Source organism: Eucyclogobius newberryi, unplaced genomic scaffold (genome assembly GCF_026437365.1).
Source record: "Eucyclogobius newberryi isolate DKJ021-1_F unplaced genomic scaffold, fEucNew1.0.hap1 SCAF_2, whole genome shotgun sequence".
In the NCBI taxonomy this organism is placed as follows: Eukaryota; Metazoa; Chordata; class Actinopteri; order Gobiiformes; family Gobiidae; genus Eucyclogobius; species Eucyclogobius newberryi.
The window spans coordinates 15,605,258-15,887,855 of NW_027315834.1; the positions used below are offsets into that span (position 1 = coordinate 15,605,258).

General features: G+C 40.0%; 23 protein-coding genes across 41 annotated transcripts in view; 15 read left to right on the forward strand and 8 right to left on the reverse strand.

Moving 5' to 3' along the window:
• The first annotated feature begins 5,644 nt into the window (after positions 1-5,644).
• On the forward strand, positions 5,645-26,430 carry LOC140367282 (uncharacterized). The gene is made up of 12 exons (XM_072453670.1): positions 5,645-5,852; positions 6,062-6,511; positions 10,103-10,255; positions 11,533-11,712; positions 12,969-13,045; positions 13,882-13,987; positions 18,116-18,334; positions 23,101-23,171; positions 23,273-23,383; positions 23,464-23,561; positions 25,310-25,379; positions 26,132-26,430. Exons 1-12 carry the CDS (start codon positions 5,813-5,815, stop codon positions 26,381-26,383), a joined length of 1,827 nt encoding a protein of 608 aa, XP_072309771.1. The 5' UTR covers positions 5,645-5,812; the 3' UTR covers positions 26,384-26,430.
• A 1,110-nt stretch (positions 26,431-27,540) lies between these two features.
• On the reverse strand, positions 27,541-29,254 carry ascl1a (achaete-scute family bHLH transcription factor 1a). The gene has a single exon (XM_072454936.1). The coding sequence runs from the start codon at positions 28,975-28,977 to the stop codon at positions 28,381-28,383; it is 597 nt and encodes a 198-aa protein (XP_072311037.1). The 5' UTR covers positions 28,978-29,254; the 3' UTR covers positions 27,541-28,380.
• Positions 29,255-30,998: 1,744 nt separating this feature from the next.
• itfg2 (integrin alpha FG-GAP repeat containing 2) lies at positions 30,999-36,368 on the forward strand. Of its 2 annotated transcripts, none has more exons than XM_072454328.1 (12): positions 30,999-31,214; positions 31,294-31,389; positions 31,468-31,509; positions 31,582-31,753; positions 31,826-31,965; positions 32,037-32,185; positions 32,254-32,348; positions 32,471-32,524; positions 32,935-33,026; positions 33,125-33,242; positions 33,561-33,734; positions 35,623-36,368. In XM_072454328.1, exons 1-12 carry the CDS (start codon positions 31,119-31,121, stop codon positions 35,688-35,690), a joined length of 1,296 nt encoding a protein of 431 aa, XP_072310429.1. In that variant the 5' UTR covers positions 30,999-31,118; the 3' UTR covers positions 35,691-36,368. The 2 variants fall into 2 exon arrangements, with proteins under 2 accessions (XP_072310429.1, XP_072310430.1); XM_072454329.1 differs by having other exon boundaries at positions 31,002-31,214; positions 31,468-31,504.
• A 3,121-nt stretch (positions 36,369-39,489) lies between these two features.
• On the reverse strand, positions 39,490-52,392 carry nrip2 (nuclear receptor interacting protein 2). The gene is made up of 6 exons (XM_072454172.1): positions 51,903-52,392; positions 45,529-45,825; positions 42,583-42,665; positions 42,366-42,454; positions 42,046-42,098; positions 39,490-41,113 (listed from the first exon to the last, which is right to left on the reverse strand). Exons 1-6 carry the CDS (start codon positions 52,056-52,058, stop codon positions 40,997-40,999), a joined length of 795 nt encoding a protein of 264 aa, XP_072310273.1. The 5' UTR covers positions 52,059-52,392; the 3' UTR covers positions 39,490-40,996.
• Positions 52,393-53,711: 1,319 nt separating this feature from the next.
• klhl42 (kelch-like family, member 42) lies at positions 53,712-56,203 on the reverse strand. The gene is made up of 3 exons (XM_072453696.1): positions 55,068-56,203; positions 54,807-55,000; positions 53,712-54,605 (listed from the first exon to the last, which is right to left on the reverse strand). The coding sequence occupies exons 1-3, from the start codon at positions 55,829-55,831 to the stop codon at positions 54,157-54,159; spliced, it is 1,407 nt and encodes a 468-aa protein (XP_072309797.1). The 5' UTR covers positions 55,832-56,203; the 3' UTR covers positions 53,712-54,156.
• Positions 56,204-57,238: 1,035 nt separating this feature from the next.
• On the forward strand, positions 57,239-66,849 carry elapor2b (endosome-lysosome associated apoptosis and autophagy regulator family member 2b). Of its 2 annotated transcripts, none has more exons than XM_072453693.1 (22): positions 57,239-57,468; positions 58,785-58,905; positions 58,970-59,159; positions 59,274-59,421; positions 59,592-59,681; positions 61,476-61,581; positions 61,658-61,807; positions 61,888-61,976; positions 62,103-62,283; positions 62,367-62,495; positions 63,673-63,763; positions 63,851-63,953; positions 64,043-64,180; positions 64,257-64,529; positions 64,613-64,786; positions 65,050-65,239; positions 65,319-65,415; positions 65,517-65,618; positions 65,719-65,845; positions 65,919-66,097; positions 66,216-66,378; positions 66,450-66,849. In XM_072453693.1, the coding sequence occupies exons 1-22, from the start codon at positions 57,373-57,375 to the stop codon at positions 66,519-66,521; spliced, it is 3,009 nt and encodes a 1,002-aa protein (XP_072309794.1). In that variant the 5' UTR covers positions 57,239-57,372; the 3' UTR covers positions 66,522-66,849. The 2 variants fall into 2 exon arrangements, with proteins under 2 accessions (XP_072309794.1, XP_072309796.1); XM_072453695.1 differs by having other exon boundaries at positions 57,239-57,366.
• A 1,349-nt stretch (positions 66,850-68,198) lies between these two features.
• On the forward strand, positions 68,199-70,362 carry LOC140367596 (tetraspanin-9). The gene is made up of 8 exons (XM_072454135.1): positions 68,199-68,224; positions 68,357-68,437; positions 68,526-68,717; positions 69,129-69,203; positions 69,293-69,394; positions 69,464-69,595; positions 69,679-69,762; positions 70,030-70,362. The coding sequence occupies exons 2-8, from the start codon at positions 68,375-68,377 to the stop codon at positions 70,099-70,101; spliced, it is 720 nt and encodes a 239-aa protein (XP_072310236.1). The 5' UTR covers positions 68,199-68,224; positions 68,357-68,374; the 3' UTR covers positions 70,102-70,362.
• Positions 70,363-70,474: 112 nt separating this feature from the next.
• amdhd1 (amidohydrolase domain containing 1) lies at positions 70,475-72,521 on the reverse strand. Of its 2 annotated transcripts, XM_072454553.1 has the most exons (9): positions 72,316-72,517; positions 72,127-72,233; positions 71,990-72,054; positions 71,639-71,916; positions 71,315-71,540; positions 71,105-71,229; positions 70,937-71,030; positions 70,722-70,882; positions 70,475-70,651 (listed from the first exon to the last, which is right to left on the reverse strand). In XM_072454553.1, exons 1-9 carry the CDS (start codon positions 72,450-72,452, stop codon positions 70,546-70,548), a joined length of 1,299 nt encoding a protein of 432 aa, XP_072310654.1. In that variant the 5' UTR covers positions 72,453-72,517; the 3' UTR covers positions 70,475-70,545. The 2 variants fall into 2 exon arrangements, with proteins under 2 accessions (XP_072310654.1, XP_072310653.1); XM_072454552.1 differs by having other exon boundaries at positions 70,722-71,030; positions 72,316-72,521.
• Positions 72,522-72,625: 104 nt separating this feature from the next.
• Positions 72,626-73,599, reverse strand: snrpf (small nuclear ribonucleoprotein polypeptide F). The gene is made up of 4 exons (XM_072453576.1): positions 73,459-73,599; positions 73,119-73,244; positions 72,964-73,028; positions 72,626-72,869 (listed from the first exon to the last, which is right to left on the reverse strand). Exons 1-4 carry the CDS (start codon positions 73,459-73,461, stop codon positions 72,803-72,805), a joined length of 261 nt encoding a protein of 86 aa, XP_072309677.1. The 5' UTR covers positions 73,462-73,599; the 3' UTR covers positions 72,626-72,802.
• Positions 73,600-75,630: 2,031 nt separating this feature from the next.
• ntn4 (netrin 4) lies at positions 75,631-91,554 on the forward strand. Its single transcript, XM_072453699.1, has 10 exons — positions 75,631-76,045; positions 77,425-77,978; positions 81,241-81,519; positions 85,099-85,225; positions 86,287-86,472; positions 88,243-88,456; positions 88,772-88,854; positions 89,223-89,291; positions 89,374-89,547; positions 90,510-91,554. Exons 1-10 carry the CDS (start codon positions 75,991-75,993, stop codon positions 90,647-90,649), a joined length of 1,881 nt encoding a protein of 626 aa, XP_072309800.1. The 5' UTR covers positions 75,631-75,990; the 3' UTR covers positions 90,650-91,554.
• A 5,688-nt stretch (positions 91,555-97,242) lies between these two features.
• usp44 (ubiquitin specific peptidase 44) lies at positions 97,243-101,539 on the forward strand. The gene is made up of 5 exons (XM_072453700.1): positions 97,243-98,913; positions 98,993-99,185; positions 99,319-99,427; positions 99,507-99,754; positions 99,838-101,539. Exons 1-5 carry the CDS (start codon positions 97,390-97,392, stop codon positions 99,957-99,959), a joined length of 2,196 nt encoding a protein of 731 aa, XP_072309801.1. The 5' UTR covers positions 97,243-97,389; the 3' UTR covers positions 99,960-101,539.
• Positions 101,540-102,127: 588 nt separating this feature from the next.
• On the reverse strand, positions 102,128-105,042 carry LOC140367300 (methionine aminopeptidase 2-like). Its single transcript, XM_072453701.1, has 11 exons — positions 104,843-105,042; positions 104,267-104,365; positions 104,127-104,183; positions 103,962-104,064; positions 103,698-103,859; positions 103,434-103,615; positions 103,258-103,352; positions 103,080-103,176; positions 102,861-102,964; positions 102,669-102,784; positions 102,128-102,578 (listed from the first exon to the last, which is right to left on the reverse strand). The coding sequence occupies exons 1-11, from the start codon at positions 105,000-105,002 to the stop codon at positions 102,326-102,328; spliced, it is 1,428 nt and encodes a 475-aa protein (XP_072309802.1). The 5' UTR covers positions 105,003-105,042; the 3' UTR covers positions 102,128-102,325.
• Positions 105,043-108,618: 3,576 nt separating this feature from the next.
• Positions 108,619-115,122, reverse strand: vezt (vezatin, adherens junctions transmembrane protein). Of its 6 annotated transcripts, none has more exons than XM_072453710.1 (12): positions 114,935-115,122; positions 114,013-114,147; positions 113,308-113,397; positions 112,921-113,105; positions 112,487-112,765; positions 111,932-112,090; positions 111,652-111,799; positions 110,977-111,329; positions 110,724-110,905; positions 110,514-110,620; positions 110,195-110,402; positions 108,619-110,022 (listed from the first exon to the last, which is right to left on the reverse strand). In XM_072453710.1, the coding sequence occupies exons 1-12, from the start codon at positions 114,968-114,970 to the stop codon at positions 109,487-109,489; spliced, it is 2,418 nt and encodes an 805-aa protein (XP_072309811.1). In that variant the 5' UTR covers positions 114,971-115,122; the 3' UTR covers positions 108,619-109,486. The 6 variants fall into 6 exon arrangements, with proteins under 6 accessions (XP_072309811.1, XP_072309812.1, XP_072309810.1 ...); XM_072453711.1 differs by having other exon boundaries at positions 111,932-112,078; positions 113,308-113,400; XM_072453709.1 differs by having other exon boundaries at positions 113,308-113,400.
• Positions 115,123-115,596: 474 nt separating this feature from the next.
• fgd6 (FYVE, RhoGEF and PH domain containing 6) lies at positions 115,597-125,811 on the forward strand. Its single transcript, XM_072453712.1, has 21 exons — positions 115,597-115,877; positions 116,872-118,840; positions 120,275-120,386; positions 120,499-120,566; positions 120,647-120,677; positions 121,463-121,614; positions 121,811-121,967; positions 122,069-122,156; positions 122,311-122,361; positions 122,453-122,511; positions 122,586-122,657; positions 122,723-122,791; positions 122,983-123,066; positions 123,205-123,284; positions 123,364-123,466; positions 123,609-123,752; positions 123,829-123,931; positions 124,013-124,104; positions 124,181-124,309; positions 124,431-124,579; positions 124,655-125,811. Exons 1-21 carry the CDS (start codon positions 115,868-115,870, stop codon positions 124,695-124,697), a joined length of 3,765 nt encoding a protein of 1,254 aa, XP_072309813.1. The 5' UTR covers positions 115,597-115,867; the 3' UTR covers positions 124,698-125,811.
• A 1,221-nt stretch (positions 125,812-127,032) lies between these two features.
• On the forward strand, positions 127,033-128,569 carry ndufa12 (NADH:ubiquinone oxidoreductase subunit A12). The gene is made up of 4 exons (XM_072453717.1): positions 127,033-127,198; positions 127,415-127,500; positions 128,033-128,120; positions 128,295-128,569. Exons 1-4 carry the CDS (start codon positions 127,047-127,049, stop codon positions 128,470-128,472), a joined length of 504 nt encoding a protein of 167 aa, XP_072309818.1. The 5' UTR covers positions 127,033-127,046; the 3' UTR covers positions 128,473-128,569.
• Positions 128,570-128,918: 349 nt separating this feature from the next.
• Positions 128,919-155,889, forward strand: tmcc3 (transmembrane and coiled-coil domain family 3). 3 transcript variants are annotated; one of them, XM_072453714.1, is made up of 6 exons: positions 128,919-128,985; positions 129,160-129,256; positions 151,943-152,113; positions 152,334-153,115; positions 153,593-153,728; positions 154,973-155,889. In XM_072453714.1, the coding sequence occupies exons 2-6, from the start codon at positions 129,176-129,178 to the stop codon at positions 155,276-155,278; spliced, it is 1,476 nt and encodes a 491-aa protein (XP_072309815.1). In that variant the 5' UTR covers positions 128,919-128,985; positions 129,160-129,175; the 3' UTR covers positions 155,279-155,889. The 3 variants fall into 3 exon arrangements, with proteins under 3 accessions (XP_072309815.1, XP_072309816.1, XP_072309817.1); XM_072453715.1 differs by lacking the exons at positions 128,919-128,985; positions 129,160-129,256 and adding an exon at positions 131,323-131,565; XM_072453716.1 differs by lacking the exons at positions 128,919-128,985; positions 129,160-129,256 and adding an exon at positions 141,079-141,397.
• A 1,743-nt stretch (positions 155,890-157,632) lies between these two features.
• On the forward strand, positions 157,633-159,943 carry eri1 (exoribonuclease 1). 2 transcript variants are annotated; one of them, XM_072453721.1, is made up of 7 exons: positions 157,633-157,943; positions 158,103-158,278; positions 158,381-158,597; positions 158,673-158,756; positions 158,831-158,940; positions 159,024-159,138; positions 159,287-159,934. In XM_072453721.1, exons 1-7 carry the CDS (start codon positions 157,863-157,865, stop codon positions 159,527-159,529), a joined length of 1,026 nt encoding a protein of 341 aa, XP_072309822.1. In that variant the 5' UTR covers positions 157,633-157,862; the 3' UTR covers positions 159,530-159,934. The 2 variants fall into 2 exon arrangements, with proteins under 2 accessions (XP_072309822.1, XP_072309821.1); XM_072453720.1 differs by having other exon boundaries at positions 157,661-157,952; positions 159,287-159,943.
• A 1,541-nt stretch (positions 159,944-161,484) lies between these two features.
• Positions 161,485-178,105, reverse strand: lamb1b (laminin, beta 1b). The gene is made up of 33 exons (XM_072453718.1): positions 177,994-178,105; positions 177,529-177,701; positions 175,799-175,934; positions 174,952-175,025; positions 173,839-174,027; positions 173,699-173,762; positions 172,195-172,397; positions 171,998-172,118; positions 170,819-171,007; positions 170,236-170,412; positions 169,564-169,676; positions 169,404-169,483; positions 169,198-169,333; positions 168,969-169,127; positions 168,729-168,862; positions 168,536-168,656; positions 168,264-168,450; positions 168,022-168,165; positions 167,711-167,942; positions 167,478-167,641; positions 167,098-167,322; positions 166,808-167,025; positions 165,935-166,031; positions 164,399-164,768; positions 164,143-164,327; positions 163,825-164,066; positions 163,539-163,745; positions 163,312-163,456; positions 163,037-163,244; positions 162,699-162,840; positions 162,444-162,620; positions 161,982-162,141; positions 161,485-161,869 (listed from the first exon to the last, which is right to left on the reverse strand). The coding sequence occupies exons 1-33, from the start codon at positions 178,022-178,024 to the stop codon at positions 161,733-161,735; spliced, it is 5,340 nt and encodes a 1,779-aa protein (XP_072309819.1). The 5' UTR covers positions 178,025-178,105; the 3' UTR covers positions 161,485-161,732.
• A 422-nt stretch (positions 178,106-178,527) lies between these two features.
• ssbp1 (single-stranded DNA binding protein 1) lies at positions 178,528-180,987 on the forward strand. Its single transcript, XM_072453597.1, has 7 exons — positions 178,528-178,614; positions 178,895-178,951; positions 179,029-179,086; positions 179,173-179,316; positions 179,772-179,856; positions 180,187-180,275; positions 180,381-180,987. Exons 2-7 carry the CDS (start codon positions 178,928-178,930, stop codon positions 180,422-180,424), a joined length of 444 nt encoding a protein of 147 aa, XP_072309698.1. The 5' UTR covers positions 178,528-178,614; positions 178,895-178,927; the 3' UTR covers positions 180,425-180,987.
• Positions 180,988-181,996: 1,009 nt separating this feature from the next.
• creb3l2 (cAMP responsive element binding protein 3-like 2) lies at positions 181,997-196,898 on the forward strand. Its single transcript, XM_072453722.1, has 12 exons — positions 181,997-182,142; positions 192,048-192,291; positions 193,120-193,334; positions 193,417-193,495; positions 193,792-193,994; positions 194,071-194,217; positions 194,298-194,356; positions 194,434-194,502; positions 195,260-195,359; positions 195,483-195,612; positions 196,406-196,622; positions 196,703-196,898. Exons 1-12 carry the CDS (start codon positions 182,044-182,046, stop codon positions 196,776-196,778), a joined length of 1,638 nt encoding a protein of 545 aa, XP_072309823.1. The 5' UTR covers positions 181,997-182,043; the 3' UTR covers positions 196,779-196,898.
• A 2,717-nt stretch (positions 196,899-199,615) lies between these two features.
• On the forward strand, positions 199,616-237,258 carry dgki (diacylglycerol kinase, iota). 7 transcript variants are annotated; one of them, XM_072453724.1, is made up of 34 exons: positions 199,618-200,097; positions 219,787-219,895; positions 221,173-221,268; positions 222,590-222,664; positions 223,122-223,178; positions 223,269-223,337; positions 223,406-223,474; positions 223,552-223,668; positions 224,086-224,160; positions 224,292-224,387; positions 224,467-224,549; positions 224,623-224,683; positions 224,754-224,867; positions 227,841-227,966; positions 228,060-228,138; positions 228,235-228,290; positions 228,501-228,563; positions 228,817-228,890; positions 228,984-229,095; positions 229,180-229,266; positions 230,089-230,201; positions 230,987-231,049; positions 231,730-231,830; positions 231,920-231,999; positions 232,260-232,304; positions 232,720-232,789; positions 232,938-232,978; positions 233,058-233,182; positions 233,557-233,582; positions 234,053-234,090; positions 234,173-234,293; positions 234,381-234,417; positions 234,528-234,627; positions 235,331-237,258. In XM_072453724.1, exons 1-34 carry the CDS (start codon positions 199,877-199,879, stop codon positions 235,439-235,441), a joined length of 2,910 nt encoding a protein of 969 aa, XP_072309825.1. In that variant the 5' UTR covers positions 199,618-199,876; the 3' UTR covers positions 235,442-237,258. The 7 variants fall into 7 exon arrangements, with proteins under 7 accessions (XP_072309831.1, XP_072309825.1, XP_072309826.1 ...); XM_072453725.1 differs by having other exon boundaries at positions 223,272-223,337; XM_072453726.1 differs by having other exon boundaries at positions 199,619-200,097; positions 222,593-222,664.
• A 5,346-nt stretch (positions 237,259-242,604) lies between these two features.
• Positions 242,605-246,113, forward strand: LOC140367342 (apoptosis facilitator Bcl-2-like protein 14). 2 transcript variants are annotated; one of them, XM_072453773.1, is made up of 7 exons: positions 242,605-242,692; positions 244,160-244,533; positions 244,617-244,721; positions 245,245-245,306; positions 245,380-245,547; positions 245,620-245,733; positions 245,819-246,113. In XM_072453773.1, exons 2-7 carry the CDS (start codon positions 244,176-244,178, stop codon positions 245,855-245,857), a joined length of 846 nt encoding a protein of 281 aa, XP_072309874.1. In that variant the 5' UTR covers positions 242,605-242,692; positions 244,160-244,175; the 3' UTR covers positions 245,858-246,113. The 2 variants fall into 2 exon arrangements, with proteins under 2 accessions (XP_072309874.1, XP_072309873.1); XM_072453772.1 differs by having other exon boundaries at positions 245,620-245,836.
• A 447-nt stretch (positions 246,114-246,560) lies between these two features.
• The window catches only part of rassf3 (Ras association domain family member 3), a 37,132-nt gene continuing 1,094 nt past the window's right edge, over positions 246,561-282,598 (forward strand). The window contains exons 1-7 of the mRNA XM_072453865.1: positions 246,561-247,086; positions 251,783-251,895; positions 277,396-277,503; positions 279,078-279,239; positions 279,515-279,602; positions 280,876-280,991; positions 281,099-282,598. The exon at positions 281,099-282,598 is cut by the window's right edge and continues 1,094 nt beyond it. Of these exons, the coding sequence (XP_072309966.1) occupies positions 246,561-247,086; positions 251,783-251,895; positions 277,396-277,503; positions 279,078-279,239; positions 279,515-279,602; positions 280,876-280,991; positions 281,099-281,248 (1,263 nt within the window). The 3' untranslated portion in view covers positions 281,249-282,598. The remainder of the gene's footprint in view (positions 247,087-251,782; positions 251,896-277,395; positions 277,504-279,077; positions 279,240-279,514; positions 279,603-280,875; positions 280,992-281,098) is intronic.

Genomic DNA, 282,598 nt, shown 5'->3' on the forward strand with positions numbered 1-282,598 from the left:
AAAATGAAGACCCGCCTGGCCCCTTTCTCTCCCTGACACTGACAAATCCCACCTCTACCCTTTTGCTCAAAAGAGCCTGGGAGTGGATGCACCGCGACTAACAGTGGAGTTGCTATGACTACGACAGAGTTGGGCGAGCGAGCTTCCTGTCTCGACCTCTTGTTAAACAAACAAGTAAATCTCAGGACAAAGAAACCGGCTGGTCTTTACAGCCTCATTTACATCTTCCACTGCCTTGAGTAAGTTCATCAGGCCCAGGTCGACGCGTATCTTTATTTATGCTGTTCCCTGTAGACACCGTCCCCAAGGTATTGTGATGATAAAAACTCTCTGGTCATGGAGTTACATACAAAGCCAACATCTTTGTCTAAGCCCAAAGAAAAGTGACAAGAGGCGGTTGACCCAGCCATGGACTTTTTATCAGCCTCACTTGTGTAATGTTGCCCTGGACACGAGCCATATCTGAGTAGCATTGCTCAGAATGCACAGGTGTCCAAATAAAACGTATACTTAGAATGTAGTCGTCCATACATCAATGTAAATATTTGATTTGTATTTATTGTATTATTTTTTTACCAACACTGAGTATGGAAAGGCTTCCTGTCATTGTGTGATCTGCTGTTGTTGTTTAGAAATGTCAGAAATTGAGGAAGAGAATTGACAAGCCCTCTGGCGCAGCATGAGGCTCAAAAAAGCAGTATCATTGTCCAACTGTTGAAAGTAGAAAGTTGTCCTGAATGCTAAGCTGCATCTCAGCCTGGCTTCTGACACGAGCTGATAATCAGATTTACTCCACTGATTCCGCTGGACTTTACAATGTAGCCCAGTGTTGTCGTCCCCCGCTTTGCCTCTCCCCGACCCCTCGCCTGTATCCCCTCATCCCCCCACCACAAAGCTAATTACACCCTGCAGAAACACAAATCTCCATGATTTAAAAAGTCACTCTTTTTCAGTGGTTTAACCTTGTTAGGCCTAAGACTGGCTTTCTTGAGCAGCAGTTCTGTGAAGAATTCTCTGTTCCCTAAACACTGGGACCACAGACACACTTGTGTCTGGGCTCAGGGCTTTCAGAGGGTTCACTGTGAGTCACTGTCATTAACTTTGTCTTTGTGAGACAGTGTAAGCGTGTGTATCAGCGTGTGTCCAGAGGTGAGCTCTTCTGTCCTCTGCAGGCCATCTGCGACTTTAATAGACTTCCTATATTCATCTGGCTGTGTTTCTTGTACATCTCAATTTGGGAGCCGCTGACCACAAACAGGCCAGTAATGACATTAGGCAGTTCTGGCTGTTTGGGAACAGCGTGTGGGTTGCCTGACGCCAGGAGGTCAGCCAGTTTCCTGGGGGCCTGCAGTCACCCAAAGGAGCCCACACAAGTCATTTAATGTCATCTACACTATCTACAAATTAGTTCACTGTCTACTGTAAAATGTCCAGCTTTAGATTTGAACTCCCATGTCGACTGGTTTTAAACTTCAAACATCAAATGAAAAATGTACTTTCTTCTCTTCAACCATTCATGAGCTTCTTTATGCAGCAAAAGACCTGTTGGTTAGGCAAAAGGGTTGGTTTTTTTATTGGCTTTTCTGCTGCTGTCATTTCATATTCCGTCGTTTCCTGTTCTGGATATCATTTCACCCAATATTTGATTTCAATATTTGATTTCAATATTTGATTTCAATATTTGATTTCAAGCCACACTCATGGCACTATACACAGGCCTATGCCGGCGTCATATGCTTTTTTGTAATATTAATTTCAACATTATTTTACCGCATGGCTGTAAAATGTTATATTATTTATGCTGTGCTCTCTTTGGCTGATTACAGATGTTGATGGAGACGGTTGACTTCTCACAAAGAGACTCTAACATATTTTATTGCCTGTATTGACTGACAGTTACAGTACATGCCCGGGCCTGTATTAAAGGTCATTTAGCCTGGTGACACCCTGGCAGCTATTTGACTGACATGTAATGAGGGGGCCACAAGAGATGAAATACCTGTCACTAACTCCTCTTACATTGTTCCTAACTTGCGTCTTCCCCTCTACATCACAAGAATGGTAATCTTTAAATCCTGGAGTTCTTAGAATAGGGACTCAAAGGAGATGGAGCTGGATTATAAAACCTTGCTTTGAGTCACAGAGTCTAACCCCACCTATCTCCCCCTTCTCGCTCTGTCCCAAACCACTGCAGTTTGTTTTCATCATGTTGAGCTGCTGTTGAAGTCCAAGTCAAACAGAAGCCTGGTGTCTTTGTGAGAGTTGTTGTTTGCTTGCTAAAGGCCACTGTCTAAATGAGTCACAGGCGCAATGTCTTTGTGCTGGGCTGTCTCTCATGGACATGCAGCCATCCAGCATATTTCAAATATTCACTGTACCTCTGCTTTTATTTTACAAGTCAATAGAGACATGCCCTCATTGTATATGTGCAACGTTTTATTAAGGCCTCTCTGGAGGCACTCTCAATACTTTTTTATTTACAGAAATGTATTTTCTAATATTGAAATATCAAATAGAAAACTCATGTTTTCATAAAAGAGTAAAATCTCAATCTAAGTTTCCGGACTAAAAAGACGGACAATAATTTAACAAAATTAGGAGTCAAAGTGGTTTTATGGTGGTCTCCTTTATATTTCTGTACAGCTCAGAATCTACAAAATTATATAGCACTCATAAATATAGAGTGCTTTGAAAAAAGTAATTTTGAAAAAAAAAAAACTGACATAGGATTGTTGCAGTCTTGCGTTTTAGCACAAGGGGGCAGCAGTGAACCCCTGCATCATTTGAACCCTCTGCTCACTTCAGTCAAACCCAAATACACGTTTTGTTTACATTAGGACGAAGTTATCTTCATTGTGTATTCCTCTTTTAAAACTTTTATGCAAAGGGTGTATTCAAATTGTATTAAAAGTATTGTTTTAGTCATATTCTTTAAATCTTTATTGCCACAACATGCATGTTGCTCATGTGCATTTATTTTTAAATTCCAAACTTTAAAATGTTTTAATCATTAATATGGAAAATGCTCAGCTCAATATCCTACAGTTCTTTCTTTCTCTTTTTTTCCCATCATTGGTTGTTTGACCATAAATGAATCCTAATCATTGTTAATTGCAGTCTTAATGAAGATCACAGTGGGACAATCCTTTAAATACAACTTGACTTTATGAAGTATATACCATAATAATAAGTTACTAAACATAATGCATTTGTCTGCTGCTCCTTTTAGGACCACTCTGTCCCAGAGCATGGTTCTTTACTATGCTCCCGGTTCCTGTCCCACATGAAAACCCGTCCAGAAGATCTTAAACCTTCGTGCTTTCTGTACTCCAAGTCCAGACCTCTACCTCTGTTTCAAGAGAAGCAATGTGCACAACCTCCCTCTTCTCCAAAGAATCAGCAAACTGAAGGTAAGGCTTAGAAAAACACCTGCTGCTTTCACAACACCTTAAACCTTCACTATGTCAGGATGTGGGACGTGACTTCTTTGAGTCAACTTCTCTGCTCATTAAAAGCGTGCCCTTCCTTCTGGCCCCTACTGAAGTGGTGCAGGTAATGGCCACCAAGCTTGTCGTTAGTGCTTAATCCGTCCATGTGATTGAGGATGATTAAATAGCCCTCTTGGACATCCTCTTTTAGTGAGGAAGTACCCACAGCGCCGCCCTCCTGGTGGTCTTCTGGTGTGAGTGAAAAGCCTGGGGCCAGGGAGACCTGCCGCTCCATTCAGAACCAGGCCACTAATGTGAAGACATTTTTCCCAGCTCACACCTTAGCTTCACAGCAGGCCATGGCTTTCAGAGCCCGGGCCTCTGCACAAGTGTGTATTGAGGGAAGGAGGTGGGCATTTTCAATACTTATTATTCTGCCATATGGTGGTCATACTTAACCCTGGTTCCCAAAAAAACTCCCTTAGGTCATTCGCATAGACACTCACACAAGGGTTGTATAATTGCCTATATTGTGAATGCATTATTATTGTATTATCAGCAAATAATAATAATAATAATTGCAATTTCTCCCAAAAAAAATCTGTATGCATGACAGAGTTTAAGGGTTTAGTTACTTCAAATACAATACTATGACCGACCCAAAAGTTAAACGTATTATAAAACATTTTAAGTTTGAAAGTGTCCATCAGGCTTTACTGTGCATTTCTCACACACATGAGCGGGCAACAGTGTAGTTCACATACACAGCAAACATAACTGATGAAACTAACAAAGCAGTGCTGAGGTCTGCCCTCTTCTGCCCTCACTGACTCTGCCCAGACCTCCAGGAAACAAGAGTAGATTGTTTCACACTCGTTGCCTCCCCTTAAATAGTGAGAAAGAAGAGAAGATGTGAATGTGAAGAAGACGAGTGAACTATTGCAAATCCAAAAGATGATGTCGGGAGTTAAAGTCTTTGGCACAATAGTATTGTTGTGGCAATTTGTCTTGATGATTATTTGATGATTATTCAACAAACAAATCAAGTGGCCACCATGGCATAGTCAAAGTTTACGTTTTACACATTAACCAAACAAATATCCAAACAAGGAAACACATTTTATCTGATTTATTCACAAAGATGGGGCAAACTTACAGGTCAGCCTTTTCTCACACACCGTGACCCATTCACGCAAATAACCCCAAACTTAGCAGACAAGCGATAACAAAATTAAAATAAAATCTGAACAATGAATATGAAAATCCAAATTAGATGCAAATGAAAGACATATTCAACTCCAATAACTTTATCAACAAATAAATACTAAAAACAAAAACTTTGAAATCAAAATAAGGATACAGAAATATGTCTTTTTATTCTTAATTGGTCAGATCAAATTGTCTTGTAAATGACATTGGTTGATAAAGTATAAATACGAATATTAAATGTATGTGTGTTATATTTTTGGTCCAGAAGATTCAGTAAGTTTCATAGATTCACATGTTCTTAAACTGCTAATGTTGTTCTACTGAGTGATGATAACATGTAAGTAAGAGTAAGAAGTGTAAGGCGTAGAAAATCATGTTGTGTGTGCATTTAGAGCAGCTTCCCTCGTGTCTGTGGTGTGAAACATGCAGCTGTTCCAGTGGGCCATGTCTCGCTGCTTTTGTGAGCGTCTCTTTCACTCAGCAGGACCCGGTGCCCACTTGAGCTGAGGAAAATAATGACACAATGTAAAGAAGAATAAAGAAAACAAATACTTCTTTACTTGTATTCTTTACATTTCATTCTGATTATTATTACTAATGCACTTAGACCATTTACAGTATAAACTAATTGTATATAATATGGGTGGTGGGTGAGCTGAAGGTTTTTCATATTCTTCACTGTTAGCAAAGAAAGAGACATTCTTTATACAAAACATTGGATCATTTTGTTTACAATGTTTAGTTTCGACCATGTGATTTTAATTGTAGGACATTTAGACCTAAAGGCACACAAGAAGTACGTTGACTTCCACCATGATCCGGTGCCGGGACAATGTGCTGCAGTCGCTCCTGGTCCGTCTCTCTTTTCGACTACACCACTGCCCAGGATCATACCAAAACCTCACGACAGAATTAACCCCCATCACGAAAGACCTCCGGAGGTTGCTACACCAAGCACTCCGCTAAGCCCCCAGAACTTCTCCGCTACGCTGGAAGACACTTTTGGGAAGAGTAAAACACCTGTATCCGACATAAGCAACACAAACTCAGTGTTGAAGTTGTCTAACAGTCCTCCTGAACCAGAGTCTCCACAGTCCCCTGACAGCCTTTCGTTAGGCTCTCGTTCAGACCTAAGTTGTCCTTCCTCCAGCCTATTGAGCCCCAGTCTGGATCTGATGACCGGAAGAAGCAGCTTCATGTCTGGAAGAACCTCAGGTAAAAGACAGATTAAAGGGATATGTGTACAATGTTTACAACTTAGCCTTTAATTATGTTGTGTCAATTAACAATGGTACATTTTCACTTTCGCTGAAAAACGTGAAAGCAATATCTAAATAAACACAATAATTAACTCTAATTGATGGTGATAATTGTGTGTTTTGCCCATTGTGCTGCCCTCTAATTTCATTTCTCACTTTAAACAGCTGAATCCTGGAGCACAGGTCCAGAGGGCATCATTTGTTCTCCACCAGTTCATTCTTCACGTGTGCTGCATACACCTGTGCCCCCCCGCCATGCATCATTACCTCTCTTTTCTCCAGCTAACCAATCCAGCCATTCTCTAATCTCTCCAAAGCCCAATGGTCCAACAAAAGCTCCCTCTCTCCCCCAGACTTCACCTGTGACTGAGCCTGAACCTAAAGGTGATGAGGCAGATAGTAAATTGAAGTGTCCCTATGAAGAAACACAATTTGAGCTTTGTCATAAGACCGCCTCTGGGCACAACATTTCAGTCCCAGTCAGTGCAAAGTCCTCCTGCCCTCCAAGTCCCCTGATGCCCTCAGCAGACGCGTCCTTAAATCGGACTCCCTCTCGCCCCGTTAGTCGTCTAGGGGCTCTGTGGCCCGCCCTGCCTCCCATCGCAATAATCCAAGGTAAGAATGTCACCCGTCTATAAGCTGTTACCCATAGCTTCCTGTCTGCACGGCTCTGCATACATTTCATTACTTGACCAGACATTGCAGGATATCCACCTAATAACAAAAATACACTGTGTGGCTTCCATAATAATATATATGGCAGGCAAGGCAAGGCAAGGCAAGTTTATTTGTAGAGCACATTTCATACACAAGGCAATTCAAAGTGCTTCACACAGCAGGAAAAATGCATTAAAATCACAAAGAAATTACAGAAACAGAAATACAATAAAATTTACTAAATTAAAAATTATCAATCCAACTGATTGTCTAAACTAATAAAATCACAAACAAAAGAGAAGAGTGCAAAGAAAAAATCCTTTCAGTCATATGCGCAGCTAAACAAAACTGTTTTTAGCTTAGATTTGAACATTGTCAGAGTAGAATCCTGTCTCACATCTTCAGGAAGACTGTTCGAGATTTTAGCTGAACAAAACTGAAAGACAGATTCTCCATGTTTAGTCCTGACTCTGGCACCAGCAGGAGGCCGGTCCATGTTTAGTCCTGACTCTGGACCAGCTGGAGGCCGGTCCATGTTTAGTCCTGACTCTGGCACCAGCAGGAGGCTGGTCCATGTTTAGTCCTGACTCTGGCACCAGCAGGAGGCTGGTCCATGTTTAGTCCTGACTCTGGCACCAGCAGGAGGCCGGTCCATGTTTAGTCCTGACTCTGGCACCAGCAGGAGGCCGGCCCATGTTTAGTTCTGACTCTGGCACCAGCAGGAGGCCGGTCCCTGAGGTCCTCAGAGTCCGAGATGGTTCATATGGCTCTAACATATCCAATATGTACTTTGGTGCTAGGCCATGGAGAGACTTGTACACAAGCAGAGCTGCTTTAAAGTCTATTCTCTGAGCCACAGGAGCCAGTGCAGAGACCTGAGAACAGGACTAATGTGATCATACTTCCTGGTTCTAGTCAGGACCCGAGCAGCAGCGTTCTGGATGTACTGCAGCTGTTTTACAACTCGTTTGGAGAGACCAGTGAGCAGGCCATTACAGTAGTCTAATCTACTGGAGACAAACGCATGGATAAGTCTCTCCAAGTCTGGTTTTGACACTATATTTTTGATTTTGGCAATGTTTTTTAGATGGTAAAAAGCTGCTGATGTTATTGATTTGATGTGGATATTAAAGTTCAAGTCTGAGTCCATTATTACCCCCAGATTTCTAATTTGGTTTGTAGGTTTTAGAGCGAGACTCTGGAGGTGACCACTAACACTTTCTCTTTGTTTCTGTGGGCCAAAAACGATTATTTCAGTCTTGTCTGAGTTCAGCTGGAGAAAGTTGTTTTGCATCCACACACTGATCTGTTGGATGCAGTGACAGAGTGAATCTACTGGTCCATAGTCACCTGCCGACAGTGAAACATAGATCTGAGTGTCGTCTGCATAATTGTGATAGGACACATTTTCACTGCGTATCAACTGACCTAACGGCAGCATGTAGAGGTTGAACAGAAGGGGACCCAGGACTGACCCTTGGGGCACTCCACAGGTCAGGGTCATGTGGTCTGAGACACAGCTACCAATTTCAACAAAGTACTTCCTGTCTTCCAGATAGGACCTTAACCAGTTTAGGGCAGTGCCAGTGATGCCCACCCAGTCCTCTAGTCTCTGTAAGAGGATCCCATGATCGACAGTGTCAAAAGCAGCACTCAGATCTAACAGAATTAAGACTGAGGCTTTGCCCGTGTCAGTGTTCAGGCGGATGTCATTTGTCACCTTGACAAGAGCACTCTCAGTGCTGTGATGAGGTCTAAAACCTGACTGAAAAACATCAAAAGAGTTGTTTATTAAGAGGAAATCTGTGAGCTGTTGGTAAACAACCTTTTCAAGGACTTTGCCCCAAAATGGCAGATTAGAGATGGGCCGGTAATGACTCAGTACTGCGGCATACCTACTGTATTTCAGCAAACTCAGAGGTCCTCGGGTGTATCTAGTCCCGAGCGAGTGCTCATGTCTGTGATTCGAGCTGATTTAGTCAATGCCTTGAAGCTTTAATCGATTCAAACTGTCTCTGAGTCCATTTTATGCCCAAATCTGAACCACAGAACCATCACCAATCCAATTATCGTATTTTCTACAATCAAAGAGGAAACAAGACTAAAAAATTCAAATATGATATATGTTCATATTATGTTCTTCTGCAGTCAGGTTTAATGCACAATCTAATGATGCAGACTACTTTAAAAACAGAAAAAACATCTTTAGAAAATGAAAAGCTGCTACCATTTGATTCCCTGTTCAAAGGCCTGGGGTCCCAACAATAGGACTTGGGATCCCTGCCTCGTGTGCTGTCTCTCAGAGGCGCTTGCCCCATGCCTGTTCTTTTTGTGGGCTCAGAGGCAGACGTGCAGCCGATGCTCATAAATCTACTCTGACCACCGCTCACTGATGGCAAAACATTGAGCCGGGAAAATACAATAGAATACCTCTGCGGCTTTCCTGCGGCTGCTAATTTACCATTCTGAATGCGGATAAAGGATGGGGCCAATGACATCTGACTCCTTCAGAAACCTTATGAAAGAAAGCAAACAATGTGTAAATTGTAAAGAGATTTTCTCCTGACTATAGTATCACAGACATCTACTGTTTGCTGTGATTCACTGCTACAAGGGGCAAATGCTGGATTCAAGCTCTGTCTCCTTAAAGACACAACATCATTACCTTTAGCTTCACAATTTTTCAATCATTGTTTTTTCCTCACAAATTTCTGCTTTTGTGAAAATTCACAGATGTTCTGTAGAATTGAAATTATGTTCTGCTGTCTCCTCCGACATCTCTGAGAATGGTGTCTTTTTTTGTGATGCAGGGCACTGTCCTGGCCCACTGTGGCCTTTGGCTCCAGGCGATAAAACCAGGGAAATAGACAGACAGAGGAAGTTTTGTGCTTCTCTGAGTCTGACATATCAAATGCAGCGACCTCCCACAGTCACCCCTAACCTCCCTGAAAAATTGAGCCAGTGCAGCCCTGTTCAGCTCAGAGTGACAGCAGCCATATGCTTTGAAGTGTCAAGTCAAGTCTTTCTATTGTGCTTTTGAGTGTAGCGGAGGGCCGCTCAAGTGCACATAAACACATTGGTATTTGTTGTCCTCGTACTTGACAGCATAAAATGTGGCTCCGTGCACTGATTCTTGTCTATGTGGCCTCTGAAAGCAACTGTGCTTGCCCTTTCTGCCATTGAATCCTCTGTATATATTATGCCTTTTCTGGTCCACGCTGTTCTGCTTTCTAATGTGTGAAAAGCCCTGACAACTTCTTTTCAGGATCATGACAAAACACGACACTTGAAGAGACCGTGTCACTTGTTAATCCCTTGTTTTCCAAACCTGGCAGAGTAAAACTAATGCTTGGATGGCTCGAGGAAAGATAACCAGTGATTGCTCATATGTTTATTATATGTGTTTTCCTCACATGACATACCTGAGGGTGCTATCACAGAGGCAGAAGAATGTGAATTTAAAACCTCAAATTAATGTTGCTAACAGAGACAACAAGTTTTTTGGCTTATCTGATGTTACATTTTAAAATTCACTCCTGTTTGCTGTAGATCGATGCAGCACTGCAGCCTCTTACTCCTCTGAGCTGAGTTGCAGTCAGTCTCAAGTTTTTGATGAATTGGATGCTATTGCCCCTTTGTCAGCCTCCTGTTCTTCCATGGACCAGCTCTCTGAATCGTCACACTGCCCTTCCAAAAATGGAGGTAGCCTATTTAATTGTCTTGTTATGCAATTTTTTAAGTGTGGTTTGGTTATATTTGCTTGTTCCTTGTACTCATTCTTTATCCTTTTTCTTTCCCTGTGACTTGTGCGCTGTATAGACGTAAGGCTTAGCCAGAGCACTCACGACAGGTTCATTGTTTCAGCTGATGTTGGCCAACAAAGGCTGAATAATTGTGTTGTGCGTGCATGCCTGGGCCAGATAGTGTGTGTCCTGAGGTGTTTGAGTGAGCCACAGAGCGACATGAGCCACCTCCCTCGCTGCTCGCTAATCCCTGACAAGGTGTTTAACCTGCTAGCTTGACCTCTGTCTGCATCTGACCCGGCTGACCTTTGCCCAGAGGTGGTAGTCGAAACACTGCTATAGCAACCATCAGGATTTAGTCCAGGATTTGATTAACTTTTATCTCAGATTAATGTCAACATGTGTATGGTCTAAAGGCGAATGAAAACAGGAAATTGCACTAACTCATTTTTGTAGACAAGCCCAGAACACTGCCACACTTACAATTATATAAAGATGTGTGTGGTCCAGAGGTAGCTGTCTGACGTGTGAGTGGATGGTAAGTAGGTTTCTAATGTTTTAATCACAGATTAGTCAATAGTTAACTATGTCTGTGTTAGCTAAGTGTCATTCAGTGCTTTGGCTACATTTAGCTAATTGCAAAGTAATACCTGGCTAAAAGAAAGTGGGTCCTACATTCTTCTAAACTTTCAGTTATTCCTGGGATTTCCACACAAAGACTCATGTATCAGCAAAGACAACTATTCAACTTCCTCTCGATGAGATTATCTTACTGACATCAGTAAACCAACATATAAACTCCCCCTGTATCACTTGTGCAAAGTGTGTGCACCTGTAAGTGCCGATTTCTTTTCTGAAACATGGACTGGCAGGATAAAATCCCCTCGAACGGCAGCTCAACGCCAAGCAGCGTGGGCTCTAGGATTTGCATGGGCACTGTGCTGGATGCTGATCCGCTTTTAATTGGGTGTGACAAGGAGAACTTTGGGGCCTTAGGGGGTCTATGTATACCCGTAGAGAACTATATTGGGACCCTCATCAAAGAACCTATAGACTGACCATAAACAGAACGCAAAGGTGGTTAAATAGAATAAATGTGAGTGCTAAATGAAAATGAAAAGAAGGGGGAAAAAATTAAATACACATTTGAATTCATTTTTTCCTGATTGTATTAGTTTTGGGGGAAACAGGTAGTGTAGATCCTAAGATGATCTTTTTTAATTTCTGGTTTCTCAGATGTTCTGTCTCCGGGCCTGACACTGCTCACTGTGGGCTGTGACTCTGGGAATCTGGGCTCACTGTCTCGTGTCCAGTTACTTCTACTGAACCGCCAAGAGACATATGCTGCAAGTCCTTTTAGTTTGGATGAAGACCTGATATCTATGGACAACTACCCTGATCTGGAGATGATCAATGGTAATGACTTATGTAATGGTAACTTTGAACAAGCTTTCAATGTATTTAGAGAAACTTCTCCCTGTAAAACTTTTCAGACATAGAAGTTCACACAGAATTTGTTCATCAAGATAATTTATTGAAATAAAAATCTGTTTGTTTTGTTGGTACAGTTTACAAATTGATCACCATCCAAGATGTTGTGAGTCATTTGATCATTGGCGTATTCCGTATCACTGATAGGATATCTCAGCGGGAATCTCCAGCTTTGTCAAATCTTTCTGACAGTTTGAAACAGATCGTGTGATAAGCAACAACCGTCACATAGACAGGTGTGTACATGTCAGCAGCAGCACACATGATACTCGACCAACTCTCCTGCTGTGAGATCCATTATACCTCCACTTGTCTCTGCATCACTCACTGCTACATGACATAATAACAAATGTCCCCCAAAGGTGTGGCAGCTCAGGCTACAACTTTGTAGGAACATCATAATGCCTCATTTTAGCAGAGATCAAACTGGTACATCATTAACCAGGGAAAGTCCAGCACTGATAGCTTAAGTCTTAGAAGTAAGCGCTAGATACAGGACAAACAAAACATGGGGCAGGAAACTAGGAGAGTGTGCAAGAAAAGTATTAAGGATTTCCACATTATTTGTTTAAACCCATTGCAACGGAGATTAGCTGACCCTTACACGCTTATGTGTATAACTGTTTTGAGATGTGAGTGACCATAACATGTGCAGCATATATATGTAAAAATCGGTACAATGAATAATGTACCGAATAACAACACTTCTTTGTATCAGTATTGTTAAAGCCTGTGACTCCCAGGACAAATTCTTCCTATGGGAGAAGATTATCTTATTCTATAAAAGGGGACATTCTTTTTTTTTTTGCCACAAATACTAACATAAAGAAAATAATAAATCTTAAACTTCCCCCCCCCCCGCTAAAGTGTATATTGCCTCTTTCAGTGTTTCCACAATAATGTTTGCACCTGGCACGCTTCTGTAGACAGGTGCTCCTCTGAGCTTTATTGGTCCATTTCTGACACTATTTGCTTTGAGATTAGGAGCCATAATTGGAGCTAATACACAACATTAGTCATATCTGAGCACACAGAGCCAAACACAAAGAGCGCATGAAAATGTGTAGCAGGGTTGACATTTAAGTACACAACGAGAACCAGCGTCACCTGCATGAATCCTTGCGTGAGCACAATTGCTTCCTCTGCCTTTTGCTTTAAGCAATGTTCTGTGTGTTTGTCAGGTGTTTGGAGGCCCCTCACAGCTGGCAGCATCTCTGAAAAGTGTGGCTCCACGGGGAAAGCCCATCAAAACAAACTGGTAAGTGCAGCTAACCCTTGTGAAGTTGTTTGGTCTCCCCCTTCTCTGTTGTAAGCAAACATTGGACTATTAAGAGTTCAACTACTATTGGACAATAACTCCAGAGCCGGCACAGAGAGCTTCCATTCCGTACAAAAGACCCCATTTACAAACTTGAGCCAACATGCATTTATAACTGTTGTTCCAGTTTGTCCGAGCAAATTGTTGTTGATAATTGCGGCACAATATAACAGAGGACACACGGCGTGCAGCAGGTGTGTGGTTAATCAGTCATCGGCTCCATGCGAAGGGGGGCAGGACTGTACGGCACCCAGCTCATTGCTGTGTCACAAGGGGCTAAATGTCCCTGTGGGATTCTGTGGGATTCTTTTGGAGGATGCACCAATACCAGGTTCAGGCAGGGGCTGTCGGGTGAGGGGTCAGGGGGTAAACAGGGCTTGTGCATGCTGGGCTCCAGTGGAATGGATGCAGGTGCTCTAAATGATCTACGATTAATCTCCCCTTTATGACAAATCAGAGAGAGAGAGAGAGAGAGAGAGAGAGAGAGAGAGAGAGAGAGAGAGAGAGAGAGCGCATGTGTGGGTGTTTGGGTGTTTGAAAAGCTTGAATGAGCATCTTAAGCCCTTTGCAATTATGCCAAGCTACAATGAAGAGCTAGAGTGCTCAGAGTCAAGTCAAACATCTATTTACATAATACTCGTCAATGAAGCAACACGTCAGTTGTTGTAAATTGTGTAGTAATATCATTTTTCTAGATTAACATTGCCATATTATTTTCCTTTTAAAAAATGTATCTATATATTTATTATTTTCTATTCTATTTTTTTATTTTTTAGGATGACATGGAACAATGTTCTGGATCATCTTGCTCATGGATCATTGACCCAAGCCCTTCATACAATATATTTAAATCCTCTGACTCACAATGCAACTCCAGTCTAGGTATTGAAAACACACAAACCCCACAGGCCCACACACACACACACAATCATAAATGTTTGGTTTTCAAGCTGTTTGAGGACATAATGTTGACTTACATTAATTTCCTGGAGACTGACACTAAACACCTGACCTTTACCATAACCTCAACCTTTTTTCTCCACATCTTAACTTAAAATTCTGTTGATATGAATTTGTGTCATGGGATGTCCTGTTTTTTGTTCCCATGAGGGAGGCAGTCCCCACGAATTGTCGAAGTGTATTTTAGTCCCCACAGTGTGATGAATATCTGCCCGTGGTTAAGTGCTTGGTACACTGTGCCAACTTAAAGCAACTTAAAACTATAATTAATCAATGCAAGGGTCCCTCTTCATCATTAAGTTCTGATCCTATAAAAGCCCACTCTTTCAGCTTTATTAGGACCCATTGTCTCTCTGCTGTCAGTATAGTGTTTGGCGTACGCTTGTCTCCGGTACACCTAAGCCCACTAATCCTTGCTCGGGCCAGCTGGTTTGCCGTATCATCTTTACCTGTGTGGCCGCTTGTGTACATTCATAAGTGCTGCTTTAGGTAGTTTTTACCATTTATAGTACAAACCACTGGCAAACTGGCATCATTCTGAAAGGAAAGTACTGTAACTACACAGACTCGTGGAGCCACGTCAGTCCAAACTGCATTTCCTGCCACCTTCATTTGACCACATCTGTCACTAGTGGCTCATTTGTCCACTGTCATTCATCGTGCTATAAGGCTAATGGTCCATTCTCCGCAGTATTCCTACAGGCAGCTTTAATGCCATCAATCACTTGAAAAATGATACGCCTCAGGGCAATCCTCTTTTTATTCATGTAATTCCCAGTTCTTGCTATAGGTTGTGTTACATGACATCACATCATACAAACATTTCTATTGTTTCAAATTAAGATGGAGACAGTCGGAATTATATGATAGAATTTGCTATTTAATTGTCAGATTACAGATTGGTTGACCTTTGTTGGTTTATGGTTTGTACCTCTGTAATTACTGGGCCTAGTCACATCAAACAAAAACTAGTACGCTCAGCGTATTCTCTGTCAGTATAAATAGACAACAAAGGGACCCACTTATACTAGTCTACTAGTAGACTAGTATATATCACCCGCATATTCCCTTTAGCACATCTAAGAGCCATTTAACGGTTGTCACTGTTTTACAACTCTGTTTGAGTCCTGCAAAGTCTAAAGAAGATGTCACAAGAACATCCCGCTGATGCTGTGTGCTTTAACCTTTTGGAGGCCAAAGGCATGGTCACTCTGGGGGAGGAGCAGGTCAGCACCGGGGCACAGAGAGGTCAAACCCGCTCCATCAGGCTCTAAAAGACACCCAGTGTGTGGCATGTCTTTGTGTGAAAAGGTGAGATTCAGTTCCTCCAGAGGTGTAAGGGTTCTGACCTTCAGAGTGACTCCTCGTAATGGATGAAATGACCCCATTATGACTCAGCACCAAGATATACTCTGACAAACCAGCTTTAAGGATTGAGATATTCATTCCTATTTCATAATTTTGTTGTTACAAAACATTTTAAATGAATTTAGTTATTTAGATTGTAAGACAATAGAAGGGTAAAATATTTTCTAATAAAGGTAATAATAACATTTTAGACTGTGCTGGTATTCTTTAAGGATCAGAACAGCTACGAGAGTGATTCACTTGGGCAGTTTGAATACATTTAAATATGCAGTATGTTGATAATACATGTTAAAAAGTGCTTTTAAAAAAACAATTAATAAAAAACAACAAACTAAGACCTATGTTGATGGAGCTTCCGCAAAACTCACAAAGTAGATCTTTGTCCAGCTTTGTCCCTTTGCTTCACTCTACTTTTAAATATATTCATAGTATTTAGCATTCAGCTGTTACTGAAGATGTTAGTATATAAATGAATGTCGTTCTACTGGGCTGCAAGGAGCACTAATCTGAACTGACCCTTGCAGCTTGTTTAGCTGGACGGAGGATACAGCACAGATTATACCAGGGAAACACGACGATGTTGCTAGCAGAGATTAGTCATGTAGTGAACAGGGATCGTTTGCCCCCAGAGGACCACACACTGTCAGAGTAGCCATGCCACTATTGTCTCTAAGCCATTTGCAGTGTGGAAGCACTAGCCATTGTATCCCAAATCCATCAAATATCCACAGTTTATCCAAGTTTCCCCTAAAAAAACTGAACTCAAGCTCTTTGATTGGCACTTGTCAAGGCTGGAATGACGTGTCAAGAGAGCCTTCCATAAAGGGACCCTGAAAGAAAAATCCCTTGCCCATGAATAATAATTTGGTGAGGATTTTCCCTTTTATGCACACTGCTTGATTCCTCTATTCTTTGGGGAGATAGAGAAGTAAAGGCTCTGGGTGGCATCTGTGAATAGGCCTGGTGCTCTTATTGTGTTGCCGATGCTCATCCCTTTCTCAAACATGCAAAAAAAAACTGATAAGTCCAACCTTCTTGTTTCAGCCTGGTGCCCTGGATGCTGAAGGCCATTCTGTGTTTGGGCAGATTCTACATCTGTATTATATCTGGTGGCCTATTTGTAAATTGGTGTAGAGCTTTTACTTGGCCTCTCACAGCTAAATCCAGCTATCAGTTCTGTTCAGACGCTGAAGCCTGAAGTGACCAGTAATCATTAAACATATTACAACCCCCAAGAAGTGTGGTTGGGGGATGCGGACAAAGGCTACTTTTCCCCTATGTTTTGGGGGCAATTCTGAAACATCCTCTCTTTGTGACATTTACTTACTGTTGAGCTTTAGTTTGCATGTGATTATGGCATTGGTCTGTGCCCTCCCAAAAGCAGCTTTCTCAAATGACATCTCTCGTTGATTGATTAACAAATTATCCAAACTAAACCAGGAGCTTAATCTACACAAATACACATAAACATCACTGTTGTCTTAATGCGAGTAGACAGTGTTGTGTTTTGTTTTTGTTAGATGTCCAGTATGTTCTGTTTGTCTTTAATGTCATTGTGTTTGGGTGACGAAGCCGCTATTTTAATGCAAGACAAATTTCAGATCCTAGATTTGACAATAAAATATTGTCTATCTATCTATCTACCGGTAGCTACATGACGGCAAATGACCTCCTGGGAAATGCAAAACCAGTCTACCATTTCCACAATAACATTCTTTATTGTTGATTTCAATTATTTAGTTTGTCTAGTTCCATGTACATAGCAATGTTACAATACTATTACTCCCCAAGAAAAGTACAATTTCAGTGAATATGGTTTTATGGGATGATTGAGATATTCATTCTTTTAATTTGGTGTGAATATATTTATAAAGGACCACAGTATAAAGGACAGTTGTTTGTTTTGCATATAAAAACCATGACACATGATTAATATGCTACTGAAAAAAAAAGGTAGATCATCAAGATAAATTATTTTGTGTATTTTGTGACCATCTCTATGGCCTGTGTTATGCAGTGTGGTGGAAGACAGCCTGTCAAATGAGACGTCGCTCCATCCATCTCTGTGGCTGACCCTTTTACACCAGGCAACAAAATAAATGAATTCACGTCAACACATTCAGAATTGTATTGTCACTGCCCAATAGTTCTTCTCCAAACCAAACTTTTATGAGTAACTCTATTTACAATGCACTTTTAAAGGTGCACGGTGTAACTTTTCTGGTTTAGAATCTGTCACCTGCTTGTCTTCCTGGTTATTTCTTTACCAGGAATATGCCACAGTATAGCATTAAACTGACCCATCTTGCATTTCTTCAATTACCAATGGGTTCAATGCCTTAAAATACACTGAAAAATATGAATTCTTAGGGTAAGCGGGGTTGCCTCTCCACAGACCTTATCGGGAACTTGGCCTGATGGCTTTTCCTGCTTGTCTCTATGGAGTTAATATAAGTTTAATATCATGACTGTAGAACATCCCAGGCACTGAAAGGTAACTCTCTAGCCTTTAACAGAACAATGAAAGAGAATTAGGCCTGATAAAAGGATTTGCAGTTGTCGGAAGTGTTTTGTGCTAAAAGCTTCTTTTGTTTTTAAATGTGTGTTTGTTTTACAAGACGGAGGTTGTATTTTAGATCCCTATAGGACTAAATACTATACTGTTTGAATCCACTGTTTCAGGATCTTTGAGGCATGAGGTGGCCCCGTTTGAGCAGCCGTCAAATTATTCAGGGTTTGCTGAAGAGGAGGAGGAGAGATGTCTAACAATAGAAAGAAGTGAAGAAGACCGAGACAGGAAGCGGGAGCAGAGAAAAACGAAGGCCCTCAAAATGCTTTCCAAACTACAGGATGACGCACCTCACCAGTCAATAAGCAAAGGTCATGCCAACTTTGAAGACTGTAAGTTCAGTGAGATACACAAAGCACATTCACAAAAACATGTACATGACCAAGGCATTGTAACATTTAATCCAAATATTCTTGTAAACAATGTCAAGATAAATGATTTTGACCACTCATTGCTGTAATACCCACATTATGGTATGTTTCTGAAGCATGCTGGGCACACTTTCCCCAGTTTCACGCACCTGATTTCTTTTCTCCCTCAGAACTTTCAGAGATTGTGGGGGCACATGGCTCCAAAAATCACCATATTCACCTAAGGTCAACGTTAAAGAGCTGACCTTTCCCAGAGGTCATTAGGGTCAGAGTTCATCTGTGAGAGAGCTACCTTGTATTGTTCTGATTATTGGGCAGCCTGTACCTTTCTATCCCATTCAAGTGAATGAAGCAGCTTTAGTATATTCATCTACTTTTGAGAATGGTGTGTAATCTTCAGATAACCTCATATTAGACTAAATGTGTCTATTATAAAGAGTGCTGACAAACACTCATCGTGACTCATTGTTTTGCCTTTATTTTTTTCTGTGGGTCATTGTTTAAATGTGCCCTCTTGTTGCTGCTCATTAGGTGGTGAAAGGACCAACTTGTCGTAATTGGTTTTGCCCAACACTGGCCAAAGTGCTCTCAAAACAGAGAAGCCCCTTCCCATACACAGCTTTCTATAACTTCCTGTACGACCATTCAACTCAGTGACACTCTGTGGTTGTCATCCATCAGCAGTGACTGCCATGTTCTCAGCCAATAGCCATAATAGGAGTTTACAATGTGTATTTAAGGATGAGAGCTGTTAGCCTGAGGTCTAGAGCTTTTGATGAGACTGCTGGGTTTTCAAATTGTTCTGCTTCATAAAATCATTTTCACGGCCTTTTAGATTTGTTAAATTTAAATTGAAATTAAGGCTTATATTTTCATACAAGGAATGATATTAAAATACATTAATACATGTAGATTCCTGTTCTGTGTTCACAGTGAGTGACGACAAATTTAGCCTTCAGCCATGAAAAGTCTGTTTGGCTTTTTAAAATGGCCTTGTTTTTATATTGTTTTTGAATGTCAGTTCATTACATGTGGACAGCACTGTGCAGTGATGAACCCAATCAGGAAGCCTCCAATGGATTTACAAAGGTTCTGCCGCAAAGTCTAGTTTCAGGCCCAGCATATTATTGGTGGGGTCATTGAGCCAGATTTTGAGTCTACTCTCTGTAGTTTTGATTCGAGTCCAAGAGCACTCCTAGTATTTATAAGTGGCTGACAAATAAAGTTTCTCATCAGAGAAAATTATGGTTTCCTGGATCAGTGAAAGTTCAACTGATCAGATCAGAGGAAAGTTTTTTATTTATAATGTTTAAATCAGGATGGGAATTAAAATACACAATCTGAACATAATAATTATTCAGAAAATTTGCAAGGTCCAAATATGCTGCCCTGTAGGACACCAATCATACTGTTTAAGATCTTGGATTTCATTTTGAATAAATGCTGTTACATTTCAGCATTTGTTTTACAAACAGATATACAGATATCTATCTATATAATATATATATATATATATATATATATATATATATATATATATATATATATATATATATATATATACACATATGCTTAAAGGTGGTATGGACGATTTTTTTCAGCAATTTTTTTGTCATATTTCCTCGTGGCGTGGATAAATCATTTGTCCTGCCACGTAACAATCATAAAACGCACCTATCGCTCACCTGCAGCCGCGTCAGGCGTGTCTAAGCGCATGGATCTATCATAATATAGTTCCCTCAGTGAACGGGGCAAAATGAAGACGGAGAAAGACAGTTCGAGCTGACGCAGAAGTGGACAGAAATCAACGGGAGACGAGCGATGCGATGCGCTCCGTTGCGCTAATAAACAAACGCACGTGTGTGTTGTATCAGTCCGCACGGGGAGTGCGCATGCGCACTTCCGCCTGCGTTCCCAAATCGCCGAAAAATCGTCCATACCGCCTTTAAGGATATTTAATCTTGCATTACCCTGTTTCGAAAAAGATAGACTCAAGCCCTTCACCTTTTACAAAAGCCTGAGGGTGCAAGGTCAACACCAGAAGGAGTGGGTTGAGCCGCGGTAAACAAAGACACACGCAGCAGCCTCAAACCTCAACACACGCTCCCTGAGCGTGCCATAAACACTCCCAAACAAGCTTTAAAATCATCTGCTGTGTGCAGCACCAGATCTCCAGAGATAACCTCACAAAGCAAAATCATCTGCTATTATTGCCCTCCGGTCCTTGACATGCTGCCATTAATAAGTCCATTGTGGGGCAGTGCTCTGTTTGTACGTCGTATAATAGACTCTTTGACAGATTTACTTTGCTCACTCCCTTGTTACCGCTCTTTTTTCTCCCCTGAATACAGTAGGCGCACTGCCGTACATCAATAGGTGAGCTGTTTGTCTGCCTAGTCTTTGTGGACCGATTGTAAACACATAGAAGTATTCAATACCAAAGGCTGAGCAAACATGCATTACATAAAGGAACTGTATTGTGAGGACGCTATGTGCATCCTCAAAAAAGTCACTCCAGCTTGTCAGTAACTATAGGACATTTTAAAAGTAGTACTAAAAAGTTGAATTAAAGATTATTTTTTGTTCTGTTAAATTTACAGTCTGTACAAATTCTAATTGTGTGAAATGACTATTCAATGTGTGCCATGATTGACTATTGATTTTAATTTTTGCCTCATATCATACGCCAACTTACAGATCACCCGGGTGGGGGAGGAATATCAGTTTGCTCTAAATCCTTTCACTTGTTTTGGAGCTGTATATATGGGCCATGTTGCCCTGCCATTCTCCTGCTATTAAAAAGGGGGTCACTCTGTGCTTTTCAATATGACCTTTGTTTAAGAAATTATGGGACACTATCCAGTGCTGGAACACAAAAATGGAAACAAGAGTTTAACAATAGATCTCTGTGTGGACAGGACCTAGCAACATTCCAGTGTCACTAATCACTTTTGTTTTTTGTGTTTATTTGTTGTTTGTTTGTAAAAATTGCATACAATACTGTTAAACATTAACATACTTTTATATGTATTTTGTTCACATATTTTACTGTTTCATAATGTATTTTTTCATACTAGTGATATGTTTGACATGGAGACTCAGTGTCTGCAGCGGGGGGTATAAATCATGCACAACCCAGTAACAATATTTGTCAGAAGAGCGCTCGGTGTGTTTTTTCATCTGTCAGCTGCAGACATGGAAAATTACTTCCAAGTGCGTGTTAAATGAGTTGTGACCTGGCTGTTTGCAGCCTGCCACCATTGCCCAGGTCTTGACTCTGTAAAAGAAAAGGAACAAAACTGAAAAACAAACGCTGGTGAAAGAGAGACCCTCCCTGCTCATCATCATCATCATACCCCTATTCTTCCTCTCTCAATTGCAACTGAATCGCCTTGGTCTCATTACAGATTATGGCCTGAGCGGAATGACTCTCGCCTTTCGCCACACAGGCCCCGTCTTGATTAACATTTTCTGCTAGGCTTCACACTAAAGGCTCAACCTGTGCGCTTTAAAGGCGTGGTGAAAAAAGCCATCAAGCGCTGGAGTGGAATCAGATAAGGCTATCAGGCAGGAGGCTTTACTGCCTGCTTTGTCCCTCAGTTCTGCCCGCCTTTGCTTCCTCCCTCAATCTCTCACTCCACTGCACCTATTGTCCTGTGGACGTGGTGCACCCTACAGCCACAGACCCATGGCCTCCCCTACCACTGTGTCTTAACATACTCAAATCAAATTTTGATCTGTTTTCCATCAGCAGTCTTACTTTTGTTAGTGAATTCTCTTAAATACAAAAAATAAAAGAGTCACACTGGAATAACTGGATGTGCACGCAGAAACGTGTTGTGATTAGGACAATTTGAATCTCTTTTGCTCTTTCTCATTTGACTTTGTAGAGACTGCATCTTGTTATAATATTCAAATTCTTATTTGACATTCAGTCCACTACTTGAGCTGCTGCAGGTGGCTATCCCTGATCCTCAGCCTGCTTGTGGTTTTATTCACCTCGCCTCGCGTTTCACTTCAGCAGATTGCTGTGTCTGATCCATGTTGGATAAATGTAAATGTTCATGTCTCAAGAATAGGCCAAAATCCCTGTTCAAGTAGAGAATGGTAACTCTCGATGCTATAGCTTGTGAAGAAATTTGCAAACAGATGTGCAAAGCCAGCTCACACGTTTTTTGATCAATCATGCTTTAACAAGTAAAGTTGACTAGATTTCAATGTAATATTTTGCATGTGAAAAGATGAGGCCACAGAATGGCTGGTTTTGATTAGGCATAAGCTGATAAATGGCAGATCTGAACTGCCCCCTGCTATTTCAGAGAAACCCCAGAGGTCCAGCCTGATATAAACACTGTTGCTCTTCTTTCTTCTCCACACCAAATGAATGCTCCCATTATTCAGTAGACTCATTCTCATTTTCTAGATTGAAGTGGCAGCAGCTTAAAAGCCCCCACTACTTCCCTCCCCCTATTCCTTGTCTAGCCTTTCCAAATTTGCTTAATGAAATATTCATGGAAGTGCTTTGCTAAACGTAAGCATCTACGTTGTATTTACGCATTAAACATTTCTGCATTTCTCTTTTCTAACTACATTTCTCTTCACACACATTGCTGGCCAACTGCTTTGAGTTATCCTGTATATCGTTTTAGCCGAAGCAGTAATATGAAAATAATATGACACACAACTTTTATTATTAATATTAATATTGATATTATTTTTCTGTACAGTTGACTTTTTGGCAAAATATTGCATTTTTAATCAGGAAAGGCTGGCTGAGTACAAAAGAGCTTTTGAAGAAGTGAGTTTTTTCAGTTTGACCAATGCAATGCATTTCATCTAGTTTCCTGATGATGTTTCTGTTTGTCTCACACTTTATATTTTCTTCCATGCATATTTAAGGAAGATGGTGATGGGGATGGATACATATCTTGTCTTCAAGTTCTGTGTGCATTGAAAAGCATTATCCCCCCTGAGCTACTGTCTGAAGAGGAAGAAATCTATGTTTACAGGGTTTGTCCTTTATAGAAATTGCTTCAAAAACCTACAAACATGAACATGGGTAAGAAAAGTGATATGTTGCTGTGTTTCAGATTCTGGAGACGGTGGACTTCAGGGTCACTGATGGGCTTGTGGACCTCAGGCTGTTTGCCGTGATTGCCAGTCTGGCTCAAAAGATAGCCACCATGGAGTGAGTGATCAACAGAACATGATAAACACATTAATTAATTTACTGTCCCACTCATTACTCATGCAAACTATTGCCCTGGTTGTCTGTAGCCTTTATCACAGTGTCAGTGTATGGGTACCCACATGCTGCAGATTCCCACACACAGAGCTGTATCATGCCTGAGGGTTTATGATTCTGCACACACAGGAGTTGGTGCAGCCACCCTCCTCCGGAGGTCTGTGAGGGTCAAGGCCCACTCTCGTTGGCCAAGCCCCAAAGTGAGAGCTCCCTCTCAGTCATTGCAGAGTCGGGTCATGGGTCCTCAGATTTACGGCCACTCCTTTGTGTTGTGCTTTAGACTGACTGGGGCTGAACAGCCATGGTGTCGGCTCTATATAGAGCCAATTATAGTAATGATAATGAATGTTCACATTAAACTTCTTCCATAAAAGTCTGTTTTATAATTCAGATAAAGTCTTGAGGTTGCATCCATAATGCCCCCTTTTTTTCTCAAGACAATAGCATCCTTCTGCCACCTGCCTCAACTGAATTGATCCTATTACCTGTTTCAGTAAATCCTGTTGTCTCTAATCCAAGATTAAAAATGAGCAGTAACAGTAATCACACAATCAGTCTTTCGTATCATGTAAGACGCTCTATCCCAGATTTATATTCCTTGTATTTTAAGATCACAATGGTCGCCCACATCCCATGACTTTAGCACTTCTTTTAAACACTGTTCCTTTTTTCTATGGCTACTGTCTGTGCCTTTTATAAACCTTGATTTTGCCCGTTTGTGCCTCCCAACACATCCAGCTTCAGTTAACCTGTCTCTACAATATGATAAGCAATTTTCTTGTAGTGCTTTTATAGATACTCAGAGTTGCTTTACAATTGTATGCATTGGTTAGTCCAAAACTTTGGGCATTACGTAAACAAAAAGTTGGCTGTTTTGGTCTCAGCAGGGTTCCACATGAGTTATGACAATAGAAAATGGGTTAGGCTACTATTATCCTCCTCAATGTCCATCACCAGACTCTGACCCTCGTTTATGCTAACTATTATCACGCCAGTCTCCCTAGCTTACCAGCATTTGGACTCTTTTACTGCAAACCAAGTGCAATTAATGATCATTAGCTGCTCTGTCTTTTTTCATCTCCATCAAGCCCCTGCCCGCATTATGGTTTGCAGACAAGGGCCAATCTCAGCACAGGGCCACTCAGGCGTGGACTGCACTCAATGGCCTAACGCTTGCCCATTCTTTGCAGTAACAGGTCATTCAGCCCACTGTGGGTGGGGGGCTCATTAACACTGGGTGCTCGTTATAGAGGGGACAACGGTGCCTATGCCACACGCTGGACGAGAGAGCTGTGTCCTCGTCTAATTATCTAAGTAGACCTAGTTCTATTGGTTTGAGGATAGAAATCCCTGTAGCCCTAGCCCAGCCCTGTTTTCTGCTTGCCCTCCTTCTCTAACAAACCCTGCACACCCTGCCTTGTCATCCCCACTCCCCAAATGTGTGCAGTTTCACCGTTACTATGGCGGGATATGTCTGTGTACCCATGCATTGTTTTGCCACTGTGAGCAACCACAATAGACTCAGAACACTTTACCATCATGCTGGATTGGATAAACCCGCCAAAAACACACGGCCTATGTTCTCATTAGTCTCTTTCAAGAATGTCACAGAATATTTTAATTTGTACAAAGGCAACAACATTTCTTGTTGTCTGTTTTTATAATGTTTTTTTCTTTTCCTTCTTCATCAGTGACTTTATGCGCTCCCTTATCAGTAATATAGATTTTCGCTCTCTGGAAGTTAAGCTCTTCAAGGCCAAGGTAATACCCTGAATTGTGTATTTATTCAATTTATTCTAATGGTTGAAAATATTACTTTTTTTAAACATATTTTCTTTATCTGTGTGGAATATTACAACAGATAGGTCCTGGTGGAAACTTTGAAGTGCAATTCCAAAGCATGCTTTGTATTTTTTATGTCAACCACTCAACACTTGTGCATTGAAATGAGGGAAGTGAGCCAGTTAGAAAAAAAGAAAAAAAAGGGTGCTTTTCCCTTTTCATAGATTAGCATGGCACTAATCTCATTAAAGTCCCCAGCAGCGAACATGCTGTCCAGTCCGCCCAGCCCTGTAATCAGCCTCAGACATACAGAACCTCTCAAATAGACCTGTTCTGTCCCTCCACCTGGACATTTACTGAGGTGTTCGTCCTGCCTCCGCACCACACCAGCCACTTAGAGTTAGAGCAACATGAAAGCCATTGGCCGCGGGTGTGCGAGGCGAACCCCTGGCCAGGTAGGCAGGCTGTGTAATTATAGAGCTGTTAGGGATAGGGCTGTTAACAGCAGCGTAGCGAGGAGAATGGGATGATTGCTTGAGGGATTATTCCCTCCCCCAACAATAATTACCTGGACGGACTGCATTAACTGTGCAAACAGGTGCACTCAAACAAGGCCAATGTAATCTGAAGCCAGTCTGACTCCGTGGCTTGCACTCTGACAGTTGTGTACACTCATATCTGCATAAACATCCTAATCCACTTACAACGTTGTGTGTGTTGTTATCATGCAGAAGCTGTTCCTATTTCTTCTAGAGGAGCAGACAGGTGACGGGACATCCCAGCAGATGTATATCAGCCCAGAACAGGTGATTCTAGAGTTAAAGGCTGGGGGCATCTGTCTGGAGCAGGAGGCAGTCATGAGAATGGAGATCCAGCACATTCCCCCCTTAGATCTGCTGGACTTTTTGGCCTATCTTCCTTTATTCATGCTAATACACAAGTCTGTAATTGCCAACCCATTAGAAGATTTCTGTAACTTATGACTCCTCACAACTATTAGTCAGTATTGTACTGCAGCTTAACACTACACATGCATCGCTTACAATAATTGTACAACTAAACAACTAAATTATTTAGTTGTTTAACAATGTCTCTGAGGTAAATTGAATGAAACAACTAAAACATGGTTGGGATTTTATAGTGGAGATTAAAAAAAAAGAAGAAAATCTGGCCTCAGTGAATCTTTAAAGCTGTCTATGGTCCTGAAATGACTTTATGGATCTAATATGGAGCTGTTTAAACCATGTAGTACAATGATTACAACTATGTACTATCATACAACTATGATTGTTTGGTCAGTGGTATCACATAAGAGACAGAATTTACAGACATTAAACAACACAACAGACAACATTGGACAACAATTTAATGTTAAATTCTCTTTTAATTTCTTTTTCATTGTCTGAGTTGTGTTTGTTATTTCTAAATGTACAAAACTTTTTGTGAAACATTTGGCTCTGTTTCCTTAAAATTCAACATATAAACTACAGATGTAAAGGCTATGTTATATTTTTACAGGCTTTTCACTGTATTGTGGAAATAGAATCTCTTCATTTTGATTTATCAACCTCATTTTCTGAACACAAACGTATAGTGTTGTTAAACAAATCAAATATTGTTGCTAAAACGTACAAAAGCATAAACTTGGCCGATATTATCATGTTATTGTTATTATTGTTGTTATTATTATTATTATTATTATTGTTGTTGTTGTTGTTGTTGTTGTTGTTGTTGTTGTTGTTGTTGTTGTTGTTGTTGCTGTCATTAAATATGTACGTTGAAAGCAGAGAGTCTGGTGTGGTCCATGGACTGTGGCGCGCGCCTCCATCAGGAGGCACACGCCATCTGCGCGCGCCTGTCTGAGCCCTGCACCACTGCCCCATTCACTCATTAGAGCAGACACGCGCCCGACTGTTGCCGCCCTCGGACCTGCCAGACTTCATTTGTGGAGTCCCAAACTCCAAAGGTTTTTAAGTGCCTCATTACAGAAGTGTATAAGTGTAAAACTAAAGCAAACAATTCCCTTTTGCATAATCTCACATAAGGCCTACGTTTAGGCCTCATTTATGCTATTCCGTGACCATCATTATTATACAGGCTATGCTCATGAGAAAAACAAAACAAATCAATGAGAGTTTGTTGTACTTTTTTATTTTTGTGCACAAAATAGACTTCATTTTTACCATGTATTAATGCAAGGAAAGTAGAAAATGGCAGTAGGCCTATAAAATACAATGCATGAACAAAGCTTTCTGTTTGGACAATAGCTGCATATTTTTGATCATTGTACTTCATGACATATAAAACATTGGTTTTCTATTAAATAAGACACATTGGTGCTATAATAAATTGTGGAGTGTCAAACTCCTTCTGGAGACATCAAACATAAGAGCCAGAGAATAAAATAGACTACGTCTATAGGCAGGATGTAAAGAACTGCATAATATAGACAAACTATTTACAAAAGTAGTGTACAAAACATCTACGTATAAATCTCTTTGATACAAAAATATGTTAATATATCTCAAAAACAGCTCAATATATATTCTATAAATTCTTGACTTGGAAGCATTTATGTAGGGAGTTTTACGAGAATGGGATTGGTTTAGCATAGAGGACAGTAACGCGTTAAATAATGTTTAATTATTTTGCAGAAGAGCGCACTTTGGGGGTGTGTCATAGTCTCTCGTGGAAAATATTGCAGAGTCCCATGCTGCCAGGGCTCGAGGTCCATAAATCCTTTGGCGCTGGACTCTGGCCTGATGTCCTCTTCTTGCAAGACTTTAAAGCCTTTTGCTGAGAGGACCAGACCAAAGCATAAATACAGTGCAACTTGTTGTCCGGGACTATAAGCATTCCTGCTATCCCATGGCGCACCACAGCAATTCAATCTAGCCCTACTTGTCTTTATTTATAACAAGAATGGGCACACAGTGATTTTCAGTATCACCTGTGCCATTCAGAAGCTCACCTCAGCTGCTCAGAACCAGTTGGTAAAGTCCAGAAGCTCCTGCTCCTCTGGACTTAGAGGGTCATAAGAGCCCTCATCTGACGAGTAGGAAGACACAGGTGAACCGGCCATAGAGTTCATATCAGCAGAATATCCTTGTGACATTGTGGGAGACATGACTCCCGCTTGAAAGGCAGCACTCACAGCATCGTGTTCATCCAGGAGCTGCTGCAGAGCACGGATGTACTCCACGGCAGACCGCAGCGTCTCCACTTTACTCATCTTCTTATTGGCCGCGCCGTTGGGCACATGCTCACGCAGTGTGGCAAACCCGTTGTTGACCAGTTTGACCCGGTTGCGCTCCCGCTCGTTCCTGCGCGCAACCGCGTGCGGCTGCTGCGGTGGAAGCGTGTACCCGAAACCCGCGAAATTCAGTCTCCTCTTGCAGCGCAGCAGCTCTGGAGAGGATGAGCGCTGCCTCTTGGACTGCTTGGATGCAGACTTGGTGCAGCCCTGGGTGCTGTCGGTGGGGCTCAGCGGGATGCTCTGTGCCGTAGTGGAAATAAAACACATTGGCGGCATCAGCTGCTGGCTCTTGTGAAGTTCCATCTTGGCAGCAAACTCCATTCCTCACGGTCTCTGGGCGTGCGTCTCGCTCGTGCCTTTCACGTGGGGATCTCTTGACGTAGGCTTGGTTGTTTTTAGTGGGTTGTGCTCTGGCCCGCTCCCTCACGCGCTCCTCAACGCTTCTCTGGGACCCCACAGAAGACGCCACTGCTTTTCAATCGGTCTGGCCTGTCCGTTGGCCACGCCTTTTGGTCGCGTGGATTCACCTAGAGCTCCTGCCGCTCTGTGGAGCGCACGACGGACGCGTGCCACTTAAGCACTAAACAAACAGTCGCTGCTGACTTTCCATCTGTAACCAAAGGAAGCATGATGTTGGAAATAACTTTCTGCTATAACAAATAGAACAATAAGCTGTTAGATAGACCCAAATTATATTTTGACCTATTTGGTTTAAACGTGCATTTCAGTCTTTGCCAGGATGTTGTCAAACATTAGTGCACTAATCTATTAGGTCTGTGTGAGGAGCAGTTTTGTATTTAGTTCACATTTTCTTCTTCTTTTTATTAAAAATATATAACTTTAACAGCTGCTATTGGTCTAAGTTGGGCTATAATGTTTCACAAAAGCACAATTGTGATGATGGCACTCGTTGCATTCTGATGCAAGCATGTGCAGTGTAAAGCACATCAGGCCCTTTCCTAAAGCCCAAATGCAGTCTTGTGCTGTTGATCCGTTGCATATCAAAACGTTTTTCATTTAGGTCTAGAAGCATTGTGCAGCAAGGCAGAACTATACACTTTGATAAGAACAGATCATCAGCTTCTCAAAGGCGGAACGGAGGGGCCAGAATCTATTTGGGCAGGCTTTGTCCTTTATGATTTGATACACCCGATGGTTACAGTGGCGTCGACGCTGCCCATTATTGTCCCATTGAAAAGTGCAGCATTTTAAAGATGTCTTTCAACACAGTGGCAACCCAGTCTTTTGTGTTGTGCGGGCTACAGGAGTGTGCGCATTGAAATACACATAAACGCAACACGCCAATTGAACGAGGCTAGCGTAGATTAAAAAATGCGCCAGCGGGGCCCCGCCCGTTTCTCCCTGGAAAAGTGGAGTTGTACCCTAATAAATTGTGTAGCCTATTTTTCTGGCTTGGCAGAACCATTCAACTGAAACTTGCATTGAACAAGGCCCCAAACACTTTTTTCTTCCTCCCCCGCTCTCTCTCTCTTGCTCTCTCTTGGGCCCCCAGCAAGAGTTTGAAAAGGGAGTGTGGGTTCTATTCAGCGCTTCCCGCAGCCTTTGCCATCGTATGGCTTTTCTGAAACTTATCCTGTCTTGCAGTGTGTTCCCCAAGTCCAATTAGTGTTTAGTGAGCGGACTTCACTCTACTGCGCTCCTCTAGAGGCGAAAGGGCGCCCTCCACTTAAGGGGCTTTCCTGTCATAGCCCTGACACAGACAGTGTAATAATTAATAGACTATGCAATAAGGAGGGGTTGTTGTTTTTGTTTTTCTAGTTGTTTTTTGTCGTTATATACCTCAACCTACTTAATCAACTTGGCTGTAGGCCTGTATTGTTAAATGTTATAATCTACAGCTGCTATAAGCACACGCCAAATTTTCCAGTAGCCTATATTGAAAAGAGCCATACAACTAGTCTCCATTCTAAGTTTAATAATAGTAATCTGAAAAGGCTTCTGTAGGCAAGCAACACTGACTGTGGTCGGGGTCGACACTGCCGCAGGGAATACTGCCCTCTAGTGTTCAATATGAAACTGGTACCATCGCTCACGCAAAAACCTTTTGTCATTATTTTTTCCCATTCATTACTTTTTGTATTGGATCTACTGTCATGCGTTATGCATACATACACATAAAAGATAACGAGATAACATATAATACAATATTAAGGCAGCGACTTGAGCTTCCGTACGTTTTGTCACGTGTCTTTGTTTACAAGGAAGTGCCGTGTTCGCCGCGTCCTGGTCAGTTCTTGTTTGTTTTGTAAATGGATTTCTTCAGGGTTTGACTCGCTAACGCGGCAGAATGCGAATAGTTAAGCATTTTGGGGAAAAAAAAGCCAAAGAGCCAAAGCCAAGAAAATATACTTGAATTGTGTGGTTTTACTTCGTACTCTAGCTCTCGCTCCGTAAATGCACCTCGTTCTCATGCGTTCTGTTGTATTTGGGCATCAGTAGAAATGAGGTCCCTCAACTACGTTCAACGAGTTAGTTTGGATTTTACAGGAAACCTTTTCCCTCACGCCATTTGCCTTGGGGATGCAGACAACGACTCGGTGAGAATAATAAATATAACCGTGACACAAAACTATAAAGTACACCTGAGTACACGTTTCCTCTGATCATTTGTTGTAGTTAAATGAGCTGGTCGTTGGAGATACAAGTGGCAAGCTGTTTGTGTACAAGTCTGATGACTCTAAACCTTTAATCACAAGAAGTTGTGTGGGCATGGTGAGTTTTTGTCCATTGTTTTCACTTGGTAATATGAAAACTTACGACGTGTATTATATTTATATTTGCTCACTCCAGCTCACGTGTGTTGCTATTGGGGATGTATGCAACAAGGGTAAGGTACGTCAAAACACACTCATTTCTTTAATAAATTATCCAAGGAAGATCTTGTCTCATTATTTTTTTCCCCAGAACTTTGTGGTGGCTGTGGGTGCTGAGGGCTGGTTCCACCTCTTTGACCTGACGGCATCGGGCAAAGCAGATTCAATAAGTCAACATGAATCACTTTCTTCTGATGACCCAAGGCCGCTTTTCACCCAACACATACCTGCCAACACCAAAGTGATCCTCATTAGTGACATAGGTACTGTAATATATTCAAGGCAACAGATCTGCCCTCTTCAGTGGTTAAAGTCTCCTCTGCTCCTGGTGGTAGATGGTGATGGTCGCTGTGAGCTGGTGGTGGGATACACAGACAGAGTTGTGCGAGCGTTTAGATGGGAGGAGCCCTCGGATGCTTCAGACATAGGATCTGGACAACTTGTTCTTCTTAAAAAATGGCTTCTGGAAGGGCAGGTACATTACTGATACACAACATGATTTATTTTCCACAACATTCAGTGAAAATGGACCTTTTGTTGTTACAGGTGGATAGTTTGTCGGTAAACCCTGGTCCAGAGGGGTTACCAGAGCTTATGGTCTCTCAGCCAGGATGCGGTTATGCTATTCTGCTTTGTTCCTGGACACAGCAGGATTCGTCCAGCTCTGGAGAAGAGACTCCTGCCACTCCTGGAAGGTGCTACAGTGTTCATGAACATAACAAGATTTAAAGATTATATTTAATTTAACACATTTTGTTAACAGTGAAGGACCCTCTCGAGATGTGATTTTGCACCTGACGACTGGAAGAATTCATAACAAAAATGTGTCCACTCACCTTGTTGGCAGCATAAGTAAAGGTAACACATTTACTTATATATATAATATATATAATAATAACTTTACATTTCTACAATTTGTAAATTATTTTCAGTGATGACTGTATTTTGATTTATGCCATTTTCTAACATTTTCCTCACAGGTTCAAAAGAAGAATCATCCAAATGTGGACTCTTTGCTCTCTGCACATTAGACGGTAAGTGCTGTAAATCATGTGAAACTCTTAACAAAGATGAAAACAACAAGGACCTGTGGCCAAAAATCGCTTTCTATGATCACATCCTTGTCCTCCTGCAGAGAAAGAAACTATTGAGAGTCATTAATATCTAAAGAAGAGCTTCCAGTTTACTACATTTGTACCAACATTTCTATTATACTCAAACCTCAGAAGTAAAACTTTAAAAGCAGACTTAAATTAAATGTATTTATAAGTGTTTGATGTTATCTTGAAATGAGCCTCTTAAACAGTAACTTTAAATTATTAATTATGTTTTTGGAAATAATAGTACATTTTGTTTCCTTCTGTATTTTTAGTAACCATTTACACCATGTTCATTAACGTTCTCTCTCTTTTTCTTTGCTTAAACATATTAATTACGTTAACAGGAACTCTGAAATTGATGGACAGCTCAGAACAGTTGTTGTGGTCAGTCCAGGTCGACCACCAGCTCTTTGCTCTCCAGAAGTTGGATGTCACTGTGAGTATTTATACATTATGTAGAAAGTTAGCTTTCCTGGATATTGTTGTCACATTAACTTAATAATAACTTTTTGTTATGTGCCTGCTTGTCTCCAGGGTGACGGCAGAGAAGAAGTAGTTGCTTGTGCTTGGGATGGTCAAACCTACATTATTGACCATAATCGGACCGTGGTGCGATTCCAGTTTGATGAAAACGTCAATGCCTTTTGTGCAGGTAAAGTCCAAACCAGTAGGAGGCAATATTGAGCTTCAAATGTGGCTATCTGCTTTCCTCAGTCTCTTCTTTCAATGATATCAAATCTGATCGTCTCTTGCAGTGGTTTTGAACAAGCTTTATTATCTGAGCTATAAATGCACTCTTTATCAAATTTTGCTTGAATTATTCATGTTTTATTTTGATTCTGAGGATTTCAATTCCCTCTCAACTCTTTGTATCCGTGTTTTTGAACTGGATTAGATCAGTGTGTGTGTTTCTGTGGACAATGAGCTCAGCCGTTTCCTCTAATGTGGTTGATATGTTTGTTCTCTCCAGGTCAGTACACATGCAAGGAGGGTAAAAATAGCCCCTGTCTAGTTTATGTCAGCTTCAGTCACAAAATCTACATTTACTGGAAAGTTGAACTTGAGCAAATGGAGTCGACTAATCTCCTGCGTGTCCTGGATGAGAAACACGAGTTCAAAAGTAACCTCAAGACTCTGGGAGTTGGTGAGTGAAGAACTTTACTTTAATGTGAGTTATGTTCATGCCTCTTCAACAAGATTCAGAATTGTTGTTTTAACTGTGTCGTTTGAAGTTTTTTTATTCTCTAATTAGAACACCAATAACGGACACTAAATGAGAAGAAGGATTTGTGTCATATTTATTACAGAATATTGACCAAATGCACATATTTACAAAGCCATGGCAAGTCATTTAAAATGTTATGAAAATATACAAATACCAAATTCCCAAAACACTCTAATTAAAGAAATGCAATAAACTGAACCAAATTTAAATTGTAATAAAATAAAGGAGACTATATTGAGTCCCCACTCCATAAGCATAAGTTAACCAGACAGACAAAGAATAAAGATGGTACGTTGTCAGTCACTCATGTTAACACATTAAATGCTGGATTATTATACCTAAGGTTATTCTTAACTGACTCAGCGATTTGGTTAACTGCACTCACTTGTTACTTATTTCTTCTGTTAACTCCCTTTATCCATTAGCAGTTGAACATTAATTTGCTGATGCCAGTATATGAGTTAATAAATTGAAGGAAGATAATCTTGTGTCAGAGAGTCTTGAATTAAAAGCCTGGTGAGGAAAGGTTAATACTGAAACACAGAGGTTTAAGGCTTCCTGTCACCTTTGTTAATAATTCATGAACCAAGCCTCGTTACCTAACCCATGATGGAAAATAGTTTGAAGAAGCCATATAGGGAAAATAGAAGTAGAGCAGATAGAGGAGGCGGGAGGTGGAGGAGAACTGAGGACAAGAAAACTGGGAAAGTGTCAGACGTATAGAGTGTGTGGGTGTATTTTAGTTTCCATATGGCAGGAACAAGCTTTTGTTTAGCTATTGAATGGCTGGACTCCAAATGTATATTTCATAAATGTGTAAGTAGAAACGGTGCGCGTGCTTGCTGTGTCTCCATGTCCGCACAGAAATGCTGTCAGAAGGACAGGCCCACTCCCCTGCTCTCGAGACTAAAAGGGTCATTATGGAGGGTATGGCACTGCTCCATCACAACGTGGGAATGGCTTCTCCACTCTGACATTGTTTCTTTGCTCGTTATTTTTGCACTAGTATTGGCTGTTTGGTCAGAGGTGACTCGGTGACTACTGTGAAAAATCAGAAGCATGTTCACAAAACCGTTAAAGCAGCGGAAATAAAGAATAATATATTTAAACTTTGTCTAAATCAGCATCAAAAACGGTCCATATGCAACAATTACAATTATTTAATATCCCAGATAAATATGTTCTTTTTTATTATTTTTGTTATTTGTTTCTATTTGTTTATAAGTGAAAAGTTAATTTGTGACCTTAACATTAGCTTTAACTAGATTTGTGGGTCTTGCTATGAATTTTTAAATCTAAATCGGCATCATCAGCAAGCTAAATATCGGATATCGGTATCGGCCCATCTTAGGTATCAACATACATTGATTTCAATGTTTTCTTTTGAAGTTTGAAAAGACAAAATGTTTATAATTAGATGAAGACGGCATGTGGAGGTCTGATTTTTGTTTTCTTCACAATGTTCTGCTTTTACAACATGCTTCAAACTGAATTGACTAAGAATGAGAACAAATATAGCCACAGTATAGCCTTTGAGGTATTTTTAAATTGCATTAGTTAAATTGTACCGTAACATAATTAGCTACAGCATGTTGTAAGCTGTCCTGAGTACGTAATTAAAACCCTGTACATGGACATTCAATAAATGGAGACATTTTACAGACATTGGACCAAATTGACTGAATACTCCGGGGCTACATGTTTAGCACTTTGTAAACGGTTTGAATCCGCTCTCTGTCTTGTTTTGTTCCTTGCTCTGTGTTTATTTTGTCGTATTGAAAGCTGTATTTATGTCTTGCCTCCACAGACGCTGAGGACTCGGCTGCAGTCAAAGCTCTGGTGGCAAATCTGCTCTACAAGAACGCACAGGTGTAGGAGTTCCACGTCTCCACCTCAGACTGCCAGAGTAACGTCACAGACATTACAGAGAACGTGTGAATGTGAGCCCAGTGGTGCTTGTTATTCCGCCGTCACACAGATTTGACAAAAGAGCTGTTTAATTGCACATCTCTTCATCTTGTGTATCAAACGGGCTTTCTCTGCCGAATTACTGTTATGAAGCAAAACGGGTATTGTTGCGTAATGGGATTTTACACGGCGGCAAAGACGGCAGTGATGTTTTGAGCAGAGCGGCGGTGCGTGCGGGGTGCGCTCGGCGGCTTTACTGCAGGGAATCACCCACTGTTCCGACTGGAGGATCCAATAACTCCCTCTCCTTTTCTCATGAAATATAAATGTTTGTGCGCCGCCTGAGGGTAAACACAGGCCAGCAAGACCAGAGGCGCCAATCTATTAAAGGTGTTCTACTGTAATGGACTGTGTGAATAATGAGTGCTGTGAATATTTGTGAGATGTTTGTCCAGCTACTCTGAAATCATGTATTTTATTCATGTAATGAGATCCTAGTAAATACTGAGCGTAATAATCACTTTATGAAATTCATTGCTCTGTGCAACGAGAGGTTTCCAGCAGCGATTATCCTGGCGGCACATTGGAGCAGAACAATTACAAACAGCGATAAGATTTTTATCAGAAGGCAACACATCGCCTTGTTTTCCCTCATTATAACATTACTGTCCTGCACTTACATGTTTATGACTTTTAATTGTGATGCTGTGATGGCTTTGTTTTATAAGTGAGCCTATATCCATCCTGTCCTATCTCCATTTGGATTTACAAAATAGTTATTTTGTTCATGGAATCTTATGCCTTCAATTTATATTTGGAGACCGTGGTAATTTAGTATGCTTCCCGTTTTTTGTCCATTAATGGCTGCATTTTAGGGGAACTTTGGTACAACCTGTTTTGTGTCTGTTTACTCCCTAAGATGGTACTATTTCTGTCACATACTCCTTTTTTAGAAACGGCTTGGACATGATGCCATTGGGGAAAACATTGCTTGGAATCCACAATGTTTGAGAACTGCTCAATTGAGTAGGAATAAACATACTTTAAACAAGATAAACTTTGACACAAAACATTTAGCAGACACAAATTACTGCTTTGAAGACACCAGCCACGTCAGTCAGTGAAGGCACCCACGCTCTTTCTTGACAGCATGCAACCAGACAGTTTTCTTCCTTGAACAGCTTCAGTCTTCATGCAGTCGTTTTAACACCACGAGAATGTCGAATACCTTTCTTGATTTGACATTTCCTCTCTTCATATTGCTTGGAACAAAGATCTGGTGGTAAAACCTTCTTATCTGGACTGACAGACCTCGAGTCCGTACAAGGCTCGCTGTCTCCTTCCAGTCTGAACTGCCAGGTCAAGTCCAGCAGTGGCTGTCAGGTCTCTGTGAAGACTTACATCTGCCTTCAGCGTCCGTGAGAGAGCGCCAGAACATCCACAAATCAGTCGAGCAGAGGGTGGGCTTATTATACCAGACTAAAAGATTTACACTTATGTGAATTACATGCCATCATTTTAATCCAATAGATAACTAAAATAAAACATAATTTAAACATTTTAAGCAAGGAACTTCATCAGACGCTCTTCTAGTGAATTTAATCTAATAGACTTGAGGGACTAATGAGGGAACTCTAATCTATTATCTGGTGCTTCTCTGTCTCTGAACTTAACGTCTTAAATTTAATTTTGTACGATTTAAAACGCGTGACGGTGAGCATTGATGACCATTTCTTGTGTGTACAAATGCAGATAAAACAGTTTTAAAGTCAGTAGCTAGAGGTTGCAAGATTATTTGCGATTTCAAAATTAGTCAGAAATATTGCAATAAATTAGATGCTACAGTTATAAGGCTATAGAACTTAAAATATTATTTTAAGTTCTATAGCCTTATAGCTGTAGCATCTAACTTTTATTGACAGATATATAACAATGACATAATTTTCTCATTGACAGACCATAAACAACATCTCTGTCATGCATGAGTTCTGTGGCATCTTTACTGGTGATAAAATACTGTGACTGATGGTGCTATGGTTGTTTATATGGTTAGTATATGGTTACATAACGGTAGTTTAAAAATAAGGACTTCTAATCAATATTCTTCTAACACTGTCTGGAAGGCCTCAGGGTCAGTCCCACTGAGCTGCTGCAGTGTTCTGTCTGTCTGGTGCTATTGATAGAGAGAGGGTAAAATGACATGGATATTTTTGGTCACAAGCACATTTTCTTGTGCCGCGGCCGTCTGGTGTTGGAGGATGACAGACACTGGCACACAGACATGTTAGTGCTCTACTGAGATTATGTGTTATTTCATTTAGTTATTCTGGATTACTCTTTAAGATGAGATGTACTCTCTTAAAAAGTAATAATGATTATAGGAAAAACAACATCTCTCATTTAGAGATATATTTTTGAAACCTTTCTCTCTGATTTACTGGCATCTAAGGAAAATTGTACTACTGGTACATCATTTCCATCGTGTAATGTTTTTCAAATGCATGTGTAAAAATGGCCAAAATTGCAAATAAATAGTGGTACATATACATCTGAAAAATTATTTTAAAAATTTAATAAAAATAATAACAATGATGATGATTTAAAAAAAATAAATCTTAAGTAGTATTTGGGCAAAGTAAATCGCACTGATTTTTTCTTATTTTTGAGGAGTTTGTAAGTGACTTTAATAAATCAGGCTTGGATTTAGATATAAAGAAACCCATTTGTACAATCAGTCAAAATCTTTTAGATACAAGAAATACAAAAGTTGGAAAGTTTGTTGTCTGTTTTGGTGTAGGTTCTACTTTCTGGGGTGGTCTTTAAACCTTGTGTGAAAATAGATTTTAACTGTTTTGCCTTTTCCCTACAATCTAATCCCTTGTATTGGTCTTGGAAAACATTTAGTCTTGTTGCCACAGCTACGTCTCAGTACACAAAGTTTTTCCTTAAAGAGGCAAGTGACATTTCATAAATTTGATCAAACGGACACAACGAAGCACATGCCTAAAGCTGACAGCCAAAGAACACAATCTTCCCTTGGACTTTGAATCTTTTATACCAGTTGCTTTGTACCAGAACATTTAATTGCACACTCTTTATACAATTGAACTCTGGCAGTAACAATAACTACAGAAAGTGCAAAGACAATGTTACTCTCTAAAGGTGTTTTCAGTTTTAGTCTAACAGGATGTGGTGTGGGCAAAGTCAAGAGCGAGCACCTCAACTGTCTTAGTTGTGATTTCCTGAGAATAATAGTACGCTGGTTCTCGCACTGTAGTTCTCCCCCTGGCTGGTCTAAACTGTTTGCTTTTCCTGGTGCCTGCTGCTCTGTCATTTCAGGAGTGCAATGCCAATTAGATCCCGTTGTGTCTAAAAATTAACATCTGAATTTTTCAGCTTTTGGTTTTGACATTTTCTTCTTTTTTTTCTTGTGTCTCAGCACCAACATGTTTTATATGCTGCAAACGTACCTCTGTTGTATAGTCTAAGGACATGACAGTGTGAAGCAGCCACTTGTGTGTTATATTATGCGTTACTATTGTGTATTTTATGTGTATTCAATTGACCACGACAAAAAAGAAGACGCTTATTCTGATTCGTTAATGGTTTGTATGCTGGCAAGGACACCAGTGCTTCAAGAAAGTGATTTGGCTGTCAACTAGTTATGTTGGATTTTATTTCAGAAATAGGGTCAAATTGTAGGTTTTCTTAAGTCTAAAGGAATCTTATAAACCCTACACTGAAAAAAGTACAAAACAGACAGGACTAGACAGAATACCCTTTTAATATAGACAAAGAAAATACTGTTGTTTAGAGGAACAGAAACACCAAAAATAAATGTCTGTCATACACTGGTTCATCTCTCACACGCATGTAAAGTCACTACATTAACGATGAAACAAACGTGTGCAGATCTATGAGTTAGGATGACCCATGTAACATAATCACATGGCATTTGGATGGTTCGGTCAGTGAGGCAGGAGTGACTTTGTAATATCACTCATAATGAACATTGCCGTAAATGTTGGAGAATGATGAACAAAGTGCATAAAACCCGAGAAACTGTTGAAGAGATTTGGCACAGAGATAAGTCGCGAGTCAATTTGTTCAAAAACATCTGGTCAAATGCATCAAAACCCCAAAATGCAATGATTGTGGAAATGGTCGTAAGCCAATAGTTATAACATCGTGAAAAAGATTGTAATCACATAGCAACTGGTGTTGAAAAAAGTGAATTGTTCAAGTTGGATTAGGTCCAGAATTCCTCTCTTTATACTGGGTTTAGTTTTGGTCGGCCTTAGTCTTGGTCTTGTCCTGCTGGTTGCAACGTGGCTCACTTCCTGTTTACGTTTAATATAAATATATGACCTCTGCCGTAGAAGATGCACAGAGTCAGACCAGTTGAGAAAGGCAAAACAAAAAGCCTTTTCTTCAGACACGTGGCAGTTACAGAACAATGGTTGTCTTAGACCTTTCAACGATTCAATTATTATTTGTTTTTGTTAATCACAAACTATTATTTTGTGAGGAAAACATATGTTATAACATGATTCAAATTACAGGATGTAACTGTGTACACTTCTTACAGCTTCCATGAAGACTCACTGGTACACAAACACGCAGACCTGTACAATGTCCACAAAGTCATGCAGGTGGAATGTCGCATTTGATTAAAAAAGATAGAGGGTTGAGAGAAAACAAATTAAGACTATTGTCCTTAAGACTAACGGTGTGCTCAGAGCGAACTGGGATCTGCACGCGGTTTTCTTCGAGAACCAGAGAAAGGCCTTGATAGCAACAGATATATCATCTGATTTTTAATTGTCTCTAGAGGTAGCCTTATGCACCTACAAGACTTCATGAAACGTAATTGGAACGCTGTAAACGGCACCCTGAGGAGGAACATTTTTATTATTGGAAAGGAATTGTTGCTTTTTTCATATAGTTGAACTTGACAAGTGAAAGGAAGCTTTCCAAATCCCTAAGATTACAGGAGTTAATTTTAACACATTTGTTTGAATCATAAAAGGTTCAGATACAGAATCATTTCGAAGAAGATTATTCCGAGAATAAACAACAATTTAGACTCAGGAAGGCATTGCTCATAACGTTTAGGTTCACCCAAAAAAATTAAGCAAAAATTATAGTGAGTTGTACAAATACAATGATGTAAACTCAACAGAAAGACTTTCACAACATTTTGGCAATAAGACTTCCTCCATCACATGACTGTGAGCGGTCAGGAGACAGCGGTCAGCAGAGTCCAGTGAGGCTCACAGGTTTTTATTGGAGTCGTGTTGGCACTCAGCGTCAGAGGAGGTGTCGAGGAAGGGCAGCTCATCACTGCAGCCCTGCAGCTTCAGCACCTGACTGTTCAGGTCCAAGCAGCACTGGGACACACCACCACCACAGGTTAATTAAGCATTGGTCCAATGTACTTTTACAATATTTTACAAGCTTAATTCATGTTGTTAATATTAGTTCCCATCTTTGGAAAAAAAAAATACTTCCTGGAAATGAGAGGGAGTCATAGAAGTCACTGATTGGACAAATACAGATTAAGTTTGGTGCAAATGGAAAAGGAGAAAGGTTTCAAAGGTGGACAATGTATTTTGCAATCTAGATGTTTTGACTCCAATCCAGAATTTTCATTCTGAAGGCATTGGTCTGAAGAGCTATACTTTATACTGTCCCAAGGGAAGGAGAGCTATATTAGCTCTGCACTAAGGAAGGAGTTATAACCTGAAACCTGCCCTGATGTTGTTTACTAGTCCACTTTATACCTTGTTTTTCTCTGCCAGCTTTCTCCTCAAAATAGAACAATAGGGTAAAACAACCCAAAACTAGGCTAAGTAAACAAGATCTGGTTACAACCAAATATATATAAATTCTAATTCTTCAGACCAGTGCCTTCAGATTGCAAATGACCTTCGGATGAGGGTTGAAACATTGCAAAACATTGTTCAGATGACTACCATGGACCACTCCGAGACGAATGAGGGATTACACCGACTGCATGTGAAAAAGTCTCATAAATCCATGATTAACAGAGCATTATATCATCCATATGCAGCGATAGCCTAAAATAAGAGAGCACAGCCTTGCTTATAATTTCTATGGTAGTCACAGCCTTTGCTCAAACTCTCTTCACTTCACTTTCCATTATGGCTGCTTACTTTTAACAACTAAGACCTAAGTAGCTCTTCAAAAGAGAACAACGCAAAATGTATCATGCTACTAATTTAAATGCATAAAGATTAAAATAGGAGGCAATGTGATTATATAATATGTATATGTATTTGCATTTAAATGGGGGCCTTACATTAAGTTCCATAAGAGACTGAAGACCAAGGCACAGCTCAAACGTCTCATCGTCTGGAGACACAAAGAACAATGGACATGTGATAACAATAATCATAATGGACTTTTTTAATGGATTTTTTTTATTGCACTTTACATTTGAAAAACAAATCTTAAAGTGCTACAGTCAGTTAAAATCACACACAGAATAACACACAACATAGCAACAAAACATAAAGGTATGTGAGAAATTCAGAACTGACCGCAATGATGTAAAAACAAGAGTTATGAATTGTTTCACATGACTATTATATACAATGTTAAGTTTATTGTCATATTTACCTTGTACATAGGCTGAACACCGGAGCTTCTTGGAGCCCATATGTAGCCTCAGATCTGTGACTGCACAGCCATCTTTACTGGGCACCAGTCTGGGAAACAGGAGTATTTAGTGTTAAGAGTGAGATTATAGGCAGCTGTGTAAATGTCAATGAATGCTGACAGTACGTTATGTTTGTCTGCTCACTTTCTGAGTGGAGACCATGAGCTTAGAGCTTACCCGAGGCGCTGGCAGAAGGAGCTGGAGATGTAGTTGTGTTGACTGCCAGTGTTGATGGAGACCCTGACATCAGTCTCAAAGCACTGTGGGAAAGACAAGGGGATTTTGGTGTCATGGTGTTTTCACACATCCATCTGGCACGAATGCTGGATACTCCAGCACCAGGGAGTCATTATTGGGCAGAGCTCTTTTGGATGAACTAGCATTTGCTTCCCTCTGATCAACAACTCAAGCTTGCCAAGAAGTACAAAGCAAGTGTAGCTGAAGACAATATTTTTCAGAAGAAAAAAAATCTATCCACATACAAAGTTGTTTTTTTAAGTATGATTCATCCCAAACAGTTCACAAATTGTTCATTTTAATTATTTAACAAGTATGGTAATAATTTGTATCATATCAATATCAATTTGTAATATGTAAATTTGCCATTTTGCAGATGTGTGATAATGATTTTGCTGACTCTAGTAGGTTAAGTGTCACAGTCTGTTTAACACATAAAATCATTAACACAAATTAGCTTGACAACACAAACCATCACAAAAAGGAAAAATGCAAGCGATGCCGATTTTAATTTTAATGGGGTCGTCATCATTTTCAAAATTGTATTTTTTGTCAACATTATTCATAAAGCATTTGTTGGTAATATCTACATCCCTGTTACATGCATCTTCATTTGCTTCATTGTCTTTAGATGCACCAATAGTTGATAGAAGTAATTTGAACATATTGTTTATTATGAGTCTCCACTGAGGAGATTCCGTTTTATGTTGATTTGTTCGGACCCTGCTGTGCCCTTAGGCAAGACACCTTGCTTATATATTAAGGCGCTGTGTGACAAAGTGAATAGTAGCTTACCACCAAGTGGAGCGAATAGATTATGACTATGATCATGATCATGAGTGTAGCGCTTTGACAAGCCTGTCAATTGCATTATAAGTGCAATGTATTATTATTAGGCCCGAGCGCCACAAGCTGGCGAGAGGCCTATTAATCTCGTAAGGCCGTGCGACGAAATCGAGCGCGAAGCGCTCGCCCACTTCCAAACACTCACTAACGCACTCCTTCACTCATGCACGCCCCGTGCAGACTAATTAGTAGTAGGAAAATGGAACTTTACCGTTGTAAACGGGCGAAGCCCGTGCAAAAGTGCGCACTAAACGAGCACTTTACATTGGGATGACGACCATATAAAGCACTCATTTGCGCTAAGTAGCTCACGAATACGTTCCCCATCTCTTGCATGTTCCGTGCATATAAGCATGTAATGCAAAAAAATAACATTATAACTGTATAGAGGGCCAAAAACACAAAGTGGGCGGAGCCCACTCAAAATTAACGAAAGTACCAGTCAGTGACCAGGGACCCACACCATCAGGTAGGAAAGCGCGAGCGCTTTCCGAAAATGTATAGTTCATGATATTTGAAAAATGGGAAACATTGTTTTCGCATCGGAATATTATTCTTTCTTTCTTTCTTCTTCTTCTTCTTCTCGGGACCAACCCCCCTATTTTTCACCCAGTGAACATTGACGAAAAGTCACAAAAATTTGCACACTTCTAAAAATCGTGCCTCTCTACATTCTGGCTATTTCCTTTTTCTAAAATTAAAAAAATTGGCGCGTCAGCGCCCCCAAATGTACCAAAAATGCATTGAGAGATGGGAAATGACCCAAAAAAAATCTGATCGTAGAATCATGAAATTTGGCGCAGAGGTAGATGGTGACAAGAGAAGTAAAAAATATTATTACGGCAACGCCGTAATAATATGACTCAGAGTTTTTCCAAATGTCGTACTTTTACGAACTCCTCCCAGGGCGGTGGCCCTAAAAAGCTGAAATTTGGTGAAAATGCTACTGAGGAGTGGGACATCAAAAGTTATCCAAATTACATTGATACCTGTCACGGTCTCTGTGCGGCAAAGCCGCAAACTGTAGCAAGAATTTCAGAAATCTCCCAAATTTTACGTCCGAATTGCGTCAAATTAGAATCAGTTGTTAAACTCTTTGCCCTAAACCTACTTGAAGTGAAATAAATTAATTTGGAGCCACAGCGCCCCCTACAGATTTTATATGGAGGTTAAATATTTAGTTTTGCGAAATTATATGAAATTTGACACACAACTAAATTTTGGCATCCCCATCAAAAAAGTCAATGAGACCCATGTCATAATTCTTATGGCTTTGCCGTAACGATGACCGAAACCTTCCATGTTATTCCAATGGGGAAATCGCCAGAACATGTTTACACTTTAGACTTTCACGAACTCCTCTTAGGGCGTTAGACATATTAACCTGAAATTTGGTGAGACTCATCTTCAGGGGTGGACCATCAAAAGTTATCCACATTTTTATTCAAAGAGACACGGTGTCTGTGCGGCAAAGCCGCACATTTTGCCAAGAATTCAAAATAAAATTGCTTTTTGATGGTAAAACAAAGGGGAGAAGATGTGACAGCGTCATAGATTCAGCAGTAGATGTAATAAAAGGACAATTGGGGCGCGTTAGCGCCCCCTCCTCTTGTGGCGTGGCGGCGGCGTGGCGAGGGCCGATCATTGCCGCTTGCGGCTATATTTATTATTATTATTATATAACCATCAGGTGGTTCACCTGTTTCAGGATATGTGAGAACATTCTACTGAAAAAAATAATATGTCGTAAACTAAACCTGAGCAATAAGTAACAAAGGACCTGCTGAATGCACAAATGATGGACCCCTCAGGTGAAATAATGCCTATGTCATACTTACAGCATTACAACATTTATTATACATATTATAATTATTCCTATAATAGCTATGGGCAGCACAGAATGTTCAAAAAACCTCCCACTACTCCAATTGCTCAGCTTTCATTATGTTCTGAGGGAGTGACAGGCAAATTCAACCAATCATAGCAAAGCATAATGCGCTCAGAAAAAGCTCTAGTTACAAAAAATAACCTTGTCTGTACCTTGCATTGGACCTGCAGGTTGGTTAGTGCACCTTTCTCTGCTGTTTGTCGGGCTCCAACTTCGCTGCAGTCATCTTCTTCATCTGAGCGCAGGCTCCTCTCGCTCTCCTCCAGAGACTCACGCTCTTCAGTTGAGTCATCAGCTGTGCTCTCACTGCGCTCCTCTGCGTCCAGGACGGGTTTGTCATTGGTGTCAGCCAGAGGGGACCGGACTCTGCCGTTGGGATCCTGAGCCTCCCCTTTAAGCCTTGTGATGTTCCCCTCCAGTAAGCGCCGCTGGACGATGTTATGAGGTTGCTAAAAACAGAACAGATGTTATGTAAACGTGGAAGAAAGGCCTACAGCACTGCATAGATTTTTAGCTTTATGGTTTGTTAGATTCACAGTTACCAAAGTAGGCCTCATAAGTACAAACTCAAAATGTTAATATTACAAACTCCTGTCATTATTTAAATCATTCTTTTTTTGAGAATCTTGCTCAATATTCGGTTATCCCTGCGTGCTTCAAAGACACACGCACGCACAAAGTACAAGACTTAAAAAAACAAATCCTTATTAGGGTAGGGCTCAGCTCATGTGATTTGGCCTACGTCGATATGCAAACTGCAAAGACATGTATGATTTATGTTTAATGTTCAGATGGTACAGCTCACAGGCCCCTGCCCAGCTCATTCTCAGACGTCAAACAATCTTAATAGGAGTAATCACATGTGTCAGAGATCAATTTAGACCATCCATTCCTCTTTGGGCTGCAGCTGCGTCTGAGCATCTCTCTAGTCCTTATAATCTGGTGCTAAAGATCCCCTCCTCTAATCATCGCTTTTTCCATCGCTTTCACCTATAAGTGCACCCATTTTCTAGTCTGAATACCGAGACATAAGGTAGCTTCATAAGTTACCACTTCATGTCACATTTTACAAAGCATCTCCGCATTTTACAAGAATGCCAGAGGATCTTAGATTTGCTATGTTTATACGAATGATTAATTAGTGAAAAACAACAGCTAGTGACCAAATGTGAATGGCTGCATGCCTTGGGGATCATAAGCCTGTGACTATGTTGTTACTTTGCAGGACATGTGCTGTGTGAAGCCCAAAGCCATGTTGATTTCCGGCTCCCCGCTCTTGATTGCTGGTTACATTTGTGTTACATTTGTGTTGCCTTTGTATCCAAAACCTGAATTAATGTGCGCAACAGCTACATACAATTTCTTTTTTAGGTTCTTACTTTTCTTGACCCCTTTCCACATTATTTATTAGGACTCTCTTCAATTAGACATTTGACTTGTTCCTTTGTTTAATTTGACAAATGAATCCCTAGATGTATGATGGCTTGTTATTGCTGTTCATCAGGTCATGGATTTGAAACACAAGCTCATTTGCTGGCAGCAGAGTTATAGACAATACTCTTTATTTCAGCTTTATCCGGTTTGATCTATTTTAGATGTCTATTTTTCCAGGGTCAAAAAAAGTTGATTCCATAATCAAATCCATTTAAATTATATAATGCCTTCTATTTTGTTATGTGTCATAGTTAAGGCTTTTGCAACTGTCTGGACATAAATGATAATAAGATTTAAATCGATCTCTCTGCAAATAGAACTGTATGGCCAGTAAAGTGACTAATCTGCGGATATTCAGGTCTGACACTTTGGAATAAAATAATGATTCCCATATGTGAGGTGAGCTTGCCCTACATCTGATTATCAGCTTTTACCATTTCAATTTCAGATTTGTTATTTGTGTTAGAATTGCAGTATGTTCTGTTACTGATCTGTTTGAAGAGGACTCTAGACGTGTTTGATTTAGTATTACACACCGCATCAACAGAGAGTAAATGGCATCGATTTCATAACAGTTCTTTTATTCTTCCATTCGATGAGTGCTTTTATGTAGCTCCTCGTACATAATGTGACGATGTTCTCCTTTTACACCCGGGCAACACTGATTTTACTCATGAGTGTTCTGTTGAGATTGAACCAGTCTGAACCAGTCCTGTAGCCAGTGAACAGAAAAAAACAATGGGTTGATGCACTATATTCTTGTGGCCTGTATTTCCTCTCTGTGAGCCAGATTAGCTGCTAATTGCCATGTGGACTGATTATCTGACTGTACCAGACGTTTCTCCCGCATTCATTGGTCATGTGATCTATCTAATGGCCTCTTTCATTGCTGTGGGCGTCCCCTGCAACACCAGACTTCCTTACGTCACATTGATACTTCAAACCACCCCCAGGTTGTCATTTCTTCAATTCTGCAACTTTCACAATTGTTATTCCTCATAATGAAACCCCAGTACTCCAGCAGCTGTGTTCCTCTACCTCACTGTGCAGTGTGCTCCACTCTGTTGTTGAGCTTGTTTAGTCATTTGTGTTTGAAGGAGTATTTTTAGCCCTATGCAGTCCTCCACCATGAGGCAGTAGCAGCTGAGGCAGCGTGGTGCCTCCCATCCCAAGGTCCACACAAACACCTCAAAGAGACTTAACCCTAAGCAAAAAATACACTCCAAGGTGAACCAATTTGCCCAGGAATCGCTGGCAGCCAAAAGGAGATACATGATGCTGAGTGGCATGTGCTCTGCCGTACAGTGCCTTTTGAGTAAAATTTGAAATGGTTCAGATAGTCAAGATTGTTCCGGCTGATTTGATTGCAGCATGCTCTTCATTAATCAGAATAATCCAAACTAGCTTTTTCATCATTTCCAAATTGCAATTGTTGATCCCAGGACTGATATTTGTACAGCTCCTTCATCCGTCCTTTGAGTAATAAGCACTCAGTTCAGTTCATTTTGTTCTTCTCAATAGCTCTCCCATCACTGCCTTTCTCAAAAGAAAAAAATGGATGACACAAACTGCGCCGACGATTAAGGACTGGACCGACATCACAACCGACTTATGGAAAATGGAAAAAATCACATATGGACTAAATGGGACTTTTATTTGGGACTTTGTATGCCATACATTTCTTTTTCTTTGGATGCCCCACCCTCCTTATTTTCAAGTATACTTAATTTGTTTCTTTCTGGTTTTGTCCTGTTTGTTTGTTTGTTTGTTTGTTTGTTTGTTTGAGTTGTTTTTATGTTTTTTAAGAAAAGTGGAAAAGTGAGGGGGAAAATCCCAAAAGAAAATAACATTTGTAACAGTTTGTAAATAATATTAGCAATAGCACAAAAGGGGCAGAATAAAGAGGGTAATGTCATAGAAGTAGTAGTACACTTGCTTACAGACGCCAGAATGTAATGACGTCACACCTCGAAAAGCCTTTGGAATTACATTCATCAAACTAAAAGTTAAAAAGGGATGTTATTGATAGTGATGAGGTCCATACTCCAAAAATATGCACATATTTTTTTTAGAGAAAGAAAGAAATCTTGACATGCCCTGTGATTAGACGACAAAAGTGGACGTGTCAAGGCCTCTTAAAACTATTCAGTATCTGATCATGCATCTGACCCAAACTGCACTAACAAGACCAAATAATAACTATGCATTCAGAGATGTAGTGTCTTTATATGTAAACAAGTAGATCAAACTTACAATTCACTTCAAAAACTCCAGAAATGCACTCTCCTACATTTAAATCCTTTTATTCCCCGTAAAATTATTTCTCAACTAATAAAAACATTAGTCGGCTAAGATGGCATCAACCGAACATATTAAAATCACAGGACAATATAAATCACAAGACAAAAATAAAAGCATAACTAATTACGTGAAAATATAATTAAAATGAATGAATTGTAGATAGAATGCCTTCACTCAATAGCACAGCTAAACAGAACCATTTTTAGCCTAGATTTAAATACTGCCAGCGTAGATGCCTGTCTCACAACCTCAAGGAGACTGTTCCAGATTTTAGCTGCATAAAACTGAAATGCAGATTCCCCATGTTTAGTCCTGACTCTGGCACCAGCAGGAGGCCGGTCCATGTTCAGTCCTGACTCTGGCACCAGCAGGAGGCCGGTCCATGTTCAGTCCTGACTCTGGCACCAGCAGGAGGCCGGTCCATGTTCAGTCCTGACTCTGGCACCAGCAGGAGGCCGGTCCATGTTCAGTCCTGACTCTGGCACCAGCAGGAGGCCGGTCCATGTTCAGTCCTGACTCTGGCACCAACAGGAGGCCGGTCCATGTTTAGTCCTGACTCTGGCACCAGCAGGAGGCCGGTCCATGTTTAGTCCTGACTCTGGCACCAGCAGGAGGCCGGTCCATGTTTAGTCCTGACTCTGGCACCAGCAGGAGGCCGGTCCATGTTTAGTCCTGACTCTGGCACCAGCAGGCACCAGAGATGGTTCATATGGCACTAACATGTCCGAGATGTACTTTGGTGCTAGGCCATGGAGAGACTTGTACACAAGCAGAGCTGCTTTAAAGTCTATTCTCTGAGCCACAGGAGCCAGTGCAGAGACCTGAGAACAGGACTAATGTGATGGTACTTCCTGGTTCTAGTCAGGACCCGAGCAGCAGCGTTCTGGATGTACTGCAGCTGTTTTACAGCTCGTTTGGCGAGGCCAGTGAGCGGCCGTTACAGTCTAATCTACTGGAGACAAACGCATGGATAAGTCTCTCCAATTCTGGTTTAGACACTATACTTTTTATTTTGGAAATGTTTTTTAGATGGTAAAAAGTTGCTGATGGATTTTGATGTGGCTGCTAAAATTTAAATCTGAATCCATTATTACTCCTAAATCTCTCAGTTTATTTTTAGAGCTAACACTTTATCTTTGTTTCTGTGTGTGACAGAGAGAATCCACTGGTCCACATTCACCTGCTGTCAATGAAACTTAAATGTAAGTGTCGTGTGCAAAATTGTGATTTTTGCTATGTTTTAACTGACCAAGGATTGACCCTTGGGGCACCCCACAGTTGAAGGCCATGCTGTCTTAGAGACAGTTACCGATCCCAACAAAGTACTCCCTGTCTTCTAGATAGGACCTAAGGGCAGAGCCAGTGATGCCCACCCAGCCCTCCAGTCTCTGCAACTGTCACTAATGCCCTCCTAAATCATGGTTTAGGTATTTGTGTTATTGTGTTAAATAAATGCACAACTCAACCTCTTTAGCTCTGTTCTACCATTACATCCTGGGTTTTGCCCTTTTCATGTTCACTGCTCCTCACACATTGGGCCAGTGCTGCGGTTTCTGCTGCTGAGGCAGAGAGGACCTGAGGCTAAAGTGCAGCAAAACAAATTAGGTCTTACATAACAACCTCTGCTGCTGTTACTGCTCACTGGTCTGTGTTTAACATGGTACTACAGGCAGAGCAGGAAATGATATCAAGATGTAACAGCGACATAACATGTAACATATTTTTAAAACTGTATTTCAAAAATGCCATCTTTAGTCATTGTGTGGCCTATATAAAAATGCAGAAAAGCTAGAGTATAGCTAGTATATGTAGTATATGTCATAATAAATGGGTCTCACTACTAACTAAATATTATAAAAAATATAATTAAATATGTTTGAAAATAAAAGTATGTATTTCCACTTCCACTCTTATGGTTGCCTTTCTAAATAATAGGTATATATGAAGCAGTGGAACTAAATGATTTACTAGAAGCTTGATTTGCATATGAATGTCATAACTCAGGAGTAGTTTTGTTTTAAATCACATCATTCTATGATAACTCAAGAAAATAAATACACAAAAAAAGTGTGGAAAATAAGTATTTAAACAAGCCTGTGATTTTTCAGATCAGATTCTGTCTCTCACAGTGGAAATGCACCTACGATGAAAATTTCAGACCCCTACATAGTTCCTACGTGGGAGAACTTGCACAATTGCAGGCTGTTCAAACCCTTATTTTCTTCACTTTATGTAAAATCTATGCTTTGTTGGCAGCCATATATGTCTCTCTCTATGATACAGTCCAAATGAAGGAAGTAAATCTAATTGTCTGTCTTGATAAATGTTTTATCTAAGTAGCCTTATTGTTATTTCTCCTTTATGTAACAATGAATAATACATTATTTCTCCAGCAAATCTTTCTTTTAAATGTGTATGCAAAATAACCCACAATTCATAATGCCATGTGACAGATAGACTGCACAGAAGTGTGTCAGGAGGAGGACTGGGATTTCCACCTTCACGCACAACAGTTTCAGGTTAAGAGGAGGCAGAAATGGATGTGATGCTCCACTTTACATTCCGGCGGGCGCCACAGCACCAGCTCCATTGTATAAATGCGAGATGACATTTCTGTCTATTTGAGGGGTTGTGGCCTGTGTACTGAATGAGACTGAAGAGACTCCACTACAAGTCTCTGAACATTAAATGCTGCTCCAACAAATTAAATGTACACCATGGGCTGTATCAATCTGCCTCTTTGTCCTCTGGCTCATTATTTAGTCTCAAGGAAGAAATCTTTGACACTTACCAAGTCCTTAGACGTCCCCAGTCGCTTGAGCCCGTCCAGTGGCAGGAGGTCAGCCGAGTCCTTGTGTGTGAACTGCGTGGCTTGTTTGAGTCTCCTTTGCTGGTGTAGAATGGCTTTATCCCGAATGGCCAGCTCGCCTTTCTTTGCCTCACTCATGATCTTACCAGCAGGTTTTCCACTGCCGAGCTGCACCAAGCAAAGAGAAAACACAAACTCCTCAGATAGTAGTGGCAGGAGCAAGCCTAAGTCAAGTCCAACTGAACATTGATGGTAGATCCTCTTAAAAGATCCTCGATGGCTGCACAAATCCCTACTTTATCTGATCTTAAACGTGGCTGCGGGCTTTTTCTTTGTGCAAAATGTCCTTTAAGAGGTTGTACTGCTATCCTCTGCTGTTGTTCCTCTTAGGAAGGCATGCATCTTCCACACAATCTCAAGAATGTATTGTGACAGTGGCTGGTGATGCTGTGCATGGAGTATGGAGTGTGTTCTCCCCTCCCCTCAGTGCAGTGCTGTGTGTCCTTGTATCTCTCTCGCTCAATTTCTCTCTCTCTCTCTCGCTCACACACACACACACACGCGCGCGCACACACTACGAACCCTCCTTTGCACATGCTTAATACAGAATCACGTGAAGTTAATATGTATAGTGAATAATTTGTATGTAAGTATGTCAACACAGTGTGGTCTTTTTTGCACCTGCCTTATGTGCTTGTCCTCAATAAGAATGCCCTGTTCCAATATTATTGCCTATAAGAGCAGCCTGTCATTCAGTATCTTATCCCAACACTTCTTTTTTAGTTCTCTGAGCAGTGATTGACTCAACAGTATTACAGGGGAGGTGTGACAAGGACCACAGTGATTTGACCCTCCACGCTCTCAGATTGATCTAAAATATTGATGTCCAGAATTGATTTCTTTATTTCCTGGGCCGGTCACAAATTAAACGACTCCAATCCTGCCTGTTCATCCGTCTCAACACAACAACAGAAGCCATATATACTAGTGGATCATTGTCCATGACCTCTGCAATAACACATTTATATAAGTGTGATGGTGTAGCCTGTAGCACCGCCACTGTCAGAGCCTTTCGTTAGGCATTATTATATTGTGTTATGTGCCACACAGCAAAAGAGGATATACATTTATATCTTATTAAAACCTTTGTAACAAGTCATTGTGAAGGTGAACTACGCCACATAAAAACTCAACATTTAGGGAAAGTGTGTGCTGCCCTCTGCTGTCCATTTCTTTATAGCTTCAACGCTACTTACATATATGTAGTAAACAACAATGTAAACATAATCAATATGAGGTGAATTGAAATTAGAGATAGAAATAATGTTGTTATTGCAATAGATAGATGTATTATTATCATTAATAATAATCTATTAATAATATTGATAATATCATCATTATTATATGCCTCAAACATCAGTTGAGCTCATCGGCCCTCGCTAAAATCATCGGTATGTCATTATCTGCTGTGTAAAAGATAAATATGAATAGGTTTCAACAATAATATTGTTTTATTTTGTAAGAACACAAATATTAACAACTTATAAACATTTAAGAAATTGTCAATTTGAAAAAAGGCAAATAAAATAAAAAATAAATCATCATTTGAAAAAAGAGTTAAGACAGGATGGCAGTATAAATGTTAAAAAAAACTAAAAAAAAAAACTGTAAAAACAAAACAGAACGATTTGTAAGTTAAAACATATAGTATACTTTATACTTCTTGCATGCTTCCTTTAACCAGGATAATAAAAAAAATACATTGTTTTTAGTTGAAAAGAAGGGGAAAAGTGCTGTAAAACCAAAGCCATTTTATTTTTATCAGATCGACATGTTTAGTCATAAATTATTATAATTATATTAAATAAATAGTGTAAACAGGTGATGTCAGGTGCACTATGTAACTTTTCTGTTAGGGATTCGGCACCTGCTCGTCTCCATGGAGATGCTATTGATTTAAATACATGTTCTACAGTATGGCATTAAACTTATCTATCTTGCATTCATTCAATTACAGGTGTTTTACTGTTTAACATGTAACTTGGGCTGGTCTGGCCCTCTGCTTGCAATTCCATACAGTGGAACATTCCAGCAAAAGCAATGACATCTTAATGGAGACAACCAGTTGGTGGATCCTCCACCAGAAAAGTAGAGGATTTGAAGAGTCAGGATAGGATTTCAGGATTGTGCAATCAACATTTTTCAATTCACAAGTTGCATAGCTTGAAACTGAAAATCACAGTTCATTGGGGAGGTAAAGAGAGCAGAGCAGCATGTTTTGTCCCAATGCTGGAAATCTCCTGAAAGACTCCCAGGCATCAGAGAAGATGTTGTACTTTAGAAAGACTCGGGACTCTAGAGTTGTGGGTAGGCTGACGTCACGACTAATTATGTACACGCCGTCATTGTGCAGTGCGCACGTCAGGTTCAGACCTGATTTGGATGTGTTCTCTTTCAGCTGGAGCCATTCGCCTGTAGTGACATTGTAGGACTGCACAGTCAGCACATCTTCTGTCTCACTGGGCCGCCTCCGCCCTGGCTCCAGCTCATGAGTGTAACCTCCCACCAGGTAAATGGTGTCCTCCACTGACAGCATCTGCTGCTTACGAATATGTGCGGAACAAGAACGAAGCACTGTCCATGTGTCAGAGGTGGGACAGTACCGCAGGACATTTGTGTTTCGGTCTATTTTAAATGAAAGAAAAAAAAAACATCCATCCAGTTGAATGACTGTATAGTGGGTAAGTTCACATAATGCTTTATGTTTTAGCTTAACACTGAACTCTAACAACTGATGCAACAGTGTGTGTTGAAGCTCAAACTAAATGGCACAGTATCATGTATAAGGGTAAACTAACATTCAAAACAAAACAAGTGTACACTTACCTCTTGAGGTATATCCACCCATAACATAAATCACACCCTGGCATGCGCAGGCAGAAAACTCAGCCAGAGGGTCAGGCATTGACGATACACTGGTCCACCAGTCCTGCTCAGGGCAGTAACACTCCACTGTGCCCAAACACTGACCTCCAACAGCATAGAGTTTTCCTTGAACTGCTAATAGTTTAAAATTTGATCTAAAGAAGAAAACAATCATTATAGACTTGACTGTGGGAAAAACACAAAGTTGCTTTTTTTTTTAACCTCTTTTGGTTGAGTGGTGCAACCTGGGTCCACTCGTTCCTAAAGGGATTGTAGCAATGTACAGCAGAGATCTCTTGGTTGGTCATCCTGTATCCCCCCACAATGAAGAGGTAGTTGTCTAGAACAGCAGAGCCGTACCCACGGACATTGATCATATCTGTGGGCAGGTTGTTTGCCAAAGGTTTCCATCTCTGCTCCACCTCTTCAAACCTCAGCATAGACCAGGGCTCTTCGTGAATAGGCACTTCCATAGACAAACAGGTGAAACCTCCAATGACCACCAAAGTGGCAGTGCCAGTCATGCGCATCTCCTTGACCTGCTCTCTGACAGCCACAGGCAGACTGCTAAACTCAGCTTGCTGGAGCATGGGGTGATAATAGCAGGTCATATACTTGAGGCAAGCTCTGCGTAGGTCATGTGTCCCATACACCTCTGAGAGCCTGTACAGCTGCACGCAGTTCTCCTGACGTACCTCAGATTTGAGCTGCTGCAGGATTGAGGTGACCTGCAGGAACGAGGCCGTCTCAATCAAGTCCTCGAGAGTTTCATTGACAATCTGCACTTTGGAGGTGTTGATAAACTCTAGCACCAGCTCCAGACCGGACACACTCAGCCCCTGCAGCTGCACACAGTCCTGCTTGGACTCTCTCATACCAGAGCTGTACAAGGCTCTGAAATAGTCGCTCTTTTCTATTAGATTTTTCTTGTTTACCTCGTAAGTTTTGTCATCCATGACAATGGCCACACTCTGGTTCGATGTCATGTTGATGCACTAATTAAGTTAATCCTGTCATGCTCTGTACAAAACAACTCACCGTTTGTCCAGGAAGGTCTCTACCGGCCTATATATGGAAATGGAAACTTGGGTGAAGAAGCTAAAGCCCCGAGCAGACACTAAGGGAACCAACATCTGACACTAAAGAAGCATTCTTCACATTCTTCACTGTAAAATAATGCCCGATGTACTGACAAGTAGTGTAAAGTACATTGTCCAAAGCATTAGTAATCCTTAGCGACAGCCCTGGCCTGTGCTGTCAACTTTTGATCCTGCTCATTACGTAATTTCCCTGTTTGTATTCTTCTGTCAACTTTTGATCCTGCTCATTACGTAATTTCCCTGTTTGTATTCTTCTGTCAACTTTTGATCCTGCTCATTACGTAATTTCCCTGTTTGTATTCTTCTTCTTCTTCTTCTTCTTCTTCTTCTTCTTCTTCTTCTTCTTCTTCTTCTTCTTCTTCTTCTTCTTCTTCTTCTTCTTCTTCTTCTTCTTCTTCTTCTTCTTCTTCTTCTTCTTCTTCTTCTTCTTCTTCTTCTTCTTCTTCTTCTTCTTCTTCTTCTTCTTCTTCTTCTTCTTCTTCTTCTTCTTCTTCTTCTTCTTCTTCTTCTTCTTCTTCTTCTTCTTCTTCTTCTTCTTCTTCTTCTTCTTCTTCTTCTTTTACAACCAGCTGAAAAGGTGCATTTACCGCCATCTACTGGATTGAGTGTGGACAGGGGATCAATGGCGTTATACTAAAAAAGGGATTGTAGTACTGTATAACACACTACACTATAATCTTCCAATTAATCCTATGTTATTTCATTAAGCAAATATAGCCTTGCATATTTTTGTGACTGGATTGTAATAAGATTCAGCTGATTGAATTCATGTCTATTATTTTGAAAGCATAAAACTAATTCAGTTCTCTCTCTGTCATATGCTGTACAGTGAATGAGCACAGTGCTTACATAAACCGGTAGGAGGTTTGCCTTTCCTACTCAATGACTTGTTGAGGCCAGTGTGGCCTATTCTCATAAAAACTCTCTCTTCCCTTGCGTTTCCCTGTTTTTATTTCGTACCGTGTTAATTTATATAACTGCAGGGATGCTGCCCCCTGCTGACAATGAAGGGGATGTGTGTGTCCAGAATAGACACATCTGTGTAGATCTTTATCATGCTATTTTTATGGGTAGAATATAAATAAATATTGTTTTCTTTCTAATGTGCTAAATTGAATTATGCTGGTTTGTATTATTTGCCATTGGCAATAGGCCTTACAAATGTACCTATTTTACTTGGCAAAAATGCATCAATGCATTTAAACATTATTAAATTAATTCAACATTTGATGGCGTGTAACACTGACCAAGCCCGTTTGCTGTCATCAGACCGGAAGCGCCTTAAATCACGATGGCAGACGCGCTGTGGGAGGAGAGAGAGCGCACGATCTGACAGTGTTTTAAACCAGCACTTTACACTCGATATAGGAGTTGATGCTTTTAGATCCAGTGGACGGGCATCTGTCCTTTTGTAATCCGGGGTGAGAATGCGGGAGTGGGCCACTTGGTCCTCTTGTGTCCTCCTCTACATCAGCGCTCACGCTGTCGCGCCCGCGCGCAGAGACCTGCGGGCTTGTGAGGAGGTGAGCGCGCTCTGCTGTTTATCGTCTCTTTCTTCGCCACCACATTTATTTTACATAGCCTGGCCCTATAGAAATACACCAGGCATCCTATGCTAAATTAAACTAACCAGTGTGCTTTCTGACAACGATGTTGAGCAATTATTGTTGAAGTGCGACTGATGTGGATTGATTGCTATTTAGCCTCTCGCTACATATTTGACTTGCTCAGCCGCGGTCTGAGCGTATTGTGCTGATCGGCTTAAATTGTAATGTCTAGATAACTGTCAGTTCTTTTTATTCTTCTGTGCTTGGGCTTGGCTGTCTTTTGGAGCCACATCTCCACAACAAAAGCCTGGCTATGACTTAAATGAAATACAGACTTTAGTAAAGGCATAGAAAGGAGGAACCCTCATATAACACTTTATCCAGGCTTTGGACTGAAGCAAATGCCACACTGTTTGTGATGTCTTATGTCTGAATGTTGCTGTGAGTCCACCTCAGACCCTGTCCTTCTGCTCATCTGTCTCCATGACAACCGGAGCATGTCACCAGGGAGACCTGCACAGAGGATTAGCTTGTGTCTTTTTTTTATCAGTATTACCTTTTCCCCACTTTCAATGCATTAGCCAGCACTAGACTATTGCCCGTGTCCTGACAGACGTACAGGCGAACAGCAGGTGAATCTCTGAATACTGTTACATATAAATGAGGCTGTTAAAATGCTAGCTCACGCCTCCTGTTTTCATGAGAGGAGAGAGGGACACATGAATAGCAGTGTTTGTTGCTGCACTATATGATACACTTATGACTAAAGGTCTTTGTAGTAACAAATCACTAGTCCATTTAACTCTGTTTCTTTTAACTGGGGGTCATTAGACTTATCTGATCTGCTGCAGCTTCCACTCTGCTTGGACAAGTGAACAGCAGACTCGGAGGAAATGGAGATTATCCAAGGCAAAACAATTAAACAAATTACATTGGAAGTTGCTTTGATTTTGTAACTTTGCTATTTTGCTATGCTACTTTATGGCTTATTCTTTTGCTGCTGTATCAACAGCAATTTACCCACTGTGGGACGGATAAATGTTTTCCTTATGTTATTTAAATTGTATTTAAAGTCCTTTTGGAAACATTCATGCTATTAGAATTCAAAGGTCAAATGACACAATGGTCACACAATAACCTGCTCTTCTGCACTAATGGGCCATTAGCAGTCGTTGCCTTGGCAGTCAGGGTCAGCAGTTGAGTGCACTGCCAAAACATGATCTCTTTTGTGCAACCTGTAGTTGTGTTTATGTGTGGTTTATTGATGTTTTATTGGCATACTGTATGTGCAGGCAGACTACTACTACCAGTATACAGAGTGTGACAGCACCGGCTCACGATGGAGAGTGGCCATCCCCCACAGACTGGGCTCCTGCTCAGACCTGCCACCTCCAACCAGGGGAACGGACTGCTGTGAGTCTTTTATAATAAATGTTTAGGTTTATTATTGCTCATCATTGTTCTCATGTTGCTGTAGCGTTCTCATGCCCAGCTGGCATGTATCTGGAGATGTCCACACAGCAGTGCACACCATGTGCTGCTGGCTCATACTCACTCGGCAGCGGCCTTCGCTTTGACCAGTGGGATGCCATCCCTGCAGGCTTCACCAGCATGGCCAGCTTCCTGGATACGAGTCCCTCTGGAGATGACATTCAAACCTGCAACAGGTGACAATCACAACAGCGCACAGAAGTCGATAATGCGTTTAACCATGTAACAAGAAAATCTATTAATGTGAAAGATATTTGAGTATGTATTTCTTCTGTAATGTCTTAATGCAGTTCATCCTGGACGCCGCAGGGGGTTTATCTGGAATCTAATCGGGATGAGTGTACAGTTTCTCTGATTTATGCTGTCCACTTGGAAAAACAAGGCTCTGTCTCATTCACATACCAGTATTCAGACAACAACATCTTCTTTGAGTTTTACGTATGTTTTACAATCTTCTTTATAATCCTATGCTCTGTGTGATACTGATACTGGTATTGGGGCATTCTACCCTCACATGCATGTTGCTGTAATAGTCTTTGAATCATTCAAATTTGTATTTTGATTAAATCCAAATATTTCAAGTTTCAAGGCTTTGTTTTTGTATCTAGGTTCAGAATGAGCAGTGTCAGGAAATGGCTCAGAACGATGACCAGAAGTGGATTAAAGTCACTAGCAATGGGGAATGGGGAACACACACAGTAAGTACAGTGAACACATACACCATACTTACGTATATATCTAATAATAATAATAATAATAAATATAGCCGCAAGCGGCAATGATCGGCCCTCGCTACGCCGCCACCACGCCGCAAGAGGAGGGGGCGCTAACGCGCCCCAATTGTCCTTTTATTACGCCTACTGCTGAATCTGTGACGCTGTCACATCTTCTCCCCTTTGTTTTACCATCAAAAAGCAATTTTATTTTGAATTCTTGGCAAAATGTGCGGCTTTGCCGCACAGACACCGTGACTCTTTGAATAAAAATGTGGATAACTTTTGATGGTCCACCCCTGAAGATGAGTCTCACCAAATTTCAGGTTAATAGGGCTGACGCCCTAAGAGGAGTTTGTGAAAGTCTAAAGTGTAAACATGTTCTGGCGATTTCCCCATTGGAATAACATGGAAGGTTTCGGTCATCGTTACGGCAACGCCATAACAATTATGACATGGGTCTCATTGACTTTTTTGATGGGGATGCTAGTCAAATTTCATATAATTTCGCAAAACTAAACATTTAATCTCCATATAAAATCTGTAGGGGGCGCTGTGGCGCCAAATTAATTTATTTCACTTCAAGTAGGTTTAGGGCAAAGAGTTTAACAACTGATTCTAATTTGACGCAATTCGGACTTTATCTGCGCAAACGGCAGAAATGTTAAATTTGGGAGATTTCTGAAATTCTTGCTACAGTTTGCGGCTTCGCCGCACAGAGACCGTGACAGATATCAATGTAATTTGGATAACTTTTGATGTCCCACTCTTCAGCTTTTTAGGGCCAACGCCCTGGGAGGAGTTCATAAAAGTACGACGTTTGGAAAAACTCCGAAGTCATGTTTAGCCATTTTTGAAGCAATATGGCCGACTTTTGGTTGGGCGGACGGCGTTGCCGTAATAATATTTTTTACTTCTCTTGTCACCATCTACCTCTGCGCCAAATTTCATGATTCTACGATCAGATTTTTTTTTGGGTCATTTCCCATCTCTCAATGCATTTTTGGTACATTTGGGGGCGCTGACGCGCCATTTTTTTATTTTAGAAAAGGGAAATAGCCATAATGTAGAGAGGCACGATTTTTAGAGGTGTGCAATTTTTTGTGACTTTTCGTCAATGTTCACTGGGTGAAAAATAGGGGGGTTGGTCCCGAGAATAAGAAGAAGAAGAATATTCCGATGCGAAAACAATGTTTCCCATTTTTCAAATATCATGAACTATACATTTTCGGAAAGCGCTCGCGCTTTCCTACCTCATGGTGTGGGTCCCTGGTCACTGACGGGTACTTTCGATAATTTTGAGTGGGCTCCGCCCACTTTGTGTTTTTGGCCCTCTATACAGTAATAATGTTCAATTTTTGCATTACATGCTTATATGCACGGAACATGCAAGAGATGGGGAACGTATTCGTGAGCTACTTAGCGCAAATGAGTGCTTTATATACATCCCAATGTAAAGTGCTCGTTTAGTGCGAACTTTTGCACGGGCTTCGCCCGTTTACAACGGTAATGTTCCATTTTCCTACAACTAATTAGTATGCACGGGGCGTGCATGAGTGGAGGAGTGCGTTAGTGAGTGTTTGGAAGTGGGCGAGCGCTTTGCGCTCGATTTCGTGCGCACTGCGTGCGCACTTTCGCAGCCGTGCTTCGCACGGCCTTACGAGACTAATAGGCCTCTCGCCAGCTTGTGGCGCTCAGGCCTAATAATAATAATAATAATACTTTATGATAATATAATTTCATAGAGACGAAACAGAGTTTGTTGTGTTGTAATTTCAGGTAAATTTGAAGACAGGTACAAACATTCTTTATTGGAGAACAACTGGGATCTTAGTGGGAGGAAAAAGGGTAAATCCTGTGCTGCTTAAAAACATTCAAATAGAAGGTGAGGTTTGGGTTAACATCACACAGCTTTGAGCTATGTCGACGTTACTGATTGCCTTTGTTTGTATACTTATAAGGAGTGGCTTACACATCCGAGTGTTTCCCATGTCGCCCTGGATGGTTCAACAAAGCCCTGGGCTCCTCATCCTGTCAGCCCTGTCCCAGCAACACCTATTCTGTGAAGGGGGCTTCCTCCTGTACCCCATGCCCTGAAAATCACTACTCACGTATGAACTCAAACATCAACTATATTCTACTATTTTACAATGCATTTTTAATTGAATTCTATCTGTTTTTGTCCCTGTAGATGAAGGATGGGCAGAGTGTAGGGTGAGACCACCATGCTCAGAGAAGGACTTCTTCCAGATCCACAAAGCATGTGACAACGAAGGAAAGGTAAGCAACATTAGCCTTTGTTGGTGAAATCATCTTAAAGTCTATATTTTATATTTCCAGCTTCTTATTATCTCTTTAGGTCAGCAAATTAAATGTTAAACAATCACATTAAATGGTTCATTACAGACACAAGTGCTTTATTGTTGGGTGGAGCCTAAAATTTGTATTGAGAACATCACTGGGGCAGTAGAGCTGCCAGCCACTGGAGAGCGAGAGCCCTGTCCTCCGTGCAACCCCGGCTACTACAACAGCAACGACTCCACTTGTCTGCCCTGCCCACTGGGGTCGCACTCCGATGGCACTTATGGTGAATTGTTTTCTTCTCTTCTAGTGCAAACGTAATCTATCTTAAATGTCTCATGCTTGTTTCAACATTGGCGTGTGTGATAGTGTGCAAAAAGTGCCCTGCAGGTACAGAGCCAGTCCTGGGCTATGAGTATAAATGGTGGAATGTGTTGCCGGTAAACATGAAGACGTCCTGCTTCAATGTAGGGAACTCTAACTGCGATGAAATGAACGGTGAGTGTTACATGTGTAAACTATAGAGGAATATAAGAAAAATAATATAATTTCAATTTCAAAAGATGTTTTCTTCCGGGTTTGCCCAAAACGCACCACGGGGGGAGAGGGGGAGAGAGATGCGGCGCGCAGATGAGTGTAGATGGATTTAGCATGTTTTAGACAGACAGAACTGATGCTTAAGTGTGCACCCTCCCCCACCCACCCAGTCACGGCATAACGCGCTGAAGAAAATGTGGTAAACGGGTTTAAAATGTGTATTTGCGATATAAAGGCGCGCAGCAGACAGAGAGACGGGCGACAGACCCGCTCCGTCACAGACTTCCGCAGGAGTTTGGTGAGAAATTGCTTCACGGGCTCTTGTCTTTTGACTTAATACCGCTTTTTACATTTAATTTAATGCTATTTTGCTTTGTCGGCGGTACTTTATAAAAAAATATATATATAATAATTTATTTTATTTATATTGTATAAATCAATCATCTAAGTGCGGCGGATCCGTAAACCAAGTAATAAAATAACTAAGGCCTAAGGACACAAAACTATTTAAGCATCAAATTGTGATCTCAATAAAGAAATGTCCTGATTATTTAAAATCAAAAGTAATTTCCCTGGTCCTGTATACAACCAAATTTTATTTGCTCGGAGACAAGACTCTTAAAAATGTTGGGGAAATGTCACCATAAACATGGTTTAAAAAAACTGGTCTAAAACTGAAAGAAAAAAATACCTCCACTTTTCAGTCCAGTTAAAAAAAATGTAATGAAGTAGAAAGAGCAGATAAAAGTAAAAAGTATCCTATGTAAAATGCACTTAAGTAAAGTACAGATACCTAAACATTTTACTTAAGTACAGTACTTTTACTTTTGTATTTTGCTACTTTCCACCACCTTTTGTATTTTGTATGACTAGATGTTTGTTCCAGGCATAGCATTATTTTTTTAATTATTTTTTTTAAATGTGGGAAGGGTAAGAACATTTAATTATTTAAATTTAGTTAATACAAAGGACATTAATTAAAAACTATAGAATCAAGAATAATCTGGAGTCATGATTTCAGCTGTAGATTTTTCTTTTCTGTAAGTATAATAACAAATAAAAACAATTAATATGCCATGACTTAAACAACAGAATAAGGGTTGTTTGTGATAAAGATGTTCTCCTGGTTTTATTTTAGGATGGGAAGTAGCAGGAGACCACATTCGCAGTGGAGCAGGAAGTTCAGATAATGATTATCTAATCCTCAGTTTACATGTGCCCGGCTTTAAGTAAGTTCTTTAAGTCAGACTTCCTCTGCTTTTTGTTTAGTACAACCTAAGAATAAAGAAAACATCATTTTAATCTTATTTTTACAGAGTCCCAGCGTCACTTTCTGGGATGACCGGAGGTGATTTTGGTCAGATAACCTTTGAATTTGAAACCCTTTGCTCTGCTGACTGTGAACTTTACTTTATGATGGTGTGTTCTTTGGTTCACACTTAACACTTGGTCACACTGTGTTATTAAATATGTTTTGTAACTAAAATCACATTTTAATTCTGCCGTAGGACGTGAACCGCAAAAGCACCACAGTGGTGGAGTCTTGGGAGGGCAGTAAAGTGAGGCAGACCTATTCGCACGTCATGACCAAGAATGCCTCGGTCACATACACGTGGGCATTTCAGAAGACCAACCACGCTCAAGATGTGGGTGTCACATATCCAAGTCCCTGTTCTTTTATGAAATGTACAGCTCCAGTGTAATTGTAGCACGTTTCTGCAGATGCGCCGCTATGTGAGTGACATGGTGAAGCTTTACTCCATCAGTGTGACCAACGTCCTGGATGGGGTTGCGTCTGCGTGTCGAGCCTGCGCCCTCATACCCCATAACTCACTTCAGGCTGGTTCCTCCTGTGTGCCCTGTCCTGCTGGTTATTACATTGACAGGGACACAAACAGATGCCTGGAATGTCCACCCAACACTTATTTAGCTGGACGTCACACCTATGGCCAGGACACTTGCGTTGCTTGTGGCCCCGGAAGTATGAGCAATAAGGTAATCTACTATTAGTGCAAAATCAATGCAAGTTCAAGCAATGTTCTTTGCTTTTCTTCATCTAATTTAATTTTCATTTTTAGGAACATTCACGTTGCTTTAGCGACTGTTCGTTCACTCATACAGAGAATAACCGCACACTGATTTTTGACTTCAGTGCTATGAGCAATGTGGCCTCTCTGACCATTGGGCCGAGCTTCACATCTAAAGGCACCAAGTATCTCCACCTGTTTAACATCAGCCTCTGTGGCAATGAGGTACAGTGTGCTGCATGAAGTTACTACACTATTACTTCAGAAGTACAGCAATGTGTCGAGTAGTCGAGTGGTCTAAGCTACAGCACGTATGCCAGGCTCTGTGCGGAGAGATCAGATACGGGCCTGAAAATGTACTGAATGTCCTTCCTGCAGTTTTCCTCCAAAATGTCTCCTTAAAAATAATACTAAAATAATTGCTCTTCACATTGTTGGGTACTTGGAATCGTTTGATCCTTTGTGTGACTTCCATATCTGTGTTGCAGGGCAGAAGAGCAGCGGTGTGCACAGATAATGTCACAGACGTGTCAAGCAAAGACAGCCAGAGTGACTCCTCTCAGTTCATCAGCACAGTGGACAGCTTCATCTGTCAATCAACCATCATCCCAGCCGACGGACGGGGTTTTAGGATGGCCATTTCCTCTCAGTCAATCAGCCTCGCAGACACTTTTCTTGGTATAATGAATAATCAGTTACATTTTGGGCATGCGTAAATATGTCCTGTTTTTCACTTTTTCTGTTTTCATTTTCTCAGGAGTGACAGTTGACACAGTCTTTGATGGGGTAAATGCCAAACCTGATTTGTTTCAGGAAAATACAAGAGATGTACCAGATATAAATTTCTACTACAGGTACATTCCACTATATTGGTTTTGAACACAATGGGAAGTTGTTTTCACTGTTTTGCTAAAGCTTATTGTGTATGCACATATACTCTCCATTTACTCCACAGATCAACCCAAGCAACTGCTTCATGTGAAAAGGGTCGCAGTTCAGTCATCACTGTCCGCTGTAACCCGGAAAAGTCAGAGCGTGGAGAGCTAAGTGTACCTAGGTGAACAAATAAACTTTACATCTCTTAAATACTGTAAATTCTACAGATGCAGATAAACAATTACTAGTGCTGTTTGCTTTACATTGTTGTGTTTGCCCAGCTCTTGTCCAGCAGGCACTTGTGATGGATGCACCTTTCATTTCCTGTGGGAAAGCTCTGGGGCTTGTCCCCGCTGCACTGAGGACGACTACCACCACATCGAGGGTGTATGCAAAGGAGGCATGCAGGTACAGCGCCCCCTACAGTCTGGGGAATGGCCCACCAACACATCATATGGAAATACTGTGTTTGTGGTTTCAGGAAATCATTTTCATGTGGAATGAAACAAAGGTGTGCACCAAAGGCGTGTCACTGCCCCCACGAGGCTCCGCCCACTGTGAGGCCATCGCACTGTGGCTTAAGGTCGGGGTGGGAGGAGGAGCTTTTGTGGCTGTGTTGCTCATCTCTCTTACTTGCTATTTCTGGAAGAAAAACAAGAGGTTAGTGGCACCACTTTGTTTTTTTAAGACCACAGCCAGGACTTAGGGACTAAAAGAGTCAGTTCATAATGTCTATTGTACAATGTATTGTCTCAAATGCCATTGTCTTGTGTCGTAGGCTTGAGTACAAATACTCTCGTTTAGTGATGTCGGCCAATAAGGACTGTGAGCTGCCCGCCGCAGACAGCTGTGCACTGGACGAAGGGGAAGAACAAGACGATGATGTAGTCTATGCCAAAAAGCCAACCCTGCTGGGAAAACTCAGATCTATTGCCAACAAGGTCTGCTTTATGTGCTTTAGACATTTGACATCAATATGTCCATTTTGATGTTTCACAATCTTGTGTTTTAGCAAATGGATGGAGAAAGCAGTGAGTCTGTACAGTTGAATTCCTCTCAGTCTGACCAGTGGGTGCTTGGATGAACAGGAATGAAGATAGAAGATAAAAAGAGGAATATTGAACCAGCTACTTGGCACCCCCTGTATTTTTACACACTCCTGTCTGGAGAGGACAGAGACCCCACATCGAACTGGACTCTTACTAGAGGCAAAGGAAGTTTTAATCTCAACTCCTCACCCAGGATTTAGGCCTATTCCTGGGGTAATAACGTGGATGCTGTTGGACAGCACAGAAAGGACGTGCTTTACACGTTTTTGTACATTTTGTATCTTATGTGGTATGTTTTGTTTGAAGTCTTGTATTTATATAAATGTTCAAATAAATGGCCTTTAATAAATTAAATTAATTTGATATTTAGTGTTTGAATGTACAAACAGTGTGACAATACATTTTTATATCAATGAATCGTTCGTGTTGGTCTTTCAAAATGAGTTATTGTAACTTTATTCAACTTTATAACCATAAGCCAACTTTAGAAGGATATTGGTTTTGGACACTCGGGATAGCTCTGTTTCTGGGCAATTCCTCGTTAACGACAAAGGCTTTAATTAGACTATTCTATAATAATAATAATAATAATAATAATAATAATAACTATAATCCTATAATAAACTATTTCCCCAGCAGAGTCCTCGCGCGGACACGCCCCCAGGCCCCTGTCCTGGCCGGAGCTCCGCCCTCTCCACAGAAAACACTCTCCTCTTTTCCTCGGTCATCGACGCAACTTCAAAGCTTCTGTTTAGACTTCACACAAAACTGCGGATTGTATGTTTTCCCACCGGACGATCAGGTGGGACAGAGCAGCGGCGGTCGGCATGTGAGAGCCCCCGCAGCAGTCAGTCAAGTCCGGAGCGAAATCTAACCAAAGCGAATGACTTTGTTTGTAGCAGCTGATGGTAGGAAACTCTTTTTTTCTCTCTCTCACATTCGAGTGCACATGGACACAACAACCACGGCCTGTGCGCGCACCGAGGCACAATGTGGCGCTAAAGTCCACACGGAGGCGCACAGGGTTATTACAGGACATAACTGTGGAACTGTGCTTGTGATCGAGAAAAGTTTGGAAAGATTTCGGATTGGCGTTCGCCGCGATGACGTCAGCAGCGGCACTAGTGCGTTTGGTTCGATCCCCCCGGAGTAGGCCAGGAACCCCTTATGATTAGGGACTATTTTTTCCCAAAACGCCTGAAAAAAATGAGCCCTATTTCAAACTGAAGCTGTTCCTGAACCCTCTGGAGCACAAACAATTGGCTGGAGCCTTTGTGAAGCTGAGACTCTTTCTTTTGGACAATCTCTGCACAAAGGAAACTGGATTTTAAATTTTAGATTGTCTATTTTAAATATTTAAATGAATATATAAAGCTGAAGGTAAATTCAGAAGGTAAACTTTTAATAAAGCAGAAAATGTCCAGGCGAAATCCATATAAATGTCCTATTAATTTTCATTTAATTTTAGGGTAATTATTTACTTAGATGATATGGATGTAACTAACAATAACATAATATTGTGGTATCATGTCGTCAAAAGTCTCACAATAATATTGTCATCGAATTACAAGTTCCTATGTTTACAGTAATGATTTGTACCTGATAGCTTCCAGTTGCATAGTTTTGTTTGCATTGGAAAAAAAAACATTTATATTAAATGTATTTATTTACTGTGTTTTTCCTTTTACCTAGACAATACATCTCTGCCATTTTAGCATCTCCTCTCATTTTCGAGTGGGTAAGTTCATAGCTTGTATTTGTGATATGAGCTGAGCGGTGAGCTTATTGTATATTCAGTAACATGTGATTGATTAGATACATATTTTGTTGTTTTTCTTTTCACATTAAATATTGTCCTTTCCTTCAAAAGTCCTTCTGGGTTCAAGTCATGGCTCGTGGCTGTGTTTGCTGTGTGAAATACATGCTCTTTCTCTTCAATCTGCTCTTTTGGGTAATATTTCAGTGTGGAAAAATCAAAATACTTTTTTATAATTGAATCATGAGGAATTACACATGTGAATGTCCTGTGTGTATTTCAGCTGGGTGGCTGTGGCTTGTTGGGTGTTGGTGTGTGGCTGTCTGTGTCCCAGGGCAGCTTCGCCACTCTCTCGCCCTCATTTCCCTCGCTGTCAGCTGCCAACCTGATCATCACTCTGGGCACTGTGGTTATGATCACTGGCTTTCTCGGCTGTCTTGGAGCCATCAAGGAAAACAAATGTCTGCTCCTCAGTGTGAGTTTTGGAAACATTTGAATGCATTGCGAATATTGTGTATTAGTAGATTATTAAAGGTGTGGTTTGCAACTCTTCTAGTCGGGGTTTGCCACCTTCTTGTCTCCATGGGAATGTTATTGCTTTGTCCTGAATGTTCCACAGTATGCCAGCAAACGTATCCATTTGAGACTTATTCAACTACCTGTATTTTTATTGCCAAGTTTAACAAAAATGCCTTCTAGTGTGTGCGTGCTCGCCTCTCCACAGATCTGTCCTGGAACTTGAGTCCTTCTTGACTCCGTGGAGACATTCCAGGCCAAGCAATAACATCCCCACAGAGACAAGCACCAGAAAAGTTACATAGTGCACTTTTAAACTGGATAAAAAAAGTAATTTAATGTTGTTATTTTTTTCTTTTATGGTCTATAGTTTTTCATTGTGCTTTTGATCATCCTGTTCGCCGAACTTGTCCTGCTCATTTTGTTCTTTGTGTACACAGATAAGGTAGGACAGTGTTGTTACCCTCGGTTTACCATCTATACATTTTGATAAAGTGGTGAAAAATAACTATTGACTGTATGCTGTTCATCCAGGTTAGTGACAATGCCAAGAAAGACTTAAAGGAAGGGTTAGTTCTCTATAACACAGACAATAATGCCGGCCTGCGCGATGCCTGGAATGCAATACAGGGAGAGGTATAATGACCTGGCAATTTACCGCAAATGCAAAAGCGCTTCGTGTGAACAAGCTGTTATTTCTTGCAGTGGAGATGTTGTGGAGTGATGGGTCACACTGACTGGTACACCGCACTTCAAGTCAACCAAGTCCCCGATCGCTGCTGCCAGCACGTCTTCCCCGGCTGTGGTCACAATTCATCCAATGCTTTCTGGACAAGGGTCTGTCCATGTTATTACTTTGTTTTTATATCGTCTTGCCTACCAATTTTAAATACTAATCTGAAGCTTCTGTTTGCTTTCAGGGTTGCTATGAGAAGGTGGAAGAGTGGTTAGATGACAACAAGCACCTTCTGGGAACCATTGCGATGTGTGTGTTGGTCATTCAGGTACGTGGTCATTTGAAAGCTACGACTGATTTTAAAGATAGCACAGATTACTAGGGCTGCACTCATTACACAGCAAAATGTTTAGTGTCCTTAAAAAAATTGCCCTGCTTGGTTCCGGTATTTTTAATTTTGTGTTGGTATCGTTAAACATATTTTTTTTATATTATAATATATAATTAAAGATAACAAAATGAAGTAACTAGAGATCAGTTTTTCCCTCCTCTATACTTCCCTTATATTACTGATATCATGCTTTTGTACCCTCAGCTCCTTGGAATGGCCTTTTCAATGACTCTGTACCAACAAATTCACAGAGCAGTAAAGAAGTATGAAGCGTAAATGTTACGAGTTATGTTACATATTACATTACAAGTATAAATTGTTATCAAAAGCATTATGATTTTCCTGCACTGCAAGGTTGTGTCAAGCTCACTCATTTAGTTCATAATATTGGAATACATTTGTGTAGTGTTGTTTGCTTATCTGTCATAAGTTCGCTTTATTGTATATTTTTATAATTGTTATTTCATGTTTTTGTTGAAACCTGTGAATTTGATTTCGGAACATACCATTATTTTCAATAAAAACTAAAACAAAGCACTGTAGGAGCGTTTATTTAAATTCAATACAGCATATGATTAGCTGATAACTTTGATTAATTCCGTTGTTTGCTTTTACAATGACAGAAACTAGCAACTTCATGTGATTTTACAATTGTATTTTATTGTATTTTACTAGTCATCAATCTGAGTGAAATACATTTTTATATAAACCTTGCTTTTGTCACAAGTCCTGGGTTTGATCATTGTCGTAGATAACATTGCCTTTGATGACCACATAACGGATGAGCTCTTTATGTCCTCCCAGTTGGTAAATAAGATGCTCCCAACTGCAGCAGAAACACTGATTACTCGACCAGTGTAAACATATACAAGATCACACATTGATTGTTGTCTTACCGTGTTGTATTGAGAACCAGCAAGTCTCCATCTTTGCTGACTTCTAAAGAGCCGTGTGTACTGGAGCACCCAAGGGCATAGGCTGCATTTATGGTGGCAGCAGCTAAGGCCTCAGACATGGACATCCGCATATTGACACAGGCCAGATGCATGACTATGGGCTGACAAATACAGGCAGTAATACAAATTAGTTCCTTAAAACATGTCATACTCACCATAGAGCAGCAATATGCGTTGGGGTTGAAGTCACTGCCAAGAGCAACAATAACTCCAGCCTTCAGCATGTCTCTGGCCCGGGGTTGAGGCAGTCTAGAGAGCGGGGTAAAAGACTAAAATGGTTAAATAATGCTCAGCAAGTTTCTAGACATACTGAGGCTCTTTACCTCAGAATGTAAGCTGTAGTTGGTAAAAGGACAGCAGCAGTGTTTGCCTTTGCCATAGCAGCAATGCCCTCGTCAGTGACCTCCTCTAGGTGACTAATGGCCTGTGCTCCAAGTTCTGCTCCCAACTAAAATGTACATTGCCATGATGTTAGCCAATTTTACACCGCAATTTGATCACAAATTAACAGTTGCGAGAACATAAAGTAGTACCTGAGCAGAGTTCATGGGGTGTAGCTCATCTCCATGAAAGTTTATATTAAGACCCATGTCTTTGCCAGCTTGCAAAATTGATTTTGTGGAAGTTAAATCAAAAACTCCCTTCTCACAAAAAACATCAATGTTGTCAACTTGGATGGCTCCGGTTTCCATGCATTCCTTCAGCTTAGGAAGCTGCACTTGCAAAATGTCTTCAGTAGCCTCAACAACTGTTTTCCCTCTGAGTAAATTCAAATAATGCACAGATGTAAAGTATAAAACATACGGCATTTAGGTAAGCACAAATTTACATTCAACATAAAACATAATGGTACTAACTTTGGCACAGCATGTGCACCACAGTATGTTGAGGAGATATTTATTGGTAGGGCGCGCCGCACTGTCTCAATCACCTTCAGCATCTTCAGCTCAGTTTGCAGGTCTAAGCCATAGCCACTCTTGCACTCAACCAGAGTAGTTCCTGAATGCAGCATTCGCTGTAGTCTACTGCTCAGGGAGGCCACAAGTTCAGAGGCGTCTGCAGCACGAGTGTGCTCCACAGTAAAATGTATTCCTCCTCCAGCACGATGGACATCCATGTAAGTTGCTCCAGACAACTGCAAGATCCCTGCTAATTATTCTCTTCCTTAAATTTACATGTCGTCTTATCAAAGGTTCATTTAAAATTACCTTCATTGCAAATTCATGTACTCTGTCTCCAGCCCAAACAGGGTGTGTGTGGGCATCGACCAACCCTGAAACATGTTTATTTGTAAGTTTGAAGCCTTGTTTTCATTTGTTAAATACATTCCACGTTTGAAACTCACCAGGCAGGACACACATTCCTGTTGCATCAATCACCTTATCAAAAGAGGCCTCTGAATAGTCAACTCTGATTGTATCAGCAGCCCCTACAGCTTCTATTCTTCCATCACTGTGAAAATGGTAACCGCAAACTCAAGAAAATAAAGTAGTCACAAATAGACCATTGTAATATTCTGTGGTTCATCACTTACCTGCCTACTATGATGCTCCCATTTTCAATGATCCTAAGATGTTGCATTCCATCACCTGTTAAGTATTTTTCTCCATTGCTGCAGATCAAAACCACTTGTTTTGCATTTTTCACCAATAACCGATACCGAGTAGACATTTTTACTCGTGTAAGGTCTGCTACTCTAGAGTGAAATGGTTCAACCAACAAATATTTGCCCAGAAAAGCAGAGCAGGGTTTAAAGTACACTGAGGGAGGAGTTACAGATTTACTTTGTGTGTGCCTGGGTATATTAACATACATGTACTAAAAAAAAGAAAACATAATTAAGAAAAGGTTCCAAAATGTATTTATTGTTTGGTCATTACAAAGGTATAACATAAAATTGGCCTCACATATGTAAAATACAAAAATGTAAAAGGAAAATCTAAAGTCCAAGCAATCATTTGTTTCACATGGTGAAAACACAAGCTCACAGTCAAGACGACATTGGGCCAAATCTTCAGACATCACTCTCTCATCTCTCCGTCTTCTTCCTCTTCCTCCACCCCTCTGATGTACAAGACATTATTACACCTGCGGGAACAAATCACAGGATATAAACACAGTAGTCTAATGTTCATATTGCCTTACTGCCATTCCGTTTAATATTGATGGCAGATTTACATACCTAATAAGCACCTCTCCCAGATGTCCCGCCAGTGCTCCGTCCACATACTCTTCTGTATTTGCAAGCTGCTCAAACATAACATTTGCATTAGCTTATCATGAAATACAGTATTATCAGTACACAGAGCGCGTACATGTCACAATTGACCTCCTCACCTGCATGTTCATGTATCCATCCACAGACACCAGATATCCTTTATACTCCATGCCCCACTTCAGCTTCACCATCACTGGTTTTCCCGTCAGGCCGTTCAGAAAAGGCTTGGGATTGAGAGGTAAACTCTACAGGGGACATAACCACGGAGTAAGTGTTTTCATCCTAATAACCAACACATTACCTACCAATTGTACCCACTAGTGATGCGCTTCATTCATTCCAGTGTTGAATGCAAAGCTAACTCGGCTAACACTGTACTTACTTCATTGCACGGTGAATAATACAACATAATCAAACTTATCATGGCGTTTCATTTTCATAATAGTAAAATATACTCACCATCTTTTAGCAAGATGTATAACGCTGTCAATACAAAGTTACGGGCTTTTCGTTACAAAAACGTCCGTACAACAGTAGCTGGCGCACGCTTTGCCGCGAACAGGAAGCAAAATATTTTGACCCCAACGAGCGCTCTTCCTCCGGTGTAGCGCCGTCTAGCGCCAGGGAGTGTACACTGCGTTTGCAGTAAACGTGGTATACATTCTCCTTATTCAAGTGAGTAACAAAAACTAAACTATTAGAATCAAAAGAGTCAGTTGACTGTGGTCATTCATATTTATGTTGCATATATAGCCAAAACACACAATTTGGCTTCATGCTTCCTTGGATGGAGGGCATGGAGTGGAGAATCCACTGTTTGCATAAGCCAGGAGTCCAAACTATGACCATTTTTTGTTGGCCCTAATGCCTCCTGTTGAATTGACCCTAATAACCACAGCACTGAGAAAACTGACATAAGTTTTCAAAGTGTGGTTCCAGGCCATAGATGCAAGGGCACTGGTACTAGACAAAACGTTTTTCTGTATGCTGAATAATGCATTGTTTATTTTCTGCTTATTCTAGATCCATGAACCGATGCATAATTCATACAAACACGTTTTTGTTTGAACAAAGCAAATACCTGTCAGTACCAGAACTTTTGTTTCTGCACCACAGAGGGCAAACTTCAGACTGTGGCGGTGGGGGCACCTAGATTCAAACGCTATGATATTCTACTGGAGATAGGACCAAACTTTCTCAGAAATTGCTCAGAATTAATCTTCAGTTACTTAATATTTTTCACCTTTCATTTGCGTTGCCTCTGCATAATTTACCTATTTATTAGCAACTGTGTTTGTTTAGGCATTATAACATGGTAAATGTGCACTTGATGTTCATAAAGAGAAGAGTTCACCCAAAATATTGAGAGTAAAAAGGTTACTCAAAGTCTCTCAATCTCAATAGTCGAGCAGGCCCTACTGTAACCTGGAAAGGGAAGATTAAATAAAGTGGTACTGACTTCCATTAAATCTCCCACAGGATCGCAGTCTGCACCGTGTAGAAGAATAGGCCCTTCGCTGAACCAGGCCAGACAGAATGAGGTGAACAGGTGAGACAGTTTCTTTTGGCCTTGTGCCTATTGGACACAGGTCAGATGTGGAGAAAGGAGGTGGCAGTCTGATAGCACTTTAGAGGAGCAAAAAACATGCTTTTGATTATTATTATAATTATAATTATTATTATTACTATTATTTCTTTATTTTGTTCAACTGGTCGAAGGCTCAGGAACATCATAATCACTAAGACAATCAATCAATCAGTCAATATCAAGATATATCTTATTACAGGGTTAGCCTGCGTACTTGCTTTACACAATCCCAGACACTTCATTCCCGGTCATAATGTGTTATCATGAAGTGTTGTAAGTATTTTGTTCGTAACTGTAAATACAGGCATTTTCACAGTAATACATTACACAATTGTGTTCCTTAAAATTGTAATTACAGTAATATATCTTATTATACACACAACACTGCATACAAAACACTCCAGTATCAATAGTAACAATACAAAAACCAAGGTACTCTCTTACAAACAATCTGTTTGTCCCCCAGATGAAGGCCAAAGGGCTGAAATGTGTTGGGGCCCAGTAAGGTCCATTAAGATATATCATAACTAATAAAGGCAGATCAAAAGATAACAGAGGGCCTTGGGTTTTTGTATTTTTATACATCGATGATCCTTTCACCAGAGAGCTTTTGTACCATTTTTCACAACTTTCCCTCACTACTGCTTGGAGGTCCTTTGTTGTAAAGGTCCTCTTAACCCTTTGTTTTCAATTATTACAGTATCTACACACACACGCACGCACGCACGCGCGCGCACACACACACACACACACACGCACGCACGCACGCACGCACGCACGCGCGCACACACACACGCACGCACGCACGCGCACACACACACACACACACTTAATTGAAGTATATGAAGTGTAAAACAATGATGTGAACAGAGAAAAGCAGATGCCTGGTTTACATCCTGCTTTGGAATAAACGATGGCTAAATGTTTAATTGCGGCCCCCATATGGCCGTCACCATGGTAACAGGTCAGTCCTCTGAGGGTTTCTTTAAATCCAGGGACACACATCGGGGGGCGGGGCTCCGCTCGGCGCAGTCACTCCGCTGTCCGTGCGCTCCTTAGAAATAGATCCACTGAGCAGAGCGAGCAAGAGGCGCCTCACTGCGGGGAAATGAAACACGTTTCAGGTCTCCAACATACAGACGAGTCGCACAGAGCCGTGAACCTCTTCCTGACTCGATTTTTCCCACTTCTTCAGCCTGACATCCCGCGCCGCGCCGGATCATGTCCCCATCTCGCGCTCAGTTACCGCTGCCTCTTTGGAACGAGGTTGAGTGAAAGAGAAAGTCCCCATTGAGACCGACCCTGCACTTGTTTCCTCCGTGTTTGCACTCCGGCTGTGCCCGCGGAGATGCTGTCATAGTCTTCTCTTTCACACGAGTCGGTGTCGCTTTTCCTCCAGATTCATGCCAGCTATGTGGATTTTGTGTTTGCTCACTCTGGCACTCAGGTCAGATGTAGGTGAGTACTGTGTGTTGTTATTATGTAGTCTACACATCACGTGGGGAAACGGGCTCAAAAAAATATGTGTTTCTGTCTTTCATTCAGCTTGTTGCCTGGCATTTCAATAATATACCTGCTGAACACAGTCTGTTTTGTAAATACTGCTGTAATCCTAATTCAGAGAGAGGCAGAGGATAGTGTTATTGTTGCATTATTACCATAAAATCTGTATTTATGTATCTATTTAACCATTGTTTTTGTGCCAACTACTACACCGGGTTCAGATGTAGATAGACTGTACTTTCTTGGCTATTAGGTTTCATTCTTGCTTTCCACTCTGACCTTTACTCACACAGACAGTTATGTAACAAACCTGTAACAAAAGGCACCCTGCTGTGCAAAAATCTAACTTTAAGCAATTGCTGTACATGAGACAGTCTGGGGTCTCTCACACAAGATAGGAGCTGTGTGTTTGACGTAATAAATCCACCTAGGAAGTTGACAGTGTGACCCGGGGGCCCATGAAGCGTCTGGTATAGATGTCTGAATGCAGTTCATCCTCCAAAGCTGTCAGAGTTTGTCTATGTCAAAGTATAGGGCTATAAACATTCCCTACGCAGTACAGTCTCGGGGTAGATCCTGTGTGGGCTGAGCTTTCCCTTTTTGCGTAACATTTTAGATCAAGGTAATGGCATGTGGAAACAGAGTCAGTGCAATTCATCTATTACTAACGAAAATCGACGGAAGGGAAGGCAAGTTTTGACAGATTGTGAGGATGCATCAGATCATTTATGCATGAAATCATATTAAATTCCAGACTCGATCACAAGTGTGCTCTTTGTGCTGGGTTCAATCAATGATAATAATAATAATGCATTTTATTTGTATTGCACTTTACATTTGACCCCAAATCCCAACATGCCAGTTAAATTGAGACAGTAATGTGAACTTGTGAAGAAGAGAAAATACCAAAAATATAGGGGACGTTAATAACAGCCCTGAAAAAGTCCAAACCATAACCACCTGCTTGTCTCCATACATCTCCACATTATGGCATTAGCCTTATCGATTCCCACGAAGACTAGCAGGAGACACCACCAGGTCAAGTTACATCTTCAGATCAGCTCTTTGGTGAGGCGACCCCGCTCACAGTAAGAATCCGTGTTTATCAAGCAACAAAGACGCCAATTCAATAAACGCAAGATTGTTAAATGTACAGTGCAACATTTCCCGCAAAGCACAATAACATCTCCTTGGAGACAAGAAGGTAGTGGACACTTGGACACCAGAAAAAAGACATGTGTATTTCCTTTAAGTCGCATTGCACTCTCTGTTCCGCCAATGTGTTTAGTCTTGCCTATTTACCCAGTACGTGAGTAAATGTTATCTCTCTTCAGGGCGGTCGGTGGAGATGTTTCGCACAGGTGTGGCCCCTCGCTGTGAGAGCCGAGCCTGTAACCCACGCATGGGAAACCTTGTCCTCGGCCGCAGGGTCCTAACACAGACTGTATGTGGGAACAATGGCACAGAACAGTACTGCTCCTATGCCGATCCCAACATCAACCTGGCCTGCAGCAGCGCCAAGTGTGCCAAGTGTAATGCCGGACTGCCCTTCCTATCGCACCTAGCGGGAGCCATGTCGGACTCATCCTTCCGCCAACCCAACACGTGGTGGCAGTCAGCAGAAGGCGTGGAGTCCGAAACAGTGCAGCTAAACTTGGAGGCTGAGTTTTACTTCACACACCTGATCTTGGTGTTTAAATCTACACGACCTGCAGCCATGACACTGGAGCGCTCACAGGACTTTGGGAAGACATGGAAGATGCTGCAGTACTACGCCTCCAACTGCAGTGCTGCCTTTGGTTTGGAAGAAGAGAAGGCAGCAGTGGGCCGCGATGGCGCTGCATGCACCTCCAAATACTCTGGGGGTTTTCCCTGTCACCGTGGAGAGGTGAGGATAACGTTACATCAAAAGAGATGAAGTCAGATATTGGCCCAATATTGAAAATGTAACGGATATTTGGCTCCAATATTTTTAAATGTTGTTATCACGTGAGACCTACATACCTTTTGGTCGGACACATTCTTTATCGGAATGAGTTGGCAGACAGGAGGATGCCTTTTTAATTTAATGAATGGTTATTCAGGAATTTGACTGATGCTTAAGAGCTTTTGGTGGCCTTACTGTTAAGACTGTACTTAGCTTTGATCCACCCGAGCAGACTGTAGACTACACCTGCTCTCTAAAATATTTAAAAGCAATACATTTTTAATTTGTTGAAGTGAGTCATGAAACATAGACTTGTCCCGGACATAGAGCAGCATACTGAGCCAATAGAACTGTCAAGGGGAGTAGAAGCTATGTGCCTGAGTGAGTGTCTAATAGCTGTACTTTGACTGTTGCACGAGAGGGCTTCCTGAAGTCCACTGATGTTTAATCCAAGCTGCATGTGCGGACAGAGCTGGGCTACAGATGTGGGAACTAAGGCATGAAAAGGGGGTGCAAGTGAGGGCTTTTTTTGTTATTGCAGTTTCACACTTCACAAACCCGAATGGCTCTCTAAATAGCTGCTCAAATACATCTGCCAATCAAACCAGTTACTTAGAGAGTTAGATCTAGAGAATATAGCGCAACAATGTAGTTTTCCGGAAATGTGATTTGTATCTCGACACATGGTTCACATTATCAATACGATTTTAAATACATTCTGGGCCTCAGAAGAACCAAAACAAATGTGTCCTCCGTTATTTTTATGTTATATAGTTTCTGTATAAATATAGACTTAGACCTTTATGGAGCGGTTTTCTTACATATCTGTAAAAGTATGGCACAATTAGCAGAACTTCTGTGGGACTAAGCCACTTGCCAGTAGCAAGACGTCTCCTTTGACCTTTGCTTTTAATCACGTTCCAAGTCGTCAAAGGTCAAGTTGTGATTTTGACTCGCTTTTGATCTTTTTTTTTCTTTTTTTTTCTTTTCTTTTTTTAAAGAGACTGATATCCATCTATTTTAAATTGCAAAACAACTTATTGTTTAAGTTCATCATGATAGATGTCTATCAACTTTTAGGTTAAGAAACACAAATCAATTTTAAACAGTACCTTTTGCTGTAAAAGTTGATAAGAGAGAACATAATATCTTCAAGAGATATTATGTTCTATAGATACATGTGTTTTTAAATACTTTCAAGGACTAATCGAGCCGAAAATCTGACAGGTTGATTTAAACCCTGTTGCACATTGCTATTAGCAAGTGTTTCAGGTGTATCTGTGCAGTGTGAATCAAAGCATGTTGATTGCATGTGTGTCTCAGCTCCAGGGATCAGATAAGAAGAAACTTTGACATATGTCTGACGGTTTGAAAAGAGTGCAAGAGAAAAGGGATATCTTTTAGCTGGCAGCAATTACAGGAAGCAGGTATTCTTCTCTTTCTGCTTGTCCTTCAAACATGAAAGAATGTCATTTGTTGCAAAGGTTAGCCGTGCTGTTCACCTGAAGCAGACAGAGGCAGTAGTCCAGTGTGTGGTACAGCAGGGCTCCTTGTCTTATTTATGAGGTCAGAGCCTGGGTACAAGAATGTAAGCGTTTGTCGTGAGCTCCTTTTAGAGAAAACAAGTATTTAGACATACACACATACTTGAATAAACTTTCCGTCAACTTTCCGTCTGTCTGCAGGGAAGGAAGCGTTGATATTAGTGTTGCTGGCTAGACACCCTCCCGCCCCAGCTCTCTGTGTCTTTCTTCTTTCCATCAATGCTCATTGTGTTTACCAGATCACAGTCCACACTGCTTTGATGGTATTACGAATGGTAATGCCAGCTAGACTAATATATGCATCAAACAGGATCAAAATGGTTGCATGCTTCACATAGTATCCAATCCATAATAACCTCAAAATCAAAGATTAGTTCTAATAGTAGCTCTTGTACTAATAGGAAATTAGTGTTGATTTATTTAAGATAATGTAACGATAACAGAAAAATATAGTGCAGTGTTATGTATCTATGTTTTTTTGTCACAGCCTGGATTGTGCCCACTACCCAGCCCTGATGTTTGCAATGGTGTGTGTATTTTGGTGTTGCTGTGGTGTTGCTGTGCTGTCGTAGAGCCTTTGTTCATTACTGAGTTATGTGAATCCGCATCTCCATCTCTGTTTTTGTCTGGCCCTGCTGCCCATGCTCTCCCGCAGACCGGTGCCCCCGTCCTATTTGTCGGCTTCTCTTAATTGCAGACCACAATGCTGTGACCTCGTAACCTTGTGCAACAACAGAGAAATTAATAGTACCCCTTCTATAACACTTTGGCAAGTCACTTAGCCAATAAAAGAGCCAGAGTCCTTGCATGCATTTTAAGTTCCTATTAAAACACACACTTCCAAGGCCAATAAATGACAGTGGGTTGTGGCAATAACACTTTGATGAAGAGCTGCCTTGCAAATACAAACTTTTTTCCACATTTGGGGCAGACACTTTTCACCCTGGGAACAGCAGTGGTGTAAGGTGCCAATGGCAGCGGTAGTCACGGTGATGGCCGCATATGAAAGGATCCACATTTTGAAGGATGTCCAGGATCCAGACGTGGTGAAAGGGAGTCTAGTAGTAGTCAGCTCCCTCCTGGTCATGTGAGGACAGATCTAAGGAACACAGGTCAAAAGGTTAATGCTTGGAGTAAAAAAGACACAACAATTAGAAAGACAGATGCTGTCACGTGGGTAACGGCATTAGACCTGTTTGTAACCAACCCTTGTGGAGCTCTAAATCACAGACACTGACACGAAATAATAATTCAAACAACGCAAAATCAATGTAACTTAGGGATGTCAAGACTATTAGGTTAATCTATAATCATGATTATTCAGGTCATAAGATAATTGTAAGAACCAAAAAATAATAATCACTATCTATAGTACAAAAAACAGACCAAAAAGTGAGGAATAGTAACATGTTTGACAGAAAGTTTTGTATTTCACTGTTGTTTGGTCACAGTCTCGTAATTATGAGTAATAGTTGAATTGTGATGTTCTTTCTCACCATAATCGTAATATTGTGACAAACCCTAATGTAAATGTAATGTTATGTATATGGAGAGTGGGCTATTAGGGGCTTTCAATTCATCATAACAAATCACTGGGCAGATTGTTACCCTGGAAGCCAATATTAAAGATATTTTACTGCTACATGCTTTAAAGGAGATACAATTCTTTTTTTTCTCAGGTAATCTACCGAACCCTTCCTAAGTGGGAGTCTGTGGATCCGTTTGGACTAGAGGGCCAGCAGCAGCTGAGAGTGACCAATATCCGAATCCGACTGTTGGAGCATCAGTCATGTCCCTGCCAGGCCAAAGACCCGGCCGCTGCACAAAGATCTCTCCCAACACAGCACTTTGCCATTTATGACCTGATAGTGAAGGGAAGCTGTTTCTGTAATGGCCATGCTGAGCAGTGTGTTCCTGCAGCGGGCTACCAGCCTGTGAAAGACCGCACCAACCATGTGGTAAGTTCAACACAACGTCATTCATTATTAACCTGAAACGTCTGGGTCGTGTCTCACTGTCAGTTCAAATATGACTTGATGATTTGGGGTATTAAATTATTCTCTATATACTGTATAGTGTATTGGTTCTTTTATGAGATGTGATTTTTCTCAGGCCAGATTTTTCTCAAGTAGCTTACTTTTTTGTGCAACTCCCAAGCCCGGTTAAAAGCCTTGGCCAGATCAGGGAGAACCTTTACCTGGCCCATGCCAAATTACACATCACACCACATTCAGCTCAGTCGGCAGAAATAATAAAAGTCTAAAGGAAGGGTGGGTTTGGGTCAGTGGTGCTGTTTCCTCCGTTTCCCCTATCCGGTCTGATACATTCCTGAAATGTAAGAGATGTAAAAACTGATTGTGGCTAATGCTTGTGTTGATGGGTACATGTTTCATTATGAGTTCATATCAAAGCCATCTCGACATAAACACCAACACTGGCTTTTGAAGTGGTGCATCTGTTTTGCTGCAATCAGTGAGGCCCATGGAAAGTGAAATTTCCTCTTTCTTGTGGCCCATATAGACGGATAAACGCAGCTGTAGTGTGTAGCACAACACAGTACAGTCTATACAAGGGATGGCACCAATTTATGTTCGATGTGCTTGTATAATTCTTTCATTTCACCAGTTACAGTTCCATTGAATGCTTTACACATTTCTTTAAGTCTTATTAGTCCAAACCAAGAACACAGCAGAGGGAGTGCCAAGATACAAGACAAACGAAATTAAAACCTACGTTTCTCACACAAAGTCATGGTCATCATTGCTTCTTATCTTACAGAGATTTGGGTAAGCAAGAGTTATGTAAGCTGGCATTTGGTCTGTGAAAACGCAGAGCTGGTTTGCTGGCATAACCCAAACAAATGGCACTGTTATGAAAAGGGAGATGAGAGCAAAGATTGACAATGAGAAAGACAGAATATGGCAAATGTTTCCTGTTGTTTCCATCAACTTTCCAGAATGGCATGTGCGACCACCATGTGTAACTAATGTTGACAGTAAAAGTTAGTTACAGCCCTGTCCTACATATAATGCTTTTTGTTCAGTGTGTGCAGTAATCAGTGGAGGCAGTGTCCAATACAAAGGTTGTTGTTGTTTAGTGCTGCTGTTCCCCCACATGGGGCTTTGTGGTGCAGGGCAATTACACTGTCTGTTAGTTAGCCACAAAGCTGTCATACACTCAGAAGTAATGCTTTGGGGGCAAGCTACTGAAGCGCCAGTAATCATTCAAATGTGTGTGTTTGGCTTTCCCTCCAATTTTGAAACCTGGCTTTTTAGTTTTCTCCATACAAAAACATACAAAATACAATAAGATAAGATAAGCCTTTATTAGTCCACATAGTAGGGAAATTTCAGTGTTACAACGCACAAGTAGGTACAGAAGTGAGAGAACAGATAACTTATAGAAGACTTAAAAAAACAAAAAACACTCTTAATAGAGGAGCTCTTACAAAAGAAAAACAAACTCAAGCCAGTGTTTATAGTCCGGACCAAGTGACTCGAGGAGTCCAAGACAATGTCAAGAGTTTAAGGTTGTAAGATCGAACCTTGTGAAGTAAACAACATTGTGGTTATTTGTGTAGGCTACTGAACAAGCCAAGAATAATAATATCAGTTATTTGTTTTGTTACTTCAAGACTGTGATCATCTAGTTATGGGAACACCCCTTGTTAATTCCTCTCATACAGTACAAATATACTGTATTTGAGACCTGTGTGTATCCATGTACCGGTATCTATTGACATATATATATATATATTTTTTGTAGGTAGTCTGTAGGTAGATGGTATCAATGATATAAAAAAAATCACATCATGTTCTCTAAATTATGTTTATAATGGTGTGTAATTGCTTTTACTGTATATTTTTTGTAATAAACCTGATGAAAGAAATGAAAGAATGAAAGGGATTACCGATATTGATTATTTGTCTTAAAAACAGTGTAGATACCAGTGCAGAAAGTATTTATTTTATTAGTATTAATTTTGTTAAAACGTATACTACTAATAAAATGTATCCAGTTATGTTATGTAAGCATTATTTATTCTTCAAGTAACAACAGAAAAGCCTTGTGTAAATTAAAGTATAATCTGTATGAAACATCAGCTAGTCTCAGCTAGGAGCATCCCTGAAGCTTGTCGCTGTGTCATGTGCTCTTCAGCATGCTCTACCTTTTCTCACTTTTGACAGTTTCAGGACAAACTTGCCCATTGCTTCAGGCACCTTTTTATGGAAACACTTGTGGATTAGGATTATTATTAATAATAATAATAATAATAATAATAATAATAACATTTATTTATATAGCGCTTTTCAGTGACCCAAAGACGCTGAACATAATAAAAAAAGGGGGGGTATTTACAGACAGGGGGGGACAACACCACCTTAGCCGTGTCCCATTGGGCAATAGAGTTGTTATTTCAACAGTGTTGTCATGTGTGTATTTAATGTAGGATTTGAAGACTATGTATGTATTTATTTAACAATTTTCACATTTTCGTTGATAAAGTCAGTATTGGGGAAGAAATACAATTAATTTAACCTAATCACTACTTGCAAATGTTTAATATTGTGCTATTTAGTCATGCACAATTACATATGTGTAGCAGTATTTTACATTACAGTATAATTCATGTGTGTCCCATATTACAGGAAACAAATAAAGAGCTTCCTCAGATGCCTTGCACCCCACCCCCTTTCAATCATTATCCAGCATGCATGGCATTCCAGCTCACAGGAATGACAAGGAGATTGTTATTGTGCTCCCGGACACACACTCCCACTGTCCTCGTACACAGCCACACACACGCATGCTGGGTTTCAACTCTTTTAGGGACATTACATTGACTTGCATTCATTTTCTTGAGACTGATCCGAACCATAACATAGTCACGACGCCTAACCTTAACTTAAATCTTAACCTCAACCCATTTGAACCCATATTGGAACTTTAAACCCTGTTGTTGGTCTAATGATAAGGAGGATTTATATCATGGGATTTTGATTTTGCCCCCATAGAGGCAGGTCCCCATGATGTATGTGTGTATACAGATTTTAGTCCCCAAAATGTAGTAAATATCCACTCACACATACAAGTAAACACAAACAAACTATCACAGAGTTACACTGAGGCCCAGGGTCTTTTCCAGTGATGAATCCAAACAACCACTCTACATTCATTTCTGAATTCCGGTGCCTAGTCAGGATGAAAAATAAAAATCACATTTCCCCCTTTCATATTGATCAGTCACGATTCCCAGTTTGATTTATTTTATCTTGTAAAAAACAACAATGGCTTTCAAAATAAATTTCTTACAGGTAAAAAATACAGACTTTTAATCATATCCGCACATTTAACATAACATAAATCAGCCAATTTATTTAAGGCCCAAACTACTTTTATTGGCTGAGAATCCTTCAAAGTAAAAGCCCTAAGTGGATCATTGCCAAAAACTGAAAAGCAATTATGAGTTTGTCACATGATTTATGGAAGTTCTTTGATTCTATTGATATTCATTATATTTTTCTTTCCTCTCTTAGGTTCATGGAAAGTGTGTATGCAGACACAACACAGCGGGTGAACATTGTGAGATGTGCGCCCCACTCTACAATGACCGGCCCTGGCAGCCTGCTGATGGGATCACTGGAGCACCACATGAATGTCAAAGTAAACATATTTAAATAAAATCACCACTGTATTTTGATTGCATCTTTGCCACATAACCCGAGTGACCTGAGCTCCTGTCATTTGTTTTGTTTCGTGTCCTGTCTTATCTCTACTGAATCTATCAAATGAAAAAGACAGATTATGAATTGTTTAAAAGTGCAACCGTGTAACCTTTTCTCGTGTAGTGTTTGTCTACCTGCTGGTCTCCATGGAGATTATATTGTTTTGCATGTAATGATCCACAGTATGGCATTAAACATACCTAACTCCATGGAGACAAGCAAGTGATGGATACAATCTAAAATTGTGCACTTAAAGCATAAAGATGGTAACTGAAATTGTGGTAAAGGTATTGTTTGTGGTACATGTACTTTCTTTGTCATTATTTACATATGGTGCAGTACCACTCAGATCAGTCCTTGTTACATTCCTCTTATATACAGTGAAGTAATACGATGAGGGTCCAGTTCTGGGCCCCTAAGACTCCGGGTAATTGGTTTGTCTCGTTTTATCTTGTTTACTTCTCATTTAATGCTGTTTTAGTTCATTTTAAAGCATACTTTAGACATAGTTAGAGAAGTCTTGTCCAGAAAGCATGACACTTAGAAAGCCAAATGGTTTCACAGGTAGTACTTTGCACAAAATGTTTGATAATCATAAGATTAGATCATGTATCATCATAATAACCTCAAATCACAAACATTCCCATCAGCATAAGGCAAAACACAAGAGAAGTTTTACTATATCCAGTCAAATAATGAAAAAGGAATGCCACCTGGATGATTTTAAAACATTCCCCATGAAGATAAAAAATCATTTTTATGCCTGTGGAACACTCCTGCCAAAGTAAGAACATCTCCATGGAGACAGGCAGGTAACATGCCTGCTACAAGGGCAGGCAGAGTTACAGGTAAGGTCTGTGGAGAGGCCAGCCCAATGACTGTGTGGATGTATGATTATAAAGGTTTTTGGTGCAATAAAAACACCCACCCTTTTATTTTTGTGTATTTTTTGGCTGAAATCTTTTTTCATCATCAATCTATTTCTTCCAACTTTTCCAGAGTGTAAATGCAGCGGACATGCTCAGAGCTGCTCTTTTGACTGGTTGGTATGGCGGGCGACTGGCCAGCGCAGTGGCGGCGTGTGCCACTGCCTGCACAACACAGAGGGTCGTCAATGTGACAAATGCAAATCTGGCTTCTACAGAGATCCACAGCGATCCATCACTGCTCCAGACTCATGCAAACGTAAGGCAATGACTTTGACAAACTAATTGCTATATGGTGATTTATGGGATTTATGAACAGACCCTAAAGCTACAGCAGTGTAAAATATGACATTCATTATTATCACATTAAATCCACTATTTACCTCATACACCCCTTCTAACCCATTTGCTACAAGATCACATACAATAGGTGTTACAAGCTGGAACATGCTTCATTTCATTGATTTGTAATGAGCACATTGGGTTTTGTGTGTGTCTGGGTGGCAGACGGCCCACTAACTCTGAGGTCTGTGTTATCGTAAATCATCTGATAGTGGGGCATACCTTTACTTTGACTCAAACACAGCCCGATTGTCCATCCTAGACTATTTTGCTGTTTTTTGCTTGTGACTCAGAGCTCAGGTATCTCCAGGGTAATGATTGGTGGTGCAATGTGATTGTGTACGTGGGAGGCTGTCTGGTTGTCGGCATGCTGCCTCACAGTTATGAGACGAGTCTTAAGTAAACACAGGATAATCATCTCTAAACACATAGCAGTGGCTACATTCTCAATCTGATTATCTTGTATGATGTGACCACATGGATCCAAGCAGAGTTTGACTCGAACACACACAGTCTGCTTTAGTCCAAAACAGCTGTCAACTTTCACTAGACCATTTTAAAACACCCATGACAGTACTACGAATATTTCTGTTTGGCTCCTGAAGACATGCATATTTATTATAGCTTGTAGTATTTTAGCTTTAGGCTAGGTTAAATAATCCTCAAAAACGTATGATTGATGGTAATAGATGCAATGTGTGGGGAACCCCTAGGATGTTGTTTCCAAAAACTTGTTGCAGCTTCTCACTCACAATAGAGATTTTTTCCTGTGTTGTAAAAACATTTTTTTTCCATACCTATCTCTGAGGGGTACAAGAAAGGTAACATCACTGAGCTGAGGAATGTACAGTTTATGTTTGTTTGTTTTTTAGTGCCCTCAAATGTCTAATGAAGCTGTTTTAGGTGTAAGCACAATTTCTTATTATGTAAATAACACAGTAAACATTATAAGTACATTTGTTCATTTGTGATTTGACAAAATCTCTTCTTTGCACAGATATGTAAACACACACAATGAGCATGCTGCACGTGTTTGAGCTTTACAGTACCTAAGTAGACCTCTGGGTAGTGTGCTGTAATCTCTGATAATTATTAACGTGTACAGGCTGCTCTCTAAATACCCAACAGAGTGCACTATAAGTCCTAAGGTTTGCACCCAAACATGTCGGTTATTTATGCATTTCCTCTGTAAAGTGTTGGTTCAACAGTTACACATTTGCAAGTCAATAAAATGCAAACGTGATAGATTTATTGATCTAACTCAGTTCAGTTTTAAGATAAGGTTGTCTTATCTTTGACGTTGTGTGTTTTATTTGATAACAACAATATGGGTCTCGAAGAGTTTATGAAGATACAAAACAGACATCGATGATCTTTATTTATTCTTATGTATTATTTTAAGAAAATATACATCATCCTGCCATCCATATTGCTGTATAGTTATTGTTCCCAGAACCAGCAGACCAGTCAAGGCCTTTCAGAGAGTTTGCAGTAGATTTCCTATGCTATTGTTTTTGAATAAAGAACATCAAATATTATCAACACAACATGAGATAAGACAAGCTTGATAAGAACAATAGAGGAGGCTTTGTTTTATATTTCCCTTGAAGATTACCTGACAAATACAGTAACAATGAGTAATGTGTTTTTTTGGCTTCATCACCATGTACTTTCCAACTTCTTTCAGCTTGTGAATGTCACCCACTGGGATCCCTGCCTTTCCACTTAACTGAGAGCTCACTCTGTGACCCTACCAATGGAAACTGCATCTGCAAACCTGGAGTGTCGGGGGCCCATTGTGACAGGTGCATGGTGGGATACTGGGGATTCCACAAATATGGCTGTCGGCCCTGTGACTGTGCAGGAGACTGTGATCCCTTCACAGGAGATTGCATGGCTGGGTGAGTTTGTGTAATTAAATGTATGCTATAAGGAGCGTCTTCTCTCCGTTTGGCTTCCTTCTAGGGTTACAGCATCATTCATCTGCCTCCTAGCATGCAATGACATGTAGATACATTTGGCATATTTGACATAGAGTGCCCTTTCAGACCGTTCTTATCCAGGCTCCAGCAGACACAAAGAGTACAGTTGTCTGTGACCAATTGTGGCCTAATATGTTAAACTATTTAAACTTTCTAGGGAATCATTACATTCAAGAACTGTAATAAACAATTCCTATTTCAGATTAATCTATAGATGTCACTCATTTTATGTAGGTCGGATTTGGAAACCTACAACTCAAGTGAGCCAATGAAGATCTTCCGAACGGACGAACTCTTCTCTGCGTTGCACTATTCAGGTAAGACACAAACAGGCTGTCTAGTCTTTGCCCTCTCCGTGCTCCAGTAACCAAGCATCACAGTAAAATAATGAAAGTTATGATAGGGCCTTCGAAGGGCAAGGCACAAAGACGCGTGTGGCCGTGTGCTGTGTGCGTGTGTGCGTGTGTGTGTGAATGGTACAAGCCTCTGCATAGATGGTTTTCAACTGTCCCCTCTCTCAGACCCCCCATGGCTGTGTTACTGCAGCTTTCATTGGCACATTCCTCTCTGGACACACATTACACTTAGGCATTCTCTGGACACTATGTACAGTAACTAGTGGGACCACACAAAAGGTTGAATCTTTTTGCAAATATGACTATGTGCTTTTATGTACCCCCCACAGAGAAATGCGAGTGCAAAGAGCAAGCTCTGACCAACAGCAAACTCTTCTGCACAATGAATTTTGCATATGGCAAGTAAAACTGATTCATATTTTATCAAGTCAATTCTTCTAGTTCAAAACATTCCTGACCTGAGGATTTTTCCCCCTGCAGTGCTTAAGGTGAAAGTGCTGTCGGCCCACGATAAGGGCTCCCATGCAGAGGTAGAGGTCAAAGTTCAAAAGGTGCTGAGCCACAACACAAGGGTGAAACTACAGAAGGGTCGTGTCATCCTTTACCCTGAATCCTGGACGGCAAGAGGCTGTACCTGCCCCATCCTTAATCCAGGTAATAGATTGTTGCTATTAATAGATACAAAATGTATATACTGAATACTTGGATAGGTTAACTGCCCAAAGGTAAAAATCAGTAAGGACAGCTAGCACAAAAAGAAGATTCCCACCCAGAATTCCTCTTAACCTTTAAAACCTCTTGGTTGTGCAAAGAATGTATATAAAAAACAAACTATAGGCCTGTGAGAATAGTTAAAGGACAATTGCCACACAATGCGTAAATCTCAAAATGCTGCAGGGTCATAATAAGCTAAGGCTTTCCTTCTCAATTGTTGAATAATTGAATTCAAATTCAACTTTCTTGAAAAGTAGCAAACGGGTTTATCAATTCCATCAGGCTCCTGGAGCAGAACAGCTCTATCGCCAACTTGAATGGCTTCCACCTGTATTTTAAATGGCTCATCCATTTTGGGTGCGAAGTTCTAACTTTTTTTTAAAGCACTTTGACAGTCCGTGGACCACTCAAACCGAACATTGCTTAACACGTTGGTGGAATCTGAACTAGTAGCCTATGCGAGTCAAGTTGAGTAGAGCCAAGTAGGTCCTAATGGAAAAGGGGCATTATACAGCCAATGGCAAGGCCCGTCCCAACTACTACCACAATGAATATTAAATTGCCATTATTTTTAGACAATAGATATTTTCATCACAAAATAATCACACATTCTTTATGTTACCATGTGGTCTTATACTTGTTGGCAAATTGTTCCTAAACTGTTCAGGAAAGGTAACATTTTGACCTGTTTGGGATTTTTTTCTTTTATCGATACTTGCTCGAAATAGTATCTAGTTTTGATACAAATTTTAGTATTGATTGATATTTGTTATTTGACACTTTTCACAACTCTAGATGGGCTGCATAAGAATTTTGTAGTCACATTAATACAATTTGCAAATATCAAATAGGGTAAATTGATCTTTACAGCTTTCAGATAAACTGAGCTCCTCTTTGTGCAGGGTTGGAGTACCTGGTGGCTGGCCACATGGACCGTAAGCAGGATCGCCTCCTAGTTAATATGAAGAGCTTTGTGAAACCCTGGAAGACAAGCTTGGGTCGCAAAGTCCTCTCGCTACTCAAGAAAGACTGCAACTGGTAGACATGAAATGAAAAAAAAGGTTGGCCAGTGTTGACTGACAATATTTTCACTTCAAACAAAAGGTTTTATTTCTTTTTTTTTCTTATGGTCATGTGTTTGTGGATTTATGATTCACAAAGAATGTAGTGTGTTACGTTTCTGTCCGTTCAAACACTTGATTCAAAGTTATGAGATGATTGTGGAATCCATGCTGGGTTTAATTTTTTCCATGAATTTCTCTTCTGAATATAAAATGCTGTGTTGGCTACATTTTTTTTTATTTTTTATTTTGGATTCACTGGTCGCTACCATCTACAGCTCTGTTATATAAGTTCTTTGCTTATTTTGAGGAAGTGAATGCCCTTTAGCTTACAAATAAATCAGGTCTTTCTCTCTAAAGCACTTTAGCCTAAGATGGACTGATGGACGCACAAAGTGGAAAGGCCGAATCACAATATCTGCACAGTGTATATATGTATAGACTGAACAAGCCATACAAGCCACTGCAGGTGGTTAATACTTGGCCAGTCCAGGTATGCTTGTGTTGTAATGAGAGTGAATGGGTAATAACCCTGTGTGTGTGTGTGTGTGTGTGTGTGTGTGTGTGTGTGTGTGTGTGTGTGTGTGTGTGTGTGTGTGTGTGTGTGTGTGTGTGCGCGCGCGTGTGTGTGCGTGCGCGCGTGTGTCTGTGTGCGTGTGCGCGCGTGTGAAAATGTAACCCAAGAAAGTAGAGATAAAAAAGGCGATCTCGATGGTCACGAGTGCAGCCCTGATTTTGTCCAGTTTTATTCTAAATGGTGTATTCTACAAATCAGCTGTTTTTATTCATTTCCTTATCACACTTACTGAACTTTGTATTATCTTTTATGGTGTTGTTCTGTACAGTATTATTTGTATGTATCTATAAATGTGATTGTGTATCTTTATTCTCGAGTCAATTATAATTCCTAATTATGAGATCTTGTATGAAATAGTTATGCAGCCCCGCTTTATAATGACTTACAGTTATTATGCAAGACAAAAGCCTCAGACTGCAGCAAACTAAAATAGTTTTATTCATCAAAACATTGTCCCAGAACACACAGCATTAACATTTTATATAACAGCTTAGACCTTGACATTCTTCACAATAATGTGACAAAAATATCCTTATCACCAGCTCTGTTTTTCTCACACAGAGAAGTTTCTTAGTAGGTATCGCCTAACATTAAGCCATCTATCATCCCCTCTCTTGGATATTTTCTCTTATACTCACACAATAATGCCAAATGTAGACCATAATAGACACCTTGGTGCAAGTACGTTCACAGTTTTTGGATAAGGTAGAGTGTTTTCCTCAGACTAATTGTGACGCGCTTGGCTGAGAGGTGCCGACACATTCTTGGCGCATCAAACACCTCTCTGTGGCATAACTGGTCGTAGGTCACTCACCTATCCAACCGAAGCGAGGCAGATGGAGAAGAATTTGGCAAATTAGGCTGGATAGCCTCATGTACCCATATCTCCTCATTCATGGCCCATTTGCAGATTAGTGGCAAGGGTTACAGCTTCCCTTGATGTATGCCAAGTGCAGTCCAGACAGCTTGGGAAGGGGTGAATGAGTACAAAAGATAGGAGAGAAGACTTTGAAGGGATGGAAAACCCTTGTTGTTAGATGTGGAGATATGTTTCATGGTGGGAATTGGCCTTGGAGGGCATAGATGCAACAGGGAGGCACAAACATTTGTAACTACAGAGCCGGGGACCCTCCTCTTTCTCTCACACATGCACTTGTTGGCCTACTCACTCATTGTCCCCATATTGACTGTCCATTCTCAGTGTGGGATGGAGATGTCCTGTGGGAGATCGTATCCTATGGGAAACTAAGTAATGAATGAGTGTTGGGCAAGGTTTCACAGACGCACCCCTGTATAGATTGTTATTGTTATTGGAGTAACAACAAATGCCTGTGTGTAAGAGAGAGTCTGTAAGAACACAATGCCCCACTTGTGCTGCTATAGAATTGAGTTATGGCCTTTGTCCTGTCAGCATTCTTGTGCTATTGGGCCCAGAGTATATAGAAGCTCCTGCTGGCTATGGGACAACACCCCCCCGCACACTGTCCCCTCCTCTCACTGGGAGTCACAATACCCCTCTTCTGCAGCACCCATCAGGCCATCAGACACCAATATGCACCCAAAGGTCATCAGAGGAAAAACATGGAGTTATGATGGAGTATTTGTGCTCATGTAGGTGGACGTTGACTTAATCTCAATTAACCCTGCTCAAAGCAAATACAAAATAACAATATGTGTTTTGTTTTTTTACCTCAAGGGCAATAGTTATTGTGTGACTAGCAAAGTCTATAATATAGTATTTTCTCATTAAGTCTTTTGTTATATGGGGGAAGAAATTTGGGTTAAGCCTAGAGAGAGGAAAACTGAAACAAAAAAGTTCTAGTTTTAGATTTAAAAAAATAAACTAAAAAAAAAACGTTGTGCATGTTGCCCCAAGCACCCCAAGGAGTTACACTTTGCCCCTAGAAACCATCATTACCCTGAAATTGTAGGCACATGCATACACACATCAGGAATGTTTCTCCATGAGCTTTGGAGCAAGCCAGAACAGGGAGGAAATGTTGACATAGCAAAGAGATTGAGACGCTACTGCTGATTATTATACACCCATCTAAACAACAGATTGATGTCATTATGAACAAACACATGTTTCGACTTGCAAAACATTTAGGTTGATTGATGTGCACCAGGTGCCCTGTTGTGACTGAGATAACGGTTTTGGGCGGATTAAATATGAGTTGTAAGTCCCATGTAACAACTGATTGCTTTTCCTATACATTTTCAGTGAAAGGAATTAAACTTATCTCCATGAAGTCAAGCAGGGGGTGCCACCAGGCCAATTTACAGGTCAGATCTGTGGATCCCCCATACTGGGAAACATTCATGCTAACCAATAACATTTGTGTCCAATTTTCAAAGTGTACTTCTAAAAATGGAAGGGAAAAAATAGTGTTCTAAAAGTAATTCTTAAAACGGAACATGCAAGGTTGTTAAGTTAAGTTATAACACTGCTAGAACAATGTTCAACATAATGTGAGTACAGTATCTTGTAATTGGTTATTGGTTCATCATATTTAATAGCATCACGTAATTCAGACTACCGGTAAAAACATATTCATGGGCACGAACAAGCTCTGATGAAAAGAGGACTGAATAGGCGAGGGTTTGCGTGTGTGAACATGAAGTGAGTAAAAGCCTAAGGACTTTCTAAGAGAGAAAAACATTAGAGGTGATTCAGGCATCGCATGGCACATCAGCACATACCTGTTGAGGTAATGCCTGCCCCTTTGATCTCTCTCTAAAGGTACTTGTCTCTAGATGCTATTGCTTATCCTGGAATGTTCAGCAATATGGCATTAAACCATGAGGCAAGCAAGTGACGTCACATGAAAGTATTTTTTTTGCGATAAAAACATGTGTAATGCACAGTGCATAAAGTATATTAGTAGAATAAATGCACGGTAGGTTTAATGCTATACTGTGCAACATTTCAGCCAATTCAATAACTGTCCACCTGATGTTTCATAAAGCAGTTTATTCGGTGGTAAGCAGACTTCCACAGGAGGGCAGGGTCCACTCTTCAGCAGTTGCAATGAGTGTTGCTTGTTATGGTCAACTAGAGTGATGAGAATCCAGCAACACTGACGTAGCAATTAGTCAGAACAAAATAATGTCACTTTTGAATGATTCAATGTGCTCAACGTATCAACTATCCATGAGTTTCAGGATTTTGAGAAATTAGGATTGTTACATATGAAACTTAAATGAATTAGTTAATAGTTTTATCAACTACAGAACAAAACAGTTAAGCACTCTGATGGCCTACTTTTTTCATACATGTAATTATTTAGAAGTGGACAATACATTGAAATTTGGATAATGTTGTGTTTTGAGGATGCGCACAATTTTAATATAGAGTGTATGGTTAACCATGTACTCCATTGGTTAATAGTAAACTAAATGCCACAAAAAGAGCCTATAAAATATAAAAAAGAAAAACGTGATGTTGTAAATAAAAAAAAAAGAGTATATGGTGATATTTCTGAATTTTGTTTTGTGATTCATTTTAAGATAAGAACCTTTATTTGTCCCACAATAGGGAAATTCCATTGTTGCAATGTTCAGTTCAAGAACAGCAGACTAGAGACTTGCATCAAAAACAAGATAAATAACTTTTAAAATAGACTTAAATCTGACCCAAAAAATGGGCTATGACCACAGTTGAGTACAGTACAGCATGTGAACAAAATATAAATATACCATTTAAATTGCACTTACCGGTAAAGTGACTTAAGTGTATTATAATATTATATACAATAAGTGGACATGATGAGCATATGAATATAATTAATGACAGTAAAAGTGACTTCAGTAAGTGCCAGAGATATTACAGTGTTGCACATGGCGAGACGATGACACATGCTTAGTTGTTTTTGCTTTTGAAATATCACATATGATGCCTAATAAAATACTAAAATAAATACACTACAAAAGAAGTGTTCATTGTTGTCTGAAAATAGCAGAAGGAAACCTCTCTTTCACACAATGAGGATGAGTCTGTCACTGAAGCTGCTCTCCAGAGTGGACAGAGTGTCCTGCAGGGGGTGAGACTCATGGTCCAGCATAGATGTGAGTTTAGCCAGGACCCTCCTGTCCCCCACCTCCTGCACCGAGTCCAGAGCGCAGCCCAGGACGGAGCTGGATTTTATAATAACTTTGTCCAGTTTCTTCCTGTCCCTCTCTGTGATGCTGCTGCTCCAGCAGGCCACACCGTACAGGAGCTGATGCCACCACAGAGTCGTAGAAGGTCTTCAGAGTGGCCCTGTCACTCCAAAAGACCAGAGTCTCCTCATCTGTGTAGTGAGTCCAGTTCACTTTGTGGTTCAGAATACCCAGGTACTTGTATGAGTCCACTCTCTCAATGTCCCTTCTCTGGATGTGCACTGGTGAGGGGGCAGCAGAGGCCATTTCAGACATTTCATATTCACAGATGATTAAACTCTTAAACTAATATGTTTAAAGACACGTTTCTGTTGGATTGACATATCGCCTGACTATATTTATCAGGATAGTAAAAGTATGGTTAGGTTCTATTATTTTTTGTCAATATTGCTCACCACTGTTTCTACTTGAGACACCCTGATCTTGTTAAAGCACAAGAACTAAAATAAAATAAACATAACTTTACATTTCACTTGTAAATTTACAAATAGGCTTCTCTTGCGCAACACCGACCCTTAGTGGTAGTACACAGAATTTAAATGCAAAACATAAGTTGGTACGTTATTTATTTTTTTGGATATATCCATGGTACTTTACCATGCAGCAGACTCTGAGATGTGCTGCATTTCTTAGCACCCTCTGTCTGGGTGAACACTTTATCACTTTTAGTCGATAGAAATAGGCCTCGGCTAATCAAACACACTAAGTACAATATAAAAACAGCCTTTTTGGCATCATACAGTAAGCCAACTGCTAGGCTAACAAAACAGCCTCTCTTAAAACCTACGAGTTTTAAATGTTAGCTAAGTCTCTAAGGCTAAGTTTGATAGGTTCGGCCGTTAATGTGATATTATAAACATGGTCGCGACACTTGTGACAGGTTAGTTGCTTTACCTTGGACGGTGGATTCGAAGTGATCGCGATAACACGCTCTCGTCCAAGCACGCGACACTGACAACAAGATGGCGGGTATGATTTTAGAATTAGAAGAGTTACTGCGGTGAGACGCGAGCTACGATATTATCATTAACACGCGGTGTAGTCTAATGCTGAACTAGCGGTTGAGTAGAATTATTGCTCATATTTAAAATGCGGCTACACAGTTACAAAAACAAAACGATAGATTTGACCAAGGGCCAAGGAATGAATTTAAGATTAACTCCCTGCTACTTAGCATGCTAGGCTACTTTTAGCTGTAGCGCTGTAATCTCTGTAAGCACGTACAAGAACGATGGCAAGACCAGGACTGTCGGCGAGCTTTCCCACTCACGCGACCAAACAGGCAAGACATATTTTATCTTCTTAAGCATTGTCTGTTTGCTTCTCTTCATTGACTGAGGCATGCAAGATTTATTAAAGCAAACAAATAACATGAAATAACCTGCATTTATTCTAGCCACTAATATTAGTCTGTGTGTTGTATTCGTAATCATTCTCACTTTGTCCATTAAGTCGTTTGTTCGGATTGTGTGTTTTAAACTGTGGCGTTATGTAACAATAGTTAACCAGGTTGTATGTAATGCCACAACAGTCAATGCGCGCCCAAGCAGCGTTAACGACCAAACTTTTGCCATTCAGTTAACACTGTGTGGCAATCTGACCAGACATGCACTGATTACGGTTCTCCTTATATGATCAGAATAATCATCTAGATCACTTAACGCAGTTAGAAAGTAAACTTGTTACAGAAATATGTTGTGTGTTTGTATGTCTCCATATTTTATATTAATATATCTATTTCCATATATATATATATGTATGTATGTATGTATGTATGTATGTATGTATATATATATATTATAATGTTAATTTAAAAATATTGTATATTTTCAGATATTACTATGTCCAGGAAGGATCCGGTCTCTCAGCAAGCCATGGTTACCATGGTAATATGAGCCCGGTATAAACAGTAATACAAGATCCAGACACATACTGTGACATTTGAGTGACAGCCAGTCCACGGTTGGTCAGAAGTTGTGTGTAATGGACAGGTGTAAGCATGTGGGGCGGCTGCGGCTTGCTCCAGACCACTCTATTCTCAACCCGCAGAAGTGGCACTGTGTAGACTGCAACACCACAGAGTCTGTGTGGGCCTGTCTCGGGTGTGCTCATGTCGCATGTGGGCGATACATTGAGGAACATGCTCTACAGCACTTCCAACTGCACCGCCACCCATTGGCAATGGAAGTTAATGAACTATATGTCTTTTGCTATTTGTGTGATGATTATGTCCTCAATGATAACAACACAGGAGACCTAAAGCTGCTTCGCAGTACACTTAGTGCAATTCAGAGCCAGCACTATGAAGTTATCACCCGTAGTGGACGTACCCTTCGCTCTGCCACTGCTGCTGTCCCTGAAAACCTCTTGTCATTTGGAGCACAGGAGCTACAGCTGAGAGATGAGGACCGCATGTTCACTGCCTTATGGCATCGGCGGAGATCTCTTATGGGACGCATTTTCAGATTTTGGTTTGGATTTACTGAATGTGGGAAAAAAAGAGAGGAAGATGAGAGAAAGAGGGAAGAAGACGAAGAGCAAAAAGCAGAAGCCAGGGAGCGAAGACAAGCACAAAAAAGGCAGATTCAGGAGGAGCTAGACAATACGCCTCTCAGAAAAAGTCAGCGATTGCGGCGAAAAAGTAAAAGACTTGTGGATGCAGCAATAACACTTCCCAAATGTAAACTTACTCATCCCTCTTCGAAACCCAAGTCACAAACTCGAAAGCCTGCTGCACCTACTACAAAAAAGGTAAAAAAGACACAAGTCCAGCATATTCCCAAAACCAGAAACAGCTCTTCAACCAAATCTAAAGCGAGAGCATCCACAACTTCCACCCCACAAACTACCACATGCCGCAAGCAAAGTAAAAAGCAGAGTACCAAACACAGTGGCTCCCCATTAAAACGGCGACCCACAGTCACCCCAGGTGTGACAGGACTGAGAAACTTGGGCAACACTTGTTACATGAATTCCATTTTGCAAGTGCTCAGCCACCTACATATTTTCAGGGAGTGCTTTTTGCGCCTGGATCTAACACAAGCACTGGAACTTCTTGCATCTGCTGCAGGAAAATCTTCCCCTCACTCACCCTTTTCCCAAAAAAGGGGACCTCTGGCCAGTTCAGGATCTGGTCCAGGGCTGAGTGGTGGGGCCTCACGAGGCCGGAACATGGAGCTTATACAGCCCAAAGAGCCGAGCTCAAAGCACATCTCCCTCTGTCATCAACTGCACACTTTGTTCCAAGTTATGTGGTCGGGCAAGTGGGCGCTGGTTTCGCCCTTCGCAATGCTCCATTCAGTGTGGCAGCTGATTCCTGCGTTTATGGGCTATGCTCAGCAGGATGCTCAGGAGTTTTTGTGTGAACTGCTGGACAAGGTGCAGCATGAGCTGGAGAGTGCAAGCAACAATACAAGCTCTGGGGGTGTCCCACAGCCACAGAAACACCTCATCAAACAAGTGCTGGATGTGGTCAATACCATCTTTCATGGCCAGCTTCTTAGTCAGGTAAGGCACTCCTTTCCTCCAATGTGCTAAAAGCATGTTTATTCTTAGTAAGTAATTTAATCTTTGATATATTATGTAGGTGACCTGCTTAGCCTGTGATAATCGATCCAACACTGTGGAGCCGTTTTGGGACCTGTCTCTAGAGTTTCCTGAGCGATATCACAGTAAAGAGTCTGCAGCACAGGCGTCCTGTCATTTGACAGAAATGTTGGCCAAGTTTACAGAGACGGAGGCCCTGGAGGGAAGCATTTATGCTTGTGACCAGTGCAACTGTAAGTCGATTGACTGTCATCTATAGTTACACTCACTAGTTTATGAAATCACATTTTGGCATGATTCAATCTCAACACAAAGACTAAATGTCACATTTACTAACAAAGTTTTGCGTTAAAAATGACTGTTTAGCTGCTCGACGTCGTAGCTCCTCTAAACCAGTTCTTCTGACGGAAGCACAAAAACAACTTATGGTGTACAAATTGCCTCAAGTCTTGCGGCTCCATCTCAAACGTTTTAGGTACGAAATCACTTGACAATCAAAGAGTTCATTTTTGTTTTTTATTTTGACCTATATTGGATTTTCCAAATATTTTCAGGTGGTCTGGACGAAACAACAGGGAGAAAATTGGAGTACATGTCAGTTTTGACCAACTACTTAATATGGGGCCTTATTGCAGCCATGAGGCCTCTCCAAAAACCTTGCCCTACTCTAATAACAGCAATCCCAACTCAAGCTCAACACATCCGAAGCACTTCATCTATGAACTCTCTGCTGTAGTTATGCATCATGGGAAAGGTTTTGGGTCCGGCCATTATACATCATACTGCTACAACACCGAAGGGGGTAAGAAGAACTTGCTCCATAAAATGTGAAAGAATGGAAATGTAATAGTGTACTTTATATGATGTTTGCTTTTGTTTTTCCAGCTTTTTGGGTCCACTGCAACGACTCAAAACTGAATGTGTGTTCTGCGGAGGAGGTGTGTCGTGCACAAGCCTACATCCTCTTCTACACACGTGTAACTCAGGACAAGGACCAGCCATTGTAGCACTGTCCTAACCCTACTCCGCCCAAACTGGACCCTGAATGACAGTATCTAGACAACCACCATACATGTCCTTATTCCTATGGGCATTTTATGAATTAAGGCCAGGTTTTACCTATATTTTTCACATGAAAAAAGAGAGGAAAGACTCCTTTTTATATACAGTTCTGCTTTGTGAGTATTGTATATCGTGTTTTATATGTAGGTATTTTTTTATTTTTAAATTAGATTTTTGAATGGTTTAATTTTATAAAAAAGATTGTCAGCCACTAATGGTCACATACAAATGTCACCTCAAAGGTTGTGTTCATCTTCTAGAATTTTATGTCATATCAGTGGAAGGGCTCTGTAGTAGATAAGATGTCCAAACTTATGATCCACAATTATGGAAACTAATCGTTACTTGTTAGGGATTGGGTCTGTAAACTTGCCATACTTATTTTATGGCATAAAGCAGGGATGTCCAAACTTTGACTCTGGGACCAAATGTGGTCCAGACCATTTTTTGTCCACCCTCAGGCTGAATTGACCCAAATTACCATAAGTACTACTTTCAAGGTTACTTTTTTTTAATGCGATACATACCTACCAATAATGTTCCACGCCTTAGTAGAAGTGTGGGGGCCCAGGCAAACATGCATCAAATGCAACATTTTGAATGATTCACATAATTGTCTAGTCTGTGGCCCTCTGCTTCCCATGTTTAGATATGGATCCTCTGTGAAAAAAGCTTGGACACCTCTGGCTTGAAACTGACAAGTCATACCATTTGAAGTTGAATAAAACAAAAACTTAGTAAACCAACCATAAACCAGATCAACAAATCTGCAATCCGAGAATGAAAATGTAAATTTTACTTACAATGCCGAGCTCAGGCTCAATTTAAACTATACAAATTCTATAATGTGATGTCACAAGAGCACAACCTATGTATTTGTGTCTGCATAATGATGTGTTGACCCTAAACTCATTTGGTCTTTTACCAAAGACATGCTGTTAGATGGAGGGTTGTAAAATGTCAGTTACTGTAACCAGTCTATAAAATGCATATTTTCACGGTTAGCCCTTCCACAAGTGCACTACATGTTAATTACCCTGAACCTTCTGTTGCGTCATCTGTGAACTAATGTGTCTGATCCTGTTAATTGGATATGAGAAACTATCCTATTACCACTTTTTTAAGGAGGAGAATTAACTTTAAAGTGCCCTTTTACTACAGCTATATTTTGGTGCAAGTGGATTCTGCTTTGTGGCAGTTCCTTTTATATCTGCATTTTAAAAAATATTTTTGTACTGTAGAGGTTTGAGACTTGTTTTACTAAATGTTCATCTTTGCTGATTGTTGTACATCACCAGCAGGTTCCATTAGTGTACATAATCAATACAAATTGTATTTATCTACAGAAATGTTCAACTATGTTTTGTTAATGAAAGGAAATTCAAAGCACACTTTTCTATTAAGGTATTCCAAAATTGGTCATTTTTGTAACTTTATGGAACGTGTACTATGCAAATTCTTACCTCAATTTTTCTATAGAAATTACCTCAATAAATGAGTTATTTTTTCATTTTTCTAAGTTGCATCTCTTATTTTTCTTTAACAAAGACCAGGATTTGAAAATGAAGTATTTATTTTTGAACAAATAGTGGCAATAGCCATTTCAAAGATATTTTACAAATAAAGAAACAGTTAGGGGACCAGTGTAAAATGCCCCCTCGTAGCAATAAAAAGCCAAACATCTATCAGCACATCGCTGTTAAAGGAAAAGTTATTTTAGCAACAATCTCAATTCTTCGTGTTTGCAAATATATCTGGCCATGATCTAGTCTTACCACTATTAAACTCTGTACACAGGTGCTTAATAGAACTTGAGCACCAAGCACTGCAGACTCAAGTGGTGACAAAGCTAAAATAACCTCCCCCATGCTCACCTTGAATACTAGAATGCAGCAACAAATCTTTTAAATTTAAGTTAATTTATATTTTGTATGATCTGCAAGACGTTGCTCTGAAATGTGTCTTAAAACCACATTTCCTCTATAAAAGCACAGGCCTTTTTTTTTTTTTATTATAATATATATATATATATATATATATATATATATATATATATATATATATATATATATATATATATATATATATATATATATATATATATATATATATATATATATATATATATATATATATATATATATATTTATATTATATATAGAGAGAGAGAGAGACAACCAACACTCCCTAAACCCAAACCACCCTCTGTAAAGCTGCGCTAACAGCACAAACATATTTAACTCCCAGACCGACTTGGTAATGCATGCTGACTGCAGGTGTCTGAGCAGGGTGTGGTAGTGACAAGGTGCACTCAGTAGTCATCTCCACGGCTTACCACCTCTTTACAGGTAGGCCGGAGCAGAATGGTGTGTTCAAACTGAGCAGTGTAGCAGCCTTTGCTGTCACAAAGTGGAGGATAAGGGTCCACAATTCCCAGGTCACACAGGTTTTTCAGGGCCATAAGATATTTGCTTTCACCCAGTCGGTCAAGCCAACGCCGGCAAAAGGCTAGAGTGCCAAAGTTTTCGTTAATTACATTTAACAGATGCTTCGCTCTTGGCAATCTAGAGAAACACATGAGAAAATGTATTGTTAAAATAATGTACAAATACTTTTAAAAGTTAACTATACTAAACTATTCATGTCGTCATTACCTGATGGGAACATGGCCAACATCAAAGTTTTTCATATAATGAGAACAATCCATGTCATCGTGAACCACGCCCTTTCCTGTGCTGCCAAATGTTTCAATGGCATAGACTTCTCCCTCCTGTGAGAATATATCAAACATGTTTACAGTGTCCAGGTTTACCATGGGGGCCGCCCCCCAAAATTACCCAACTCACCTCCATTCTTGTTGCCTCTCCTCCTTTGACAATGGGCACTGTCTTACCAGCATGTATTCTGTACTGGCCAATTGAATGACCATTCAGATTTCGAATGGGTTTTACTAAAATGTAAGATGGGAGACATTTAAATTACTGCCCTTTTAATACTTAAATTTGAATTACTTCAACCGAACATTTAAAACATGACCGGCATGTTATATATTGCTGGAGCGTTACCTTGGTATGTTTTGCCATCTAATTCTACTTCATAGGACTCCATAACTTCTTGAATTGCCTCTCCGACATCACAGAGACGTACATCAATCCCAGCATTCTGCATGTATATAAAAGTAATTAGAATGCAACTAAAACCTCCAAACCAGATTAGAAACAAAAAAAACAAACTCTTTTATACCTTGATTCCAGTATTTGTGGCATCTTTAACAGCTTCCAACAGCTTGTCATATCTTGGGTTAAATGTGACGGTAAATGCACAGTCAATGATTCTCCCTGCAACATAAGTACATTTTTAGGGTTAATTAAAACACAGTAGATTTACTAATCACACAGAAAAGGTAGAGATCATTGTACCATTGATGTGGGTGCCAAAGTCAATTTTGCAGACATCATCATACTGAAGAACAGTTGTGTCTCCAGCATTGGGAGTGTAGTGAGCTGCACAATGGTTGAGGGAGCAGCCAGTTGGGAAAGCTAAACCGGCATTTAGCCCATTTTCCTTGATCAGTTTGCGAGAACAGTCCTCCAGTCGTTCACTGGAGTATCACAGTGTATCAGATCACAAACTAAAAACTTACTTAAAATAAGTATATATGTGTATATATTTTAGTGGCTTACCAGATTTCAATCATAGTCAAGCCAGGTTGAATGAAACCACGCACATGCTGTCGGACCTGTCTGTGGGCCTCGGCAGCTTGTCTGAAATCATTCCACATCTCTTCATTGGCTTGATCCAGGACCTTCCTTTCCTCTTTGGTCATACGCCAAACAGCACTACGACTGCAGAAGAAAAAAAAGAAAAAAGGATTTGTTACCAAGCTATTTCAGTCTATTTAAGCGGACACATGCTAAAATAATTAAGACACAGGGCTTTGACCTTACCCATCCTGTAGTACTGGATAGTCACACACTTGTCCGATTGGGTATGCTCCATTTGGGTACAGCTCACAAATAGGCACAGATGGTGGATCAGTTTGTGTTTTGGCTGAAATTAAAAACAAAAATTAACAATTAATAACAACCTATTGGGACAATGTGATGACATACGTCCTTTCTTCTTCTTCTTTTTTTTCTTCTTCTTGCCTGAGGTATCATCATCAGCATCTTTCAGTGAGAAGCACATGGTTTACACCCAAAATATAAAGAATCAAATATCTAGATACATATTTTACAACTCATGCAAATACCTTCTTCACCATCCTCATCTTTTTCTTTGTCTTCAATGGCATGTTTATCAAGCAGCTTGGTCACTCCAGTAACTGCATCCTGGCCATCTGCCTCAGTTCCTATACCGAAAGAAGGTTTCCATTAGAACTTTGCAGATCCAGATGTAATTATAGGAACTAAGATTACTATGAAATATATCTACAACACAAACAAAACCCACGAAACAAACTTTAGTTTAAACGTCAAACGATGATATTTCTAAAAGCCTAGTCCAAGTACCTTTATCCATGTTTACCATGGGGCGAAGTTAAGTTTTTAACCGTGAACTCTTTCTGCATCGCTGTCACAATAATGTGCACTTCAAATGTTGTAGTATCCAAACTATTGAAAACATACTCACATAATGTTACGTAGAATTTAGACGGATAACAGTTAATCTTCAGTTAAATACAAGGTACATAATTTCCAAAAGCATGCTTTATTTTTAGACCAGAGCCAACATGTTTGGTTTAAGGTGGTCACTCTCACCGTCCGCATGAGTTACATTAACAGCTAGCAGCATTAGCATGTTAGCGTCCTGAGGCTCTACAGCTAACCTGTTATGTGTGCCTTTTTCTTCTTCTTTTTCTTCTTCTTCTTTGCAGTCTCTTCTACAGGGTCAACGTCTTCTTTCTCCTCTGCTTGACCATTTAGCTCCAAATTTGTGACTTCTTTCTGATCCCCTGCACCAGCACGCTCTGCAATCACGGCCGCCATGATTACAAGAGGAAAAGTGAACGCACAGGATTGTGGGAGTTCTGTGCACGGTGATGACGGTGACGTACAAAGCAGATGACACACCTCCCTCAGTTTGTTATGAAAAATGATTAATATAATAAAGTGATTGAAAAACATTCACGCGTGGCGTAGTCACAGTCTACGTGTGATTAGTTAAAAGCTCTGTGCTTTGTGTGGGTGCTCCCCCACTCATGGAATAGGGCATCCAAATAAAAAGAAGGGATTTTTAATGGTATTATCTTATTATCTGTTTTCTAGATCCACCAATGTTTGACAACAGAGCACATAGCAAAAATAGACATATGATAGCTATAATTTTTCCTATTGGACTGGCAGCCCAAAATGGGCCAAATTAGGAAATAAGACCTAATTTATATATATTTTTAAAAATCCTGAGAACAGACCCACCAATAAAACTTTATTGCAGGCCTAGGTCTTTATAGGGTTTTAAATAGATAAATAATCAACTTTTTGGGTTGTTAATAAAGAATTGTACCAGAATAAAGATTCTGGTACAATTATTAATTTCAAACTAATAACTTGGGACATCCATGACACTTTTGTTTGAAAATGGAATTCAATTAAATAAAGTGATTGAGTATGCCAAAACAACATTTTCAAATCGAATTGTTACTAAATGGGTTGAAATTTAACATTTGCAATACTTTTTGACTTCAGATGGGACCGATACAAGGATGTATGCCTCACTGACTTTTTTTTGTTAACAGAAACTAGAAAATAGAAGAAAAAAATGACACTAAAATGTGCATGCCTTAACATTGACAAACCAGGGTTAAGGTTAAGGTATACTTTGTTTGTTATTGATAAATAATCAAGAAAATGTGCCTTATTAAAAATCTGTTTCAAATCACACATTTTCATAAAAAAAAAAAGTTTCTGTCAGATGGAAAACCTTTATATTAATTTTGCAGTCTTTATTGCGATAGCGATGCTTTTGTGATCTATTATTATACATCTTACACTTTTCACATTTCAAGTTATCAAGTACATAGATTCCCATTAAAGCGCCTGCACTGCCTCAGGAAACTGGCAACTTTTGGTGTGGACAAGACTCTTATGTCTTTGTTTTATTCTGCTTTCATTGATTCCATCCTGGCCTTCTGCGTGTCATCTTGGTTTGGAAATGTGTCAGTGAAGAACAAAAATGCACTTTCTCAGATTGTGAAATGGGCTGTAAATCTGATCAGACGGCCACAACGAAGTTTGGAGTTTATATATACCAGCCAGCTGCAGAGACTTGGCTCCAGTGTCATGCAGGGCCGGAGCCACGCCCTGAACGCTGTTTTGGTATCTGCCATCGTGCCAAAATACGAGCCCAAAAGATATAGAGACAGTTTTGTTCCAGAAGCTATTGTCCCCTTAAACAAGCTCACTTGGCGTAATTAATCTTAATTTGTCAATCCTTTATGTCTATTTTTTTGACTATGTGCATGTATGTTTGATGTCTCAATCACTGCCCAAGGCAGTACGAAAAAAAAAACATCTAACCTAACCACCTAACTTTGAATAATGTTTTTTTGTATTTTGTGTTAAACTACAACAGCAATGTTATTTTTAAAATATTGAATTAGTGTTAATATATTAGTATACCGTAAACATTTGTATATGTTGGCACTCAGAGTACTAAGTCACTGAAGTAAGATTATTTTGTATAACAATGGCATGGTGGTTCACTTATGCAATAAGAGGGTTTACTTTAGGCTTTAATCAACTCCTTATATTTGGTGTTTCAGTTCTCTATACTGCACATAGCTGTCTATTCTGCGTGTACAATAGTCGTGTAGCACAAAGCTGACTAATCCTCCCAGTGACAAAGTACAACACAAAGCTACATCCCCACCACAGATGGGCAAGTTAGAGTAACCAGCCTTTTATTCCAAGATCAAATTTACATCAAAAATAATGCACATATACTACTACTGAAACATTTTACCTTCAACTAGCAGAAAGTGATAGGCGTTTATTAATACGTCTTTAAACTATACACATTTAACTAATAAGTGGACACGAAATGAACAAATATTATGGACAGCGGTGGAAATACAGCAAATTCGGTCAGCACCATTGACTGTAGAGGTCAGACTCTCGGCTCTTCATGTCCTGATAGGCCCATTTTGTTAAAATATTTACCAAATCATGTTTTAAAAGTTGCTTTAATAAAAGCATTTACCAATTCATGGATTGAAGCATATTTTAAAAAATCTTTTAAATAAAGCTTTACTTCATTGGCTCTCATGGTCCAAAATGATAAACCACATTACATCAACATGTCAGTTTCTTTGATAAGGAAAAAAAAAAGTAATTATCCTTTCATTCATTCATTCATTCATTCATTTTCTACCGCTTGTTCCCTTTTGAGGTCGCGGGTGACTGGAGCCTATCCCAGTGACTTTGGGCCTTCGGCGGGGTACAACCATTCACTCACTAGGGGCCAATTTAGTTGCCAATTTTTACCTAACACATACATGACTTTGGATGGTGGAGTACCCGGAGAGAGGTAACACGGGGAGGACAGGCAGACTCCATCCACAGAGATCATGAGATTTTGATCTCGCTCTGGTCCGGGAATCGAACCCATGATCTCCTTGGGAGGCAAGAGCGCTAACCGCCTTTGCCACCGTAATTATTTCATAATTCATGTATTATTAAGTGCTGTTAGAGGCTTTAGAGCAGGCATGTCCAAACTAGGGCCCGGGGGCCAAATGCGGCCCTCAGACCAATTTTTGTTGGCCCTCCAGCTTCCTGCTATGTTGGCCCAAACAACAAAAAGTAGTACTTTTTCTTGTGAAATTGGAAACATTCAGGCATATTGAAGTTATACTAAACTAATATTAATGTTCCAAGTCTAATTAAAGGTGTGGAGGCTCATCGCAATTACGTGAAATGCAAAATTTCGAATGATTCACTTTGTCATTCAACAAATTCGACATTGTCAAGTTGTTTGTGGCCCTCTGCCCCTTGTAAGTTTCAAACTGCGGCTCTTGGTGAAAAAAAGTTTGGACACCCCTGTTTTAGAGAGAGCAAGTATGGGTATGTAAGGTGTGTTTTTGACTTGAATTATGTTATGTTTAAAGTTCTTATCGATTTCTTGTTGGGGATGTTCTTCAAGGATTGTAGATATTTTTTTCCTTTTAAGTTGAAAACTGGGTTTGTAATTTAGATATTTAGCTGTGTATGTGGAATTTACCAAATAGGATGTAAAAAGTCGTTAAAAACATTGGTTATTTACCTGATGACGTCATAACAACTCCCAGACCTCAAGCGAAGCCTTTCTCATGTCAATCACTTGACTCCTTCCCCAGTCAAAGGACTGACAGAAATCCACAGGGAAAAAAGTGAAGAGCAAAGGAAACGAAAACCTCTTTACAAAGACACAAGGGGGCAGTGAAAACAAGTTAGTGAGAATTTCAAAGGAAATTGTGAGCTGTAACGTTTGCAAATACATGTCATATTAACTCACTCAAGTGTGTTTAATGCCATTGTGTGGAAGATTCCTAGTAAAGCCAGGACATCTCCATGTACACACAGGTGGCAGACCACTCCTCAGAAAAAATACAAAAGTGCACCTTTAACATAAGGCAAACAAGAGATTTTATTGGTTTGTTTTGGATGTGTTTTCATGAAGTCAGTCCAGAATGTGGTGGTGCCATCTTTTGTCTGAACAAATAAGAGACAGACAACATTTACATAATGTTTTCAGATCCTGTGTCAACCATGGCAGACTCTTGTGTGTTCAAGGGTGGGTTCATAAAAGTCTCATGTAACCTACCAAACTGGTTTCTTCTCCCATGAATGTTCCAAACTTTGAAACTTGAGTTACTGTCTGTCACACACAAACATTTTTTTTATTTCATGCAGCAAAGTAGGAGATCTCATCCTTTTCACTTCAATCATTTAAGGAGAAGATATTAGATGAGATAGAGTAATCACAAGGCAAATACAGTGTTAACTGACTTTTGACTTAAGTTAACCATAGAAAACAACATACAGCGGATCAGGGCTGTGTGGAGCATTTCAAGCAGTTTATAACATTCAGTCATAAAGATCCCCAAATCCACTCAAGACAGTTACTAACGGTGCATATGCAAAGAACCGTAAATAGTACCACTCTTAGTCTCTGCTGCGTCTAGTTTATAAGTCTTTGGGTTATTTTTTCTTTTATTGGCATCTTCACTGCAATACTTTTTTTTACTCAGAAGACATGTAGACGTTGACAGACAGCTTTTCTGCAGACTTCTTTCTTGTTTCTTCATTCTCCCAAGGAATAAATGTTTGCAAATACTTTGCCTCCCAGTTTTATTGTTTAAGTGGTTGTAGTACCTGAGTTTTTACAGCCGTGGGTCGCATTGTTTTGGATGGATTATTTTCAGGACAACAAAGTTACATTTGTAACAATCGAACATAAATACAATCTTTGTCTTCACTTGAACTAGTAGTTTGAATCAAATTTCTATATCAAGGTTTCTGTCAACCTGTTCATTTTCATTGTCATCATCATTATCATCTCCAAAGGTCTGCTCTTCCATTGTCATTAATGAACGTGATCGTGCAGCAACTTGTGAAGCTAAGGTTGAGCAGCAGCTTAGAGCCTGTGAGCCATGGATCTCAGTCAGCCGATCCAGTACCGAAACAGTTGGTACTTTATCTTTAATTAAGTTTCCAAAATTAGTTTTCTCACCCTCCTCCACTGGTACCCCATCATATTGGTAGTGCTCAGATGCTCCTCCACCTCCTCTTTGGCATACCAAACCTTTTCCCGTCTGTGCTTCCACTGGCTCTCCACAACTGAACTCCATAGCTGGTGTCTCTGAAGGGTCAAGTCTTCCTTCCTCTTCATTTCCAGTGATGTACTCTGAAAGTTCCTTTCTTTCTTCTCTATTGGGCTCAATCGATTCCACTGAAATTAAGGTAACTGTAGGTTTAGGTGTAGAGGCTGTAGAGTCAGAAGTTTCACTGTTGGTTGCAGGCGTCTCAGCAGCTGCAAGAATATTTGTAAAAACAACAACAAAAATTGTTACTTTGTCAAGTTGACAAATCTTATCCTCCAATACCATGTTGGGTCACAAGTAAACATAGGTTTATTCATTTAACTACTGTATTAGTAAAAATATTTATTTAAAAGATAACATTAGCCATGTATCACCAAATACCTTGATCATTGAACAGCAGCTGTTTCCTCTTCATCCTCTCCCCCTCCGAAGCACGGAAGCAAAGTACAGATTTTAACTCTGACAGGACACGACGTGACTCCTCTCTTTCTCGACGCTGACGCTCTCGCTCCTCTGGTGACAACATATCACACCAGGATCCTCTCCCTTCACTGTCTGTATCCGAGTCAGACACATAAGCTTCCCATTCCTATTCAAAAAGAGCAAATCTATGAATATAAGACATATATATGTATATATAAATAAATAAGTGTAACACCCTAATAAATGAGGATGAATATAGTCAACAAGAAAATCTCACCAACTCCTCTGGAACAGGGTCTCTATCAAGGATTATAGGATAGGATTTAGGAAGATCGGCGATGTCATAAGTAGGTGGACAATATTGTTTTGCATCTTCTGGAACGCCTGAGAAAGACAGCACTAAACTCAAAAAAGCACTGCTGTTGCTCAATGGCAAGTCAATTTTACAGTCTTTGACCATAAATTCCAAAAAAAAACAAATTTGTACCTGCCCGTTTCAGCATGCGATCCACTTGACCAATGGTGTCCTCCCAGCAACCTGCGCTTGCCTGCATATGTGGCTGGAGCTGGTGAAGCCGGTCACTAAAGTCCTGGTAACCTTCAAATGGCATCTCTGTGGGGTCTTTAGAAACCATCATTTGTTCCAGATCATCTTCGAGAATAATCATCCTGAGCAAACAAAAAAGAAAGGTAACCACCAATACAAATGTTAAGTAATTTTTGTTTAGAAAGTGTCTCACTCGCTAAGCAGAGTTTTGAGATGCAGTTGCAAACTTCGTATGGATGTATGCAAAGTGTTGAGAGCTCTACATTTCTCTTTGGCCGCTCCCGCCCTGTGAGATATAGTCCCCCTTGTCTGTGTTTCAAAATGGCGATGGAAATCATAGCTGCGCTGCATGTCACAGAGAGAGTTGGCCAGTGAGTGGTAAAGAGGTTCCGTCACTGCAGAAATAGTCTGATATAGTGGCGAAACTGGATAAGGTTCCTCTTTGGATGCATTTTCTGCAAGCTCCTCTATTCGTTGAGGTGACAAGAGGAGGGCCAGTCGGCGAAAACATTCAGAACTTTGTCCCTGCCACAATTGAAAAAGCATCTGCAGGGGAAGAGCACAACAATAAATCCAGTGCTTCATCATCTTGATTTAATATGCTCCATTTTTTTGTCAGCACATACGTTTACTTTTGCTGTGCACTAGTTTATATATTAAAGTTATAGCCTCTTAGCGTGGGGCTGACCGGTCTTAACTTTTAGGGTATTTTACACACACACACACACACACACACACACACACACATACAGTAAGTATTATCTATTTTCCTATCAAAATGATGTTCACCATGCCATGTTTACAAAGGGTTACATAGAGTTGCAGAGCTCAAACGGTCTGTTTTCTCTTCTACTTAATATTTATTTACCTTAAGGGCAGGAAGGCTATAGTCATCAGTCAGCTCCTGGGCCAGTTCATCACCCAGGTGCTCCAGGCCTAGTCCCAGACCTAGCTCCTTCAGAGGAACCGCAGATACGTAATTGGTCACATTGTCAATTTCGGAGTTCAGAGGGAAGGTTCAGAGAGGTTAAGGTCATGTAACAATATATAAATAAATAGCATGTTAATGTTTGTTTGTGGATACAAAATTATAAATAAAATAAATAATACAAATTAAAACATTGTAATACTTTCTGTAAAAAGGATATGCCTTGAGCATGTGACAGGTGGCTCTTCGTGAGGCCCTGAAGGCTGAGCGGAGAACTCTGTACAAGGTCTTCCTTAGTCCAATCAGCTGCTGCCCACGTGGTACTGTTCCTGGCGCTGCCCTGCTAAATGTGCTAGCTGCACTCACCCTGTCGAGTAAACTTGACAAGTGAAATGTGATACGATTGTGGAAAAGTCCCAAAGAGGTAGGAAGAACACAAAACACTAAATAGATCAAAAGTAAGCTAATAAATAAAATGAATAGCTTTAAATATGAAGCCGTACAACAGAAATGCAAAAACAATAGCTGATAATCAACAACACCATTCTAAATGAATACACATCATTTATAAAAAGACAGACTTTATATTTCATTGTCATATTAATAATTCTAATAATCTACTACGGTATATAATATATATATATATATATATATATATATATATATATATATATAAAATATATAAATATAAAATATAAAATATAAAATATAAAATATATAAATATATATATACTATAATAGTAACATTTCTACCATGAAAGCAGAGCATACTTACAGGGTGAACCCCCTGGAGATGACTTCAGTCTCTTGGATCAGTCGAAGAGCTTTGCGTGACAGGCCAGTTAAAGTCTTGCTGTTATGGACTATTGTCTGGAGCTCTGTGGCTCTGATGTAGACTGCTTTCTGCATACGTCCCCGTCTCCACAAGACGGAGCCTTTCAGACCAACCCAAGTCAGCAGAGCCAGAACCCATGGCACTGCAGCTAGTGCCCACAGGCCGTCAGAGCACACACTGATAAGCACTGAAGCGAGGCCAACAAGTACTGTCAAGTCCCTATGGGAAGGACAACAAAAGGCACAAAAAATATGTACAAATAATGATTAAAAAATACATACTATAAATTTAGAAAACATAAAAATATGATGCATGCATTTCAGAGGGACACTTAAGTAAACAGTGTAAATTACATTATGTATAAGTACATTTACCAAATTGAGGGTTTGAAAATAAAGCTTGGTTTGGGAATGGTCCGAGCTCGGCTATCCAAATCAGACGGTGACAATTCAAGGGTGAGGAGACTTGGGTCCAAAAGTTCAATTAGCTCCACATCCTCTTGTAGAAGGACATCTTGGTCCAAAATACATCCCACAGAATATTGGCCAAAGACAGTATCCTGTTATAACATATATCATATACATATAATAACCCTTAAATATAGAACATTTCATTCATCATTCTTCTTGCACTGTCATGTCACAGATTATAGGAGCCTATATTAGGTCTTTGTGACACCCTGGACAGTGATGCAAGGACATAATACGTTTTAGCTGGTCTTTGTGCTAGGGAATAATTTTTACCCCTCATTTAGAACATACCAGCTGTTGCTGCAGCTTTCGGGTTGTGACAGCCTGGTGAAAAGGGGTCCATTGCCATAAGGCATCAGCTAGTCTCCATAATTTCCCCCCCTTCTGTAAAACACAAACACAATTTTAATAACAATATTTACAAGGTTCAAACAGCCAATCATGTAAACTCTACTAAACACAAAATACAAAGATCCAGTTTTACAATATAAATAATCTGTTGAATATAGTTAAATAAATCAAACACAATGTCATTTTGTGTTTGTAGAATGTGTGAAGAGGACATGTGCAGATTATTGATTCAAACTGAAGCCATTTATTGATGCTAGTCTGAACGTTTGACACAAATCTTGTAATTAGAGGTTACTACAGTTAGTAGACCATGATGTCCTGATTACAAGTTTATCATAAAACAATAGATATACACCATTCAGGTAAATAATTAGATAATTATTTAGGATACATTTTTGTCACAGAAAACTGGTGACATAATCATCTTTCATGGCACATCCTAATCTTTTCCCTAATCATTCTTCAACCAAACGGTTTGCTTTTTTAACAAAAGTGAAGCAGGACTGAGAAACTGACACCTGAACCAGAGAAACCCAAGAGTAAGGAAACATCTGAACACATACTTAAGTTCCAAAAACAAGTAAATGAAAGATTCATTAATCTATTCTTCAGTGCAAAAAAACATCTGTAAAATCAAACTCTTACCAAATGTTGTTTTCCTTTACTGAAGGATGCAATGTTTTCCTCCAGCTCAACGCATTCATTTTCACGGGATGCTATTGGACATGCTTCAAAGTCCGTGTGGCCCAGATCATGAAGGTATTGAAATAGGGGTGAATTCTATAAGATAAAAGGTGAATCAGGCACTAAATGCAATGCAAAAACGTCATTCAATGACTGAGCTCCCAAAATTGTCTTTAATGTGTGCCATTTTTGATATACGTTGTTTTATTAATGTTCATCGTTGTATGTTGCACTGAATCACCAAAGCAAGTTCCTACACTTGTGATTTTTTATTAATTTGCAATGGCAATAAACCTTTTCTGATTCTGAAAATACAACGAGATGTATCCAAATGATGACCCATTTAACACCGCTGTCTGTCTTGTATGTAGAAACAGTAACTAGATCACAGTTTGAGTGTACAGACAGGCAATAAATAAATAATTAAACTATAGTTACTCACTTGCATTGTCAGAACAAGCAATGGCACATGAGATGAACACGCACTGCAGCCAGGCATTGCAATAAAAGGTTTAGTGTTTTAAGAGATCAAACTGGTCTTTTGGGCAATAAAACCCACCTCACCACCACGTCCCGCTACAGTTCCAATTGCAGCCCAAGGGATTGTGAAATAGAAACAATGCCAGGAACAGCTAAGCGTCCCACATGACTACAAAATCTCATTAAACGACGACCAACCAATAACAGATACATGTGGATCTGAATGGAACAATGATGATAAGCGGCAGGGTATTGCCAACCTAGCTAAAGCAACAATTCAATTGTAACCAGTTGCACACACATTTTACAGTTTAACGCTGTATGGTCAGCTGCATTGATGATATTATTAGCTTACATATCAGTAACAGTTTATAAATTGTGACACCCAGGTCGAGCGACATACCTCAAATACAACATCTTCATCAAAGTCATCAGTCATCGCTGTCAGACATCTATAAACAGCCCATTTTCTGAAATCAGGTGGCTGGATACGAGGCAACTCCGGTTGAAGTTGATAGCTAGTCTGTAGCTATCTGCTATTTGTGTGCTAAAACTACATTTCCCGGCGTTCTCCTCTGCTGGTTCTGTGAGCACTAAAACACGAACTAAAAAGAAGACTTAAATAATGTATACTGTTTACTTAGTCTTTTCAAAACACACTTAATTCAAACTCAAACTAACAATAATAATTAAAAAAAAAAATCCCCCGTGGCTTCGTGTTTTGTTATCGTAACGCTTCTTCTTCTTCTATGGTGTTTTATGGCGGCTGGTATCCAAGTGATACATTAGACTTAATTCTTCAGTTCAAAGCATGTATCTATTGTAATATGGTTTTCTTCTTCCTCCTCCTCGGCGCTGTGATAGAGCGCTCCCTAGTGTTTATGAGCATCTCCAACTAGCTCAAAAGCTCCGAAAAATACAACTTCAAAATAAAATGTATATTTTCAAAACAGATATGATTTTTGTTCTAGTTCATCCGTCGTGATAAAATGAACATTGCAGCTTGGAGATATTAATACATTTGTGTTTTTGAAGCGGCCTACTAAAGAGTCAACAAGGTGGTAATGATCTGTACCGGAAGTATGTTGCAAACACATCTAACTTTACTGTAGGAGAATGCACCGTGGCTGAAAAGTTTGAAAAATGGTGAAACTGTGAAACCCTTTTTTTTTTCTGTGGTTGGCGATGCAAGGATAAACAACTATGGCTGTGTCTGATTTTGTCTTGAGGCTGTTTTTTTACTGACAATAATGTCGATGAGGAGATAGGATTTTTTTCTCCTTGCAATTTCAAAGAAACTGCAGTAACTCATGGATAAAGGAGTCAGTCGGGAGCCATGAGCGCAGGTTTGTTCAACAAAAACTCTATAAAACTCTTGCAACTCTTTCACTGAAAAAAACTGTCAAATAGAAATACTCACGCAATTATCAGATTGTTTGAAAAGGCCCAGACTAACGTTATCTCTTGCGCTTGTATAAACACGTTCCCTCTCTTGTTTTGGTGCGAGTTGCAGCTGGATATAACGTCGTCCTTTGTCGTCTTATACATCTGCCTCCGTGTAAAAGTAGCCGATGCAGAAATTAATCGGTGCCGTTTTGCATTTTCATTATGTATAACAAAAAGTTGATCCCTTGTTTTTTGAATTGTTATCCCTACGTTTTCGTTTATTGCTGCGTTATACATAGCATCTTTCCGCTGGGTACATCGTAATGGTTTAAATAGGCCTGTCTGCTACTTTGTCCACAGCTGGATGTTTCCCTGCACTTTCTGCTTTTGGTAAAGATCTTGGGGAAACATCCGCTCGACTCCATTCTCGTGGTGACGGTCAGCCATGAGATCCAGGAGTAGTCAGCAGCAGAGCGGAAAAATGACCCCTAAACCTTTGATATTCTTACTTTCGCGTTGTTTCTCTTCAATTAAATCGTATTGAGCGCAACATTTAAAGCCAGAATTGGGGAATCAATCAATATATTGTAATTGTTGTTACACATGAACATACTTCAAGCCCGTTTGAACCCACATTTACCTCTAACTGGTCTAAACGGCAGATAATCCCTGCTCTGAAACTGTGATGAATTCTGGGTTAGTTACACCTTTTTTAAACTTTTAACGGTTTTCAGCTTCTGGTTATATTTAACATTTTCAGGTCCCATTTAAAGGATATCATATTTAGTTTTAAATTGCTGATCGCTATGGCAATGGTCATAATTTTCCACCAGTCTGAAACCTCTGAATTCCATTAATTTGGCCACATGTTTTCATTTTATTTGAATTACAAATGTATTTATGTGTTTAATCTTAGGCCATTAAATTACACATGCTTTTCTGTTTTTTATACAGGTGTGAAAAAACCTCCCTTAGCGCCCAAACCTAAGCTCCCTGTCTCTACCAAGCCGTGCCCCCCGCCCATCGCTCCCAAACCTGGGGTCCTGACACAGCCTCTTGTCTCACAGCCGTCCCCTTCTACTCTCAAGAGACCCAAACCGGCTGTTGCCCCCAAACCCTGTCTTTCCAAATCTACGTCATCACCATCCATTTCACACCTGCCAAGCAGAACCAGTGAATTTCATATCACACCAGACACATATAAGACTTTTGAAGATAATGTTCCACAGCTCAATAAAAAAAATGGGATTTTATCAAAGACTGATAATAGCGAACCAAATTACATCATTCCTGTTTGCTCGTGTGGACTTCAGGTCTGTTCCAACTGCAACCATGTTCAAAATGGAAATGCCACTGAGGCTATGAAAGATTTGCACAAAGACATTTTGCTGAATGATATTTTTTCAGAAGGATGTGGGTCAACAGAGACAAGGCCCCAAGGAGAGCAGGAGGAAGTAGAAGTTGGTGAGAAGGATCAAAGTGAAGCTATTCAGAAAAGACCTAAGGACAAACCTCAAAGACAGAAATACTCAGATAAATCATCTGTAAATCAAGATCAGGATGTCAAAGGTCCAAATATTTGTGAGCAGGGAAAATCAAACACACATCCCAATGTTGAGACCCCTACAATAGTCAGTCAACCCTCCGCACGTATTATTGTAGATGTTTCATCAACTGTAACACTACATGGTTCTGGAGAGTCTGCTCAGGTACTAGACATTGTGGAAGACAATGTGGAAACACCTTTGAGTTTGTACCTGGATTCAGAGGTCCCTGATCCACCAAGTAAACCTCTACCAGTCCCTCAGCCACGTAAATTCAAGAAGCCAGCATTTGTGAGGCAGGACGGTGTGGAAACTGTTACTTTCAATCAAGAGGGACAGACACATAGTCAGAGGGATGAGGAAGAGGTTAATTCGTCACCATATTTCTCTGTAGGCTCAGAAGCAGGAACGTTTTCACTTGACATAAATGGGACAAGACAAGACTTTATTGGGGACAACGAGTCAGATGCTCCTGTCCCTCCCCCTCGACAGACCTCCTTGTCTCCAAGCCTGCAAAGAGCAGTACACCTCACACTTCACAAAAATACCTCCAAGTCTCTAGAACTGCTTTCGGCCCCAGAGAAGGAGGTAGAGCTGCTTCAAACCACTGAAGACGAAGAGGATGGTTACGGGGATTTTGCACGCTACCCCGTCACTCACAGTCTTCCAAAGCAGGTCAAACTTGGATCCCAGCCTCATTTAGAAAGAAGAACCTTTTCTGCAGAGGACCATCCAATACGTAGGGCACATAGGGCCCCACCACCTAGAAAACCTCAGAGACACAGCCTGCCCGTGCCGCCTCCTCCATCCTGCTGCCCCCCTGCGCCTCCAGCACCCCCACATGCAGGTGCCCCCATGAGAGATCTGCCTGCACCACCACATGAGAAATCTGCATGGAGATTCAGCCGACCATCAGTCACTTTCTTTAGCCGACAGGTGCCCACTCGGTGCAGCATGCCATCAAAAAGCCGGGTCCCGCTAATTGGGAGCAAGCAGAGGGCGCGGTCTTTCTCTGCAGCTGACCTGGCAATTCGAACAGACCCCCATAGGAAAAGCATGTCTTTCCGAAAGCTGATTGAATTAAGGCTTTCAGTAAAGATGCTGCCCAAAATGCTGACAAAAAGCTCTCTAGATTGTACTAATGTGGAGTCAAACTACACAGAAAAACAACTGGAGCGGACTAACAGTTGCATTGGGGATATACATGAAGACGGAGAAGACGCCGCAGAGTATGAGAATGTACCTCTATATGAGGAGATACCGGAGTACATGAACCTGCCATTTCACAGTGCAAGACTGGGATGGCCTGATGGTGATGCGGATGATATCTATGAAGTACAAGACCCCTACCACAGGTGCCATGACAGCGACTATGAAAGGTATAGTACAATGTAGACAGACTGCAAAAACAAGATAGTACTCTGTTTAATTGCAACTAATCACTTAATGAGTTAGTGCACCTCACTTAATTTTGTCATGGTATAATCATTTTCTATTTTTATTAAATCATTGTAAGGAAATGAGATAGCCAGCTGCTTAAGATGACAATGTGTTGGTGTACATGCGCAACATGCGTAGATGATGTCTAGGGTTTTATTTACAGTTGTGTGAAAGTCAACCTTTGGTGACAAAGGCATTGAGTTTGAATAGAGCATTGATGTGCAGCAGGTCAGCCTGTTTTCCTGTGGGTTATTTTCAGTGGCTACAGCAGGAAATGTCTGAGAATCGCAGAAACGCCACACAGCTCTTGAGAACAGGGAAAATAGACTTTCAGCAACCGCCAGCCTCCTCCTTCTTATGCTGCCCACACTTGGACCATGTTTTACCTCCTCACAACTCCTCACATTGTTGACCTACACCAAGTTGTTTTCTTCAGCTAGAAATCATATTTAGCTCTGAATCACTCTGTGTCATTGAAATGGAGGGTAGGGTCAATACGCTGAAAACACTGTTTTTATTGTAATATTTTAGAAATTACATTATATAGGGACTATATAGGGATTACTATATAGCCTGGATGTGATATGTGTCATATCAGCAACATTACACTATACCGATAATTATAAGATCATAAAAGTAAAAGTGAGTGATGTGATATTAAAACAATTACAATATAGTCTGTGTCTTAATTTTGTTTGGTATGTAGTGATTGGAACGTGTCCATGTGTAGTGTTTCCCAGGCATATGTGTCTGTTCAGTTTATCTAGCCTCAGGCTGTAAACAAGTGGAGCTCTGTGCCTGACCCACTATGTTGGAATGCTCTCCAAGAGAAAGAGAGAGGGACTTGACCGTGTATTGAATTTTAGGTAAAAGAAACTGTCAGGAAACAAATACGGAAGAGAAAGAAAAACCTCAAGCTGGAGGCAAGAAGACCTTTTCCCACCACTGGTGGATTAACTGAAGGCAATAAGAGATAAACACAACAGCATAAAGAGGCTAAATTAGCTCATGCAGTCATTTTACATTACCATTACTGAGAGGCAAATTAAATATTTAGTGACATAAAAGTTTCTCAACTGGCATGTCATTTGCCTTTGATGCATGCCCGAGTCCAGACCAAACTGATTGAGGGGGCATCCGAGCTTCAAATGTGTGCTAACACAATACATTTCCATGCAGTGACATTCATTTATTGCCTCTCCCCAAATGAGCGGGCAAACACTTTTAATTGTGAGTGCAATTCACCCTTTTGCACCCCTGCAGACCCAGACCAGCCTTGATGTAAATATTTAATGTCATGAACCATGGCCAGTTCAAACTTTATTCTCAGCTAATGCTTTCTGTGTGTGTTGCATGTGTGTTCTGACACCAAGTGGTTGGATGAGGCAGGATGTTCACTCTGAAGAAGATGAAATCCATAGCTCTGATGAAGAAGATAACAGTTCAACTTCCAGCAAAGAGCATTTGAATGAAGTTGACCGACAGGTAACCCGCCTTTGTGTCATTCATGAACAATTTATTTATTTACCTTTATCTTCTGTAAATGACCTCAAGATTTTATAGTGTTTTATCTGGATATCTTTGTATTATGTTTTAGCTTGAAGAAGAAATCAAGCGTAAGAAGGTGGTGCACATTGCTCAGGAGATCATGAGTTCAGAAAAAGTGTATGTTAAATTTTGTTGCACAAAACATTGCAAACTGAATGTTTGTGAATTATGAGATTAAGTTATTGTACATGTTTTAGGTTTGTTGATGTCCTGAAGCTTCTTCACATAGTAAGTATAAGTTTGTTAAGTTACTTTTGATGAGTAAAATTGTTTTTATTCTATTTGTTTTACATCCAGGTCAATGTTTGTAGGCCCAGAGTTCCTGTTTGGAAAAGTTTTTAATGATAAATGTATTTGTGTCGCTATACACACATTACAATTGTATTTGAGATCATTCATTCTGGGATGATTATGATGATGATAAGGATAATGTTGGGTTGGTTTTAAAATAATTGTTCTGTTGTTGTTGCTGTTTGCCCCTCTGTCAAGAACAAAGTCAAATTACATTCTTGGAGATGCCTTCTTCAGGAAACACAGATATTTTCAGTTGTGTTTGAGGATCTTCAGCTTACATTTGTACTCAACCTTGTAATGCATTACACATTTATAACAGAGCATCAAAAGTGGTTGGTTACAAAGTATTTTAGCTGCATATTGGACAGGACAAAACAAAATGGGGGAATGGGCTTTTAATGCTTAGTTCTACTTAATATTGAACTGAAACTCATGCAACTGTTTTAAACCAGAGATAGAGTAGTTATCACCACATGATATTTACTGCATGTCAGTGGAAATAAAGCTGGGGCAGGGATCCTGAGTGGCCTCCGTGCTTCCTTCCAGGTGGATGTGTGTTGGCTCAGTAGATGGTGAAAGTGCTGACTGGACTGTGACCAAAAGCACAAATGCTTTGGGCAGTTAGGTTCTGCTCTACAGGCAGAAGATTGTTTTAATGTATCTAACTACCGGTACATTCAAGCTTAAGCTATCAGATATAATGCTCTATGTTTCCGCAGGACTTTCGGGATGCTGTTTTCCAGGCAACTCGTCAGAATGGGAAGGCTATTGTAGAGGAGCGCATCCTTAACCAAATCCTGTATTATCTGCCTCAGCTGTATGAGCTGAACAAAGACCTGCTGAAGGAACTGGAGGAGAGAGTGGCTCACTGGTAAACACATGCTACTCTTGTAATGCTGGCTTTAGTTTAGCAAAAGATCTGAATGTGGAGACAGACATGGTCTATTCTGGACAGTGAACAACTGCATTTCTCCATTTAAATAAAAACAATGCTTTTGTGTATAAACCATACATTCACATAGTACAGTATTTTTTGTAACAATCTTAATATTTGTGTTTTAATTTAGGACTGATCACCAGAGATTGTCTGACATCTTTGTCGAAAAGGGCCCTTATCTAAAAATGTACTCCACCTACATTCGTCAGTTTGACATCAATGTGGCTCTGTTGGATGAACAGTGCAGGAAAAACCCAGCATTTGCTGCTGTTGTTCGAGAGTTTGAGGTTTGGACGCTGTTAATAGGTTTTGGGTTTTTCAATAAAACTGTTTAAATGGGAAAGGTCTGTGGCAGAGTGTGAAAGACTTTTTGTTTATTTTTACACAGATGAGTCCAAGATGTGCAAATTTGGCTCTGAAACATTACTTGTTAAAACCAGTGCAGCGAATCCCCCAGTACCAGCTTCTGCTCACTGGTAAAGTCTAAGTATTGTTTTCTGTACATGATTCATAATGTCTGTAGTTTACCCATAAACTTCATAAAGCTTCATAAGACAAAATGTGTGCACACTTTGTTTTGCTTTCCCTCACCTCTGGCCATAAACGGTTGAATATGTATTTTTAATGTAGATTACTTGAAGAATCTCTCTGCTGATTCGGAAGATCACAAGGACACTCAAGGTGAAGGGGTTACAGCATTTTCAACAGCTTTGGTAGGATACCAGACTAATTTTATCCATTAACTAATATTGCCCTCTCAATATGAATGCAGCTGCGCTTGGTATAGTGAAAGAAGTGGCCAACCATGCCAATGACATTATGAAACAAGGGGTAAGGACTGGGATTTCAAGTACTCATTTTCTGCAGCTTTGCATTAAGCTTTACATTAACCTTAACTCTTGCAGGATAACTTCCAGAAGTTGATGCAAATTCAGTACAGTCTCAACGGTCAGCATGAGATTGTACAACCAGGAAGAGTAAGTCATCAGCATAATTGTAATGTTTCTATTTAAGAGGACTTAACTTAACCTCGGTCCTTCAGGTGTTTTTAAAGGAGGGCACTTTGATGAAGCTGTCCCGGAAGGTTATGCAGCCACGAATGTTTTTCTTGGTAAGACTAGGATTACCAAACATTTTCGACAAGAATGTAATGAAACAAATGTATTCATTACATTTATCACTGACATTGTTGATTCATTTCTCACTGTGGCCCTCAGAGGCAACCGTTGTTGTGATTTTGGGCCTTACAAAAATAAATTGAATTGAATGGAATTACTAATGTCCTCTTTTTTATTTTTCAAGTTTAATGATGCCCTAATGTATACCACACCAGTCCAGTCGGGGCAGTACAGACTCAACAGTATCCTCTCTTTAGCTGGAATGAAGGTAATAAAAAACACTTTCAGTGCTTCATGGTGTTACTATGTGGTAATTGTGTTCATTACTATACAATGTGCCTTAGATCCATATCTACACTGTCCAGTGACTTCATAAACGTTCATGTATGATCCATGTGTTGTATAGGTGAGCAAACCCAGCCAAGAGGCCTATCAGAACGAGCTGAATATTGAAAGCGTTGAGCGTTCTTTTATACTGTCTGCCAAGTAAGGACATTTTTTAACAAATAGTGTGATTTGATTTGTCTATTTACAATAAATTATTTTGTCATTTATGTAATTTTAGCTCAGCTTCAGAAAGGGATGAGTGGTTGGAGGCTATTGCCACAGCCATAGATGATTACACCAAGAAGAAAATAACATTCATATCAAGTCGTAGCCAGGAGGAGGTACACACGTTTCTGTTGAATACTGCTCTATACTCAAGGCTAATTGTTTTTGTATTATAGTCATGAAAATTACATGCTAATAATGCTGTTGCTAAATATGAACGACACACTTCATGTGCTATTTTTTTTAATCTGTGCTAAGACCGAGGAAGCTGCAGACAATTGGGCCCCGCTGGGTTCAAAAGCTCCCATTTGGATCCCAGACCTGCGGGCAACAATGTGCATGATATGTACCTGTGAGTTCACACTTACCTGGAGGAGGCACCACTGTCGAGCTTGTGGCAAGGTACTGCATAAAGTAAACAATACACAAGGGACACCAACATAACTCTAGTCTGACTATATTTATTTCTGTGTGAAAGGTGGTGTGCCAGGCCTGCTCCATTAACAAGTACTACCTGGAGTACTTGAAGAACCAGCCAGCACGTGTTTGTGACCAGTGCTTTTCTATACTACAAGAGAACAGTATGTTTCACATAAACTTTTAAGATGAAGACCATGTATACTGGATGTTTAAAACAAAATATCTTGGTTTGTTACCTTTAGAAGATCGTTGTGCAACATCACTGTCTCCAATCAAAGCTGGAGCTTTTTCCTTTACTAGGAAACAGAAGAAGATTCCTGCTGCACTAAAAGAGGCATGGCTTTTGTAATAATGTGCATCTTAAGTTTAAAAAGACCTGTTTCGCAATACTATCCCTTATTTACTCCTAGGTTTCAGCTAATACAGAAAACTCTTCAATGAGTGGCTACTTAAACAGATCCAAAGGTAACAAGAAGCAGTGGAAAAGGTTGTGGTTTGTTATCAAGGATAAGGTCCTCTACACCTATGCAGCCAGTGAGGTATGTTGATATTTTTGATCACTAATAATTACTGATCAAATGGTTCTTTAATTATTAAAGAACCATTATGTGTGTGTGTGTGTGTGTGTGTGTGTGTGTATTAATACAATTTAAATTGCAGGATGTTGCAGCATTGGAGAGTCAGCCTTTGCTAGGCTTCTTTCTGCGAGAAGAGAAAAACGGACCTGCACAGAAATTGCAATTTAAGCTGTATCACAAAAACACACTATTTTACATCTTTAAAGCAGATGACATACCGACTGCACAAAGGTAATATGGGTAAATCAAGCCCTGAGTCAAAGTGCTACACATTAAATGCTAATTCTTCTACTGATCTATGTTTAGATGGATTGAGGCATTTCAAGAGGCAATGATACTTGAAGAATAACATCCAAGAGGGACTCTGAAGTAGTGGCAACCCCATAATAAACTCAGGCGAACTCCAGTATGGACTTCAAGCAGGAGCACTACATGTGAGTGGGAGGCTATGCAAAGTAGAATTTGGCCCCGTCTTTCTGTCGGGATGGAGGCCAAAGATATGCAATTGTGGTTTGGAGGTCATATTCAAAAGTAAGATTGTGGAAATATCTTTGTGTCAAGTAAATTAGTTAATAAGCTAAGACTGTCAATTACCACAAAACACTATAGTTTGCTTTCCCATTGCTGGATAAAACATTTGTCTGACATTGGATATAATAGGAATGGCCAAAAATGTTGTGCACGAATTCTGCAAAGAATGAAAGAAGATTTTAAGTACTATAAAGCACCTACAGGTTATTAGCATGCATTTATAGTTGGCATCTGTCTTTACTAAGTAGCTTTTTAAAACCAAGGTATTATTTAATGCAAATATCATTTATAAGTGTTCAATTTTAGTTTTTTACTGTGAATACTAGGCATATCCTAAGATATTATGCAGGTTGTGCTCTTTAGAGTTTTTTTTTTTTTTTAACTTACATTGTCTTCCTGGTGAAAACTGGAACTGTGGAAATTAGTGTGAAGGTATTCTATATACAATACAGATCAATTCTTCATAGGCATTGGCTAACGGTGTACATGAATGAGCTACACAGCATTAAACAATGCTGTATTTGTATCATGGGAGTTTTTGTTGCCACTTTTTGGAAGTCAGGGTTAAATTATTTCGATTTTAACACCTTTTTGCTGTGGAAAAAACAATCACTTGAGAAAAAAAAAAGAAATGGGATTTTTTCAAAGTGTGTGTGTGTGTGTGTGTGTTTTGCTTTAACAAATTGTTGGTCTGTAGCATTTCACATTTGTCTTTATGTTTAAAATGTTTGGAGGGAGGTTTGATATCGATGACTCTTCCAATTCTTGCACTACATCTTTATAGATTTATAGCAGAAAAGTGCTGTTTATTTCTTGTGAAGGGGAAGCCAGATTTCCCCACAGTTGTAAAGTAAAAAACGTTTTCCGTCATTACAAATTAACCTTTTCTAGAGTAAACTGTCAGGTAACAGTTTAATAAAATATGATTATTCGTTTGTTGTCTTTTTTTTTTTTTCTTTACATTTCAACCTTCAATAAGTATTAAGTGCAGAGCTTCTCAAAGTGTGAGGCACGCCCGTTTGAGGGGGAGAGCACATGTTTGCCTCTGTCTGTTTCTCCTCTCTCTCCCAATCCTCTATTCTGTTTCTCCTCTGTCCCTCCTAAGTCCTCTGTCTCTCCTGTTTCTCCTCTGTCCCTCCTGTGTCCTCTGTCTCTCCTCTGTCTCTCCTCTGTCCCTCTTGTGTCCTGTTTCTCCCTGTCCCTCTTGTGTCCTCTGTTTCTCCTCTGTCCCTCCTGTGTCCTCTGTTTCTCCTCTGTCTCTCCTCTGTCCCTCTTGTGTCCTGTTTCTCCCTGTCCCTCTTGTGTCCTCTGTTTCTCCTCTGTTTCTCCTCTGTCCCTCATGTGTCCTCTGTCCCTCCTGTGCCCGCTGTTTCTCCTCTGTCCCTCCTGTGTCCTCTGTTCCTCCTGTCTCTCCTCTGTCCCTCCTGTTTCTCCTGTGTCCTCTGTCTCTCCGCTGTCTCTCCTCTGTTCCTCCTGTGTCTCCTCTGTCCCTTTTGTGCTCCGCGCACGCGCTTCTGTCCTAGTTCCCTTCGCGCTTATCTCCCTCCCTGTAAAAGTAAATTGATAAGGTTTCGCTTTTATTTTGGTAACATCCTGTGTGACCGAAAGTAACGGTGAAGCGAGAATCTACTCGAGATAAGAGTGGAGTCGAAAAGACTAAGCTACGAAAACATAGAAAAACGTTGTGAAAGTTAAAAAAAAAAAACAGATACGCAGTCGACTTGTAATATGAATGAATGTATTATTGAACAATTTCAAATGTGTATTTTGCAAATGTATGGAAAACAGTTATGCCAATGTAATGTGCTAGTAAGAGTGAGTATACGGACACAATGGAAATTGTCATTCAACCAACGTTGACACGGAATGGAAACAATAAAAACTCATTAATCCCCTTTTAGAATCTCTGCTACTGTTGTATTGTTGTGTTTTAGGTGTTTTACGCTATACCTAAAAGTAACACAACAACACCGCGCAGAAAGCAGTCTGTGTGTGAGTCTGTCCACAGTGGTAATCCACTGTGACGAGAAGTAACGTGAGTGCGTCTTCTCTTTGAAACGCCCTATTTACCGCAGCGAAGCGCCAATTCTGCACTGTTCCAGAGGCTGTGATTTTTTTTAATCTCCCAAGGGGGGCGCGCCAGGAAAAGTGAGAAGCTCTCTGATTTATGAAGCGTGTCACGTTGACCCGTTCTGAAGACTGGTCCGTCATTGAAATAGTTCCGTCAAAGATGGCGGAGTATGCTAACATCGTCCGAAGGGCTTTGGGACAGCTGGGAGGTCACGGAGGAGTCAAAGGATTACTGGTGCAGTTTTTTAGGTAATAAACTTACTTTTCTGTTCAACTATTTTGTGTGTAGTAAAATATTTTAACACGTGAGTTAAGTGGCTGATTTCCCTCTTCTGTTAGCAGTAATGCTAAGGACTCCGCATAATAATAATAATAATAATAATAATGCTGTTACTAGTTACAGACTCCTTTTGTGCCCAACTTTGAAATTGTATATATAAATATGCATATTTATGTGTTTTACAGAGCGAATGATGTAAAAACGGGAACATTGATTGGTGCGGATAAGTATGGGAACAAATATTACGAAGATAAGAAACATTATTTCTTTGGTGAGTAAAATAGATAAATCGCAACACAGATGCACATTCTTCGACTTTGTCTGGTTCATATTAAAGTACATATTTTATGAGGATAGCATGTATCATAGACGTAAAGCAACAAAATGGAGGTGGAAAGCCACCTGCATGATTCCATGTAAATGGAAAGTTAAAACTACAGTTCAGGACATTAATGAAATTCAACGTATTCTTTTGGTGACAGCTGCTCACCGAAACATGTCAAGGTAAGAAAAAAAATAAGTTGAAACATTCTCCATGGAGAGTTTTATGCCATACTGTGGAGTTTTATAGCCATTTCCATGGAAACAAGTAAAGAATGCTCCTCTAGGTCAAGTACAAGTTAGGATTGTGGGGATACTGACAGTAAGGATACATGGTTTTCCATGCTACTGCATGAACATCCAACATGAATGAGAAAAAAACGACAACATGCTGTTATTTAAATCTATTTTGTTTTGTTCATATTATACCCACACAGCGGAGTTCATTTGAGCTAAATCAATATATATCTCTGTTTGTCAAGGACGTCATCGCTGGGTGATCTACACCACTGAGATGAATGGAAAGAACACTATGTGGGAGGTGGATGGGAGTATGGTGCCGGCTGAGTGGTAAATGCAAATTACATTATGTTTTACCATAACTTTTTTGATGAAACGCTTCTTTATTTTGTCTATTGCTCTCTGGTCTTGTTCTGTGTTTTGTCTTTATATGTTTTATGTGGGGAAAAAATAAAATGAAAAAACAAAAAACTGTTGAACGAATTACAATGTTTTTTGTGTTAGGCATTGTTGGCTGCACTGTATGACAGAGAATCCCCCCACCACACACCCACCGGAGCCTAAGAAGTTCCTGGCTGAAGTCCATCAGATCAATGTGAGTGGTTCCTCTCAGCAATATGTTCCTTACCCAACAACACGCAAGAAGATCCACGAGTGGGTGCCTCCAAAAGCCACACCTTAGTAATGCTGGACAGAATTGTCACTTTTCAATGTTGTAATGTATATTAATGGCCACAGTGTTCACCTTCAAAATAAAATCTATTGTAATTTGAGATAAATGTGTTTTGTTTTATCTATGTAGTCTACATGACCTTTGGAGACAAAATCCAAACTCCAACCATGTTGGTAATATTCTATTTAGTTTTTATTTAGTTTTAATCTTAAGACTCCTGTGAGGCACTCTCTTTAAGTTGTTTAAACTGGCAGAATGCCACCCTTATCTCAGTAACTCAGGCAAAGAGCTTTGCAGTATACGTTACAGTAAGCTTACACCAGTGTCTGTAACAGACCTGTGTTAATCATGTAGGATTATGCTGAGCCAAAGGAAACTTTGTAGTGACCAGCATTTCGCATCAAGGTGTGTTGAAGTCTTCTCATGCTGATTGGATAAGAACTACGTGTTAAAGTGATTCGCAGCAAACCCAGAGCCACCAAACCAGACTGGTGCTTGCACAAGACTGCTACGAAGAGGAGTGTAAGTAGATTTCAATGTCTTTCTTTGTTAAATGGATTCACCTGTGAATGTTAACTTTGGTTTCACAGTCATGTAAACTACATTAGCAATGGCTAATTGTTGGTGATCTACCTTTCAAATGGCACATTGTCTTACTGACAAAAATGTAGTAACTGTTATCTGTGTTTGTTTTAGGAATTTGGAGTATTAAATGAGGAGGGTCACCATAGCACCTGTACTTCCTCTTTGGGAAAGCATAGAGGAAGAAGCTGAAAAACAAAAGCGCTTTTATGTAAGTTTTCACTAAACTTTACTTTTTTCATGACCACTAGATGGTGCTCTTTTATAGATTTCTGTTTTCCCTGTCTACGAAAGGGGTTTTTGTTTAGGCCGTGGCTACAGAGCCCAGCAGTTTCAGGAGCCGCGGCACGGCCATATTGCCTCATCCCTAACCCTAACCTGGCGCGGTCAAATAGTCCAGAAGTTCCGGCCGCGCGCCGCGGCTCTGTAGAAACTCCCTTTTGTTTAATGTGTTTTGCAAGTTAAGTCAACATTTTAAAAACAATTTGATAGAAAATATTGTTTTATGATTTATTATATTTATGTATTATGTCTTTATTATTATTATTATTATTATTATTATTATTATTATTATTATTATTATTATTATTATTATTATTATTAACAACATGCAATTTGATTTTGTGATTTTTAGTCTATGACCTTGTGTTTGCTTTCTGTGTCCTTAATAAATATTCATAAAGCTACCCTTCCAGTTTGCACAGTAGACAGTTAATGTGTTACTTGTGTATTACTTACATTCATAAAGACTACATCGTTTTTTTTCGTCTGCCAATGGGATTGCTGATGCAGCGTTGTACTTAAGCGGCAGCTGTTTGTCCTAGTGATGCCAGCTGGGACGGTTAAAGAGGGTCAACATGATGTTGAGACCAAGTGGCTTAAAGCGGCTTTTTGTCTTCTTTGAATAAGACATTGCCTTGAGACAGATTCTCTTTTTTACTATTTCTGAATACTGCCTATTCCCAATAGTTTTACACTGTTGTCTTTCTGGATTTTTGCTTCAACCATCCACTATAATTCCCAAGTGTTCCCTGTTCAGCTAGATGTAATGCATATTCTTAGATAGAGTCACTGCCCCTTACTATCATGTCCCACTAATTTCCCAACCAATTAATCAGTCATGACTTGTTGAATGTCCCAGAAATGACACAATTTATTTCCTTAAGATGAATTTCTAAAGCTGCAATGGTAGATCCGATTAGACAATACTTTATTATACAGTGGTCAGATCCACTGGCCCACAGGTTGGTGGTGCGATTCCATCTCACACAGGTGAATACTGCCGTTGTGTCATTGGGCAAGACACTTAACCCGCCTTGTCCCCAGTGTCTGCGTACTGTGTAAATGTGTGTGTGAGTGGTTCCTTGATGTAAACCGCCATGAAGGTAGAAAAGTGCTATTTAAAGGTGACCATTGACCATTTATTTACTGTCTCCTCATGGAGAAATGAATATTGGACAAGCAATCGGTACAAACGCACACCAAAACAGACAATAGACATTCCAGTTGCCACACATTCACAATACAAAGTTCAAACGACATCAATCCAGCAGTGGCGGGTTCCATGCAAACGTGACAATAGCAATACAGTATGATATTCCTTTCCAAATTCATCCATAGTTTGAGTCTGAGGGACCTTGATGCTCAAACCCATACTGCAAAGCACATATAAAACAGTATTTGGTTCCAGTAATCGTATCACACATGGTCTCCCATTTCAAACTGTGAATCATTGGCTGTTCCCTCAACACTTCTGTGGAATTAACATTAAAATAATTACTTGCACCACCTGATGATAAAAGTATGCATTTAAATGTTGTAGTATACATTTCTACAATATGATGATCAGTATATAACACTAAATGTTACATCACAAATCTACATTGAAAATGGCAGGTGATTCCTTGAGTTAAGAGCTTATCTTACTGATAGAGGAGATAAAGTATAAGGGAGTAGGAGTGGCGAGTCCAGCTGTGTCACATAAACACAAACACAGTGACTTAGTGCTTTATAATCTCTATCCAGAAGGCATTCATCCTGACACTAGAGTCGCTTCTTTGCGCCCTCTCCTTCTCAGCTCCTGTCCAAACCCATCTCACTATCCTCGTTTTGCTCTCTCCTGATTCGCAGCTGAGCTTTTTGTTTTCTGTGTGCCTGGGCCAGCGGAGGGTGGCTGATGGGAATCAGAAAATGACTGCTTGGATTCCTTCATTCCTTTTAAGGTGGTATCTTGCCCACTAGTTGGAACACAGTGAAGAGCAAGAGGGATAGTGTTTCAGTTTGGAGTGCACGACAAGGTGTGGAGCAACACGGAGAGCTGGTGGCTGGAGGCTAATTCAGTATTTATCAGCGCAGAATGCCACGATTTCACAAGGTGCGCTCATGACAAGGCCAGCTTAAGGTTCAAAGAAGAACAGCGCTTTCATTGGAGCTGATGTGGCATTCACTTTGACCACCAGCTGAGGAGAAGAAGGCATGAGGAAAAACTACAGCGCTATCCCACTCATCTATGTCACAGAGGTAGTCGTGTTTTGAACAATTGCTCTATTTGACTCCTGGTCATTCACTATGCATGTGTTGGTGTCTCGTATCACTGCTGCTTCAGGACATTTATTGGGTCAGCTGCAATCATCAATGCATTGTGCCCTTTTGGAACCTAACAGCTTGTCTCTTCTCTTTCGAGTGCAGTGGTTCGCAAGCGGGTACTTCAGAAATGACTATTGGTTTAGAACATTTTCATAGTTGACAAATAAATAAAAGGTCCCACATTCTGTAAATCTGTAAGTTAACTTGTATTGTCTATCAAAGGTTATATGAACGTTGTATTTCTAGTTCAGAGTTAGACAAGTTTCACCATGTCTTCGCTTGAGTTTTTTGCTTGAGGTGATTGGAAGTATTGTGGTAATAGGTGTGGAATGTGCACTGTATGCTGTAGACTATGCACAGAGAGGGTAATTATTCTTTATGGCTTCTCTATAAATTACATCACAGTTTTCACTCCGATGCAGTTATTTAATTGACCAGATTTCACAGTCTTTAAATGTTTTGAAAAATAAATCTCGAGGTCTTTCTTTGAGTTGGTCTTTTGAGTTTTCATTCGCAGCCTAACCACATAATAAAATGTTTTTAAAAATACTCTTATGTAACCCATTCAACATAATGGGACTCTTCCTGTCAACTAAGCAAGCTCCTTTGGCTGCAAAAAAAAGAACTCAGTCAATAAGGAAGCAGCAGCAGGACATTGCTTTATTATGGTTCCCCAGTGAGTGCATGTTCCCTCAAGATCTAAACAAAAATCACTCAGCACTTCAGCTTGAATATAAAGCCTACCGTGAGCCTTTATGAAACATGTTTTTTGTGTGTAGTTTTCCTCCCCAAGCTACTTTGGGCGTTTAGTTTAGAGATAATTTTGTTATTGTGGTGTCTGTTTTGTTCCCTATTTTCTCTGAGTTTTGCACTTGCTTACAATAACATTTTACAATCCAAGGTAACTTGGGTTGCTTGTTAAAATGAGTACTGTATCTACTTTGGTGTGAAGTTTATAGTAGTTTGAATACTGCAGCATTGTTAGTCATATTTACAATGTTTTTAGTTTCATACTCTTGTTGTTTTCATCCTGTCGTCTGTAAACGCTCTTATCTTTCGCTCACGTCCACACGAGAAACATGCAGAAGCTACACATGATTTTATCTGTTTCTGTTCACGTCACATGTTTAATTGGAGCTACTTGTGTATCTGCTCGTGTGTAATTCTCTGTGATGATGATGATTGTGACCTTTTCCAGCGCAAACACACAAAACACTTGCACGCAGTCTGAAGTTTGCTACCAAAGTTGTCACATCATTCAGATTAACTCCCTAATTTGTCGCCCTAGCAACAGCAGATGGTGATTGCACACATTTCTCTGACTCATTCATCTGCGAATAATTACAATTGCAGTTACTTCTTTTCCCCCTCAATTATAATTCAGTCTGATCTAGGGATGTCAGTATTTTCGCTAACCAAACTTAATTAACATAATTATTCGGGTCACAATAATATCTTAATCACCAAAAAATAAATAAATAATCTTGAGAATTTTAGAAGAAAAAAAGTAACAAATAAATGTGCAATAGTCTATCTGTTTATCACATCATTCAGAAAGTTTAATTTAATAAAACTGGTCACAAAGTAGAGAAACTGATGTATTGGACCGTTTGAATAAATAATAAAAGGATTTTACTTCTCTTTGGTCAAAATTGTGACGTTCTTTCTCACAATAATGGCAAAACTAATATTTGATATTGTGACATCCTTAGGTTATATCATATGTATGGTTTGTTAGATTTAATTTGAGCTTTGTTTAATTGTTGGGGTGTTTTTATAAGCACATCAACGCACATCTAGGTTATATTTGGTCTTGTTTAAAATGCACATGAGCAGCTCTTGATTTGCATATAACCTTGTCTGGGTCAGTAGCTTGTGGGCTCAGGTCTGACGACAGAACGCACAAAGGTGGATATCTGTTGTTGCTTCACTTATAAATTATACCATTGTATGACGGATCAAACTTGTTTAGTTGGAAACCGCTTATTGTCGTTATCCAGAAGTGAAGACACATTCTGAAAGGGGAGGAGCCTTGTAATAAGTCATCTCGCCTTTTTTGAGGAACTGCAACTTGTTGACACTTGAGTTGTCGGTTCAAATAGCACATTTTTTTTCAGTCTGACCTCTTGGGTTAACGTTACATCTTTCTTTGAGTGCTTTCATCTCCCCGAGCCTCCGAATAACAGCCGTTTTAATCTATTTTTAAGGGAATACAAAGACAAAGGGACTAAAATGCCAACGAGAAAAGGTTGTGGGAGCTGGCCAGTGACATCGATGCACGGAGAGATGAGACTTAAAGTGCAGCTAGTACCGCTTTTTGTTCCACCCCCGGCCGTCACACGGGCACTTTGAACGAGCGTGACCCCTTAGATATTGAGTTCAAAGAGCCTCGGGTGCGGTCTGATCCCTGCCGTCTTACCTCCACTACATGTTACATACACAGGCTTAACGTCTTCTCAATGTTTACTTTCTCTTGGTCTGCGCATATAATTTGCTGATACTAAAAGGGAAGGGTGAAGCCACGTCTTTCCCATTATTTACTTTATTTTACACTCAAATGTCTCTCAAAAATCTGACACGAATGCTCTGTGAAATCGTATTAAAGGTGCTCTATGTCAACTTTCTGGTGGACAGTCGGCCATCTGCTTGTTCCTTACTCTGCCTGGAATGTTCCACAGTTTGGTTCAACCTATTTATCATGCATTTATTCAATTTACAGGCGTTTTTATTGCTCAAAAAATACCTTGAAAAACATGCATTGTTGATGTGAGCAAGATCGATTCTCTCCACATATCAGACTTGCTTGTCCTCATGTAGTGCCATATTTTAGAACATTTTAGGCAAAGCGATGGGCACCTCGCTTAGGACAAGCAGGTGGCAGACCCTTCACCCAGAAAAGTCGGAAATGGCAATCCATCCGATGTCTTTCTTTGGGCCTTTTCCAATTCATGTGGTCAGATTTAGTTTCCTCGAGAGAGTGGAACAATGGGTATGTCAGTGTTTTTTTGTAGGAAGAAAAGGGCTCAGGCTTTGCAGATAGATGATAAAGCTTGTGTGGCTTTATAGACCGTTTTGGAGATTGTGCAGCGCTGCAGAGAGAGAACCTTGCTGTACATCCTCCAGCAGTGCCTTGTTAGGCCCGAGCGCCACAAGCTGGCGAGAGGCCTATTAATCTCGTAAGGCCGTGCGAAGCACGGCTGCGAAAGTGCGCACATAGTGCGCACAAAATCGAGCGCGAAGCGCTCGCCCACTTCCAAACACTCACTAACGCACTCCTTCACTCACGCACGCCCCGTGCATACTAATTAGTAGTAGGAAAATGGAACATTACCGTTGTAAACGGGCGAAGCCCGTGGCGGAGCCCACTCAAAATTAACGAAAGTACCCGTCAGTGACCAGGGACCCACACCATGAGGTAGGAAAGCGCGAGCGCTTTTCGAAAATGTATAGTTCATGATATTTGAAAAATGGGGAACATTGTTTTCGCATCGGAATATTATTCTTTCTTCTTTCTTTTTTCTCGGGACCAACCCCCCTATTTTTTACCCAGTGAACATTGACGAAAAGTCACAAAAATTTGCACTCCTCTAAAAATCGTGCCTCTCTACATTCTGGCTATTTCCCTTTTCTAAAATAAAAAAAATTGGCGCGTCAGCGCCCCCAAATGTACCAAAAATGCATTGAGAGATAGGAAATGACCCAAAAAAAATCTGATCGTAGAATCATGAAATTTGGCGCAGAGGTAGATGGTGACAAGAGAAGTAAAAAATATTATTACGGCAACGCCGTTCGCCCAACCAAATGTCGGCCATATTGCTTCAAAAATGGCTAAGCATGACTCGGGAGTTTTTCCAAACGTCGTACTTTTACGAACTCCTCCCAGGGCGTTGGCTCTAAAAAGCTGAAATTTGGTGAAAATGCTACTGAGGAGTGGGACATCAAAAGTTATTCAAATTACATTGATACCTGTCACGGTCTCTGTGCGGCGAAGCCGCAAACTGTAGCTAGAATTTCAGAAATCTTCCAAATTTAACATTTCTGCCGTTTGCGCAGATAAAGTCCGAATTGCGTCAAATTAGAATCAGTTGTTAAACTCTTTGCCCTAAACCTACTTGAAGTGAAATAAATGAATTTGGAGCCACAGCGTCCCCTACAGATTTTATATGGAGGTTAAATATTTAGTTTTGCGAAATTATATGAAATTTGACACACAACTCAATTTTGGCATCCCCATCAAAAAAGTCAATGAGACCCATGTCATAATTGTTATGACGTTGCCGTTGCGATGACCGAAACCTCCCATGTTATTCCAATGGGGAAATTGCCTGAACATGTTTACACTTTATACTGTCACAAACTCCTCCCAGGGCGTTAGACATATTAACCTGAAATTTGGTGAGACTCATCTTCAGGGGTGGACCATCAAAAGTTATCCACATTTTTATTCTAAGAGTCACGGTGTCTGTGCGGCAAAGCTGCACATTTTGCCAAGAATTCAAAATAAAATTGCTTTTTGATGGTAAAACAAAGGGGAGAAGATGTGACAGCGTCACAGATTCAGCAGTAGGCGTACTAAAAGGACAATTGGGGCGCGTTAGCGCCCCCTCCTCTTGCGGCGTGGCGGCGGTGGCGTGGCGAGGGCCGATCATTGCCGCTTGCGGCTATATTTTTTTATTGTCTCTGTTGGACACTTCTGGCTGTGGATGCGGTCTGTGACTATGAGGATACTAATTAGTTTGTTTAGTCTTCATTGCCGAATCTTTCTCACAGTCCAACTAAACCCTCTTTGCACATTTCAAGGCAAGCACACATCATTAACTTTCTTAATTGAATATCTCAAATGTTTCGCAGCATTATGCCAAAACGAGGATTATAAACGACTACTTTGAATTGCATGAGATAAAAATCACAGAATAATCTCATGAAAAATGAATCTATAATGAAATAAGTGCATAAAAGATGGGTTAAAAGTTTTTTGTAACGTGGTCATAACCTCTCATAATACATAACCTCACTGTCGCTAAACTTGGAGCGTGTTTTTGTCCCTGTTCTTGTGTGGTGTCTGGAGTCTACAGCAGATGCATACCATAGATTTTGAGTCTGTTTGTCCTGAAAGTAAACACAACATTTCCACTAGTGTCGTAATCATGTGCAAAATAGTTATCACATGTACATGAATATATCGGACTAAACTGTAAATTGTATCTATATATTCGGTCAAAGTATTATTATACGTTCATTTTCATCTTATTAGGCCCGAGCGCCACAAGCTGGCGAGAGGCCTATTAATCTCGTAAGGCCGTGCAAAGCACGGCTGCGAAAGTGCGCACGTAGAGCGCACGAAATCGAGCGCGAAGCGCTCGCCCACTTCCAAATACTCACTAACGCACTCCTTCACTCATGCACACCCCGTGCATACTAATTAGTAGTAGGAAAATGGAACATTACCGTTGTAAACGGGCGAAGCCCGTGCAAAAGTGCGCACTAAACAAGCACTTTACATTGAGATGACGACCGCTTGCGGTCGTCATCCCCATATAAAGCACTCATTTGCGCTAAGTAGCTCACGAATACGTTCCCCATCTCTTGCATGTTCCGTGCATATAAGCATGTAATGCAAAAATTGAACATTATTACTGTATAGAGGGCCAAAAACACAAAGTGGGCGGAGCCCACTCAAAATTAACGAAAGTACCCGTCAGTGACCAGGGGCCCACACCATGAGGTAGGAAAGCTTTCCGAAAATGTATAGTTCATGATATTTGAAAAATGGGAAACATTGTTTTTGTATCGGAATATTATTCTTTCTTTCTTTCTTCTTCTTCTTCTTCTTCTTCTTCTCGGGACCAACCCCCCTATTTTTCACCCAGTGAACATTGACAAAAAGTCACAAAAATTTGCACACCTCAAAGAATCGTGCCTCTCTACATTCTGGCTATTTCCCTTTTCTAAAATAAAAAAATTGGCGCGTCAGCGCCCCCAAATGTACCAAAAATGCATTGAGAGATGGGAAATGACCCAAAAAAAATCTGATCGTAGAATCATGAAATTTGGCGCAGACGCACTTTAGACTTTCACGAACTCCTCTTAGGGCGTTAGACATATTAACCTGAAATTTGGTGAGACTCATCTTCAGGGGTGGACCATCAAAAGGTATCCACATTTTTATTCTAAGAGTCACGGTGTCTCTGCACATTTTGCCAAGAATTCAAAATAAAATTGCTTTTTGATGGTAAATTGTTTGGTAAAACAAAGGGGAGAAGATGTGACAGCGTCACAGATTCAGCAGTAGATGTAATAAAAGGACAATTGGGGCGCGTTAGCGCCCCCTCCTCTTGCGGCGTGGCGGCGGCGTGGCGAGGGCCGATCATTGCCGCTTGCGGCTATATTTTAGTATTATTATTATTTTTTCTTAATGCTTATTATTATTATTATTTGCTATTATATTGTTCTTTCATGTTGCACCTTTTCACCGAAGAAAGTTCCTAGTTTGTGAATCTTGTTCTTATTCACTGACAAAACCTAAACCTTTTTCTGATTCTGATTCTGATGTATAATGTTGTCTTACCCCTAATTGTTAATTATATGTTTTTGAGTTCAGACTTAGGCTTTAGGTCAGTGCCTTCTGCCAATCTTCTTTTGTTTGTGAAATAAACGTTGAAAGCTATTTTTATCTTATTTTTGAATAGGAAATAACTAAATTGAATTAAAAATTGAGATGAATTGGATCTGAGGAAAAATATCACAATACATTTGGTTCACCCTGCTCTAATAACCCGTTTAGCATAAATGTGAGTTTTATCATGAATTATGATTTGTTACAGCTGTCATTGAGAGGCCAATGACTGGGTGGTAGATTAGATACAACTGTCTTGTGCAATTTCCATTGCAATTTTGCTGCCTGTCAGATAGCTTTGTGTTTCTGCTTCCGTACGATCTCAGTGGGGAAAAAGGAAATGAGAAAGCAGAAGGCTCCTTTTCTCACACAGATTTAGTATGTGGCCATAGAACGTCGCCTTAACCCAGTCGAAAAATGCCTTATTAGGAGAGCAACGTGTCATTTATATTTTACGACACACTTTATTTCTCTTATATAAATAGCTGGGCCTGTGATGTCCGAGCCAAGCAGTTCAGAACCTCCCTAGAATGTCCCGATCCATCTTACTCCCCAACAACCAGCCCCACATTCTGCTACGCCTGACCACTCCGTCTCTGGTGTTACGCGGGTCAAACTTACGCCACCGCAGAGACAGAGACAGGAAGTCGAGCAGGATGTCCATAAAGAACACAAATGTTAGCGGTGGGACAAAGAGAACAATGCTGTGATTAACAAAGTGTTTATGTTTTATCTACACAACCAAACTTGGACACCCTGAAAAGTTGCATTCCTTTTTACACAACATCACTGTTTCGATTTGATCACAATTCATGTACATTTTATTCTGTATAGCCTTGAAGAGGTAAATCAGTTTTAAGCTTAGTTAATTTACTCAAAGCATTGCTGAGGTTGACCAAAAGGTGGAATGGGTGATAAAACGTGTCTTTGTTTGAGCAAAGCGAAAATTACTGTATGACAATATGGAGATTTTACCTTCGTGAATGAGATCACAATTAGATTTTTATCAGCATATTGTCCAGCCCCAATATTTGTTGTGATGTTATTGTAGAAAATCTCTTCTAGAAACAAATGCCCTGAGATTATCCTCCATTTTCACTGTCACTCTAAAATCGTGATAAGATAAGATGAGATGAGCCTTTATTTGTCCACACAATGGGGAATTTAGTAATGTTAATATCTTTGTGTTGACTGGACGGAGCAAACAAAAAATCTGCGTAGTTTGTCATTCCCTCTGCCTTTTCAGGAATGTATTTAGGTGAAGAGGTATTTGAATTTGATATAATTTAGACAACCAGTCCACGACATAGTGAGACATTTGATGTCGCACCAAATGCAACTCAACACAAATTGATGTCTGTGTACAATCAAAGTTCTAACGCAGTCCTAATTAAATGTCACGTTTAACTCGTTCACGTTCGCTCAATATTTCTCAAACGAACTGGAAGTCTATTTGGGGACACATAGCTGAGAGCTTCGCAAGCGGGTCCGTCGCTGGGCTCGCACGCGTGACAGTACTTTTAAATATACCTTGGAAAAGACGACTTAATCAGCCTGGATCCATTTCAAATTTCAATGACGTTGCTCACGACCTTACGGGCAGCCACTGTGCCAGGTGCGATTCTTCCTCGTCGGCTTAACCACACCGGGCCTTCACAGTAGTGGCCAAACTGTCAGCGCACGCTCTTGTCACGGTGATGAACAGTTGGCCGACTCATTCCCTGTACTATAACCGGCACAGCAGGCTACAGGTCAGTGTGAGGCAGAGGAACACGCTCAGATGAAAGATGGACAGAGGACAAAGGTGCTTCTGGTGCTTTATGTGAAGCTATGGAGCCGTGCAGTAGATATTCGAGTGATAAAGTGAAGATAAATACTTAATGTGAGCCTGGACAGTATCGGCATCTCATGTGACAAAGCCTCTAACTGCACTAATTAGTTTTTTTTTTATCACTTAGGCCACAGTAGAACCGCTGTGTCCTAAATCATTCATGGCACACTCTATCCGCGGCTTCATGGGACAATATATCTAAACTCATGGGCTGTGGCAATGGGAGGCTTTTGCATTCTGCACGACGATTGCTGTGATGCCACTGAACGTAAAACAGATCGTGGGACACTATGAATGCTTGGGCTACCTTGAGATATCTTGGGTGTAATGAAAATGCCAAGAAGTGGCTGTGAAGCACATTTTTCAAACACAGATTTGTTTGTTGTTAGCATGTAATTTCCTTTCTACCCCAGGGACGAGCAGCTACACATTATTTATTGATTTATTGTGTGCCTTTCGTGTTTCATGGAGTTTCAGTAGCATTTCATTTATACCACTTTTATAGACTGTCATCTAGGCCTATAAACTAAGAGGAACTATTGATCCACAAGGGAAATTACTTGGACACAATAGCTCACACATTACAGTATAATAACAAAGATACAAATTATTAAAGCAAAAGTAGCAAAAGACTTGTATGTCTAATATGCACATGTGTATATGTATAAGTAGAATACAAACTATATATAGTAAATATTTAGATATAGCCAGGTGATGTACAAGAGATGGGGTAAGGGACAGTGCATAGTTGAAAGAAGAAGAATCCATCAACATGGATATATTGAAGTTGCAATGCACAGTTAAAAAATAGAAACATGCAATACAAAATCAGGATACATAACTATTACATAAGGTAATATCACACAAAAGGCTGTAAAGCAGTGCAAACACGTCCTGATCCTGAATAAATTATCATAATAGCCTTTGTGTTTTGTGGGTGTGCTCGATATTGCTCACGGCCCCTCCCTATGCATAAACATGTGGGCGGGGCTTACTCACACTGCGCCTGCTGCTCCGGAGCCGCAGAGGGACCACGGCGGCGGGCTGTGCGGCTGGAGGAGCGGCTCCCGGGGCTCACAGAGGCACACGGCCGCTTCGCTGTCGCCCTGCTCGTGGGTTGCGCTGTCGCCTGTTGAGTCCGCAGTGAATGCGGCTGCATGCGGTCTGCCATGGCCGGTGTTTCTGTGGACAACAACAACGAGCCGCTTGAAAACAGCCAAACGAGAGGTCCACTTTGAATATGTCCTGTTCTGGCATTGCTTCGGCAAAGAAAAGTTCCATCAGAAGTGGGGACACGCGTTCACGTAGGACCAAAAATGGTAATTATGCATTTTGTTCCTTTTTTTTTTGCATGTCCAGCTCGCCTGAAAATCCTTACGTGTGTCGCGGTTTGCAAGGAGACGTCTCTAAACATTACACTGCTCTGTTGTGGTCCAAGTCCGACGGTAAAATAGTGTATTTCTGATGGTGATTGGACAGGGATGAATCCTATACGAAGCTATTGCACTGAAAACAGCTGGACTGGGACTGTATTTGTGAACGAGTCTCAACTTGTTTTGGTTTACTCACACATTTCCAGTCATTCAATCATCAGTTTGAACATGCTCGTTTTGACTTCTGCGTTTTGTGCAACAATATGTAACAGTTATATGTGACCATCCTTGTTCTGGTAAATAAGAACCATAATAATTCAACAGGATCTGCATAACATACAGAATTCAGAGCCTGATTTTCAAAGGGATGTTTGTGGACTCTCCCCGCTTTATCTGCGCTGACTTAGTTATGTTTGTGTCATGACCTTTTTAAGATGTTTACTTTTTTACCTCATGCCCACTGTGGCTAAGCACATTTTGAGCCCATGGGCAAATGGCACTGGTGGAGCAGGTTTATCCAGGTTTTGGTAAAGTTATAGGTAATTTCAGAGCTATGTTAGAGTGATGCATTGAAAATACCTTGCCTTTCAGTTACATTAAACCCACTCATGTACATTTCCTTTCCTTACACATGTATTAAGAATGTGCCGTTGCTCGGGTTTCTCTTTGCACATTCAAACTAGAAAAAGCTGCACATTTCTTGAAGTTTTGCATCAGATTTTATAGAATGGGCAAGACTAGATGAACAGTCATTATTATTATTATTATTATTTACCATTGCTCCTTGACTCGTGTCGATCCATGAAGCTGTGTTTTTTGCCAGCTGACACCCACATGCACACATGATGTCAGGGTACATTGGGACACATGTGCAGGTGATGACAAGAAAGGGAGTGTTTGGATTCAAAAAAACAACACGCAGCCTTCTCCATTTTGATATTGATCCTGAAAGTTATTTTTGTGTGTATTTGCATTGAAGTGGACCGTTGCAATGTATTACACATAACTGCAAGCTTGCTACCTGATCTAAAGGCAATAGGAGTGGCACAAGGAGCAAAGATCATCTTAAGTTTGCTACTGCATCTCCAGTTTCAGCTTTGTTACTGGCAAAGGTATCGGTTATGTTCGTGCATGTGTGTTTTTGTATATTGTATATTGCCCCAGTAGTAAATTGATGCGACCTGAAAAGTCTGTAAAGAACAAAGCAATTTTACAATTAAGCAAAAATTATGACTAATTTATGAATCACAGCATTTCTTTTTTGAGATGTTTTGTAGCGTCAGGATTGTATGCAAATTACACCAGTTTAGTTAAATTGGAAAACTGAAAACTAATTGATTTGTTTTGCCACATCCCACCAAAACATCAATACTGATCATGTGTGTGCGCGCGTGTGATAACAAGCATGAAGTTGGTATGGCGTTGTGGAGTAGTTGAGAAGACGAATGATTAATGCGTTGGACCATTATTATATCACTTAGAAAAAAAAAAAAAAGTGCATTTTGATGAAAGCCTGTTAAAGCCTGTTGTGTTTTTGGGGTAAACTAAAGAAATGAAGTAATGAGGCATTGTTTTTTCTTTGCCTTCTGGCTGTCTGTGTTTCTGTTTACATAATGCTTTCATTTCTCAGATGCAGACCAATATAAGATGGTTGCTAAGGATCAATCTTGTTTTGCTGCTTTAAAGCCGCATGAGCCAGTCTTCTGACAAATATGATCAGAGGTGTTTCATGCTCTTTTTCTGATGCTCCCTGTTATGTTAAATGTCACAAGTGTTAGATTGCAATAACCAAAGCAACTCCTGTGGCAAAAACATATTTCCTTCACCTTTTTATTGACTGTGAAAACAATAATGCTTTAAGAATATATTTCACTTTAGGTTAAGACCATAAATATAACAATGTGACTTTATATTGCACCCTGAATGTTTATTTTTTTTGTTGGCAAATTTGATTTTACTTTTCAAATTGCTGTCGCATTCATGATCTTGATACCGCTGATGCAAAAACCCTGATGCAGAAAAAGAAATCCCATTCAACGTTTTTGTCATTTTTTAATGCGATATAGCACTGCTCTCTACACAATGTGCTGCCCTCGAGGGACAGTGAAACGTAGACTGAACGGGCCTTGACCGGCATGGAGCTCGCCTCAGTGGTTGTTACGATGGCTTTACTCGATCACATCTGTTGTCAGGGGCAACTGGTGGAATCCTTCTCTCTCTTGAACAGTTGAATTAATGACCCCAGAGGCAGTGGGAATGTGGGGAAGACCGTAAACGACCAGGCAACATCTTGAAATATACAGATGTAACGTTGTAATGTAATAATGAGTTCTACAACCAATCCTCCATCAGAAAAAAACATTCCATTTTGTCATATTGCACAATCCTAGATTTAAGTCCTAATAGTAAAACATTTTGGGATTAAAAGGAGGTCAAATATATTATTTAGCCAGGTTAATATCTAGGTTAATATCGCTTAGCCCTATTGGCTAAGCGATATTAACCAAAAATTCTATCTTGAAACCTTTTCGAAGTGTCCTGATGGTGTTCAAAACAGTACTGTGGTATGATATTAGTCCTGGTTTTGTCCCTGGTTTAGTCCTGTTTTAGTCGTACATGTCAATTCAACAGAAATGTATTAAAACAGGTCTTCAAATGTATTCGTTGAGGTTAAATATCCAGCAAATGTGAATGGACAGTAAAATTACCCACAAAAGTGAAGGTACTTACTATAAACAATATGCACCATATTCAAATTTTGCACATTGCTATAACGACATTCACAATATTATCCAATTTGGTAACAAGATACTTTAGCCATTATATTTGCAAATCGTTTAAATAAATATCTATCTAATAAGTTGCAGTATAATCAGTGATGTGGAGGTGTAAGTACTTCTCGTTCTCTCCCTGGTTCTGGATTAGGCGCTGAGGGGGCTAAGCTGACAGGAGACGCACCCCGTCAATCAGTGTGTGAGTAACTCTGAACGGATTAGACCCTGCACAAATAATCGGCCTATCAAACAGATACACACACGGCCCTTGGTCATGTCATGTAAAGCTAATTCATTGCCAATTGTTACAGTCGCTGAGCTGACGTATTTTTAGCGAGCAGTCTACCTTTGGCGTTAAATTCACTTTGCCCCCAAACTACTTAAGAGCATGAGCTGTTCAGAGAGAAGTACGTGACGTTACAGAAGTGTGACGTTGGTGCTTCCAGTCCTCATTATCCTCATTTGAAATTGCTCCACGTCCTGCTGCTGCTGCTGCCGCCTTTGTCTACAGAGACCGTCAGTGTCATGTGAATTAATTGATCAAAGTAATGTATTGGACTTGAGCTGCAAGACTTATCACAACTGTATCAATATTACACTTTGAATGATCGCAATAAGGGACTCTCAAAGACTTGGACAAAATGTCCTGAAAAATGACTAAATATACATATGTGTATGTATAATTCCTGCAAACCCTGTATTTACACCTGGAAATCTTGCATTAGTTTAACGATTCATATTTTCGTCTTAATACTCCTGCAGTGGACATAAAAAATATGTCTTGCTGTGAACAGAACCATACTATTAAATCATAAATTGCTAATCTAATTGTCATTGCCTCACAACTGGATATTCTTTTTTTTTCAAGTTGACCATCCCTTTGCGCCACTCTAAAACAAATGTAATTCTTAAAGCGATTTGCATATTAAAACAACAATGTCAGACTTGGATCATTTTAATGTTTTTATCGTCAAAACGCTGTGAATTTAAAAGCCCTACACACACATTCTGTCTAATTTTATTGGCTATTTAGTTTTAATGTGTTGGCTGTTTAGTTTAAACAAAGGTGTCTTTCAAAGCGCTTGAATTCAAGTTCAGTGGAACCTAGATTCCAGCGTGGGCCCCTCCAAATGTAAAAGTCAGCAACTCCTCTCCCGAAGCTGATTCATGGCCCTCACACAACAGCCAGCCCTCTGTCTAGTCTCCCCGTGGAGCTGTGTGCGGACACACAAAACTCTGATACTATCACCACCGTACACTTTTGTATTCAGGCCAAAATCTCGATACGCTCACACAAAGGCAGTGTAGGAGGGTAGTAAAAGAAGGTGTCTGTTTTCTGAATTGAAAGGCTTACGTTTGTTTTAGTCTGTTTTTAAACAAATCTTTATTGGGGTGGGCAAAATGGCCAAGAATGATCTCGTTCAAGACTTTTATTATTCCAGTGACAATATTTGAGCAATAAGATGGCATCAGAAACATGCTTTCGAATATTGAGTATATAAAACAGGCTTGAAGTCGCTTTTCCAATTATATAATGCCACATAATTATATCTAGATGCGGTGATCATTTCATTTCCAGTCGGTCGTAAGCAAGTGAGACAACACTGAAGCCTCTGGGATATCTATGGGATGTTGTTGATTTTTAAACCGCTTCAGGGGTTTGAACAAAGCTGTTTTGAAATTTAAAACTGCACAAAAATAATGTGTGAAGTCTGGTCTGATCTCTGGTTCCTCCAGAGATCATTTGTAAATATTAACCAAAAATCTTTGCAATGAAATCTGGGCTTGAAAATTTAATGCTAAAAATAATTAAGACGCTCTGGTACTATTCAGTTTTTCCGTTCATCCAGAGGCTCCCTTTTTTGCTGGACCCATGATACAAGACTTAACAATCCCATGTTGTCACTGTCAACATGATTTTGTATTCTTTGTATTCAGATGTGCGGTTAATACCAGTGCTACACCTCTAGAACATCCAGGTCCACTAAAGGTCTCTAAATGAAGCTCAGCCTTTGCACTGATGCCTTTTCTTATAAAAAGGCATTAAAGAATGGAATAACTGGCTTAAACTCTCCTCGGACCTGAGGGATTTCTGTGTGTAATGTTAGAAAAGTCATTTTTTAGAGAGATCTTGTATTTGCATGAGGTAAATTGTAATTTAGGCTGATAGTAGGGTAATTTCTAATGCAGTCCTTAATTTTAAATGTTGAATGTGAAGTCTGATATGTTAAAACAAAGTAATAAACTGAACACAACAGAAGGCACTGGTCCTTATTGGGATTGGACTGCCATGTTGCATGTTATTTTTAACTTTAAAGAGATTCAGCCTGGACAGATAGTGTAATGGAGCTAATATGTATTGTTTACTCATATGTGGAGTTAATTGTAGATGACATTTGACTGAGACGTCAGCACATCTTAACGCTGCATGTGCATTTACAACAGCCTGGAAACATTATGATAAGCAAATGTTCCTATAAAGGCCTCAACTCCAAATAGTACATCCCTGTTCCATTTTTTGATCACTATTTTAGTCACAGCCTGAATGGGTTTGAACTCTGGCTGTAATCTTTACTGTGTAGAGTGCAGATTAAAATCTCAGATTACATGAGACGAGAGGAGAGAAAAGAAGCGATTATGACTTTTTCCCCTCAAACTGCACATTTATAATCATTTTATGTTTTGTGTTGTTCTGAAAGGAGGCTTAAGACTCAGTTTTACACTGCCCTCAACTGGATGAAAAGCGTGCATTAATCTTAAAAGTACATATCAATACATTTGTGTGTGTATGTATAGATGTAATTATTGCTGAACACAAAGTATTGCCAAAAAAAAAAGGTTTCTTGCACTTCTGCAAAAACTCTCAAGAAGGTTCGTTATCGACACACATCATTAGCTTTATTCATTTAGAGAGATTAATTTAATGGACAGACGCAGATCAGATTACGGCAAACATTGGCAGCTGCTCACTTCATTTACCCTTGTCTCCCGTCCGGTGTACTTTCAAATCAAATCAAGGTTATATTCTGAGCAGATTAACAAATCTGCAAATCACTGGAAGAAAGCAGCTGTTGATTATGTTTTTTAAACTTTTGCTCAGTCGTGTTGTCGTCAAGTATTTTAGACTCTTATAAATGCAGTTTGTTGGCATTAATATTTCCTTATTATGATTTTTTGTATTTTTTTGTATTATTTTTTGTGTCATAGTACACATTGGATGGATTCAGAATGATTTGTATTTTGTATTAGGACTGCACAAAACTGAAATCACAATTATTTCAAACGGTTAAATTACTCTCAAAATTAACCCTAAAGTATAGAAAGTGTAGAATTGTTTTATAAGTTTTATGACACTTGCAGTTTATACATTTTAAAAGTGTCTTCGCTCCGGGTTTTGAGTGGCCAAGCAAGCGCACATATAACATGAATCTGATCAGAAGGTATAAACGTGTATTTTTGAGCACAACATTTTTGTATCTCAATAGAGGAATAGACCATTTCAAATGCGATTAACGGCACTGCCTTACTTTGCATTATAACGCTTTACACTCATTCTTATGTAGGCTTTATTATTCTGTGTTATTATGTAATTTCAACACATAGGTTTCGATCTCTTACGGGCCATTTAATCAACATCCCATTTGAAGTTGTGAGTGAAGCTAATGGAGTTGTCGATGGGAGCTCTTCTCCATCTGTGGTTTGTTAATGAGACTCCGGGGACGTATCCTCAGTCATATCACTAGCACATATCCCCAAACGCCCTCACACTGCTCCCTCCGTCTGGGCTTCACTTGAAATGTTATTCCCAATTTTATATTTAACAAGACTTTGGATTCAGTATTCGACGCGTGTTTTGCCAAAATTCTGGCTCTGTTTCATTGTTGTCCGAGTACTTCAAACAACCGTCGTTCGATTGTCAATAAAAACGATAATCAATACCCATCCATAATCAATACTAAAACTAGATTATCGAGCGCTTTCCTTCTAGTTTCAAATGTTAAGTATTGTGACCCTGTGAACCATAATAACAGTTAAATAGATATAAAAGTAACTGTACTGTGCTTTATTTTCTTCTACTTTATATAGTTTTGTTGTACTTTTGTTCTGCCGCTGTCCTTGTTCTGTTCTTGCAACAATAACATTTCTTATAATACATTGGCTTTATATCCGCCATAACCACGAGTATAGATTTTTAAATTGCTGTCATGACTTTTTAATACGTATTTATTCTGTATAAATAAACAATACAATGAAAAACACACTCAACCAGACACTATTAAAGCAGTTGTTTTAATCTAGTGATGATTACTGTTTTTTTCAGCTCTACAGTGGCTGTGAAGTGCCATTGAATCAAATCACGTGACATGGATACAATTAATCGGAAACAATGAAGGATGAATTGTGTTTTGCTTACGTCCTGAATGGTGTGTTTGTCGTTGAGAGATCTGCAAGTGCCACTATCGGTATTTATTCTGGTTTTGCTCCTTATCAGTTTGGTCCCATTGTCTCACAAGTACATTGCATGGGTGGGTGAGCAGGTAGTGGGATGTAAGGATTTAAAAGGAGAAACATTAATCACGTAGGCTATACTTCCTGAGTGAGTCCACAAACTGTGAGTATTGTCAGAGGGAATGTGACTTTTGTGGTTTTAGAAAAGGACCAGATTGTGGCTTTTAGTAAGTGTTCATTGCCGATTATTCATCCCCGAGTCACCTACATCTTAGTGATTTGTGTTTTGAAAGGAGTTTTTACACAATATTTTTTTGAGAGATAAAAAATGGGGGTGTTGTGTGCTGTCTGCGTTGCTTTATAAAGCGTTTTTATTGGCCGCAAACCAGGAAGTAAGGCCGGTTAGTGTGTTAGTGCACTATACTTTGGCCTCTGAAAGGTTTGCGGTGAGTTTGTTTGAGATGTGTTATCTTAATCGGCCGTTTCTACAGATGAATGCACTGTTTACTAGTGGTTTTCTGTAAACTGGAAATTCTTGTTCTTGTGGTGTTGTCAGTGCACCCTGGTCAGATATGAGATCAGGTCTTAGTCGACACACAGGGCATGTTTTAAGTCAACTAAAGCCCTAGTGTTCAACTCTGTGTTATGATTCACCTACTGACAAGTATTCTCCACAGCAGGGTGTTGCCGCAGGTGTGATTGTTTGTATTCAAAGTGTGTGGTTTTTTGTCCATTTCTCTTGGCAGTTGAGTGAGCAGCCCTGTGGGACACTGCCTGGCTGCTCCTCTGTGCTCGCAGTCAGAGCCAATCCCCTCCAGCACTGGGGCTCGTTCACATGAGAAGAGCGGCTCATCTCACCTCCAGCCATATGCTTTCTGTTTAAACTCTCTTTGTTTTCCAGCTCTGTACGTGATTTGAATAGAGCTCACGTCAGTGTCATGCAAATACATCCTGAGGAGAGGCTGCTGATTTACAATCAATCTGTTAAACTCATAGGGTATTCTACTATTTTCGATGTTTATTTATCTATAGCTTCCCTTGGGAAATATCAACTTTTGTTTGGTTTTAGCCTTCTTTAGGCCTCCAACATACAATGCTAAATTAGCCAGTAGTTTATAGTATTATCCAACACATTTACAATCCATACACCTGTTGCCTCTAACAATTTTCATATTATTTAGTCAATTAAGACAACCCTTATTCGTCCAACAATGGGGAAAAGATAAATAATCATTTAAAACCTAATATTTAACTAGAATATTAAAATATACAGGTACTTTAAACTAAATTATGATACAGGAGTAAAATAACTGACACTATGAGGCTAATAATTGAATGTTTATTTTAAAATGTCTATTATTTACTGTTTAATGCACGTAACGTATAACCAAAGCTAATGAAATGAGCCTCTCAGAAGAAAAGGAACGATAATCAGGGAGACAAAAGTCTTTGGAGTGTGAGAAAAGGAAAAGGAATGATGTGATGATTCTGCAATGCAGTGTGCTATGCAGCCTACACACTGACTTAGTGGTCTTAACATTGATTAGCCCTGATTGAAACAGCAGGTGGGCTTTTTGTGTTTTCTTCATGCTCACACCATGAGTTGTGTTCATATGTGTTAAACAGGTTGATTGGTTTAATGGTGTCACAAAGCACTGCTCTTTGTGAATGATATTTCACTGCAGTATTTGGAGCACAGTCATAAACGATCAGGATTTTACTCATCTGTGTGTTTTCTCAAGTCACACGGAACAACGTGGCCTTGCCAAATCCGACTTGCTTTACCATGTTAAGCCTCTCTAGATGGCACTTTTTTGTTGTTGTGTGCATATCAACTGTATGTTCACTCACAGCTGACCTACATTAGAAAAAATACAATACTCAATCTGTTAACCGAGTCAATTACTGCAGTTGACTTGAATTTCTATAAAAAGGGGAAAATATTTACACAAGTACTCAATGAGTCTAAAAAGGTCTAATTTGCCCGGCTAACTCCAGTGCACTGGTTGTAGGAGCAACTGCACACAGTATGTGGTTGTTGTTGCCACCGAGTCCATTTGATGGTTGTTTCTACCGTCTCTTTCCCGATCTGACCCTACAGCAGTCCTGTCCCATAAAGCATTCGGAAAAGAAATAATTCTAAGGAGTGATTGTGGTCATCTTCGAACTGCTTTGAATATATTTATTGATTATGTAAATCAATTCTGTCACTGCTGTTGATTGTTTTTTGACAAAACGTTTCTGAAGAATCAAATGTTCTCAAAAGGTCAAATAGGATTTTAATTTTTCATAAGTGTATTGTGCAACGTGATCGATGAAAAGGAACAGTAACTAATAATTTTGTCTTGATGCTTAGAGCAACAAAAGAAATGTTTCTCCCGGCGGTTTCCTTTCTGCCGAGTCAGACTCATGCCCTGCTTTCGCTTTTCTTCTCCTTTTCTTCTTTCTTTTTATCTTTATGTAACTTAAAAAATACAGCCTTCCTTTGATTTATTAAATTGAGAAACACAGAGACTTTTTATATTTGTTATTCTGCCTTGTGTGAGTGCTGGATTTGCAGTAAAGGTATAATGGGTTATGTTGTATGGCATTGGTTAAGGGATATAAAGAGAAGCTAATTCACAGAAGAAGAAAAACCCTTTAGGGCATGTCAGCAGTTTGCTCATGTGTTTACACGATACACAGCTTTGAAATCGCCCCTTGTGCTCTGCTGCTGTGACCGCTAGGTTCACCAAATAATTATTCTACCTCTACATTGTTTAGTTTTGGAGTGTACTATTAAATAATTTTATTGTGTCTTAAGATTGTTTTTCTGTCATCAAGTGCTCTTTTACTCTCTTGATACAAGGGCTCTCGAGGCGGTGTGCCTTTAATCCAGTCTGTGAGAGCTGCTTTTAATTCTAATTCTCCATTGGATGCACTTGGAGGTGAAAAGTGATGGGCACAAGAATGAAAGAACCTTTTTTTAGTTCTAAAAATAGTTATTTTGACTGCATTTATAAAATATGTGGTTCAGATGAGAAACAAATATACTGTAAATTGGATTTCTCCACTTTGGAGATGCACTTTTTTGTCTTGTGCACTCGAGTAGTTCATTATATATGTATGTTGTTTGAATTTCTTAAGTTAAATGCGCTGTGAAGCTAGAAGGAACATAAAATGATTTCTTATTGATGCAATTCCTGAGAAATACTAAAATGGATAAACAAGAAAAACAATGCAGTCAACACGTGATAGTTTTTACAATCATTTTGTTTTTATGTTACAGGCCGAGCGCTATGGCTCCGATGCCAACATCCTAAGCATCCCAGTGCCGATGCGTCGCGGTGGATCTGAGTCCAACCTAGATGTAGTGAACAGTGTCGGAGACGATGGCGTGGGCTTGGATTTTACGAAGGGCGCGCTGGGTATCAACAGTCTGCAGCAGAAGATCCTTAAGGTCAGAGAAGACACCCGACACAACCTTTGCATAAAATTATACTTTAACTTAGAATCTAAAATGTGCTTCTGGAGCTCAGAGGCTTCATGTGACTCATATTCTGGCGCCACTTAGTGACAAAGACAAATATATTTCTGCCTGTAATCCAGACTTCAAAGTACAGCTTGTCTTCATTTCTATTTTCACAAGATTTAAATTGTGACTTTGCATTTCTGTGCAGGTAACGGAGCAGATTAAAGTGGAACAAGCAGCACGAGATGAGAATGTCGCTGAGTACTTGAAACTCATGAACAATGCTGAAAAGCAGCAGGTTCAACGAATACGTCAAATCTTTGAAAAGAAAAACCAAAAGTCAGTCCACACTATCAACCGGCTACAGAAAAAATTGGAACAGTACCATCGGCGCATGAAAGACAGTGAAAGCAATGGCAAACATGCCCATAAGAACGGGACCCAAAAGGAGTCTGGGACGCAGAGTAAAGAAGGCAGCCTGCGGGACGTGAGCGCGACCGGACGGCATCACACGCTGGACAAAGTAAAGACCATTGGACCTGGAGTGACACTTTCACCGCCCTTTTTCTTTAACAAACCACGAGAGTTTGCTAACCTCATCAGAAACAAATTTGGCAGTGCTGACAATATCGCTCACCTCAAGAGTTCCATGGAAACGGGGTCAGGGCTGCAGGTAGAGGGCGCTGCTCGAGGCCTGAGCGGTAGTGCCACCACTGTAGCCAAAGCCACAAAGTATCAAAGCGACGATGAATGCTCCATTGCGTCGTCTGGGTCAGGTGACTCTACTGGTAACGCCGCAGGTGGATCGGGGACGGGCTCTGGTGACCCTGGACGACCAGAGTCCAACGGGCGTCTGGATGAAGTCCTGGAGATGGTCCATGAGCTCAGGGATGCTCAGGCACAGCTGTCAGAGGACATAGAAACCCTGAGTACGCAATTCAAACGGGACCAAGGCTTTCTGACACAAATGTTGCAGGACGAGAGATTCAGGTGAGGCACAGAGTATTTGGCAAGTATAATAATATAATCCCTCCAGTGGACAATACAAACATTACAAATATGAACGTGTTAGAAAAGATTTAACATTGCAATGTAATAATATGAGGATGTAAATTGTGTATTGTGTTCAAATCAAACTTAATATCTGGATTTTAAAATATGCTGTAAAAGTGTAAATAATAATCAAATACAGTAATGAGGTTTAAGGACACACAAACGAAAGTAAGTCTAATTTTAAATCAAGTTTACATTAAGACTGCTGTTTCCCTGTTGTGGAACAAAGACATTCTCTCATATTAAAGTCCAAACTTCCAAAATCCCCATACATAAAACAAGAGCAGATTTCAGAGGTTGTAGTGGATAAACTGCTGTGCTTTACTCCCCCACACACTCAATTATGCATTGTGTTTCTCTCTCACCTTGGCTTTCTGCCTCTTTTTCATGTATGTGGGTGTTTCTGTCTGGCAGGTACCGGCAGTTGGAGGAAGAGCTCAATGACCTCACAGAGCTGCACCAGCACGAAACCAGCAACTTAAAGCAGGAGCTGACCAGCATCGAGGAAAAGGTGGCCTACCAGGCCTACGAGCGTGCACGAGACATACAGGTAAATATGTATATGTGCTGACATTATATATAGTGTTTTAACTTACATGATATTGCTAAATCATGTTTGAGTGTGCGGATATTGTATTGTAGTGTCTGGTTGTCTGCTCTTGTTGGGCCTGAGCGCCACAAGTTGCCTCGTAAAGCAAAGCAATGCAAAGCACTGCAGCAAAATCTGAAATGCAAAAAGAACTATTTCCGTACTAAACATTATTATTGTACAGAGGCAAAGCCCATGCGAAAGTGCACACAAAATAAGCGCAGCGCTTTCCAAAAATCTACCATTTGATGTTTCAGCGCTCCCTCAAAAAAAGTTTTGGGAGACACAATTGTGGCAAAAGATTTTATAATAATATTGCAGAATCATGAACTTTGCCACAGAGTTAGATTATTATTATTATTATTACACCGTCGGTGCATCAGACATCAGATGTCGGCCATATTAGATGACAATTTTAAAGCAGGATCAGTAGTTATTTTCACCGGAATTTATGAAAAGTAGTAGTGGGCCATCAAAAGTCTACAAATCTTGCATCAAATCTTAGAAATTATGATTTCCTAAAAAAATCCTCCTGTTTGCACTTACAAACATGTATAACATGATAATCTATTGTTAAACACTCCACTCTAAACCTTCTCATTGTGAAATAATGGAATTTGGAAACTTAAATTTGTTAAAAATGATCTTGAGGAGTGGGGCATCAAAAGTTGCCTCTTGTGCATTGCAAAAAAAAAAAACAGTCATACCACAAATTTTGCCCACATTTTTGACACTTTGAGTTTTTATAAAATGCCCTCATTTAGGACTTATAAATCTCATTATGAAGTGGGTGTGAAATAAAAAGGGGAATTGAGGGTGCAATAGCGCGCCCTCCGTTTGGGTGAGGATCGTCAATAACCTCATTAATACTGTATTTATTATTAGTACCGATAATGTATTATCAGGCCTGGGTCAACACGGGTGCAAAAGTGGGCATTGCAACTTCATGTCAAATGTTTGAGACTGCTCAACTGCTACTGTGGTTGGGTGAATAGCACATATGCCAGGCTCTGTGCAGCCACAGCATCGTGGGTTGGACAATTTGCTGAATGTGCTTCCCTCTCATCTCCATTTTTCACTACTCTGTAAAAAAATCCTTTAAAAAAATATTTTTAAAAAGTGTTTTAAAAAATAATAATAATGACCCCTCCGTCAGCTTGGTGTGGACCATGTGTATTAACCATGTATGTTTATGTTGTGCACAGGAAGCCTTGGAGTCATGCCAAACTCGAGTGTCTAAACTGGAGCTTCAACAGCAGCAGCAGCAGCAGACGGTGCAGCTGGAGAATGCAGATGCAAAAGTGCTGCTGGGGAAATGCATCAACATTATGTTGGCCCTTGTCACAGTCATCCTGGTGTGTGTCTCCACGGCCGCAAAATTCACTGCCCCGCTTCTGCGAAGCCGCCTCCACTTGGCCCTCACCTGTATGGGAGTGTCAGTGCTCGTGCTGCTCTGGAGGAACTGGGAACATTTACAGTGTGCTGTAGAAAAACTACTACTTTCCCCTTGAGCTACAAATTTTAATGACTCAAAGACTAATGAACTGTCTTTCACGGGTTGCCCAGGTTTCCAGGTGATTCAAGAGGCAAAGACGTGTGTACATGTAGCCTTATACCAGCATAACAGCTCTACTCACACCACAGAGGATTTATGGCTCCAAGCTTTGCATGCCGCATACTTACCAGGCAGTGATGGTCAACAGTAACCATAGAGCTGTCCACAAATATTCACTTAAACAATGCACATTATGTAATTTGATCTTTTATTTTGGCTGTTAAGTACTGTGACCAATAGTAAAGACGTGAATGGTGCTAATTTGGAACAATGGGGCATCAAATTTCATCACTAGAGTTACACACTGGACCAAATAATACACAACCAGTGAGACGTTGGGTCAGTCTGATCTTATCTAAATTTAGATGTAGGCTTCAATTTCAGCATGAAAATGAAGTGATTATTACCTGTGTTTAAAAGAACGTTCTGGCATTGTGTCCTCACTTGCATAAGCCTGCTCAATCATCCAGTTAAAGGTTGCTTTGTACGGTTTGTATCTGTATTGTTCTGTCCATATATTTGTGGTGTCTCTTTTCTTCTGATAAAAGTCCGAAGGCCTTCTATTCTGCCTGTTATCATGATATGTGTCTATATGTTGGTGCTTTTAATTTGTGATAAAAGAAATTAAATGGAAAAGCTAAAACATATTTTAAGTTTGCTGTAACACCCAATAATTTCCCAAATGTTATTGAAATGATGAAATAATGAAAATAATATAGGCTATATTATATATTTTCCAAATACAATAATGCTCAGGGCAATTAGTTTGTGCTGCTTATCTGATTTAATTATAATAAAATAGGTGCTAAACCACCTTTTGATTTGAAGATTTTGTAAATGTTTATTCCTAACCCATGGTTTACAGTAATTGACAAAGATAGACCATGACCTGTTTTAGAAATACTTTTAACAAAGAAACTTTCAGACTGTCTGCTTGTTTGTTGATTTTAATGTGTTGTACTGTTGTGAAAAACTGCTAGCTGGTCTTGTCACTGCATCTCTACACCTCCTGCTGAGCAGAGAGACCCTCCACCAATAATACATTTCTATTGAACGGATTTTGAACAAGGTGAAACAAGCCGAATAGCATGAAGCCTTTGGTGTCTTGTTGCATTCATGTTGATAGAAAAGAGCTGGTCCTGTTGTGAGATGACTGAAGACGTTGCTGCTATACATTTTTTGAAACAAAGTACTTTTCAGATGGTTGATTTATAATTATGTATTACTAAAATGAAAAATCTTGGTAAAATAAATATATGAAATTAATATTTATCAGTTTATTCAATGTCACATGAATCCAACAAAATACATGACTAACATTTCAACAATGTAGCTTTGCCCCAACCCTCAATTATTGTAATCCTGAGGCAAAGGGGCTGATGCTTTACTGTTTACATAGTAGATTTTTGGCAGTGAATCTGTTATGTTTTCTAAAGCCAAATATCAAGAACAAATTAGCTTTTTTGGGACATCTTACTACAAAAAATGTCTAGGCCTACAACAAAGTTTCACACTTTAATGTTCCTCTTCCTTTTTTCTATTTTGTAACAAGCTCAAATACTGTTATGGTTTTCACTTGTTTTCATTTTTAAGGAAAATAAATATATTACTTGAAAGTCTCCGACACTGTCTCCTGTTTATTCATATATGATTGAGATATAGAACTTAATTTTACTTTAATTTGAATGTACATAGCCTGAGCGTATTAGGCTATTTGCAACTGTGTATTGCTTATTATTTGAAGAGTAGGCCTACCAAATACTGTACATTCTCGGAGTACGCTTCGTTATTTATTTGAAGTTAGGGTAATTCCAGGAAGCATTTCTAATTAAAGTAACCACGCTTCAACACACTATCTTTAGTAGATATTTGGCACAGACTGGTCGCTCTGTTTACAGTATAGACAGAGACACCTACTATAGTCTATGTGCAAAGAAAAACTGCCCTCTACTGGTAAATTTATAAAATGACACATAGGCCCATTTTCATTTTACACTTGTAAAGTATTGTGAATAATTTAAATAATTATTGAGATAAACCAACAATCCCATTCAAAGATACATTTAAAAGCAACTTGCTGTTTTGGTTACATTTCCTTATAATTTGTAGACGCCTTAGATGCCTTTTCTCGGGCCATCATTAGGCCTCAAGGCTGTTTGAAAACAAAGCAACAAAAGTATGATATTATTGGCTGCATATTGGCTACATATGGGCCACATATTGTTTTCTTGACTTTTTGTTTGATGCGGTGCCGCTCCGGACCAGAAGGGGGCGCTGCAGTTACCTCAGACTGTACCGGAAGTAGTTTTAAGAGACCTCACATGAATCAGCGCGCTTTTTTTTACCAAACTTTGCCGAAAATAGAGCTAATTTTGTCACATCAAGGTTGCTTTAATCTTCTCTTTTTTTCTCACTTGTCATATGCGGACTACCGTCTTGTCAAGCTCTTTGGTTTAGTGCAGTTTATGTTTTCGTAGGCGCAAAGAAAACGGCGTACAAGTTCCGAGAGGTCGCGGCTGTGCACAAGGACCTAGTTCTGGATGGATGAGCTCAAGGAGAACATTTGCTCAGAAAACGTCTGGTTGAAGATGTCTGATGTTGTACGGCACGATAAAGATAAGGTTTGTGAGGTGACATTTGTTTCTAAATCAGTCACGAAAGCAACAACCAAGATCGTGGCACTCACTGGTTTGTTTACAGCCAGCAGTCACCTGTCTATTGATGCTGCTGCTGCTGCTTGTAAATGGTTGTAGAGTGTAACTATTGTTTTTCTCCTCAAGTCTTGCATTAGGATATGTGCAGATGAAGATTCAGCACCCGACACGTCCTCGTCTCCGCCAAATGGAGACTACAGTCATCCTGTGTACAAAGAAATAGCTTTGGCCAATGGGCAGATCAACCGCATGTCCAAAGAAGAGCTCAGAAAGAAACTGTCTGATCTAAAGCTTGACACAAGGTAAGAGGTTTGTAACTACAGTCTGCAGTTCCTCCTTTTGTGTAGTGGCTTTGTCATGCAATTATGGAGTTTTTACTTATTTCTGATTGTTCACGTTTTAAGGGGTGTAAAGGATGTCATGAAGAAAAGGTTGAAGAGCCACTACAAGAAGCAGAAGCTGATGCAGTCTGCGGCAGAGGAAAGTCCCACTGACACCTACTACGACTACATCTGTGTGGTGGACTTTGAGGCCACGTGTGAGAAAGATAACCCGCCAGGCTTCAAGCATGAAATTATTGAGTTTCCAATGGTTCTTATCAACACGGAGACTTTGGAAATTGTGAGTTTGGTTATTTCTTAATCAAAATATAAGTATTGTTATAGTTATGACATTGTGAGCTTGTTTCCTCTTCAGGTGGACTTGTTCCAGGAATATGTTAAGCCAGAATTGAACCCAGAACTTTCGGAGTTCTGTGTAAATCTAACTGGAATCACACAGGTTTGTAGACGAGCTGGTGCCACCTTTTGTAATACATTTTGATTTGTTTGTGTAACTCCCATTTTGTGTTACAGAAAATGGTGGATGATGCAGACCCTTTTCCAGTTGTCCTTGAGAAAGCTGTAGCTTGGCTTCAGGAACGGGAGCTTGGAACAAAATACAAATATGCCATTCTGACTGATGGGTATTTTTTGTTTAAACAAAGTACTTTTTGTGCATTATTTTATAAGTGTCACAATCCCGTTGTTAATTGTGTTTATTTTTTAGGGCTTGGGACATGAGCAAGTTTCTGAACATTCAGTGTCGTTTAAGTCGAATCAAATATCCCCAGTTTGCAAAAAAATGGATAAATATAAGGAAATTGTATGGAAATTTTTATAAGGTAAGACAAAATGAATATGAATACATTTTTGATTTTTGGATATTTTGGGAGTCAATACAATTTGTGTGTGTTTGTTCGTGCATGCGTTTGTTATTTATTGAGTTGACTACTGTGCATTGTTGCACTGACTCTTGTTTGGCCCCTTTAGGTCCCACGCCCACAGACGAAGCTCAGCACAATGTTGGATAAATTGGGTCTGAAGTACGAAGGCCGCCCTCATTCTGGTTTGGATGATTCTAGAAACATTGCCCGAATTGCGTTGCGTATGCTGAAGGATGGGTGCCAGTTGCGGGTCAATGAGCGCATGCACGCTGGTCAGTTACAGTCCGTTCCCAGCTCGGCCCCAATAGAAGGAGCCCCTCCACCACACAACCCTCGCTCCAGGGACTGAAACGCCAACAGTGTGTTCATACTGGCCTTAAACAAATGTATTTTTGCTGTTTATGGGTTATGACTACTTTGACGTCCACAGCTTAAGAGTGCCAGTTTAAAGTGCGTATGACAGGTTTTTAAGATTTTCTAATTTTGACTTTACTTGGTTTATTTATACATGTTGGACATATAAATGATAGTTTTACACCAATCAAGTCTGTATTTGTGGTGAGAAAGTACAAAATCTGTAGAAAATTACAGGAAGTGACATCACACTTAATACAGTGAGGGAAAAAATACATATTTGAACACCCTGCGATTTTACAAGTTCTCCCACTTGGAAATTATGGAGAGCTCTGGAAATTTTCATTGTAGGTGCATTTTAACTGGGATACAAAATCTTAGAAATAAATCCAGAATTCACATTGTTTTTCAATTATTTATTTTATAGGTTATTGCTGCAATTAAGTATTTGAACACTTGATCAATGTTAATATTTGTAATTGAAGCCTTTGTTTACAATTACTGAGGTCAAACGTTTCCTATAGTTCTGACCAGGTTTGCACACACTGCAGCAGATCCACTCTAGATTTGTCATTTTTCATGCTGTCGCTGAGCAACACAGCGTTTCAGCTCCATCCAAAGATTTTCTATTGGATTTAGGTCTGGAGACTGGGTTGGCCAGATGGGCCTGGACATGTGCCGATTTAAGCAGGGGAAACTTCTGTGCAATGTATGATTTCAAACCATGGCGTGTATTACCGATAGTAACCTTTGAAACTGTGGTCGTAGCTCTCTTCAGGTCATTGACCAGCTGCTCCTGTAGAGTTCTGGGCTGATTTCTATTGAGCCCCTACAAGGTGAGGTCTTGCATGGAGCCCCAATCCAAGGGAGATTGACAGTCATCTTTAGCCTTTTCCATTTTCTAACAAATGCTCCAACAGTTGATCTTTTTTACCAAGCAGCTGGCCAATTGCCCTGTAGCCCTTTCCAGCCTTGTGGAGGTCTACTATTTCGTCTCTGGTTTCTTTTGACAACTCTTTGGTCTTGCCCATGTTTGTAGTGGAAGTCTGACCGATTGTGGAGTGGACAGGTGTCTTTATGCAGCTAACAAGCTCAAAAACACGTGCAACTAATTTAGATTAATAAGTGGAGTAGAGGTGAACAGGTCTTTGAGAGCCAGAAGTATTGATTGGCAGATGTTTAAATACCTATTTGCACCAATAAAATACAAATACATTATTTAAAAATGTGATTTCCGGATTTTTCTTTTTAGATTCTGTCTCTCACTGTGGAAATGCTTCTACAATGAACATTTCAGACTCCTCCATAATTTCTAAGTGGGAGAACTTGCAAAATCGCTTGGTGTTCAAATACTTATTTTCCTCACTTTTTTTTTTGGCATTTTAAACATCATTCAACAAAATAAAGGTGCTTCTTATATTTTCATTTGTTAAATAAAAAATGTGCCATTAGATGAGTTTTTCCCCAGTGTGACGTCACCAATTACAAACAGGAAGTGAAATTATAAACTTAAAAAAATAGCAAATTTTTAGCAACATTTAAAAATAAATAAAACTGCATATTATTTCAGTGTCATAGGTACTTTAAACTGGGCACACCAGCGTTTGTTGTCATAGGGTTAATCCTGCTTAAATTGTTACCTATAATTAAAGGTAAAATGCCAATAGATGTCTTGTTACATCACATACATGTCAAGCACTTTCATTGTGTTAATGTTTTGTCGTCCAATATAAAGTCAACTTTATATGGAAGTAGTATTTTGACACAAAATTTAAACTTTGTGATATTTTTGCACTACAGTTAAGTAATATTCAGAGTCAATATTTCACAGCTTAGTGGTCAACTTGTAATTCGTGCCTGATGTGACCAGATACTTGATTATGTATGAGGTATGCGGAAAATAGAATAAATTCTTAACATAAATGCCTCTGATATTGTGTTTATTTATTTACTAATCAGTTTGTTTTCTGCAATATTCCTTTTGGTACATAAACCATTTATGATGAATTAAATTTAAAAAAATCTTTAAATTTAAATGAAAGGCATACATTCATTGTAGTGTTTGGCACAGAAGGTCATTTCCCGTGACCAAAGGCGGTCAAGATTTATAGTGCTTTACATTTTTAGGACGCTATAAAATTCCCGGCCAACACTTTAGAGAGGTACAATAAACGAGACGTCTGGTTCAGTGCTGTTCATCAGACACAGGTGCTGTACAGTGTCACTTTGTAGCTGATCTCGTCTAAAACACGACGGACCATTTCCTCCAACTCTGCCAACTCGCTTGCTTTGTCCTCGAGAACCCTCTGGTTGGCCTCGTAAGATGTCTCCAACTCTTCAGACAAACATAAAAAGGAGAGAGAAAACCGAGAACTTTAATTTTAGACCGTATTTGACATTCGTTGTGAGTTTTTACAACGGCGAAGCGCTGAATCAATGTTCTTTACCCTTGAGTCGCTGCAGTTTGATGCTGCTCTGAGCCAGCAGCTCTTTGGCCTCTTCTTGCAGTTCATCAGCTCGTAACCTCGCCTGAAGCACCAACTCTCCTTTATCCTCCACCAGGTCCTGAATGTCTCCAAATCTATCCTTTACCTCCAGGTTGAACTCCTTTACACCGACAAGAAGGGAAAGTATGTTATTTAGTCAATGAAGCTTAAAAAAAACACGTCACGATGTTTTGTCAGACTACCAGGCTAGAATCACAGATGCACAATGCCCAAATAAGTATCAGCATTTGTTAATAAAAATGGAATGCCACAGTAGGAGGAGAGAAAAACTGCTGCAACTTCTTAATTCAAATGTATGTGATATTTCTTTGTGCATTGATCGTAATGTATCTCCCGATCCTTGCAGTTGCTGTGAAAATTCTAATGACGAACTGGTCGCAATGAAAATGAAATAAAGCAGACCTGCTCAGCTTCGTCTGCGCTCTGTTTTGCCCACTCGCCGGTAACATCTGCAGTCTCCACCAGACGGCTAACTTCGAGGTTGTTCTGCCTCAATAGGCCGACCTCCCTTTCCAGTTGAACCAGGCGACTTGTAGTGTTGCTCAGTTTTAGCTCCGACGAAGCAGTTTCCGACTCCACCTAAACGACACACATTGCATTTGAGTAATTAAGGCGATTCATGAGAAAGTACAGAGTTTGTAATGGATTTTGTCTTACAGAAATGAGCAGGTCCAGTGTACTCTTGGTGTTGTTCTGAGCCAGCTGTATGGCATCAGTGGCAATACTCTGTGCCTTCTCAGTCTCTTCTAAAGCCGCTTTCACAACATCTGCGCTCTCCTTTATGTCCGACGCCTTATTACTAAAACAATTCACAAATAGGTATTAGATTATTGCTGCTTCATCACGTAACCACAATGTCATTTGGAGCATGTGTTTCGCTAATTCAAACATTACATCAAGATTGACGTGATGTTACACTGAACTTTATTGTGTTTGGGATATTGTGCATTACTTTGACAACAAAACGTTCATAAAAACAGAAACATTTCCACTACCTTGCTTCCTTGGCCTCCTTGAGAAGTGTCTCCGCAGCCTTGATGTCGAGAGCGCTTTGTGCGAGGATGGTCTCCACACTGGTCAGGCTGCCCACCCTCTCCTTTATCTCTTTCGTCAGCTCCTGCAGCTTCGCTGTGGAAGCTGGCATCTGCAGAGCCAGCACCTCGTTGGCCACGGCTTCAATCACGGCAAGGTCGGCCTTCTCATCTGCGCAACACAAACAAATATTAAAATAAGCAGTTCATGCTTTTGTAATGCCGCTGCGTTTTCTTACTGGTCAGAAGGTCACGAATTTCTTTAATAAGCTCTCGTAGTTGGCTGTTGCTTTGTTCCACTCTCTCTTTGCTCTCGTTTGATTTCTTCAGCACCTCCAGGGCGTTCACCTTAGCCTCATCTGCTCGAAACTTGGCTTCCCACACCTGTTAGCACATTTACACAGTACGTTTCTACTTACGATTAACTGAATGTCTAAACTTAAACTACAATACTGCAGTGACTTACCAGTTTTGACAGCTTGTCCACCTCCTGCATGGCTTTATCAATATTTTTATCTAAATCTTTGGCTGATTTCAAAGCCGTTTGAGATGTTGTGATAAGACTATTGCAGCCTTCTCCTCCACACTGAGATTCCCCGTCCTTGCTCATGCATCGTAAGCCACCGCAGGAGGAGCCAGAGCAGCTCTCCCCTTCCGCTGCACCGCCACAGATCTGAAAATTCACAGAAATTATGCTTAAAGTTGAAATCATCCCATTTGCTATCAGGTGTTTCGGCCTGGTTTAAGAGTACCGTCGTGCTGAGTGGAGACAGGTCAAATGCATTCAGCTCGTCATCCAGTTTGTCCAGCTTTTGCACATTGCGTTGATGCTTCCGATCAAACTCTTTTTTACTGCTGCCAAGTTTGTCCTCCGTGGTTTTCCGTACGCCCGCCGAAATCTGCAGTGTGTTGCCGGGAATAGTTGTGGAAAAGTTGGCAAGGACCTCGGCCATGGTGGACTCCACGTGTGCTTCGGCAATAGTGTCCATCGCTCCTGAAACAAAAAGGTGGCACATGTCAAGCACGTGTTGCCATTTTGTTCGTACATCTCACTGTGATTTATCATGTACCTTGTATATTGGCATTTTTGGCATCAAATACTTGCTGTCTAAGCTCCTTCACAGTTTGGTCCAGTTTGTTGGCCTCATTTATCAGTTTCTCCATGTTGGCGTCTGTGCTGTTGGAATCTCCGTGTAAGACATCTAACATCTTCTCTGTTGTGTTCAGCATCCCGTTAACAAAGGACATAACACCACTGAAATATTCAAAGAAACACATTACAATCAAGCCCACATTATTCAAAGTTCTTTCAAGTGATATTCTTACGTTATTTGATGCATCAATTCTTGTATTTCCTCCAACTTGGCTGCAGCTGGATTGCTTTCAACTATATCTCTGACAGCCTTGATATTGGTCTCTAAACTGGTAACTAAGTCTTTGTACGGCGCCGTTACTCCACTGGTCTGAAGCTCCATCACTTGGTCCTCTAGACGCTGTGTCTGGTTGGTGAGTTCGTTAACAATTGTGTCCCAATGTCCAAAGCAATCGTGGCAGGGCTCGCAGTCAGGAAACTCCCCCCGGTATCCCCTGGCACACTTGTCACATCGCAGGCCTGACACGCCCTTCACACATGTGCAATGTCCCGTGGCGCGGTGGCACTGCTCACTGGAGATCCCCCGAGGGTCGCAATCACAGGCTGCAAAAACACACAGGGGAATTTTAAGTGCATCGCTTTTTATGTAGTATGTAGACCTTTTCTAAAAGATGGCAGTGGTACAAGTATAGGAGCGATATTTTTATGACTACAACAATACTACCATATTTTACACACTATAGGGTGCATGGTCAAAGAATGGTCTATTTTTGATATTTTTTCATACATAAGGCGCATTGAGCGCTTTGTACCTGACAAAATCGCTTCGATGTCTGTAAGCACAACCAGAATTAATCCATATATAACGCGTACTGGATTATAAAGCACACTGTTGGTTTTTGAGAAAATTGTGCGGAAAACACGGTAATATACTAATCTATATTGATTTTTGCTCATTGAATGATTTAACTTAAAAAATAAAGGGAAAAATAAACTTAAACTAAAGGTCATAGTGACTCAACAGCGGTATGAGTAAGAAACAAGGAATGCAGTTGTTCATTTTCAGCACTGTGATGACTCATGATTCATTTAAATGGTAGAAAGAAGAAAAGGCTCCACAGTTCTGTGTTTTCATTTAGAATAGTCACTCACAATTCAGCCCCCATGTCCTTAAATCACACGATGATGCTGGAAAAAACTAGCCCTTGTTATAATGTTGTCCTCAAATTTCTCATGAGTGGATTATTTATGCAATGCTGACAGGAAGAGAGGTCCAGCTGCTCAAAGTACTTAGAAACCATTACAAAATACAGCAGGGATAATTCAGGATTGCAGGGTCCTCTGCGTGTTGGCCCATGACGAAACTGTTTTCCCGGGTGTTTGGGTTAACATCTGGTTCTCATGAGCGGAGAATGAGAGGTCAGTCCCAGATCCCGGGACCTCCTCCCTTTTTTCAACGGTCTTTTCCTGCTGTCTTTCTGTGAGAGCTGAAAAGCTACTGTCTACACCGGTTTTACACATGATCTTGGGGAAATGGAAATTGGCTTGTCTTGCTTGCAATCTGTTCTGCAGGCAATAAAATATGTACATTAGAATTGCGACTAATGTTTTGGCACAAATAGTCATGTCTCCAATGGCAAAGTAAGTCTGCAGCAGGATATTGCAACATTACTGGATGCATATGAGGTGATATGAGGTACAATGAATGCATGTAGCAGTACTAGTTACATCTGTCATTTACGTTGTTTATTTTGTGTAAAGTTACCTACCATGACATTTGATCAGCGGATTCCCCCAGAACAGTTCTCTGCACTCTCGACAAGTCCTTCCACCAAAACCAGGTTTGCACGAACATTTCCCAGTAACCTAAAGAAATAAGTAAAATACTAAAAACAAGCTACAGCTGGACATAAAAAAGTAAATAGAAAGTACTCATATTAAACAATATTGACCAGGGTAATAACAATTCTCATTTATTTATCAGGGAAAATGTTTGTGGTTTGGTCTGTCATTTTAGGTCAGTTTATATATATATATATATATATATATATATATAGATATAGATATATATATAGATATATATCTATATCTATCTATCTATCTATCTATCTATCTATCTATCTATCTATCTATCTATATATATATATATATATATATATATATATATATATATATATATATATATATATATATATATATAAAACTGACCTAAAATGACAGTGATGTTTAGTTATTAAACAGTGTATTCTGAGACTTCCTTCCTTTTGGAGTGGAGCCAATAAACACGGAAACTTAAACTCTGTCTGTCTGCGAGTGTGCAAACGGCTATGTTTGAGTGAGGGGAGGATATACTATTCCCTCCAGTTCCTGTGAGACGAGAACTAAATTTCACGAGGAATGGAAAGAAAACTAAATCAAACCCAAACAGAGAAAACACTAGCCACAACCACTCAAAAGAAGCCTAAGCACTAGACTAGACTGACACAAAAACCCTAACCCTAATTGGCCATACAGACTATACTAGCTTTTGTTTTTTCCTATTTCAGTCTATTTCAATGATTCCACAATGCTGTATTGCAGAGCATGATTTCTTTAGACAATGTCGCCTTGTTTGTACTTAATGCCTGCAGTGTAAAGCTCACCAGATCACAGGAGGACCCAAAGGAGTGCTCCGGGTCACAAACACAGGGCTCGCAGCCTTTCCCACTGGTTATATTCCAGGTGTCAGCCGCACAACGGTCACAGTTTTGACCTACAACATTTGGCAGACAGGGGCACTGGCCGGCGAGCTGGTCACACTGACATCCTTCAGGAGAGGAGCAGGCGTGTGCCACAGTGCCCATCGAGTTACACATGCACTCTACAGAAAACAAAGCATGGGGTAATGCTGGCAAGCAGAAGAACTTGATTTTTTAAGGGGAAGGTTCCTTACTCCTGCAGCTCTGAGTGGCTGCATTGCCGTAGTAACCGAGCCTGCAGTGTTGACATGCGTATCCTTGTGTGTGGTAGAGGCATTTGAGACAGGCCCCAGAGCGAGCATCACAGGCACCTGGGTCGTGCATGTCTATGTTGTTGTTGCACTGGCAGGGCAAACAGTGGCCTCCGGGCACTAGGGGGTTCCCAAAAAAACCAGGGGCGCACTCATCACACCTGGCCCCTGCAGGAATGAGCAGAAATGAAATTAGACCTTTCAGTATTTGTGCAAAAACAAAACAAGGGTCAATTGTTTATTATAAAGGAAACAGTAATGACGAGTTACAGAGACTCACTCTGTGTGTTTTATTTACCTTTGTAACCGGCTGTTTTATTTACCTTTGTAACCCGGATTGCACACACACACCAGCTGGTTACTGTCGGCCAAGTGGTAACAGCTATCAGCAAACTGGCGTCCACTGCGGGGACCATCAGGACACATGCAGGGGCGACAGTGGCCACCAGACTCCAGCTCTGGGTTGCCGTGGTAACCATCAGAACATCTACAAGTAGACAAATAATTAAAAATAAAATAAGAATCAAATGCTAGCCTTACTATGTTTTGACCGTACCGTTCACAGTGATGTCCTGCGGTGAAATCTCGGCATCCCTGACACTCTCCCGTCTGAGGATGGCAGGAGTCACTGTGCCCATTACACTGGCACAGTCTGCAGTGAGGGAAGCCCCAAAAGCCGGGCAGACAGTGGGAACACTGGCGCCCTGTGGCTCCTGGGACACACTGACACTGTCCCGTAGATTCATGACAAAAAGCACTGACTGACCCTCGTGGGTCGCAGTCACAAGCTGGTAAAAGAAAGATACAATAAGATAAGATTAATTAGAAATGATAAAGCGCATCTTGATATTGCTGTATGTTTCTCACGTCTACATCCAGCTGGACTGAAAAGGAAGGTCGCGGGGGCGCAGTGTTCACAGTTCCTGCCAACAACGTTAGGTCGACATAGACATTGTCCACCGTTTGATTTGCACACGGCACTCAGCGACCCCTGGGGGTCACACTGACATTCTAGGAAAAAGTAATAGCATTAGCTTAATAAAATAAATGACATGAAATAGTTTAGTGGCTTCGCTAAAATGTCATGTGACTTCTGTATAATTTCATACCCATGGCTCCTTTATGAAGCAAAGCAGAGACACTAAAAATGTAGTCGTTACAGATGTCTGTCATTGGGCTTTTCACAACGCTCTGGCTGCTTTCAAGGCAGCGGTAGCGCTGAAAGGTGTCCCAGGCTCCTTCTCCATCTGTCCCTTCGAATATGTTGAGTTCCCTGACCCGTGGCATCAACACCAGCTGAGAGATAAAAAGAAGAGCTAGTTCTACAACAACAAACATAGACGAGACAAAAAGAATAAATACTGCTTTGGGCAAGACTTACAGAGTCTATAAGTGTGTAGGGATTGTTGGCATCGCTCACAGATGAGTACCGGGGAAGAGTGACTCGAACTGTGTAGTTAAGTCCTTTTTCAAAGCACACAGGGCGCCTCAGCAGCACATGTCTGGAAAAAAACGCTTACATTTAGTCTCTTCACTGTTATTGATCAAGATAACAACCGGTCTGCATGTTTTACCGGGATCCAGGCGGCAGAGAAATGTACTGCTCGTCTCCCCCCTGGACGGAGCCGTGGCAGTGAGCGGAGTAGTTTGGAGGGTTAAACACGGGGCGCTGCACTCTCACGTTCACCTGATCCAACTGCTCTGGTAACTGTCAACATTTACAGAGTTTACATTCAGCCAATCAAACACGTCCATCATATTACATCGTTTTGAAGAAAGCAGTAAAATGTTTAGTTTGATTTCGTTTGGCTTACCTGAGGCTCGTAGCGGATAAGGATATCATAGTCCATAGACTCAGGGATGTTGTTTATGTTGAACTCGAGATAAGCCCCTTCGGGAACATTTACAAAGCCCATACCGGTCCATGTAGGGCTGCGGTCCAAAGGATAAGGTCTGGGTACCACAGTGACACCCTGAGACAAGAAGTGCAGCAACGCGGTTCATAAACAAGTTTGATAAATAAATGACAGATACAAATATTACCGGTCCGTGCTTGGCGTCCTCGGCCTCGTACGTGTAGTGATCCAGGGCGATGAAGTAGAAGCCAGACTCCACTTGGTCACATCGTCGGCCAAACATGTGCTTCTGACAAACACACTGTCCACTGTAGGGGTCACAGCTGTAAAAAGACAGTTTTTATGATTATTACTTTAGAAAATGTAGTGTCAGTACTAATGTTCAAAGCGTACTTATGGTGGACCGCTCCGCCTTGGTCACAGTCACATGGTCTGCATCCATCCATATCGTGGGATAAACCCCAGTGTTGCGGCTACAAAAACACACACACAGGAACATTACAACAGCTAAACATAAAAAACAGGTTGTGCAAAATGATCAAACTGTACAGACCGTGCATTGATCACAATTATGTCCATCCACCAGGCGTTTGCAATAACAACTTCCTGTCTTTGAATCACAGGGGTTTCCCCCGGGCAGCGTTCCCAGTGGGTTGCACGTGCAAGCTGCCAAAAGTATTATTAGCAACATTAATCATATCAATGTTATTTTACCAAGAAATTACCAAGTATATTTTGGAAAGAAAGAAATCTACCACAAACAATAAAGTAAAAATTACAATTACGACCATGTGGTTTATTAGTAAAACAAATTCACCTGATAATAAACATTTTTTATTTCTAAAGTTCCACGTTATAACAGATATTAAGAACACAACGTGGAACCTCAGAATAGTATTCAATTAGGGAAAAAAAACAGATACAATTACTTCTGATCTGAATGAAATGTGCGCTCGTTTTGTTTCCCTTAAAAACTGGACCAAAGCCACTTTTCTAATCTATAAAGGCTTTTAGACAAATGTGTCATAAAACTTTAGAAATAAAATATGTCTATTATCAGGTCCATTTGTTTTACTGTCTTTCTGTGTTACCTGCCCAGAACAACAGCCAGAAATTAGCACTTGGCATCTTGGCACTGTAACTGTTTATTTATAGACTCAGATCCATTAATATACTGTACACTGTGCCAATCAAATAAATCGCGAGCAGATGTGGTTTGACTCACGCAGGCAGCCGTCGTCTCCCTCTCCGAGTCCGTGGTGTCCCGGGCGACAGTGGTCACACCGCTCGCCCTCCACGTTGGCTCTACAGCGACACTGGCCCGAGATCAGGCCGGCAGAAACATCCGTTCGAGAGTCGCACAGACCTCCCTGAAGAGATCCGGCCGGGTCACAGTTACAGGCTGTCGAGACAAACGCAAAAGGGCTTCATGTATTGTCAGCACGGTTATATGCACTTAATGGGTTTCAAAGTGTCCCAAAGTTGGCCCCGTTCCCCAATCATTTAGCTATTCAAATTAATATTATGTCATTTGAATAGGCAGAAGTCCTAAAACAAAAAAGGAAGAGGTCAAACATAAAAAAAACAGGATTAGAGGGTAAACACAAAGAGGTTGCCTGCATTTTCAGTTTAAACATGCCATTAGCACTCTAACCCAGTACTTACTAGATAATTGAGCATGTCTGAACAGTTACTTTTAGCTTTTCACTTCAAAGACTCGGGCCCAGGGTCGCGTTTGGCCGCAGATGTTGCCCGTCTGTGTTTACGGCTGCGATTTGTGACAGGAGTGCGGGGGGGTCACTACTCACGTTCACAGACGTTGGGGTCCCTCAGGTCCCTGTTGGGGTGCTGGTAGAAGAAGGGCTTGCACTGCTCACACTGCCGCCCGATGGTGTTGTGCCGGCAGTTCTCGCACACGCCTCCGCTGGCGTTGCCACTGGTTATGTACATGGCCATGTCGAAATGGCAGGAGGTAGAGTGCTCGTTACAGTCGCACCCTGAACAGAAGGAACAGGCCGTGGTAGAATAAGTACTGAACACTTACACTGAAGTAAAAGTACAGTCATGTGGCTAAAATGTACAGGTACTGCTGCCATAACTGTTGAGTAATGAGTAAAAAGTATGCAAGAAAATACTGCTCGGAGTGACTAGTTACTTTTCAACCCATGTTTAGAAGCATTTTACTTCCATTTTTACGCAAAACCTAAACTTTAAACAGTGCCGTTATGAGAGTTTGTAGGTATATAAAGGAGCAGAGACAGAAGAAGATGATTGGGTTAAATGTAACTAATTGCAATTACATAACCAGATTTAAATACTCAATTACCCCCAAATAAATCAACCCAATTACAGTAACGTGAGTATTTGTAATTAGCATCTTTCCATCTGTGGGAATATTTGGTTCGCAACATGACAATAGTTTTAAATTAAGCTGGAGTCAGGACTCTGTGGTGGAAGTTGCTGTTAATTTGTTGACCTGGAAGTTAGTATTTTGTTAGCAGCAGCTTCAGAAATTACATGACCGTTGGCAGTAAAGGGACTGAAGATTAATATGGCACGTTTGTGGAGCCATTCCCAAACAAATGATGACAATGTCTAAAACTCGTTCATTATAAGTTTAGATATGTCTTTCAAAAACAATAAATTGCACATAGGGCCACTAACTCCATCTGACAATATGACTAGTTCTCTGCTAGTTTTTGCTCTCTCTCTGTAAATTGTGTGTATATATTCAGTCAAAGTATTTACTATAAGTTTATTTCTATCTTATTTAGCTAACCCAATTTCTTATTCATGCCTTACTATTATTTTTGTTCATATATTTTGCAATTATATTTTCTTGTTTCATGTTGCACTTTATCACCGATTATCAAGTTCCTAGTTAGTGACTCTTATTTTTAGTCACTGACAATGGCAATGAACCTTTTTTCCGATTCTGACATCCACATTAAGAATAAGACCACGTTTACGAAAAGTGAAGTACGCACTCTTGCAAGCGTGAGTGTTGCGACCCTCGGCCGGTCTCCAAGGCACGTCGTGGTAGAAGTCACGGCAGCGCTCACAGTTCAGCCCCTCGGTGTAGTGGTTACACATGCAGCGGCCATGGACCTACAGGACGTTTATGTCGAGGTGAGGAGACATTTGAGGTTCTGCTCATGAATAATCTGTGAGCGTGTTGCTGTACCATGCCGTCGGCTCCCGTCGGCGCCCCGTCCATCGGCGCACATTCGGAGGCGTGGCCGTAGCAGAAGCAGTTGCCGCGGACGACCATGTCAAAGAGGCCGTAGTAGTACTTCTCCTTGACCTCGTCGCGAGAGTCGAGCAGGTTGTCGCCCAGAGTGTGGAGCCTGGTGAACTTCACCCTGAGGTTAGTGATTTTCAGCATGTCTGTAAACAAACGGCACATTCAAATCAGAACTAGGGATGTCACGATTATTAGGTTAATCCATAATTGCGATTTTTCAGGTCACAATGTAATCGTAAGAACAGAAAAATAATGATCTTGACCATTTTAGAAGCAAAATTAGGTATTTTTTAGTTCAAGCTGGCGTCCGAAAGACAGATCTAAATGTAAATATCTTTTTTATTTGGCTGTTTATGTCCCATTTAACTCAATTTTTTCTTTCAGAAAGATACATGATTCACAAACTTGAGGAACAGTAACATGTTAGACCACAGGAATGAAAGACGATTAAAGATTTCACTGTTGTATTGTCACAGTCTCAATAAACGGGAATTATTGTCAAATCCTCACAATAATCGTAACACTAACGTTTTATATCGTGACGTCCCAAATCAGGGCTGAAACCGGAACTAAAGATTGAACAAGGTCAGGGCCAGGACTACAACAAGAGCAAAGCATGTCTAAATGTTGCAGTTGAATAAAAAAGCCAATTTTAATGGACGCAATCAGTAAATTATACCATAATTTCCTCCACAAACAACAAAATATCCAAAACTGCTAACCCTGTAGATTAGATTTGTACAAACATGCTCTTAAATATATGATTCTAAAATATATGATTCTACTTTCTACACAATTAAAACAAACAGAATCCTATGGTTAAAACATAAAATCGAATCCCATCTAGATGTTTTCCCTCGACGGTGCAGCCCTGATTCACATTCACAGCATTTGCCACAAACGCAAAGCCTCCTGTGAGTTTTGGTTTGAACATCTGACAATGTGTGTGAACGCTCTGAGTCACGAACGCCTGTGAAATTCTTTCTGTCTCTTCTCTGTCCCTTCAGCTTTAAATCAAGTGTGTGTGTTACCGGACTACAGACAATCAAATGTGAATGCTGTCACAGTTTACAGCTTACACTGTTTCATTCATAAAAAAAACGCACAAAAAACAATTATTGCCCTTTGTGTTTCTATTTAGTAGAGATATAGTGGTGCTGATATCCACGGTTCCATATGTCACAATGTATTGGGCAGACATTTTCTTTTTTTATCATGGAAAAACAGAAAAGCAATGAAGCTAAAGAGGTGGCTGGTTGTTTCCACAGTCAACACAAAAAATTATGACTAATTATATCAAAGAAAATACATTTGGGTATAATTTTTACAAAAGGAAAATACAAATTTGTGAACAATACTTCAATTGCCTTGCCAAAGATTTGAATAGATTGATAACAATAATATAGGCAAATATCGATATAGCCTTCAGTGAAATACATCTTACTCTGTATCCTCGGGCTATACGGGTCCTCAATCTCAAAAGCTGGATCCAACACTCTGAAGATTACCTACAAGTGTAAAGAAATAGGGTTTATTAGTAGATGGCCCATGTTATTTTATCGCGTGAACATGTTAAAATTGCACCTCTCCCTCCGTGGACGGTTCGATGTCCGAGTAGCGTGAGTCGCAGATGATCTCATCCACTTTGACAATCGGGCCGACCGACACGTCGGGGAAGGAGGACTTGCAGTCGTAGGCAAAGTAGCGATACACCTGCCACGTACTGCCAAAGTCCATAGACCTCTCAATCACCATGGCAGCAGGTCGAAATGTCTGAAAACAGTAATCGTCTCAATTCAGTGGCTGGCAGCATGGAGGAGATGACCTTTATCTCAGTTTTATGTGAATCTGCAATTATTTATGTATCATTTTAGCCTCTGCCTTTCTACATAACCCCAGAGCATGTGAACCTTCAGTTTCCTCTGATACTCACACTTACATCTGATTCTGATCTTGCTTTCAGACTGTGGTTGTTTGTAGAAAATGTCTTTATTGACAGAGTGCATTTTTGGCATGGGGTTCTCAAATTTTAGGGAAAAGTAACATTTTAATAAGCAACACTGTCTCGTGACCTGAATCTAGAGCTTCAGTCCTTTAGTCAATTAATCGGTTGGGCCTTTTTATTAGAATTATTCTGATTCACATGCTCGACAGCAGAAAGAAGAAGGCGTGGATTGAATTAACTGGTGTTTCTGGTGTTGACTAGACAATTTAATGTACTTATCTGTATATAGTAATAACACTACATCCCTCCTTGAATCTAATGCCAAATTGCAATTCGATTCAGAAAAAAGACCAATGTGAAAGCAAACTATCATGCAGTAAAATCACAAATACACTGTTATGATGGGTACCAGTAAAATAGATAGTCCCGGTTTAAGCTACAAGGAAAGGCTTCTCTGCTTTGAACAGCGCTGGGAAGGATGTACGATGTGCGTCTGGTCAATGACAAACAGTGTCAGAGTTGATGACAGACATATAAGCAGATGGCCACCAGCGCTGCAGACCAAAGGTGTTTTTACTGCTCCTAAAACCCCTCCTCGTTCCCACTGTCCTCCAGAGGCCAGAACTATTCTACACATTCCTCAACTACAGCTGTCCCGCACTGCAGTATCACCCTTGGCTTGTATGGGAAAGCGTTGTGTGTAATAAGTATGTAGTAACTGTAATAAGTATGTAGTAACACTTTGCAGGCACCTTGAAAGTCATGATAAGATGTGTGAAGTGAAACTCCGCCTCCAGGTCCAGTTGGAGGGTAACATTCTCCACACCTGATTAAAAAAAGAAAAGAAAAAGTGATTAAAACCAGGCTAACCTAACTTTTATTGCTCTGTAAAACTTGTTAGTTTTCTGTATAGTGGAAAAAACATGCACGCTCTATTTAAAGTGACGGGCTTCTCTTTGCAGATGGCTTTGAAACAGCAGGAAACTGGCCGCGAGTGAGGGATTTCCGAACCCATTCACGGCAGCAGCGACTCCTTCCTTCTGGACTTCTGAGGCACAGCATCGCACAGTTTTAGGTTTTGAATAAGTAGTTCATTTGTTTTGCGTACAGTTTGAGTTGAAGTGGCGATAACGGTTTTATATTTATTTATTTCCATACGCTCTGCAACAACTGTGCGCTTTGTGGTTGCTCAGCGGTGCATTGAAAACAACAGGCGGCCCTGAGGAAACAGGAAGCCTTTAAACATAAAAAAAGAAATTCCCAGGCGCGCATGATCCTACACATGAAAACAATGGAATGTTACTGAAGAGGTTTGTCGGTGTTTCGGTCAAGGTTAATCTGCTCTTAAGATACAATTACGACCTAAACTATCTAAATTATTAATGATTTAACCTTTTTCTATCCTTATTGCTCATTACACACATCTGGTTGTAATAAGCACACCTGTTCTGTCACCTGTAAGCGCCGCCCTCTCGCCCTGCTGTCATTGGCTATGTGATGTTCGCGCGGGTCTAGTCATTAGCATTAGTTCCCACGAGACCGCGTGTCACCTGTGGCTCTCACGTTTTAAACCAAAAGCAATCTTGATTTTTGCCTCACCGTTTTCCGACTGCCACCAGGTCTTAAGGCGATTGTGGGCGAAGGTGGTGATGACGTTTTCGATGGTGTGGCTGATGGGGTTGTTGTGCTCGTTGTACATCCGTCTGGAGTCGCATTTAAAGCATTTCTTCTCCTCCTGAAAGAAAAGAGAGGAAAGTCAGAAAGGAAACGTGGATATAATAATCAACTTAGAATTCATGCATTTTAAGTGATCCAACATTTGAGGCTCGAGTGTGCTGAATTTTTGTTTTGTGTTTTAGTTTTTGTCTACCCCCTATCCCCGCCCACAGCTCTGTACTTTTCGTGCAATTCGTACAATGAACCATTAAAGGGCAGAAATATCACTTTATACCCTTGTCTGGGACATGACACAAGACGTCGCTTGTTATAATTTTTAGTCTTTGAACTATAGACAATAAATATGCAATATTCTAATGTTTGTAAAACAACAATTGCAATATTATCAATATATATATACATATATATATATATATATATATGTATATATAAAAAATAAAAAAAAAAGATTTTAGCTTTTAGCGTGAAATGGGGATGAAAGACAGGGGAAGATATGCAGAAAGTACATTGTCGGAGCTAGGAGTTGAACGCAACATTATCAATGTTTCTATATAGATCTTCCACCTCTAATCTACGCATGTTTTAGTTTATAAATATGTACAGGGAGAGATATACATATAATATATCTTTTAATATTGAGATAATAAAAAAAAATCTCAAACAAATATTTTCTTGAAGAACTCCAGATTTTGGGCAAAAGATAATAAAGTGTGTGGCTGTATTACTTTTCATAAATACATAATAAACCATGCAGCTATGTTCAAACCTTAACATACGACTAATACTAGGTGATTCAGACGAACTAAAACGCTTGAGTTGCGGTCAGAATAATGGTGTTTATATGAGGTTGCCGGTGCTCTCACTCACACTGTCGAGGGGCTTAGTTTCTCCACAGATGGTTTGGCATGAACACAAACTATACTCTAGTTCTCACACACATCTGCAGCGTCTTAAATCATGGACTTACAATGTGTGAATAAACAAGAATTTCTCAGTTTGACCCAGTCTGTGCCAAATGTGTTGAAATGGAAATAAGTAGCACTACTTCAAGTTGGGCATCTTCTATTGACTTCCTACTTTTCATATTTGCTTATCTCCAGAGTGGTAAATGCATTATGTGTGTCCATGATTTCATAAGGACTCCATTCACAGACCGGGACCGCTGAGGGGTGTTAGATAAAAAGAGAGTCTCCCTGATCAGTCGCACACAGACAGGGCAGGGATTGTGAGGCAGACAGCTCTTTATTGTGGATGGGAATGCTTACTCCCACTCGTTGAGACAGTAAGCAGATGCTGTGAACATGAGAATAATGTAGCTCCATGCAAAACCTCTTTAGTTAATCTGACAATTTAGCAAGTAGACTGTAGACAATCTGGAATGTGAGTTATTTTCTATATTTGACAACTACTGCGTCTCAACGCTCAGTACAGTCACATACTCGCTAATCTAATTATCTAACCAGTACTGCTACAGTTAATTCAGAACACATGACTGCACAGTTACTTTTCTAAAAGCTCTTCTTGACACATCAGAGTGACAACATGACCATGTCTTAAATCATCCTATAGTCCTCTAGTATAGGCTGCATGTGTTTGAAATAGGGTAATACAAATGTTTTAAAACGGCATCACATTAGTATAAATGAAAGTACCTCCAGATGTCCCACAATGCAGAAGCGCTCCGGGTGCTGCAGGCCACAGGTGGATGTGGAGGTGAGTTTGTGGGCTCGGCCAATCAGGAGGTCACCTGTGGCTGGATAACAGCTGCCCTCTGTGCACACATCTGCAAACTCTGGAAGCTGGGCCCAGGCTGGGCACCACAGCACTGAAAGCGTGACATAGTGTTCAATATAGGCCTCTTAGGGGTTTCAGCGATTAAATACAGACATTTAGTATCCAGACAACTCAAGAAAGAGGCATTTTACTTTACATTTGAATGATAATCACGTTAATTTAATTTGTGGAAGCAAAAATATATGCTCGTGAGAATCCAAGAGATGTAGGCGCCAACAGGGCACAATAATGTAATTGATTGACAACTCTTTCAATGCATCATGCTATCTGTCAAAAAGATTCTCAATGTTTCTGACAAATAAAAACATTTAAAGTCAACTCACCCAAAGTTAGTAGCTGGAGAAAGAGCAGCATCTCCGGGTATGGAGACTAGTAGATCCCTGGAGCCGATGGATCCCACAGCGATGTGTTTTTGAGAGTGAAGTCAAAAAAACAGTCCAACTTTTAGTCCCCATCCCAGCCCGATCCCACCCCGACCACCGACCATCCTTACCCCGCCTTTCTCAGCGCATTGTTTTCAAGGAGAAGGAGTCGAGTGCACTCTCTGCTGGACGCTTTACAGAAGTGTCATTTTGTAGCGTGACCTGCTAGATTTGACAATAATGGCTTAATGGAGGGTTATTTTCTGTTCGTTCATTTGAAAGAGGAATTATTGTCTATTGTCCCGTTGCTAATACAAAAAGTGAGAAACATTTTCACCATTACATAGCAGAAATAGCCACAAATAATATCGTAAATGTAGGCTGATACTTGTTGTGCGTGCACACTAAACATCACACAAATAACACTGAAACCATCCACATTGTTGTATTGTACAAAGTAGCACTTTTTTCCCGGTGACCTCGGAACTCGTCATTTGCTTGATGGTTGACGTCGGACCGTTTAAGAGCACGGACCGGAAGCAGCGTGGGGTTACTGAAGCAACTTTGTGAGTGCCCCTTTTGGTAAGTTTTTTACTATTTAAGTCATTCTGCGTTTACAGCAGTTCAAGTAGACACGCATTTATTGTATGCCTTCGTGTTTTTGGCTGACATAATGTATTAATTGTCCTGAGATTACCAGATATTTCCCTTGGAGTGGTGGCGGGAGATTCTGTCTGTGTTTCTTTCATGTGTTTCATCCATGTGAGAACAAATGTGTAGAATAATCACGCCTGCTCTGTTTTACATCTTTTTGTCATGTAGCCTATTTAAAGTGATTTCTAAGATATAATTTCCTTTCAAGATTGGACCATTTTAAGAATCAACTTACTCCAAAATGTTAAGAAGAGCCTCTGCACAGGTGAGGATATCAAGTTATTGAGGTGTGACACTTAATTTTATTACAATATATTGTTGTTTTTTCTCATCCCTCAATAGATCATGAGGCAGATGGTGAGGCACAGCAGCACAGACCCAAGCATGATTCTTGAAAGATGTAAGGACATGTTTCTGTAGTGGGACTGACAGATGTGGGTTCTATTATTTTAACCTGCATTTCAATTATTTTCTCACTTTTTGCAGCAATTAATCGTGTGCAGTTATTGGGGCGAGTTGGGCAGGACCCAGTGATGAGACAAGTTGAAGGTCGAAATCCTGTCACAATCTTCTCATTAGCGACCAATGAAATGTGGCGCTCTGGAGAAGGAGAAACAAACCCAGGATCAGGTAAAGAGGGAGAACAGAACTATTTATAGATAACAAACTGACTATTAATAGTTATTAATTATATGGGGCAGCAAAGGCTCAGTGGTTAGAGCGCTCGTCCAGTTTGATACAGTACATACTGTTGAGTCTGATATAGGCACTACAATGTTATGTTTGTGAGAGTGCATTAGTGTGTCGTTTGTTTTTTCCATGCTAAAAAGCGTGTGGTTGACTTAAAACAAATTGAGGATTTTGTAACCTTCAACTAAAATCTGAGACTTGCAGGACTCTAAGACAAATGGGAACATATCTAAAATGTGAATTACTTTTTATAATTACAACCAAATCCTTGATTGTGGTTCATGCCACTAGATGGCGTGATTGGGTCTTTCATATCTTGGTTGTGTGTTTGTATGATCATTTGTAGATTTTTAGAAAATGTATTTAATGGCTATATATTGTATTTTTCTTTTCAGATATCAGTCAAAAGACAACCTGGCACCGTGTGTCTGTATTTAAACCTGGCTTGAGAGATGTTGCCTACCAATACGTCAAAAAGGGGTATGTGCGAGCTCTACACCGAGAAAAGTCAAACACCAGTTTATAATTGTCTAGACGAGCACGTTAATGTGGTAAAAATGACTCAATGTGCAATGTAACTAATGTTAATGCTCCACCCCAATGCTAAGACTAATTCATTCAGAAATTCTTATCGCTTTGTCCGCAGAAGTCACATTTTTCTATTTGTGATCATTATGTATGCATAATTCCTTATGAACTGGATTCTGGCCCAAGCACATGTCAGTTTTAACCATGATTACAAATTGAGCAAATGTATAAGAATCTGCTCCTGGTTAAATGAAATGAGCTCTTGATGTTTGTCATTTATAGCTCCAGGGTTCTTGTGGAAGGAAAACTCGACTACGGCGAGTATGTGGATAAAAACCAAGTCAGACGTCAGGCCACGACCATCATTGCAGGTTTGGAAAATTATGGAAAATGTATTAAACTGGAATGTTTTATTTTTGTGAATGGACCAGCGCAAAAGCATTATGCTATTTTTTTTTTTTTCCGTTTCTCTACAGATAACATAGTTTTCCTCAGTGACAACATTAGAGACCGGACATGACTTTGCTCTTGATGTTTCCTGTGGTTACTAGGACCTACGTGCCATGGAGTCCCCCTACTAGGCACATTTGAAGAATATGTTATCGTCGTTTAAATGCCAACTCTGATTATGCTACAGTTCATATATCCTATTTAACATTCTTTTATGTAAAATGAAGTGTGGCGGCCACACAAACTGAGCACGGTGCAGGTCCTTTGTGCATTAACGTCTCTTTTGGAACCCCAGACTGTTCATCCAAATGCATGATTATAAGTGGACAAAAGTGACTGTCTGACTTGCCTTCTACTCACTCACATACTGGAAATGGCTCCAGTACTTGCCCTTTTTTAAATGGGGGGGGTGGGGGAAAGGTGTAGCTGAATAAAAGACATGTTTGAGGAAAATGGCTTTCACAAACAAGAACCTCTTTTACAAAATACTGTAAGTTTTCATTGATTTGCAATGGGCATCCTGTTCTAAAATGACTATTTTACATCCAAATTTTCCAAAGCAAAAAACTGCTGTTCTTTGCGGCTACAGGACTGTACTAGCCTGTCTGAATTATCTTGGTTCTATAATGTTATACACCATTTGTTAAGTTTAGGTTATGTTCTGTTATTTTACTGCCTTTCCATCTAAGTGGTTATGAACGCTTATATTCATAATAAAGTTTTATGTATGAGTTTGTTTGTTTTCACACGCGGGTTATTATAAATACATTTTCAGGCCTCAGTAATGAAACGAAGAAAAATAATGGGCGTTTTTCTTTTTTTACAATTGTTTGTGCAGTCTCCTCCTGCGTGCGTCTCTAAAGGACAACCTACTTTTTAAAGGTATTCTTGGCCTTACTTGATTGGTCCAAATACGCGTTCACTTGATTTTCCATTGGTTCGGTGAGATGTCTGTCAAAGGCCTCATGCCGGCGCTGACGGGGGTTTTGAAAAACAAGGAAGTAAGTGATTGGTGGAGCAGAGGAAATGGGAGGGCCAAGCAATCTAGAGTTTTCCAATGTTTAATCTGTTCCACACATGCAAACAAAAAAAGTCAGGCTTTCATGTTCTTGCAATGATTAATTTACACGAGTCTGGCTTATTATTCAAAATATAACATTTTAACACATTATTAAAAGTTGTAGCAAAAGCTTTATTCAAAACCGGTTGTATGTACACACGTCCATCCAGGCGGCTTTGAAGCGTGTCATAGTAGTCGATGGGTGATAAATCAAAAGCCTTTAAGCTGTTTTTGTCAGACTTTGCTCAACGTTTGCTGCCGCTGATTCGCCTTCTTCCCGTGCGCCGTGGCCCCGCCTATAAATTCCTGTCCGTCTGGTGCGTGTAGGACCCAAGAAGTCAGTCCGCGGACCCACACGCGAAAAGGAGATGACAAACAATAACACCACCACCACCAGTGCATCCAAAACTCTACAAATCACACTTTCGTTTGTCTGCGTCTCTTTGACCGGCCGCGGCTCCGCGTAACGACGACCTGCGCGCGCGTTTCTTTCTTTTTTGAGCGTTTTTCAGACAAGTAGTTGGGGGGGGGGGGAGTTTTGAGCGTCACTCGTTTTGTATCCCGGGCTTTGCGTTTTGTGGCGTTTATACACACATATAATAACCTCAAGTACGTCCGAAGAGGTTGTCATGGAGATGCTGGACAGCGGGGAGCCGTTTTTACACTGGGAGAGGAACCTGAGCGAGCTGTCTGAACCCGAGGACATCGACTGCGCGCTCTACACCAACGTGAGTATGATGATGATGATGATGATGAAGTCATGAATAATGCAATCCCACTCACACCCAAGCAAATACACATATGAATGCATCAAAAGAGTAGTTTGAATTTAGAACACTGCCAAAGTCAGATGTGAATGTGTTTGAACCGTAACTGAGGAGCGTGGACACGTCTAACAGAGGGGGATGCGCCTTGCTCTCCACTAGGAACTCGTAACTTGGGGTCCAGGATGCAGAGACTTCTCACTGCAAGTCATGACTAGTGGAATATATATAAGCTCGACCTTTCATCGTGCACGATGCAAGCAAACGTGATGACTGTGACACTGACAGTTATTTTTATTTTTTTTATTTTTTTGGTTCTGCATTTCTGTGTAATCAGGGGTAAACCAAATGGAGAAGTGGCTTTGTTTTCTATTTCTTCCAGATGTTGCTCTCATGTATTCCCTATTATAACGTTATTTTTGTATCCAAGTGTGCAACAAAGTTTAAACCTTCTGGAATGAGAGTTTTAATTATAAATGTCCCAATTAATGTTTGCTCTTTATAAAACAAATAATGTTGACGACACCCAAATAGAATCCTAGTCTTGTTTTATTTAATATTCTAACGGTACATTTTCAATAGGCCTAGTTGAATACCTTTTTGCATTCATTATGTAACCTGAAATATTTGCTTCAGACATATGGTTTTCAGGACTGCAGTGTCGGCCAAGTGTGAGTAGTTTGTGTGTGCACATGTGTGTTTGTGCGGAGAGGAGGATGGGGGAGTGATACGTTTACAAGGAGAAATCCAGCTGGCTGACAGGATGGCTATCAGACGCCACAGAAGACAGACTCTACCCTACTCACAAGCATACACACTTTGGCATTTGCTCCTCAAAAAAAAAAAACTATGGACAGGTAAAGACTTGTGAGACTTCAGAGCTTGCTGTGATCAGCAGCTCTCCAAAGAGGGCCTGAGGCTACATTTCTCATCAAATACCAGCAGAAAAGTTGAACTGCAGCTGCTCTGCTCAAAGGCCTGGGCATTCATTTTGGGTCTTTTGTGGGAGGTGTGGTACAAGGAGTTCTAACATTGGTCAGAAGCTAAATTTAGGGCTATAATTAAAGGAAAACCTTACAAAACTGGCCTATACAACTTCTTCAACATCAACAATTGGCTTGCAACTAAAGTTGAAAGGTTTTAGAATATGTAAAATGTACTTATTTTAATGCTGTTGTTGTTGTTGTTGTTTTTTTGCAAATCGAAGTTATACAACATAAAGTACCATAGCACTGGCATTTTCAATAGCCTGAATTATAGAACCTTTAATCTCCACTTGGTCTAACATTTTTATGCATTTGATTATGCATACTTATTGATCCTTTAAGAACACATGCTTTAATAACACATGCATTTACAATAAAACTACACATGACACATATCTACAAACACCAATCAAATGTTTACTTTCCCCTATAAAATGTATGTATTTGCTCTATAATATATCCCGTGTGGTATTCTGCCTTCCTTCACATTCATGAAAAGCAGGTTGTGTTGAATGCTGTTCTTAGTTCAATGAGTGCTATATATAGTAAAGTATGAATAGTATGTGTGTTAGAGAAAGAATGGGGGTGTGGGCCCCCTCCCAAAGTAACTCTCTGGTCCCAGCCTTTCTCTGCCTGTGGTGTGTTGACATGGGATTCCTCACAACAATGTCAACCCTCTCAGTGGGCAACCTGTGTGCAGATTACTCGACCAGCCTTCCCCTTTTCTCAGTCTCTTAAGTGCTCAATCAAGTTTCTCAGGTTATGCAACAGCAAAGGGCACAGAACGTGCAGTTGTGTCACTATATGCCTTGACGTCAGGAAGGGATTTTTTTGTATTGGGATTTGCATATTGTGTGACAGAATGGATTTTGTTCATTACAAATCTGTGGAATGAATATAATTCTTGTTGAGGTTATTGATGTTTTGTGTGGCCAGATTTAATCTTATGTTTCTCATCTGGAAGGTGAGGTCTCAAACGTCATAAATGATCTTTGAGCTGTTTGGATTGGCCTGTTACTTTGCACATGTGAACTCTTTGCTCTGACAGACATTTAAAAACACACTTGGTGCTTACATAATGAGCAACATACCTTCAGATAAAGACCCTGCTGTCTTTAATGAAGCTGACACCAGCTATAATCCTGCCACAATATTATTTCTCTGAGCGTATGCACACCCAGTGGAGTCAAGGGCAAACAGATTGTTCAATGTGCTCACAGTGCAGCGCCTGTTCTCCGCTGGAGCAGGGCATCCCGCTCCGTGGAGGCCTCACTCAGTCAGTCTGAATGCTGCTTGTGTCCTCAGTGTGAGGGGAGCATACAGCGGGGCATTGTAACTCTCACTACCATTCATTACCAATGAAAGTACTTCTATCTTCTTAGGTTGTACATATTGCTGCTGTGTCACATTCATGATGAAGGCACATACAGGCACTCCTAAAGGTGTGCTGCGGATCTTCTGGTTCTGTGTGTTGTTGCTGGACAAACAAAAAACAAAACAAATAGATCCTCAAAAATGAAGGAAACCAGTTCTTCAGGTTGTTTTGTAGCGCACCTATTAAAAAGTAAAATTCAGGCTTAAATGCTTAACCGGCATTTTTATTTCGTAACAGCAGTTGACGAACTTGAAAACTTTGATATTTTAAAGCACTGTCCACACATGGACACACAGACCACGTTTTTCCACCAATGTGCTTCACATCTGATGCAATTTCTCCTCAAAGTCTGAAAGTAGCCTCAGACCTCAGCTAGCCTCAGGCTGTCATTTGTGAAAATATAAAGGTATAATCAGTGGGGCCTCATTATGGAGAATCCACAGGAGCCTGCGTTCTGCGAGGAGAAGCTACATTTACCCTGTGTCTGTGTGTGTCTGTCTGTGTCTCTGGGTCTGTGTCTGTGTGTGTGCTCTGGCTCTGTCTTAGCTATAGGCTGCATAAAGAGATGTGCCGCTGTGATTAAAGGGCCTTTGGGTTTCATATCCTCGGAGTATAATTTAAGCACCCAGCCCTAAAACAAGCCTGAAGTTGTCATAGTCTACAAACTACAGCCAGCTCTCAAAATCTTTTGTTCCCTTGTTGCTTGTGTTACATTTGTCGCAATATTTAACACTTCTACATTTTTTACAAACCTTTAATAACAGATCAAAGTTGTGAGGTTAAGATTGCCTTTTCAGAATTTCAGAGTGTCTTTCAACTTTAACAGTGTAGGGAAAAAACTGTTGAGTTGAAAATACTACTAGGCAATAGTCAAAAGCGTGTGTTAATCATCAGGTTGGTAAGACTTTTGGCAACTTGTCTTATAACACACAATGAAAGCTTTATAAGAATATACAATAAAGTAAGGCACTTAGTAAATGTGCCTTTTGTGCTGAAGGAGAATAACTACAGGGGTGAGGGAGTTCAGTTGTGTGTGTTTTTGAAGGGCAGGTCTTAAAGAGTGGTCAGCGCAGCCGCTGTGGAAAGATGGAAAAAGTTATTCATGTGCTGCTGCTTCTGACCCAGTTTTAAGCAGCGATTGAGAGGAAGAGGACAGTGTCACAGAGACGAAGAGCCCAGTGCATCTGACAGCTGTGTTTATAACCTCCACCAAATAATTATTGTTGTGTTTTTCAGTTTACAACTAAAGAGCCACCAATGTTCAGGCAGTTTTCCAATTAGATAGTACATTTACATTTCCCCCCATTTTTAAGTGCGATTCTTTTGTCATTTTTTTACAGTGATACGTCTGCATCATTAGAAAGGACTTCACTTTTTGGTTGTGCCAGTTCTATGTGGATGCCGTCTGGGAGAGCCATTGTGTAACATCTGGAGACTTGCTGTGTTTGGAAAAGTGGGGGTTGAGCGCTCTCATCGGCCCAAATGAGCAACACTGGAAAGTCTGTGTACTTGAGCTGGGGGTGGACCTCTGGCCTTCAGGCCGCTTGAGAGGAATCAGATGGGCTGAAGCTCACTGGAATGGGGAGGCACTCGATGAAGTATTTTCCATCGCACATCCTTTATGTACAAAATTACAGCATGAGCTAATATGCACCATTAACATCAGAGGATTAGGCTTAGGTTTAGGGTTAGGTTAACTTAACCCTTTCTCAGTTGTTGCTTTTACAGATTTATCGGCTTGGTTTATGGTCAATATCTGTGAGCACAAATAAAATAAAGTAGAGGTGTGCAATATATAGAGACATTAAGATCATGTGAATTTGTTTGTGAACACATGCAAACTACAAGAAAATACTTAATAAACAATAATTTCAAACATTTCTGATTCATTTTGCAAACATTTCACATTTGATATACTAATGACCAAACCAAAGCTAACAAGTTTGAACACATTTCTGTTGGGCTGATATCAGAATCAGAAAAGATTTATTGCCATTGTTGTTGAACACAGTTTGCAAACATAGGAATTTGTCATTTGTTTAGGTGAGGAGAGATCCTGCCATACGTCCCCAGTATAGTTGCTCCTAGGGCAGTGTAGCTGGGAAACTGTAGGTTTTAATTTCTGTTCCCAACTGGCCTGAACATAAGCGATTTCAAAGAGGAATATTTGAAGCCTGGTCTTAAATGAAGAGACTGTGTCGGCCTCTTTAACATGGACAGGAGCTGATTCCATAACACAGGAGCTTGGGAGCTAAACGCTCTACCTCCTACTGTGCTTTTAGAGACTCTTGGGACCACCAGAAGGCCGGCATTTTGAGAGCGAAGAGATCTGTTTGGATGATATGGTTCTATAGCATCTTTGAGGTAGGATGGGGCCATGTCATTTATGGCTTTGTAGGTCAGGAGGAGGATTTTAAATTTGATTCTAAACTCCAGCACCGGCTTAATGTGCTCTCTTCTTTTAGTTCCTGTTGGTAATCTTGCTGCTGCATTTTGAACCAGTTATAAGCTTTTTATTGAGCTTTTAGGACATGCTGCGAGCAGGGAGATAAAGTACTTCAGCATCACTTTAAGGCAGGATTCATCTGATTTTGGCTATATTGCACAGATGGAAATAGGCTGTTTTACAGGTTTTATTTATATGCGCTTTAAATGAGAGCTCCTGGTCAAATAAGTTTTCTTACAGTAGAACTGGAGTCAACACAGACATTGTCCAGTGTGACTATCTGCTCAGATAAAGCGTCTCGTGGAAATTTAGGGCCCAGTACAATGACCTCAGTTTTTTCAGGGTTAAGAAGCAGATCCAGGTTTTTATATCCTTCACACAAGCACTAAGTCTGGCTACTTGATCGCTCTGATCTGGTTTCATTGATGAATACAGCTGAGTGTCATCTGCATAGCAGTGGAAGTTAACAGAATTGGACCGAGTACTGAACCCTGTGGCACGCCGTAAGTTACTTTAGAACAAAGCTCTGGTTTACAAACTGGTACCTAATTTACCAATTAAATAAGGTAAAAAGCTTCTGTTATAATATCAGGATTTTTTTGTCGCAACTAAAGTTATCTTTTGTTTTAGTGGTAGCTTCATAAAGTGATGCTATTATTCAATTCCTAAAGATGTACTTGTCAGTTAAAAGGACAGTTAAAGGGAGCCATAAACTTAACATGTTTGTTGGGCCAATGCGTAACAAATAAAGATAATACTCAACATTTGTGGACCAGACGGTTGGATCATGTACATCACACATCATGTAGAGGTCCATCGGAAATTTTGTCATATCAAAATTCTAGAATTTGAACACAACCGGTTTTGTGTGAAATCTTAGTTTGATTGGAATGAAAAGCACATTTGAATCCTGCTGGTCACTGATATGCTGTGAATTCTGTCACCATCAGCTGAAGCAAGTTTCAAGAAATGTATTTTGATCCTGGCCTGTGGCACAAGAGTCAACACTCTTTCACTGTGGGAAGTCACTGCCCCTGTTGTTCTTCACACTTCATGTTGTTTACGTCCATTAGCCATTTCTCACCTCTTTAATGTCTCTCACTTTTTGTTTACAACTTTTGAGAACATTTTGAGGCTATTCCATGTTTGGCATGTTATGATGAGACTTAATGAGGTTGATTTAACCACATTCAATTTGATTCCAATCAATCAATTAATTCAGTATTTATTGTGGAAATGAAAAGTCTTCCCTGACAGACTTTGGAGGTCATTGTATCCCATGCAGCCGGGATCCATGTCTGGGAATTTGGGTCAGGGTGTGTGCTCCTAGCAGTTCTTGTTGTGCAAACCGCTTTAGTATTGGGACATTTTCTATGCAGTCAATTCACCAAGTGTCAGTTTTATGGGCAAAATAAATTATGTTTGTATAATGGAACAACTGGGGTTTGGTTTGCCTTACGCCATTGCAGTGGTGTAATGAAGCATGATACACAAGTACATTTACTTTCACTCAGGATGGAAACATTGGTATGGCTCTTATGCACACAGGCAGCCTTGGTGTCGCAGTCGGTGTCAAGATAAGACTGGGGAGAACTCCAAGGCCTGCGATTTGTCTTATCCTGACACTCAATATCAATGCCACAGCAGAGACCGCTTTTCTCCCGGGCCCACTGCTGTAGCGACAAGCGATAACATGTGTAGTGCTGGTACTTCTCACTCTTATCTGCTGCTTGGTTTGACTAGTGGCGACTCTGGTAAACAGTATGGAACAATTTACAACAAACGATTTAAAATGCTTGTCGATGCATAATAAGAACCATGTTATCATTGCTGTTTTCCTTGCTTCCTCTTCTGTCTACTCTTCATCAGATTTTTCACATATATATTTACTCCTGCTAACTACTTGAATAGCTACATAATTTGCATTCCAGTGGGCACTTGATATACTGCAAGTGTGGGAATGACTTTTCTCATCCATGAAGACTAAAGAAAGAATTTATCTGTCTGTCTACTCTTTACAGCATTAATGTGTGCAGTTCACCGTTTAGATAAAACACTTATCTTGTCCCTCTGAGACACGTGCTGTTGTTAAATTGCCCTGACGTAGATAGGCTTTATAATAGGTTTATATCCTCTAAGTCATTTGTTTATCTTGACATAAATGAATGTGCACTTGAGTGTGTAGCCTCTTCTATCCGGTGTTTACCTGCTGCGTCATCAGTAAATGTCCGTAGGGTAAAGTACAGACCCACACCAGGGAGATGGCTGCCATTGATTCAACATCTGGTTTGGCTTCTTTAAGGGTCAAAACATTTGCATTTTACCTCTTCCTTTTCTACCTTCAGATCTCAGCGGTGTGTCCTATTTTACAGAGCAATTACTGTCCCGGGACGCCGTTTTCCTGTCCCGTCACTGCCTGATAATTTGGCTGTTTAGAGGTGTCCAAACAGCTGGTCTGGACTTCGCTGTGGGCCTTATCACTCAGTACTTTACCCACTAACTGCAGAGAGAGAGAGAGATATAACTTATCTGTAACTTTGCTGTGATGAGCAGGAGGAGTTTGTTTCAACTTAAAAGGGTTCCACGTCGTAAGTTTAGTTGATTTATTGTGGCTCTAGTGTGGCCCTGCTGTTGCATGACTTGGAGGAGTGAAGTTTGAGGAGAAGTAAGTAATAATGAATTAAATGCATGAATCACCAAAATACCGTCATGCTTATCAGTCCTTCTTGGCTCTGTTTTTAATTAAAAGATTGCAATCGGTTCTTGTTCCATTATTTCCACTTGATTCTCTATCCAGTTCCAAAGTCTTTTCCAGATTTCCCGTTTCTGCTCAGTTCCCCGGGTCCTTTGGCTTGTATCGAAAGTGTCAGGTTACACACACAGCCCTAAATAACACCTCTCTGTGGGGCTGTGAACACAAAGAAGGTTCTGTTGTGTGTGAGGAGTTACACCCGGCAGCTCTGGCCCACTGCAGTCACCCCAACCCACAGCACTGATGACAGGGAGCGTAGAAAGCCTCACTCTTGCATTTTAGTGTGGTTTGGTGAACAGGCGCCCTAAAGAGGACCTCTCCCTTTTTGGGTTTTAACCATCACCATAACAAACCCCCTCCCACATCGTCCTCATTTAGTGTTTTGCTGTGGCCCGACTGTGGAAACATAGTGAGGAGTCTAGCCATAGATGGACTCCTCCTGATGAGTAAGACTTCAGATATATTCAAAACAAGAATAATTGCAAAACAAGTGACTTATTTTGGCATCACAACAGCGAAGCTATGAATGATTGGCATTTGGAGTTGCCACAGTAGAATATATTATAGTAAAATAAGTGATGGGAGGAAATGGTGATAACGTTACAAATAGGGACGTAATCGTCCTTCATGAATGGCTGGCATCACCCTGCAGATAGTGTCCTCGAGAACGTGCCTGGTGTCTGGACATTGGACTGGTACATGAGCTCAGGCATTGTGCCAAGACTTACTCTCATGTTTTGCCAGTGTTGTTTATATGTTTGCCTTTGACATTGGGTCATATAGTGCAGCCAGACAGACCAGAGTCTACAAAGGTGCAAGAGGGTGCATTGCCAGCATATTCTAAAATGCTTGCGCCTTCATTTTTTGCAGATTTGATAATGACACTTCATAGGAAAGTAATGTGTAAAAGAAGATTTTCTATTGTTTATTTAAATGGTTTATTCAATAATGACACCTGCTTTCACCAACGTATGCTGTTTTAAGGTTAAAAATAGATCAAACACAGTGTCATCATTAAAAAAATTATATTGTGAAATTTTCTTGCGTCTTCCAGCTCATGTACTTCCACCCTCCGGAGGGTTCCGACCCACACTTTGGGAACCACTCCTATAGATGGATGGATAGATCAGTAAATACAAAAGTATTTGTTACATCAGGCCTTTAGTTCATAGCCCACACGAGGAACATAGATTCAGGTCACATGTGAAGTATCAGTTGCACATGTGGATTGTTGAAGCTGGTTAAGTGTGTAAACATTTGTTTTTCCTCTTGAATATGTTGACCGTGCACTGTCACTGCAGGTCCTGGAAACGAGGACATGAGACACTGCCTTTTAGGGCCTGAGCAGAAGCCTCTGCCTCACGGAGTGACAGTTATTTTATAACAGTGTGTGCTGTGGAGAGAAACTGCTTAAAGTGATGTTCTGTAATTGAAACCACATGTTCAGGGCTCAACCTCCTCCAGTTGCACTTCTGCCATTATCTTGATTTCACTCTCACTAACTTGACCTGCAAATGCATTCCTAGATCGAAACCTGTTTTTAAATGTGCAATTATGTAATTGCTAATTATGTTGTCCCACCTAATAAGCTGTTTCACTTTTCAAGTAAGATTCACATACTTATGCATATTATTTTACTTTATTTCCAGCAATTGTTTGGGGCAAAAAATGCCCATAAGCAGAAATGAAATGTCACAGAGTTTAGTATAGGCTGTTGTAACATTATTAGAACTCTTTCAAACCTTTAAAACACCTTAAATTGTGGGAAATGGATGTTTTACATCAGTGATGGCATATTATGAATATTTTAATCCATTGACAGAAACCTTCACCTCATAAACACTTTGAACATTTTAAAAGCATGCAAAAATGATACTCACGTTTTATCAACATATCAAGTTTAGTCTTTTCACTCACCTCAGTCATAACACTCAAGATCGTCTTAATGTGGGCTGCTTGTCTGTTGATGGCATAGAAAGATAGAAAATAGATGGTATAGATGCCATGGCAGTGTTATAAAGCAGGAGAATGAGGACGTATTATTTCGTTATTGCCACCACCAAAAATACACAGTATTTGTTAAGGGTTGTTCAATGATTTTAGATACATTTCCCTGCAGGGGCGGTGCTGTAACTTCAAGAAAAGGTGGTAATACAAAGATCAGTCTTTACAGTAATTATACCTTTTTGAGGTCTTAAATTACTAGGCTGTCTCTGTGGCGTCTGGTGGGAAAAGGACTCGGAGGTGCAGAGGGGCGTTGGGCTATTGCAAAGATGCAAGTCACATGTTCTTTTTTTTTTCTTTATACAGCATTTTACAGAGCTCCTGGATGACCTCTCCCATGATGCCTTGCTGGGTCAACTGTTGAGTGACCCCTTCTTGTCCGGAGTGAGAGGAGGAAGTGGGGAGGCCATGGAGGGAGACGATGGGGAACTGTCGCCTTCTTTTCCCATTTCTCCTCACATCACAGTGGAGCACAGCTACTCCCTCTGTGGGGACAGCAGACCCCAGTCGCCCCTCTCGCACCTGACCGGAGAGCACGGCAGTGAAGCAGGTCAGACGGGGGCAATGTACAAACCTACATCTGATATGATCTTTCTTTGTGTCTTTTCTGCCAGAAGTATGATATAATTTGATTTAATTTAGAGACAATTTTATTATTGTTGTTTGCATGTCTTTGAAGTCTAAATTTTTACTTCAGCATAAGTTTGATCACCCATTTATATATTTTGACTTGGGTTAGCGCTTTTATTGCATATCGCATTTATGCTCAATTTATCCTCAGCCCCCATAGATAGAAACTTTATTTACAGTCAAATTTAAGTTAGATGTGGGTAACATATCAAAATGGAGATAATATTGTGAATGTTGTTTTGAAGATATGCAACATTTGAAGTGTGAATACAGCTGATAAAAATGGAATAGTTATGTTTTAAACTTTTTTAAAAAAGGTGATATTTCTGCACTTTTGTGATTAAATTTACAGACATTTCACATTTGTCCAATAATTAAACCTCAACTAATGCATTTAAAGATATTTCTACGCATTTCTTTTGGATTGACTATCTTTATCGAGATACTCCAATAAATATACATTCATTTTTGTCACTATCGCCTACCCCTAATTTGAGTTAGTCATATATCGCTTGTTCTTGAAAACCTTCTGTACAATTGATCAAGAGTGGTGCATTTTTTAGGTTAATACTGTGCTTTAAGAGTTAAATACTGTAGTTTGGATGCTTGGACTTATCTTAAAACTTACAGCTGTTAACCCGTAGACACAATATTGTTGGCTTATTCCCCATGTGGGACAATAAAGGAATATCTTATCTTAAACGTTCCACAGAATATACGTGATGTTAAGAGAACTCTTTTTTTGCAGGAGAATCAGATGGTGATTCGACTGAGTGGCCCATGGAGCAGGAGGAGTCCGTAGACCTGCTTTGTGAGACTCCTTCCCTGCTCCCCACACTGGCCCTGTCTCTGTCCTCCTCCGAAGTGCCCCGGGCCACAGAGGGAGCGGCTGTCCCCCCTGCTGCGGCCACCACACCCCCTGCCCCGCCCAAGTCCCCCGGGAGCCACAGCAAGGGCATCAAGGTCGGCGACGCCGGGTTGTCGAGAGATAAACTGTTGTTTGCCGTGTTTAAATCTGACCGCTTTTTATCATATCTTATTTTAGATAAAAGAAGAGAACATCATCCCACAAATAAAACTGGAGCCACATGAAGTTGATCAGTTTCTAAATCTTTCTCCAAAAAGTAAGTCTGTCAAAAGCTCCCTTCTTCTCAAAGCCTTGTATCCAGTGTTGCTATGACCCCTGCTGGTGGTTTGTAGTTTTGCTCTTATTCTGTATGTCTCAACAGTTGTCTGATTTGGACTTGTCATTTTACTTCACCACTTTTACAGAACAGACCAATTATTTTCTCCGCCTTTGTCCAAGGAGCTCCTAGTCATTAATCTTCAGTATTGCACTTGAATCTGTAATGATGCAATGTTTTTTTTTAATGTATGAATGTAATTATTGCCATTAAAGGACTAATCCTTTACATTTTAGGTCTGGAGTCACTACAGATGCCCCCCACCCCTCCCAGTTCACATGGCAGTGACTCTGAGGGAAGTCAAAGCCCTGTTCATGCCCCAACAGGCCTGTCCAGCCCCACCTCTCCCACCAGCCCCCCACCATCACAGGCCGGCCTCAAGGTGTCCCCACGAGCTCATTCCTCCCTGTCTAACTCTCCTCTTCTAACTGCACCCCATGTAAGTAAATGTGCTGTTTTGGTCTATTAATTAGATTGAGGATTTACTTATTAACAGTGGATTTATGGCTCTGTAGAAACTGCAAGGTTCAGGGCCTCTGATCTTGACCGAAGAGGAGCGTCGTACCTTGGTGGCTGAGGGTTACCCTGTTCCCACCAAACTGCCCCTGACCAAGGCTGAGGAGAAAGCACTTAAGAAGATCCGCAGAAAGATCAAGAATAAGGTATAAAAAAATGACGATTTCGTCAAATTAAGAAAAAATCCCATCTTAAGTCATATTTTAATTTCTACTGTCAATGTCAGATTTCTGCTCAAGAAAGCCGCAGGAAGAAGAAGGAGTACATGGATACATTGGAGAAAAAGTAAGTGTTGCCTATCTTTTTGTATACTGTGGTCAGACTTAGAATTACAACTCTGCACCATCCTTCTTTGGCCACAGGGTGGAGAACTGCTCCAATGAAAATGGTGACCTGCGCAGGAAAGTGGAGACACTTGAGTGCACAAACAAGTAAGACTAATCAATATTGTTTTAATTATTTGTTTATGCCTTTTATATAAGGGTCTATGACAATCCCACATTAATACGGTAATGGTTCCCCTACCTTGTTTTACTGTTGGCAATGCAATCAAATTCTTTCTCACAACACTTTCAGTGGATTGAGGCGCAGCACTGATGACAATTTTGACTCCTTCCAAAGTAAAATAAAACACTCTTGACAGTGACAGGACTTCTCCATCTCTTGTCACCCCAGGCCTTTTCTTATTTTAACACATCATCTGGTTTTCTTTCAAAGCTTACATGATGAATAGGAATGATGACAGTTGCTGATACGATGTTTCTATATTTTATTATTAGCCACCTCCCTATAGGTCTGTTCAGCTGCAGTTTGGCATCCATGCATAACCATGAGGGTATTCTAATGTAAAATGCTCAAGCTGTTTCACATAGATAGTGATGTTTGCTTTCACACATGGATGGACAGTATTGCTGTGTGTTGTGTGTGCAACCAGTGAATGTAATGTGTTAAGTAAAGTTGAGTGGAACGCAGCTGTTTTTGGTCTCATTGATAAACTGCTCCAATGAACCAGTTGCATCTGTGTACAATACATCTGGGTTAAGTTGGTAGAGGGTCTGATAAAGGAAAGCTTGTCTGTGCCGCCTAAACAATAAGTAAATATCTATGGATGAACCGTTATATATGTACAGATGTATTTTTGAGTCTCTGTGGGTCTATGCTCACCTGTATGTACACACTTGTGTGCAGGTCTCTGCTACAGCAGCTGCAGGCGCTGCAGGCGATGGTCGCTGGGAAGGTCTCGAAGTCCTGTAGAGTAGCTGGTACACAAACCACCTCCTGCCTAATGGTAATATACTGTGTGCTTATGATTATACTGATATATTGTAGTAGTACTGAATTGGAAACATCTGTGAGCTCACTGCAAACAGTTTTATGACTCACAGCCTCTGTTTGTTTGCCTTTTTTGTAGGTGGTGGTCCTGTGTTTTGCTTTGTTTTTTGGGAGTTTTTACCCCAGCAGTTTTACCCCCTCCTCCACAATCACAGAGACAGACCACACATCCAAACATATGGCTGTCAAAGATTCCTACACATCCATGGGTATGTTGGACATCACAGAACATACATAGGCCTATTGTACTTAACTGTTTTGTTTTAATTAATATAAAAGCAGCACAAAATAAGAATTTTATCTCTCACTAACCCGTAAGACAGAGTTGTATATGCAAAGCACTGATTGATTTTGATGGTTTACCCTTGTTTCAATTTGCCATCTACAAACGTAGTTCTAGTGTTGCCCCGTAGTGGAGTGGTTAAGGCACAGCACACATATGCCAGGCTCCAAGTGCAGCCAGTCGCATTGTTGATTCCCAACTCCGACATTATACTGCATGTCCTCCCTTCTCTCGCATCCCAATTTCACTGTACTTTCCTGTCAATAAAGCCAACGAGCCAAAAATATATAAAAAAAAAAATAATTCATTCAATGCGCACAGGTTCATGCAGATTAATGATGTGCCAAATGGATTGCGAGAGCTAGGCATTAATTAGATTTAAAATACAAACTTAATTTGCTGTTTAAAGCTTATTTATAAAGTATTGCAATAATTCCACCCCAGTATATTATCTCTATGGACAAATGCCCATATAAACAGTTTGATTTATCCTCTTGTACTTCCCAAACACATAAGTAACTCAGTATGATTCAATCAGATTGAGTTTCCTTTGCCCACACAGCCACAACTAAGTGGATTGACTGTTTGTAATTAATTATTTGCTTGTCATACAAATGAATAGAAGTGAACATGAAGAGATTGTTTTGCAGTGCTTACAGTAATATGCTTTTCTTGGTATTGACTTAAACAATCACAGTTGTTTTACTTTATTTTTTTAGTAAAGTCGAGGAATCTTTTATCGACCTTTGAGGATGAGCAGCCACACCTCCTTGGACTGGGCGGGGACTATCCGGACCAATGGGAGGACACGCCGGCTATTGTCATGGCAGCATGGCGTCGGTCAGAGCAACAGAAAATTGCAATGGAGTCCAACAGGGTCGAGACATACCTTCCTTTCAAAAATAATGATACTCAAAGACTTTTAGACGTACACAGGTAAATGTTTATTGAACATTACGTAATCCGCATCAAAGTCTAAATGTAAAAGTAAAAGACTTATGCTGTGCTTTTTGAAGGTCTCTGGATACGAGGTCAAACGGGAGTAGGAGAAAAGTGATAGAGTTGGAACGGACAGTCAACGAAACATCTTGAGTCATATATCCACGACCAAACTGTTTGAACTTTGACCTCCTCCTTTAAGAGCATGGGCCAGTGTCCCAAAGGAAAGCTCACAACACTGCTGAACTCTGAGGTCCTTCTGAACTTTTACAATTACACTGTAATGAACCAAAACATCACATCGATAATGGCACTGGCGGCCAACATTCCTGAAGTAAGTTGCACTGAATAGTTTTCTACACAAGTTAGTTTTTCATTTGTATCCAGTCTTAAAAAAGGCTAAAAGAGTCACTTGCAAATTCATTTTAAGATATTTTTGATAATTAGTGAGGAATTGAATCCACTGCAGTGTGTTTAACAAACTATGACATGTGGGGCTTGTAAAGGGGACACTGACATGCTAAAGAAGGGAGGATCTATATATTTATAGAGATTATTGCTTTTTAAATATGAATTGTATTTAATTCCAGTAATGTGTATGTCACATTTTGATACTTGTGTTCATTATTTTTATGATATTTTGTATAATGCTATTATTATGTTATTAAGCATCAAAAGTGATGCTTGGAGGCTCTTTATAATGTAAAAATGGGAATGAGAATAGGCAGATGTTACTGTCTAATGAGTGGTAAAACTTGCCTCTCTTATTGATGTCATGTAAGGCGTGTCGGCAATGGCCTCGATACACCTTAGTTTGCCTTAGTTTGCATCTCTCAAATGAGCTCCAAGAAAATACAAGAGGAACTACCCAAAATTGTCATGGTTTTGTAAATATGGAACTATATTGATACAAAGTAGAAAATGTGCCTCTATCTAAATATTAGCATAATCATTTAGTTACCTACGATGTCCTAACTGTTCATTGCAATTGTTTTATTGTTATTATTATTTGTATGCTCCCAAAGCTGTCCTGTGTCACAGACTTATTGGTGTGATATGAGGCCTGTCTGGTTATCATTGATGGAGTTAACAAACTTCAAGTTAAACTTGAGCGCAAATTTACAAGCCAAAAATATTCCCATAACTTATTTATTTCTTGATTTTAAATTTGCTATTCCTTGTGCCTGAACGTTCTTTTTTTCTTTTTCTTATTTTTTACAGTTGCTTTCAAAATAAAGTATTTTCAGTAGTAAAAGCACATTACTAATGACTGTGTGTGATCCTTTGAATTTTATCTTTAAATGTAGATGTATTTATTTAAAGGGAAGATACATGTTAATGAACATACAATGCCATATTTAGCCCATTGGCTGCTCTAAATCTGTGGTCCCTGTGAGGTCAGGACAACAACAACAACAACAACAACAGAACATTGTACACACATTAACAAATAAAATAACAAATTACAACATTGAGTTAAACAACACGTTAGGATCAGTGATCAAAGAGAGCAGCAGCACCTGTTGATTGAAGGCTGTGCGTCTCAGGAACTATCCCCTCGAGCAGAGACTCTGGTCACTCGATCAGAATAAACTCATTCAGGTGATGTTGTAAAGTAATGCCTCTTTATGTGTTGGGCTATGACTTAAATATCTCTCGCAAACCATGAAAGCCGGTCAGAATCTGAAGAATGAAGTCTAAAGAAAAGAATAAAGTCGAATGAATAAAGTCTGGCGGTACCAACCGCCATAAAACAACAACAACAACAACAACCATGATAAATGAAGGTGTATGTTAGTTGATTTCTCTGTATGGGTTTGGAGCATGATCTAAATCTGAAGGAACCAACCCATTTCTTTGATTAAATTGAATTACAATTTATTCATAGACTCTTCATTTTACCAGGCATAAAGAGTTTTTCCTGCTTTAACAATAATCTCAAAATAGATCAGAGGAGTGGAACTCGCTCTGACAGTCCCAGGACACTATGCAGTCCCTGGGTAATAACACAGTCCAGTCTCACAGCAACAATGGGACCTCACTTCTGCAGCTATGCATTGTGTTTGACTGTTAGAGTAAGCACCATAAAATATGCCTGGAGCCATTTCCCATTTGGACGTAACATTGATATTTAATGACTTTATGTTGTTAATTATAAATGAAGGAAAGTTTAGCAGGAAATGTTTATTAGAGGTTGATATATTGCTTTATAATACAATATATTAAGGTTGGATTTATGAAATGTTATTGTCCATGCAGCCTAAAGGTCTATGGGTCTTTTTTATTTTAAGTACAAATAAAATAAACAGCAGATCTAACATGTAACCATGACCAGAGCATATGTGCGAGTGAATTATAGCAGACAGTGACGGTGGCCTACTTTCAGACTGAGGATGTTCCCCTGATGAGAGTGAGCTTTAATGCCACACCTCTGGGCCAAGTGGATGTGAGGGATGGAGATGAACAGTGGAGTCTGAAAAACCCTGATCTGTGTCTGTATCTCTGTGTGGATCAGTTGAATACGGAACACGTCCTGACGGAGGCTGCTCCTCTCACACGGAGCTGTCAAGTTGCTTACACCCAGTGGATGATGACGCGCTGCTTTTCCGTTGCAGAAGTAAAAGTGTAAAGTTTCATTTGGCTTTGAAGTGCCCGGCATTGTGACATCCATGGACTAAACCAGCCTTTACTAGCCAGGGGTGCGAGCAGCCAGAACCTACCTGGAAGTACAATGTTTTAGACTTTAAAACGAGACAATTGAATAGTGGGGTATTTGAATATTAGTAGTCAATTAAACATAATTAAGAAGAAACTATAGACAAATAATAGACAACGTAGCCTACTATAATAGTTATCGGAGTGTGAGACAGAATCGGGATTGCCTGTTTGAGGAAAAAGCGGTTGGGGGACAGTGGACTAACCAAAATAATGCATTTTTTTTTTTGCTTTATTGTGGATGAGTGTCAGTGGACTTCCTGTGCGTACACGCGCACTTGACTCCGCGGCGGTAGCGCAGATCAGTCTGCCCCAGCGCGCGCCGCGTCCTACCCGTGGTCCTACCTGGCTGCAGTGCGCAGCGGTCAATGGTCAGACATTACGGACGAGCCTCTTTTCCAACCCGCTTCAGTCTTTATTTTCACCTGCGCCCTCCATGCGACAGGCACCCGCCGCTAGCAGCACCTGTGTTCTCCCACCAGCGGGACCAGAGGGGGGTCCAGCGCGGGGCGAGAGCGTGAGGAGGACAGACCAGCATGGACCCCCGGCAGAAGGACCACCGCAGCTCAGCGTCAGGAGGATTTAGCGGACGCCTGTCTTCTATAGGGGCCGACGGGGGCGACTCTGAGTCCGGAGCCGGGTCGGAGGAGGCTGGGGGCTGCTGCAGCGACACGTTCAGCAGCCTGCCCGACATGGAGCAGGAGAGTCTGGAGGATAAACTGAGGGGACTCGCGTTCAGAAAGCAGACCTCGTATAGGTGAGTGCGGAACAGAACAGCCCCGTGTCAGTGCGGGTTTGGACACGCTGTAGCCGGTGATCGACACGTTTCGGCGCGCATCTGATTACTCTGCGTGCCAGACGCGAGGGGCACCATTTATCGGAGCTTATGGATCGTAACGTCACAGAGGCGCGGACTTGAACTGCACGTGTCGAGCCACTGTTATTGAATGTTAGATACAACCAGACAGCCCCCCCCCCGCTCTGTAATGATGCCAGTTCTGTCTAAGTGCAGGCCCAAAGGATGGCTCTGCTCTGTTTCCCCGGATACTGTCCCTGTTAGTCCTGGTGGGACATGTCCACAAGTGCAATGTGCACCTAATTCACATCGGACAGGGACAAAGATGATTAATGATGATGGGTTTGCCTCCATCTCTGCGTGGTTTTGTATCCTTGTGTTGGAGCATGTGGAGGGGGAGGGGCACCGGGACCGCTATCGATTTTCTGTGTGTGTGTGTGTGTGTGTTTTGTGTGTGTGTGTGTGTGTTGTGCTGTGCGGTATGTGTTGTGTGTGTGTGTTTAAGTGTGTGAATGCCAGCAGCAGCCTGACACCCCAGTGAGATTGGCAGCTGCTGTTGATAGTGAACATTGGCCCTAAACCAGATAAACAGAATTAGACTGCATTGTTACATTTAAAATTGCCTATTGGGCCGAGATAGTTCAGTGTCTGTGAGTTGAGGGTCAGATTGGCAGTTGATGAGTTTTTCCATCCGACTGCCTAAATTAAGCCTAAATAATGATTCCGGGTCAAATGTCAAGACTCGAAAGCATGTCGTTGTTTTCTTACTCCATCTAGGAAAAGCTGTAATGCACTAGACAAACTACTGGTCAAACTATTTTACAGAAGTTTTCTCTTTTGCACTCTGGATGGTCCTGTGGGACATAGCCTGAGATGGGTCAGAGGTCATCTGAAGCACATATGTGAGCCATCAAGTCTTCTCAGTAAAAATATGTCAAAAGGCATTTTACACCAGATATTGGTAGCAGCCCTCATGATCCACATGCAAAGAAATCCAATTGAGTGCAATAATGGGAATTATTTACACATATTTTTCATTATTTAATAGGGACAGTGCACATTAATGGACAATATTGAAGAAATAATGCATATGTTGGATTATTGCTACAAAGCTAATTTACACCCTAGAAAAAGTGTATTGTGTATTGAGAAACTATAGACAGACATTGTTCAACGTGATCTTTAGCCAATTTTTCCACACAAAGCCTTTCTTTTAACATTTTCGCATGTTTGTCTCTTGGAAGCAGGTAAAGCCATATTGCTGCTTGAGTTTTCTTACTTTGAAACTAATATTGCGACACACCGCGATGTCCCTCTTCCAAATCTCTCTGTAGTCCAGCTGTAGTAATGTGATAGTGACAGTGTCGTGTCTTTTCATGTGTCGTGTTCTACAAGTTCAAATTTGGTCTAATTTTACTGGACTAAGGTAAATGTTGTTCAGCCAACTTCAAACAAAGTTCAGGTCTTTCCGGAACTTTTTGGAACACTTTTGTCTGAAGTCTTTTATCAAGCCCTTAATCGTGGTTGTGGTGAAATTATGTTCTTTCCACTTCTGGGTTGAAGCCTGAACATTTTGAACCGTCTGGAACTGACTGTATCTGTAGCTAATGCAAATAGAGTTAAGCTGGTGTTACAAATGGCTTTCCACGTCTTTATACACCTTCCTTTCGGGCTTTTTCCACGAGTCGTTTCACATTATTGCACATTTCACATTATTTATAGTGGATCATTTAGATTCTTTCTGCGAAAAAAATTGAAACATTCAATATAATTTTTAATCGTTGTGTCTAAATGTTTATTTAGTTTGGTATATCAATATTAAATTGTATATAGATCAGCTACTTTTAGATCTATATTCTAGGATTGTAACAAGAATAGATTATACTAAAACTGGTATTGAAACTAGATCCTCATTTGAGCAATCGATACTGAACTAATTAAATGGACAACTATGGCACTTTCCTGATCAGTTTCAGAAAGGTGTTGATCCAGAGCAGAATGAGATCACACGGTCATTTCAATGCATGGAAAACTGTCTCAAGCAAGAAGAATTGTGAGGAGGTAATAGCTTTGAAGTGCCCAGTGCCAAGAAAAGAATTACCATATGTGGAAATGTGAAAGCTTTAAAAATGAAGCCATGCAGCAGGAACGGCAACGGCAAATGTGTGTATGATTGTCATTCGTGTTCTGTATTGAGTGTTTATGACAGAAAAGGCATGTGTAACTTATCTGCCAGACACTGTCCCCCTTTGTGTTCCCAGAGTAATGTCCGTCCTTTTATCTATTCTTAGACATCTCACCCTTCTGCATACTTCACAGCCCAAAAGAGTCGTGGTGCTGCTGGTCAACATGGAGGCAGATTTTAGTTTCAGTAAAATTCAGGAATTGTGTTAGCACTTCATCTACTGGCGGCAGGGAGAATTACAATTGGGAAATAAACAAAAGCTAGCTTGACAAACACATAATAATAATTTCTCATGAAACTTGAACTTGTCAGAAACTGCTGTATTTCCAGTGATGGTAACTTGTATATTGAGTCGACAAAACAGAACTATCACTAGCAGCTTTTTCCTCTTTGCGCTGAAGAACTACAAGGAAAACCAGTTGGGGTATCCGAACCAGCGCTGCCTTGAACGTTCCCTATGTCATTTAACTTACTTATCTCCATGGAGACAAGTCGGTGTGACCAACAGGCCAAGTTGCAGGCAGATCTATGGAGCGGTGAGCTTGCACATGGTGTATTTGAGCAATTAAACACTTTTTTACTGCAAGATAGACCAGTTTCATGCCATACTGTGGAACAGCAATAACATCTCCATGGAGACAAGCAGGTGGCGGACCCTAACCAGAAAAATTACATAGATCACACTGCACCTTTAATCTAATCCAAGCCACTCAAAGTTATTCATACATTTGGACTTTTAATGAAGAGGCTCAGCCAATCACCTCTCAGCAAAATGTGTTGTCTGCAGTTCAGATTCTGGAGGAAGAAATTGGGATTATATTTTTCTTAATGAACTAACAATATCGTCCAGATGCTTTAATGTATAATGAGGTCAAAAGATCAAATGAGGAAATCACTGACCTTTTCTTATGAAACTACTATTCTGATCTGATTATTAATTAATGTATGGAATTGTATAGCTATTAATACATAATCAATTCCATTCAATCTGAATTAGCGCCTACAAAGAAGACTTAAAACACTTAAAAGATGTGGTGTATCGCGGTGCCACTGCTGCGTGGCACCTGCAGGGGTAAACACTGATCAAAGGCCTTTCATCGTCTGATGCTGCCTGAATTTAAAACATGCTTCTCTCACTGTTCAGTTTGGATTGAACAGAGAGAGGCTAAGGTAGATAGTAGTTGGAGGTTAAGGAAACATTTATTTTTAAGTAGTGATAAACGTATGAAGTAAACTTAAAGGCTCCAAGTAGTAGTAGTATTTGGGGATAGAGAGAGCATAATCCCCTTCTACTGTGGAGGGTGGATCCAGAATGGGTCGATACGGATTTGTTTTGACCCGATACTGATATTTGTTTTGCTGTTGTGGCCAATAACCAATATTTGTTTCCAGTAACATGGGGACAATCGTTTGGAAAAATACTGCCCGTCATATCAGGACATTTTGCCGATACCGATACTGATATTAGCACCCATCCCTAATCCTTAAACATCTTTTCAGTCTGCATTTCCTTTCTGGACGTCGCACACGCACAGCCTCAACAGATCGTTCACATTTAGGCCCTTGTATGTCAGGCCGCCTTCAGTAATTATGTTAGTGAACAGTGCATCGTGCAGCAGTCGGCCACATAATACTGGGCCTTTTCAAATCGCACGCTGGGAAAACAAACTCAGTATTGACTCCTTTAACATTGTCAGTTATAGCCTACTATTTAGTTTTCCTTGGTTACAGATTACTTTACTGAATTATCCATTCGTCAGTGCAGCGCAACAACTGTCATTCTTCGGTAGATAAACATGGCAGAAATTGTTGATTGTACGCAAACACAGCCTGATGTATATTTATAAATGATATTAAGAGTTCTCCTGTTATGCGGAGTGCTTTCATGTTAAACTGCATGTTGGTGTCGTTAGTTTGCAGTTCAGTAATACTCAAGTGCGAGAGTTGCCTGTCATATTGGTGTCTTGTAATTTGCATTGTAAATTTGCAGTTTCAAATCCATTCTGTTGCAGTGACTAGGCGTGATTCATGAGCCGCTTTAAGTTCTGAGCCAATAAACGTGGGCTATATAATAAAATGATTGATGATATCGCAATTGCAGTTTTGGAGATATTAATTCAAAATATTGTCAATAATAATAATATTAATAATAAAAACAGGTAGACAAACGTGCATTGTAATCCCTCAAATAAGGATAGCTCTGCATTTTTGTGGTTACGTTGATGAACTATTATATGTGAGATACTTGAACTTCAACCAAGATATTTACAGCCAGATTTGAACACCTTCCTGATAGATGCTGTAAAATACCCGAATATCGTTATTGAGATAATCGTTTTTGTCAATATTGCTTCACAATTACAATTATTTAGGTCGTATCAGTCAATCAATTATTTACACACGGTCAAAACATAACCTGTAGATTACAAATAATATTACAAAAGTATTTTCTTTTGGGATTCATGTTGTAAACGCCACTGTAGATTAGATAGACAAGGGGATATAGCTGTGGGTTGTAGGGGGCAAAACAAGTGCTCAGATTATTTTATATTTTCTTCCCTAATTTAACCTAGTTTTGTCCTTGATAAGAGCATTAAATGGTTCCATACTAAACTTTGATGCCCAGTCCGTGCACACATGGACTATAGATCCCCCTCAGTGTGTGTTTTCCATTATGACGTGTTGTGTTTACTTAGGATCTCTCTATCTCTCCGTGTAAACATAGTGTAATTTAGACAGAGTGCAGGGCATCCCCTCTTTTCTAAATTATACTCCTCTTCACTACCGCAGTGTCTGTTTTCGCAAATCCCTCAAGTTCAGCTGCAACTAAAATAAATGGCTTCTGTTTTAGGAAGCAGGCGGCTTATTTTCTTTTTTCAAACCCGGCCCTCCTGTGCACGTCTCCTTTTGTAGCCTTTTCGGGAGCGTCGTGGGTCAGAGCATGTGCGCTATGGGTTATTTTGTCCATAATGCAGTGTGCCGGAGCATTAAGGGGGATTGGCTGACAGTCAGAAGCCTCTCCTTATTAGTCGTCTGTCTGGCTGTAAGAGGCTTTTCCTGCGCTGGAAATAGAGCCAAAAAAATGAGTGAAAGGCCAAACTGAAACAAACAAAAGTGAATACAAGCAAAGTGAATCGCTTGAAATACGTTATTAACTAATGGCTGATTTTGTCAATGTTTACTTAAATGGTCAAATGTATTTTTAACTTAATCATTTTTGATGTAGCTTAAATTCAAATTCAAAATTGTATTACTGCTAGTGCTGTTTCTTCCAATTATATGTATAGAGAAACCTATGACAAAACCTTATCGATAAAACTGTGAGCCGCTATAAGCCAGTAATTAATACATTTGATGGAATATTGTACATTTTTCAATACTTGCCTCTTTATAAGTCGAGTTGTTCCCATTGACTGTATCTATAATGTTGTAACTTTTACTTCTAACAAAATGGATTAAACTTATTAGAGAATAGAAATGTGAATAACATTGAGTGACAGTAATTGAATGAAAAGTGCTCAAACACTGACCAGTCCAGAGTGTTTTGACCACAGCAACGTTTGGTCCAGTCAAGCTACAGTGACATATGGCTATATTAGATTGTTATTACTTTCTTAGATGCTGGGATCTCTTTTCCCCCTCACTCCGTCTCTCATCTGATCTTTCGGCATTGCCACTTCATAAAGAAGAGCTATTGTGCTTTTGTCTGCTATATAGTTCCAATCTAAGACACCCGTGTTTCTTTATGTTATGTGTAGGACATCTTAACCTGGAATATTTATCTAAAATAAATTACAAACCACAAATAAGAAATAGGTCCCTTTGAAGAGCTGCAGATCATGATTATGGGGGATATAACATAACTAAATGACCCCAAATAACACATTTCTATTCTTTTTTTGTGTGTTGGCGTTGGATTTTTATTCCTCCAAAATACTGCCATTATTGTCCAAAAAACAAGAATTTTTCGCACAGCAGGTCCCAATTGGGCTGTAAAAACTAAAAGTTGTCAAACACACCAGCCTGAAAGTGGTTTTCAGTATAAATACAATTAGATTACAAAAAAAGTTGTATGGATTTCCATATAATAATGTTACCTATAGTATTATTATTATTTTTTTTGTTTTATCAAAGCATAAAGTAATATGTAAATTTAAAAATAAATTAACATGCCTCATATTACACAGATTTTTAACAATATTAATCAATTTATTGTAGATATTGAATGCAAAATATGTTGCAAACTTGACAAAAAGGATGTGTCAGAAGAGTGTACGAACAAAACTCCTGCAGCTCAGCACCAGGTTTGAACCAGTGCCATGACTCAGAGTGCCAAGACATTCAGGCCACGCGAGCCTCGCACTGGGGATTCGTTTTCATTATATTATGTCAATGAAAAAATATAGTGTTTACCTTATCACCTGAACCTATGAGGTTAAAAATATAAAAGTAAAAAGGTTAAAAGTATATCAACGTTCTAAAGGAGAGAAAAAAATGTTTAAAAAGACAAATTCTATAGAAAAGTATTTGGCGTTTTAATGTAATTTAACTAGCTAAAATAATAAGCTTTTTATAGCTGGTCAATAATCAATAATGTGACTCTTGTTTTCCATTAATTTGTTGAAGAAATGTACAAACACCTTTGTTAGAACACTGAAATGGTTCAACTTTACTTTGAGCAAGATTTCCATTTTGGAAATGTTTACATGTAGCTTTCATATTGAGGGTCATGAACAGACAAGATGGACTTTTAATCAGTGCCATTGTAGTGCTCAGAGAATAGTCTGCAGTTTCACAATGACTTGATGATTTGACCAATCATACTTCCCTAAATAGCAGTGTAACTAATGTTGAAACAGAAACTCTTAAGGAAGATATGCTTTTGTAGTGGAGTCAACACTGTGAGTGTTGAAATGACCGGAACACGTCTGCTGAAGGTGGATGGACTTTAGTAACAGAGAAGCTGGAGTGGTCAGCTGGATCAGAGAGAGCTCTAGAAAGGAAACAGAAAACACAACTGCAACTGCAAAAACGTGACATGGATCAGAGACAATCGTGAAAAAACTTCACGATTGTCTCTGATCCATGTCACGTTTTTCACCTTTGATGCAAACTCTTTCCTCAATAATCCTCCAAATTGGTTCATTTCATTTGACTTGTGGTTTTCAGTAGTCATTTTGAAACTATATTTCTGAAATTGTAGATTAGGAAAAACCTGTGTGTGACTGATGAATACATTTTGGTGTAGCCTTGACTTTAATGTGAGTCAAATGTGACTGCTCTAGATCATCATAGTGGACCGTATTGAGAGGATATAGTAGTGTAAGTTTAGTATGTATAAGTTAGAATAGTGAAAGCAGCTTGCATAAGGCCCATAGATTCTCTTTGATCCCCTATGATCAGTGAAAACAGTCCATTGTTATATTTATAAATGCTTCTCAGGCTTGGTGTAGTATCAGAGATCCTTTAGATCTTAGCATGAACACATTATTATATACCAAGTAAACAATATAGATTGTAGTTATATACTGTGTGCTGCCACACACAAACACGCCCACACAAGTGCTCGTACCTCAGCTGCAGAGGCACGATATAATTAGAAACAGAATCTTTATATCTTTTTTGTCTCTGTTGATATAGTTCATTTACTAATTGCCCAGGTGAAAAATATTAGCAAATATATACATTTTCAAATACTGAGCCTTTCTTTTGATCTCATGGTTTTGATCTTACAGTTTCTTCTTTTCATCTCTCTTGCTTCACCACCTCCCGCCTCGAGGTTCCTTCTTCATACTTCTCCTTTTTTCAGCGCTCATTTTCTTACCGCAAGGATTTGTTGTCGAGCTGCAAAGGTCAGATACAGATGCGCAGCTTGATCCTGATCCCTCCTCCTCAAAACATGCTCACACAAACTCACGCACAGCAGCGAGCGCACATTCCTGACAGTCTGTAATTATGTAGGTGTCAGAGGGGCAGGGGTGAGGGAGAGACCCTTATCACTCCTGTACACTGCAGTGTTAATGACGACGATTAACTGATTGTAGAGTACAATAGTAACTGGAAGATGTAATCATGGAGACAGCGCTGCTTTCAGTCACTGTTTGGTCTTGTTTGGACATTTGGTGGAGCAGAGTTCTGTGCAATACCCCTTGGTTATAAAAGCAACAGCTGCACATCAGATCTCGTGATGATGAGGAGTGTCACTGTGAGAGAAGCAGTTCAAGCACAACTCATTTTGGTCTTTCTAGTAATAGAAGCAAAGTGGGTTTTCTGTGTGGGAGGTTTTGGAGAAGAGGCGCTGCTGACTCTGCGAGACAAAGGACAAGGAAAAGTCTTCTCTTCTTCTACAATGTAACTCCTACAGAAGTTATGCATGATTAGTTAAGCAACTCTTAGCCTTGCTGTACAAACATATTCTCGCACCTGGAAAAATAAATGCTGCGAGGTGATCTGAAAGTTATTCAGTTCAGGGAATTCACGATGTCACAGAAATACTAATGTTTGTGTATTTAAAGAAACGAAACAGGGTTGCTCAAGATTTTTTACGCAGATCATGATTTAGAAGAGCAGGAGTTTAGCCCACGGCTCCGGGCAAAGCCAAAACACCTCCAGACTCTCCTTCTCCTGCTCGTCCTTCCCTGGTTCTCTTGCATCCACCCCCACAGACGTAGTATAATGTGGGTGAAGACCTTCAGCTATCAAAGGACGCGCTGTAATGTGTGTCCGCCCTCCAACAGCACACTGTATAGCAGGTGCATCAGTAGCTATAGTAATTTAGTGAATTTATTGTTAAATTCTGCGTAATCAGGTCAGTGAAGCCGATAGCAGAAAGGGTTATAAATAGTGGGAGGAAGGTCAGAGGGAAAGAGTCAGACTTCCCATGTCCAAATGAAAAACACACATGTTCACACCACTATTGAACGAGTCCAGTGCCCTTCACAAAGATGTACAAGTAGATAACTAGTGGTGGAGTGTAAGGAGACATGTGAAAGTGTGGATTAAACAAGCAGTAGTGATAGTAGTAGAATTTTAATACAAGCTAAATCAATGTTTGTTAATCGCATCTGAAAGCACCTAAAATGCCTCTAAATTAAACATGCTCTTCTGTCATTTTTGATTGGCGTTGCCACACAGACTGTGCCCTGTCCGTTTGATGTGCTGCTCCCGTTCAAACTGTTGCTTGTACATTATGCAAGAGGTTTGTTAAGACCGTGTTTCCCTTTCTGCGCTGTCAGTTTGTGTGGGTGCAATGCCTGCTTCCTGAGTCTCTGTGCACGTTTGTCGCCGCGGCAGTTGCCAAAGTACACGATAGCAGCCAGGACAATCTCACAGGTTCAGAACATTTTTTAATCAGATCCTACGAGAACTGTGTGCACAATGTAATAATATCCCAAAATACAGTTTGACATTGATATTGTTATGTGAATAATTGTGTGTCGAAACCCCTCCAAAATTAACAGTTAGCTATAAATCATGTTATGCTATGCCGTTTTGAAGATGCAGCGTGATAAGAGCAGATTGTGATTCCCCTGCAGCTGCTCCAAAACACCCACTCCCCGTCAGAGAGCCACAGAGAAGACAAATGGACTGTAATTAAATATATTACACTCATCAAAGTGCACTGCGGAGACAACTCGTACCTACAACAGTTATTGATCCAACCTACAGCAAAAAACTGTTTACTCAGATCCTAATCGATACCAAAACTAGCTTTGAAAGTTGACTAGATACTCACCTGAGCAAGTATTGATCCTGACGAAAATCACATGAATAATACAAATATGAACCGATCTGGAATAAAAGTTTTAGGCTAAAAACTAAAAAAGTGTAGGCGAGCGCGTCGGAGGGTCGTTTTGTAGGAATTGAGATGGATAAATATTTGTGGACAGGTGCTCATCAAAGACCGGGGCAAAATGACGTATCAGAAAGAAGAGCTATAATAGCCTTTTAAGGAAACGCTAATATTTCGTATCAATCCTTTATTTTTCCTTAGTATCAAAATCGAACACTGCAACTATCAAGACACGGTTTGAGTTTTCTTTTCTTTTGCTTACCAGTAATCTGACGTACAGTAGTGACCAAATATCAATATATCAATACTTGTTCTTCTTCTGTTACTTTGAATGGCGGTTTGCAGCCAAATGAAAAGGTGCATTTACCACCACCTTCTGTAGTTGTACGTCTTCAAAGTATGTGTTTTACGCTGTACTGTAAAAAAAACAAAAAAAGGAGGGAGTGAAAGAGAGAGAGATAGAGAGCATATATCAATACTGACAGAGTATTTGATACAGAGGTATGATCGATACTGTAATCAATTTTCATGGTACAAACACACAAAAAATAATAATGTATAAATCACAATTAGGAGATCAGAGCAGATTAGTGGACGCCCCGCCCTCTGAGTATGTTCAATTCTCCCATCATCAAAAGACATGCGCTTGTTTGTTGAATAAATAACTCTAACTTGACCACAGTCTATTTGTGTTTCCAGGATATCCTGACTAAATGGGGCTCTTCAATATGGTGGTAAAGATCTAATCATGATCTGATCCCTGTGATAATAATTTCACAACATGCTTCAGTGTTTTCTGTTTAAGTTCAGCCTTCACCATTTTAGAGTGAGTGACAGGTGGATTTAACCAATCACAATGAAGTGTAATCTCTCAGGAGCTGCAGGTGGCTTGAGTTGCTTCTTAAAAGACACATATCATGCAAATATATTTTCTGCGCATTGTTCGTTCCTCAAAAACATATTTGGAGTTGTTTTTCACACTCATTTCATTAATCTGGTTTATAAGGCTCAAGAAATCTGGCGTGGTCCTGTGCTGTTTTTAAAGGAAATTTAAATAAATCATCACAAACTCGTTATAAAAGTTCTAAGACATGAGATGCCTATCCAAAAGTACTCAAGAGCATGTTGAAAGCTCAGTAACAACACAAATAATGAATGCATCTTTAATAGCATTTTTTTTTTTTTTTATCATAGTCCAAACTATGGCCCTGGGGCCAAATGTGGCCCTCAGACAATTTTTAGTTTGTCTGGTAAATTGGCCCAAACAAACAAAAGTAGTACTTTTTATTATAAAATTGGAAAAGTCTGCAATATTAACCTAAATAACAGCCATTTTGTGTCTACATGATATGGGAAAAGTGTCAAAATCTAGTATTATGGCTGCGATGAGATTTGTGTATTATTTATGTACAGGATTCTGAACTGACAAACTAATACATTCATTATATTGTATCTAAGTTTTTTGCAAAATAAGATATTTTTTGTTTGTGGAGGAAATGAGATAAATGATGTGAAATGCCACCTCAAAGAACAGAGAAGTTTCTTTCTGTGTTTCGAGTTGCGGCAGAGGTTGTTTTGTGGACTGTGTTCTTGACAACTCATTTTAAATCAACTGGAGCCTGAACTCTCTCGCTTACCGCTTCAGAACATGTGGGTTTAGCTGCTAATAAGCCCGAGACAGACAGAGGAACAGACAGAAAGAGGAATGCTGCACGCTTGGATCAAACTGGGAAGGAAGTCTGTGAGGTTACCATGACAACCCGCGTCTTCACACCCTGCCCCCAACGGCACACGTACACAAATGCATCGCCTGGGCATCAGAGATGATTTGCATTTCGCTGCAATAACATTCAATATTTTTTAATATTTTAGCATAAGACGTTGTCACAGCAGCTGTGTGCGTGTGTTGTCTGTTTGCTACTTTCTTCCTGCTATTGTCACTTGATGTTTGCTCGCTTGGAAATTCCTGTGTGTCTTTGTGTTTGTTGTTTGAGGTCAGACAGAGGGTGAAAAGCCAGATTCATGTCATATTTTAATGTGTTTACTTGGGATACTCCATGCAAGCCTAACTTTATTCTTTATTTTACATTAATTGTACTTTGTTTTACTTTATCCTAGATATAAAACTTTGTGGGGTGGATACACACCCTTTGACAAGACTTTTAACTAGGACTGTTCACAATTTATCACAACTAATCAATTATTGAAATAATCATTAAACTAATTTTGTAATTGAATAATCATTAAAACATGCCATGAGCTGAGAAAAGAGGTTTTATGAATCAGTAATTATTAAAAATCACATGAGAAATGTTTATATTTACTGTTGTTTTTTAATGAAAACGCTTTTTTGCCTGTAAATATACTGAAGCTTAACTTCAGCTTCATCAGGGTAAGAGTTTGTGAAAATTTCATATTCACTTTTGAGTTATAAACATCCGATAGATTAATCAAATGAATAATAGCTTGACCAATCATTTAGTAAAATGATTAGTCGTTGTTGCCCTACATTTAACCCACTATTCCTCCGTTTCGAGGTGGCCAATAAATCAGAATTGAGATAAGAACATTTTAATATTGAGTATAAAGTCATGTTGTAAACTATATGAGGTAATGTTTCTGCACTTTTTTCTGATAATTAAACCTCAACTAACATGTTTAAAGACAAGTTTAAATATGACTATTTCTTGCCTTGTTGTCCTGTTGGAACATGTTCCTATAATAGTTATATGTGAATAAAACAGAAAATTATAAGCGCTCCTGTCAATCTACTCATTCATTTAACATGCTAATTTAAGCATTCTTTTTAGCTTCATTGGTGTCAGTCACTCTCTCATCAGCTGTTAATGTCTTGAATATGTGAGAAACTCTCTACAAATTGTATTAAATTGGGCCATAATTAGTAATAAGCTTGGGTCTTCCTCAAAATATTTATGTGTGAAATAAGATAATGTGTGGAATTAGACACACGAAGACGACAAAAAAGAGTTTGCCATCATTTATAAGAGATAAATTGCAATTCAGTCCACACAGAAACTAATTTCAACTTTGTTAATTTATATTTTTGCTGTTTTTTTTGTCCTTTTTTAAAATCCAAGCCAAACATGTGGGAAAAGATTATTCTCCACATGTTTTATTTTCACAGTTTTTTCTTGTCGTGTTTAGTTGCTGCTGATGCTAAACGTGGATCTGTTGTAGCTCCGTCACAGCAGACGCACTCGGGCTTGTGCTGTGACCCACATAGACTTTTGAGAGTCAGTGAAGGACAACAGTGCAAGAGAAATTAGAGAGAGATGGAGGGAAATCAGAGGAGCAACAAAAGTGGAGCAGCCGAAGAATAGATAAGAGGATATGGATTATAAAATAAATCTCTGCTCTAATAGTTGTCCACTAGCGCTGTGTAGTGCAATGAACATTGTGTGATTTTTAATGGAAATGGGTTTGGTTCTTACATACAAATGACTGAACAAAAAATGCTTTAACCAGAAATGACCTTTTAACAAAATCCATGCGAGCGTTCAGCTTAATGCCAGCTCATAAAATAATTGATGACATTTACACCTCTTTCCTTGTCACACACAACTGAAAGCCACATCAGCTCCTATCAAAACTTTGCTTTTAAAAGTTGTGTATTTCTTTAGGAGTGAAAGCCACCAGCGTCTCTCGAGGATTCAAACTGCATGATTTTGGGTGAAAAAAGTGTTGAGTTTGCGATCAGATTTGCGATCCATGTTTAAAAAGTGAGATTTCACATTTTAAACAACTCCAGCAGCATTGACCTTTGAGAGAAGACTGAGATACAAACTGATGAACTAATGTAAGAATCCCATGAAACAGGTTTGTAGAGCTCTAAACTAGGGATGGCAAAAGTATAAAACATAAGTGGTAAACAGAACAAAATGTTGATTTTCCAGAACAGTTTTAGAATGATCTTGAGTACTGTTATTTTGTGTTGAAAATCAGACTATTGTTTTTAACCTTAATCTAAGTAAGATCATTTTTTTAATTCTCATGGTGGTAACAAAATTGGTATAAATTAGGGCTGGGCAATTAATTGAAAGATCGAGATTGATTCATGTGAAAACATGGAGAGTTCTCTGTCAGTAAAAACATGGTCAGACTTTGGAGGAAGATATTTAAATATTATTTGAGTTAAATGGCACAGATTAAAAATCTTTATAGTTTATAATCCTGAAATCATTGCTAAAAGCCATTTTACGCTGTTTTTTGAAATCTAAAATCAAGATACCTGTAATCAATATTCCTTAGTATTGAAATTGAGAGTTTGAAATGTTAGTATCGCGTCTAAACTTCAGGTACAACAAAACATTTCGATAAAAACACAGGATAATTGCAAATTTTGCAACTTGATAGTTGTACCAACTCAAAATTGTAATTTTGAGCCAATCGCGATGTACTGTCCACTTGTATTGTAAATTACATAGTTTTATTTACCGGTCGTTTCAACACAGTATGAAGCTAAAATCCTGTCCTTTATGTGTGTGTGTGTATGTGTGTTGTGTGTGTGTGTGTGTTTGTGTGTGTGTGTGTGTGTGTGTGTGTGTGTGCGTGTTTGTTGGAGCTCAGATGACTGGTGTCAGGTCTCTGCTGCCTGTCACTGTGATGGGCATAATTACCTGAGCAGTTTGCGCAGAGTCTGCTGCGGGGAAGTTCAGTAACTTAAATATAAAACATATTTTGGTGCTGAAGGGATGCTCCATAATATGTATTTTTATAGTTATTTAATTTATAGTTAAGTCCATTTCAGTTGCCTTACCTTAGTTAAATTATTTTTATGCCTAGTGACCAGAGCAGTGAAGCCTCAACACAGACAAAATGAACTTTTGCAAAGGAAAGTTTTTTTAAAGGTATGATAATGAAAACACATCTGGCGCACACATGAAAGCCATGAAAACATCAAACCTCATGACCTCGTGTCCATAAATACCGCTCCTATTTCTGTCCACCAAGAATTACTATTAAACTGACTGGACTTGAGTTGGATTGGCCACATGAACATGTCGAAAAAAACAAGCAGTGATGCCCAGTATTCAGAGGATGTTAAGCACGAGCCTCCCACTTGCAGCTGCCTTGTAATTTCCTGGCTGTTAACTAAGCTAATAGTTGCTGCGGTGTGCGTGGCAGTGATGGGAGGACAACAATTGGAGTTTTCTCAGTAGATGCTAAGTCATGTTAAGTAGTTGTTCCTGACAAAATGATATCTAAAAACAGGACTTGACATTGTGATGCAGTGCTTCTCTGTTTAATGGAGCTCTATACTCAAACACAGACACTTCAACCCACTTGATCAGCCTCTGTTCAGTGCTGAGTGAGTGACAAGTGGATTAACCAATCACAGTGAAGTACGAACTTCAAGAAGCAGCTTTTAAAAGGCAATAAGTGTGTACTGAGTGTCCTTGAATTGGCATAAAATAGATATTGTGATCTAGGCACTAAATGAACGTGATATGGAATTTTTGGCAAACCTCTCATTGTTTATTATATTCTCTTTGGTATATGTTTGCACCAAATCACCAAAGCACGGCGAATCTGCTTGACTGACAATGGCAATAAAGCTTTTCTCATACTTTTCTTGCCTCTTACTCCAACCCCAAGCTGCATTTGAAGTTTTGTCTGGTATAGATTCTCTCCCAACACTATACTGGATGAACTCCCACTGTGCATTGTCATGGCAACACGGACAGCCCACCTCTGCTGAGAGACGAGGAGGAGGAGAGCACGAGGAAGACAAGGCAGAGGATGGAGAGAGAGGAGAGAGAGGAGAAGAGAGAAGGTCCTGCTGGAGGCTCAGAGAGGGCACGCGGGGACACAGAGACGGAACAGAGACAAAAGAGTGGGAGTGTGCTCATGGTCTGGTTGCGCCAAATGCATGAGAGGAAGAGGAGTGTGACTGAAGGAGAACAGGGAAAAGTAAAGGGTCCATTTACTAAAAGTCAGCGGGGCAAGAGACAGAGAGTAGGTGGTTTTAAATCAGGAAACGCAGCTTCAAATCCACTGTTCAGAGCCGAGGAGTCTGATCTGAAAAGTGGCTCCTTCACCTCCAGTCAGCCTGAAACATTTTAAAACCAACACTGCACCATGTTTCGGAGCTGCACCAAAGTATCATTGAAAATTGTCATGAGCGACTCAAATGAACAAAGCACTGCAGGCTGTTTTTACATGGCCGTAACACGTGACTTCAGAACTTTGTATCTGGGGGACTCAAAATTCCTGCCGTGGACACAACAAATGGATACCTTTCCAGCATTCTTCTGGCTGCAGGGAAAAAGGCCATCACAAAATCTGATCCACTGTATTTTGGAAACTCTGGACTAAACTGGACTTTTATGTTAGAAAAAATAACTCTCTGTGTCCTGTTTGGTATTTTATGTGTTTTCACAAACAGGCTTATATTTGCACCACAACATTTTATTCCACACAAAAAGCTGGACAAAAAGAGGAATTACAAAGTCTGGGTCCCCCCCCCCCTAATAGTATTTATCACAATTGTATTTCTAATTAAAATTGTTCAATCTTATTAAAAGTAGTTTAATAAACTTAAATCAGACATTTAAACTGAACTTCAGAATAAACAACAAACGTATGCTTGCCCTCCTAGTGCATTTACCACAAAGACTATTGATGTTATTCCTCCAAAATCAAAGCTTTTACTGCCACCGGATCGACTGGATCTGTCGATTTAAAAGCCCCGTGCTTTGCGATGATACATGATTTATTTAGTCACTCTAATTTCAATGTGATAAATTGCCCTGCTCCAATCAAGGCACTTTACGGACAGGAAATCTTTGTGCGCAATTCCAGGTGAGCGTTAATCACACGAGCCATTTATCCTGATATTTTACACAGCTCTGTAATCACAACAGTCACTGGGGGTTTGTGGCCGTGTCCCTCTCCTGACCTGCTGATGTTCTTATTGATTGTGCCTGGCTTCATTATATCATGTAACGTTTAGAAGGACTTTTCCAATATTATCACAGTAGCTTTTGTCATGAACTGTTTGCAGGCGTGGCATCGATGTTTTATTTGTAGCAATTACGGCTGCGCAGTTATGGCAACATCATAATCACATCATGCATCATTATTGACATCACAATTATTTCCAATGTTTAGAACTATATTATCAGATTTAGAGAATTCATCAAACAGTTGGTAACATTTTGTGACACTTTAAAGGTTTATGTAGATCCAGGTTTTGATTGGATGGCACATATTGGTCTGAACAGAAGATAATTAAAGGCGTAATGGACGATTTTTCTGGCCCAAATCGGAGTCTTATTTCCTCGTGGCGTGGACTGCCAATTAGTCCTGCCACGTATCAATCATAGAACTCACCTACCGCTCACCTGCAGCCTCGTGAGGCTCGTCCCCACGTTTCTGCGTGTCTAAGGGCATTGATCTATCATAATATAGTTCCCTCAATGTACGGGACAAAATTAGGACGGAGAAAGACAGTTCGAGCTGTCTCAGAAGAGACGGAAAATCTAGAGAGATGCGATGCAATCCGTAGCGCTAATAAACAAACGCACGTGTGTGTTGTATTAGTCCGCACTTCCGCCTGAGTTCTCAAATCGCCGAAAAATCGTCTTTAATTTCATTTTTTTATTGCGAGATTTTTGTAATTTGGATCCTCATTTGCCTTGGCTATTTTTCATGGAGTCAACATCATAAAAACACATTCCATTAATAACGTTTCATAAAATTAATATACAGTTACAAATACATACTATTGATATGAAAGATTAAAATACATCTTCATATGAGCCTTGCATAGGGTTATGGTTATGGTTATGGTTAGTTAGTTAGTTAGTTAGTTAGTTAGTTAGTTAGTTAGTTAGTTAGTTAGTTAGTTAGTTAGTTAGTAGCCAAAAGGACGTCTAATATAAGAATGAAACTTTGTGCTCAGATGTTTTGGCTATATGCTTTTTGGTGCACAGAAATAAATAATGGCTTGTATTTTTAGGAGCTTAAGTGGAAGAATACTTGTGTGGTGCATCATGAACATTTGTGTTATTGGACAAATTTTAGAAACAAGCATTAAAGCCTGTGATCCTGTGTGCTTTTAGTAGATTAGGACTCACTCAGATGTAATGATGCTCTGTGACACGTCTGTTTGTCTTCATCTGCAGAGCTCTTTTTCAATCTCACTGCATTTGCATGACGCATGTAACGTTATTTCATTATCAGTTAATAATTTGTTGACATAAAAGTCTAATTAATTTGTACTGAATATTATAGTAGAAATGACTAAATAATAATTGAAGATTTACTGTCGGATTGGGCTGGGCGATATCTCAACAAAATGATCAAAATGTATTTCTTTATTGAGCGATCATAATTCAGTTAATTCAGTTTTATTTGGTCTTGTTTAAAACCAGTAAAAATGTCTTTCAATGTAAATTTGCTGAACATAAACAAAGCATACTGTGAATCATTATAATTTAACACAGAATATAGTCAAATTTCATCCTGTAAAGTCAGAACTCTGCTCCATTAAACCACATTCTTTTACTGACAGACGATTGGCTGTGGACCTCTCCATTAATTGCTCAGCGTTACTGTCAAAAGCAATGATCAAATAGAAACATGCACAGTCAGAATTTGTCTGGTCTTATTTGGTTTTGACTCAGTTCTGACAACTAAATACTGTTGTAGACTCAAATCATTTAGACTCTTACCGTGGGCTTTTACATCACAGTTATTGCATATCACATATTTTCTCATACCGTTTGTTTTTCCTTTTAAGTGTTTCCATTAAAACTGCACATTCGCTCAAAGCCGGACCCTTTGTCAGACCTCCTCTCTCTACTTGCAGTAATGGACTCTCTACGCCACCATGTCCTCCAATGTCACTTGGTGGAAAATGTAGTAAAATGATTTAAATCTACATAAACTACTGTATATGGATTATCTCGTGTGTGTGTGTGTGTGTGTGTGTTGTGTGTGTGTGTCTCATTCTGGTTTATGTCCATCCGTGTATTTATGCTGTTGTCATCCATGTGTTTCTATTTTTATCCTGCAAGTCGTGAATGTGTGTGCATGCATGTCACCGCGCGTGTCATCAGATTACGGTGGATGTGTAAGTGGACTCCTCTTTGTCCTGCCTGATCATTTTAGACACACGGTCACTGAAACTTTCAACAGGGGTTCAGGTGCTCCGCGAGACCTTTTCCACTTTCAGATCATCTCATATTATTAATTTATAGCACAAAGACATTCCAAAGTATTTCTATTATTATATTCTGTTTATCCAAGTGGTTAGCCGTTACATATAGAGCTTGTGTGAGTAGTGTAAGTGCATCTGAGGGAAATGTGAAGAGTGCAGAGGGTCAGAGAAACCTAGTGAGCGGTTCAGATGCTGACTCATTGCGTAAACGCACAGATCATCTCTGTCGCTGATCACCCGGAAGTACTGCTGGCACCAGCTTCTCCAAGCTGTTTCCAGTTCCTTTTCACCAACTTTTAGAGCCACTGTAAGGTGTTCTGAAATAGTCATAAATTCTCTGTATATTCTCATTACAGTTACTTTTGGTTATTTGGGTCAATTAATCAGGAATTGATGAAACGTTGGTCTAGGTAGCACATTTGGCCCTTGGGCCATAGTTTAGTCAGCCTTGCCCCAATGTCTCTTTATTTTTTGTCAATTTGTGTTTAGGAAAGCCATCTCCCGCTCAGGACTCCAGCACCTGGGACCACCCCACCCCTCACTGCCCCCTGCCTCCAATGGCCCCAACAAGGAGCTCCGCACCAGTGTGGACTGGACGGTTTGTGACCACACACTAATATGAGCAACACTGTACACACAATGCAATGACACATGTTTTAGGGACCAGTGATTTGGAGCGGTTGTCCTTAAGGCTGACTCACAGAAACAGATTTGCCAGCAGACTAGATCATTTATTTTTTTATTTAATCATCAGTGGTACCAAAGTGAAGAACACTTAGCTCTTAGAATATATGTTATGCAGTCAGCAATATTTGTTTCAGTGTATTACTCTTTCAAAAACAGGAGCTGCCAACATTACAATTGAGCCACCCTGAAGAAACATTCTTTTTTTTTTATTCAAATGAGACCTGGCTCTGGAAAGAGGGAGTAACTGCTCCAAAACATTAAACAAAGAGTAAATCTAATTTGGAGTTGAGTTTGAGCTTGATTTAGAAAGTCACACACTTAAGCTTTATTTAAAAAAACTCACTTGGTAAAACTGTACCTTCAAATAGATTGTGAGACAATAGATAACTGTCTTACATTATGTGGGTTTATATAATACTCCCTAATGGGCAGATGCTGCTGTACACATGCATATACATTGAGTAGTACATATAAATATAATCAGAGCCCCTCAGAAGTCCCTGCAGGAGCACTTCCACCACGTCACCACTGGCCTTCAGCTGTCAGCATGCTGCACTAAGACACTCATGAAATCATCCCACCTAATCCCTAATGAATATGCATTATAGATATGGTTTGCCCTGAGCGCCATCAATATTTAAGTGCTGAAAAGTCAGTTATTTTTTTTCAATATTATGATTTCCCTTCAAGTCATAAAACCAGTGCAGTATAATACAGTGATGCATGTTAATTTGTTTTTTGCGTCTTGTTTGTGCTAGCCTTTTTTGTCCAAAATGTTTGAAGTAATTATTATTTCCAGATACCAGGGAAGGGTAATAACAGTATATATTAGTGCAACAAAACAAATAAAACATGAAATGGTAAACATATGTATTATCTACACGTATGTATATAAATGTAAAACATGATTGTCTTGTCTAATATATGTTAACATATAACAAGTTAAACATGCATTTGTGGGCGTGTGCATTTGTGTTTGAAGGATCTCCCCTGCGGTGTTTTGATTAGCACCTTAGATTAATATATACTGTGAAATTGCCTCCTACTCGACAATTAAGTGCTTGACACGTGCTATTGACCGCTTTCAGTGTGAGTGTTCATGTGCATATGTTTCACGTTAATGTGTTAAAATAATGCGACTCAGAGGGTTTATCAAGGCATCATATCATTATGTGTCTCTTTGTGCAGGAGAACGCGGTGAATGGGGATCACCTGTGGATGGAGACCAGTTGTTCTGGAGAGCTGTGTTATCTCGGAGAGGACACGTGTCTACTCAAGACTGCAGTGAGCATTTTACACACAGCCCATAACAGGGAAGAGTATTGTACAAGACTGATTTACAAGTTTACCAAACTGACCAAAATAGGCACCTATAAGAAATGTTTTGACTTTCCTAACGCATTCCTAACATCCTATTTATGAGTTTACAAGTGCTTTTCACTACTTTCAGAGGACAATCTAGCAACTATTAGCATGCTAACAGCGCGCCAGCATTACTTCCCGTTTTGTAAGCAATAACAGTGCTTTATAATTAGATGCAGACAGCGCACAGTGGTCTCATTTTGACCCTGAATGCTGCTTTTACAATATATCTACTGGGGCAAAAGCCTATTACATGAAATAATTCTGGTACAGTGCGTAATGTGTGTGAAAAATATTCTTTCCTAGATTATTCTTTGCTAGTTTTTACCACCTTACTCCAACATTTGCTCTATAATGAATGATTGATGACTTAAGTAGGGAGCTGCTGCGTAACAATGTTGAACTATTTTGACAGATTTGACAGTGATATTGCACTACTCTTTTCCTATTAATTTTTTACAACGACTCAACATACAATTCTTCATTCCCTTTACGCTTTACTTGAACAATTAATGTTTTATTCTTTCAAGAAATTCCAAAAGCCTTGTTCTGATTACAAATGTGTAAGTGTTTGTAAAAGCTCAGTGTTGTGACTGGTGAGTGATGTTTTTCTTTACACCGTTAACAAAGCAATGCTTTGACCCTGAAAGAACAGCTTGACTTCAGTGGTATTTTTAATCTTTTCTGTCAATCACGCACATTATTTTTCAAGCTCATTTTTCCCAATTAGTTTGTAGCAGTTAATTGTTATATTGTGTAATAATTTTACTGCTACCATATACTTTTAGACCAATATCAAACATCCAAGTTAACTAAAATCATTTTAGTTTGTTTGATTATAGGCTTTCTATTTTATGTGTATTTTATTGTCAATCAATCTTATCTTACATACTTTACACATTGTGTGTACTTGAATCCGTCTACTGCCTTCAGACCTACCAAATTAACCTTTGTTATCACTGAGGGTTGTAGCATTATTATCCATAATGGTGATTTGTCATATTGTCATTTACAGTGGTTAAAGTTCAGTCCATCTGGACAAAAGTGGCTGTACGCGGCAAATTTAACATTTATTTCATAATTTCTCAACTAAAGGACAAAAAACATAAATGTCAAGGTGTCTCTATAACAGGCTGTTTTGTCTGGAGGAAGTATGAGTCGGCTGTGTATTTGTGCTCTTGTTTGTTGTGTTGTCGACTGTACCTCACCTCCCCCTGCGCTGCTTGTCTGTTTTTCCTTTAAGAAGTCGGCCCCCAGAAGGAAATGTGCTGCCTGTAAGATTGTCGTCCACACCGGCTGTGTAGAGCAGCTCGAGAAGGTACATGCACATAGCTAATCCATAATTCCTCCCATTGTGAAACTGCCACATTGTTGTTCTGCAGGGGACTTAAATCCGTATGCCTGCAGTTGTTTGCATCAAGTTATTTGTGGAAAATAGATTTCCTGACAAAGTTTTCTCATGTAACACGATTAGGCACAAGAACAAAGGTTGCTCAGTTGACGAGATAAATGTTGCCCTGTGAAATGTTTTCCTAAAATAAATGTCTGACTGAATTATATGAGGCTATTGTACAAGGCCCAATGAGTGACTCGCTAAATTGAGTACTTCCATTTTCACCGCCGCATGCTCTGCAGACAAAGCTTGTAAAATAAAAACGTCAAACTTCAATGGTCTGCCTAAAATTGGAAACACAGCATTATTTATAATTCATTTCAACACGATTCTCTCTTTTTTTTAAATGCCAAATCGCCTTATGAAACCTTTCTTTTCGCAGATAAACTTTCGATGCAAGCCGACATTTAGGGAAGGAAGTTCGCGGTGCCTCAGAGATGTAAGTTACATCTCAGTGTCACGTCGTTGTATATACACGGTTGTTTACTTTGTGGTCCGTGGAAAATGCCTCTGTAATTCTCCCCGACAGCAGAACGCACTCAGACATCACTGGGTTCACAGGCGGAGGCAGGAGGGCAAGTGTAAACAGTGTGGAAAGGTAACCAGCACACAAGCTCTGCATCCCCGGAGCTTACAATGCACTTATTGTCTCGTCCTGGCTTACAGAGTTTCCAGCAAAAATTCTTTCATAGTAAAGAAATCATTGCCATCAGCTGCTCTTGGTGTAAACAAGCTGTAAGTTTTTCATCGTTGCACTGTATTCAGGATACTTTTTTGTGTGTTTCTCATAAAGATGTGCGTTTTTTTTGCAGTTCCACAACAAGGTAACGTGTTTCATGCTGCACCAGATCGAGGAGCCGTGTTCAATAGGGGCCCATGCTGGAGTCATTGTACCTCCATCGTGGATTATCAAAGTCAGAAAACCACAGGTAAACACTCCTTTATTATGCATTGTTAGGGATTTTTGTAGTTTAGGTAATTAAAGTAAGAAACGCTTTAATATCAGAGCATACGAAATGTCATGTTTGCCAGTTCAAAGTTGAAAATTACATCTATTGAGCAAAATATACTGTAGCTCCTTGAAAGGCCAGCTCTTTCAGATCACCAAAGCAACGAGAATGTCTGTGCAACGTCTCAAATCACAAGAAGAGTCACACTTAAGTTACATGTTTAATACAATCGGACACATACTTTTGTTATCGGGCCTACGCGCGCATGAAGAGACGGAGACACACAGCTCTCGGAGTCACATCACATGCTCCATCGCACGTTTAATTAGTGTCACAAGGGACATGGTGACACTCGACTCAAAACTACGTGTTTGTGTGTCGGTGTGTGTTTCCTAGAGCTCACTAAAGAACTCAGCCAGAAGGAAAAAACGTGCATCCTTTAAACGAAGGACGAGCAAAAAGGGGCTGGATGTAAGTAACACACATGGTATATACAGGGTTACGACTGAACCTGACTATATATGTATATAGTATAAATGAAAAGTATTGTGTGTGGAAGGACTAAGTTACTCACATAAGCAAATTATAATTTTGTCTTACAGGAGTCCAAATGGCGGCCATTTATATTGAAGCCTCTTCCTTCTCCTCTTATGAAACCTATTTTAGTTTTTGTCAATCCCAAGAGTGGTGGGAACCAGGTTGGGGACTTGTTTTTTGCAGTTAGATGTAAAATTGTATGTTATTTGTAATGCAAAGTAATTAATATCCATTTTGTAGGGTGCCAAGGTCTTGCAGATGTTTATGTGGATCTTAAATCCCCGACAAGTATTTGATCTGTCACAAGGAGGGCTACGAGAGGCGTAAGTTTTCTTTCTTCTCTTTCTTTTTTGAGCCTTTTAATTACTAATTCATTAAATATGTTTTGATCTGCAGGTTAGAGTTGTATAGAAAAGTGCCAAATCTTAGGATTCTTGCCTGTGGAGGAGATGGAACCGTAAGTAAATGTGTGTTCATAATTGTTGACAGTGATTCTTTGAGACGGAAAAATATATAAATATCCATAGGTGGGGTGGATCCTGTCTGCGCTAGATGAGCTGCAGATGAACCCACAACCTCCTGTCGCAGTTCTTCCTCTGGGAACAGGAAATGACCTCGCCAGGACTCTCAACTGGGGTGGAGTGAGTTTTGTGCTATTTTCTTTTTTGGCACAATTCACACACACTCAAAAAAAATATTTAAAAATCTATGTACCGGTAAATAACCAAAACTAAAATACCATATAGTAAGCAAACAAAAAAGCAGTGTATTTTTAACGATGATTACTATGAATAATCATTTTTGGGAAAGCCTGGAGAAGAACTCCAGGAAGTCAATAGTGACCCTCTTCCTGTGTCTCATGCTTCAGGAGTCACTGTGCGTCATATTGTGATGGTTCATACATTTAAAATGCTTACATAGAAAAGACAGAATTACATGTAAATTAGGCACGCAAAGAAAAATGTTTTTGGTTGTGTAACTCTAAGGCCTAGCTGAAGAGTTTAGAATAAAATTCCTCTTTGATTAAAGGCTTTCAGTGCTTTGATGCTGGTAAAACGAAATGCTGGTGTGCCAACAAATACATCCATTGACACATGCTTATTGCATAACCACAGCATAAAGTCCACCTCCATCATCCACCTCATTCAAATGGATGTACAATTCTTGTTAGATTCATGAAGTTCAACAACACAGTTTGTCATATCAGGGCAACTTAGTACTACCGGTTGTTAAAAAGGCTCAGTAGTAGTAGTAGTAGAAGTATCTGTATAAAATCAAAAACTCAATTTGGCAGTTGAGTTAAGGACAGACGACAACAAGAACATAGCTGGCAAAAGATTGGTTGTTAAAGGTGCATTATGTGACTTTTCCGGTGGGTGGGTCCGCCATCTGCTTGTCTCCATTGAAATGTTATTGCATTTCCTGGAATTACACTTATATTTATCTTGCTTTTATTCAATTACATGTGCTTTATCACTAAACGAATAACTTCACATTAAAAAAACAGGTTTAATGCCATGTTGTGGAATATTCTTGGCAAAGCAAAAGCATCTCCATAGAAACAAGCGGATGAAAAACGTTCAACTTAAACTTGATTATCCCTGACATACAGAGAAATATGTGCTTTGAACAACAACGTGACGGAGGAAGAAACGATGTTGTCTTTAGAAACGCAGTTGTATTTTTTCTTTTGTTTCATTTCTCACACACTGAGTTACTTAGCGCTGCATTTTCCTGCATCTCGGGCTGTGAGCGCTTGTGTGAATGTGTCTGAGTCTCAGAAGAGGCCCTGTGATGAGTGCTACTATCATCGGATAGTCAACAGTCGCTTACTGAGTGCCTTGATTTCACCACACTGTGCGCCGCAGGAAAGAAATGCAAATATATCAAAAGTCAGCAAAATGTCAGATGTTTAAGTGCCTATGACAGATCGGACGACTCATTGAACTAAAATACAGTTAAGATGAATATATCTAGAATTTTGCTGAAAATTATAAAAATGTTATCACAGAATAGCACATTTACAATAGCAGGTTTATAATTTAACTTCCTGTTTGTGATTGATGACGTCACACTAGTAAATTACCCCGCAAACACTGGGCAAAAACTCATCTAATATCACGTTTTTATTTTAAGAGTGATTTTGTTTTGTTGTTTAGAGGGTCAAAAAAGTTGATTTGTTTAAATTATGCATAAACTTTGTCTGGAATGAGTATCCACACTTCCTGTCATTTTCTACAGATTTTTCAACGTTTTCTCCACAAATACCTACTCAATTGGTGTAAAACTATAATTTATATGTACAACAGGTATAATTTACCTTGCATCAAATAAAGTCAAAATTAGAAAATTGTAAAAACATGTCATACACACTTTAAAATAAATTAGAATAACAGTGACACAAGAGAATATTGGGTACCACTTTATAAGAACTACATATTTTTCAACCTTAATAAATCATGGTTTATGACGAGAGAGAGAGAGAGAGAGAGAGAGAGAGAGAGAGAGAGAGGTAGAGAGAGAGAGAGAGAGAGAGAGAAAGAGGTAGAGAGAGAGAGAGAGAGAGAGAGAGAGAGAGGTAGAGAGAGAGAGAGAGAGAGAGAGAAAGAGGTAGAGAGAGAGAGAGAGAGAGAGAGAGAGAGAGAGAGAGAGAGGTAGAGAGAGAGAGAGAGAGAGAGAGAAAGAGGTAGAGAGAGAGAGAGAGAGAGAGAGAGAGAGAGATTGTTAAATGTTAAATTGTTAAATATGGGCTGGTGTTTAATGCTGATATGATGTATTGTGTAAAGTGTTTTCATATTCTATTTTTGCTACTGCTAAGTTGATTGATTTATAGTGGTTCTAGTTGACTGTTATGCTAGTTTTTGAAGGTTTTTACCTGACTTTGATGCCAATGGATCTTTAAAATTAAAGAGTGGAAATGTATCTAAAGGCATTAAACTTCAAGTGTGGGGAACAGCTCAGTCAAACCAGTAACACACTTACAAACATAGTATCAGCTGAAACAGCCGCCCCAATACCAATACTCAACATGCTCTTGTTCAGAAGTTGTTCCTCAAGTGAAACACATGAATATGTGTTAACTGTTAAGCTGTAGTTTAGCAGCTAGCTAGTAGCTAGTAGTTTGTGATTTGTAAGTTGTAACTTCTGTTAAAAAACAGTGAATAAAGCAGACAAGTTGAGTTTATTTCAATCTGCAGTTAAGCCTTGTGTTTGATAGAAGTCCTTGTTCAAGTGTCTTCAACTTAATTGAGCCAAGTAGCTTGTGTTATGCTGTTATAACATTATGCAAATATGGCATAAACCTCTGGATTCGAATCAGGACCTGAACCTGAACGTGGGTTTAGGTCTGCATCCCTAACTAAGCCTGATCGTTCTTAATAAACTATGTGTTCATTATGGCTGTTAAGGCTGTTAAAAGTATAGTATGTACCATAGAAATGCTTTAAAGAGGTAGAATCCTGTGATGTTATAAAATTGTAAACTTTTCATCAAATCTCTATTTAGCTTTGTTTTGAAGTCAGAATTTAAATACACTTTTGCTCTTTCTGGAGGTAGAATCTTGAGATGGGAGCGTGTATTGTGTTTAATTGCTTGCACATTATCTTGATGGTTAGGGTTACACAGACGAGCCTGTTTCCAAAGTCCTGTGTCACGTTGAGGATGGCTCAGTCCTGCAGCTGGACAGATGGAACCTTCTTGTGGAGAAAAGCTCTGTGCAGCATGAAGATGGAACTCAAAAGGTTAGTTAGTGTTGTACCAATGAATACAAATATGCTCTCCTACACTGTGCTGTGTTGACAGTGAAATATATTCTCTGTTTTGTTTTTGTACAGCTGCCTCTCAATGTGTTTAACAACTACTTCAGTTTGGGGTTTGATGCCCACGTCACGCTTGAGTTTCATGAGTCCAGAGGTGGATATTTCAACATTTACCTGAACACAATCTTAAACAATGCTAAAATATTTGATTTTTAGGAAAGTTTTTAATACTTTTGTCTTATTGTTTCAGAGGCCAATCCGGAGAAATTTAACAGTCGCTTCCGCAACAAGATGTTCTATGCAGGAGTAAGTACCGTATATCTTCAACAACTATAGATATATCTATATCTAAATCTATATATAGATTTTGGACATTTGAAGAGTTTGAAGACAGTTTCAGACACAGATGATTCTCACGTCTTTTTATGATGCAAATTGTGATCTTAAATGATGGCTTGTTTGATTTGGATGTATATTCGATATTTCTATTATGTTTTGTTTATCTTTGTTATGCAGGCTGCGTTTTCAGATTTCCTCCAGAGAAGCTCCAGGGATTTGTCCAAGCACGTCAGAGTAGTGGTGAGTGTTAACACGCTGTTGCTTTGTCAGTGTGGTTTTTCATGTTGACAGGCCCGAGTAGCGAGCTGGCCCGGCATTTAAGATGCGACAGCGACTAAAACACCAGAGTCCTTGGTGAAGGCACTGTTTACTTTAATTATGGACAAAATGTAACAATCACCTTTTAACAGTTTTAAAACTGTACTTGATTGTAATTGTAGCTCTCTGCAGGAAAAGGTTTGACCTTCTTCATCACATTGCCTGTTTTTTTCAGTGTGACGGAACAGATTTAACTCCAAAGATTCAAGAGCTGAAATTCCAGTGCATTGTGTTTCTAAACATTCCAAGGTCAGCGCTGGTTTGCAGTTTAATGTTAAACAATGTGTTGAATATTGTTAGATGTTTTGTATCTTATCTTGATTGTTGTGTGCCTGATACTAGGTACTGTGCTGGGACTATGCCCTGGGGAAACACGGGTGATCATCGGGACTTTGAACCTCAGCGACATGACGATGGCTGTATCGAAGTCATTGGTTTCACCATGGCCTCGCTGGTAAAAAAAACAACAAACCATGATCTGTATGTATCAGTGCTTTGGAGATACAAAAATATTAAAATAAACAAGTTTGTCCAATAGGCGGCGCTACAGGTCGGTGGACATGGAGAGAGACTCCACCAGTGTAGAGAAGTTGTCTTGACTACCTACAAAACTGTTCCTGTTCAGGTCTGTTTTGTTCCATTACACTACTTTGATGCAGTATTTGAGTAGATACCCTCTGATACTTTGATGCAGTATTTGAGTAGATACCCTCTGATACTTTGATGCAGTATTTGAGTAGATACCCTCTGATACTTTGATGCAGTATTTGAGTAGATACCCTCTAATACTTTGATGCAGTATTTGACTAGATACCCTCTAATACTTTGATGCAGTATTTGAGTAGATACCCTCTAATACTTTGATGCAGTATTTGAGTAGATACCCTCTAATACTTTGATGCAGTATTTGAGTAGATACCCTCTAATACTTTGATACAGTATTTGAGTAGATACCCTCTAATACTTTGATGCAGTATTTGAGTAGATACCCTCTAATACTTTGATGCAGTATTTGAGTAGATACCCTCTGATACTTTGATGCAGTATTTGAGTAGATACCCTCTAATACTTTGATGCAGTATTTGAGTAGATACCCTCTAATACTTTGATGCAGTATTTGAGTAGATACCCTCTGATACTTTGATGCAGTATTTGAGTAGATACCCTCTAATACTTTGATACAGTATTTGAGTAGATACCCTCTAATACTTTGATGCAGTATTTGAGTAGATACCCTCTAATACTTTGATGCAGTATTTGAGTAGATACCCTCTGATACTTTGATGCAGTATTTGAGTAGATACCCTCTAATACTTTGATACAGTATTTGAGTAGATACCCTCTGATACTTTGATGCAGTATTTGAGTAGATACCCTCTAATACTTTGATGCAGTATTTGAGTACATACCCTCTAATACTTTGATGTGATTTTATCTGCACATCTAGGTGGACGGTGAGCCATGCCGTCTGGCACCATCAACTCTGCGGATCTCGCTCCGTAATCAGGCCAACATGGTCCAGAAGAGCAAGAGACGCACCTCAGTGCCACTACTGAACGAGTGAGTCATTGTCGATTTCATGCACTCACAGCGACTGAGAATTTAGACCAGGAGCCGGTGAAGCCGAGGCGACACTCGTGACTCATACAATCTGTTTAGAGGGAGATGACAATCAACCCTCTCAATGTCCCGCATCTGCCTTCCAACCACAAGTCAAAGCTATGGATCCATGCAATCAAATGAATGAAAACAAAAGAGTATCTCCTGTTGCAACGTGAAATGTGATATGTATCTGGAGGTTTGTGGTTTAAAGTGAGAAGAGATGAAGTAGATGGGTTCAGCTCTTCTCATGTGTGGCCACCAACAGCCGTCTGCTAGTGTGCTGTTGCCCTAATTCTTTGTGTATATCTTTTGTGTACTGTTGTGGGTCTACTCAACTGTCCAGCAGCCACAAAACCTTTGTCTGCATGTGAGAAAAACTAAAGAGAGAATTAATACTTGCTGTAGCTTCAGTAGCTAGTGCCTTTGCTTGTACAGCTATGTTATGCTACTGTGCTATCAGTGTGTGTCAACTTACCTCTGGGCTTTTCTCCTTCTGTCCCCTCTTCTCTTCTCTCTCTCTCGTTCTCTCTCTATTTCTCTCTCTTTGGATTATAAATTGTTTTAAATTCTTTACCCTGATATCTTTGCTTTTTATTTCTTCTCCCTGTTTCTGTTGTCCTCACGTTCCATTTGTTTTCTCTCTCATTTCTCCTCTTTATATTCTTCTCTTTCCTCCTTTCCTGTCTCTGTCGTATCTCTGGCTCTTTCTTTCTCTTGTGTTGTGAATGTGTGTGCGGCTGTAGTATTCAGAAGGTGTGTGCAGCTGATCTGCGCCGCCTCTCTGCTCCCCCCGACTCCTTCTCTGTGTAAGTACCTCAGCCCCCTGTTTGTCTGTGCTCATAGTCCTCCGGTCTGTACTTGATGTGTGTGACAGCGTCCGCGTCTTCATCATCAGTCGTGTTAAGGGCAAACAACAACTTTTGTCGAGTTAAGCACCAGACTAAACTATAGCAGTTAAAGGTGCACCATGTAACCATCAGCCGCTTTGCCTGGAGTGTTTCACAATATGGCATTAAACCTATGTATTTTGCATTTATTTAATCATTTGTGTTTTTATTGCACAGAACTAAGTTTTAAAAATCCACAGATATGACCTGTAACTTAGCTTACTTCAAGGAAACAGATACAGTTAGTGTCATATTGTGAAACACTCGAGACAAAGCAGTGATATCTCCACTGGAAAAGTTACATAAGTCACCTTTAATATCTCTGGCATGTCTTATGTTCTCTTTGATACTTAAAATGTGAAACTTGCCAGATGTAAACATAGTGTGTTGCAAACGCTCATTGCTCTTCTGTCTATTTTTGCCCCAAAGATGTATCATCACATTCTCAATAGCTTAATAACTACGTCCAGACTCTTTTTTTTTCTAAACTGAGAGTAGTGAGTTTACCACTGACTTGTTCTGTATATGTGGTATGCATGTTGACAATGTGATTTGCTGGTTTGAACTATGCTTAATTGTGTGCGTCTTCATGTCTATAGTCAGCACACTGTCCCCGATCGCCTGCGCCTGAGAGTGAATCGAATCAACCTGCTGGAGTATGACAGACTTCAGTTTGACAAAGAGCGGCTCCGGGACATCTGTAAGACTGTCTTAGACCAAGCACCCACGGCATCTTGTATTTCTCGACTGTGTACATGGTTATTAATTAATGTGTGCAATTTCCTTCAGCTATCCCAGTTGGCATTGTGGTGGTGAGAGGGGACTGTGACCTGGAGACATGCAGGCTTTACATCGACAGATTGCAAGAGGCAAGTCTCTCTTTTCATGTCAACTGCATCTTCCTTCTTTTTCCACACTTTTCTCTTCCATTTTTAAGCCAATGTCCCTTTTATAACTCATGGCTGTTTATGAGCGGATTAAGCAATGTACCGCAACAGAGCTTTTCATAGCCACGTGTCTCATTTGGGCAATGTCTACTACTAACCAGGTTAACATCTGTGCAACTTTGTGATCTGAATGCTCCGTCTGCCTGTTAAATTAACCTTGAAACCTGTTTGCTGTGCTTTAGGACTTGCACCAGGCGCCACCTACTGGGACTAGAGTGCACTACCAGGTATAATTACTGCAGTTTGATACCAGCTGCTGTAGAGGGAGCACGTTACTATAGAACTTATAGTCACTTAGAAGCTTTTTTATTGGCAAATATATTTTTTGCACACACATGGAATACATAAAGTGCTGCATGACTTCTATCAATCTATTTAATCTCTCATTTGTCCAGACCATTGTTTTTATTTCAGAAATATATTGTCCAGATAATATACCTTTGAATTGTGTTTTTTTTACTATGACCAAACACATAGATTCCTTCTTCTTGTCCAGCCTGATTTTGTTGTGTTACTCGCTGATCCAGTCAAGCATCTAAAACTTACTTCCTGTTACCTGTTACTTCCTTCCTCCTTTTATTGTCTCTGCTGCACATTCATTCCAAATGTTGAATTATTTATTTGTGTCATTGTAATTTCCAGGATGAGAGTCGAGGGCTTTCTAGAACCAGTTCAACCAATAGACTTTCTCCAAACTGGAGCTTCTTGGATTGTGAGTGAAGCATTACGTGCTTGTGAATGTAATTACGTGCACTAATATAGAGATAAAATAAATCAGTTTAAGTTTTTCCTTAATCACGCCCACATTTTTCCCCTCAGTGCTTAACTAAAGTGTTTTACAGTTTATTTTATATCCGTAGCTACATCAGCAGATCGCTTCTACCGCATTGACAAAGCTCAGGTAATGCTGCTGATGAAACATACATAACATTTATTTCAAGATAACATTAATACGTGCCATTTCTCCACCTGGTTTGCAGGAGCACCTCCATTTTGTAACAGAAATTTGTCAGGACGAGGTGTTCATCTTAGACCATGAGGGGCCCATCCTGAATCAGGGGTCGTGTACGGGAATGCCTGATCTCGTGGTGGAGCCTACAGTTGGGTAGGTCCAAAAAGTGCTCAGATTGGTTAAAGGTGTTCTATGTAATGTCTCTGGTGGGGTGTTTCCATTGAGATGTTAATGCATTTCTTGGATTGTTGCATAGTCTGGCATTTCTCTTTTCTGTTGTGCATTTAATCTTTTACTGCTAAAAATACTGTTAAAAAAACATGATTTACTGAGCAGTTGCGCATCTCCACCGATCTGACCTGTAGGTTTAATGCCATACTGTGGAACATTCCGGGCAAAGCAATGACATAGACTAGAGTGGTCCGGATCTTCCCCCAAAAACGTGCATAATGCCCCTTTAAACATATTATTACCGCAGTCCACACCAATAATGCAGTATAATATTGTCTGTTGCATTATGTTTTCAGATCTCCTTTGTCCCCAGAGGAACAAGGTAAACACATCATTAACAACAAAACAATTGTAATAAAGAACAGAACAATTACATCCACCTCATGAAGCACATGATGGTGAAATGATCGGTTTCATTTCAACGTCACCTTCATCTGACGGGAATCTCCAGTGAATAGAACATGCCTCAACAAGAATTTGTAGTCTCTTTGTAGTTTCAGTTTCATTTCAGTTTAACCTTTTACCGACAATAAAGTTGTTATCTGTGTCTGTACAGCGGTTAATGGTTTATTTGCTATTCCTTAAATGGTATGTCTAGAGGCCTAAGTTGACATAATGTTTAGTTTTAAGTCCACATATTTACTACGATGACCTGAAATGTCCCAGTATCATTTTATCTCGCACGTAATGGAAATGACTAAACCTATGACTAGACATTTCACGTGGTTCCTAGGTATAATGGAGCTATATTTGTTCCTGGTTTGAATCACGTCTGTTTTTTCCATTTTCAAGCATTATTCACAGCTGCCAGTTCTGGGGATCTTTCTATGGTAATAACTTCATTGTAGCACTTATCAATAATGTAATATAATAATACAAATAATCATACTAATAAATAAATGTATCTTTCAGCTGATGGAGTGTGTGCGAAACGGTGTGAGCTTGTTGGTGAGAAACTCGGGGGGTTGTTCGGCGTTGCACGTCGCATCCCAGAACGGACACACAGAACTAGTTACCTTCATTCTGCAACAAGGTGAGCATGTTTAATGCAGTAACAAAACAGCCTAAATAAACCCCTTGTCATATTCTCTCTCATTTATGTCTTTTTTTTTCTCCTCAGGATCCAAAGTGCTTCTGGATTTAACGGACAGAGAGAGGTGAGACTGGTAGCTCACTTACAATACCTCACAAACTGGTTGCATTTGTGACATCACGTTAGTTAATTGTTTTGATTTTTGTCATCTTGATGTGTGTCTGTCGGGAGCAGAGGGGACACGGCCTTGCACAAAGCAGCCTTAGGAAAGCAGCATGCAGTGTGTCGATTACTGGTAGAGGCCGGCGCTTCTCTAGAGAAAACCAACTTCCAGGTAAACAACATGAACAACATTTGATTATGTGACAAGGTTTCTCCATTACCAGCACCAAGTGAATTGTCTTTTAGATGAAATGTCTGTTACAAGCGCTCCTTCTGCGCTCATATGTTGAGGAAACATCATAAAAATGCCCTGTTGGTTTTTACTGGAATCTGTGGACACAAAAAAATTAACAAAATAAACTTTGATCAGCATCTAAAGAGTTGAAAATAAATCAACATTACATTTGTTTCATTGAAATTTGGGCGATAAGAGATGCTAGTGCAGGTTGATCCGATTCAGCTGCACCTTCCTATTGAGGCAAGAGAAGTAATAAACCATGCATTCTGTTATTCTTTGACAAACAGTAACTAAACATGATTTAATGTGACATTTAAAATACCATTATATGAAAAAGACAATTTAGAATAGCATAATGTGATATTAACAATAGCCAACAATACAGTTACAGAGTTATTGTCAAATTCAAATAAGCTGTTGTGTAAAAGTCCCATTATTATTCATTTCTGTTACTTTAACGTGATCTGTCTTTGAAATGACCGCAATTAGTGGCCAGTGATTTATTGTGAATTATTGTGGAGAATGTAACTGCGTATTCCTGATACCAACATACAGCAGTATCTCTAAATATAGACCTCTAAGGGCAGGGCATTACAGATATTAGCATGACACTGATGAGGACTGACATGTGCTGCAGGGGAAAACGCCGGCGGACCAGGCAGAAGGGGACTCGGCGCTGGCCACGTACCTGAGCGGGCAGAAACACACATCGGCCACTCCCACTGACGACCTGGAGACGGCGGTCTGATCTGATCGCACTCTATTTGTGTCTTTGGACTGTGGACACATCACACTGTGTCAAAGCTAAGGAGCAAACCACTATGGCAACACTGCAATGGAGTTTATTGGCCCACTATTTATTTGTACTTATTTATTCATGTTGTATTTATTGGTATAACAAGTAGTTGATTGTAGGACTGTTCACAGTTCGGGATGCAAGTGCACTTTCACCCTGCCGTACCAGAATTCCCTTATCGTATTAGAGGTGAATTTATATTGTTACATATTCTTATTTTGGACGGGATCAGACCTTGGAATCCAACAGAATGGTTTGTTTTCACAGCTAAATATTTAAGGCAGGAGAATATGACGTGTTGAGTTCCAATTTAAAAAAAAAAAAAAAAAAAAGAAGTACCGGTATATTTGCTACCCCATATAAGTGCCAAAGACATTGCACTGATGTAGTGTCATACCATATCACTGTTCTTTGTATGTTTTCTTATTTCTTTAGTGAAATACTATCATTCAGCGTATAATTAAGTGTATTTTACGAAAGGCTTTCCATGTGCAGAATATGAAAGATGATTGAATCTCCTGTTCTTCTTTCTATCTTATTGTATCACACGGCGTTCAGTCTTGTTTTTCATTTTCAAAAACACCTTTTGCACACATTTTCAATGTCACTCATGACGTTAGCCTTAGTATACTGTAAAGAATATAAATTACATAATGCCATTTAGGTATGCAGGGTAAGTATAGGAGTAGAAGTAGCATTAAAGCATTCAATAGTCTTAGCTTTTATTACATTTCACATTCCCATAGAACTGCACTGATGTTATAATCCGATGCATTCACTACAGAAGACAGCAGGGTCATCCCTCTTGTTAACGATTAGAAATAATGGTAATTATATGTGCATTTAAGCATATACAAAGTGAAAACTATGTTAAACACATTATCTGCGAACATTTGGCTTGACATTTTCCTGTGTTATCAAATGACCGACCAATAGTCTAGAAAGTCTTCTTCAGCTTGTGCAACACATTTATAAAGTGTATTTGGGCATAATTAAGTATATTTTTATTTGTACATACGCTGTGTGTACGCAGGAAGCATTTATTTCAAAGTGAGAAAAGAATCTGAGCCATACTCAATGCAATAGGAATGGACAAGGTTTTTTTTCTTTGTTTACAGTTCATTAATGTTTTTACTTTTGTTAAATGTTGACCATTTAGCACTAATGTGTACTGAATGTGCAATTTTACTTAAATGCTGATGTATGATTTGTTTTGTGTGCATGTTGCATTTTATTGAACTCTCAAACAAGATTTATTTTGGTATAATTTTAAGTTAGCAACATTATTGATCTTTGTGCACTGAGAGATTTGAGATTTGTTCAAGTTTAGAATCCACAATTATTCAAATGTGTTTACCCCACTAAAACTTTAGGCCTTTTTCTATCTCAGTCAATATCTTCCTTTGGGTTTGAAATGCACCAAATGTTTGAATCTACACTTGATGAAGAACAAAGAACATCTGTATGTAAGCTTTTGTGGACTATATCACTCTTTCATAACTTATTGTATTGATTTGTGTCGTCAATAGAGTGGGTTTTGCATGGCATTGTATTACCTCCTTCAGAGATCCCTCTGAAGTATGACATTAATGTTGTTTTAGCTATTAATCAAAAACTCAGTTCAATGGTTTATAATTGATAATTGTCTTAGTTTTGAGAAGTGTTTTATTTTGGCCATTCTTGTTTTATATTTCTGTTAAGGATGACAAAATTACTTGAACTATGTTGTTATATTTTCTTAACTTGTAAATGAACATGTGATACTGTAATTATGGCTCTGGATATCGTTATTGTTACTTTTAATGCCAGTTGGCAGCCAACTGAAAAGGTGCATTTACAGCCACCTCCTGGATTGAGTGTGGACAGGAGATCATCCATAAGACTAAAAGGGGATTGTAGTGTAACACTACAAAGACGCTCTTAACTCTATAATCTTCCAATTAATCCTGTGTTATCCTGCTTCCGAAGAGTGCACGCGCTTTTTTGCTCGCTCCGCTTGCTATCGCTGCTTTCCTTATTTATTTTGCTTTTTAATCAGTTTTTGTCTTCCAAACATTTTTGCTTTAGACTTTTTCAAGTAAACCAAGGATTTTAAGAACATTTTTCCAGTTTTAACGACATATCTGACGCCAGCGACATGTCCGTGAGAAGAAGGGAGAAAGACTGTGAACGCTGTCGGAAATATCAACAAGAAATTAATGAGCTGAAAACACGGATATTTGTTTTGGAATCTGAAAAAGTTCTTCACGATACCATTCCTGTGTCAACCGACGATAAGAAGAGCACACTTTTTACAAGAAAAACTGCTACTTTCAACCTAAACCGCAGTGACTCTGTGTCGTTTCCAAAACTGTCTAAAAACCAAAAAGACCAGGCTGTTTCTTGGAACAAACTTGGAGCAAAGCCTAAACGATAAAAAGATAACGTGAAGTCACCTAAAATACAGCTCACCAACAGATTTTTACCACTTTTAGAGATGGAATTAAATGAAAAAAGGAAAGATGACGTGGCCAAAATACAGCAAGCCTGGACAGGGTCCTGAGCAGATAGTTAGAGAAGAGAGGAATGAGAGAAGAATTCCTGCTCCATCAGCCAGAGACCGAGCCAATGTTTCAACATCAAAAGCACCACAACCTCAGCCTCCACCAAAGGATTCATCAGCAGCTGCTCCACCACCACCAGCAAAGGATTCAGCTCCAGCTGCTCCACATTCACCTCCACCGCCTCCAGCAAAGGAACAATCTTCAAAGGCCTTGGACCCATCTGTGACAAGCCCAAGAACATCCCTGTCATCGCCCCTGCCTTCACACCAGCCCTGGGTTCCCCCTGCAACATCTACTCCCACTAAAGATTCATCATTCTCCTTCTCATCTCCACTCTCACCCATGGGCCTTCCCAGCCATTTTGAAAGTCTGATCAAATCAGGCATTAAGATGGCTCCACTCACGCCCAATATAGCAAGGGCTATGCCAATACTTATCAACTCTTCCCTGCACAAGCCGACTACACCAACAAAAGCCCCACCACCCATCCCCCCTCGCCTCTCACCTGGTCCCAAATTCTCCTTGGCTACAAAAGCCCCACCACCCATCCAACCTCGCCTTTCACCTGGTATAGCTAGGATGCACTGGGTCTCAGCGTTGCCGGGACTTATTGTCACATTAAAAATCAAACCAACCCGGGGCCCTATGTAAAAAGAGCCCCCCCTAGTGCTATTTCTATAGCCACATCATCACACAGATGGAAAAACAAAATGCGAGTCAGGCCCAATCTGAGAAATGTGATTAATATTCCCTGTGAAAAGATAAAGCCCAGTCTCACTGAAACTAGTCTGAAACTTGCTGTGCTAAATGTCAGATCCTTATGTAACAAATCTCTCTTAATTAATAATTTTATTTCTTCTTATAATCTTGATTTTATGTTTTTAACTGAAACATGGCTTGACAAAAACACAGGAAATGTAGTTCTGATAGAATCTGCTCCACCCAACTTTAAGTTTGAATCTGAAACACGAGAAAACAAAAAAGGGGGTGGAGTCTGTGCTGTCTTTAGAGATGAAATAATTACCCGCAGGTTGTCTTTTGGGGTGTTTTCATCATTTGAGTATGTATCCTTTAAAATGGAGCTAAAACGGTCTCCATCCATTCTCTTCATTGTTTTATACAAGCCTCCCCAGCACTGCCAAAGTTTTATTGATGATTTTACTGAGATGCTTTCAGTCATATGCACAGACTTTGATGGTTTGGTCATTACAGGTGATTTCAATGTGCATGTTGATAATATTTGTGACAGAAACGCTAAAGAGCTTGATGCTGTCCTTGAAACCTTCAGTCTTACTCAGCATGTGAGAGGCCCCACCCACAGCAAAGGACACACTCTAGATCTCATAATTACAAAGGGGGTAAATATTTCAAATGTTAATGTGATCGATGTTGCTCTGTCTGATCATTTCTGTGTCTTCTTTGACCTGTCTGTTTCTCCCAAACCTCCGGTTGGTCCTGCAGTTGTTCAGAGGAGACACATAAGTGATGGCACAGGTGCACTGTTTATGGAAATGATAAACTTTGAAAATGTCTCATGTTCTAATGTAAATGATTTGTTGAACTCTGTTACATCTAGTGTTTTGAATGTTCTGGACACCATCGCCCCTATAAAAGCTAAAATGGTTAATAATAAGCAGAAGGCGCCATGGAGAAATGATGATTCGGTCAGGGCACAGAAAAGGGAGTGCCGCAGGGCCGAACGGAAATGGCGCAAGTCAAAGCTCCGGGTTCAAAAAGAGATTTACAAAGAAAAGCTGAACATGTACAACCTAATCTTATGTAGAACTAGGGAAAGATATTTTTCTGAAATAATTGGAAGCTGCAGTAACAACTCGCGTGTCCTGTTTGCCACAGTAAACAGATTAACAAACCCTCCAGCTCAGCTGCCGTTAGAACTCATTTCCACATCCAAGTGTAATGAGTTTGCATTATTCTTTAATGACAAAGTTCAGGGCATTAAAAATGCTATAAATCCCACAATGCAAAAAATTACCCTAAAACCACCAAGACACTTAGAGCTAACTCACTTTGCACCAGTAACTGACAAAACTGTCCATGAGATCATCACCAGTCTGAGTTCATCTACATGCTGCCTTGATGTGTTACCCACCAAATGTCTAAAGTCTGTGCTGAACAGTTTGTTAGCACCACTCACTCACATAGTTAACATGTCGCTTCAATCTGGAACATTCCCAATGTCTTTGAAAACTGCAGTCATAAAGCCTCTCCTAAAGAAGAGCAGTCTTGATGCCGCAGTACTGAGTCATTACCGGCCCATCTCTAATCTGCCATTTTGGGGCAAAGTCCTTGAAAAGGTTGTTTACCAACAGCTCACAGATTTCCTCTTAATAAACAACTCATTTGATGTTTTTCAGTCAGGTTTTAGACCTCATCACAGCACTGAGACTACTCTTGTCAAGGTGACAAATGACATCCACCTGAACACTGACACGGGCAAAGCCTCAGTCTTAATTCTGTTAGATCTGAGTGCTGCTTTTGACACTGTCGATCATGGGATCCTCTTACAGAGACTAGAGGACTGGGTGGGCATCACTGGCACTGCCCTAAACTGGTTAAGGTCCTATCTGGAAGACAGGAAGTACTTTGTTGAAATTGGTAGCTGTGTCTCAGACCACATGACCCTGACCTGTGGAGTGCCCCAAGGGTCAGTCCTGGGTCCCCTTCTGTTCAACCTCTACATGCTGCCGTTGGGTCAGTTGATACGCAGTGAAAATGTGTCTTATCACAATTATGCAGACGACACTCAGATCTATGTTTCACTGTCGGCAGGTGACTATGGACCAGTAGATTCACTCTGTCACTGCATCCAACAGATCAGTTTGTGGATGCAAAACAACTTTCTCCAGCTGAACTCAGACAAGACTGAAATAATCGTTTTTGGCCCACAGAAACAAAGAGAAAGTGTTAGCGGTCACCTCCAGAGTCTCGCTCTAAAACCTACAAACCAAATTAGAAATCTGGGGGTAATAATGGACTCAGACTTGAACTTTAATAGCCACGTCAAATCAATAACATCAGCAGCTTTTTACCATCTAAAAAACATTGCCAAAATCAAAAATATAGTGTCAAAACCAGATTTAGAGAGACTTATCCACGCGTTTGTCTCCAGTAGATTAGACTACTGTAACGGCCGCTCACTGGTCTCTCCAAACGAGCTGTAAAACAGCTGCAGTACATCCAGAACGCTGCTGCTCGGGTCCTGACTAGAACCAGGAAGTACCATCACATTAGTCCTGTTCTCAGGTCTCTGCACTGGCTCCTGTGGCTCAGAGAATAGACTTTAAAGCAGCTCTGCTTGTGTACAAGTCTCTCCATGGCCTAGCACCAAAGTACATCTTGGATATGTTAGTGCCATATGAACCATCTCGGACTCTGAGGACCTCAGGGACCGGCCTCCTGCTGGTGCCCAGAGTCAGGACAAAACATGGGGAATCTGCGTTTCAGTTTTATGCAGCTAAAATCTGGAACAGTCTTCCTGAAGATGTGAGACAGGCTTCTACTCTGACAATGTTCAAATCTAAGATTTTTTCTTTGCACTCTTCCCTTTTGTCTGTGATTTTATTAGTTTAGAAAATCAGTTGGATTGATAATTTTTAATTTAGTTTTTTTATCTTTGCACTCTTCTCTTTTGTTTGTGATTTTATTAGTTTAGAAAATCAGTTGGATTGATAATTTTTAATTTAGTTAATTGTATTGTATTTCTCTAATTTCTTTGTGATTTGAATGCATTTTTCCTGCTGTGTGAAGCACTTTGAATTGCCTTGTGTATGAAATGTGCTCTACAAATAAACTTGCCTAAGTAAGTACCTAAAGCCTTATATGATTTTTGGACTGGATGTGAAAAGATTCAGCAGATGGAATTGCTGTTTATTATTTTAAAACATAAAACTAATTCAGTTCTCTCTCTCTTTCATATGCTGCAGGGAATGAGCAAATGCTCAACAGTTTCTGGTTCTTGAGTGATGACATAAACCGGTAGGACTTGTAGTGGATATCCCACAAAGAGAATTTCCTTCAAATGCAGATTTGCATCTTTATGTTGTAAATACAACAACAATAGTACATTTAATTAACATATGAAAGGCTGCCATTTGGATTCAGTTGAAGAAAAAAGTACTGTTACCTGCAAGATATAACACAAGTTTTACACTTTTTTACTTTTTTCTTCAGTTTTTAAAACACTTTTGTGTTTGGATTCTTGTGGGATGTGACATTTATGTAACACACACTTGAGAGATCTGACATCCAGCTGTGAAGTTAAAGAACTGAAGTCACAGAGCCATTGGGGGATTTCCAACCACATTGTTGGTGTTCTTTATCGACTCATGCTAAAACAGATTTCATTCAATCTTACAGCCCAAGTTAGACAACTTGTTAGAAAGTCTGCAGCAAACAGTCCATCCTGTGGTTAATGTTCAGAAACAAAGTTTGGAGCCGTTTGCTGGGCGTGGCATAACGCTGGGTAAGCGTGGCATAACGCTGGGTGGGCGTGGCATAACGCTGGGCGTGGCATGACGTTAGGTGTGACGTGACGTTGCGCACAAAGCGGCACAGCTGATCGAAAGTAACACTCGACGAAAGAAGATAAGAGCAGAAATACACCCGACTCCGCTGAAGTTTGTTCTCGGTTATTTTGCCCGTAAGTAAATGTTTTCTCATTTCTCCTCGAGCTCTTTACCAGGTATTTATTGATAACCATGTTGATAACGAGTCGTATTTGTTTTTGTTTGTCGGTGTAGCTTTGAAGTTTAACGCTGATTTCATGACACTATCAAAGTTTTCTTGTTCAGTCAGTCATAAAGATATTGTTGAGACTATTATGTTTCGTGTGTGTGGTTTGTGGTGTGAGAGGAATGAGCCGTCAGGTTGTTCAGGAAGAACCAGCACTTAAGACTTATAGATCTGGCTCAAGTTTGAAACACAAACCAGACAAAACCACTAGGGGGCATCAAAGCCACATTTATGTCCCTACTGTCCTAGTCAGATTTCTAAATCAATACATACTACGGCTGGGCAACGATTACAATTTTTAATCGCGATTAATCACATTATTTCCCTGATTAATCACGATTAATCACATTATTTCCCTGATTAATCACGATTAATTGCATTTTCACGTGCAAAATTCAAAATGAATTCAAAGGAAGTGTAAAGTGCATCAGCATTTTTATTCAGTAGCAGTTAAATAAAATATTAATAAAATCTTAATATAATAAAATCCTGAGCCACAATCATTAAAGATGAACAGGCCACTTCAGAGGTAACGTCAGAAACATTGTAATCTCATTAAACATTAGACACTAGGAGCAGCATAACCAATCTAGTACCAAATGTCCCTAAACCAGAAAACACTTCAGTTCAGTTTGTACATTCTTAGAACTTGACACTAAAGCACCATAACATTAGTTGTGCAAACAAACACTTAATCAGTTAAATAAAAATCCTCTGCACTAAGCCAGTTGCTAAGGCACCAGATTATTCAAGTTTTCAAGACGCGCGCCGGGCCCTTCTCGCGGATCTCCCCAGCTACAACGCGGGACCTGCTCACACGGGCCCCCGGCGGGACCTGCTCACACGGGCCCCCGGCGGGACCTGCTCACACGGGCCCCCGGCGGGACCTGCTCACACGGGCCCCCGGCGGGTTGCCTCGGCTGGCGCCTATAACAGCTGACTTTGTAAAGTTAATAAACCAAAGCCATGGTCCAACATTAAAATCCATTTACACCACGAGAAAAGCAGCACAACTCCTCCACTGAGCATGTGCAGGACGACTCGGACGCACGTCTGCTGCTGAGTGTATTCTACGGACATGAGTCGAGAACATGCGTCCGGTGCGTTGTCTTTCTAATGTACACGCGCTTAAATTCTGCGTCGGGCGCAGTGGTTTGTACGAGGCTTTAGAACTGGTGCGGACCAGGGGAATCCGACCTGCGTTAACGCGCATTAAAATAATTGATCGCGTTAAATAAGTGATGAGTTAACGCGATAATAACGCGTTAACTTGCCCAGCCCTAATAAATACATTTAAAAAAGTTGTCATGAGTGGATTTTTTCCAGAACAAATGAACTTCAGTAATTGTATCGGCCTCTGCTCTTCTGTTCTCAGCTGTCGACAGTGAAACATGGCTAACGGACATATAGAGATCCATGATCCCTTCAATGCCCAACATGGGACAAAAAACGGCACCTCCAACTCGGAGAGCACTGAAGACATGGTGGAGCTTCGGATTCTCATGGCCTACGCACAGAGGCGGAGGCCCAAGCAGACAACCTCAGAACAGGACGATGCAAGTACCGGTACACCTAAAGATAATGATGCCCGTGGTTCTCCATCCACGCAGACTGAAGGGATCACTGTAGAGAAAAAGAAGAAAAAGAAAATATGGAGACATTTCCCCAAAGTTCTGATGTGTTTAAAACCACAGTCCAAAGACGAGATCTCCACTCCGTGTTACGGTGACGAGCGCACAGACAGAAGTGGTGAGTACTTCCTGTAGGTCAACCACAGTGATGTTTGGAAATTTGAGCAAAATAACGACTCGGTGTAAACTGTGATTTCCCAGGATGGAAGGAGGAAGAAGATTTGGAAAATGTTGCAAGTCGACTGGCCGAAATCTTTCCTGAAGTCCTGTTTGTTCCTCCAGAATTAGAATCCGATGCACCAGAAGGTGAGTTCAAAACACCAGCTAAGCAACATGTCTGAGTTGTCTAAACCTGAACTCAAGTACTGCTTCTAATGCAGTGTAAAGTGTGACTTACTGGTGGAATCACAGTGACATTTTAACTGGACATAGTTTTTAATTGAGGTTTCAGTAGTAGATTTGATAAACTGTCCAAATGCAGGGGATTCAAGCTGGTTTACGGTTATTTCTTTGTCATTACTGGCCTGGCCGCTGATATGAAGACATATCCACAGACCTGGATTATTTAGGAGATATAGATACTTTCTCCTATCTCTATCTCTTCTCTATCTACTGATTGCTTGTTTGTGGACATTCTGCAATATTTTTAACATAAATATATCCATCTACCGAATGTGTGTGAGACTGAATAATAAGGCCTACGGGTTCTGATTTGTTAAAAAAATACTCAGAACCTGATTTGCTGTTAGTAAAATTCCTTTTCCTTTTTAAAAGCACAGAATTCTCAACCTAAAGGAGTTGTTTTTGTCGTTTGATTATTTTGTGACAGATGAGGTGGAGAAAGTGATTGGTTTGCTGCTGCGGGACGCTGGAGACAGATTGTACGAGAGGGTAAGATGCACTTACCTACTGCCTGAATTCAGATTCACTATGCACTTTATTTATTTCATTTATGTATTTACAGGAACTTAAAGACACAAATATTTCTGACCTTCTGAGAGACTATAACTTCTTTGAAAGAGTAATATTATCCCTCTTCTCAAGAATGGGCCTCATGGACTATCGGCGTACTAACGCTGATAGTCTTGGTCCAAAAGAGTCACTCAAGACACAAATTGCTGTCGCCTGTGAGGTAGGAAAATGCTAAATGTACTGAATTAACTTGTATTTTGTACACAAGTAAGTGTGTGTTTATCACCCACAGGCCACCACACGTTTGTCTGTTTTGGACACACTGCCAATGAACCGACTCATGGTCAATGGAGCCAGATTCTTAAATGTTCACTTTTCGTCCTGGGCAGAGCAACAGGGCGGTTATGTAAGTGACACTCCAAGCTTTAAGATAATCTGGTCTATTCCTATACTGCATGATTATTGAACTCTTGTATATTTATTGTTTTCAGGAGAAAGCTTTCGACAGTGACGAAGATGAAGTCCACTGAGTAGCCCTCGTGTCTCTGTTTAAACCTGACTCAGGGACCCACCAGCCACATGAACTTTAGGCAAACTACAGAATGTGCCACAACATGTAACTGCTTACTTGAATGAAGCATATTCACCTTCAAATAGGCAATGTATTAATTAAAAGTTTACATTCTCAGGATCCTTAAATATTTCATTTGCACCTTTTGTAAAGTGTTATGTGATGAGACTTCTTTCTGAGGCTAATCGGACTTGGCCTATAAAAACTGTACTTTGTCAATAAATAAAACCTTTTTCATCAACATGACGGCCTGTCTTATTTATTTGTTGTAAATATTGCATTGCCTGGATATTATTCAAGATATTGGAGCAACCAACAATTGCAGATCAATTCACACCTATTAAGTTAAATGTCACGGGTACAATCGTGACAATCATGCAAGACTTCTTCACCAAGACACATTGTATTGTATGATCACCATTTTCATCAGATTATCTTGTCTTTTCTCTCATCTTTTGTGACGTTGGATCCTATCACACATTCCTGCAGGTGATGGAATGAGAGTCAGGTAAAGTCAGCGTCATTACCTGACATGAAATGAGCCTGAACCCGTTTCGTGCCGCTTCTTGACTCACTTCAGGTCTTTACGAGCACAAATGGCGCGTCGTGTCCGCAGACTCACGTTTGACTGAGTCGGTAGTAGGCGCAGCGGAGCGTGCGTAATGTTTAACGTTGTGCATCAAGGTCGGAAATGCGTGCCCCGGGCGGCGCTGTCCGGTGACGCCCCGTTAGGTGTGCAGCCCGTGAACATCACCAGCCGGGCGACCGTCACGGAGGCACCGGAGCTAACGTGGCCACCGCCGGACAGCAGGATGCGCGTGTCCAAGGACGGGAAAGCGGTCGTGCGGAGACACCTGTCCCCTCAAGCCAAAATGGACATCCTGGAATGGCACCGCGGGGGGCCCTCAGAGGGGACAGCTCAAGACCGTTTACACAGCCCCTCGGAGCGCAGGGCAGGGGCGCAGAGAGAGGCCCCTGAAGGCAACGACGGGCTTCTGGCGGGAGGACCACCGAGGAACCGGAAAAAGGGCTTTAGACCCCCGGACGTGAGGACCATCTTTACCGAGGAGAGAGACCCTCGGGTCAAAGAGGAGTCCGGAGAGGGGCATGTGTTCAGGGCCATTGGGTTGGGCTCCTGGTGTGATGTCTGCTGCCAGTACATGTTACAAAGTGGACTTACCTGTGCAGGTTAGTTACATGAGGCGGGATATGGCTCTGTTTATTGTCTCCAAAGGCCATCACCTACACTTTAACACTGTTATTGGCTATTTCATTTATGTAAAGGTCAGTTTTTGTGAGGCCTATTGGACTCACACACGTGAAAATGAAATATATAGACCAGATACACCATTTGTCCCGTGGAACAACCTCAGTTGTTACTCAAAGTGAGTCAAAAGGTGAGGATATTAATAGGCACGGCTCTGAAAAGTGGCAGGAATGCTGTTGGTATGTAAACGAACTGGTCCAAGTGTACTGTTGACAAGGAAACCAGAGCCAGCCTCCTCCTGATCACTCTGAGATGAACAATGTCAGGAGTATTCACACACGAAACATTCAGACGTCAGAAGGCTTAGCAGCCAATACAATAAGTAAAACTACTAAACTTTAACTTCAATGAGCTGCTGGAAACAACTAGACAAACGCCTAGAAGACAGTTCAGTTCATTATTAAGCAAAAATATATCCTGTATGTTTTATTATGTTATTCAAAATTGGCTAAAAGTAACAATAGGTAATATAATGTGTACACAAACAACAACAAAAAGTTTGATTTTTGTTCAATTGTGCTATTACACATGACTCTCCTTAAATCCTCTTGTCAACAATAGAAGTTCACTCTGGCTCCAGCATTACAAGGCTGGCTGCAGTTTATACACGGGCCTAATTCTTCTTATTTAAAAGGGGCTTTTGTGGTTTAATGCTGCTCAGGAAGCGTCTTGGATCCTATTAATGTCAACAATGAGTTATCACTCCTCAGAATAACACACAAAACAAACTTTCTGAAGGGACTTTGCTTTTATCCTTGAGACATGCCTTTACCACTGGTTCACTTATTAAACTCCTAGAACAGTCACGTCTGAAGCAGTGAGGCACAGCAGCAGAGTTGACTCGTTCCTGGGCTCTTGAGGGACGGCACATCCCTGGGGGTCGTAAAAGCTGAAGTAACTGAGACCTGTCCTGGACTGAACCATTGCATTGTGTTTGTGTGTCTGACTAGTGCTGCATACAATAAATAATAAGCAATTAACTTTCGTCCCACTCTGGAAATAACACATTTGAGGAGTTTTAAGACAACTTAAAACTCAAATACAAGAATAACACCAGTCCAGCCTTATATAGTCTTCTAGAAATGTTTCTAGGTAACAGTAATCGTAAAATGGTTTGTCCTTGTAAAAGGCTGACCTTGCCTGTGTGTGAGTGACTAGGGATTGAGGAGGGGCCAATGGCACAGACTGGCAGTCTTGCTTCCGTCAGTCTACCCCAGGGCAGCTGTGGCTACAGAAGTAGCTTACCATCACCAGGTGAATGAGTAATGACAACAATATTGCACCACAATACAAATGTAAAGGCATTATAATTACATCAATAGCTTGATAGATATTCTGCAGTAAAATCACTAAGGAGCTAGTTGATGGCACAACCTGATAGAAATCCTTATAGCCCATTTGACTACAATCATAGCTTCGATAATGAGACTGATTTATGGCTGTTGACAGAGAGCAGCCGCTGTGTGTAGTTCTGTGCCCACTGCAGTGTGTCAGCTGCCCTCTCTGTTTGTTCAGAGGCTCTGACAGTTTGTCTCCAAAAGACACAGAATGCCCTGTGTAGCTCACCCACTCTCACAAAGAGGGTCAAAGCTCACAAGGGAAGCTACACTTTAGACTTAAGCTGAGGACATTATGGACATCTACAGTCAAGAGGCCTATTGTGCTCCCCTCAGACACACATCAAGTGTTTTTGGAAACAACTCTAAGCGCATGGATTAATGTCTAGAGAGTTGCAGAATAATGGGCTTCGCAAAAACTTTTGGGCGGACTCTTAGAAGGATGTCTGTCTTTTTCTATTGGTTTCCAAAATTGACGCGCGGCTCCAGGAGAATGGAGATCAATCGGTTGTGGAGGAAGTCTGGTGAGTGACAAAGGAACGGTCTTTTTGTTATGTGTTCAATGTGTTCTGAAATTTAGTTTTGGCACATTTTAAATGTAGCTGAAAGTGGTCTGTAGTCTTTGTGCTCACCCAAAACCAGAAACCCCTCATCATTAGAGCTATTTTCCCCTAAAACGCCCCACTGAAAGGACTACCAATTAAAACTGAAGCTGTTTCTGAACCCTTTGGAGTATAAACGGATACCTGGGCTCTTTGTGAAGCTGAGACTCTGTAGATTTTTGGCCTACTGTCAAAATCTTACTGTACATGTTAACAAGCTATTCACACAGAAAATGTATCTTTCAAATTCTGCTTAGATTTCTTTGGTAGATATAAGGAGATAAGGAGGAGTAAAGCTGCTGTTGGAGGAATGGACTGACAGACACTAAGTCTCAAAAAAAAGTTTGGGGAACTTGTTATAAAGTTAAGGAAAAGTCCATAAAAGGCCTATTCAAATTTTGTGCACTTAACATTTGCTTTTCATTTCCTGTTTTTGATCACAAACTCTTCCTGATTAATTCCAGAATGATTTATTTGACGCTAAATTAGATCGTTAGACTTAGGACTACAAGGGTTTTTCCTCTATGCTTTACATTTGGATAGAAATGTGAAAAGTGCAAGTTTGGCTCATGGTTAGTGGTAAAGGAGATATTGTAATGCTTCTTTTTCAATACCCACAATACCACTTTTTTTGTTCCTGGTCAATGCATCCATCACAATGCCTTGTCTACCTTTTGACCCATGAGAACAAAACATGCAAAGTGAAGAGTGTGGGTCAGAGCGGCCGCACTGCACGCTGGACATTTGTAGAGCCGAGTGAGACAGAGCAGCTGTTCAGGGCTCGGTGTGTTTTAGCAGGTGAACGCTAAAGGAGCTGTAGCCTCATTGTCTCTGTCTGTGCACACTCACTTGATTAGATACTTCGTGCTAAAAGTCTTCAACAGTTGAGACAAAATAGGTCTATGAGAGGGTTTTTGTCTGCGACCTGTGACCTTTATGCAGCTGAACAGAGAAGTGTTTGTTTTTAGTCAGAGTCTAATATGTATCCCTACGTAGCATTCCTTTAAAATATGCAAAAATATTAGAGTTATAGGGAAATATTAGCGACAGGAGCATTTAGCCTGACTCTTGGAAACATACCGACACAACAACATCAAGTAATAATATTGTATTGTCATTGAACAAAGAATAAAACAGCACAACATCCCTGTGATTGAAAATGATTAAATAATAACGCTCAAGCCATTGAATCCATTAAAAAATGTATGTATTATACTTTATTAAGCTGAATACAGATTGGCCACAATATATTACTACTGTTAGTGTTAAGAGTTAAAAAACAAAACAAAAAAATAGATCAGTGTTTCCTAAAAAGTTTTATTCGCCTAAACTGGGACACAGGAAGATCTGTTTGTTATTTTGGCTCTGTTTTTACTAGAGCAGACAGATGACCGGCGTTAAAAACACAATTAAATCCCCACAAGTCACACTAGGATGAGCGGCACATCAGAACAAGAGCGAGAGAGAGAGAGACCTAGTCAGCAATCTGCATCCACTGTGCTCCGTCCACCAACCAACTACTGTCTGTCCATGACACTGGCCTCCATTTGACTGTCAAATCACACACACTCAGCACAACAACACCAGCAGAGGAGATACAGGCAGACGGGGAGCTGGGGCACTAAGCAAATGAGCATCTGACGAGGATAACAAGTCTAGGAACAGGACCAAAACAACAACAATGGACCTGTGAGGCTGTAGCAGTATGGGTGTCGCCATGTGCAAACTGTCGGACAAACTTGAGCAGCAGATGATGAGAAAGAGGCCAGTAGGTGAGAGCAGAGGACTTGTGTACGATTTAATTATTTATTTTGAGCGGGTTTGAACAGCAAGCATTTTTATTTTAAGGATTTTATTTATTTTATACTTTCACGCAAGGTGTGTGTTAGTTTATTACTGTTAATTAGAAATATATGGGTGGGTGATGTATTTACTGGAAAACAAAGGCAGCTGAGATTTTGACATATAATTGATAAAAAGTTTCATATTTAAAAGCTTAATGAGTAGTATACATTTAGCAAAAATAGTTTAGTTTAGTTTAGTTTAGTTTAGTTTCGTTTAGTTTAGTTTATTAAGATCCCCATTAGCTCCTGCAAACCAGTTGCTATTCTTCCTGGGGTCTCCTAAAATTCATTACATACATTTCTTTATATACCCCACTCACACACACACACTCACACCCCAAAAATCTATATCATAATAGTGTTGATATTTTTTAGCAATTACATTTTCTATATTTGATCAAAGTAGAAATATTTACAACATTTATGGATTGCTACCAGCCTGTGATTGTGTTGCTTTTAATCTGACGTAATTAAACAAATGTATTTTCAAATTTTTCCAATTTGATACACAAACAAATAGAACAGAACACATATAGAACAAAGCACGAAACAACCACACAGTACAAATTAAAAGAAAAACCCATGTAGACATCAACTAAACATAAATACAAACAGAATCACGGCATATTTAAATGAAAATAAAAGTTCCATTTGGTCCAAAGTTGGTCTATTATTCTTTCATATCACATACGTGCACTGTTGTTTTGCCTACTCTCTGATGGTGCATTTGTTGGCTGTCAGACGCTGATATCAAGCGTTCATTTGCATATACGTTACAACCGCAGTCCACATGCTCTGCTCTGTATAATGGTCTTGTTCCATATTTTGCTGCAGGTTGCAAGTACGCCTGTCATGCTGCTTGTCGCGACCGAGTGTCATTGGACTGTAATGCTGTGCTTTCGCCCTTAAGCCCGGACCCAGTCAACAACAACAACACACCAGAGCATGTGAGTACAATCTCTGACATTTTCATGACTTTATTGAGCAGTTGCACTTTAATATGAGCAAAACAACTTAAAATGTACTTTTGTTCCAACACACATATACACACACATATATATAGGTGGTGTTATAAGATAAGATATTCCTTTATTGTCCCACATGGGGAAATTTCATCTTACTTGATACGATAAATTATATATATATATATATATATATATATATATATATATATATATATATATATATATATATAATTTATCATATCAAGTAAGATAACACCACCTTTAAACTTCATATTTATTTTTTACCAGTGGTAAGAATGGGAGAGAATCTATTAATTCTGTGCTTTCACCACTAGAGGGCAATAAAGTCACATGTTTCTGCTGGTTTCCTTTTGTTGTGGAGGTTCACAGTGGGGGGAGTTTAATAATAATAATAATAATAATAATAATAATAATAATAATAAAAGTAAAAGTATATTGATAAATGTGTGAAAACGTGGTTAACGCCCTGTGCTCTGTTTGTACGTAATCGTTATGGTGGCCTTGTGACAATAGCATTCTGTTGTGAGGTATTGAAAGTGAAATATACGCATTAAGAGATCTGTGTTTGAGTGAATAGAAGCCTGTGGTCTGAACTGTACTTTGTGGGAATATTTTGTGGTTCTGGTTGTAATATTTTACAGACTGCTGAGTGAAACCTCTCTCCAAACACTGATGTGGTTTCTCTGCTGAACATGCACAGGATTAGCTCAGCACTTTTCAGACCATGCAGACAGTGTATTGCTGTGTGGCTTGGATTTTGCTGAAAATCCAGTGGTAATTCATAAAGTAGACTTAGGTACAGATAAGTTATGTAGGAAAGCCTAATTATTTGAATAGAAAATACCACATTGTTGTTTTTTTTAGCACGCAAACATATACAACGTGTGTTACTACTGAAACAACTATATATAATAAAATGACAATATTGTAGCTGCCGTAATTTCTAGATTCGATATGGCTTTACATTTATTTAATTGTATACACGTTTTATTTATTTTATTTTATTTATTTTATTTATTTTATTTATTTTATTTATTTTATTTATTTTATTTATTTTATTTATTTTATTTATTTTATTTATTTTATTTATTTTATTTATTTTATTTATTTTATTTTATCTATTTTATCTATTTTATTTATTCATTCATTTTTTACCAGGTGAGATCGAGATGTAATTTTCAAGGGTGACCTGGCACAAAGTGAAAATGTAGCAACACACAAATCCTAAAAACATTTTCACATTCAAAAGTGACATTTGAGAAAAACTTAATACAAACTCTACATTTAAAAGTGCAGACAACCTCGCTCTTTGTTGTTTTATATTTCATTACTGTAGCACTGGTGTTAACATACAGACTGGGGAGAATGTGGTGTGACAGTGAGTAATCTGTGCAGGGCTGTCGACACCATGTGATTTACACACACCTGTGTCAGTGGCGCGTCTGTGACCCGCAGGCACACGGCCAGAGCACCAGGTTCAGTTTCCCTGCTGTTGAAATGTGAGGGGACAGACAGACAGGCAGCTCGGGGCCCTGTCTCTGAAATATACTTAGTCTTAACGTTCATGGGGACGTCAGCGTCTCCTTAACAGCTAAAATGGATATTTGCCTGGCACTTTTTCATTTACTACAGCTTAGGGCCGAATGACGCTGAAAATAATATCTCATTATCATTTTTCTCACAAGCACTGAAGTAACAAACTGATTGATTGATATTTATGTTTCGATTGTAAGACTGTGTTCTAATTTCACAATTTGATATATGACGATTTTCTCATTTTGACTTTATTTGGTGTAAATATACCTGGTGTACATATAAATGATTTTACACCAATCGAGTAGGTACTTATGGAGAAAAACAATGAAAAAACGCAAGAAAATTACAGGAAGTGACATCACATATCAAAGTATATGCATAATTTACACAAAGAAACACATTTTTTGATGTTCTAAATATTAATTCAACAAAATTAAGTTAATCTCACATATTTTTATTTGTTGAATAAAAACAATTGTGACATTAGATGACTTTTTGCCCAGTGTTTGCTTGTGTGATGTCATCAATTATAAACAAAATAGCTATTCTGAGATAGAATTTTTTTAATTCTAGCAAAATTCTAAATATATTTATCTTAACTGCATTTTAGTTCGATGAGTCGTCCGACCTGTCAGAGGCACGTTCACATTGTCTTTCTTTGGCCCTAGTTTTAACTCTGGTTGCGTTCAAATGTAGTCTTGGTTTGGTCCTTTTCCAGACCTGGTTTAGTCCTGGTCATGTCCAATCCATGTTTAGTTTAGTTTTGATGTGGTGATTGTGCAAAAGACTGAAGTATGAACTGATAAACTAATACAGGACATGCATTTCAGAACATGTTTTAAAGGTTTAATCTGCAGCTTTATTTCTCATAGAAAGACGGAAGAATTTGTTCTTTCCAGTTTGCTTATTCTGACCATTCAAATAGTGATTTTGATTTGATTGCGATATATTTGATTACTTTGATACTGTTTCGTAAATACATGTTGCATAAATCCCTGCTGAATTGCCATAGCATTGACTAGATTTAGCCAAAATAAACATACGCCACAGACATTATTGAATACATTTTTTTATTTTTAACCTTCTGGAGCGACTGTGAGGCCAGCGACTATATTACCAGTAAGATGTCAGTTAAGTGACACTTTTTGATAATAGTTTTGGATTTTGGCTGTTTGGATGTGTAAACAAGTCCCAGTGGAATCAGTATGTCCGGAAGAAACTGGCATAATGCGTAGACCACAGAATCCATTCGTCAGGTGACCATTATTTATACAAGCATGTTACATAATGCTTACCAGGAGGCAGATTAGATAGAGTCTTTTACTAGCTCATGCCTCACATCTTTCATCGTAATAGTTTTGCTCATAGCACCAGCACAAGCCCTGATGTAAAGGATCGCACCGTGTGACCCACTGGTGCTAATTAGGGTCATTAAAAAGCCGGCCAAAACTCGTGAACATTCTTCTCAAGCTTGACCATGTTGATCTTCCGTCCCTTCGCATTGTGCTTTAAGTCTCTGTTTGTCTTTCCCAGTGAACAGGAAGTAAGGGCCTCGTTTCTGTCAGTCATTGACAGACAGTTCTTTTCTACTACATTTTTGAACTGGATTGAAAAGTAGAATGTACTTCTCATTTAGGAGTTATTTTTAGCACGTTCATGGTGACATTTTGTGCTAGCGTTGAATAAAACAAAAATATACCCATCAAATTCGCTAGAAAAATTTGGAAATTGATTTGAACTGACTTTTGTTGAGCAAAAATCTGCACAAATCTTTATCAAAATCTCCCCCACTTCTCCAAATCTGTGTGAAAAACGTTTACTTTTTACTCTTTGTTATAAACGGTACCGCAATAATAATAATATAAATGGTACTTTTACTCCTGTATCTGTAACAAAATTGAGTACTTCTTCCACCAGTGTATTTCGTTGATGATGTACTCTCATTCTCTTTGACCTTTTTCCATCTTAATATCAAATGTGTAAACATTTAGGACTCCTAAAACCTAAGATGGCTTGAATTGCACGTTGACATTGGCGAGGAAATTACGCATTAAAAGCTCAGATAGATTATTAAAGCAAGAAGAATGTTAATGTGTTTTCCCTCCAGGTTTTACGGTGCTCAATAAAAGGCTCTGGCCCAGTTACTGATGAGGCGGGGACCACTGAGGAGCACTTTTCCCACAAATACGAACACAAGAAACCCACCATAAAGAGCTTTACGTGGCTGTTTACAGTTGCGTGTTACAATTATCCTGCTTTTTCCCCAGAGTAACGGTTAATTCTCTCACGTTGTTGGTTATATAAAGTTATACTTTATGTGTTTGCTTCGCTGCATTGACGGTTCTCCTTATTTGTCGAACCAAGCTTTGAATGATAAGCTTCATAAATTGCCATTCTTTGTTGTATGAAACATAGTCTGGGCGTTTTGGTCGAAATATGAAGTCTACTCACTATTAAACTGAGCAGGAAAAGTTTCTATATATATAATAAAGTGAGCGTCAGCAAAAACACAACCCCAACACCTGCCGCTAAGTTGTTTGAATTGGAAACGCTTTATTTCTTTATGTCATTCCTACAACGCAACAGCTGAACGCACACAGTTCTTCCTACATCTTTCATACTAAATAATGTTGATTTTGGGGTGCGCTATATTGACAAAAATATGAATGAACCATAGACTAAACCACACGAGAGCAGAGATATCACTTCATACCGCGGTTTGGAAGACGTTTGTGTTCATTTTATTTTGAATCAGCTAATTTTTGATAGTTTTAAGTATAGATTTCAATGTATCTCTCACCTCTAATCCTGATCGCCATATCCTATTACCTTGTGCCACTTGATCTGAATTTGGCTGGAGTGTTTACTCGAGGTACGAAGAAAGCCAAAACCTACTGAAATGAGGGAGCATTAAAGTGGCAGTTTTATTTTCTTTACTTAAATCATCGTATTCTACATTTTCCCCCATCTTCTTCTACAACACAACACAGGTGAGCTGAGCAAGGGTCCACAATAGATGCAGAGGTCATGCCAGACACACTATTAAGGATCAAATTAATGAGCAGCGAGCTAGAAAAATACAAAATGGAATGACAGCGTTGCAAAACAGGCCCGCCCCCAATACAAAACATGAAGCCTAAATAAGTGCAAATAACTACATCAGTTCATGTTGTGTCTTGTACTGTATTTATTGTTGCAGTCAAACGCAGAGCCGGATGAGCCTCCGCTGTGAGTTACAGTGTAATCTTTGTGGATTGTCTGGGATTAACTGGACCAAAGACAAAAGCTCCTCCCGCATCATTCGCGCGTGTTTGTGTGACTGTGTGACTGTGTGTGTGTGTGTGTGTGTGACTGTGTGACTGTGTTTGTGTGTGTGTGACTGTGTGACTGTGACTGTGTGTGTGTGTGACTGTGTGACTGTGACTGTGTGTGTGTGTGACTGTGTGTGTGTGTGTGTGTGACTGTGTGTGTGTGTGTGTGTGACTGTGTGTGTGTGTGTGTGTGACTGTGTGACTGTGTGTGTGTGTGTGTGTGACTGTGTGTGACTGTGTGTGTGTGTGTGTGTGTGACTGTGTGTGTGTGTGTGACTGTGTGTGTGTGTGTGTGACTGTGTGTGTGTGTGTGACTGTGTGTGTGTGTGTGTGACTGTGTGACTGTGTGTGTGTGTGTGTGTGTGTGACTGTGTGTGTGTGTGTGACTGTGTGTGTGTGTGTGACTGTGTGTGTGTGTGTGTCTGTGTGACTGTGACTGTGTGTGTGCGTGTGTCTGTGTGTGTGTGACTGTGTGTATGTGTGTGTGTGACTGTGTGTGTGTCTGTGTGACTGTGACTGTGTGTGTGTGCGTGTGTCTGTGTGTGTGTGTCTGTGTGTGTGTGTGACTGTGACTGTGTGTGTGTGACTGTGTGTGTGTGTGTGACTGTGACTGTGTGTGTGTGCGTGTGTGTGTGTGTCTGTGTGTGTGTGTGTGTGTGTGTGTGTGCGTGTGTGTGTGTGCGTGTGTGTGTGTACTGGACATCAGCCAGCAGCTTAGACCCACCAGCGCGTTGTCATCATCTCCAATGCAGTCTGTGGCGTGTCCCAGCTAGACCAGGGTGTACGGGGTTGTTTTATGAACACAGTGTATTTGTGCCTACCGCCAGTTAGTGTTACGTTGTGTTACACCATCGATCACCTTCACCATTGTTCTTGTTGTAGGGCTGCAACTGACAGTTATTTTAGTCTTCTGGTCAGTAATTTATAATATTTTGTCGACAGTGAGACTTTTTAAATACATTGTTAACTAAATAAATTCGAACTATGGTGGCTGAAGGCTTCTAGATAGAGAAGGTTTAAAAATTAAGTGTATCAGTGATGAAAATTACAAATTGTTGACTTTTTGATTTAATATTGCAACTGTGTTTGTTGTAAAAGGTATTTTCGTATGTGTGTTAGCGTCTGTATAGTCCAGATAACTATTAAAATGACAAAAATACGAAAAAAAAATGTAATAGTCACAGTAGGTCTTGTATGTGATTAGCTTTATGAAATCAAACTTTCTGAATTATAAAGTATTGACATAAACGGCCAGATAAACACATTTAATTTAGGTTTACTTGTTTGGAGTGTAGCTTGAATTAAAATGGCTTATTTTTCTTCTAACATTCTCAACAAAAATGATTTCTCACAATTGTGCCCTGAGTAATCAACATTAACTGACTCTTGACATCCCTACACCTGATCCCACATTTGATGAAAGGTCCTGCTGAATAAATCTGTGCAGAGAGTAATGTTATGGTTATAAAAGAGTGTTACAGGGTTCAGAGTAAAACACAGATGTTTATCAGGGCGGGAGGCTGTGGGTTATTTGTGAGCGCACTTATCTTGGATCCTGTCGTTATCCCTGTCCGTGATCAGCCTCAGATACGGGCTGCCCTGGGTATGAGCTCACTGTACAATCCACACCATTCATAATTGTGTCCAGGCAAGCCATAGCAAACTCTACAGTGTGCTGCTGCTAACAGACCTCAAATAGTAACTTGTGTCGAACCAAAACATCCAGCAAATGTTGAGTGTTGCCTTTTAATAATACTCCATACTCACTTGCCTGAGCCTCTACGTTTGAGTTCAAGCAAGCAAGGAAAGAGGTTAAGTTGTCAGAGTAAAATGCTCCTTGTGGACCAAGAAGTCTCACAAATGTGTTTTAAACTCTCAATGAATATGTGTTGCATCCAAATATGTTGTACTATAGGGGAGACCGGGGCATCTTGTCACACTGCTTGAATTGTCTTTTTTTTTCCAAGATCAAAATGTTTGATTAAAAAGTGAAATATTACATTGATGTGTTTTTAGGGTCTGCACGTCTGTCCTGAATATGCACTAATTTGATCTTTGTTTGCCTGAAATATCTTCAAGAAAGCATTTTTTAAAGTTGCGAGGAAAAAAGCCGGACCATGCTAATTCTTTTTTTGAATTTGCCAAGAAATGTAAATAATGTGGAAATGACTGATCAGTTTAAAGTACTTTAACTCACATCCTAGAGCAGTGGAGCGAGGGGCTTTGGGCCAAGTCACTAAGTAAACTCCCATTTATAATAAAGAATATCACCCAATTAATTTAATAATGTCTACATATTAATAAGTGGATTTTCTAGTGACACTATGTACAATTTCCATTTGTTTGAGCACTAAATTTAGTAAATATAACTCTAGTTTTTGTGCCTCTGACCCAAAATAGAGGCCGGGATGTCTTTTTAGAGGTCCCCATTTGAAAGTTGTTATTGTTGATAAAGATGAGCGTGACAACCTGCACCAATATTTTAAAACCTATTGCACAGATTGAAGTAAAGTTAGAGTAAATTCACAAATTAACTTTGACATTTTCGTAAGCACAAATATAAAAAGTTTTATATCCGGGACAATATAATTTGATGATTTATTTTATGATGATTAATAAACATCTTTTTGTGGCTTCATTGCTCACCTTTTTCCATTTTAATAATTCCAAACCAAAACTTCTGATGCACTGAGGAATAAATATGACACATGGAAACTGGGGTAACTAAGGATTAATATCAACTCTACAAATCTGGTATTTTTTTTCCAATTTCGATAATAAACATTTAAAATTCTGCATACTGGCTGATATTGATATATGCACCGATGTCCGTCCGTAATATCTCGTTACCGCCGTAGATTCACTTTTGTGTGTGAATTGAACTTGCTCATCTGTCCTTGTCAGTCACACTTCATTACCCATGGTTCATCTGGCCCAGCTGTGGCCCGGGCCTCACGTTCACATGCCTCAGCCTCAGCCTCTGCCTCTCTCTGTGATTATGTGATACACCAGGACCGAGTCTCAGCCTTCCTCTTTGATCACAAGACCTACAAGTGTTTTATCTGTCAGGATGAACTACAGAGCCTGGAGGGGGAACACAGGCTACAAAGACACACACACACACACAAAATAACCGGCGTACAGAATATAAAAAGATAGTCTGTGCACCATATGCTCTGGCGAGTGCCTGCAGAGATACTTTGACCAATTCTTACAATTGGGAGATCAGTTACGTTGGCCTAAGGCAGGGCATAGTCTGGTACTTTGGACATTCAACACCTGTAAGCCAGTGCCCCAAAAGGCGGCTTGATTACAGCCTTTTCCTGCTTCTAATTTTGTGGTAAAAGTGGTAACAGTACTGTCTAATCATCAAACACCTTCATTCTGAGCAATGCAGGGTTACTGTCTTCTGCATGAAAGTGTGTTTCTTTTTTGTGGAAATAATGTCTATAGTTTAGAGCTGCAACTTAAAAAAAAAAAAAAAGCTTTTAAAAAATCCCATTCTGTATTATTTGGTGGTGGCCACGAGTCCCTGTATTGTTTTGTATCTTGGAAAAGACATTCATTGCTACGATAATCCCATCGTTTTTTTAGACAAAGGTACGCACTGTATTATTTTGCGGTGGGAGTACTGCAAAAGGAGGAGGATCGGATAAAAGTAGATGTGGGCGATGCAGACAAAAATGAATATCTCGAACACTTTTCTAAACTATATTTAGACGTTATTTTAAATGCATCAGGATTGTGCTAAACTGTGCCTGTAAATGTCTTGGTTGAGGTTTAAGTATTGCTCATAATGTCATAAAATTAACCACAAAAGGACAGAAATATCACTTTATATTGTTTGGGAGAGTTCACCAGACGTTTTTGTCTCTTTTTGAGGTCATTTTTTTTATAGTTTTAATTATAGACAATATCCTCGATATTCTAATTTTGCATATCTCCAAAACAACAATTGTGATATTATCCCCTAGATAACTATTATTTTTTTTCCATTTTATCTGAATCAAACACATAGAACACCGAACACAGAAATAAGACCAGAGAGCAAAAAACTAAATAAAATATGAAGCACAAGCATGTTTTGAATGTCAGTTTGTGTCATACTTTTTTTTGTGATGGCTTTTTTCCTCGTATTACAAACATCTATCCATCAGATCTCTCTCTTTCTTCTTTCTTTACCAGAGGTCAACCCCAAACTACTCCTGCTGATTCCTAAATAAGAGCCTGAACACAGAGCCCTCACCCACACACCTGGGCACACACACATTACTTTAACACGCTCATATCTCTTGTTTCGGCCCCTCCCCTCACTCCCCTCTCTCTGTCACCTCCTGCATCTTTAGTGAGTGAGGTCATAGGGGCCCGAGGGGGGACGAGTCTCCGTCTTTTCATTGCTTTATGATTATGCCCTCGACTAACTCAAGACGGTCTTTTAAGAGTTTAACCTGCACACCCTTACCCAATATTTACCATACTATGACAACACTGCTGTTCTCTTCATTCTACATGGGTCATGGCTCAGCCCTGAAATCATAGTTTAGGGCCAAGTGTCTGGATATTTTGGAAAGCAATTCACGCTTCAGCTACTTGTGAGCTCTTTTGTTGAAAGTACCAATAAATGTGTAACTCAGGCATATTTCCATAATGTTTTGTCTTTTTAAACCTTAATAGGCTATGATATATTGTGAATGTGTAATGTTTTATGTACTTGTATACCGGTTCAGAGGATTGTCGCATATTAGCTTAGTGCTGCCCTCATTGGAATGTAAGTAATGTGTAAGTAGACTGGCTTTAGGCCAAAGTGACCGACAGGTTAAGACCACTGACCGAGCGATCCAGGCGTTCACACAGAATATGTGCCTGTTTGCTCCTAGTTTTTGTCAGTTTAAAGCATCTTAATACAAATGCATCTGAGCTTCACTGTTTCACAAAAAATGAGGACAATGTCAACTTCAGGTCATCATGAGACGCCTGGCTGCTTATACACAGTGTGGTGCAGGGTCAGTGGTTTATGAGAGAGTTGTTTGGCCCTCCTAAATGTGCAATCTTTTCATTTTCAAGGTGAGACCACAGACAGTAAGATGGCAATGAACCGTTTCTGATTCTGATTCTGAAGTTAGTTGTAGCCGTATTCCACTGTTATTGCTCTTGTCCCTAGGCAGAACCTGACTCTTGACCCTTCCAAAGCAATGTTGGAAACCTGATTCTGTTCGGGTTTACTGTGGTTTAAGGGAGTCACTAACACTTGATTTGCGATAGCTAAAGTTATAAATAAATTCTGCAACAAACAAAAACTAAAAAACAAAATTAAAGCTCTCGCCATTTGCGCGACGGCTTTCCTGCGCGACGGCTTTCCTGCGCGACCGCCTTCCTGCGCGACCGCTTTCAGCGCGACCGCTTTCCCGCGCAACCGCTTTCCCGCGCGACCGCCTTCCCGCCCGTCCATGTTTTCTGCTGCGTTTTGCGGCATACCAAACGACGCTCAGTAATTCACCGTTGATGATTGCGTAGTTTGCGATTCAAAGAGTTGTTTGTCCTGACAAATTGCAAGATTGTGCTGAACGCAGACCTGAGCAGGGAGAAAGAGAGAGAGAGCCTCGGTGACCCGGCTGCATCCCCTCCTCCCTCTACCTCCGTCACCTAGCAACAGAGACCTGCCGCTAATGCTAACGCTAATTCTAATGCTAATGCTAAGACCGCGGCACAAGAGGAAATGTCCCATCAAAATAAAAAAAGTCAAACCTGGGGGCGCCAGTAACACACCTGGCAGCGATTTCGGGGCGAGCCGATCGAGTCTATGTCCCCATGTGGCTCTTTTCGTTGTTGTTGTGGTTGTTGTTGTTGTTGTTGTTGTTTTATGGCGGTTGGCATCCAAGTGTTGCATTACCACCATACTTTATTCTTCAGACTTTGTCGTATTCTTTAGAAGTTCTTCTTCATGTGCAATCTATGTGCTGTTGTGACACATATTCATGTGCAATTACTGTCGGGATCACATGCAATGGTATTTATGTATTTATTTATTTATTTGTCTATGGGAGTTTTTATTTATTTATAGGAGATCTTCTACTGAAAGTATTTTTCAGACTTCCTATAAGTGATCTGTTCTTCTGTATCTACCTCTGTATCTACCTGCGTTGCACCAATGAAATTTCCCCATGTGGGACAATAAAGGAATATCTTATCTTATCTTCCATTACTTTGGTGTTTCAAAGCCCATGAGTTCAATTGATGTTCAGGGGGTCAAAAATGCCCGAGTTGTTGTTGTTGTTGTTGTTGTTGTTTTATGGCGGTTGGCATCCGAGTGTTGCATTACCGCCAGACTTTATTCCTTAGACTGTTGTTGCTGTTGTTATTGTTTTATGGCAGTCGACAGCCGAGTGTCGCATTACCACCAGACTTTATTCCCCAGACTTTGTCGTAGTCCTAAAAGTTGTTCTTCCAGTGCTTTGACTTCCAGTGCTTTGACAAAGCCCAAGAGGTCATGAGATGCCATGAGATTTGCGAGTTGTTGTTGTTGTTGTTGTTGTTGTTGTTTTATGGCGGTTGGCATCCAATTGTTGCATTACCGCCAGACTTTATTCCTCAGACTTTTCGTAGTCCTCAGACTCTGTCGTAGTCCGTAAAAGTACTCCTCCCATTGCTTTGGTGTTACAAAGCCCATGAGGTCATGATGTTGTTGTTGTTGTTGTTGTTGTTGTTGTTTTATGGCGGTTGACATCCGAGTGTTGCATTACCGCCAGACTTTATTCCTTAGACTTTGTCGTAGTCCTGTTGTTTCAGAGACCAAACAACAACAACTATTCTAGTCACAAAGACATATCATGACCTCATGGGCTTTGTAACACCAAAGCCAGCGAGTTGTGGCAGAAAGAATAAAGCCTAAAGAATAAGTTCTAAAGAATAAAGCCTAAAGAATAAAGCCTAAAGAATAAAGTCTAAAAGCCTAAAGAATAAATTCTAAAGAATAAAGTCTAAAGAATAAAGTCTAAAGAATAAAGAATAAAGAGGTATAACTTGTTGAAATCGGTGAAAGTGTCAGAAGCGCCTCAAAAATCCTACAATCCTAAAAGAACATAGTGTCTGCTTTATAGTGTCTGCTTTATGACGTCATAAGCAGACTTTTAATACATTATAACGTGTGAAATATGCCTAGATTGAAAGTACCATCCAAAATAAATCTGATTGGCTCTGTGAGAATCAAACAAGCGCTCTTTAAAAAGTCTCGTCTCTGATTGGTCCACTGAGCTTCGTTCCCCCCCTCGTAGTGGGCGGGGTCACACTGTAGGACGACGTCGCACGCTCACGCACGAGCTCATACTGTCCACGCTCTCGGACGCGGCACTGCAGCTTTAAGTTTGTCCTTTTTTATTTAGCCCAAGTTTACGTTTCGTCTCATTCTAAAGTTGTTTTTATTTCGTGTTTACTTCGTGTCAATGCGGTTGAGCAGGAAAAGAGAAGAGCTGTGGGACGCAACGTCTCTTCGGAGCGGATTTGAATGAGGAAATCATCCACTATTGTGAAAGCTCATGGAGGCGTGAGAAGAAGAAGAAGAAGAGAAGAGGTCGGCTGCGTTTTACTTTTTGAATATTTTTTAATTGAACGCGTGTCCTGCTTTGATCTTTGATGCTGTTGGAGACGGAAAGTTTCCTCCGCAAATGACGTGGAATAGCACGATGAGCAGCGGCTACAGCAGCTTGGAGGAGGACTCTGAAGAGTACTTTTTCACGGCCAGGACATCGTTTTTCAAGAAGCCCCTGGGAAAAGTCACAGAGAGCAAGGTACAGTAGAAATTATGAACGATTTTTTACCATATTTTCCCTCAATCGCGTGCCCCATTGAAGTGCGTGGTGGATGAGGGAATTTTCCAGCATAAACATGTTTTATTGCACTGCACACAGTCTCGCCCCAGGTACATGTTATTCAAACAAACAAAAGATAACGTTGCTTTCGTGTTGCCATGTCAGTTTCCTTTCATTCTGCTGCTTATTTGCATTTATGACAGAGTGACAAAGCCTGATCCAGTTCTGACAGTTGACAGGATTGACCTATATGGCTTTATTGGTTTGTTTACCACCCCATATTCCATCAATTTACAAGACGGTGTTAGTGTTACCTTTAGGGCTAACTGTAAGCTATAGCATGACCCATTTTAAAGGTCTTAAGTCACTGATTAACTTTGTGCATGCCAGCCTGCCTCCTCTTGAAGTTTGTCCTTTAAAAAAAATAGGTTTCCAGGATTTAATTTAGCTTCCTAACTAAAACAAATTGGGTCACTTTTCAGTTTCTTAACAAAATAATTTCAGTCATTCAAGTTACTTACAAAACTGCTCTCCAAACATGACCCACAGAGCTTTTTTGCAGACTGTGGTTCATTCTTTGAGACTTGGCCAGGCTGCATATTCAGCACTGTTGCATGCCACCGAACATGTCCACTGCAGACCCTTGACGCCCTGTTAGTGTGCGAGTAGTGGGCGCACAATGTGACCATACAGCGCTGCAGGGGAGGTTGTGACCTTTGCTGTCGGCTCCTGACCTGCAAACGGAGCCCGGGCAGCAGTTTGGTGGTTTCCCACATGCCAGCAGTAATTACAACCACTGAGAGAAGACTTTTGGGAGAAATGTGAAGGCTTCAGAATAAAATTACAGGTTTGGGGACAGGAAAAGTTGAAAGGAAACGTTGGTGTATTTTTGTTCCTGTCAAGTAAATTCAGACAATTAAAGGAGATTTAATTAAAGGTGTAAAGTAGAAGAATGTCAGTATTACCACAGAAACTGGAAAAAACTGGAAAGTTTCTTAAATTCTTACCATTATACACACTTGAACTACACTGAACTACAAATTGTTAATTTATGAGAAAAATAAGTGATCAACTGTTTGAATGGAGTTTTGTTGTTTCATCATTTCCATTTTAACCAATAAATTAACCTATTGTTGGTATTTTGTGGGACACTGAATAGCTTCGCTCTAGTCAGTATTCTAATTCCTGGATGTTGACTGATAGGTTCTCACCCAGCATGAAGCAAAGTGTAATAAAGCTGATTCTCACCCAGCATGAAGCAAAGTGTAATAAAGCTGATTCTCACCCAGCATGAAGCAAAGTTTAATAAAGTTGAGAGCATTGCAAACACGAGAGTGAAAATGAGCAGCGAGTCGATGGGAAAACAGGGATTTAACTCCACACAGGCTGTACTGTCGACCACTGTGAACATAATGTGGGCTGAATGGGGTTTCTGTCAGCAAATGTCACTGTACTGTCTGGAGATTTAACCCACTCAGCAGAAAGTGCACACAAGACACTCACAGGACAGCTGGTCGCCAATGCAAACGCTTATCACATGCTCTACGATCATTGAAGCCCATTTTGTATTTTTTTTTTTTTTATCAAGATATGAACAGGTTTGTTGGGTTGAATTTCAAAGAAAAAACATTTAACAGTTTAACCACCAGTATAACTTGAGGCCTCAGAGTAAACTTCAAGTACAGCTGTGGTTTTCTGTCACAAGGCGGCATGGAGGCATATTTGAGAATCTGTAGTGACAGTTGGACTGTTGATGGGCTTGTCTCTGGATGCATCTGCTGATTTGGAAATAACTGTGAAGCTGGGACCACTTGCAGAGCCACCCCTACAATGTGGTGTCACTGCTGGGTTCACCTAAATAGTTCTTGTGTCTTTACCACAATGAATAATAATGCATCTTTTGCCTTCATAAACCTCACCTGTTATCAACTAATTCTAATGGTTCCTTGCATTGCATTTCTTTCGTTAAAAGGGCTTTACCCAATGTATTTCATGTAATAAAGGAAAAGTTACCCTGCCCCTGTACAGAAATATACGTGTCATTTATACGTGTCACATGGCCAAAATTAGAACGTTTTATCCTCCACAAACCAGGAAATGCACTGTTGGCATGCCAATTGTTGTTAGCATTAATGTGATGGCAATACTCCACTCCAACTTAAAGTTATCTTATAAACTCATCACAGCAAATGTATAGGAATGCTTGGAATGTGGGGAATACAGTTTGTTCATTGAAAACGGTTCTAAATGAACGTTTTAAATGAATCGTATGTAACCTGCGCTCTTACTGTTTTGAAAAAAGTACTTCAATGACAACTGAAGGAATAGCCTTAACTTGCATTGAGGTCACATGTACTCTCTCCCTGAGCCGCAGAGGCTGCACTAGCACGGATTCATTATTGGTGCAGGTGCTGGGCTTTAGATAGTGACCATTCACCTGTTTCCTATATATTGTTTTGGTTCTTATAACCAAAATAGTAAAACATAAATCCATCCATTATTTGATCTCAAAACAAAATAGAATATAGAGTAACCTGTTTTTTGCCTTTGGGGTTTGAAACTAAAATTTGAAAACAAGTCATTATTTAATTTCACACTGTAAATCAAGCTCCACAGCAAGTGCCCAGCGAATCTCTTTGTTCCCTGGGGGCAGCGCAGTTAAAATCGACGAGAGCTGCAAGGCTCCTGGCCCTGGCGGTTGGTTTACCCTGAAACCAAGAGGCTGAGCGTGATCAGTGTCGGGGGCTACGCCTCTAGCTCGTTATGAAAAGCGGTACTTCATTCTCCGCTTGGACTGAGCGGGTTTTTGAGCAACATTTGTACATCATTGTCCATGGGATTTGTGTGGATTCATTTTTTACATCTTTCACGAGTAAATGGAGCTTTGGGGCCATCCGTCATGCCATGGAGCATGTCTTGACCTCCCCCTGGTTCAGCCTGTTCAGTCTACGGGATTAGACCTGGTTTAGTCCGGGTTTTGTCTTGGTTTAAATGCAGTTCATTGTGAAAAATTGAGGTTACAACAGCTGGCTATATGTACCCTCGTGCACCCGCCCGATCAACTCAAACAAACACAAACGTTTGGTGCTGATGCTTGGTGTGCGGTGGAGCTCTTGTCTGTGGTGGACAGGAGGAGCAGCCATGATGCACTGCTTTAAAATGCCATTTGCTCGTAAACTCACGATTGTTGTACAAAACGACATCCACACAAATCTCAATCTCAACTGTGCAAAGAGTCTGTAGGCCTAAGTCCCATTCTCCGTGACGAGGGAGCAGCCATCAGCCAGTTCAGTCCCAGTGGCGAAATAAGCACCAAAGATCTACTCTCCACCTGTCCATCGCAGAATAGTGGCTGGTGATAGTGTCTCTGTCTCACAGCCTCAGTCACTGTCACCACTCGGCCTCTCACTGTTTGGCCCTGTCTTACGCCCAGAGTCCTTCACCTCTCATCGGCTCTGCCTCGCCGCTTTGGCCCCCAAATTATTTTATTTACAGTGAGAAATTAAATAATTACAAATGTTCTGTTTTCTGAATGTTGTTTTAACAAACACATAAAACTACTTAGTTCCCTTTTTTCTATTTTGTTTTGAGACCAGAAATGGGAAATGGGTCGTTTTCCAATTGTGTTTTTTATACCCTAAAACAACAAACGAGAAATTGGTGTTTTTTTAATTTTTGATTTCCCATCGCAAAACAAAAATCAAATGCCCAGCAGGTGCACAGACCCATTCAGATCAGAGAGACGCTGAGTAGGTTTAAAACGACTGGATTTAAGCAACAAATGCCCAGAGTCCCATGTAAGGCTCGTTCTGCTTTCTGATTAGATATTCATCTTGAGAACCAAAATGCCAAACTATAAAATAAATTACTTGTCCATCATGTCCAATGGTTTTGTAATAAAGAGTAAATCGGCATTACAGCAGCTATAGGTAAAAGCCAAATTTCATTTGAACACAGTTACCTCCCATATCTGGGAGCACCTTTTTAAACATTTTACATGCATGTCACTCCTGGTGCTTAAAGCATCTACATCTGAGTTCATACAGCTTATATCAGCTTATGAATTCAGCAGTAAATTGAATGCATTCTGTCCCATCACCAGTGTCACAAGTTTATAACTCCTCTAGGGTGTACTGTATACAATTAAAAGTGCTTGTTGTTACCTCACTGCAGATGAGGTCATTGTTGGCTAAAGTCTTTCTTATCTGTTTTTCTAGTAAGATATTTTTCTCTGAAGGGCAACAGATAGACACGGTGACTGGCGGAGTGGATACCTCATATCTTGATCATTTATTTTCTTTAGTCTTCCTGTAAATTGTTGCTTTGCTGTTAGCAACATACTTCTTTGCGGACATTCTCTTACAATAAATTGGTCATTGTGATTTATCACAACACAATTTAAAACCCTGTGAAATGTACCTTTGACAAGTCTGACCCTGTGCTGACTTGTGTGCACTGAATGTGCTGTGTACATAATGTCATGGAAGCAACAACTCTAATGAAGTATTTCAGATGAGACTACTGAGGAGCAGGTCAGATTTCTAGGTTAAGTATTTGTGTTCAAACATTCTGAGGTTGGGTTACTTTCCTGTCCCACACCTGAGTCTACACTGTGCTCTCACATTTCTCATCTAGATATTAGTGATGGGCAGATCAATATCAAATATCAATATATCGATACTGTCCGAGGCAATGAAAAATGCTGTTTTTAAATAAATGCTTTTTATATTTTGAATACATTGTTCATATTTTGGGTGTTCATAGTATAGGATTTCAGTGCATGTATGAAATGTATTACCAGTACTTGGTACTAAAAGTACTTGGTACTACTAAATGGCTCTTTCTTACGAGTAAATAAACAATGTATACAAGCACTTAACAGTCTTATTTTGTCAGATGGTTGCTGTTTGTTGCTGCTTTCACAAAATACTTCACATGGTTCACTCCCTTTTAAGATTGGGCTCCTAAAATAGTCCAGCCTGCAACAAAGCTCATCAGTTTACAGCCAGTGTCTTACACGGTGAAACATCCTCGTTTTACATTTGAACTTTTGCACGATGTTGGGTTTGTTCATTGAAGGAAACGCAGGAGGATTTGTTCGTTCATGTGCAGCCAGTGTCGTCAAACAACAACAGAGCCGGTTTAGACCATGGCTGTGGGCTGTGTTGTATAATAAGATAAATGTGTCTTTGAACAGCAGCTCTACCTGCGTCATGGAGAGTGTGATGTGGTGGTGGTGAGTGCCGTGAAAATGGACTAAACACTTGCACTTGTGGTGACAGGTATATTCTTTCATGGGTCATGTAACTTTTGCATCAAAAGAATCGTCAACATGGTTCATTTCAGATGTGGTAGCATGTTGAGCAGCTGATCTTGAAGATTATATCAACGGTAGTTCAGCAGGTTCGTCCTCTGACCAAAATGTTGGCAGTTCTAATCCCGCTCCAAACATATATACATTGGTCACAGGCCGGCGCTTTGATGACAACTCTCACAGTTGAAAACTGTCATTGGGCGATGAAAAGTATAGAAAAGTGCTATAGATGTGACCCTTTATCTGCCATAATGTTAGAATCCTCTTTAAATTGATTTGCTCTGTGCCTTTGCCTTCACAGTGTGGGGCTGTTGCCTGAACGTAGTTTATTATCAGAGTGTTGACAGTGAGCGTTGTCATTGGTCAAACAGGCGCTCTACAGTAGCTCTTTGAACAGGTGCTCATCCATCTTACCCTCCGTCCTCCCGGTAACTCCCCGTCTACTGTTACCGACCACCTGGGGCAGAGGTCAGAGGTCACAAGATACTACATGCACCTGCGCCTGAGTAATGACTTGTGCGGCGGAATTTAAGTTGAGGCTCTTATGTGTGAGCAAAAGCTGTGGTTGTCACAGAAGTGAGCCGGTTCTTGGTATAAATGACTAATATACAGCTCACCACTGCTCTTAACAAAAGCAGTACCTATTGTTGAACATGGAAACCTGAAGCATCCATTCACATCCAAAGTATGCTATTAAACATTTGGTTTCTTTTGGTTTACAATCCACATAAACATCTGCAATTGCTTTAACATTGGCTCATTTGCGCTTCGATGCTTTCAGATTTCTTGAACTTTGCATGTTTTATCGGGTTTATACTCTTCTTTCAGGAGGAAATTGCCCTGATCTGGTGGCAGCAGAAAAGTGAATGCAGGCCTGGCATTGTGGGCTGTTTATAGGAGCACTAATGAAGCATGTGTCGGTGGTCTCTTCCTCAAAGCCACTTCTGGCTCTGTGATGCCTTGGCAGCATCACGGTTCATCTGGGACCAGTTATGGCTGTGTGATCTTCAGAGGCCATCATCAGTAAACCACAGCGGCGCACTTTGGGGCGGTTTTCTGCTTGTTTCAGTCAGTGTTCCAGGGAGAGAGTGAAAAGAAAGTGATGATGAATGACAGGACTGGCCCCACACACCGTGATGGAGTTTTGGACCCGGGGAGGTATGTTGGGGTCAGGGTTTTGTTGAGAAGGCAACATCTGAGTGACGAATATGGTTCTAACTGGATTATTGCACTAATAATAGAATATGTGTTTTTCTAAACTCAAATTGAAGAGAAAAATCTGCTAAAAAAAATGATTGTTGTTGTTGTTTTCCCCAAAGGAGTCAGGTTTTCCTTTGTACATAGCTATGCATTTATAACATTACTATCCACCTAATAATTATTAAGTCATTCCAGGAAGTAAGCTCAGTGCTTATAATCTTTTCAGAGCTGTAATTTAAGTACCAACTGTAAAACATACCATGGCCCTGCAATGATCATATTGTTGCTCGGGGAACAGAATTGTGTTTTAAATAACATGATGCGATATGTAGCACACTTATCTTTAGTACAATACACACAAAGAGCATTTGAAAGGAAGGTGTGTCTGTGGAGCCTGATAATGGACAGACAATCCCTGTGAGAGGGGCTCCGACTGTAATGTCACTCACTCCACAGTTACTGCTACAGTGGAAAACCCCTCCCACCTGATAAACCACACTCTGAACACCGAGTCCTCCTTGGTCAAAGTGTTTTCAACAAAACTACATAAGACACCAATATAATCATCTGCTTCCAGTGTTGATGTGTGCGTCACCATGAGTTTTCTGACACGCACTGTGAGTTTAAGTACCATAATTAAGTGCTGTCCTACTATTCATAATGTTTTACTGTCTTTTGCCTCGAGGAGTTTAAGATGGAGTTTCACATTGCATTGGAAAAATACTTTTTACCATTCAATACTTTGGTAGATTCTGTTTAATAGGAATAATAGTTGTATGATAATTGTTCAGATAAAATTATTAATGTGTGTTTTTGTTTATTTTAGCACTTTGGAAACAGATTTTGCTTGTAAAATGTGCTATAGAACTAAAGGGACTTGGATTGTACATTTATTTAATTTTGATTACATATAGGTCGATGATTACGCCACAGTGTTACATTAGATCCAAATTTATGACTCGAATGCCTAATGCCTGGAGCACTCCTACATGTCAAAATCTCCAGGATTTGTTATTGTGGAAGGACACACCTTTGCTGTTCTTGCTCTGGATTTTTCCAGTGTCACAGTCATAAAAGTTTCTCAACAACCGCAGTGAGTCACTACACACATATACTTTACTCATCACATGTAGCATCACTTAGATTATGATGCCATCCGCCTTTATTCTATTCAACATTTTCTTTGCTTATTCCACATGTATTTATTTAAACAGGAAAACCCCAATGAAATAAATGAATACCCTATTAAAATAATAATAATAATAATAATACAGATTAAACAAACAACACTGGATATTTTTTTTTTAAATGGCAGTAAAACATTCTTACACGTACAATATGTGTAAATCCCAGTGAGAGCCTTATGAACAAACAAAAGGCAACGCTGTTCTCTTCTTGCATCCAATGATTGCCATCCTACATCCCGCTTGTTCCTTTTGGGGGTCGCGGGTGATTGGAGTCTATCCCAGAGAGTTTTGGCCTTAGGCGAGGTTCACTCTGGACAGGAGCCAGCTCATCACAGGGTTAGAGTATCATTCACAGGGGTGGGTTCTGCATCCATCTCTTGTAATGAACATTAGTGCTGGATTTAAAACTGAGATCAGAGGTTTTAAGACTGTTGTTTTAGAATGCATATATATAATATCACCATAATCCAGCACTGAGAGAAACATAGCCTGGATTAACTGTTTTCTACAACTAAATACTTTTTAACTGCTCAAGTATTTGTAATAGGGTACTTGTTCAATGACATTACCATCAAGCATATGTAAAAACATTTAGTCACTATAGTGCCTTTTAGTGAATTGCATACATATATTTTATTTAAATTCATTATTTATTTTAAATTTACACAATTGTGTTGGATGGAATTAAAATCAGCTTGAATATTTTTGAATCACTTGTGCAGCAGATGGTGCCCTAGCATATAGCATTGGATCATCTGCATACGAGAGGATGCTACTGTGTTTTAGATTATGGCCAATTAAGTTTATATAAAGTGTAAATAGAAGTGGTCCAAGGACGGACCCTTGAGGAACACCTTTTATTCAGATAAGAAAATTCAGATCAAAAACCATCAGCAGAAACTTGAGCTCTATTTGTGAAGTAATCTTTAAATCACTTTGAATTTGTGTCAAACTCAATGGCATCAAGGGGATCCAAGACAATACAGTGATCCACCGACTGGATGATCCTGTTTCTTTGTTTTGTTTTGACCATTAATAACTGGTTTGCCCTTTTCGCTTTCCTCATTGTGAACATTCTTAACAACAGAATACTTTTAGTGGTCTCTAGTTGTTTTAGCCAACAGATGATTGAGTTAAGAAGCTTATAGTTTTCACTCTACAAGGTTTAGTCTGGATGTCAAAGAGGTTATTTAGCCTTAGCCAGTGACATCTTATGTAGCCTTTACTGTAAACTAATTGATAGCTCCACAGAGTGAAGGTGCACGGTGCACACATGTTGGACCTCCACAGTGCACCCATTAGTGTAGGAATGCTGGAAGGAAAGGTGTGTCCCATCTCCTCTTCCCCCTTGGACCAAACGGGAAGTACCAAGTGAGGGAGGGGAGAGTGTATTGGCAAATGTGTGTAGCAAGAGGTCAGACAGATGATGAGGGGATATGCAATCATTCCTAATCACTCTAATAATCCCAATCCTTCCAAATCATAACAAAACCAAATGTATCAATGCAAGAAATTTGCAACATTTCATACACCACATAAAATCTACATAACATTTAGCTGTGTTGTCAAAGATATTACATTAAACAAAACATTTTTGGGGAGTCAACAATCAACATTTAAGGCTGCACAATTCACACAACCAACACAACCTTCCTACCTACCATTTTATTGAAAAATGTTGAAATGTTATTGTACCTGTAGTTTAAACCTATAGAAGTTCCTGGGATTCTTGTATTAGTTTATCAATTCATATTTTAGTATGATCTCATTTAACAACCTGCACTCTGGACCCTGCTTTTTAAACATAATATCAAATCATATCAAATCTAACAGCAATACCTTTTCTAGATTATTCCCCCCCCCCCCCCCCCCCCCCCCCCCCCTTGTGAAGCCTTATGTCATTGCCAAACTCTTTGAATACTTTAAACAGTTATATGCAAACAACCTCCAATTCAAAATGTTCTAACCATAGAAGCCAGAAGAAGATTATATAGTACACATTTAAGGAGCGCCCTGAGGCCACAGTAAACATGACCCTAAATCCTCTCATCACATGTTTTGTCTTCTCTGCTGTCATGTGCGCTCAGACAATGGTCCTGCACGAGCGAGATAGTCCTAAACAAAGACAGGAATGCCACAGGTGCGTTTGATAAAAGGCTAGAAAAACGCCACACGGACAAACTCTCACTGACCATAGCAGCGAGTGGAAGAGCAGGATGCACCGGTGCGACCGCAAGATCAAACACCATCAGGACGGCTCCGGTGTCCGTCTGCCAAGCACAAACTCCTCATTTCAACTGCCACTTTCCATCAGTATAAACTTGTGTCCAATGTTTTTGTTTTTGAGTGCCGCTGCTAGTTCATCGTAGTGTAAATGCATTTTACTATTGTGGGTTCAAAAATGTTTTTGATAACAATAGCCACTTGAGCTGGGAGACATGGCATAGTACGAATGCACCATATATTGATGGATATTTATATTTTTATTTTATTTCCTGACCATAAACAATGCTTTTAAGACCTATTTTCTCAAAACTATGTGAGAGTTGCAGTCTACTAGCCGCTTTGACGTTCTAATAATAGCATGGAATTGAATGGCATGCAAAACTATTCATTATTTTAGTAAAACTGTGTGTTATGTAACATGAATGTATTAGACCACTACTTCAACTAGCACCTGTAGTTTGTCCTCATTATGATGATTCCATGATGAGGTTCTAAATTATGTGATTTTGCTCAATGGTTATTGCTCATGACACCAAGAAACTTATTTCAACAACTTCAACGGAAAAGGGAGTTTCACAGACTTTAGCAAAAATAAATCTTACTTAAGTTGATGAGGAAATGCCAGTGTCTTTTAACAAGTAATCTGAGCTGTTTTGTCTCTTCCTCAGTCCATTCAGTGTCAGCGGGAGGATACACAAGGTCTCAAACGGGAACATGACCTCATTGTGTTGTGCATATGCAGCTTGTGTGTTCAGATATAGCCACCATCACACAGCCTCCCTCTTCATGTGACATATTGTACACACTATGGTCTTTTTAAATCCCCAAACACGGTCACCTTTTTCTAAGGTGAGTTGTTTGCCATGATGAATGTTTCATGTGTCAAGAGAGTTGTAGTGTGAAGTCAACGTGCTGGTGGATGACGTAACAGCAGCTAATGAATGCCTCTTAATCTTGTTGACTTCCTTCCAAGTATTGTGTGACCTTACTCTGTCACAAAGATAACAACCAACCTAAACGCAGTCACTAAAGGAAAAAAACTCCAAATACATTTTTACTCATTATTTCTCTGCCCTTTACGTCTATATTTATAAATAATCCAAATACTTGCAATGTCTTAGACAAAAGTGGACGTTTTTATTTATCATCAAAAACTGCATCAAAATCTTAAAGACGGGTTAAAAGATTTGAGGTCTTTACACATAATCCAGGTGAGTCAGCGTCTGGGACAGGCTCAGAAAGAACCAGATCTGCTCCAATGCTTTGTTTATTCTTCATTTTATTCACTTATTTTTGTTTCTGTTTGTTATTGCTTTAGCTGTAGGGGCTTTAAGAAGTCTGTATTTATTAGCAGAAGCTGCACTGGCACCTTGTCTTCATTGCAACAGGATTTACTCCATATAAGGCTGCGTGTGCCTTCAAAGTGTTCCTGGATTGTGCACTGTGTCTGTGAGGGGGGTTTAATAGATGCACAGCTGGACTATGCCCATGTAAGCACACATTACAGATAGAAGGACACTTTTTACACCTGCCATCACTATTCTAATGTTATATACTATCCACATGATGTGCATAAACTCTTTTTTTGTTCAGTGCCCTTGCCCTGCAACTAGACAAATTGCATCCATCTAAAATATAGGTTTCGGTCACAGACACTTAGGCAAATATGAACGTAAATGTAAAGATTTAACCTTATAACTAAAGTTCTTTTAGTGAGTCTGGAGGTTGCCTGTAATCATTTAATTTGTCTCTGCGGTCAGTGACCCACCTCTTTATTATATAACAGATTTATAACAGATTATGTAACAGAAGTTTTGTAGGCTTTTTGTGTCCAATCTTTAATTATATCATAACAAAATCAAAGTCAACCTTCAAAGTAATTTACTGTGGAGGTTGAATATTGAAGTATTACTTGCAATTCATTGATCGGTATTCATTTGAAATATGGTTCTCAAATATTTCACACTAAGAACTACCCAAAATAGTATTTGGCTTTCCGAGTACCACCACATCTAAACCTGGATTTTATCAGGCCTAAATTGGGGTTAAACATGGCTTAAAATAAGACTAAGTCATGTATGTAATAAGATTTAACCATCTTTAACCACCACCCTAATGTGGTCCTCTGGGATTCATAGAACCAGAGTTACATTTGTAACTCTCTTTCTAGATAGTGATCAACCCAATGGAGGACAAAATAATAGATTTGCCTCTAAATAAAACAAACCCTCAAACTGCAGAGGGCCCTGCCCTGCGTACCACCAGCGGTCTTAGCTGTAGGTTGTTTAGCGACAGAATCTCGTTCTTTTTAAAAATCCCACATATGTAGTGCTTATGACACGCTGTGTACACAATAGTGAAGTCACTATCTTTGTGGTGATATGGTCTACTCTACAGTGAGCAGTGTTTCATAATTAATACCATGGGACCAAGTCTGTGTTCTTTCTTTCCATAAGCATTTTAACCTTCAGACAGTTGCAGTTTTGGGGTTAATGTTGTTAAGTTATTTTCCTGCTGTGAATGTCCTTTTTATAAAGGGCAAGTGTGTTCCTTTTCAGAAAGAATACAAAGGCTGTTTGTTGGCCACTTGTTCTACATTTTGATATGGCATTGATTGCATGATTCTAAACATCTTAAATACAAACCTAAAGTTTATACGATGTACAGCAAAGAAATACCAATAAAGGATAAACAACTAAAAGTACTTCTTCTGTCACTACTCTCACATGTTTAACATTGTTGGAGTGTACTCAAGTATTCCATATTATGAACCTCTGCTATTCTTAGCATGGCTCAGAAACACTTGATGCACGTGGCCTATTCAAAGGTTGTGTTGCCTTTTACTTGTGTCTTTATCTGTTTTCTTTTGTTTTCTCTGTCAGGATGTGGAGAAGGACCGAGAGCTGCGGACGGAGTGTAGTCGAGAGGAAATTAGACAAAGAATTGAACTGTACAACTCTCTGACCAAAGACCATCTGAAAATGACACTGGTGAGTAACACTAGTATATTTTTGTTTTAAAGACTTTTTCTTTTTATGAAATGAGATAAGCAGCAGTTGTTTCAGGAAATTACAGAAGGTAAACCACAGTGTGCTGATGTTTGAACATCCTTGTTCCCTCCATTTGCATTCCACAGCACTCACATAAGAGTGATATGATGTTATTCCTGCCATTGTTCTCTGCTCACATGTTTATCCTGGCAGTGTGAGAGCTGTGGGATGGTATTAAAGCGCCCAGGGTAAAAGGAGAAAGAGCTTGTTAAAATCATAATTGTTTTCCCTTCTCATTGAATCCACCCAAAGTTTAGAGTGATTCTTGTGTGTTTGAGTTTTCTTTATTCTTAGCGTTGCTCCTGTTTTCCCCACACACGCTCTTTTCTTACTTTGTTCTCAGATTCATTTTTTTTTGCTGAAACTGTGAGACGTGTCGGATTCAGCAGCGCCACGAAGCCAAAAATCCTCTGCTTGCTACCGTGCACTGCTGCTGTCCGTACGCGGGACTGTTGTCTTGTGTTTACGTTTATTAAGTTGTTTTAATATATTGAACAATATATAAGTATGATCTACATGTGTCATGGATTATAAAAACACAATAGAGCTGCAGTTTGGGCAGAAGAAATGTTATAGAAAGCAAATTGCAACTGTGGAGTGTAAAAAAAGTGTGGGCTAAAAGTTTCAATCAGATTCAGTGCAGGACCCAAGCACAAGTATAATGTAGAACTGAAACAAATTGAGCCATACCACTGGTCACTGTTTTAATCTGTACCTGGTTTATGCCCCTCGGTAATAGCCCCATATGGAGTGTTAAGATTAGGATGCTCCTCGTCTGGACCATCTGCTCTGCACTGGGCTTACTGGTGAACTGGGCTCAGATCATATGGCACACAGAAGAGAGCACACACTTCCTGAACTGGAGCTGGAGCATTGTTGACGGGGTTTTCATGTGCAATGAGCAATGATTGTTGACGCATACATTGTCCACACTAAATTCCACATTAATTGAATGCTGAGAACTATATTGTCTATTCTAAGATAATTAGTTTAAATACTGAACGAATAACAAGATAAAGTGCTATTTCTGGACTTAAAAGTGCACATTTCTGATGGGAGATTTGTCTCCATGGAGATGTAACGTTTTTACCAGGAAGGTTTCACAATATGGCATCAAACTCCTCTATACTGATTTGCGTGGTCACTTCTCCACTGATCTGACCAGTAACTTGACGTGGCAGCTGGACCTGCTTGTTGTGTCCATGGAGATTTAATGTTTAATGCCGTACTGTGGATTAAAAATTTAATTTGATACGGGGAAAAAAGGCTGGAAAAACCCAGATAATAAGTTTTAAACTAAATATTTTTTGGGGGGACAATTGTGGAACAAAGCAATAACATCTCTATCCACAGAGAGAAGATAGTGCACCTTTAAGTTTAGGGCTTCATTTCTTTCACGTTTCTCACTTGAACCTCACATTTTGCAATAACATCTGATTAGCGGGATCACAAACATTTGATTTTTATTTCATGCAGCTACATGCATTTTTAACACGACCTAATGTTTGTCCTAGGGCCGCGCTGATGTGTACACAGGCTTCATTAAGGTCCAGATGGATCTGCGGAGGCCCGTGACAGTTCGGGGGGGTCAGAGGGGGCCGGCGGGAGAGGCATTTTATCTGCCCCGGGGAGCCATCAACACACTGCATGTCAGCTCCAGTAACACTGTCAAAGAGGTGAGCTCCCACATCCACACGCTCTCATCACTTTATCAGGCGAGTCACAGGAACAGAACATTAGATTCTGGCCCTGGCAATCGTGACTACATTACAATTGTTGTATAGTTTTTCATGGCGGCTGAATAATGAGAGCAGTTCTTTTGAGTTTATCTCCCAACTGGTTTTAGTGAGAAAAGAAAGACATAAGAACTGTTTCTATGTTGTTTTAGATCAACGTCTACTTTAAACTAAAACGCTCTATTTCTGAGTGCTAACTATTTGTGTTTCCGCAGGTCATTGTGGCTCTACTGAACAAGTTCACCGTGGCAGACAATCCAGCCAAATACGCACTGTACAAGTGCTACCGCCGAGAGGAGCAAGGTGAACACCCCAGACACTGTTACAGGCGGTAAACGGGGACAGACACGGGCTCATGCCGCTCGTGCCGCTCATGCCAGGCCAGTGTCAAATGCTCCTGGTGATGACCCGTGTGTAATCCTGTGTATTTTTAGACACTTATGTCGCTAATTACTGGGCGTCTCGGGGCTCTCCCCACCACCAGCCATTCATAAGCAATACACACCCTCATACTGCAGTATAAATAAACTTGCACTGGCTTTCTGTAAACCAGCAGCTGCTGCAAACTTGTGGGGTATCGAATGTTATCTTTTGACCCTACTTGGCACCTCCAAGTTTGGAAAAGGTTTTATTCACCTGGCACACCTTTACAAAGCCTAAGATTCATATGCAATATTTGTGTAACCTTTGTTCACTGTACAAATTAAACTTTTATTGATACAGCTTTTTGTGCCTACTATCCCATAAGCCTAGTTTTTGCATTACAGAAAGACTCGCTAATAAAATGCAGTCTAGACAACAGATGTTACTCTTTTTATTTGAAACAGGCAGTAGTCTATTGGCTTTAAAACTTAGTGTTGACGTATGAAGCACTGGATAAGCTGTCTATGACCTTTAATCTGTAAAGTTTTAATAAACTGCTCTGCCTGATACAGAAGTAATCAGACTGTTCATACTGAACAAATGTATTTCCTAATAGGTTTGATCAGTTTAACAAACGAGCAGAAAACAGACCGAGGGACTTAGAGTGCTCCATAGTTTAATAGTTTTGCTAAAAGTATCCAGACCTTGCATATTTGTGTCAGATATTTAGCCTTGCACACAGTCATTTTGTTGGTACAAATACTACAAAAAGGACTTTGTGAAAGATTGAACTGTCAGCTATGTTATTGCAACTAGATTTGCGATTTTATGCATACAAATTATGATTCTGTGCAAGCAAATCAATAAATCAAAATGTGTTCATAGAGCACTTTTTAAAAAGGTAAACAAAGAACTGAGCAATAAAACAGCATTTACAACTGAATGAAATTTGTCAAATAAAGTGTTGATTTCAAACACGTGCAGGAGCATGAACATTTGAGAAAAGACTGGAATATGAATACTGCTAAACTAATTCATGTTTGTAGAGGTCTATAAACTTAAGCAGTTTTTGTTTCAATAACAGGATATTTAGTTGTTTGCATTGGACCTGATATTACATAACTACTCAAATTACAGTTTCATTGTGATATATTGTGCAGCCCCACCTTGTTACCACAGAACATAAAGTTTGCTGTAAATGTGTGTTTTGCAGTGCACGTGTATAAGCTAGGGGACGCGGAGAAGCCCCTGTTTCTGCGCCTGATGGCAGGACCGAACCTGGACACTCTCAGCTTTGTACTCCGAGAGCAGCAAACAGGAGAAGTCATGGTAATTATATCTGGATACACATTGTGCTTTACTTGTCATTACTGATGTCGTTTCATTATACATGTGTGTTAATGAAATCATAATAAAGTATACCTCCTTCATTACAGTGGGATGCATTTTCCATTCCTGAACTGCGCAACTTCCTTCAGATTCTGGAGAAAGAGGAGGATGATCAGAAGGAGGCTGTGATGCGCCGCTACAACATGTACCGACAGAGACTGCAGGAGGCGCTGCAGCATGTCAGAGCGCTTTCATAGAGGACTGAACAAGAGGACAATGGGGAGGACGCTTCCTTTACACACAAGCAACTTGTCACATTGACAATAATTTTTCTTTTTTAAGAAATGAATGAAAGTGAAAGACAAGTGAAGAGTTGAACTCCACTGTCTCAAAGCTGCAGTATCGAAGACATAATGCGACAAAACCAAAGATGCAGGATCCGTGTGCCACATGCGTTTAGCTCTGGGAGACTCACAGACATGTTTGTGCTCCTCTTCATTTCTCTGACACATGTGAAATACCCAAGGCCATTTATTGTTTCACTTTTATTTAAAGTTGGTCTGTACATATTTTTTCTTAATTTATAAGGGTGACATTTTATGTTTTTATGTTTTCGTTTTCATGAAAAGTCTTATTTACCTTAACAATGTGGTGCGTTACACAGAATGAATAGTTTATTCATTATGAATCCGTCTGTGAGCTGTAATTTACTCCAAAGATGGTGTTTTTGGTTTGTCACAAGTGATTACGTTGTTTTTAGGGATTGCCTTAATATTTGTCAGGAGAATATATAAAGGTTGTGCACCTGATATAAGGTTGTTGTTTAAGTAGTAGTAAAGTTAAAGTTGTGCACCTGAAAAGAGATGTCTAGAAATGTTTAAGCAAGTTGTGTTGAAAATGTTCAAATGTGGATGGCAAATACTCATGTCCTGCTTCAAGTCAGTGTTGTGGGACAGTTTTAAGCACATTTGGCAAAGGTTTAAATTCCTGACTCTTGAACCACTGCGGCGTGAGCAGGAAGTGAGAGATTCAGCTGGTTTCTGGAAGTTGACGAAGCGCTTTAGAGGTTATAGAAGGGATTGAGGAAGTTTGAAAGAAGATGTTTTGAAAATGGCCTGAGAAGTGAAAGCAGGAGGAAGTAGTGTGAGCTTTGAGGACAATGCACAGATTCTCCTTAAGCTCAAGTCAAATGAGTCAAATACGATTACTAACTAGGGGTTAATTGTTTCTTGATCTTTGATCTTGATTTCTTTAATAATTGTGAAGGCAGCACAAGCCAGTTTAGGGCTTGTCTCTGTCTTGTAAATATCAGCTTGTGGGGCACTGACTGCTTGTCTCCTGTTCAAACCTTTAGTTGTTTCTCTTTGTGGATCAAAGTCAATGTATTATATGGGTCATAATAAGACGTGTGGCAAATGTCGATTAAAAGGTTATAAAAGTTAGCACTGGAAACATGCAAGTTAAGTTTTCTTGTTGAATATTTGCAAGAAATATATGCTGTGTTGATTATTGTGTGTGTTGGCAATCAACTTTGTGTAACAATCATAAGACAAATAACCAAGAGCAGTAAAAGCAATTTCACGATGTGCTTTGTTCTTAGTACTGAA

Bases quoted from the DNA above. Each gene is read 5' to 3' on its own strand.
- LOC140367282 (XM_072453670.1), top strand. From the start codon at position 5,813: ATGACCGGAAGAAGCAGCTTCATGTCTGGAAGAACCTCAG. The intron at 13,988-18,115 runs GTATTGAAAACA...CCACTGTTTCAG, and splicing joins ACAATGCAACTCCAGTCTAG to GATCTTTGAGGCATGAGGTG. The intron at 18,335-23,100 runs GTAAGTTCAGTG...TTTTCTGTACAG, and splicing joins TCATGCCAACTTTGAAGACT to TTGACTTTTTGGCAAAATAT.
- ascl1a (XM_072454936.1), bottom strand. From the start codon at position 28,977: ATGGAGTTTGCTGCCAAGATGGAACTTCACAAGAGCCAGCAGCTGATG.
- itfg2 (XM_072454328.1), top strand. From the start codon at position 31,119: ATGAGGTCCCTCAACTACGTTCAACGAGTTAGTTTGGATTTTACAGGA. The intron at 31,215-31,293 runs GTGAGAATAATA...CATTTGTTGTAG, and splicing joins GGGATGCAGACAACGACTCG to TTAAATGAGCTGGTCGTTGG. The intron at 33,027-33,124 runs GTGAGTATTTAT...GCTTGTCTCCAG, and splicing joins TCCAGAAGTTGGATGTCACT to GGTGACGGCAGAGAAGAAGT.
- nrip2 (XM_072454172.1), bottom strand. From the start codon at position 52,058: ATGAGTGAGGCAAAGAAAGGCGAGCTGGCCATTCGGGATAAAGCCATT. The intron at 45,826-51,902 runs GTAAGTGTCAAA...TTCTGTTTTTAG, and splicing joins TGGGGACGTCTAAGGACTTG to CAACCTCATAACATCGTCCA. The intron at 42,455-42,582 runs GTAAGCTCTAAG...CCTGTTTCCCAG, and splicing joins TCCTTCTGCCAGCGCCTCGG to ACTGGTGCCCAGTAAAGATG.
- klhl42 (XM_072453696.1), bottom strand. From the start codon at position 55,831: ATGACATCGAACCAGAGTGTGGCCATTGTCATGGATGACAAAACTTAC. The intron at 55,001-55,067 runs GTTAAAAAAAAA...TTTCTTCTTTAG, and splicing joins GCACCACTCAACCAAAAGAG to ATCAAATTTTAAACTATTAG. The intron at 54,606-54,806 runs GTAAGTGTACAC...CATTTAAAATAG, and splicing joins GGGTGGATATACCTCAAGAG to ACCGAAACACAAATGTCCTG.
- elapor2b (XM_072453693.1), top strand. From the start codon at position 57,373: ATGCGGGAGTGGGCCACTTGGTCCTCTTGTGTCCTCCTCTACATCAGC. The intron at 62,496-63,672 runs GTGAGTGTTACA...GTTTTATTTTAG, and splicing joins TAACTGCGATGAAATGAACG to GATGGGAAGTAGCAGGAGAC. The intron at 66,098-66,215 runs GTTAGTGGCACC...CTTGTGTCGTAG, and splicing joins TTCTGGAAGAAAAACAAGAG to GCTTGAGTACAAATACTCTC.
- LOC140367596 (XM_072454135.1), top strand. From the start codon at position 68,375: ATGGCTCGTGGCTGTGTTTGCTGTGTGAAATACATGCTCTTTCTCTTC. The intron at 68,438-68,525 runs GTAATATTTCAG...TGTGTATTTCAG, and splicing joins TCTTCAATCTGCTCTTTTGG to CTGGGTGGCTGTGGCTTGTT. The intron at 69,596-69,678 runs GTCTGTCCATGT...GTTTGCTTTCAG, and splicing joins CCAATGCTTTCTGGACAAGG to GGTTGCTATGAGAAGGTGGA.
- amdhd1 (XM_072454552.1), bottom strand. From the start codon at position 72,452: ATGTCTACTCGGTATCGGTTATTGGTGAAAAATGCAAAACAAGTGGTT. The intron at 72,234-72,315 runs GTAAGTGATGAA...CCATTTTCACAG, and splicing joins GGGAGCATCATAGTAGGCAG to TGATGGAAGAATAGAAGCTG. The intron at 71,031-71,104 runs GTAAAGAGCCTC...CCCGCTCTCTAG, and splicing joins ACTACAGCTTACATTCTGAG to ACTGCCTCAACCCCGGGCCA.
- snrpf (XM_072453576.1), bottom strand. The intron at 73,029-73,118 runs GTGAGGAGGTCA...ATGTTTGAGCAG, and splicing joins ATGGATACATGAACATGCAG to CTTGCAAATACAGAAGAGTA. The intron at 72,870-72,963 runs GTATGTAAATCT...TTGTTCCCGCAG, and splicing joins CTGGGAGAGGTGCTTATTAG to GTGTAATAATGTCTTGTACA.
- ntn4 (XM_072453699.1), top strand. From the start codon at position 75,991: ATGCCAGCTATGTGGATTTTGTGTTTGCTCACTCTGGCACTCAGGTCA. The intron at 89,292-89,373 runs GCAAGTAAAACT...TTCCCCCTGCAG, and splicing joins CACAATGAATTTTGCATATG to TGCTTAAGGTGAAAGTGCTG. The intron at 89,548-90,509 runs GTAATAGATTGT...CTCTTTGTGCAG, and splicing joins CTGCCCCATCCTTAATCCAG to GGTTGGAGTACCTGGTGGCT.
- usp44 (XM_072453700.1), top strand. From the start codon at position 97,390: ATGGACAGGTGTAAGCATGTGGGGCGGCTGCGGCTTGCTCCAGACCAC. The intron at 99,186-99,318 runs GTAAGTCGATTG...ATGACTGTTTAG, and splicing joins TGCTTGTGACCAGTGCAACT to CTGCTCGACGTCGTAGCTCC. The intron at 99,755-99,837 runs GTAAGAAGAACT...TTGTTTTTCCAG, and splicing joins CTGCTACAACACCGAAGGGG to CTTTTTGGGTCCACTGCAAC.
- LOC140367300 (XM_072453701.1), bottom strand. From the start codon at position 105,002: ATGGCGGCCGTGATTGCAGAGCGTGCTGGTGCAGGGGATCAGAAAGAA. The intron at 103,616-103,697 runs GTAAGCCACTAA...GTGATACTCCAG, and splicing joins TTGACTATGATTGAAATCTG to TGAACGACTGGAGGACTGTT. The intron at 102,965-103,079 runs GTAACGCTCCAG...CTTACATTTTAG, and splicing joins AGATGGCAAAACATACCAAG to TAAAACCCATTCGAAATCTG.
- vezt (XM_072453705.1), bottom strand. From the start codon at position 114,550: ATGCCTGGCTGCAGTGCGTGTTCATCTCATGTGCCATTGCTTGTTCTG. The intron at 112,766-112,920 runs GTAAATGTACTT...TCCTTCCCATAG, and splicing joins ATTTTCAAACCCTCAATTTG to GGACTTGACAGTACTTGTTG. The intron at 110,906-110,976 runs GTGAGACACTTT...TTGTTTGCTCAG, and splicing joins CTCAAAACTCTGCTTAGCGA to GATGATTATTCTCGAAGATG.
- fgd6 (XM_072453712.1), top strand. The intron at 120,567-120,646 runs GTATGTTAAATT...TACATGTTTTAG, and splicing joins ATCATGAGTTCAGAAAAAGT to GTTTGTTGATGTCCTGAAGC. The intron at 122,658-122,722 runs GTAAGTCATCAG...TCGGTCCTTCAG, and splicing joins AGATTGTACAACCAGGAAGA to GTGTTTTTAAAGGAGGGCAC.
- ndufa12 (XM_072453717.1), top strand. From the start codon at position 127,047: ATGAAGCGTGTCACGTTGACCCGTTCTGAAGACTGGTCCGTCATTGAA. The intron at 127,501-128,032 runs GTGAGTAAAATA...CTGTTTGTCAAG, and splicing joins TAAGAAACATTATTTCTTTG to GACGTCATCGCTGGGTGATC. The intron at 128,121-128,294 runs GTAAATGCAAAT...TTTTTGTGTTAG, and splicing joins AGTATGGTGCCGGCTGAGTG to GCATTGTTGGCTGCACTGTA.
- tmcc3 (XM_072453714.1), top strand. From the start codon at position 129,176: ATGAGGAGGGTCACCATAGCACCTGTACTTCCTCTTTGGGAAAGCATA. The intron at 152,114-152,333 runs GTCAGAGAAGAC...ATTTCTGTGCAG, and splicing joins TGCAGCAGAAGATCCTTAAG to GTAACGGAGCAGATTAAAGT. The intron at 153,116-153,592 runs GTGAGGCACAGA...TCTGTCTGGCAG, and splicing joins TTGCAGGACGAGAGATTCAG to GTACCGGCAGTTGGAGGAAG.
- eri1 (XM_072453720.1), top strand. From the start codon at position 157,863: ATGGATGAGCTCAAGGAGAACATTTGCTCAGAAAACGTCTGGTTGAAG. The intron at 158,941-159,023 runs GTATTTTTTGTT...TTTATTTTTTAG, and splicing joins TATGCCATTCTGACTGATGG to GGCTTGGGACATGAGCAAGT. The intron at 159,139-159,286 runs GTAAGACAAAAT...TGGCCCCTTTAG, and splicing joins TGTATGGAAATTTTTATAAG to GTCCCACGCCCACAGACGAA.
- lamb1b (XM_072453718.1), bottom strand. From the start codon at position 178,024: ATGCTGCTCTTTCTCCAGCTACTAACTTTGG. The intron at 169,334-169,403 runs GTACGCTTTGAA...GTCTTTTTACAG, and splicing joins GGCGGAGCGGTCCACCATAA to CTGTGACCCCTACAGTGGAC. The intron at 168,863-168,968 runs GTAAGCCAAACG...AAATGTTGACAG, and splicing joins TTATCCGCTACGAGCCTCAG to TTACCAGAGCAGTTGGATCA.
- ssbp1 (XM_072453597.1), top strand. From the start codon at position 178,928: ATGTTAAGAAGAGCCTCTGCACAG. The intron at 179,087-179,172 runs GTAAGGACATGT...CACTTTTTGCAG, and splicing joins AAGCATGATTCTTGAAAGAT to CAATTAATCGTGTGCAGTTA. The intron at 179,317-179,771 runs GTAAAGAGGGAG...TTTTCTTTTCAG, and splicing joins AGAAACAAACCCAGGATCAG to ATATCAGTCAAAAGACAACC.
- creb3l2 (XM_072453722.1), top strand. From the start codon at position 182,044: ATGGAGATGCTGGACAGCGGGGAGCCGTTTTTACACTGGGAGAGGAAC. The intron at 193,335-193,416 runs GTCGGCGACGCC...ATCTTATTTTAG, and splicing joins GCCACAGCAAGGGCATCAAG to ATAAAAGAAGAGAACATCAT. The intron at 196,623-196,702 runs GTAAATGTTTAT...TGCTTTTTGAAG, and splicing joins AGACTTTTAGACGTACACAG to GTCTCTGGATACGAGGTCAA.
- dgki (XM_072453724.1), top strand. From the start codon at position 199,877: ATGGACCCCCGGCAGAAGGACCACCGCAGCTCAGCGTCAGGAGGATTT. The intron at 233,583-234,052 runs GTAAACACATCA...TCCATTTTCAAG, and splicing joins TTTGTCCCCAGAGGAACAAG to CATTATTCACAGCTGCCAGT. The intron at 234,628-235,330 runs GTAAACAACATG...CATGTGCTGCAG, and splicing joins TAGAGAAAACCAACTTCCAG to GGGAAAACGCCGGCGGACCA.
- LOC140367342 (XM_072453772.1), top strand. From the start codon at position 244,176: ATGGCTAACGGACATATAGAGATCCATGATCCCTTCAATGCCCAACAT. The intron at 244,534-244,616 runs GTGAGTACTTCC...GTGATTTCCCAG, and splicing joins CGAGCGCACAGACAGAAGTG to GATGGAAGGAGGAAGAAGAT. The intron at 245,548-245,619 runs GTAGGAAAATGC...TATCACCCACAG, and splicing joins AAATTGCTGTCGCCTGTGAG to GCCACCACACGTTTGTCTGT.